The 288,358-nt window shown below is 40.5% G+C and overlaps 2 protein-coding genes across 2 annotated transcripts; both read left to right on the forward strand.

The window, feature by feature from the left end:
- Positions 1-12,575: 12,575 nt before the first annotated feature.
- On the forward strand, positions 12,576-203,202 carry CPNE4 (copine 4). Its single transcript, XM_054191382.1, has 15 exons — positions 12,576-12,755; positions 87,500-87,679; positions 101,479-101,550; positions 105,379-105,453; positions 111,061-111,144; positions 112,053-112,142; positions 148,338-148,436; positions 157,502-157,588; positions 158,188-158,247; positions 164,071-164,204; positions 180,726-180,780; positions 190,016-190,067; positions 193,751-193,884; positions 196,101-196,337; positions 202,893-203,202. Exons 1-15 carry the CDS (start codon positions 12,576-12,578, stop codon positions 203,022-203,024), a joined length of 1,671 nt encoding a protein of 556 aa, XP_054047357.1. The 3' UTR covers positions 203,025-203,202.
- A 5,970-nt stretch (positions 203,203-209,172) lies between these two features.
- On the forward strand, positions 209,173-241,630 carry MRPL3 (mitochondrial ribosomal protein L3). The gene is made up of 10 exons (XM_054191501.1): positions 209,173-209,330; positions 211,310-211,488; positions 212,807-212,898; positions 214,499-214,597; positions 218,492-218,591; positions 220,578-220,638; positions 228,990-229,098; positions 231,059-231,136; positions 232,102-232,179; positions 240,995-241,630. The coding sequence occupies exons 1-10, from the start codon at positions 209,227-209,229 to the stop codon at positions 241,142-241,144; spliced, it is 1,050 nt and encodes a 349-aa protein (XP_054047476.1). The 5' UTR covers positions 209,173-209,226; the 3' UTR covers positions 241,145-241,630.
- Positions 241,631-288,358: the final 46,728 nt, after the last annotated feature.

Genomic DNA, 288,358 nt, shown 5'->3' on the forward strand with positions numbered 1-288,358 from the left:
CCTTACACATGTGTAGACCGAAGTGTGTTCCTCCATTAGACAAGTAGTTATATGAAATTATGATGATATCATTTTAAAACAGTTATGAAAAAATATATCTCTGACTATTGGACCTATTTGCACTGAATCAATGCAGATCAGGGCTAAGACACGGGCAAGCACAGGGTACATATTAAATGCCTTGTGTAGCTGGAGTATTCATAGACCAATTTGAGTACCATCTGTTGGTACACTTGCATGTCGGTTACTGTTGACATGCATATTCCTAATTCTAAAAATCTGTAGGTATAGAGCCTGAGCTCAAGTGAAATGCTTGTTTTCTTTTCTCCATGCTTTGCTTCTGCTGTTGCAATTTACCCTTAGGGCAAAGATTGTCATCATCTGAGGTCTTCCACCATCATGGTGTTCCTTTGGTATGTAATTTTCCTGATGCTGTGCATCTGTCTCTTAAAAACAATGTATGAGAATGGATACATTTCTGTTTGGAGAGCAATCATACTCAGCAGAGGGCAGGTGAGGGAGGGGATTCTCAGTTTTACAGGTTTGGAGAAAAAGCCCAGGAATGCCATTAAACTTTCAATTCATACAGCATCACGCCTTAGATAATCTGACCAGAGCTAATGCAGTTGCGAAGTGGAACCATCTGGCTGGGATTTCAATACCAGCCTCTTGAGTCTTTTCTCCATTGAGTGCCATCACTGCTGACTTACTGGCATTGTTTTCTCTCTGTCATTTCAACTAGCAACTGCAGTGGGTGGTTCATTTACTTTATTGCGCTTTGTATAAAGTTGTCCTTTAAAGACAGATGAATGTAGGCAAAGCCCTATGCAATACGTGCACAAATCTTGCTCGCCTAATGTGAACTTCATGAAATGCTCTCCTACCAGGGAGTGATGTCAAGATCAACAGTTGTTATGCTGTCCTTTGTGTGTGGCAGTTGGCAGTAGGCCTTCCATTAGTGCTGATGATAGGAGTCCTTTTCTGTGTGTGCACTATTTAGGAACTGAGAACCCCTTCCCTCACCTACAAACTCGGTAATAACTAGCAGAGCTGAATTGTTTTATGATTTTGTTGTCAGTATATGCTAACAAAGTGTTGTGGTTTTGGCCAGATTGGCCAATCAGAATGACAGATGGCCCTCCTCCCCTTCTCCAAAGAAAGGAGAGGAAGAGACAAGGAGATTTATGAGTTTAGAAAAAGAACTAAACTTCTTTAATAAAAATATTAATAAATAATTATAAAATAATAATAGTAGTAGTAGTAGTAGTATACAATATATACAAAACCGTATCCAGCTCCCAGGATGATGATCGTGTCACCAGCAGGCACAGGGAAAGTCTCAGACTGAAGCCAGCGATGGACAGGAGCTGAATCCTGGATCTGGAGTCAGGACTGCTCAGATTGGGATCAAAGGCAGATGAACAGACAGGGTCCTCCTCGGATATCGGCCATTGAAGAAAGAGAGTTGGCCCTTTGATCCCTCAGCTTTTATACTGAGCGTGATGCATATGGATGGAATACCCTGTTGGTCAGTTTTGGGTCACCTGTCCTGTCCGCTCCTCCCTATAGGTGTGACCCCTCTATGCTTCTCCGCTTCCGACCCTCTAACAGGGCAGATAGCGAGGTTAGCTGACCTTGTCTGTTATAGCAATAAGTGTAAGCAAGAACGTCTGTGCATACCATTCCTTGGTATAATCAGGCCTTATCACTCTGAGAGTGAACAGTTTCTGAACAATATGCTGTTAATTCCAGAGTTTAAGTCAGTTAGAAGAGGCCCAGCTAAAAAGTAAAATTACAAATCAGAAAATCAGTTCTGTTTTACCGCAAACCAGGACACAAAGACTGATGGTGACTTGCAGATTTCACAAGGAAGATGTAACTCCTGTGTATACTCATAGGTTCCTTTTAGAAGAGCTTAAGAGACAATCTTGTGGCAGAGCAAGTTTAAAAGACATTCCAAGTATCTTGCTTCTCATCTGTATTAGTAGTTGACAACAGAGATGTTTCTCATGTGTTAAGAATTCCTGAGGGAGAGAAATATTTGAAAACTCTCGGTGGCTTGGATTCCTAGAGCTTGTTTTCAAAAGTGATGTTAAGCCAAAGCCTTGTCACTGTGTCAGGAGGAAGTAGCTCAACTATAACATTGCTGGCAAAGCTGTGTTGCTTCCAGGGCCCAGGTTAGGATCTATGTGAGGCTGCGTTGTCTCTTGACGCGTTAGGACTCAGCTTTGGTAGCTCAGTAGAGCACTGTTCCTGTGGAGGATGGACATGACAGCAGAGGAGCGGTGAGAGACACTGGTACCAGCGGTGTGTTTGGCACTGATAGGACCTTTTGCTGACAGCGTGCTGCAATTCTTTTATAAATCTATTTGATACCAAAAATAGCTACTGGCTTTTTTAGAGCCGAGTATATCATGGCACTGTGATTGTGAAGCATTCCCAATAGGGAGCAGGATATAGCTCCACAGAGGAAAGTCAGACTTAGCTACTAGAGATGAATCTAAGAAAGAAATGAGCTCTTCCAATAAAAATATAATTTGGCTGGCAGAGCTGCTTCTCCTTTAGGATTTCCTGGTGCCTGCAGTTAGAGCTGCAATGTGATTGTATCCTTTGCTGATTTAGCTGAGACAGTGGCAACGTCTGCTTGGCCTAAGTCAGGTGGTTGACTCTTCAAATATTTAATCAAGGATCTTTAAAAGAAAATAGAAAGTAAGTAAATGACAAGAAGGCGAGAAAGGCTCATGCCCTAACTGAAAATAGTGCTACAAGCCCAAGCTGTTGTCATTGAACCTCCATTGCAAATGAAGTGAACTCAGGACTGGCTCTAGTCAGCAAGCAGAGCTGGGGCCATTGCCCAGCAGCCCTCTGAGGGTGGTCAGGCTGCTCCTTGGAAGTCAGAGTCCTGGGAGGCCATAGGAGTTCTGGTTATTGCTGAGAAAGAGATCAAGCGTGTTGTGGGAGCAACTCTGAAGTGAGAGAGCGACTCCCTGCAGCACTATCAGTAGCTCCCTTTCTTCTGCTCCTGTCCTACCTGACAGAGCAACTTGACGTTAAAGTTCTGTCCCAGCTTTGGGCTCGGCGTGGCCCCAAGAACATTCCTCTGTAGTAGATAAATTCAGTTATTCTCACACTGCTAAGAAGCCCTGAGCCAATTTGTAGTAAGTATACCTTCTGGTTGCACTGCAAATGCAGGAACTGAACGGTGAATGGGAAGTTCTTCCTCACTGTTGTTCTTGATGTGCCTATCTTTGGGTTAGCAGCAGAAAGCAGCTTCTCTTGTAGGATCATTTTTATGCCGCAGGAAAAGCCGTTATGGCCATCTGTTGAGGAAAATGAGCAGTTTGCAATATGTTACATCTGTAAATGGATAAAATCTTCCAGGCATTACTTGTGTTTATATACATACTTTTGTGTAATTGAGCATAACTGAGGAACACAACTTGCTGCTTCATTTCCCTGTGGTTGGTAAGCAATGTGCTTTTGCAAGGTGGACAGTGAGTAATTGTCATTTCAAATGTGTTTTATGTATGTGTTGTTTAGAATTGTCTAATTATTTAAACAATTATTTTGGCTCAAATGTATTCTGAAGGCTCTCAGCTGGGTTTATTTCATAGCAGAACACCTTGGAGTGCTGGGATTATTTGATTTTGTTCCAGGCTTACCTTTCTCCGAAGTATAGTGGAATATCAATTCAACTTCAATTATTTAAGATCCTTGGATAAGTAACTAGGCTTCAGAGTTCTTGTTAAGACAAACAGTGTTTTATTTTCCCTTTAATACCTAATTGGGAGAACTGATTTTTTTTTTTAAAGCAGCAAACACCTATCCTCAGAGTGAATAAACTTTTTTTTCCCCATGTTTCATTTAATATATTGACTAGTACAAGCAGCAAACTAAAATGGCAAAGTTAAGAAAATTGTGATGGCTTTTAGTGATAAGTAGTCAATTATGTAACACATGCTAGTAGCTTCGAAGTTGTTGATTAGAGAGGGAGATTCAATTACATTTTGTGATCCATGTCACTTATATTCACAAACCACACATGGTTTCTGTATAATAGTTTGGGCTTTTTGTGTGTGTGTGAAACTCCTCAGTATGGTGTTTGAAGCGTTTCAATGATCCCGAGCTTTTCCATGTATCAGTGCCTAGTCCCTGTGCTTCCAGCTACCCATACTTCAGGTGTCATCTCAACAGTAATACAGCAGACTTCCAAGACTCAGTAGCCAAAGCAGTAGGCAAATCATTTTCTTACTTGGCAGCCTGAATTTTACTGGGGCTTCATAATCCACCTCATGGAGTTATGCCACAGGACAGTCTGAACTTTGCTGGCATTTCTTTCCTTTGCTTTGTAAATACATTTTTAACTTTTATAGTTGTGACAAAGAGCTGTAAAACATCTGTTCTAATGACTTTGCAAATGGAAGTGGAATCAAGAAAGAATACACTTTCTTTAATGGTTTTCTTTTGAGATAAAATATGCCAGTTTCATGATTTGGAAGAGGAACACTAGGACTGTTTAATTTTTTATTATTTTTTTTCTTGGCAGTATTGAGTAGTAAGTGAAGGATTTGGACAGGCATATTTAAGGAAACAAAACTGTAGATAAGAGGATGACTGTGGGGCTAGCTGTTACGGTGTGTCAGTATATAGATGAGTCAGTCTGTTTTCTCTCTGGCTTCTACACTGTTCCCAATAAAATATACTCTGTTATTCTATTAAGAGACCATGGTGTCTTAGAAGCTGTCATTTTGTAAACAGTACAAAATACGCACTCTCTGCACAAAAGCCGTACAAGCTAGCCTTGCTGCGGGAGAGGCAGACACCCTGTCACAGGTACAAATCCAGTGAACGTAAATAAAGCAGACTTTGGTTAAATCTGTGAAAAATATCTGCCGCTTGTCCACTAAAAATCATTGGTGCCATTTTCCAGTGGAGGAGGACCCTCTTGTCCACATTTATGCCCAGGGAAGTTATTTTGATCTCTTACCTATTCAATCTCACATAACTTGTGTTAATGCTTTTTAGATTTCTCTTCTGCATATTACAGCATTGTAAGCAGGAAGACAGTGGGAACTTTGAGAAGAAAGTGGTGACTGATGGCATTAGCTACATACTAAAGGAAAAATGGAGAATCTTAGATTTGCACTTCTAATAGAGGTTAGTAGAATATATGTGTATTTTAGCTGCTGAGTCTTACAGGTGCTTTGCATTACATCAAGTCTGACTTCAACGGGGGCTACTCAAAACATCCAGAACTAAGCACATTCAAGCATCTCCAGTGCTCCAGTTATCGTGGTGTTTTTCCCCTCCCTTAACTGAAATGGACATATTTGTATAGGTGCAGCATACTTTTGTACAGTCTTCTGTCATACATTAGATGCCTCAATTTCTTTCCAGTGACTTTCCCTTCTCCCCTTATAATTGAACCAGCTGGTTCTATGGTAATGAGTCCTTTTGAACTGTCAGTGCATGTATATTTCCATTTACACTGCTGGCACTTTATTCTGAACCTTCTCCCCTTCTGTCCAAATGAATTACGTACATTATCAGATCTATCTCATTGTTCACAATAGCACTGCTGTGGATTCTCCAGATCCTCCTTGCTTACTCGGTGTATTGCTTATTTTGCAAAGGGGTCTTTCAAACTTTGGTAGGTGTAACTTTAAATAATTCTCATTAAATGTTGTATGAGTCAGAGCATCAAAGGGAAGGAGGAAAAATCATATTTTTAATTGCACAGACTATCCTGTGGAGGGGTCTAGCTAACCTATTGACTTCTCATTTTACGGTTAATTTATATTCAAATTAATTTTGACAGCTGGCATTTTGTCCATATTAACTGTGATCATTTAAACTTCTGTAGCAATTTATAATGTAGTTGATGTTGACTAGAATAATTTTTTAATACTGATAGGAGAACAGTCTTGTGCAGTGATTAGAAATATGGCTGATAATCAGGAGTCTGTGAGCGTGGTCAAAGATAAGTAGTTGAATGACCACATTTTAAGATACTACTGATTGTTCATGAAAGGTAAGTTTCCAGAGATGCACAGATAAAGGCCAAGAGGCAATGGTCACATCTGCATCAAGGATTAGATATAAGGAAAAAAAGGTTGGTCAAACAATGTAACAGGGGTTACAGAAAACCCTATGCCATGAAAATGCTACAGTGAAAAACATATTTATTTACAGAGGAAATGGAAGGCAATGAACATCAGTTTCTGTGGCTGATCACCGATTCCCAATCATTGATATACATTTGCAATAAAGATAGATCTGCTTTCTCTACTATCGTTCTGGGCTCTTGCTTGCCTGTCTTCAGTCCTGGGCCAGCCAGGTGTCTTAGCAAGTTCCTGATTAAGCACATGGAATATTAATTTAATGAACTTGCTGAATCAGGACCTTCTGATGAATTCCCATCTTTCCTCATTTGCACAAAGCTTATTTGCCAACGACACAGCTGAGTCAGAAGGAATGGGTTTGCTTTTCACAACCAAGGGAGCCTTGATGCCAACAATTGATAGAGTAATTCAATGAGACTGGGAATTCCCAATCGCATAAAGTTTCTTAAAGAAAAATAATCACTTATCTCAATTAGTATCATGCCCTGAAGGGGCCCATAGCCTACATTCTGCTGGAGTTGAACAGGTAACTAAACAGAGGAACCTTTTAAAACTTTTCTTCCTGAACACCCAACATAATTTCATCTTCTTCTGTAAATCTTGCTGTTACTGTATTTTGTGTAACTTCGCTTGCATCATAATGAGAGATAGGATAGAAGGGCATAAAATCTTCAGGGCCTGAGAAAAGCGCATTTGAAGACAATGAATAAGTTTAGTGGCATATGGGTCAAGCCCCAAGAGGCAGTTCTGAAGCACTTGAACCTTCTGTGCCTGAGGGTTGTTTTTCATTACTAAGTTGCCGAATGATAAGATACACTGAGAGAAGACAGGATGGCTTGGATCATTATATTACTCAGCTGCCTACTTTATTGAAATCAATGTGTTATTTTCTCACTGACTTCTGTTGATCTCAGATGGGATCCTATAAAAAGTTCAGTGTACATTCAAAATGGCATTTAACAGATTCTCCTTGTCATTTAAAGCTAGTGATTTCACCTAAAAATGAACATGACTACTTAGATTTTGTTTATGCCAGAGTTGTAACATAAACCTAGAATCTAGAGGAAACAACTTTCCTAGTGTTACAAGGATTGCATTTCTTAATAATGTCGAAAAGTGGTGTTCCATCTCTTTTAAACTGTGGTACGCTAACTATTTTCCAGCAGAAGCTGGTAGTCTGAGTTTTATGAATTTTAAGCTTCTAACTGTAGACTTGGTTTTCATATTTACTTTTATTAGACTGTAAACACTGGAAGATCCACAAATCGTGGGTTCAAAGCTTTCCGTCTAGAGAGTTCAGCTGCTCCTTTGTTTTGAACGCTAAATGTCTCTCCTGTATATAATTTATAAGTATTAATAAGTAGGGAGCAGTTAGTGCTACAACATCCAGTGCTTTTAGGTCTTGCTGTCTTTTGGAGGAGCTTATTCACAGCTCATATTTCATGTAACTCTACCATTAGTATTTCCCACCACATGCTTATTCTGTAAACATCATTTACCTTTCCAGGAGCAGTGTCTTGCTGTTTGCTTTTGCAGAAGCAGACAGATGCTATTGGCTCGTTTTTTGTTTTTTTTTTTTTCATGACCAGGGTGCCAGTAAAACAAATGATTCAGACATAGACCTCAACATATGGTGATAGGAAACCTGCAACCCCCAAATCCATTTGTGTGGGCTTTGGTCTGGAGTACAGGTTTCTAAATAACCCTGTTTCCAAATGCAGAGCACATTGGTTACTGCCTTTAATCTCAGCATCTTTTTCATTCCCTACTCATTTATTACCTGAACTGAAGGTGAGGCTGAGTGTCCATGTTTCCCTGATTCTTCACAAGCTGCTGTAGACAAGAAATCTCTTTGTACTTCACCCAGACAACTTGCAGAAAAGCTTTTGGAGACTGTGTGTGTGTAGAAAAGCAAAATAACAGAGTGGGCAGAGGAGAAAACTTGAAATCTGAATTCAGATAACATCTTCGGTTTATTTCATGGTGCACCTAAGGACCCTGGTTGTATTTTGTGGTGAGGTTCTCTCAAGCCCTGTGTGGATGACCATTTTGTAACGAGGTGGATCTGATTGTTTGCGTGAGCTGAAATAAAGGCTTTTAGACCTCTGAGAGGCATGTACTGCTTGTATTTCACATCACAGAGATCCTTACTTTAGTCAGCACTAGATGACTAAAGGTTTTTAAGCCATTCAGTACCTCTGAGAGAAGAAAGACATTGCTGACAAGTGTGTAATACTGGTTTTAGTGTAATACAGTTATCTAGCCAGGCACAAACTTCTGGACTTGTGTGCTGTTGCTTTTAATGAAATATCTACTCATAGGAGCCTTTGTAGCACTAGTTACCATAAATGCTGGGCTCATGTTTGTCTTTTGATTTTCTTCATGGTTTTGGAGCCAATGGACCCAAATCATAGATCAGTACCTACCTGTGCTAAGCACGGGAAAAACAACAGATCACAGAGTTAATCTGTACCCTAAAAGGTTTACAATTTGATTGTGTCCTGCTTACTCAAAAAGTAGTAGAAGTTGAAAAGGACCTCTGCAGATCATCTATTCTAAACCCTGGCTCCCAGCAGGCTGCTCAGGCCATGTCCAGACAAGTTTTGGATATCTCCAAGGACAGAGACTTCACAAGCTCTCTGAGCAGCTTGTTCCAGTGTTCAGCTAACCTTACAATAAAAAGTTTCCTTTCCTTTAATCAGAATTTTCATTGTTTCAGTTTGTGCCAATTGCCTCTTCTCCTGTCACTGGGCACTGCTGAGGAGAATTTGGCTTCACGTTCTTTATTTCCTGCTCCCCATCAGGAATTTATACACATCAATAAGATCCCTCTGAGACATGAATCTCTTAAAAATGTCAGTGCACATTATTTTCTCCTAAATGAGCTCAAAGAATGCCAGACGTAGGATATTTTTGGGAGAATGGAACTGTCTTCCAAGGTCCTCACTTTTTCTTTGTATTCCATAGGGTACATGATGCTATCAAAGTCTTTCACGCTTTTTTTTTTTTTTTAATTTTGTTAACATAATATGTGTTTCAATTTCAGCATAGAGTACTTTCAGGTTTTTTTCCAGCTGGTACTGTCTTTTTCCTTGATGTTTTACCATGGAGAAGTGAAACCATAAGGCCTGGTCTTTCCTTCTAGTTTGGTGCAGTCTAGCACTGGCTAATGAGTTTGTGTGGGAAGTGTGTAATGATACGCTGTTCTACTCTTTTCCAGAGGAAAAAGAGAATGTATGCAGCAATGAACTGGTAACTCCAGTAGCATGTGTCTTCCCACTTAGTTCACTCACTTTCATATCTATGCTGTGGCTTTCCTCTCTCAGATACAGCTCTTAATCAGTGAATATTAAAGCCATGTGGACATTGAAAGAATAACGTGGTTCTAATGATGTGAAAAAGGAAGAGTTTGTAGCAAAGAAAAATGAACAATTTATTCCTCCATCAATAACGTACGTACTTAATTGACGAAAACCTTCTTACGTAATCTAACTTGTCTATGTTTACGTAAAATAGTACTTTTTTTAGCCACTTTCAGGCTAGGCTCAAAATCTATTTTCCAGGCCCCCAGCTTCCTGGTAACATGACATCAGTACAACAACAGCCCAAGCTGGTGATTATATTAAAAGAAGAATATAATGAGACAAAAGAATAAGACTGTGGCTTGATCTTTTCCATTGATAAATTTAGAACTTGTAAAAGCTGAAGTCATAGTTGTAGTGATAAAAAGAAATGTAATTTTATACTTACCCACTGTTCTATAAAAACAGTGTATAATTATTGTGGGAGGAAGAAAAATACATCTCTCCCCCTCACTCTGATACTTTTTCCCCTTCTCTTTAGTGTTGAAATCATCTGGTTTAATTAAATCACCAGCCTATTTCTGCACAAAAGATGACATTTCATTAATGATATAAGATGTGCATGAGACAGAATTAACCCAATTTTCAAATGGATTTCAATTTGGAAAGGGCAACATGTAAAAATGTCTTGTAAATGTGTGGGATGAGCTTGTTGAGCAGCGTTCGGAAGGAGATGGGATTATAAAATGATGAATAATTAGGCAACAGTCCCTCCCCCCACCTCAGTTTCTAACAACCTTTTTGTAATCCCAGTTGATGGAAATTTATGTACCTGACATATATCAGGGATATATCGGAAACAGAATGAAAAAACAGACTTGTAACGATTGCTAGCAAGATACATATAAATACATATAATTTTCTCTGTAATTTTTAGCTAAATAGTAGCCTTCAGTAGCTTTGTCAAAGTTACCACCACCTTAATCTGTTCTGTCTTCTGAAAAAAAGCAACAAAAAGAAAACCAGTCTCCCAAACATTGTTGTGAATCATCACTTTTGGTAGCACTTTTTACAGACACTTATTGTCATGCTTAGTTGAGGCATCAGATGGCAGGTCCTTTTTGCATGTGGATCATTGCTTCTCAAATTATGATTTTATCAGAGTAGCTCTGATTAGTCTAGAGTCCAGTTCCCACTGATTGCCATTGCTTTCAAGCTAGGACCGTGATCTTGCCATCACTGGCATCAATTGACCCAGCACAAAATGTTGTTCTCTGTCCTGTGAAAGATTTTGAGAGTTGAGGTGCTGGTCTATTTGCAGTGCCAGGAGTCTTAGCTAAAAATGTATGAGAAACTAAACTACTGTATAGGAATACACGGTGTAAAAGTTGAGCATGCTTTTTGGGCTTTATAATGCGGCCTATTATCATTACCTTCCCATATTTTATTTAGTTTTGCTTTTTTTTTTCTGGTCATGTTTTCTTTCTTAGCGGTAAATCCAAGGGAACATAGTTTAGGTGACAGCTTTTTCAGGTACTGGGAAGAGCTGAAGGAGACTGTTTTGATTTAGGATGTTGGGCGCTATGGTCATGGTGTGGTCACATTTCAAGAAGCCTCTTTTACCATAAGGAAATAATGTCTGCAGAGCCTGAGCTAGACAGAGTGGTTAGAGTCACCCACACCCACTTAACTTACAAGCATATCGAACCCAATGGGCTGGGGTTTTCTCAGCAAACCGGTCATTACGTAATAAGTTGCTGTATAGATTTGAAGAATTGTAAATTGTTAAAAAGCTTTTCTCTTGTCTGCAAGGAGAGCAGATCATCTGCCTCATCGTTCAGACTTACGTTACTGAAGTTTATCTGTCTGTATTAGAGGTTCACACCGCATTGCCAAATCTTCTTACTCTCAATTCAGAAATAACTTTCTATTTTTGCCTTTATAATTCACGGGGAAACTGGACATTCTGAAGATGTGGCTTTGTGGTTTTGTTTTTATTTTTAACTTCTCAGAGTTGGGGAAAGAAAACTTCACTTTCCTTTCCAAATTGTCAAAATTCTCAAAAATCATTAACCTCTGAGAATGGGGTGTTGGGGAAGAGACAGTGAAGAGGTTTGAAACAGACCACATAAAAATCTGTTCATAATCTGGTAAGATAAATCTGCCCTCTAAAAGTGTGAAATTAATTTTTGCAGCTTTTATGTATGGGGTAAGGGTGGTGAAGGCACTAATCCTTGTATTAGGAGACAGTTTTTTAGGGGTCAGATTGTGAAGCTCAGAACAAGTGAGCAAATTAAAGTGTTCCCATACTCTTTATTGAGGCAAAAATGATCATATAGTGATTTTTGCTAAGATCTGTGTTAAAAATGTTGGGGGTTTTTTTGTTGCATCTATTGAGTTGCAAGATTGGTAATGTTCGTAATGAAGTAATGGCCAGGGGTTCCCATTATTCCAGCCATCTGTGTTCATGTAACTGTGATTCCTGACTCCAAAGAGCAGACGCTGTACGACAGCAAGATTTGCCAGCATAAATATCCTGCCCTTCTCCTTTAGCCATCAATCTGGACCACTTGCTTAGGAATGGAGGGAGGTAATCCTCTGCAGTATGTATAGAAATAGAGTGTGAAATGTATTTTGGAATTTAAGGTTGATATGAAGGGGGCCTTCTATGGCATTTACACAAAAAGTTTGTGATGAAAGGTGAAGTGCATGCTTTTAGATGGAGTATGGAGAAATAAAAGCAGATTGAAGAAGTGCTGAACAAATTTAACTTAGTCTTGTTATTGGAATAAGGTTTTATCAGGAGAAATTCAGAATTACCATCCTGTTTATCCTTTGGGCTGGGGAAACACGGTTTTATAAGCAGGAACAGAGCTGGAAGTTGAGGTCACAGTTCATCCCTAGAGTTCAGGGGTATGGTGGAAAGTTTCATTCTGAAGTTGATTTATTTCTAAATATACAAGGTGATATATTTCTTTCTTCCATAGGTATTCCTTTGATTTTATTTTTTCCCCTTTTGCTCTGGATCCTTGTTCACAGTTACAGGGTCCCATCACCTAGCAGAGCATCACATTGGCTTCTGCATGGAAGGAAGGACTGTACTGTGCGTGCACTGTTCTTAATGGACCTTTTCTCTCTTTCAGAAAAAGGAATGCAGAAAATGAGCAACATCTATGAATCAGCAGCCAACACCCTGGGAATTTTTAACAGTCCATGCCTGACTAAAGTGGAGCTGCGAGTTGCATGCAAAGGCATATCAGACAGGGATGCCCTCTCAAAACCAGATCCTTGTGTCATCCTTAAAATGCAGTCGCATGGCCAGTGGTTCGAGGTGAGTGTTTAACAAAATAAAAATGATTCTTCTGATGCATTAGGGTGGCATAGAGAAACGGAGACAAAATTCAAAGAGCAAGAACAATAAAAAGAAGCAGCAATTTGAAGCCTATGGCATAATCTTGTAAGAGTGAAGGGAGATTTTCCATTAACTCTGATACACTTTGAATCAGACTCTTAATGATACTTTGAACTTATCTTTGGAGTCTAGATTAAAAATGAAGATGGTTAAAGAATGAAGCATCATCAAACTTTTCCCTTTAGGCCCTCGTTTCATAAAAGCTATATAATAGCAGAGATAATGATAGTGACCATCATGCTTTCCAATCTAAAGAAGAGAAATGCTGTGGAAGAGAGGAATATTTATTACTAGTTGGCAAGGAATTTGGTGACAGAGTAGTTTGATTTGTAAATTTTGAGCCCCTGTTTGAAAAGGAGAGACTGAAATCTTCTGTGCCATTTCATTTCTCTGAATAACTTTGAGTGCATTTCATGCAGTTTGTCTGTGGCCAGTTATGAGCAGAGTAAGTATCTTTAAGTAATATATTCTTATACTGTAATGGAGTTTCCCTTTATTTGATGTGGTTTTTAATTTGGAAAATGGTTGTCTGAATAGAGTAATTCTTGCGGAACAGATCTGTTCACTGATAACGATTCTCATCTTACGTCAGTTGTTCCTACTGTCTAATGAAAGTCCAGGGTATTCATTTTAGTACGAACAAAAAGTTTTTATTAGTTTATGTTCCTATCAGTGCTGCAGAGCTAATACAGCTCTGACATGCTGAACCTTTACCTATTCTGGCCCACACATTCTCAACAGAATTTTTAATTAAGTTCCAGTTGCTGAGGTAAATTGAGCAGAGTCACTCAGGTATAGTTGAAGACATAATTCGGCTGGAAGAATCTTCTGCTGATAACAATCAATGATCCAGCAAGACCTGAGACAGCAGACAGACTAATAATTGTTTTTTTAAATTTAGTTACCAGTGAAGTGAGTATATTCGACATAGAAATCACTAAATGACATTCCAAAAAGGAGTGGAAAGTTTTGCATCTATGGGTTTAGTGACTTCATGAACTTGTCTTGAATTTCCACGTACCTTAAACCTCTTGTAGGTTGGATGCCTCCAAACAGACTGTAGCAAAATCCAGTATGACTGAAACATGCATACTGATCACATATTCTGGTTGTGTAGAGGTTTTATGAACAGGGAGCAGCTGGGTTGAAGGTGTCTGAAATACAGGTTGTAGCCTGTATATGGTTGTGCTCTTGCAAACAGGTGCTGTTGAAAGCTATGGGAGGTACAGAGGACTCACTGCACAGCCCCTACTGGGCCAGATGCAGCTGAAGCTGGTGGGTTTAAGTTGATGGGATTGCATTGTGCATGCTATTAGAGACAGTAGGATGTGATGGATTCACTCTACAGATGCAGACTATCCCTGACAGTGAGAAATCTGTGCATATGTGTCTCTGGGAAAATTTTGATAAAACATGTCAGCCTGTTGCTGAGGAGAAATTATGGTGGGGGTTTTTTTTAGTTCTGCAGTACTGTGTGTGCATATGTATTTGTTTAAATTATGCACCTGCACATATAAATATAGAATGAAACTATCCATGCTGTTGTAGAGTGGGTAGGTGCTGTTTCCAGAGATTGGTAATGGCATATATGTATTTTTTAATTTATTTTTTTTTTAATGTGGTTGTTTTTCTGGTTTGTGTTTTTGGTTGGTTTTTTCAGTCACAGAATGGGTGAGGTTGGAAGGGACCTTTAGAGGTCATCTGGTCCAACCCCACTGCTCCAGCAGGGACACCTACAGCCAGTTGCCCAGCACTGTGTCAGATGTTTTTTTAATAAACCTGAGGAGGAGGACTCTGCAACCTTCCTGGGCAACCTGTGCCAGTGCTTGCTTACCCTCACAGTAAGAAAGGGTTTCCTAATCTTCAGAGAGAACCTCCTATGTTTCAGCTAGTGCCCATTGCCTCTGGTCCTGGCACTGGCCACCACTGAAAAGAAGCCTGGCTCTGTCTTTTTTTGCAGCCTCCCTTTGGGTATCTGTATACATTGATAAGATACCCCCTGAGTGCTCCTGGTGTGGCCTCACCTGTCCTGAGTAGAGGGGAAGGATCATCTCCCTTGATTTTCTAGCAATACTTTGTCTAATGCAGCCAAGGATACCATGCACATTTGCCACAGGGCCACGTTGCTGGCTCATGTCCAACTTGGTGTCCACTGGGACCCCCAGCTTCTTTTCTGTGAAGCTGCTTTCCATCTGGTTGCGACCCTCAGCACGTGCTGGTGCATGGGGTTATTCCTCTGCAAGGGCAGGGCTCTGCACTTCCCTCTGTTGAACTTCATGAGGTTCCTCATTCCTCCAGCTTGTCAAGGTCCTTCTAGATGGCAGCACGACTTTCTGGTGTATCAGCCTCTCCTCACAGTTCGGTGTCATCTGTAAACTTGCTGAGGGTACAGTCTGTCTCATCATCCGGATCATTAATGAAGATGTTAAATAGGACTGGATCCAGTATTGATCCCTGTGGTACACTGCTAGTCACTGACCTCCAACTAGACTTTGCATTGCTGATCAGAAGCCTCAGTCCAGCCATTCAGACAGTTTTCAGTCCACCTCACTGTCTGCTCATTCAGCCTGCACATCAACAGCTTCTGTATGAGGATCTTATGGGAAACTGTGTTAAAGTCCTTACTGAAGTCCAGGTAGATGATATCCACTGCTCTCCTCCCCTTGTCTACCAGGCCAGTCATTTCATCACAGAAGGCTGTCAAGTTGATCAAGCATGACTTCACCTTGGTGAAGCCATGTTGACTAGTCCTGATGATTTTCTTGTCTTTAACGTGCCTGGAAATGGTTTCCAGGATTAACTGCTCCATCACCTTCCCAGGAATCGAGGTGAGGTTGACAGGCCTGTAGTTCCCTCGGTCACTTGAGGATGGCCACATTACTCCTCAGATGTTCATGTCCTGCCTGTTTTCCTAATGGTTTCAAAAGTGCTCAAAGAAGTCTCAGTGTTGTCCTCAGTTCAGGCCCGAATATGCTCTCTGTTTTTCTGTTCCTGTCTGGATAGATGGTTCCCTATAAACAAACCCGCATGTGCACACATATACCTCCCCTCCCACATTTCTCTGTGTATGTATGTTGATGCTGTCTGAAAAGAACTATCTCCACCAATCAAGAATTAAAATGATATATTACGTCTCCCAGGAAAATGGGCAGTTTACTTTTTCTCTCACACAAAGTTTGTATTTTTAGCCTGAGATGACAGGGTGTGATAGAGCAGAGTTTAAGATTGTGCTATCCATATGTACTAAAAGACTATTTGCTGATCCAGGGCTGAATTTTAGCTCTTCTGGCCTTAGTTTTAGGCAGGTACACTTGCAAGGTGGCCAAATGTTGTACTTCTTAATTTGTTTGTTAAGGATAATAATTCGATGATGGTTTTTGCATATTGATGTGAATGTATTCAAGGGTTAATTACTGAACTAAGTTTCAGTTGGTGAATGGCTGAGTGGGGTAGTGAAATCAGGCAAAGGTACATGATGATAAATTCCTTTGCTCCAGTTATTATTTTACCCACCTGCAGTGTGAATATCCTTCTGTAATAAATGTTAATTGCATATAGCACTGCAGTCTTCAGCTGAGATGTGCTAGCACTGAAATTCTCATTATCTTCTTATTCCTAAGAAAGTAGCTTGGGCCTATTCACAGGTTGTTATCTGCATATGGCAAGTACACATACTATTTTGAAAGTTGAGTAAGTTGCTCAGCTGTGCCTGGTCATACGAGATCAGGAGGTGTGATATAGCCTGATGTAGCCAGATGGAATGGGATGCCTGTATGAAAAAGAAGAGGAGCTTAGAAAGACAGAAGCTGTTTTTGGAAATCAAGGAGACCTTCATATAGCTGTACTCTTATAGCTTTCTGCATCAGGACATAGAGTATCTGCTAGTTTGTGGACTTGAATAGCCAGTGCTTTGTTCCCTCTTTTTTTATTAAACTTGAAGCAACTGCAGAGCAAATAAAGCAGCACCCAGAGACAACAAGCAGTTGCTAAAATTCATGTTGGTAAAATTGAGTGAATTATTTCTTTTTGATAGGTTTGTTGACGCAAATAGGTTTTTTCATTAAAATGTTGACTGAGGTCATAGATTTGGTGAAACTCAGGGAGTCTTGATAAAACTGTTGAGCAAACCCATAACTTCTCATTGCGGTGTTTTTAAAATAAAAGTCATTCACTTGTCACTTAGCATGACATTTGATTTCAAGGATGAGCTTGGCATGATTAAAAAAACAAAACTGAGTTTTCTTTTTTACTTTTTCATTGAGCGCTAACCCTGCACATCCACACAGACCTTCATACATACAGACAGCAGAGACCGGTTAGCTTGGAAATGCATTGGACTAATTAATGTGTAGAATACTGATGGAGCCTAGCCTACTAAACATGCTACCTAGGAATCAAGCTATAGGAAGGACACAGTTTTGCTCTTCGTCTCTATTTGCTTTTCCCCTTAGGCCTGCTCTCTCTTTCGCTTCATTTCTGAATAAATTCCAGCACCCTCCTTCCTCTGCCTCCTCACCTGCTTCAGCTCCCCATTTTCATTCCCACACCTGCTGCCTCATTTTGCTCCTCTGCATACTGGAGGGTGGATGAGATTCCCTGCCCCTTCCTAGCATGGGGGAAGGATCTGAAGAGAAGACCTCGAGGCAGACTTCAGCTATTTGTTTCCATAGATACCCAGAAGTCTCTCTCACGTTATCCATCTGTGGCTGTTACAGCCCACCGCAGAAGCCAACAAGCCATGAAATAGGGGAGTCTGTGGGTTGACATGTTCCATGACTCTACCAAACTGTTCCAAAATAACTACAAATGCACTGTGAAGAGGGGGAAAAAAACCCATATAGAAATAAACCCAAATAAATACAGCTTTTTCAGTTTATGTAGACGAACACAGTAATAGATGAAGCATTTGGATGGAACTGAAAGTGTAATGATCAGAAACAAGAACTACCACCACTAGCAGCTGTACAGAATCAGGCTCAAGGCCTGTCTAACCCCATCTTGCATCTGCTAGTTGGTGACAGTGAAGAAGCGTGAGATCACAGAAATTTCAAAGTGTCTTTCCACCTTGCTCTGCCAATCTGCAGCTCAGGGAGTTCTTAAATAAGAATTTGTGTCTTTGTAATTAAAAAAACATTGGTAGATCTAATTTCCATAACTTTGTTCAAATAATTTTAAAAGTATTTGTATTTAAAAAATAAACTTTTATGATATCCTGGGACATAGAGTTCTGGCGCTTAAGTGGTGGTTGAATAAAGTAGTATTACTTGCAGTTTTTGAACTTGCGGCTTGATGATTCATTTTAAGTACCTTGTTTTTGTATTGGAGGAGACTGTGAGAATCCCTATTCATTTTCTCAATGCCATTTGGGATTTAGTCCTATGATTTACTCTATGACTGAATAAGAAGGCAACTATTATGTCCTATATTTCGAAGATTAAGCATATCTATCCCATCAAGGAACATGGATTAGATTGGATGGTTATTTGAACCCTGTTCATTTCAGAACATTTTAGGGATGCAGTGCCAAAAACTATTGCTATATTCCCATAGAGATTTTCAGGCAGTGATTTGGGATTTATTCTCTGCTTTGAAGAGCTGCAAGGCTTCACAATGGGCTAGTTTATTGAAAGTTTGTTGGATTTTGGATTATTTTTTTTTAATATTAGTCAGTGCTAGAGCAGATTCTAGATATTCTTTTTCTGATTTCACTGTAAGATTTCAACTTGGTGAATAGACATCCTGTACAAAATTAATTGTAACTAATGAGGTAGTAGTAAGATGAACATACCACCTTATGAAGATTTTTCTCTGACAAAGAAAGGGAGTTACAAATTTCCAATGAGATGTTCTGTATAACATTATGCAGAAATTGGTGTCAGGTAGGTGCTTTCACTGAATATGAATATATTATGAAATTAGCTCTTCTCATTGTGAAGAAACTTCTGATTCATTTGCAGATTTGGGGTTTCTTCTCTTCTGGATGTAGAATGGGACTGATATTTGGAAATGCTACCTGTATTTTCTCTGTCCAGAGGTTAGATCAAAGTCTTTAATGAAATACTAGATTATTGAAAATACTTTTGGATTCATGCAAATCTAGGTTGATGCAAGCCAACAGGGAAGAATTGAGTCCTTAATTGAAATGATCGAGACCTTAGTCAGAAAAGATGGGCAATGAGATTCTTTTTCATTTAGCCACCATGAGGCCAAGGTACTGCCATTCCTGACTTGGAGCTGGCAATCTAGTTGATACGCCCCTACTGTCCAGATCTCTCACATCTTTGGAGCACTTAGTCTTGTGCACAGATCTGTGCCCTACATATCTTGCAGGTGATGATCTGTTAGCACAAATGCTGATTCCTCTCCTTTGCACCTAAGAAGAAATTGGAGCAGTCCTGCTGCATTCATTTGCCAAGGAGTATTCCTAGAAGATGATGCTTAAGAGTTTTTCAGGTGCCATTAGAGCCCTCTTGTTCTAAGTCATCAAATGGAAAGCTGTGACTTCATTTATGCCACAGCAATGTGCTTGTGTATATGGCTTTATAGCCTATTGTATCCTCATAATTCAATATTGTACTTTTCTTTCTCCTTTTTTGTTAAGTGTATGTTGATGGTAATGAATGCTTCTTTGCTCGAGACTGCTTGGTAGCCTCTATTGCTGCCAAGAACTGCTTTTAGCTTCTGCTTTCTGCTGCTGGTAAATTTCCCTAAAGTCTTTCTGTATGGTGTGAATGACAAAGACAGCTCATCTTTTTCAAACACCACTGGAAGTCTGCAGGGTCAGGCTGCAGGCTAATTGAATATTTTATCTCCGTCCATTCTCAGCCTGAATTCATCTAATTGGATATTTTACTTTCCAAGCCTTAATATTTTGGAAGCATCCTCCGTTCCAAGGGTTTGCTGTTGAAGAGCTCCTGTCATTAACTCTTTCCAGAAAAGGAAAAGTTCTCCACATGGACGTTGCCCTGTTCTACAACAATTTAAGCAGAGGAGAGAACTGATGCTGACAGCAAATCACCACCTGTCTTCTGAAAAAACAGGCTTGGTAACTTTCCTTGTAATTTCTTAGCCTTACATGTGTATTTAAAAAGCACGTGCTGTTGGAAAGACCATTTCATTAATGAAGGCAGGAGGGAATCTACTGTGAAGTTTTCCTCCATATCCTACAGAACATATTTCATAATATTCTGTTCAACTCCTAATGTACTGAGTACATTTTTACAAACATATACATAAACTCAAAACCTAGAATTGCATTTTGTATTACCCTTCTCTTTAAAAAGAAAGACAACTCTCTTCCTCTCCCAGGTCTTTTCCAACTACTTATGCAAAGTCAGAAGGCTGAAAACTAATGGCTGTGTTGGCAAATATTTGATTAGAAGCTGGTAATGGGAATTTTTTCCTCCTGTGCCTAGTTCAGAAACGAACATCATTAGGTTTTGATAAGATTTTTCTTTTTACGCCCCAGGTAGTAATAAGTGACTATTTATTTAAAATCCATTTTATAACAACTCTTTTTTACTTTTTTCTCATCCATCACAGCTGCTTTCTCTTGAGCCTCATCCTTGTCTCAGCATTTAAACATAGCACAGTGCTTTTTTTTCCCCTGTCTTTTTAAATCAACTAGTCTTTAAACTTGAACTCATTTGAATCAGACAGATTGTCTCAACTGAAGTGAAATGCTGTCACTTTGAGTCAATATATATGAACTATCATAACGTTCCACTAGCTCAAACAGCATTTTCTGCCTCTGTAGTGCAGTTTGTGAAACATAATGCATGCACAAAGAAGAGAAAGAGAAAAATTGCATTGCAGAAGTCTGTTTTCCTACGGATAATGGTCATGTTTGGGCTGGCTTCTTGCTCTCTACCAGAGCTGTGGGATCCCCTGCTGCCGCAGCAGCAGAAGACTGGCTTCTGGCTGTATCTGTCCAACTAAATCCTTTCAGGTCCCCTGTCTTCATGTCATGACAGAGTGAAGAGTTCTTTCTCATAGTTTACATAAATGAATAAAATCAACTGTACTCCTACAAAGTCAGGAGGGAGCACTTCTGTAGAGAGGTGGTAAAAGCTACATGGTCTTTCCCTGATCCTGTGGCCTGGAGCATCCTCTACTGGGAATATCTGCTGTTGGGACCGATTTCCAGGAGCCTTCTGCCTGGCAAATCTGCCTCTGGGAAAGCCATGGAAATGAAAGAACCAAAAGACTTGTGGGACCGCATAGGCATTTTTCCATGTGTTAGGAAATACCTACCAGCTTAAAAATCAGTTTTATACTGTCCTAGCTTAGATGAAAATCTGAATGACCTGTACTTACTTGTTTACATCCTGTTTCAGTTCCCAGTTCATCAGAAATTGTGGAAATGATTGAAGAACTCCATTCGTTTCTTGAGAACAACTTCTGTATAACTATACTCCAGTGGCCATCTTCAATTAGTGGACGTCATTGTTTTTGCAAGCAGCACTATGAATGTATCTTCCCTTTTGTACTTGTGAAAGAGAGAATTGGGCTGGGTGTTCATTTGTCAGATTTCTCTCTGCCTTTGCAAACATTTGTGTATTGTTGCTGGTAGAAATGTTTTGAATGGTTTTAAGCTGCCTGAAAATTTTGCCTTCATCTTAACTGTTGAGTAATTTGATTGCAGATGTGAAATATCAAGAAACAACTGGGAGGAGTTCTCATTATTCTGGTATTTATCACATTTGGTTAAAGTACTATTGCTGACAAAATATGGGACTTTCATTAATAAAAGCTTTTTTCCCTCAGAAACAGGGCACTTGAACTACTGGTCCCCCTTTCCCTCCTCCCCCCCATTATGAATATTTTTTTGTTATTATTGCACTTTCATCAGTATCTTGATCCTAAGATGTGCTTGCAAACACTGCCTTTAGCCATGCTGTCTATTTGATGGTTCTCAATTCATGCTTCACTAACTTTTCACAACTTTTTCTCAGAATAACTTTCCGTGGAAGCTGTGACTCTTAAACAGTGTTCTCGGTCACATTAATAAAACAAGAGTTTTCTAGTATTTACTTTTTAAACCGGGTCAAGCCTTATAGTTTTGTTGTATCAGTAGAGTAAAAAAAAAAAAGAAAGGAAAAAAGAGACCATTCAAAATGTTTTCAAAATTATCTAAGGAAGGTATCAGGAAAAGGGAGCTTTATAGGGCTCCCACTGCTTTGTTAATACTGGATAACTGGCTTGGTTATCTGTCACAATTTATATGTTTATAGAATAGATATGAAGTTGTCTGTCACACCTGTAAGACTGAATACTGGGGTATGGTATTTATTAGTAGTAGTCTTTATATTATCCAGAGGATCGGGGATATATCTGAGGGCTTACAAATACCTTCCTTTCTATGGCTAGCTGAGAGTGATTATTTTCTTCTACTGCAGAAAGAAATCAGCTTTTCTTTAAAATCTGTAGCAGTAATCCCTGATTGCACAAAAAAAGGACACTTGAGCTTTTCTGTCCACATGCATGTAAGGACACCCTTTAAGCAGAATGATGGCCTCATCAGGTAAATGGGCTTAAAGGGAAGAGGTATCTTTGTTTTCATGTGCCCCTGTGGGGCAGAGACAAGGTAATGTGGACTGAGAATGTGCAGGTGGTGGGAAGCCTTCAATTGTGGCCCCTTTGCAGGTCAAGATAAAAGAATTGACAGCCATGAAGGACAAGCTTAAGAAAGAGCTTGCTTTCTCTCCATCTCTCCCTTTCACTAAGGAATTAAAACAGAGATTGTAAAATAAAAGCTGCAATATGTTTTCTCATGCAATACTGTGCTAGGTTTTTGCAGATATAGATCCTCAGAAGAGCTTTTTCGGAGGCATTCAGCAAGTAAAGGAAACGAAAAAGCTGATAATAAAAATATGAGAAATAATTTAAAGGAAAAAAAAAAAGAAGTTTTGATTCTTGATGAAGAGGTAGCACAGAATACCAGTAGCTCATGTGTCTGAAAAGGCTTAGGGAGAACTTTCCAGAAATCCAGCCCCGGTCTGTGAAGTGGGGGGATGATTTATCACTGCATTTAGCATTAAGCATATCTTGGCTGTGTTGACTGGTGTCAACCAAAAGGAAAAATGCTACAGTTCTGCATGGGAGGAGTTGCTATACTGCCACCAGCGGCCCAACATTCAAAAAAATACATTTTTGATTCTTTTGCCCTCTTTTCCTGGAGTTTAATTATCTCACCATCAGATATATAATATTTTAAACTTAGATGAAGAGTCTAAGGCTGCTTTTATCATGGGCAGGCAGATGCTTTTATCACGGGCTTCAGATTAGCTCAGTGATATGTCTGCCTCTCATGAGCTATTTATTACAGATACACAAACTTCACACATCTCCAGGATAGATTTTAAGCCTGACTTGACTTTAGTAGTCTGACAGATCGTGATAAACCTACAGTAAACAGGAATCTTTGGACCTGGTTTGTAAGTAGATAATTCACTTGATTGATTTGGTACATTAATTCTTAACCTGTAGCATCAGAACAGGACTGAGAGATTGTCAGCAACTTGAACCTCTTCTGCTTTTACTGGGAGGGGTTTTAGAGCCTAATACGAATTGTTTCCTGAAAGAAAAGAGCGGTTATGAAACTCTGAGAATAACTGATTTAGAAAAACAGTCTGAATTACTGCTCATGTTCTTTGAGAAGTATTCTATTCAAATACTGATTGACCAGGGATAACAAATTCATTAAGCTGGTTCGTTAAAACCAGTGCCTAATGAGACAACTTGCTGTTGATATGAATTGATGACGTTTAAGTTTATGCAAAGGAAAGTAAAGGCAGTTTCACTGGAACTGTTGTTTTTCATCTTCCCTCATGTTTGGTAGTAGCTTAAAAATATATTGCATTAGTTATGTTGTAATGAGGCCAGAATATGGACTCCATGACATCTAACTGAGAGTTAAAGCATCCAAAATACATTTCCACATAGATGTGCTGATCTTACCTGTTAACAGATATTTTCAGTCTTTGCCTGAATTTTTTTCAATTTTAAAAAATGGAATAGATTGACTTCCCCCCCACCCCATCCCCTGGAAAACTTTACAATTTTGCATATAAAACCCATGAAATCCAAGCAGAGCAACATTGCATCAATTATCTGCATACCTCTGCATTGAGATTTCTTATAAAGTTTTTGGTATTCATCTTATATTTGTTGCTGATGTGTGCTCAGAGCAGAATACAAAGCCAGAGTGTATTTCTAGATAAATTACACCCTTTCATCCCTCTTTTTTTCTCGATAAATTATACCCTCCGTACCTTCTTTTGAATCTTACTCGTCAAAAAAAGGAGCTTTTTGCCCACCAGCTCACAGCTTGCAGACCACCTCACTGACTGAAAGGGTGTTCTCGTGCTTTTGTTGCAGTTTTGCTTTAGGTATTTCGCATTTTCTCTTTGGAAGCTAAGACTGTGTGGAAGTAAAACATCAGAATCTTGATTTCTGTTTTTGTTTCTTTTACTACCCTTTGCTTCTCCAAAGGAAGATCCCAGACAGTAGCATGCATAAACTCTTAAAAGACTATCTCAGGAGTCAAGCAACAGGGCTGAAAAAATCCCCTGTTCCTGGCAGAGGGCTTGGAATGGCTGCAACCACTATCACAGCAAAGCGAATGGCTTTTACCAATCCTGGCTCTACAAAGGTGCTTACTTGCTAAGAAAAGCTCAGGGCACTGTGGACAAACTGTACCAAGTCTGTACTATTTGGGTGTCAGTTACTTTGGTGATCTGGCTTGACAAATCTACCTGCCTTTTGTTCAAAAATATCACACTTAAAGATGGCAAAATAAAAACATGTGATAAGCCAATTCTTGGTTTAAAGTCTCCTCTGGAAAAGCATGTAAGTCATTGGAACTGGAATCACTGCTGTAGCTCCCTATCAATAATTTCTAAGTTCAAAGACGTACAGTATATTGTTCAGCCAGTTTGTTTATAATTTAGGTTGAAATTCATAATAAAATATTAACGGCAACTCTCTGAGGTAAATATCATCATTTTGTAAGATGCTCAATTTTTATTCCACACCACCAACCCAAGATGTTGTGTTTTTGAGGCAGAAAACTATCCATTGTAGTAATCCGAATTTGTCATGATATACTTAATCAGAGGGAAAAAATACGAGGTTTGAGTGTTTGTTTTTTTTTCAAATATTTGGAAAAACTCATCACCTTATTATTGCATCAGCCAGCTCATGCCTGCTGCTGGTGTAGAACCAAGTGCACTACATCGCTTCTATATGCTTCTTCAGGGAAACATTGTGATGATCACTGTACCTTGTTGTGTTTAAATTTAAATGCCATTTGAGGGCTGATTAGTCTGCTGTAGCCTTCTTACTTGTGTAAACTTAAACGCTTATGCTGTGTCGCTGCCACGTGAACTGGACTAGTTTCGGTAGCCTTACTCCCTGGCTGCCCTTTGGATTCCACATGGCTGCAGGAACTGTTTTTATTGACAGTGACACTTTCTGTTTTAAAACCTTATTTGCACTTCTCCAACTTATATTGGGCATGCCAGCTGCCATGTCTGTGTGTTTCCTGTTCTGCACAGGAATATACAATAGAAATTCCCATGCCTGTGTTTCTCTGTTTGAAGTTATTGCCTTATGTTGTCAGTTATCCAATGTTCCAGCAGTCTGTTTACAGCCCAGTGTGTGCTTAATTTTGTTCAAGGCCCTGTATTTGCCTGCTTCCTTCCTTGGTTCTTTAATATAAATCCCAGAGTGGTTCCTTGACCATCTTTGCATTAATCTTATTCTTTCTCTTAATAAAGAAGCTATTAATGTATTCTGTAAGGAGTGTCCCTTCTTTCTTCCCTACGATGGTGGGACTTGCTTGATGTTCTCCCATGTTTAACCTGATAGCTCTGTGATGAAATCATGTCCAAAATGTTACAGTCATATTTTCCTCTTTTTGTATAGATAACTTACATTTTTCACTGGGAATTTTTTGAGATTCTCTAATAATATTTGAAACTGTTGATCATAACTAACCCTGTGGTAGAGAGTGAAACTTAACCAAAGTGAAAATTCTACATGCAACTCCAATTCCACACAGAAGTGTTATTTTTTAATTCAACATATATGTGATACTGTTTTTTAACTTCTGGAGATTTTTGCCCAGATTTTGATTGGTTGTGGATTTGCTGCTCAACATTAAATTGCAGTATTGGCACCAAAAGTAAAGTGCTCGCAGGGCTTGCATGCTTGTTTTTTAAATATATTTTATACACTTTGCTTTTCAGGATTGATCTAATGTTGTCATGATTTAAAGTGGGCTTGTCGTGACCTTCAGGTGCCCTTCCTTTTCTGTGGGAAAGAAGGTGGTTGCAAGTCACAGTTTTAATAGAAAATAACACGCTTAGCGTAGCTCTTTCAACTAGATGATATTTTTGTCTCAGAGCTTTTCTCTTATGATGGAAACCTTTCCAATTTACACAGTTAGGAGTTAAAGAATGAAAGGAATCATTATTGCATTTTAAGGAACTATTCAAAAGGCTGAAGTTTTTCTAAATAATGTAGAAGAGCTGTACATATTCTCTGCTAAGCTGGGTATCAGCGGTTTATGTTTGTGTTATTTTTGGAAGGGTAATACTAAGAACCCTAAGGAATACATGCATCTTTAATAAACTTTGAAACAGAGGAAGTCCATATTTTTGAATACATTTTAATTGTATCAGTTGGGAATATTTTTAAATAAGATTCTGGCGTAGTGATAGAGTTCACAGAGTTTACGTTGTCATAGTATGCCTCTTTCCATCTGTATATCCTCTTTCAAAGCAGCAATGTGCTCTTATCCATTTAACTGGAACACAGCTGATGTGGGCTAATTATTTTTTTCTCCTCTTCATTGTGTCGCTCTGCTTTTTCTGCTGATTTCAGCTGGAGTTGGAGGTCAGTCTATTTAAAGACCACACACTTTTATCTCAATGTCTCTTGTGAACTGTTGTATAATTTGGCTACTCCTGGGGATCTTTGCGGTGAGAATACATAATTTACTGACCATCTGCCTGCCTTTTCCTTTTCCTTGCATTACAGATGTGGGGAGGAAAAGCTGAAAAGGAGGCAGTCATATAGCATGTATGCAGACATACTATGTTTGTCATCTGGAAGTCAGCTTTGTGCCAGCGGTTGCTGTTGCTACATGAAATACAAAGGAAGGCTGGTGTGTCTCACGTAGTACAGAAGATAAATGTTTATGACGGATTAGTTTGTTCCAAAAACAGTTCTTTGAGCTTTTTCTTAACATGATTGTTGATTTCCTTACAGGTCTATATTGCCTTCAGCCGGTGTTCAAAATCCCAGGCTACACCTCACTTTATGACCAGCATTCTTCTATGGCAGCTCTGGGAAACCTCATTTTGCCCAAACAGGGAGCTACTGAAAGTCCTAAATGATCTGGCTGGAAGGGCTCAAACTAGTTTTATTTGGGGATTGTATGTATGTGTGAACAAGAGAAAAGAGGAAAGCAAGATAAGAAGGAAGAGACACTAATGTAGAATCGAAATGAGATTGTATCTAAAAAACAGTAAGCATGGAAACTTTAATACAGCCTGGACAGCAATGGTAGGCGGTCCCAAGAGAAGCCTAGAGAATAAGCTTTTGGATCTGAGATTTGTCTAAAGGACATCTATGGCCCTGAGAAGGAAAACATTTGGTCATTTGACTTCTTTATGAATGTTTTAAAATAGTTGCATCAAAACTACCTGACTGTAACCCATTTTCATTCTCAGTGGAATAATCCTCCTATGGGACCCAAATGTTGCCACATAGTTCAGGTGGTATCATACTTCACAGAGGTTTATACCAGGGTGGATACTCTGTGTTGGATACTCTTGTCTTTTTGCAGAAGTTGCAATATCTCTGAAAGTGATTGATCATGGTGTGTTGGTGTGTCTGCAGAGTGATGTTTCATGTGGCAGATTCCAGTAGGTCTAGGTGTGATGGACATATTCTTCACCACCACTGCTAAAGGTGATCCCTTAAACCCCTACAGGGACCTTATATCCAGTTTCACAAATTGCAGTTTTATTCTAAAAATATATGTATGCAAACTCAGACCTAAAGTAGTTCTTTTGCTCTGGTGACTTTTTTTTTCCCAATTGCTTGCCACACTGTGGTTTGTGTTTATAAACTACTCAGATATAAGCTCTTAGGGGTAGGAAATGCCTCTTCTGTTTTATTTGCAAAGGATAGTAAGAACCTTATCTAGGTCTCCAGGTGCTACCACAATATAAATAATCGTAATGATAGGCCTCTGAGTACCAGTAGGTCTGATCTAGCTGAGGTGAAGAAGTAGCTTACCCTGGAGTGAAAGTTTTTTTTGAAGTGCAGAGAAAAGACAGCGAAACATACATGGATTATTTTATGTTATCTTTTGCTTAGAGAAAATATTAAACATGGCTTGTCACTTAACTTGGCCAGGGCTATCTTGTTGCAGCTTTTTTTTTTTTTTTTAAACCAATTATTCTGCAATATGGAGTGTTTTGTGTTTTATTTAGACACGCTTTTTAAAGATCTGCATTCATGGCACATGTATTGAAGAGCAAATTAAAATTAAAAGGCTGCTTTAGACTTTTAAGAGCACCTGGATCTTATTTTAGAAGCAATTGGAACTCTGGGCAGGCACCTTGTAGGGTAATTTAAATTCTTCTTCTATTTTTTTTTTTTTTTAATTTGAGTACTTGGTGAGGAATTGATTTGAACAGCATGGTGCTGAGCTCTTTAGATTTTGAAGTACTTCCAATTCCCAATCACATTCAGCTGCAGATCATGATCTTCTCCTCCTGGTCTTACAAGGCCAGCCACCTTAAGAATATCTCCCAGACAAAGAAATGAATCTAGGCTCCTTTGATTTATCAAACATTTTCTTTCATGTATTTCTTTTCTTTTGCTTATGCATAGAAGAAGTTCCACAGGTCAACAGGAAGACATTTAAAAGTTTCAAAAGAAAATACGGGCATGTAAAGGTAGCCAATTGTACCATATCAATTCAATATATGAACAAAATGTTACCATTAGTGAAGTGTTCACAAGCACAGCAGTAAATTATGTGTATTGATTTGTCCAGGGTAAAAGGGGGGAAAGAAACAATCCTTCAGTTGTATCCAATACTCCATTTGGGAGTATGGTCTGCACTGTTCCCCATGTGAGACAGCAGACCAGTGGGGATGAGGTACAGGGAAGGAAGGAATCCTCATGTAACTAAGGCTTATCATTAAGCACAGGGAAAAAGAGAAACTGTGGCTGCTCAGGTGGTCTCTGTTCTGGAAATTACTACCCTGAGGACTTGTCTTTGAAGCATAAGTCTTTAATGAAGACTTTCTGGATGTTTTTGGAATGCCCTATGCAAACACGGGGATATAATGATGCTTTACTTGTACGAAGTGACACAGGACAGTCATCTCCTTTCTCAGCTTTATTTTCAAAAGTACAAAAATATAGGGACATCCATTCTCAGCAAGAGGTAGCAGCTGCCCTAAACACAGGGATTTTTGTTCCTTTTCTCCATGGAGCAGTCAGCCCCTTGCAGATGTACACAGATGGGATTGTGAGCAGCTGGGACTATAGCGGTGAGTCAGTAAGTCACTGGAAATGCACTGGGATGTGAACCACCAGCAAGAACATACCTAATACAATAGCTGCAATACAATGAGAAGCTGCCAACAGGCGGCTCGTGGTAACGGTTTGCAGCTCCTTGCGGTGTGGCTTGGAGATGGTGTGAGGAAGTGTGTGCCAATATAGAAATGTTTTATAAACTGGAACCGTGAAACAGTGAGGATGACATTAAACAGCATCAGCATCTCCCCGTACTGGGTTGATTTCTTATAAGACGCTGGAGGAAGCTGATATAAATTATTTGGGGAAAAGCTCAGTGTATTTTTGCCTTTGGGTTGAGATAAATAAAACATCATAACGTAGATTAGAGTTTTCACTGGAGTGTGGAGGAGGAGAATGTAAAGTCTGAATATTTTGTTTTCTGTCTGAATCACTAATGTGCTACCAGTCAGTTTAATTAGAATAATTAGTCATGAAATATATAATTGGTCTGAATCTTCCTGCAGATTATATAGAGAGCTTTTGAAGAGGAATGTGGTTATTTGATACTGATCCTGCAAACATTTACGCACACTCTTAGCTCAGTGTGCATGAATCAGTGTGTATGTAGTGACATCCCGTTGACTGCAGAAAGGAAGCTTCCCTTTAGCTAAGGCAGCTCTCTCAAATTAAACAGGCTTCATCAGCAGGCTGCATTTTTCTGTGACCATGAGATTTGTGGCAGGTCCACTGTTTTAGGGATTCCTTCAGTAGGGGACTGCTTTCAACTTAAACAAATATTGATGTTTGCAGAACAGTAACTTTGAGTGACCAAGTGGTGGCATGTCCTATGTGGCTCGGTTTACATCTCAGTCTCTAAAGGGGAGCTTCTCGTGGACCCTCTCTGTGAGGTTATTTTGGCACCACTGTAGTGGGTCCTGCTGTGGGGAAGTGACCCAGTTAAGTAGTAACTGTGGGGAAGAGCGTGCTCCTGATTTCTTGTTGGACTATGCCGGATCATTTCCCGGATCTGGTTCAGCTTGTGGCTGTGCACATGCCTGATCCTGCGAAGCTTGGGAGAAGTGAAGTGAGGATCAGAATTTGCTGGTGCTGTGTGGGAAAATGGGCCTGGGGTGAGTTAGGCTTGTCTGGGTTTGGGTTGTTTTGCTTTTCCCTGTGGAAAAACTTGAAAACATAGAGCAATTATTGTACATATTGACAAGCGCTACTGTTTGATCGCTTTTTCCCCCCCAGAAGAGGTTGTTGGTTTTTTTTATCATGGGTTTTAGTGTTGATTGTTTTGTTGTGTTCCATCATTTAAGTGTCTATGTTCATTATAAATCATATGAATGAATGATGTTCCCTTGATTTTTGCAAGTTAGGAGCACTGATGTCCATGCTATTACTGTGCATGGTCCCATCCAAGTCAGTAGGTTTACACTTCATAGGATAGGGAAGTATTTTAACTTATGTTTGCAAGTTTTAGACTGACACAAGGTTGTTATGAGCTAAAGGAAAGGGACTATATAAGAAGTGCTACTGCTAGTATATTTCCTAGCTAATTTTTACCTGGCATTTTGAATTTCTGCTGACAGGACTCTGAAATTGCATTCCTTTTGGCATCCCATTCAAAGTCATAACAGAAGTACTTATGTGAACAGGAGATGTCTTGGTCTAGAAACATGTGACATGTCAATTCATTTTGTCTCAATTGCATATTCTCTAATGATACTGATTTTAAGCTCTCCCATTTTTTTGAGAAAGTAACATTAAGAGACTTGTTCTCCTTAACTTATTTGTTTCTTATGTTAAAATTATTTCTCACCCTGAGATTATGTAACTGTTTCATTATAGGTAGTAAATTTAGTGCCAAAGAAGTCCTGTAAAGGTATTGAAGGACCCTTGCTATATGGATAGGATTTTCTGCTTGTTGCATATGCTTATGTGCTTTGGTCTAGTTTGATAGTCTAATTGACTATAACAGTATATTCTGTACCTCAGCTGTGTAAGAAAACTTTTCATTATCTTTGGCCACAAAGAACAGCTGAAAGCTTTATGGAGTTTCTTACTTTTTTTATGGTACTTCAGTTAATCCCATTTCTCTTTTTTGGCATGCTGTGTGGTGTTTAATATAAAAATACGTGATTCAGCAAAAGCTGTGGAAGGTTTTCTGTTACTGTGGTGTACAGAATTGCAGGTACTGTGAAACAGACTGAAATAAAAAGAAGGGAATGTGGTGTATCTGCAGGGTAGGACTCTGTCATCCTGTGGCCTTACTTATCAGTTCACAAATCTAATTGTGGTGCTCCCTTGAGTATTTTGTACGCAACAGAAACCCTGTTGAAGCCACATTAGATACCCTTTCCTATCCAGAAAAGCAGAAATCCCCCAAAGTTTAATAAAGTTGCATCTCTCCTTCACCAGTATCAGGAACCCAGCCCCAGATAACCTTCTTATTAGTTCAGCTCAAGACTCGTTATTTCTCAAGGGCTGATCTTGCCTATTTGATATTTGGTATCTCTTGTCTCTCTAGCACATCACTCAATGCACAGAAGCCATCCTTACCTTTTAGCCCCAGTCCTGGTCCCAGCGTCAGTGACATGGGCGGCATGAGGAGACTGGAGTAGTGATTTGGATCTAAAGTGACATAGCTTGAGGACTTTGCGGATGGACAGTCTCTTCTTACCCTGTCACAGAAAAAAACCCCCACCAGATTTCATTTTCCATACTTTCATTTTCACAAAAGTCTGTTTCAGCTGGGCTGACCCAGGACCCTTCCTCTGTAGCTCAGAAACTGTCTTTGAAATTAGGGCTCTTTCCAGTTTAAGTTGCTTTTGCTGACTTTGTTGACCCATCAGGCCGTATTAGTATTAGTAAATGACACAGGCCAATAGAAGTGTATTTGTAAAGCAAAATAGTTTGTGCTAAGAACCTGACATCCATGCTCCTCTATGTATTTTAGACCTTTTTTTTTATTTAATTGTAGCTCTAGTTTTTTTCATCTGGTCCAAGACACGGGATGTCTGTTAGTGGCTGTAGTGTGTTAGGTGCACTCCTGGAGTGTATCTTCCAGTTTAATTTCATGTGAAAGGCATGTGGTTCCACGTGCACCATAATGTCAACCAATGCATAGTGAGAGTAGATGACCAGGAGACTGTCTTAAAAATTGCAGTCCTGACTGAACTAAAGCACTAATATAAGTGTGCCATTGGTTAAACTGGATCACCTCAACCACACATAGATGCATGTAATATATATTTAATGACCCTTCCTGGTCTAGGAGGGTCATTAAATATGTCTTATATGCATGTATTTATAAATATATAACTTGCATTAAAAATGCGTTTCTACTATGACATTGTTACTCTTAAATGTGAATTCATAACTTATAGATAGAAAATGTACCTGGATCATTGTGTTGTGTTCTGGTTTAATAGGTAGAAATGGCTCTTGTGTCTTGATGTATTTGAAAGTCCCATGGTATTTGCTGCTTTGCGTGCTTTTCATTCTGGATCATGAATTTAGCCAGCAACTATTAGTGAATCTAAGATGAATTACAACTAGTGTCAGACATGGTTTGAAACTCCTTAAGTGGAATGACAGAAGACACAATAAGGTGTATATGAAATCAATGTCATGACCCAAATTTTCTGAAGCCTAGCTGTTCTCTTAAGGATGCTCAACAGTTGATAGCACAACATTTCTGTCTTGGTCGCCACAGAGTTTAAGTAATTCAGATTAGTGCTTTTTGCCCCTTTTGAGGCGCCACCACCATACCATGCTGTCCCAATAAGATGCTGGGTTTTTTGCATGCTGAAGTTATGGCTACAATGAGAGACTGTATTAAATGTCATTAGCTTAAGCTACTTATTTTGATGACTGGCCTTGAATTTGTCTGAACTTTTGTATAGTCTTTTGGATTCTTATCAGGCAATAAGCCTAGCAGAATTTATATTTTTAAAAAATGTGAATATAATGTTGGTTATGTTTCAAATAACCATTCAGTTGCATTCCTGTGCAAACCATGCCTTTCCTATCCCAGCCCTTCTCTAAATCTCATCTGTGTTGTCCTTGCATAAAATAAACAAAAACAACCAACCAAAAACCTCATATTGTGAACCTCACGCAATAAAGTGTCAGTTTGTTTCTGTAAGACACCATGGATCTGTGATGTTTTATGTGCTTAAGAAAAACAACAACAACAAAACCCCCTATAAAATTCTAGTATATCTGACAAGTTCTCTAGGGTTGTCACAAGAAAAATTACTGCATGCTGCAGAGCCCAGATTTTGCAGTAGTCCAGAATAACCTCTTCAGTTCCTTCATTCTGGTGAACGTTACAAGTCCCATTGCTCAAAGCCTAACTTATTTGACTGTGTTAACTGCTGTTAACTAACTTTATTTCTAGACAGTTGCTCAGAAACTCAGGACAAAGCTGCAAAAAGCATGTAGATGTATAGAAAGGAGAGGGGAAAAAAGAAAAAGGAGTGGGAGCTCTAAGTGTACATCAACTCAAAGTAAAAGAAAAACAAAATAGAAGAGTAGAAAACAGAATATTTGTTTTTTCATGCATTTCACAAAGTGTTAGCAAAATCCGTGAACAGGGGGAGGTGGAGACTTGTGAGAAAGCTGCTATCTTTAAAGATTTGAGGGGAAAATGCTTCGCTTTGTACATTTAAGTTGAAAACTATTGAATGCCTTTCGAGCAGCCATATGTTATAACATTTTGGCTGAAAGAGAAGTATGTGTTTGGGTATTTTTATATAAAAGTTTGAAAAATGTAATGGGAAAATTGACATTTCCCTTTTATAACAACAAAGCAAGCCGTCTCCTGTCTAAGCTTTGGTCATCTATGTCCTAAACTCTCTAATTCCTTCAGACATTTTAGAGAGGAAGGTAAGCATCAGTCCTTTTGTACCAGTGGATGAGGAACTGAGAATTAAACAGAATTGAGAATTAAAGCTGATCTGTGGCAGAGCCTGGATTGTGGAGTTCAGTGCCTTGACCAGAAGGCTTGTCTTTCTGTTTATCTGTCTAGTTTTATCTATCATCTCATTCATATAACATTTGTTTACTAGTTCATTTATACTTGTACCACCTCTGTGAGACTGACAAGTACTGTTGTGCTCTTTGTATAGATGTAGAACCCAAGAACAGGTGATCTAAGTGGGTGCCCAAGGTTACACAAGAAATCTGTGGAATAGAAGGGACTGAATAAAGCATACTTAAATCCCAGGCAATAACCTTAACTTTTTGGGCCTTACTCATTTGCTTGAGAGAAAAGCAGAGGAAGGCAGAAGAGGGTTATCTTCTTTCCCTTGAAGACTGGTTTTCATTTTGACTTCAGGAAGCAAACCCAGTCATTTTCAATTTTAACTTCAGAAATGGTACTTTTTCCCAGCAGGTGCCAATTTTTCAGAGGAATTCTCTAATTTCACAGAGGGGTTACAGTAAGCAAAGGGAAGGGGAAGAAAATAAAGGAGGAAGAAAGAAAGAATGCTATGAATGGATTCTTCCTCTGTCATAAGACTTCCCTGCTTCCACCTGCCAGTGTTGTGGCTTCCATTTCAGTCCGTGCCTTTGAAATGGGCTTACCAGGATCTCTGCTCTAAGATGGGTGTTGTGTGTTCAGTCAGAACACCAACCCCATGCCATGAGGCATGGGGGAGCACATAGTGGCATTTCTAGCAATAAGCTTGTCAAAATAAACAGTCTCGCTTTTAAAATATGTATCTGGAATGTGTTGCCTGCTAATGCATATTCATGTCTTAAATGCAAATATCTGCCTTTCCTGCACATATTGTGAATGTTTGCCCTCTCTATTTGGGTTGTGTATCATATGGCATGTAAATAAGAGATGACAAGTTGTGTAATAAGTGGAGGGGGGGAGGAGAAGAGGAGTTAAAGGGAATTGATTTTATAAGAAACGTGCATAATTTACACACACAGCACTATTCCACTCTGGTTTTGCATACTTTAATTGCAAATCCCATGGCTTCATACCAACCAATATCTTACAAATAATAGTCTTCTACTAGCCTTAAAGATAAGATTTCTCGGATTAAGTTTGCTTGCTAGAATAGGCATCCTGCAATGGTTTAGCTTCACCCTGAAGTTTGTAAATGCCTTGTTTCTTTCCAAGGTGAAGGCAGATATGTCAGTTTGACTAGATAAATCAAATATATAGTATGAGCAAGAAGATGTGTTTTAGGTGATGTTTTTATCACACCCACAAGTTGCAAATAGAAATTATGTTAGGATGGATTTATGTCTCTTTGACCTGTAAATGATCTAAGCTGAAGGCAGAAATTAATATTAAGATGCTGAGGTACCCAAATATCCATAGTTGTTTGCCTTTGCAATGTGGTGGTGGCATAAAACCAGAGGGTAGTTTAAGAATATTTTTTATAATCACTGTTTTTTTCCAGTCATTCTGGGAACTGACCATGTGAAATGGGTTCATTTTGACACTGCAGTTGGAGTCATGCCTGGGAATAGTCAGCTAAGTATAGCCTGCTTAAGCCCAAAGGAACAGACGATTCTCAACCTGAAAAGTTAGACCTATATAAACACATGGCTGCAAAGAAAGCATATGTGCACGAGGAGGTCCAATGTTGAGTTGCTTCCAGGGCTTTAGGTATGGATTCTGTACATGTGCATATCCTTCTGTGATGGAACCAAAATGACTCTAAATAGGCAGAAAGCAGAAAAGATACTGCTAGATGTCCTTCGGGGAAGCTTGTGAGTGCCCAGCTTCACATGGGGTATCAAATCCAGGCCCAAACTACCACAGGGTAGTAGTAGCCGGCTATAAAAGTAGCCTTTTATAAGTGGGGGGAAGACAAAAATGGAAGAGAGATTGCAAAGAGTGGCACAGAGGAGAGAAATGGGGCAGATGAGGTTTCTGCGTGGAAAAGTTTAAGCTGACATCTGTTTTTTGTGGAGATGTCCAATGCTTGTGTGAATGGCTAACTGTGGGCCTCTGTGCTGGTTCAGTAGGCCTGACCTCCTTTGTTGTGTGCTCTGGAATAGCTTCGCTGTGTGTCTGCTTCTATTTGTGGGCTAGATAGGCAAGCTGCCAGTTTGCAGGTTGGTTTCCAGTACCCAGAGAAACCGCTTCATGAGCCGTATTACCACTGCCACCAAACACAGCCCAGCAAAGGGCTGGAGCACCTACGCTATGAGGACAGGCTGAGAGAGCTGGGGTTGTTCAGCCTGGAGAAGGGAAGGCTCCAGGGAGACCTTATAGCGGCCTTCCAGTACCTAAAGGGGGCCTACAGGAAGGGTGGGGAGGGACTCTTTATCAGGGATTGTTATGATAGGACATGGGGTAACGGCCTCAAACTGAAAAAGGGTAGATTTAGATTAGATATCAGGAAGAAATTCTTTACTGTAAGGGTGGTGAGGCACTGGAACAGGTTGCCCAGGGAAGCTGTGGATGCCCCATCCCTGGAGGTGTTCAAGGCCAGGCTGGATGGGGCTTTGAGCAGCCTGGTCTAGTGGGAGGTGTCCCTGCCCAGGGCAGGGGGTTGGAACTGCATAATCTTTAAGGTCCCTTCCAACCCGAACCATTCTGTGATTCTGTGTGTGTGCAACCTGTTTCTGACCTTGGTTGAAAATGGGTTCTACAGTGAGACAAACCCGTAAAGTTTGAATGTGATTTTGGATCCAATTTTTACTAGAGTTTGTGGGTTCACAATCTTTTTTTGTTTGTTTTTAAACATGGACTTATTTATAATTACTGTAAAACTTCCATCTCTCCCCGGTTTCCCTATCTTTTTCTTTTTTTTTTTTAAACCCTATTTTAGGCATGAGTATTTCAGGCAAGTGCTGAATCAAAAAATGCCATTGGGCCACTGAAATAAATAGCAGTGCCTGAAGTTTGTTGTGATATGAGTAGAGATGAATCAAAGCTTTTTTACTCGAAGGTATCAGCTTAAGGAACATGCTTCAATGAACTGTTTCTCTGGCACCAAGTGAGCCTTGACGGAGGAGTTCCTCTGACATTGCAGCCCTGACTGGTGCAGGCCTTCATTTTACCTCAGGTGTATGTCAGGTGTCTGGTGCAGTATCTTAAGGCGTGTTCGTGTCCCCTCTTTATACAGGTTGGGGAGGAAGGCGAAAGAGAGTTCAATGTGTGTTCCTGAACACCTACTTTTATGGGTCTGTGACCCATGTGTACTGTCTCTGGGTCCTAGGCTGAATCCCAGGGAGGAGAAAAAAATCCTGTTGGTTTTTGGAGGCAGTTCAGCCAGGTTTAGTCTGAGTGAATATTAGAAGGGGAGATTTATTGTGTTGGGATCTTCTTCCAGCTCTCTTGTATGAAGGTCATAAAAAATGTTAATATCCTCTCTTACAAGGGTGGGAAATCTTTGGAGGTAGAGTTGTTTCTCCCTTCCCACTGCCCATACTGAAGAGACTCACAAGCACAAGGAGCATAAGCAACAATTAAGATTTGCCTCCTTCTCATATACAGGCCTTCTCATACATTAAGGATGAAGGGGACCACTTCTTGTCAAAAATAACAGTCCCTTATGATGCCTATAAAGCTCTCTGCAATGACATGAGCAGTTTCATGATTTAACTTTTTAGGGAAACCAAGATGCCCATTGCTCCACACATTTTCATTTCCATGCTGCTTATGTAAAGACATGTGGTCTTTAGAGAACTGTGTTGTATATCTAATCCACAGTTGTGAATCACTAAATACACTGAAAAGGAAATAATTAGTGACAAATTTTTCCCCTCACTCCATATTATTTTCTCAAAAGAGACAGAGCAAAACAAGCAGCAATAAAATGCTGCTCTCCGAATACGTAACTAGGAACTTGTCTCCTGAAGGCTGTTAAATAAATATGGAAAAGAGTAAAATTTACTTTTCTGAATTATGGAATGGGTTTCTGAGCAATGAACTCAGAACTTGTCTCTCGAATGCCTTTCATCAGTTTTTCTGCAAAAATACAGCATACATGAATACTTATTGGAATTTTATCTTCAAAAAAAGCAGAATTAAAATTGGTGTGTATGTGGGGGAGGGGGTTTACAAATGCAAGGTAATTGTGTCTTTATCAATTTTGCTGACTTTCTGTTTTCTCCATTTTTAGGCTTTGTACTATTCAAGTCTCCTAATCATCCATTTGAATAGATAAAAATGTATAAAGTGTGAGTTCTTTGGCTACCTCCTTCCCTTGGCAGCAGAGGAAAAGCAATCAGACATTAGGTTCTGATTTCTGAGAGCAGAGAGGGACTGGATGTTTTATGGAAAGGCCAGTAAAAGGGCAAGGTCTGAATTTAGTGGGGTTTGTTCTGGAAAAAAATTGCAATGCAGAGTGATGTTTAGCCTAGGAGGAGGGTGCTTTCCTGCCGCTCTGCCGTTGTCATTTTGGAAAGCTTTATACTTGCCTGTCAGTGTGGGAGAGCTGGGAATTACTGAAGTTCCAACTAGCTTGCCCCTTTGCAGGATGGGTAGTCATGCAGTGGTGGCCAAGCTCCACTGTTGCTGGGGGGTCTTGTGACTCTGAACAGCAGTGCAGAATGGTTGTAAGTTGTGGGGCCAGGGAGGATCTATCTTTAAGGCCAGCTGACTGGGGAACAGGGGCTATGAAATGTTGCCTATGTCAGGTAATAACCTCTCTTCCTGCTGTAAGGGCATTCCCAATAGAAAGATAACCATCAGGTGCTATCAAGAGTGTAGGTTTTGGCATATCAGCACTGTCTGGATATAAGCTGATCATCAGGTAATGGTATCATAGTGGTCACCAAGTGGCTTCCACTCTACTGAAGCCTCTGTACGGATGGGAGATAGTAAGTGTACAGATAGTACAAGGAAGGGCTAAAGTAGTCTGGTGATTGGAATGGAAAGGAAAATTAAGGGATATGGTCAGTGAAACAGTGGATTGGAGAAGCTGATTGTAGAAAGCCTGAGTTTCCTGCCCTTTTATTATATTGTATATATGCTGCCATGGTTTCGTACCTATCATTTGGAATTCAGATGATTCTGTAGCCTGATACACCGTTGGGGTGGGTGGTTGTTTTTTTGGTTTTGTTTGTTTTTTTGTTTTTTTGTTTGTTTTTTTTTCCAAATAAATACCCATTTAAACTAATATGAGGGAGAATACACAAGCTCAAGAAGTGGGACCATGTGAACTTCATGATCTTCAACAAGGCCAAGTCCTGCACCTGGGTCAGGGCAATCCCCAGTATCAATACAGGCTGGGGGATGAAGGGATTGAGAGCAGCCCTGCCGAGGAAGAGTTGGGGATACTGGTGGATGAAAAGCTGGACATGAGCTGACAATGTGCACTTGCAGCCCAGAAAGCCAACTGCCTCCTGGGCTGCAACAAAAGAAGCATGGCCAGCAGGTTGAGGGAGGTGAATTCTGCCCCTCTACTCCACGCTGGTGAGACCCCACCTGGAGTACTGCATTCAGCTCTGGAGCCCTCAGCACAGGAAAGGCATGGACCTGTTGGAGCAAGTCCAGAGGAGGGCCACAAAAATGGTCAGAGGGCTGAAGCACCTATCCTATCAGGACAGGCTGAGAGAGTTGGTATTGTTCAGTTTAGAGAAGAGAAGGCTCTGGAGTGACCTTATAGCAGCCTTTCAATACTTAAAGGGGGCTTATAAGAAAGATGGGGACAAATTTTTCAGCAGGGCCTGTTGCAATAGGACAAGGGGGAATGGTTTGAAACTAAAAGAGGGAAGATTTAGACTACATATAAGGAAGAAATTTTTTTACCATGAGGGTGGTGAAACACTGGAACAAGTTGCCCAGAGAGGTGGTAGACGCCCCATCCCTGGAAACATTCAAGGTCAGATTGGATGGGCCTCTGAGCAGCCTGATCTAGTTGAAGATGTCCCTGCTCATTGCAGGGAAGGTTGGACTAGATGACCTTTAAAAGTCCCTTCCAACCCAAACTATTCTGTGATTCTATGAAAATACGTGATTTTGGGTGGGAGGCAAGTAGTACAATAGGCTCAGTTTTCTGTTCCCTCCTAATAGGACTTCCTTTCACATCACTCTTATCTTTGTTGGCCTTCCCTCTTCTCCAGAAATACAACCTTTTCTTCACCAGATGTAGTATTTAAAACCCTTGGGTTGCAACAGCCACTGCTTACAGACTGGAGGTTCTGGGAGGAGAGACAGGAAGGGAAAAGAGGGAGTGGGGAAGGAGCTGAGCATTTTGTTCCCAGTACATCTGCTTGAGGAGCCAGGCATGGCAGAAAAAATGGTAGTCCTGGCACAAAGGGAAATTTGAGGGAAATTTGTCCTGAAGCTCCCTTCTCATATCCATATTCATCTCTGGTCTTAAATAGAGGAACGTGGGCTGATCATCCTTTGCATTACCATCTCACACTCACGACCTGGACTACTCATTAAGCCAAGTGGTTTTGTATTGAGTATGTTAGTTCAAACAGCAGCCTGAGGGGATGAAAACATAGCTGCGTGCTATGTGAAAATAATGTATGCTATTCTTTGGATACATATCCAAAATACTAAACACATGAAAATTTGTATCAGGTAGATTGAGATAGATTTTTTTATTCTTTTTTATTTTATTTTATAATTTTATTATTATTTTTATAGATTTTTATATCATTGATATCCACTAATACTAGGATTAACAACCACAGAACACTTTCTGATCCTCCTTACTTACCTTGCTTCAGTTATCTGAGAAGAGAGACCCTTCCCTCCCCCATGCATGCTTGTATATTTGGAAAAACTTTGTGCGAGGAGGGGGTCTGGTTACAAGGCTGAGGAAATGTTCTTGGAAGTCCTCTGTTTGCAACCTTATGTCCCTTGTACCAAAGCATCTGGTGCTTGCTCACTTCTTAATGTGTTATGGCTGGAAAGGAGACCTCTGATGGGCAGGGGTCCAGGCAGCTGAGAAGTGGCCTCCTTTGGGAAGCGCAGCATGCCACAGGGCGTCCTGGTCTGACCATGGCTTGAGCTGCCTCCTGGGAGGCAGCAGAGCTGTGGTGAGGTGCCCATGCTCGCCCCAGCATAGCACTGTGCAGTTGCCAACATCAGTGCAAATCTAGAGTGTTACAACTGCATCTTTTGTTCTGAAAGAGAAATCACAGCTTGTCAAAGATCTATAAGCGGTGCAGCATAAAGTTTTCTGGCTCGTGCTTTACAAGGAGGGAATGCTTCTCTGGCCTCCCAGACTGAGACTTGATTTAACCAAGCGGGTTGCACCAATGTGGGTGGAAAACTTTTGGGTTGCTGGTCCCGTGCCTTGTTGCCATTACTTATGCAGTGTGCAGCTCTGGCTCTTTAGAATTCCTAACTCTGTTATTTGGCAGGATGACTTACCAAGAGGAAGCATAAATCAGATAAGCTCTCACTCCCCTAGCAAATGAGAGCAATGGATGATTTACACTTACATTGCTATCTTGGTATTTATCAAACTGACTCCTGTTTGGCTTTCAAATCCTTAATTTGGGTTTTATACTTGATTACTATTAAATATCCTTTTATCACCCCAGCAACACTGTCAGCCCAATGTCTCGCTTGTCTTCCTTCTACTGACATGGAAATATCAGTTCACTGATCTGTTTATCATTTCTTCTTGAATAGTCTCCCAGGATGTATTCAATAGAAAACAGCCAGTTCATTGCACAATGCTATAACTGCTGAAATCTAAATGAATATGAAATAAATTTCTCCTAGATTATGCTTCCTGCTACAGGAGATTCCTGCTGTGTGCTGAGTTTTAAAGGCTCAGGTTCAAATTCATCCGTGTTCCTAGATTAATGCATCCACTTCAGCCTCAGAAGTGCAATGGCTGAACCTCAGCACTTCTGCTTCTCTTCCAAGTGCTCTGTAACAGACCCACATAGTTCAGAGTTTTATGAAAACAGGCCAGAGGCCAGTAGAAATTGTCTACTAAATTTTTCAATAGATTTCTTCAACCTCATCACTGTCATATCTAACAGTGTGGAACAGCAAAGGCCAACTTAATAAGAAGGAGCAGCTAATTAGGAAAATGATGTGTTGTGGCCCACAGGAAAAGGTCTCATAAAATCTGTTGCTTTTTTTAATGCCAGACCTCCTGGTATAATGACTCTCCATGGTATGGTTTTTTGTTTTTGTTTTTTTTTTTTCAGAAAAAGTGAGTGGGTCGCAGAGAAAACAGGAGAGAGTATATCTGTAAGGTCACAAAAAAGAGTGTATATTTAGAACTGTTGAATATGCACCTATTTTAAAACAAAGACAAAATCAACAACTCATGATTTTTGAAGCCAGCATTACTTTTTAACACGCTGAGGACTGACTTGCAATATTTTACAGACTTCAGCTTAGTGGGGCAAAGGATGAGCAAATTTCAACTCCTCACTTGTCTGGTGTTCCAGTCAAGCAAGATTTAGTAATAGCTGGCATTTTTACACAGGAATGATTTTTGCTTTGCCTTTTCATTCTCAGCTCTCTGGATGTCATGCTTTCCTGTGGCCTGCTCTTCCCTTTGCCTTTGCTGTCCTCAGTGGCAGCTATTCCATTTCTAATTTGACAAGATGAACACCACTTGGATTAGTTATCGGTGCTTCTGTGCCAAGAAGGGTTCACAGTTCAGTCCACCACAGTGCTTTGGTGTGATACTACACTGTAATCAGCTTACCAAGAACCACTAACAGCACACTCCTATATTAATGAAAGCACCACTAGGATTATAAACATGCTATACAAAAATGCAAAACATTTTTGATGCTTCCATGCTAAAAACTTGTTTTCAGTTGCTTATGATTTTGCCAAACTACTTCTGTTTGTGTTGACGTACTACAAGACAGGTATACGCCTCCAGGTGAATTTTTTTCTTCTGAAAATTTGGGCCAAAAAAGATCAGTCTAGGGCAAAATAATGTTGTTAGGAAACAAGCATTCAGAATCAAACTTGAGCCGTGTACCCATGATGTAACCTGCACCAGACTAAACATAGTTATTTTACCTGCATCTCTATTCTCATCAAACCTTCCATTAGGGGAAGTTAATGATGCAGTATATTGTACTACCTGTATTCAAAGAATCGTTCACTTTTTTGGGGTAGAGGCAGTGCCTCCCACCGGCAGTTTGTTGAAGGAGGACGCCCATTGCTGTCTCCAGGAAAATCTGCATAAATTTAGCAAACTAATAAGCATGTTTTAAACCATAAGCTTATGTTTAATCAAGATTTCTTAGATTTTAGTGGATAACCTTGTCACTGATTGTAGAGAACTTAGATACCACTCTGATACACAGCTCAGAAAATCCCATTAAATTGTTAATGTTGCTTTGAGAGCCCAGTTTGAATCATATACAGTGGGTAAGATATGGGGTCACACATTGAACAGTGAGAAGAAAGGAAGAAGACGAATAGCTTATTAAGTGAGCATCATCTATTCTGTGTGTTGAATGAGGCAAAGGTTAGGTAGAAAGACAGTGAATGTGAACATGTAATTAATAACTGTATCATTATGCATATGGACAAAAGGGCCAAAATGAGAGTTTTACAAGCAACCCTGAGAAGCAGAGAAGTTTGTTTCATGTAGTAACTTTAATAATGCTTTTCTAATGCAAGGGGTGTGTGTATATATTTAAGCTGTGTGACAGTGTTACATAAACATAGTTAATATGCAATAACACTATTGCACATCAGGATATGCTAAGCGTTTTATCTGGTGTTCTCCCACTTATATTTTTCCCTGCTATGTGAGGGGAGATATTAATTCTACATCATATCAAATGGAAATACTAACAAATTATTAACAAAAAGAAAACCGAATACTACTGTCCCTGCTACTCTGGACCCTCAGAGTGCTAATTCAAGTCTCTGATTTTGATCAAATTTGTAGGAAGTCACTTCTCTTTGGTTAAAACTAATCAAACTCCTCCAAAGTTGATCAAGAGGCGCTTGCAGAAAGGGACAAGGCTGTGACAGCAGGTGGTTTTGAATGACTGTGGGGTTCCTGTGTAGCTGCTGGCTGTTTGGGTTTGCTTTTTTCTGACTGAGCTTAACTGCATTCCTCCTCTGCCTTCTGCGGACCTGGAAGCAATGAGATGCAGATCCAGCTCATCCTAAAGGAGAGACACCTGATAGCCACTCAGCTGAAGTGATGGCCCTCTGGTGTTCCCAGCTCTGCTAGTCTCCATTGGCCATAATGGGAGAGTTAGACATCCAGCTTACACGTAGACATCAAATTGAGCTATCTTCAACCACAGGGTAAACCCCGCACCTGCAGACACAGGGTTCCTGTCTTCTGTGGCTGGAGGCATCATCTTTGGAACTAAGAACTCAAAAATTACTTTCCAAACAGGTTTAAATTGGTGCATTTTTCCCCCTATCTGTGATATTCTCAGTACTTACTTCAGCAAGAGGTATTTTCTTTTAAGCAAATGTCACTTATTTCTACACCTTGTAGCATTGGTATTTCAGAACAAAAAAAGAAAGAAGCTGAAGAAAGTGTGATTTGATAATGCATGGCTTTTTATTAAGTGCCTCTCACCATCAGCAAACATCCTTTAATTTCAGGGAAAACCAGAAGCTTAATATAATTTTTATCTTTCTTCTAAGGAGTATCTTCCCCCCCAAAAAATTTATTCCCCACCTTGACTTCAGAAATGGCTTTATTGCTTCAGGCACTCCTGCCAAATTGCCAGGTGGTCATTAAATAGCAGTAGAATATCAAATTAACCTTAAAATAGCCCTCAAACTGATTTAGGGAATCAGGAACTGTTTGAGAGACATGCATTAAAAGGCAGGGCCCTTGTAATTTTTGGAGAGAAATAATATCTCTGGAAAAGGTGTTCTTGGTGAGATTTTTAGTAATATTTTTAAACCTGCCCTGGCTTTTCGGAGTTTTTTATCTTTATCCTTTATGTGTTCAATGCTTAGGAACTCTTTTTGTTTTAATTACTTGTAGTGATTTCTTCAACACAGTAAGAGAAAGAATAGTATCAACATTATAAATCTTGTGACTAGAAAGAGTAGGAGCTTACCCTGCTGCCTGTCTGACTGCCTTTGTGGGACGTGCAAAGGTCTCTTCTTGATTTAAAGGCTCTGCTGCTCAGACCATGTAGTGCAGGCTTCTTAAACATCCAAAGTGCCCAGGTGAGTGAAAAATCAAGCAGTAAGAGTTGAAGTAGCATAGAGGGGAAAGAATTCTTGAGGACCAGGGATGTGACTGCAAAATATGCAGTGTGGTTTTGATTATATTTTGGAGTTCATGGCATTTTATTACAGGACATCTTATTGATGTTATAAGATCTTTTCTTAAAATTAACTTGAGTTGTACCAGTTAAATGGTCATGTAGCAGTGGGTAACTGAAAGCTAGGATCTACATATTGAAGCAATGGTTTGTGTCATAGAGGTGGCAGCCTCTCGTAGAGAGTGCACTGCTCTTTGGGCAGAAATATTGTGGCTCAGGGACCACAAAAAAGATGTTGCCCTTGAGTGTCACACTCAAGCTGGTGTGTTTATTGCATGCGACGCTTATTCTCCAGTTATGTACTTAAGACTTTCTTCTTTATACTTTTTGAAAGAAGTATGGTCATTGTTATTTAGCCAGTCAGAGGTATGGAAGAATAAGCATCAGAAGCAGTGGTGTTAAAATCTTCATGACATATCCCACTGGTTTCATCTCACTTGGTGTTCTCATACTGCCATACTTGTCTCTCCCCAGAAGTGCCAGCAGAGTGCTAGACTCTGCACTGCAGCATTTTCCATTTGTTTCTCCTGTATTCTTGGTGGTTTTTTAAACACTTTGATGACAGTGGTATTATTTATCTTTCCCCAAGATACCTCAATAAGTAATAATAACTGAAATTTTAGATGGTAAATTTTAGTGGTATCTCACAGTGGGCACAATGCATTTCATATATATGAAAATATTTTCAATGGGATTTACCATCAAGAGATTAGCCACTTTGGAGGTGTCGCTTACTTTATAAACTCTGAGAGAAGATTAGATAGGAAAACATAAAAAATGCCGATCACGGCACAAATGACACATGTGGGTGCATGTTTCATTCACTCCTTTTCAATACAGTATCAACCACTGCAGTGTCTTAGCATTTTCAGCAGGTGTGCTCTTTGATTGATTACTCCCATAAAGACTTTGGAGATTCCTTTCCTCAGTAGACTAATGAAAATGTAAATGCAAATTATCAGCGGTGTAAACTTGCATAGCTCCCCTGCAGCGAGCAGAGACAGGCCATTTTCTATCAGCTGAGGAGCAGCCTTGGACTATCAGTAAGTTGCAGATCAGTATGCTTTGTTGTTTCACTAATATATGAAGTGCATCTGTAATGTAATTACTTTCAAACCCAGGTTCCCCAAATGCCTTCATCTCAGAAAAGGAGAGAATGCTGATCATTCTTTTCAACCTCTGCTGGTAAGATTTATTTGTGAAGTCTCACTTTTGAGCAGAATGCAAATACCTGAATAATTACTGCAACTTGTTATTCTTAGATCCGCTTGAAAGGGAAATCGGCAGAAGTTTTGCCTACTTCCATGTCCAGCAGCCTGCTGGGGGAACTCAGACTATTGTCCAATTACTGTCAGATGTCTTTTTTTCTTTCAGAAAATGGGTGCTGTGACATGAAAGGGAAAATTGTCTCTTAAACTTTGAGAAATATTACAGTAAAAAGAGAAGCGCAATGAGAATTTGACCCAAGAGCTGCCTTTTTGAGCTGGGAGTGGGTTGTTAATACCTTCAGATCACTGCAGGCAGAAGCTTCTGCCTCTGCTAGGCAGCGCTTGCTCAGGAAGCGGAATCAGCAATCCAGCAGATGGTGTGAGCTCCCTGGTAACTGAGCATTGTATTCATTCAGTTACTCACCTGTTGCCTGTGTCTAGTGAAATCCCTCTCTCTGACTCTCTGATTCTCAAGTGAAACCTAATCCGGCAATCTCTGACACACAAAACGTGCTTTGACTGTAGCAGTAGGCATCACTTGGGCACCCACCCTTGCCTGGTTTAGCCTTAGTTGTCTGTTAAAGTAAGCACTTCTCTTTGCAGTACCATTGTGCCAGTTCTTTCCACATTCTGGTAAGGACGGAGGCATGTCTGATACTGAATAGTTTCAAAAAGTCATCCAGATTTGGTTCTTTTCTGGAAATCTCTCTCCCTGTAAAGGATCCTTTCTCTGTCATTTACAGAACTGGTAAGGGCCTAGGACCTCGTCCGTTTTCTGTGTTCTAAAAGCAGATGTATGTCTCACCTCTTCTGCAAGACCTCCAGTGATAAGAGACTTCAGAGTTTCCCCAGGCATCCTATTCTAGCACTGTATTACTCTTTAAGCTCATTTCATTATACTTTCCATTGCATCTAACCTTAGTTTTGTTTTCTTGCAGTATCAGCACCTAAATCCTCTGCACATGAAGAACAGGCTTTTTCCTTCTCTTCTGAAATAGCTGTTTGTAAATTTTTGGCAGTCTTTTCAGGACAGCAAGCCCAGTTTGTTCAGTCTTTCCTCATAAGTCATGTTTTCCAAACCTATGATCATTCTTTACTATTCTGCCTGTGGGCATGCTTCAGATGGTCATTCTTGTTTTGAAAGGCAATGCACCAAACTGAGCAGATACTCCAGCTGGGTAAAGTTGAGTGGAAAGATTTACTTTGTGCATCTCACAAGCTGTGTCTCTCCTTGTACATTGCTGTAAAATGCTTGTTGCCTTCCCAACAGCATGATGGAACAGTTGTCACTTGTCTATTGCTGATCTACAGATTGCCTTCCCTGTAGCCAGGTTATTCCCTGACTTGCAGTGATATACCTAATTATTCCTGACGAGATATAGAACATTATACTGCTCCCAACTAGCACATGCACTATTTTCAGCCTGTTCTCCAGTTTACCAAGAGAGTTTGAAGTCCTGCTTTCCGATATACTTGAAGTCCCACCCAGATGAGTGCTATTTAACAAACCTTTTTTTCCCCATCCTTCAGTTCATTAAGAAAAATATTCAATAATGCCACTCCTAGGACACTTCCCTGTGGAATATCACTGAATGCATGCATCTCTCTCTAGTTATGATGAGCCATGTATGTTTTCTTTCTGAGTAGTCTTTTCCAGTCATTTCTAGTGTCCTAATATTTCCACCTTGTTTAAGAGAATTTCACATGAAATAAGTCAAACTTACATAAGTAAAGCAATATGACAGCTACTGTTTTGTCTCTATCCCCAAAGGCCATTATCCTGTCATAGAAGGAAATTGGTTTGATGGGTCTCCTTCCTGACAAATCCATGCTGTCTGTTATTCATCTTTTTGTTTTTCCTAGGTATTCACAAGTAGTTTGATTATTTTTTCTGTTACAGTTCTGGGAATTTAAGATAAGCTGTTGGGTTTATAGGTCTGTGGCTCCTCCTTTTTATTGTTTGCCATTTTGCAGTCTTCTGGTAACTCATTGTATCCCAGGGGACCTCTAAGATAAATGCCAACAGCTCATCCAGCAGCTCTTCAAGAAACGCCAGAACAAACTGCCAAGGTATTCTCTAATCCTTTTCTTTCCTGATTAGAGATTGATGTCTCACCATCTATTGCTGGTATTAATTATGAGAGTGAATTGATGTTTAATGAAGTGATGATGCAAAAAAAGGCATTCCAAATTTCAGCTTTCCAGGTGACATCCCTAAGCAAGGTCCCAGTTTCACTGAGTACTAGACTGACACTTTTGTTGGTTTTCTTCTTCTATTAAAATACTTATAGGACAGCTTCTTGTTATTCTTAATGGTCTTTGTTAATTGCATCTGACTGTGGCCTTGTTCTTTCTGACTTTGAAAGTACCAGCTCATACTGTACTTTTTACCTGTACTTAAGAGACTGACCTGGTGTTTTTAAACCGTCTTGAATTTAAGGTACAATATGTGCTCAGGGTGTAGTCAAATCCATCCTCTAGCTACCTATGCTACCTTACCTCCGCCCACACGATGATTTGTATTTCTGACATTAATATTTATTCGCTAAGGAAATGTCACTCTTTACTACCTTTTCCTTTAGACCAGAATTCCTAAGGATCTGTAGTCACATCTCTGAGTGTGCTGTAATTTGCCTTTATGAATACAATTGATTTTTATTTTGCTGTTCCCACTTTCCTAAGCCAAAGATTATGAACTCTGTTGTAGTCCCTGTTGGCTTTGTTTAGGTAGGAGGAAAATGGAAGGGTACAAACATCCACGTTTAAGCCAGGCTTTTCAGATTTTGGAAGTCATGCTGATTCGTAGTGGCTTTCCTCAGCCTACCTTTATCCTTAGTGAGTTCTAGGGTGAAAATCACTGGTTCCAGCGTTAAGGTCAGAACCCTTGGCATGGTGGCCCAATCAGTCAGAGCAGTCAGTGAGACCAATGCGTCTGAAACTGTTAAAACTACTGGGATTACACCCCTAGGAGTGCTGTGCATACCGCAGAGTGACTACTGTGAATGTCGGCTACCGTTCCTCTTCTCTGCCTTCAAACCCCTGAGTATCATGGAAGCAGTAAGTCACTGCCATCAAGCCTTTTACAAAATAAAAGTAAAAATCATTAGCTGTCTATTCTATTTTTTACCAATTAGAGAAGTTAACTTAAATTGTCTGTATTAAAAAATAGTACAAGCTTGCTGTGAAATTTTGGGAAATGTATAACTGTAATAATTTAAAAATAGGCTTTGAAATTTCATTTTCTCTTTTGGTAATGTTGGTTGCCATGGAGTTCAAGTAATAGGTTGTGATGTTTAACACTGAATTAATTACTACTTCTCACTCATGGGGAACATCTAATTATACATATTCATGAAGAATGGTGTTTGGCATTCCTGAGGGAGAAAATATCTTTTTTAATACTGCATATACATACTTTTGGAACCAGATGGGTTCTGTTAAATGCATAATCTTATAGCACTTTTTCCCAGGGTTTTTAATTGTTTCCTAGTTTAACAAAATTTGTAGTTTTAAATATTGTCTTAAAATAAATCCCTTGTATTATGAATATTTCCATTCAGTGAGTGCAGTCATTTACTTTTAAAGTACTAAAAGTTTAAATGGACATATAGATGGATGAATATTTAGGACAACATACACTTTTTTGTTCTCAGGCAAAACAGGACTACAGTGATTACTTATACAGCTCTTTGGCCCTGATGTTCAGCAGTCCTTGCTCTGTTGTGGTCAGAGCAGCTAAATTAATAGATATTGATTATAGAAGTGCGCCTGGGATGTCTGCAATGAGGGTGTTCTGTAATTCTGGCCTTGCAGAGCTCTTGCACTTGGGTCTCTCTAGCTTCACAGTAGCTTCACAAACCAGAACAGCTCTCGGCATAAAGACTTACAAACCTGGATTTTATTTCAGTTGGACTTCGTCTCTGAACTGTGCGTGAGGCTCTGGGTCTCTGTTCAGGAAGGCATCTCTGCTCAGAGAGATCTGTTGCTGCTGAGCACATTCTTTAGTGCTCTCCTGAGTGATAGTCCACTGATGGGAAGCAAAAATGGTGGCGTTGGACATAGACCATTCTTCCCTGCAGAGAAGCTATTAGAGATGCTTTAGCTTACACAGACTGTTTCCTGGGTCTTTAAGAGTTACTGTTACCTTCCTGAGCACCTCTATGTAGACAGTGTTCACAGGGCCCCATGAAAGTATCTTTTATGATACAGTTAAAATAGTTCTGACTACAGAGCAGTTTTTGTTGTAAAACATGCACCTAAGGTTAAGTAATGTTTGCTTTACAGTTTCTGGGAATCATCCAGTTTTGCACATAAGTGTCTTGCAGCTCTGAGGAGAAGGACCTGGGGGTCCTGGTAGACAGCAAATTATCCATGAGCCAGCAGTGTGCCCTTGTCGCCAAGAAGGCCAATGGCATCCTGGGCTGCATAGGGAAGACTGTGGCCAGTAGGTCGAGGGAGGTCATTCTCCCCCTCTACTCTGCACTGGTGAGGCCACAACTGGAGTACTGTGTCCAGTTCTGGGCTCCCCAGTTCAAGAGGGACAGGGAACTACTGGAGCGAGTCCAGCGAAGGGCAACCAAGATGATTGCGGGACTGGAGCACCTCCCTTATGAGGAAAGGCTGAAAGAGCTGGGACTCTTTAGCCTGGAGAAGAGAAGGTTGAGGGGGGACCTGATTAATGTTCACAAGTACCTAAAGGGTGGGTTTAAGGAGGACGGAGCCAGGCTCTTTTCAATGGTTCCCAGCGACAGGACAAGGGGCAATGGGCACAAGCTAGAACATAGGAAGTTCCGTTCAAATACACGGAAAAACTTCTTTACAGTGAGGGTGACAGAGCACTGGAACAGGCTGCCCAGGGAGGTTGTGGAGTCCCCTTCTCTGGAGATTTTCAAGACCCGCCTGGATGCAGCCCTGAGGGATGTGCTTTAGGCAACCCTGCTCTAGCAGGGGAGTTGGACTAGATGATCTCTAGAGGTCCCTTCCAACTCTGAAGATTCCGTGATTCCGTGCTTCTAGAAACTGATCTGCGTACTTGATGTCACATCACTTGTTTTGAAGGAGGCATTCAATGCTTAACCTGTTTTCTCCTTAGCATGTATAGTTGCATTTATCTTTAATGAAAAGATGTCAAACATGTAAATGTCAAATGCAGATGGAGGGAAGGGTGAGAATCCTTGCTGTCTTTATTTCAGCTGATTTAGCCTTTTCAAGTTCTCCATAGAAAAGAATATGATGCTTAGAGATAGATTTGTTGCTTTTAGATGGTAAATTGCATTCTGGGATGGATACTAGTATCTTTGGCTTTGGTGAGCTAAACTGAGAATCATCCTAGATAAAACAAATGAATTACCTGATAAACATTTGTAGAAAGCGTTTGTGAAAACCGAATAACTAAGAGCAATTAAGTATCACTGTTGTTAACTAGAAAGGGTGAGGTGTTAAATCACTGGTGTTCTCTCATCCATCTCCAGTATATTCTGTTTTCTAAGAGTGATCAGCTGAGCTGTGCTTTTTAAATGCAAAACCTCATAAAGCAGAGGGTGCATGAGTAACTGTCTTTTTCTTTCTATACAGCCTCACTCTTTAACATTCTGTCCATTGGTATATATCTAGTTTAAATTAACGAGACCTGTGCTGTCTTTCCTTATGCATCCAAAAGCAATAGCGTGCTTATTGCAGTGATTTTCTTAAGACCAAGTACCTTTACTTTCCCACTTTTGAAAGAGTAAGTCAGATAGCTACATTATCAAATTTCAAGGCAATAGACTATATATGAAATTCAGCTAAGCAGATAACCGAAAATGTTGGAGAGAAAGGTTGCCAGCAAGATTTCTAAATTCTAAATGTGGTATTAGTGGCTTTACTTTCTTTGGGCAGTTAAGGTGATTCTGAGTTGCAAAGAAGGATTGGGTACCACTGAAGCATTTTAATATACCAAGATCTGTTTCCTTTTCCCTTTTTCTGGCAGGCAAAAAGTGTTGACAATAATGTGGGTAAAAATGTCAAGAATGAAATAGTGATGCAGGAAAAATTTTGAGAGTCTTACAAATTTGCATGAAAATGTCTTTAAGAATTTTTTCAAGAGGAAGAAAGTCAATAAATGTATAATAAATTAAGCAGTTAGTACCTTTGAAGTAACTACATTAATTCAGGTGTTTGAACCAGCAGTTTTCAGCAGTTGGGAACCAGCTGTTTGGTTTTTTTCCCCATGGCTTCCTATCAAAAGAAAAAAAAGAAAAAATGAGGCTCAAGAAACAATGGGATTAGGTAATCATCTTCTGTTGGCTGCATAATCCACTTTCTCCTTTCCCACTGGAGTTTTTGATCCTTTGTGTCGTCACTGCACATGATGGTACTTGTAATTTCAGCTAGGCCAGAGTCTGGATTTGATTACTTTTTTATAAATCTGGCATTTAAAATTATTTCCCTTCGGAACTGTTGCCTTGTTGGCAGTTTCCAGTGGTAATAATGGGGACCATGCTATACTTTCTCTAGTCTTTTTCACATAGACTAATTTGCCATCTATTCTTTGAGTGACAAAGATGATGTGGAATCAGAAGTAGGAATAATAATGGGAGAGGATAAAGATGGTTACAACAGAGCGCGTCATTATGAAGGGTCTTGTAGGAGTAGGACATGTAATATGGGAAGCATTATGTTTTTCCTTTGTGAGTTAGTTTGGAGTATGTTTCATCATCATCTTTTGAGGACTGTAGGACTGGGGAGATGAAACTTCAGTACTGCTGTGTACGACACTGAAAATCGACATGATGATGGGCACTGGTACAGTTTTACTGGTAACTCATGAGCTCCTGAGAAATACAATGTTCTGTTTTGCTCAGGCAAAGAAGGTATATCCACCTTCCAGAAATTGAGGGAAGGCCCTACAAGCCCCTACTAATTTTGCTATCCTCTTCAAACCACAACTTTTATTCTGCTTTGTAACCAGTAAGCAGCACCATTGTCTCCAAAGGTGGTTTGGATTTTCACAGTATGTGGCTAAAATAATTAATATAGAACTGTTTTTTGACCCTGCTGGTCTCAGGATTTCTTATTGCCTGTCATTGCCGTCCCTCTCGTCTTGCACTCTGAGGGCATTGCACTGTCTGTTGCTATTGCAGTTCTAAGGTCATGCGTTGTTGGTATCTGTTCTGAAAAAAAATCAGAGAGAGTTGTACATTTTTGATCTGGTCTTGTTACTGTGAAAAAATGTACGACAACTTTAGTTTCGTGAGACATACTAGGAATTGTATAATAGCAGGCATTGTCCTTTCAGATTTCAAAACTCTGCTCTGTTTGTATTGGCGCTCTAGGTAAAAAGCTGTGTTTCAGTTCCTCTTCCCTCTTGGGGTCATGATATATAAGTGCTTCCATGGATGTCCCAGGCCTTCTGCCCTTTCTGAATTTCAGGTTATTTTGGTTTTTTTTCCTTTTCTTTACTATTTTTTTTTCTTGGCAGCAGTGTTCACGTACATGATTACACCAGGGCAATACCCATTTTTTACCTTTTCTTTCAGCCATTCAGAGAAGCTCCATCCACCCTGACGTTGATGTGCCTTTGTGCAGGCTCTGCTTTTGTGTGGTGTCTCCTATGTTCAAAATTATACCATTCAAAAAGGAGCTTAACATCTCTTCAGATTTAATGGCTGTTATACCACAACTTTAAAAATGTTCTTCTCCACCACTGGTCCACCATGGTGCCAGCCACTGAAATGAATTTTAGTGAAAATGGAAGGGTTCAAATAGGAGGGCAATTTGGAAATGTCACCATTTCCCTATGAAGAGGGTTGACGACAGTTCAATTGATTGCAGACCACGTACCTAACGAGGCTGGTGTTGGCCAGCTCTAATTTTTGTCAGCGAGGGAGATGACATTGGAGGTGTGGCATGGCAGTAGCTGTGTGCGTGGAGCTGCTGCAGGAGTTGGGTGGTAGGGCACGATGTCCCTATGGGAGGATGTATAACATCCTTTCTTTCTCATCGGGATTTCCAGGAACCGTCTCCCTTTGGGTAGATTTCAAGGAGTTGCTGGCTTTGATGATGACTGGCAACAAAATCTGCACGTTAGCTCCTCAGATTGATCTGTGTTATTCTTGTTTCTCTACTAACAGGGGATTTAGATGTATCTGCATATTGATATGAATCTTGCACATAATTTTTTTACACTTTAAGATACCTAAAGCCTGCACGTACTTTATCTAGCTCCTTTCAGTCATAGAGATGAATATACACTGTAAGGCTACCCTGATTTTATTAATATTTTAAAGTGATGTCAGATTTCAAATTAAATCTCACTTGGCTGTATTAAAAAGAATGGAATCCAGCTAACCTGAAAGTTGCCATTAGTTTCCAAAATGCTTTTAGGAAGACAAATATATGGTAGAAAATAAAATGTGTAATTAGAAGTTCTGAAGAAGAGAGTTGTATTTAATATTTAAACCCGTAAGTAGTATAGTAATAGCATTTTCTGCCAAGAACATACTTTTATTGCATATTAATGCAGTTAAAATTACATCACAGTCTGCTAATTTCGTTCCAGTTCTGTACACTTAAAAGCAAGAGTAAATCCTGATGATTAACGTTTGTAAAGGGAAATCTTTGTGTGAAAAGTATTGCAGAAAAGGAAAGTTACCCAGCAATGATGGGTTGTGCTACCCTGTGCAGTTTTTCTTTTTGCCCACTTTTCTCTCCTTCACATTAGTGTTAGTCAACTGCAAGCCTTTCTACTGATTAAAAAAGACACTGCAGATACTAAACAATCTTGAAGCTCTAGATTAAAAAAGAAGCTGCAGATAATAAACAGTCTCTCTCTTAAGGGGATCACATAGCTTTATATGGGTTTTTTTTTTGTGCAGTGCAATGCTCCAGGGATCATATAAAATGTGGCACAAGAGTGCAGTATTCGGGATAATGCAACTTTTAGAACTTCCTGGAATTTGGCTGGTGGAGCTCAGAATGACAGTCTTATTTCAGAGAAGCTTTTTGCTCACAGTTCAGGCAGTGGCCCTCCAGTGGGATTTGGCTTCTCCTCTCATTTTGCCACTAGGCAACTGTAAAAGTTGGGAAAATTTGCTCCTTTTCCCTGTCTTATGGTACATAGCAGCAGTTGCCAGTTCTGTCCAACTAACCCATAATGCAGAGATGTATTGGTTTAAAGCAGATTAGATTAAGAAGCAATGTAGCCACCCAAACCGATAAGCCCCACTGCATCAGCATGACACTATAGATTTCAGATCTGAACTGGTGTATTTATACACATCTCAGATTGGGCATCCGCTAGATTCGTGGTCGGGGATGTTGTGTCTCTGTACTGCACTCATTTTCCAACGTAAATGAGACACATTTTTCAGTCATGCTCTCTGACAGTTCTTCTGGTTTAGCAGCAGTAGCTTTAATTTGCGAGGGATGACAGGGACTTCAGCATGTGCTAGCAACTTGGACCCGTCCTTGACTCTCTTCTCCATTCCGCTGGTTGTGGCTGCAGGTGCACCTCGCCCCACTGCAGTCACATCTGTGCGCTCTTCCGCTCAGGCAGATAACTGGCCCTCGCCCTCCTGCCTCGGCTTGCCCAGCTCTGTGACCTGAAAGGGAAGGGAAAAGAAACCAGTAGTATCCCACATTGTGAAAGTTTGTGGAAATCAGTCCCCTGCACAGGCTGCTCTTCTCCGTAGCTTCTCTGACTGACCCTTTGGGCACTTGGAAACTATTTAATTACTTTACGTGATCATTGCAGACTTAGTTTGAACAGTCAATGCTGCAGTTAATAGGCTAGGGAAGGTCTCCTGACCTAGTAGGCACTGTAGCTGGATCTTGCATGGAGTCCTTTAAATCAAAGTAATCTTTGAGAGCCTAAGACAAAGGGTTTGACTTTTTAGGTATGCTGTATTTGCTCTCGTAGGGGCTGTGAGTCCCACCCCATCCTGTGGATATGTTGCCTTAAAACACGGTTGCATCTATTTAGGCTTGTCTGTTCTTGAAATCGCCAGTGATCTATGGCTAGCTACCAATCAGGGAACATCCGCTAAATGTGCTAATACAGTATTTAAATTATTGAGTACTAAAAAGTACCAGCTCAGAGAGCGTCTGTGACAAGGGACAGAAGCTTCTCTGAGCTGGCTTTATTAGACTTTAATGGAATAGCAGGTGCCACACAGAATAATACATACAGTCCATTTGCTTGGAAACGTTGTCCAGACTTTCCTGTGTTTTGTTTCTCTGGCAAGACTGCAATTTCTGCAGCTCCACCGCCCTGCCTTCAGGTCTGAAAATATGATATCACCATCTCTTTGAGTTTTGGGTCATCCAGCAGGTATTCAGTGCAACTGACAGCTCTAGGAAAAGATGGAATAAATATTTCATCTTTCATTTATTAAAAAGTAATGTAGTTTGTAACAGGGTTCTGGCAGGTGCTCAGCCATGCCTGAATCAAATCTGCGATTCCAAATAAGACTTTTTTGATTGGTTTGATTTGGCTTTTGAGAGGAGAGGAGCTCAGAGAAAATCAGGAGCATCTGTTCTGCACATCTGGCCAAAATTCACACCCTGGAAATTTTTCAGAAGTTTTTATTTGGGATCAGAGATCTTTTTCAGGGTATGCGTTTTTTGATGCATCCCCGCTCTAGCTTTCTGCAATGTGATTTATGGCATCTCTGCAAGGACAGGTTTACCAGGTTCTTAGGCTGGAGATGATTTGAAGAAAAAAAGCTTGCAAAGAATTGTAAAATTATAAAACCGATTTCATTTAAATCTGAATGACAATACCTCATGTTTATATAATGCAGGTTGTTAACTATTTAAGTCATTGCTAGTAATATTAATAGAAATAGGGTTTTTCATAACTACTGCTTATGTGAGCTGCCTGTAAGTAACATATAAGCCAAACTATTTATTTAGAAGATAAATCTGTTTCAGCTAATCGTCTATATTTAATAAAATGCTGTAATATGCACTAAGTTTTAAATTCTGGTTTTTAAACTACACTGATTTCATTTGCACTTAACTATTATTTCATTACACATTAAGTGTATTATTACTGGGACTTATCTACGTTATTATTAAGTATGTGAGTGACTGCTTTGCTGGGGAAAGAGTCACTAAAATGCAACTTAGAAGCCTGGGACTTAAGCAGAGGCTGATTTATATTTATATGGAGTTTTAGAGTGGTTTCTTGATTTCAGGCTACAGTCTTAACACAAATCTAAGGAACTGACAACTACAGTTATTTGCTCATTTTTACATAATCTTTGATTCAAGTGCTTCAAGGCTGTTGGGAAGCTCATGCTGTGAAGGCCTAGCAGATAGGTTACACACCATAAATTTTGCAAGTGAGTTTCCTTTAAGAAAAATGCAAAAGTAAAATGATAAGGGAATGAATGCACATGAAATCTTTGAGGTAATATCTTTCCAGGATACCTCAGAGACGATTATTATTAAAGCCAACCAAACAAGATCAATTTAAATTCAAAATGTGACCTGCGTGAACCTTTTGTAGTTTGATCTCATTTGTACTCAGCAGTGCTTTGAGAGAGAAGACGCTAAATTCTCTCTTCCTGTACAAAGCACTAATCCAGATTTTCATTACACAGTTTGAATGGGGCTGATTTTATCTCTTTATCCTTGTGGATTTCTTTTTTCCAGCACTGACCAGAATTTCTCCATGTGCATCCGTCCCCTTCTTTTTGCTAAATTGAAGTGAAATGCTGTGCTTTGTCTACTACGGAGCCTGTGCTCTGCAACTAGGGCAGCAGAGCTCTGAGAGCACAGCCCCTTAGCAGAGATATAAAGCATGGTGCTGAATGTACACTTCCTCTTCCTAAGATGTGTACTAAGATGACAACAGCTCGCTCTTTAAAAGTAGTGTGATTTTTTTTCAATATGGAGCTGGCAACTGTTCCAACCAAACCCCTGGGAACACAGGCTGAACTGAGGAATAATTCATCTTAGATTTAAATGATGCCTTTTCCCTCAACTTCTTTTCATTAGCAATTTAAGTATGTATTTAAACCTCCTGGGTTTCAGTTGGGCTTGAGTATATGGTGTGCTGAATTGGGACAGACTTAAGAGTGTGCTTGAGACTGAACTTGCTTGAATAAAGTCCTTGCATGCTGCAATCGTATACCATTTTATTAATCAGATTATATATTGTGGTATGGGCATAAGTTTTCTAGCGGATTTGGGGTCGAATGTAGTAAATTAAACTGCAGTTTAATTTTTGTGGAAGATGATACGATAAGCCTAATAAACTTTGCTCATACAGAAACACTGTGGGCTGGCTCACAGAAATTGAAGAATGCAAATATAGAATCAGCTAGGTTAGACGTTCTGAGTATCTCTGTCATTACACTAAAATCTCTATGAATAGGACATGTAGTCATTTAAATTACACCTTCAGTGCTTAACGTACATGCAGCAAATACTCCACTAAGTGTAAATAATGGAAGGAAAGGATCCTCAGGGAGCTGTTTGATGTTTCATCCTTTTTTCCAATTGGAAGAGAGGTAAGGAGAAAAATGGTTCTCACATTTTAAAGAAAGGACAAAAAAGTAAATTAGAACAAATACAATTTAGATGAATTTTTCTCCTTGTTGTATTATCTGTTGAGGACTCAACTCAGAAGACCTGTCAGAAAGAGTTTCTGCTACTTTTCTGACAATCTTCCTGTTGGTCAAGAGTGTTGTCAGGAAGCATTTTTTATGTCAGAAAAACAGGGCAGTTTGCAAACTCCTGTGGTGCGCTATCTTCTTGTCTGTCAGTTGAAAAATATCCGTGAGTGTGCTTAAATTGTACACAGAATTATTGTCCATGTTAAAAGTAAGTAGGCAATTTAGAAATGTTCTCTCTTGTTAAACTAGATTATTTACAAAAGAAAGTGTAACCATTTTTCATTTCTCTTCATGACCAACTCTTACTATTCCGTAGGTTTTCAGCAAGTCTCTCAGTTCAGTGGGAAATGTCTCTTAGGTGTGTGCTTCTGCTGTAGCGATCTTTTTTTGCTAAGTGGGACACTTCCATTTTAAAATGGCATTGTGCAGGTACAGAGGAACATCATGGAGAAGAATGTGTAAAGAGAGGACTGTGTTTATGTATTTACCCCAGCCAATTGAGAAATCATTTGAACAGAAGAGGCTACAAAGCCTCATTTTGTTTTCTATTACTTTTCTATTGAATTTTTAATCCTCTGTTTATTTTCCTGAAAGACAACTAGGAAGTACTGTCACGTGAGACTTTGTTAGACCATGGTAAACATTTTTCCGTACCTTTTGCGTTGTCTTTTGTGTGAACCATTTCCCTTTGGCCATCACACTTACTTTCAGCCTCCACCAGGTACACATGACTTCCTAGCTTTCAAAGACACAGGTAACTGAAGTGTGAAGTATGCACACACTTTGAATGTGTATATGATATATATGCAGAAGTTTGTGGAGAATTCACAGTTACATTGCTAAGTGTTCAATGCTAAATGGCCGCCTGCACATGCCCTTTATACCCATGCGTGCATCTGTACACACAGTAAAAAAAACAAAAAAAAAAAGAAATACACACAGTTAAGGCAGGTAATTTATTTTTGTGCAGTGGGAGTTTGCAACAGGGAGTGTCAAAAAGCACCTTCTGAATTTTATATCCCCATCTCCCTGCCCTTCCTCCTTCAAACGCTTCCTTGAATTCATGTATGATAAATATAGTGTTCATGAATAGTGTATTTCCTTGCCTTGGATTATATAGAGTGTTTATTTTTTGTTGTTGTTGGTTTTTTTTTCCTTTTGGTGTTTGTGTTTTTTTTTTCCATTCTGTCTATTCGTGTCTGGTTTTGGCTGGCATTGTGCCTTTTCACAGCTAGTTTGCCTGCAGTGGATGCCATATGATGATGGATTTAGCCACCTGTGTAGCACTGCAAGTGATACTGCTATAACATATGTTTGCTCTTCACCCCCAGCGAAACCATTTCAAGGCAAAGCAATGTCAGTAGGGAATGAACACAGGCCAGATTCATGTAATTAGTGTTGTGCCTCAGCGGCTTTACCACCAAACAGCTAACATTGCCCCTTGGCTGGCAAAGCCTGTGCAAACCCAGACAAGATCCTAAGTGAAACAAATCATTGCCAAAGAACAGTTTTGTTGGTAGAACTTTATTTGGTGGGACTTGTAGATCCATCTGTGTTTCTCAGGAGTGACACCTGCTATGGTTAAATCAGCACAAGCTCAGGCCTCAGAGCTGTCACCAAAGGGTCAAGGGAGGAAAGTCTGAGACAAGAACCAAAAAACCAAAATTTCCCGAAAGGTGGATTTTTTTTTTTTTTTTTTTAGTAGCTCTTTAAGTATGTCTCTCAAGCTAGATACACCAACACTGTTGACCCCCTAATAAAATAAACAGCTATATAGGAATGTAGACCAAGCTCGAAACAGCCACCGGCAGCATCCAGTGGTTGCACTTTGTGACACCATTGTATGTGCTCCTCCAGTGGCAAGAAAAAACTGCGTGCATGGGGAAGGCAGTGATAAGAAGGGCAGAGACGCTAAGTGGTGAGAAAGATGGCTAACAGTAGCTGAGCTTGATTAGTGCTTGCAATCACATTTGTATGGGACTAATTGGGTCCAAGGGTGTCTGTGACAGACTCAGGTGTGTGTATGGGGTGGTCTGTGACACTGCCATAGTTCACCCATGCTTGTCAGCTCAGTAGGTGGATAACACCATAATATAGACACACAAATAGTTTTTCAAAGCCGGAGAAGATTTGGATGCTCAGCAGCATTTAGTGTCCTGATTTCTTGAGTGACTTTGTTCCACCCCACCATTACTCCAGGGGGCTGAGAAATGAACATCTGTGCAGCTTTAGGAAAATGCTCGGGCTGCTGGAAATATCTCCAACAAAACTGAGACCAAGTATGTTTGACCTTGCATAACTTCGTGGACACATCAGGCATGTGACGTGTGTTGTTAGAGCGCTCCTTGAACCAGCTCACACAGGTAGAAATGAAATGCCACACCTGGCTATAAACGTATTTGAACCAAGGCCAGAAATTGCTTTATCTGCCAAGCCCATGGCACCACTTCTCACTGATGGAAACATGCGTATTATCCTGCCAATAAAGTATTCACCCTGAGAGGAAGAAACCTGCGGGCCAGTGCTCTTCCTGGTGACTCCACTGCAGCCTTTTGAGTAAGAGGCTCTGTTCATTTGTAAACGCGGTGACATTTTGAGCTTTTATACAGCAAAGGGAAGCTCCCTGGGAGGCTCATGGCTGAATGATTTCTTCCTAGAGAGCAGTAAATGAAGTTAAATCAATTTCCTCCTGCAATGGGAGGGGGGCGGAAGGAGAGGGAATAACAATTCTCCCTTTAGCTCTCAGAGAAAAATATTTTATTTGCAAAAATTTTCATTATATTTCCCCTTTTATTTTCTCTCAGTCATTCACATTTCCAAAACTGGGAAATCTTTTGTCTTGGGCACAAAATCCTCTTGCAATCTGTAGTAACAAATATGACACTGGCTTATCAAGAACCTAAATACCAAGAATATTTCTTTGGCATTAAACCCCTGTTACTGTTATGGAAAAAACAGTAATCAGTACTTAGAAGTTTGGTAACACACTGATATTTAATATCCCTTATAACTGTCAGATATGTGAGATATTTCTGACAGCTGATGGAAACACTGTGGGAGTCAGGTAGTACCTTTGCTAGATTGGAAGAGTGAGGGAAAATGCCTCTCTCCTCCTCTCCCTGTCACCCTGCCTTTGATTCCTTGCAGCTAAAGAGGTTTATAAGTATTTTGTTACCTTGCTGTCCTTTGCATTCAGATGTGACGGCTTAGGAGGGGAGGAGGAGCCATAATCTCCTGGAGCCACAATCTCATCAGACATAGGGATACACACAGGGGTGGTGATGGTGGACCTGGCAGCTTGCTATTTCTGTGTATTTCTCCTCCCTTGGCATGGGATAAGTAAGATGTGAATAGCACTGAGAGATGAATGATTGCATGGAAAACAATAGCTGAAATGTTTTGAGCCCCCTGAGAAAGCTTTGCTTTGCTCCCCTCTGTGTTTTGGTTAGTTCTTAATTATTGTTTAAGATGATGTATGCTTTTCTAAATGATTTCGAAAATTCCTGGAAATCTTTCAAGGCAGGATGGTAGCACACTTGAACGACAAAGACCAGTATCTGTAGTTCTGTTGGCATCTCAAATACATTTCTTACTAAAATGCAAATGCATTGGGTGAGTTGACCCTGGGAAGGGCTGATAACCTGCCCTGGGTAAGGGCACTGCAGTGGGGTTTATCCCTGTAAGAAAGAATGTAGATTTTGAGACAAATATTAAAGGAAAAAAACTCTATGACCATGGTGTGGTTCAGAGGTACTGAAAACATCCTTCTCTGATTGAAGTGCTCAAGTCCTTTGTAAATATGATTAAAGTACCTATTTCTAAAAGCATATTTATGATATAAGTACATACATTTTTAAAGAAGTGGTGTAGAAAAAACTTCCAGCTGTCATTTGATAAATACAGGCTAGAAAATATCAATCATTTTCAGGAGCTCCCTAGCCTAATAACCATATTAACCTTATACTGACTTATACTGAGGCTGTCCTCATTTTTTTTGAAACAGCCTTGTATTCCATATTCCATTTTCTTAAAGCTTCCTGAGAGATTCAGGATTTTTTCCCTTACAGTGATGAGCATTTTGTTGCCCATGTAGTATTGTAATCAGCCCAGAAGGCCAATCGCATCCTGGGCTGCATCAAAAGAACCGTGGCTAGCAGATCAAGAGAGGTGATTCTGCCCCTCTACCCTGCTCTCGTGAGACCCCACCTGGAGTACTGCATCCAACTCTGGAGCCTTCAGCACAAGAAGGACATGGACCTGTGGGAGCGGGTCCAGAGGAGGGCCATGAAGATGATCAAAGGGCTGGAGCACCTCTCCTGTGAGGGCAGGCTGAGAGAGTAGGGGTTGTTCAGCCTGGAGAAGAGAAGGCTCCAGGGAGACCTTATAGCGGCCTTCCAGTACCTAAAGGGGGCCTACAAGAGAGCTGGGGAGGGGCTGTTTGCAAGGGCATGTAGCGATAGGACGAGGGGCAATGGCTTTAAACTAGAGCAGGGGAGGGTTAGATTAGACATTAGGAAGAAGTTCTTTACAGTGAGGGTGGTGAGACACTGGAACAGGTTGCCCAGAGAGGTGGTGGAGGCCCCATCCCAGGAGACATTCAAGGCCAGGCTTGATGAGTCTCTGAGCAACCTGATCTAGTTGAAGGTGTCCCTGCTTGCTTTAAAGGTCCCTTCCAACCCAACAGAACAGATTCTATATTGCATTACACAGGATTCCCTCCTCATTTACCAGAAACAGTCCAATGAAAGAAATTCTTATAGGAATAGTATTTGGAGTCAACAGATTCCCTCAGAGTTGCTCTTTAGTTCTGACTCTTGCTTATTATCTCACAATGTACTCACGTATGTTTTAGTTTACTGGAGGCAAAATTCTCCATGCTGAATGGGATGGCTCTGTTGCAGATGAATCAGAAGTTTGTAGTAGCTACGTCACACATTTCCTGAGGTGTAGCTTTTCCAGGAGTGTTTTATAACCCTAGAGCAATTCTGGCTTTTGTTTGGATTACTTAATCTAAAGCTGAACACTGGTGCTGTCTCTCGATGCCCATGGTGCTCATGGTATGATGATGATATTCATCAGAGTAAATCGTTGTAGCTAAATGCCTTCTGAAAATATTTTTTTTATCATCGTCCTTGAAGAGTAATGAGGACAAGGAACAATATTTTATAATTTCTTGGCATGAACTTTCTGATTGTATGCTTAACATGTGTATGATAGGCTTATTTTCCTCTTACCACTGTGAGACAAGACATTACTCCTAAAGCAGAAAAGGGAAGATTGAATAGAAAGGTCCTTGTGTTTGCAAAGTCAACACAGAGACAGCCATTTAAAACATAAAATGAAACGGATGGTTTTGTTTTTAGTGCAAGTGGGCTACACATCCACTGAACACTAAGGAGGTTTATGGTTTACTGTCACTTCTTTAGGACAGTCATCATCTGCTCTTAAGCATGTTACTAAGCAGTGGTGTGGTTTTGTTTTGGTATCTTGCAATGCCACCCTTCCCCTCATGTAATTATGTGGATGCTTACATGTGTATCCAGGCAGTAAGATGCTCCAACCATAACGAAAAAATGGGAAGAAAATTTCAATGTTTAGATGCAATGTTGGTAAACAGTGTGTATAATTAGCAAGTGTTTTATTGGATGGCTAATATCACTTCTGTTAGCAGTTGTTCAGGAAAACAGATTTCAGAGCAGATTCTACATGTGTGAAAATCTAGAGACACATCTAAATATGCTCCATGTGCATATGGATTTACAACAACTCTTCTGCCTGTCCTGACTTCTCTCTGCTGTTACTTCTTTGTGAGAAGTAAAGCCTGTGGTGGAAGAGTGTTCAGCTTAGGCCTGCAGCTTAGAAGGATGGGATGAACAATCTTCCTCCCTAGTGTCAGTGCACGTCCTTCTGTCTCTGGGCTGCCTGGAGCCCTGTTGCGCCGTCACGATTTGATGGGACATACCTGGATTCTGCCTTTCTTTCTCCAAAAAGAGTTAGGTATGCTTGGCTAACACAGCCTTATGTCACTGACAGATTATACAACAAATGGCCAGTGTCTGACCAAAGGTCTACAGAGTTCAGCTGCTTGTCTCCTACAGTGGCCAATCCAATGGTGGGTTGCATGGAGAAAGGTACTGGAAACAAGGCAAATATTGGCTAATGCTTACTTTTGTATAGCTTCTCAGCATTTGTCAGTCAGAGACTTACAGGCCCCTTAAGGCAGAGACTGGATTTCTTGATGAGGACTGACTTACAGCTACACAGCTTGGAGCACAGGTAAAGGAGACCGGGACTTTGTGGCCTCCATTACAGGCTACCCAAGGATCTTGTTCTCTGTTTCAGCTGAAACTCTTCCATCAGTTGCGTGTGGTTGAGTTTTGGGAAAGCAGGTGGGGATAGTAGTGTGTGCACACAGTTTGGAAGTGATATGAATTAAAAACGTGCGAAGTTGTAAATAGAGGTGTTGATGATATGGTTGGCAATAACAGATGTACTTGACAGAAGGTGTGGGTAGCTGTTTAGTACTCAGGAGGAGAGCGTTCAGTCCCCTGCTCTTCAGGAGTTTTATGAAACACTGTCAAACCCAGAGTGTGTTTGAAAAGCACCCTCATCCTTTCAGCCAGAAGGACTATATGTACGGGAGAGCGTATGCTGGACTGGATATGCGTTCGCTGAGCTACCTCTGTTGCAAATGTACATCTGCTGTGAACAAGAAAGTGCCGTATGATCCTGATGGTTTGTTTTGCTGTTTGTCACAGGATGCACCTAAAACTAGGTTCAACAAGTCTTTTCTTGTAACTGATAGATGCAGTGTCAGAGATATCATCTTGCTGTTTGTTGGCCACTTCTCCTAGTGCTGCTGAGAGACTCCCAACCATATGTGCACTCCTGCACACACTGCTTAAATTTTCCGTATGCCACCTGACAAGCTTTCCATGGCACTTTGTAGCACCTTGAAATATCTCCCACTTCTTGTAACGAAATGTGTCATGTGGGAATATTTTTGCCCTTCAGAATACTTCACAAAGACTTCAGACCTTCTCATAAGATAAGCAGTGCCTTTCCAGAAAGATTTAGATTACTACAGTAGACAGTAGTCTGCCACCATCACAAGCCAACAATACATTCTATTCTTTTTGTCCCCTTAGATCTTCTGGCACCTTTTTTTCATGCTATATTTTTGGTATTGCTGTCTCCATAGGTAACTACAGAAGCAAAAAAGGCTCTCAGAAGAGACTACGCGTTATCTAACATGAGGACTGTGTTAGTTTCTCATTTTTGTTGTTGTGACTCTAGGGAGTACATCTCTGCAGGTAACATCAAAGTAGTCCCTTCCCTCTGAATCTCAAGCCTCTGGATGATTTGCCATAGCAATCACTTATGTGGAATTTTATTCACAGAAATTGGAATTTAAGCACAGTTTCAACTTAAATTTTGAAATGTGGAGTGGACAGACGCTGTGTAATTTTTCCTAATGCAACCAGGGCTTCATCCAAGCATCACCAGTACAAGTTTGGATTTCAGTTTTTAACCCAGGAACATCTCAGTAATTGAGTAGCATGAGCAAAACACCCACTCCAGCAACTTGCTGATTATTTCTAGAGATGTTGGCTTTTTTCCTTTCTTTTTCATTCCATGATTGGTTTTATAGCTGAGGAAAACTGTGCAAAGTACCCTTTAATTTGGAGCTTTTTACATAAGTTACCTTCTAAAAAATAACTTGACCCCAGCCTTCCAAATTCTTTTTCTGAGACTAGCTGTTTACATAGCTATGTCACATTGTGAAAAGTTCAGTGATATATTAAGAGTTTGGGTGTACAATGCGGTGGGTTTATATTGCAGGGGGGGAAATTCAAGATAATGCTGTGAAGATTTTGTAATTAGGTGGGGTTTTTTTTGCCTTTGACTTATCGTAATTCATGTCACCTTGCAGAAGGTAAAGGAATGAAATCACTGCCCCTTTTCATTAAGGTGGGTGTCATGATTAAGACAGATGCTGAAAGACATTTTTCTTGATGCCAATTCGAGGTAGGGTGTTACACTATTTCCAGAATACAGGTTAGAGATTTTTAAATTTTTTTTAAAGGTTAAGATTAAAAATCCTGTTGTCTCCATATGGAGTAGGAGCAGATGTCAAGAATTGTAACTTTCTGCTGCTGAGGAAATCTGTGGTGGTTTATCTGTGTTTTATTCTTGTATAACTGAGTGTGTTTGTGGCAGTCCATCAAAGACGTTCCATAAAAAGCAGGCCTGCTACCTCTTGGGGATGCCCAGGTTTTTTTGAGTTTCTCTGCCTCATAGACCATCCTAGTTGGAGTGCTGAAGCCAGGATTCACAGCCCCTGCCTTCTTTGCAGCAGTTTTCACCACAAACGATGTGTGTTCGAAAATAAGCGACAGCAAAGCTTTCCTGTTAGACTGAACAGTGCTCAAACATTTAGGAAAATATTTGTGCCGTTGTGTCTAGCATTACTAACTGGAGGGCCAGTTATGACCATAGCAAGCAAAAATAAGCTTGATTTGAAGTATTGAGATAATTGTTGAGTCTTTGTCATTTCAGAGAGGTTTTAAAAATTCCACCTAGCAATGACTAATTAAAATAGGACCCATGTACAATTTAAACAGCAATATTGTAACTCTTAGTAGAGATTACTTTTAAGAGTTACATCGCTACATAATTAAAGTATTATGAAGTGCTCCAATTCACAAAACACTTAGGTGCTTCGTTACCTTTTTGCGGTCTGGTCATCCATTAAAACTGGGGAGACTTCTGCACCTGCATGAAAGGAGACGTGTAAATGCTTTATTGAATCAGGGTTTAAACTAGCAACACTGCCTACTGTTCTGTGGAAACGGTTTCTGATGAGGCATGCAAAGTCTGGAAGATTTCATATGTAGACTGACAAACAATTTTCCTAGAATAAATAGGGCAGCACATGAATAAAAAAGGACATTTTTGGAAAAAAGATATGTCAGCAAATCTGTTCTTGTGGTATTTGTAGAAACACTGAAAAGTTTAGCAATGATTGAAAAACATCTTGCTACATTGTGGATTTACATGGGTTCTGAATATTGATATATCAAGCATGGATTTACTGGCAGGGAAGCAGTATTAAACAGCTTTAGGCCACATTATCACTGGTGTGTGTGATCTGCATTTCCACATCAGCTGACATGGGTGCAGCTGCACAGACGTTGTTCTTAAATCTTCCCCCCCCTGTTATATCAGTGCCTGTGGTGAAATAGTCTGGTGCTACATTAGATTATTGGAACATCCCCACCATATCTTGGAAGAGCTAGTTCATGCCTTGAAGAGTCTATGATTAGGAAGACGAAATACAGGCTGAACGGGACGATGGGGAGAAATGAAGTAGCAGATTGCTTGGGTTTATCATTCATGTGTCTTGTTTTATGTTTTTTGATTCAAAGTAGGTTGGTTTTGGTTTTTTTTCATAAAGAGTACACATAACCTATATTCATTCTGCAAAATTATGTGTCCTCTGTATCTGATTAAATCAGTTTGCTTCATGAGGATCACAGCTCATTATCCCTAATGGGATCATGGCTGAAATGTCCTCTTCTGAGCTGTCCTGTGTGGTTTAGTACACCTGCCCCTTAAAAATTTTGTGGCAGCAGCCTGTATAGCCATGTTTTCACATATTAGATTAGAATTTACGTTTCTCTGCAATATCTTTACGTAGTTAATGGAAAAAGCCAGTTTTTCTACTGCTGAGCTGGATTAGCAGAAGATTGCCCCTCCCTGCACCAAAACTGATTCTGAAATCGAGATAAGTGATTTACATTCCAAAAGGCTCATTAACTGTCAAACTGCTATGGATTAAATCACTAATGGCATTCTGATGGCTGCATGCAACTTCCAGCAAATTTGTCAGTAGCTAGCATTAAATCCATTTGAATTATAATGGGGAGGCCCTAATACATAAACATTTATTAGCAGGACTCTGTAGTTGTAATGACTGCCAGCTCTGTATTTTAATTTTCACTAATGGTTTCGTGCTTGTCCTAGACGTTGTTGCTCACAGGAACAAGTGCAATGCTATGCTTTGGCAGTTTATGTCAGAGATTCAAACCCAGGATATCAAAATGTAAAAGCGAAATCCCGGACTCATTCCCTACATGTGACCCAACCGATCATGTCATTACAGCAGGGATTACAAAGGCTGAAAAGGCCAACTTCACACATTTCAGGGCATCGCATCAACTCTCCCAGCTTGTGAGATCATTAAAAAAGAAAGAGATTAAGAAAAATCAATGTTACCACCATTTTAGTTGTTTGCTGTCATCCAGTTTTCAAGTTACTAGATAACTTTCTTTGTATTTCAGGACTTCTTCCAAAAACATGAAGAAAAGATCTTTAGTTAAGAAAACTGGTATTTTTGTCATTTGTGATCTTTATGAAAGGTGCAGACTCATGAATCTTGTAGCAAAATCAAGACAATTGGCGACACTGGAAAGGATGGAAAAAGTTATTGCAATGAAGTTTTCAATGCATATGCCAATTCCCTGGCCTACCTTTCTCCCATCACTCTCAGCAGCATCCCAGCACAACTTTGCATGACTCCCAGGATAAATTCCATGCAATCCTCTTTGCTTTTCTGTCGTCTGTACTGCCCCACACCTCAGAGGAACTGAATTCTCTTGTGGGAAACCTCCAAGCTGGGTTGTGGCTGTCCTGCTACTCACTGGTTTAGAAGTGACCTTCAAAACTGCTGAGCACTTACGGTCCTCACTGGAATCAGTTGGAGTGCTGGGAGCACAGCAGCCTTAAAAATCAGACCGCACATATCCCAGTGGATAGACCCTGAAACAAAGATGCCTGAAATGAAAGGCCACTGTTGAATATATTTAGTCCTAAGAGACTTGCTTTGTGCAAATGCCAGAAGTGATGTTAGAGACAAAATAAAATCTTCTAACTGGTAGAAATGTGAAGCTATCCTTTACTATTGATAAAATAAAAGCAAAGGTAGAAAATTGAAGTAGAAAAAGAAAAGAGGGATAAAGACCCTAGGACTTCAATCTCAATGAATAATTAATTGATTGTACTATTTTCTTCCTGTTCATCAACATGTCTAGATAAAGAGAGGCATTCACCTTGAGCTGCTTTCTTCCAATTAAATAGAAGGGTCCTCCTATCAAAAAAGAACAGCAGGAATTTATTAGGAGTAGCTCTTTATTTAAAAGAAGTTGGCCTTTCTGGAAATGCGGATTGTTTGAAGACCATTTGTGTCTCTATTGTGTCTCATTATTGACACGTTTTGTCATGGTTGGTATCTACTTCACCTGGTTCTGTCCATTTGAAGCTTCAGAGAGCAGTGTGTCTGTGGTAAATATTCTTTCATACCATCTTTTTGTTCTGCAGAATACCATCTTTTTATTCTGCAAAAATGGCAAAAAGGTAGCAGGATGAACAACGTTCCACTCATGATTGTATCATGGGAGCTTCATCCTCCCGCTCTTGCTTTTCCCTAGCCTTTATTCCCCTCTAGCCATGCTAGCCATTCACCTGTTTTCTCCCCACTTCACAGTATGTCACTCTGCTAGACCACTAATGCCACTGCTTCAACCTGGCAGCAAGCAGGTCCTGGTTTTGTGTCTCATTATGCAAGGAGAGTCAGCTCAATGTCCTGTGCTGGAGTGACACAATGAGATGAGTCATTTAGTGCAGTATGTTTGTGTGTTTCAGGGTTGGCAACTGGAGCTCCAAGCACACAACAGACTGATAGGAATGGATAACAGGACTTCTTACACATGTAAAGCAACTTACCAGTGCCCCGTCAAATGACAGAATCAGGGATCAAAGGGCCTAAGGGCTCTATCAGTGATACCTATGCACAGGCAATACTCCTACAGTAATGGGGTCAGTGCAAGTTGTGGCCTGACATGCTGCTCCTCGTTTCCACTGTGTGGTTCAGCCAAGATCCATCTTATGCTCGACCACTACAGGGAGAGTTGTCTTTTGACTTTGTCGGTCATTGGAAGGTGCTAAAGGATTTGCTGCACCATACCTGAGGGTACCTGACACCAGGGACGGTTGGGTATGTGGCAGGAGGTTTTCATAAAATTACACTTCAATGAGAATACGTGCAGTGTGCCTGAACCCATCTCTTCCTTGTTTAAATTTAGCCCTAATAAGCCCAGCCTGTGGCCAGCACAGGGCTCTGAGCTGAACCTACTACTGAGAGAGCGTCCTCTCTCAACCATCAGGTGTTTTGGGATGGGACTATCAGTACAGGAAAAGAATGATAAGCACATTGCTGTAAGTCTCTTAAGCTGGAACAAAATGCAAGAATGTGTTTTCTCTTTTGCCCAAACCTGCACAGCAGGAACTATTTTCTAGAGTATTCCAGGTCTAAAGATAAACTTCCATCAAGCATTATTTACATTTCTCATTTTCTTATCAGTTTGTTAATAGAAAATGCCTTGATGCGCAGAGGTGTTGAAGTCTTGGCAAAGGGAATTCTAGAGGAGATATGTGGAGAGCAGGTATTAAAATTAATTTTTTTGGATGGAAGCATTGGATAAACTTTCTGAATATATTAACTGAGAAACAGCATGTGTGAAATATATTAGCATATTACTATGTTGAAAGACCAGTTTAGAAAACATCTTGTATTGTATGCAAAAAGAATTCAATGCATTTCACACTGCAGATACATAATAACAGCACTACTGGTTTCCATTGTTCTCCGTTTCCATTGTTTAGCAAGACATGAAAATGCATAAACACAGAGAGAGAACAGAAATCCACTCAAAGCTTTCTTTAGTTTGTAGTAGGTTTACAGTTGCTGAAAGGTGAAGCCAGGAGAGCCTTCCAAAAGTGGTTCTTCTGTGCGAGTCCAGCATGGCAGCCTCTTGAGACAAGAATATTTGATCATATTTACTTGTATTCATTTTTCTTCTATTTTTTAAAAGTTGATAAAATGCAGGACATTTTAGCCATATGTCTCTTGGTGGTGTATTTCATCCCAGAGGCAGGTCATAGCTTTTCAGCAGTGTCAGCAAAAATAAATTTTTGGAGCCTGTGCATAAAAACTAAGTGACTTATGAATTACTTAGTAACTAATTAATCAAGTTCCATTGCAGTGGTCCCCCAGGGCAGGTAGTTATTGGAGCCAGGGGCGGGGAAATTTGAAGGCTGTGAACAGCCTTGGACATGACTGTCTCCTCCTGAGAGATCAGGTTGTAGCCCCATCTGGGCTCTGCATGCAAACAGGGTGAGAACTGGGATCTTGCTACGTGGTCTCAGCGTGATGAACTGCTTGGGTGAGCTGAATGTTTTGCTTCTACTCTCTAAGCCAGAGCAGCCTGGGCAGTGTTTTCATTTTGAAGCTGTGTTTTCTCATGCCTGCATGTCTGCCTGTGCCTAAAGCTAGCCTTAATCTGAGCCTCAGAAGGGCAGCCCTGAACTAAGCCTGAGTGAGTCTCCATCAAAATCTGCCTTGCTACAAGCTGCTTCTTCGCAGCTTCTGTCGTAGCTAAATTTTAAAGTCTACCAAGAAGACCAAACCCCATTGACGCTGCTTATTGATTGTGGCCGTTAGTGAGTATGGTTTCATAGGGCTTACCATGAGTTCCATAGGGTTTACCAGAAGATTGCTCAGATTTAGCTATTCTGTGATATTTTTGGCCTAAGTTTCTTAGATAGCCATATTGACTGCTCTCCTGCAGTACCTTCCACAGGACATTGTGCTCTGTCTGTTGGCTGTTTGGTTGTAAGTTAAAACCCCTGAGTGCCAGGACTGAAATATCTCATGGTGGAATATACAGAGTCTGCATTGTGAAATGGTTCTTCTTTAAAGTAGTCAGCGACCTCTTATGTACCCTTCATACTCCAGTGTAAAAACCTCGAACTCCCCTCCCTTTATGGTGTGCTGTAAGGAGATGAAGAAAGAAATTGCCAGGTATAATTTCACTGTGATTGAATATACCTTGTCTTGGGCTCTTTGTGCTATTAGACTTGTGTTGTCTTAAGATTACTGCCTCAATAAGACAGGAAAGTCTTGAGGTGAATTTTGTTCGAGCCATGGAATTATTACCACCTTTTTCAGATTGAGTTAGTCAGTAAAGGTTTAATTAGCTCGTTGCTGGTCTAGGGCCTGATTTGCCTCTGTATTGCACGTCTGAAGTCTGTGCTATGAAGTGGGAAGTAATAAGAGTTCTGACTAACAGTATCTGAAGGACAATGAGATTAGTTGGGAAATAAAGAGACAACGTGCAGAGATGGGAAACTGGTTAATTGTAATGACATAGAAGTAAAATGAAGTTTGGAAAAAAATTAAAAATTGAGGGACCACAGTAAAAACATTGCTGAATAATGTTCGAATCTTCTCTATTGAACCAAGAATAAAGAAAACACCCTCTGACATGGAATGATGTATTTAATTAATTGATATAATTAGGGTGTTCTTGCAAATGCAGGTGTAAGTGCCAAATTGTTTTTTTCTTCTTTACAGCAAATGAATTTATGAAGGAATTAAAAGTTATTTTGCTAAGACATAACATTACTCTGTGTATTGTCTCGCATCTGGTAAGGCACCTGATAAAGGAGCAAATAAGCTGCTGAAGAGTATATATCCCAGATGAGGAAAACCTCCTTTCCGAGTTCAGAGCTCTCCTGTGCATAAGGGAGCTTCCTAATTTTTTTTGTCACTGTGGCCTCAAATAGCAAGGTTCTAAAACTTTTGAGAAACTTAGGGTTTAGGCACCCAACTTCCTTGAAAATTCCAGCTCTAAAGTAAGACAATCAGCACTATAATATTGAATCATAATGGAGCATGTATAACTTACACCAACATGATAGTAGGAAATAGGAGTAGATACGTGGACTACTTTCACTTAATGGAAGTACATGCAACACTAACACTTGTCTTTTATGATCAAATCTTGTGCTCATTAGTTGAAAAAGTCAGCACTTAGTACCCCTGCTGTTGCCAAGAGGCATACCAGAGGTGGATTTTGTGTGCTCTGCCCATGAACCTGCTTCACGGCTATGCATATAACAACCAATTTTATAGATCACAGTGAATGTAAGCCGGACTGATGTGTGTGTGCGCCATATATATCTGATGTGTGTGTTCACAAGCAACTGAAAGTCATAACACTTTTCAGGAGAGCCTGCAGCCATTACAGGAAGCAGGTTTGGACTGCTTATTGCCCAAAGTGGTTGTGTGGGCAAGTCAGATGTAGTAAAAAAAGATGTCTGTATATAGCATATCCCTGGCTGTAGTCATTCTTAGGGAAGGGAAAACTGTGGTCATGTCAGATTAAATTTATATACCTTTGAGTAGCATGCATGTATAGCGGGCTTGATTACAAGGCTTTTGGTTTCCAGAAATAATTTTGGAGTAGATATTCCCAAATAAATACAGGAACCGTAACTCACTGAGATCCTTCAATAGTAGTGCAAACCAAACAGCCCCCGAGTCAGGAGTCTGATAGGATGCTGTCTGCAAAACTGTAATATAGGTCAGCTAAACTTGGTCTCTACTTCTAATCAGTTAGTTGTGCACTATTCAATGCCAGAATGTGTGCTTGTGGGTGTAATTGTGCCAAAACCCAAATAATATCATATTCTATTTTCCTGGGGTTTGTGGTAGTTCACAGAAAGTCTTCCACTGCTGTTCTTGGGTAGTGTATGAAGCTGTTGGACTGTTGTGGCTTTGGCAAATGGTAACGCCGTTGACAAGCTTAACAAGATGCATGTGTAAAAGAAAAGAAAGAATAAGAGTTGCTTGTAGTGGACGTGAGTCACAATAAATCCATTATTTTTCTGTTCAGTTATTTGAACACATGGTCCAAATTCCCCAGTTGTGTAGGAAGACTCAAGCTAGTTTAAATGGGCCTTGTAAATTGTTACTTCTGGTAGAGCAGGTCAGTAAAGCCTGGTAAAACAGTGTGTATCTTGCCTAATAGTGCATTGCCTTCCTGCTGCTAATGCCTTGATGATAAAATTGATTTAGCAGTTGAATTACAACATTAAAAGTAAATTAATAAATCTTTAATTATAAGCACTTCATTAGCAAATTAATTTCTTAAACTAGCAACTTGACTAGACCTGTATCAATTGACATAATTCATTAACCCATATGAGAATCCATATTAGTTATGCTTAACTTACCTGAGCGTATGAGGCAGGAGACCTTTCTCAGTATAAATAAATTATTAAATCACTACTTATAGTCAGTTAATTAAAGAGCAAATTACTGAAGCAGCGCAGATTTCCTACTTCGTATAATGTAGTGCCACTGATATTCAGTGAGCAAAGGCTCATCCCATCACTTAATTTTTCTCCATTCTCAATTACCTGTAAGTTCCTGAGAAATGGTGTAAGGCCACATTTCTCTCCTGATCAATTCTGTGACGCCATGAACTCTGCCAAGAGCCTCTTTTCAGCCTTAAATGCTGCTCTATCTGTGCCTTTGTTTGAATGGGCTGGGACTACAACACATTTGTCCAACTTCTAAGTGTCTTGCTCTCCAGGACAGCAGGCAAAGAAGAAACATGTCTGTAATTGCTGTGGAAGCCCAGGATGTGAGATTACCTGAAAGCGGATGAAAATTCATTCTGGAAGTCAGTTTTGGAATAATGAAAGGTGGAATTAGCAATTCAATAATTTGCATGCTGATTAGAGTAAGTTTGAGTTCATTTCTTTGTAGCGCAATGCTGCAGCAGAATCTAATTGTGTGAGTACAGTATTCTGGTAATGAATTGAGGATTCCCAAGTGTCATGGCTTAACCCCCGCCAGCAACTATGCACCACACAGCTGCTCATTCAGTCCACCCCTGGTGAGATGGGGGAGACAATCAGAAGAGTAAAAGTGAGAAAACTCATGGGTTGAGACAAAAACAGTTTAATAGGTAAAGCAAAATCTATGCGTGTAAGCAAAGCAAAACAAGGAATTCATTCACTGCTTCTCATCATCAGGCAGGTATTCAGCCATCTCCAGGAAAGCTGGCTCCATCATGCGTAATGGTTACTTGGGAAGACAAAATGCCATAACTCTGAATGTCCACCCCTTCCTTCTTCCTCCAGTTTTATATGCTGAGCATGACATCATATGGTATGGAATATCCCTTTGGTCAGTTGGGGTCAGCTGTCCCAGCTGTGTCTCCTCCCAACTTCTTGTGCACCCCCAGCCTACTTGCTGGTGGGGCGTTGTGAAGAGCAGAAAAGACCTTGACTCTGTGTAAGTGCTGCTCAGCAGCAAGTAAAACATCCCTGTATTATCAACACTGTTACTAGTGTTTTGATCTGGATCCAAAACACAGCCCCATACTAGCTACTGTGAAGAAAATTCACTCCACTCCAGCCAAAACCAGCAGACCAAGTAATGGCATTTGCAAAAGGCAACCTTCAGGTACTTGGTGCATTTTAAATCATATTCCAAAACACTGTCATGTTGTAGCATTGTTTGTTGCTGTCATGCAGGCAAGGTCATGCATTGCATTCTGAATCAAAAGAATATTCAAAACAGAATTTCCTTTTAAAGTAAAGAACTTAAAGCTGATTTGCATGCTGATCAGGAGACACTAAAATACCATCTGTATTGGGGAAGAACAGTCCAGTGATTGATACGTACCTTTATAAAAACCTGTCCCTTCTTGCACAAAAATAACCAACAGAACTGTGTTTCTCCCTACAAGCAGACTAAAAATGAGCAACAATGAAATTGAAACTCCATCATCGAGGACCCATATTCCCAAGGTTTACTTTCTAATCTGTGGGGGAAACTGTGGAGAATATGTGGTTGAAGAGCTTTCAAATGGCTGCATAGTGCTCTGACTGTCAGACTGCTGCCAGGCACTGCACTGCTTACTAGCATTTTGTGGCTAGTTGAGAGTGGAGCTAAATGGCATCATATGTGAATATTTTTGTTGCCATGTCAAAGGATCAGTCCTGTTCTCTGCAAAAAGCCTGTTTCCTCAGGGACATGCAAATTAAGAAGATTAGATTGAAGCTCTCAACATCAAATGAAGGTTGGGGAATAGTAAATGGCAGTTGTCATAGTCTTTAAATGTCTGTGCTGTATTTGGGATATAAAATAAAGGAAAATTTATCATCCAGGCTTCAGGGCTCAGCTTTGATGTAGCACTCAAGAGTTTTCAGTGAAAAAAATGATTTCTCTTTTGTTCTATGCCAGTGGAATCACATCTGAGTGGGTTACAGCACCTTATCTCATGAGTTGGTGCAGGTCGTTATCCACTTGTGTTGATGTTTGCTGAGTGCTTGTTAAATATGCAGGGAGCACAGCACATGAATATCTCTTGCCACCAAGCGATTTCTATGAAGTCCTTCTGTGGTACTTAATGGCTGGGTCAGGATGTGTTGACTACCTCAGAAGAAGCACTCTTTAATACCAAAGTTTCTATAGGTGCCAATTTTATATGATTGTTAAGGCTCTGAAGGTCTTCCCAGAATAAGATAAAAGGCATTGACGTAATTCCATTTACTGTTTGAAACCCCTAACAAGAGTCGCATAATTGTTGCTTGACTCGGTTTAATGACTCTGCAGGAGGTAAGCTGATGCAGACAAGAGCGCAGCCCTCTTATTGCTGCCTGCTCCAAAACACAACTCAGTCCATGGACACGGTCACACTGGAAGGATTGGCCTCCAGAATATATTCTCCTGCGGCTGCTGGCCTTGTGCAAAGGTAGCCTCGGGGAGTTTGGTGGGCTGCCTCACCAGGAGAGTGTGTGTGGGGCTGCTCAATCTTTTTTTAAAACTTTAACTCATGTTCATCCATTTCAGCCAGTTGTTAATGCAGAAAGGTAGCTCTTGACCTGTTGTAATTTGCTGTACATGGCAACTGGCAGTAAAATCAGAGAGACAGTGGTGATTCACATTGAACAGAAATCTGCTCAAAATGCTTCTGGAAGGGGAGCAAACTGATTTTGGAGGCAAAAAGGGAGGGTTCCTTAGGATTCCCTTGGAAAATCTGTCAATGACACTATGATCAAAGCATGTTATCAGCACAGTGGTTTCTGTATGGAGATGGAGCCATACACTCCCCTTAGCTGATAAAGAGCATCAGAGGTCTGGCATATCATTTACACTAAGTGGTAGCTGCCATTGGGGAGTGCTGGCTCTGTCTCACAGACTGATATTACACTCCAATGTACTGTGTGTACCTCAAGTTAGGTAAAATGATAAATACTGTTATGAAAATCAAGGCTGTAAACCAACTAGTTATTTGGAAATGTAAGCCTACATTTTTGGGTGCCAAAGATGGTATTGTGTTAGGTCACCTCTGAGTGATAGCTTGAAGCTCATTCTAAGGACTTCTTTGTGGGTTAAGCAGCAATACAGATGAAAAGGCTTGCACAATCCTCTCTGCTGAGGCATGAGCACTACCTAGGGCAGTGATAAGACAAGGGGCCAAAAGACAAGAGGTCCCTGAGCACCCAGGGGAACCCACTCTGGAGGCTCCAGGTGAGGTGAAATCCTGCTGCTGCTTTGCAGGAAGTTCAGTTGCTCATCAAGAAGTTGCCCAAGTCTTTTATGAGTACCTGAAGTGACATTCTCTCTTCAGACTCGTCCTTCTGATCTCTAGCAGGACTCAAAATATTACATACAAAAATTCAGAAGGTGTTCCCATATTAAATTTAAGAAAATGTAAAATATCTTCTACAAAAGGCAGTTAATGCTATCTCACTAAGTTATCGTGGTCCTCTCAGTGTTCAGTCCACTTAATCACTGTTCATTGGAAAGACCTTCATTTACGCTGCATTAATGATGTGCTCTAAAGAGAAATTGTGCTTTTCAGGCTCACTGAAATGTTTTGCAACTGGCTCTTCAAAACTGGCTTGAATATTCACAGTACAGCGGCTGGTGCAAGAAGTATTGTCCTTTGTAACCCAAGGTCAATAGATGTAAAAAGCTTCATGTTTTAAAGTTTTTATGTACAGAAGTTCTGCAATTAGGCTCAGAGAAGCTGCAGCGTTTATGCTTGTCCTCAGTTAAAATTTCAGGGCTGGAGTTCTTTGCTGTTCCATGCTTTATGCCAAATCTTAAATCACCAGAGGCAAATTAAAATTGCCATCCGTGTTTCGCTTACCATCCCTGAGCCTGGACTGGCCAGGCAGTAAGTGAAAGCCTTTGCAGATGACACAGTCTGGGGTTTCCTCCTTTCCGGGCGAGGAGCTTCCTCGGGGAGCTGGTCTCAGTCCAGGAGTTCACCAGCCCCTCTGCCCGTGGGTGCTTCCCCCTAAGGAGCCGTCAGACGGAGAAGGGTCAGTGCAGCGCCGGCAGCCGAGCAGAGACAGTGACTAGTTCAAGAGGCCAGGGCAGGTGGAGGATTAGCAAGTGATGTGTGTGCGCACGTTTGGCAGTTGGGACTCGCTTTTTTCACATGAGCCCAGCGTGACCCAGAGGCACTGCTGTGCCGGGGTCCTGGTGACCCTTCCTGGCCTCAGGCACCGCGTGGTGGGACTGGTGCTGGGGATTGGCCAGCGTTCCCCCACCACCGGTGCTATGGCTCTGCATTCACGTGTCAAGCAAACTGAAGACTGTATGTGTCATTTTAAGGCATTTCTTATGGTCAGGAAAAGTGAAGTCACGTGGTGGGACATGGGACATGCAGTCTGCTTCTCTGGGACAGTGAGTATTTTATAATTTGTGGAAAACAGAACACAGGGAGAGCCATGTGAAATAGCCAGTAGCCTGGTGGCTAAGATGGTCCCTGGTGGTGTGAGGGACCAAAGTTAGTGTTTCTGGTCTGAATCAGGCAGAGCAGAGACCTTGGTGTGAACCCCTGATGTCCAGGAGGTGCAGCTGGGTTATTTTCAGACCCTTCCAGGCAAAAGTTTCATCAAACCTCTGTGGCTGACAAAGCCACCAGACTTCTTGTTTAACCTAAGTTCATGTTCCAGTGACACACTTTTCCCCTGGAAAATGCCTGACCCTCTCTGTACTTAGAGGGGCACAACAAGCAGGACTCATCCCCTGTGTTAAACCACGTGTGCTTTGTGTAGTTTTTTACTGGGTGTGTATAAATTAGGTACTTTGCAGTTTTCTGCTAGGCCAAATTAGACTTTTAGTCCTTTGTAAAAAAATGTAAAAAATATTTTTAGCATTTTAATATTTTAATATTATACATTAATATATATTATAAATTAATTAACATTAATACTAACATGTTAATATTTAATATTTTGTATATAGTGTTTTTAATATTTTATGTGCTTCTTGTTTTGTTATTTGGGAGGGGTTTTTAAAAATATTTTTGGTAGGAAACAGTAGTCAGAATCTACCCAGATTGCACCAATGTCATCCAAGTAAAACTTTCACAGAATCATGGCAGAACAGGTCTCCCAGCACTGACAAATGCAGATGGAGTCCCATCAGCAATGTTAGCAGGAAAGCAATTAGAGATCCAAAGGGATTACATGAAAGTCTCCCAACAAAGTAACAATTTTAATCTGTTTCCTTTCATTGCAGTTCATACAGTGAATAAAAATTATCACTCCAGCCCAAAAGATTTGGGTTTCCTGACATTAGGCTGTGAAGACTTGGTGTCCTCGAATTCACAGAACTATCTGAATGAAATCAAAGCATTTCTTTCCAGAGGAGAGCAAACTAAAAGCGGGTATCTAGTGCATTCAGGGACAGTGTGACTATGCATTAATGCATTAGTTGAGCACTTGCTTTTTTTCTCTCATATCTGAGCTTTCCTAAGTGACAGCGAGTGGGAGGGATACCTTTCTACTTTCCAGTGTCTTTATGCAACCTAGAAAGCCTAGACTTTCCAAGGAGGTCAATGCCAACAACTGCACATGATCCTAAAGCTAAAGGATGGTGTTGTAGCTTCCCCAGAGATCTCTTTTGTTCCAGAAAACTGGGGATTCCCTTGGCACAAGGGTTCCCAACCAGTTTAGGTCCTGCTTTTTTCATACTGTGGATTGAGCAGCACTCTTGCCTATCCCAGATGAATTGATCTCCCTGTTCTGCTCCTGGATGATGTTACCAAGATTTGCCTGCCACTAGTAGTCAGCCTGTATTGCACCTGCAGTTTTTTGCCAGTTTTCTAACTGCGAGAGCTTGGGCTTTCTCATATGAGCCTCTGAAATCTGTACTGGCTGGGAGTCTGGCAGGGACCAGTGTAGGTCCTTGAGGGCAAATATTGAGTGCCTGTCCATGCAGTGGCTATTATAACTATATCATATTTTGTTTCTGAGTGGATGAGAGAAACTACATGCAGATAGTTATCAACCATCATATTTCTCTCTTCTTTTAAAAGCTATGAGCATATAAGGCAAACTCCACCCAGGAACTTCTTAAAGAATTTATACATAGTATGTATTATAAACTATCTGTTTCCTGCTTCAGAGCAGTGAAAAGTAACTGAGAAAGTAAAAGTAAGCAGAGGACAGTCAGTGGCCCTGAACAGAGAAGTGGGCTTTCTTAATGAAGAACTTTCCAACTAAGAAATAATAAAATTGTTTAGACTGGAGCCCCCTGGGGCTTGGGCTGTTTATAAGTATTAGTTTTTCCAGTGCTTGAAAGCAGTTTTTCGTGGTTGTGACTCGGAGGTTTGCAAGCTATCTAATATTTATATCACATAAATAAAAGAAACTACTTGCAGATAATTTCCAGACCATTCACGTTAAATGCTTCTCTTCCAGCCAACTTGTATCCAAAAGTTTTTGCCAATGTTGACAAGATTGTGCTTGGCTTTGAGCTCTATAGCTTAAAAAGAACTAAAGACCTATTGGTTTCTTCTCAATGTTTTCAAACATCAATTAAACTGAAAACAAGGGCTATAAATTATGGTGACCTTTGCAATGACTTTTCATTTGTTGGATAGAGATGTGATGGCGTGAAAGCACTGCTAATAATAAAAAAAAAAAATATTAATACCTTCTTCAGGAGTCACCAAGCAAAGTGTAAATTGCTTTCTGCTTGGTATCAAATTTTTATGTAAGGTACTGTATCATGGAAATTTTCAATCTTGTTAAAACTCAGATGACCTAAAAATAATCTTACCCCTTCACCTCTGTACATTTTGTCATCTCAGCTGACAAATGTGATTTTTCTAGATTTAATCAGCATTTTATAATGACTCCTAACAAAAATAGAGCCTGCTAGTTTTCCCTTGTTGGCCTGTAAAATGTATGGGGAACAGTGGGTTTACATGTTGGTCTAAGAACTTGCTAAAAATATAACAGCCATAAAAAAGCATGCTGTGGGCTGAATAGCGTCACCTGCTCTCTAATTAATAGAATTTGCATGTTTACAGCTTTCAACCAGTTTTTTAAAAAAAACTTCAGGAAATGCAGCACCAGACCATAGTTCTGTAGACCAAAGATTTTGCTTAGTTCATGAGGCAGCTGTGCCATTATTGACTATAGCAATCCCATGCTATTTCATGGGCACGATTAAAATTTTCCCCAAAGAAATGTCCTTTTTGTGAGAAGGCAGTGGATTCTCCACTACCCTTTGACTCTTGGCTGCTCTTTTCTTCAAAGATGTCAAGTAATAGCCACTGAAAATTTGTTGCTTTTGTGCCAGTTACGAGTTTGCAAGAAATAGAGTGAGTGGAGAGCAGATAGGTACCAGTTATCTGTGTGGGCCACTGCACACAGCTGATCTGTGCCAAATGCTGAAGCGTGGCCTTGAAGTGCAGAGCTGTGGGTCCTGTAGATAATTCACTGTTTCTCTGGTTTCCTAGGGCGTGCTGAGAAAGCTGTGTTTATGATCACTTGAAAACCTTAGATATCAGGTGATAGAGGCTTCAACCTAATCCTTGTTCATCCTTGTGTATGCAATAGCTTATACTCCATCTAATTTTGATAGAAGAAGAAAAAAAAGTCCCCCTCATGCTGGCTCTTTTACCTCAAATTGACTTTTTAGCTAGTGGTGGATAATGGAGAGGAGATTCTCAGCCTGTACTTTAACCATTTAGTTACGTCTTTGTCAGAGAGATTTTAGCTAGGATGAAGAATTCTTTCCTCGCTGAAATGACCGTGTTTATCAGAGTTCTGCAAAGCTCACTGATTTTCAGTAGCTCACAGACGAAAGATGCAAACAGCATAAGAAGCCTGAATTTCAGTATTTGTTCATCTGTCTTTTGAGCTTCCTTTAATTTGATGCTATCTGACTGCAAAGGGAGTTTTGCAGTTCTTCAGCAGTGATGGTGGGTCAACAGGAAAGCAGGCAAACATTTCTGCTAACTGTCCATCCATGGTGAGCAGTACAGAGAGAAAACAACTTTCAAACCTAGCTTCCAGCTTCCTCTGGGTTTGACAGGAGGATTCAGAAGGCCCAAAACAAGAAGTCCTTTTCTTTTCTATATTTTAATTCCTGCTGTTAAGATGGCGCTTTATGCTATGGAGGCTTACTTTGGTGTTTGTATGTCATTCATAGTTCCCCAAGGGGAAGCTCACAGGGTGGCTGCATCCAGATGGGCCTGCCAAGTAATCCTGGCTGCTCAGCAGGGTGCCACCTTCTGTGGAGTGACAAGGTCCTAAAGAGATGAAGAGGGAAAGCAGCATGAGTCCATCCCAGGAGGGGAAGATGCAAGTCCTTTTCTCTGTATAAATTGTCCTTGAAGGGAAAGCGCAGGTAAAGCTGTACCATGAAGCAGATGTTTGGATCGTGGTGTCAACTGAAGCACTGCTCTTTTTAAGGTCAGTTTTAACTGTTAACACAGCCCAAAGGTGCATGTAGCTGTCAATTTTTTATTTTGAAAATTTATTCTGCTTTTATAAATTGGAGAAATTCCTTGTTCTAGCAAAGTCCAGAAATAACAGATGGCTCATTTGTCAGGCATCAGCAAATGCTAAAGCTGTGGGCATGACCCCTGTCCATGTCCTGTTGAGAAATCTACCTGTCTTCAGGATTAGGTTGCCCAAGAGTTTGGTGTTTTCTCTAACAAGACCAAAAGTGTAAGTTCCACTTGCTTATAACATGCTGTTGTTGAACTTAAAAGATCTCTTCTGCAAAAGTAATAGAGATTTAATGTAGTTGCTGATGTTCTTCGTTGTGTTTTGGAGAGCATTCAAACTGAGAAGTATTAACTTTCTGAATTGAGAAAGTTAGAACTTCTGAAAGTTGATGAGGCTGGACAAAGCTGAACTGTGTTTTCTTAAAGCATCTGAGCCTTCATTATCCATGGAAGTGGAAGTGCTGTTGCTGATTTTGGGTGACAAACTGGATTAAGGATATATGGCATGAGGTCAGCATCTTGTCAGACTGCTATGGACCTGTGTTTTGGGTTAGCATGGAACATGTCACCAGATTTTGCTTGAAATGAAACAGGTCCTCCAGGTATTGGGTTAAGTTGTGGTCAAAACCAAACCAACCTTTCTTTTTAAAGTACCTGCAGCACTGTAGATCATTATTTCTTTGATTATCCATGAAACTGTACCTAGCAATAGTATTCTCACCAGTTTTCATTTCATTTCACCATTTTATTTCACGCTTATCCAGCATGTCTCAAGAGAGCATTAAGGCTTTACAATTGAATATGAGAGCAGGAATACTCAAGAAAGAGCAGCCTCTAACAAGTGGCAGAAGTCAAATGGAGATTTTACCTTCTGTTTGTATAGCATCTTTTAACCTAGAGTGTTCCATGAGTTAGTGCATTTATTGAACTGTTGTGTTCACTGCTGCTTCTTGGTCATGAGTCACTCCAGCTGGTTATCAGTGCTGGTTATCAGTGCTGGTTATCAGTGCTTAGCACAGTAATCAAAGCAAGGAAATGGAGCTGGGCTTCCCATGCTGAGGACCCTGCCAGACTTTCTAGCTAAAGAATAGGGTAACCGAAATATGCTGACAAAGCAGACTGGTAGACTAATAGGGCTAAAGGCTACTGCACACTGCTGACTGCTGACAGGGGCATGAAGAATTTCATATTGCTTGTGAAAGCTGCTGGCATTGCTTCTTTCGATACAGATTTTTCTCACGTAATCCCGTGCTCTGACATGCTGGCTTGATGTATCATCTCAATAATGTGGGAAGATTGGGGAAATTCAGTGAAATGGCTATATTTCAGTACTGTGTCTGTCAAGGGAAGGATGTCAGTCAATCACAGGCTGGAAAAAGCAAACAACGTCTTATCGCTATGTGAGACTAAAATTCTTAGTGTCCCTTTGTGCAGACCTGTGCCTCCATTTTCAGGCCCTTCACTCCCTTACACAGTCATGTATTTAACCTGTGTTGAGCACATATAAATCTTGCTGCATTTCACAGTAGAGAACCACTTCCCCACATTCCAGCAGCAAAGTCGAGATGAGGAAAAACAATAACAGAGAAACTTCAGTTGCTGCCCAAGGAGATCTGCCCTACCAGCGAAGCAATTAAAATGACGCCATTAAATTAACAGTTTGTACACTTACAAGGAGTGACTTTAGGAGATTACTGTGGCTATGAAGAAAGATTTAAAACTGATCATTTAAATATTTTGATTATTTGATCTGCTGATGCACTGTTTCATGAGATGACAGCTCTTCTGCAAGTGGATCAAATCACTTACCACTTTGAAGAGGTCTCTGAGACATCCCATTGAACTGACTCATCATCTGACGTAGGGAATATTTCATGTTGTAGCAGTAATGGTGGTTTCAAGTCACATTGATTGCAAGTGGAGATCGAAAAATCTTTGAGATAGGCTAAGCGCCTGAATGAAGGTAGCTGGTATCCTTTCTCAGTTATGTTATTCTTATTATGCTTTGCATCACTGTTATCAGAACCATCATTTTTAGCTAATCTAAGAAAGAGACTAAGAATGAATTTGTAAGTAAGGCTGCTTTCCTTTTTGTGATGGTCTCATCTTGGCATAGTCAGAGCACATTGACACAGCTGTGTGAGGAGACAGCAATGGTAGCACTGGTTTGCATCTGTTCGATGACTGGTAGCATCTGTTTGATGATTAACGAAAGGATTTCAGCTGTTAGAGCTGTCAATCTGACACCTTTGATGATCACTAAAATAAATCTGTGCTACCAAGAACTGCTCATTTTTTTTCCCCTGCTTTTGATTTACTTGACTCTTAGTGTCCTTGCCGATAACTACTAGAGAGGCTAATGTGTTATAAACGCTGAAAAGTGAAGCAAGCGGCTGTCATTTTTTGCACAACAGATGTTCCTGATCAGGAATCAGACAAAGGATCTCATCACTCTTCCTCTGAGCAATTTAATTTGTCTGTTCCATGGCACACCAGCCACCTCCTGTCTAGTGACTGACGTGCCCAAGTCCTACTTCATTTTAGGATCAGTCCCTTTAATCTTACAGAATTATTAGTTTTTTTCTGTGCCAGAGCAAAGGGAGTGGAAAAAAGGAAATTGCTTCATTGCTTAGGGTGTTACCCATAATGCATCATAATGAAAAATAGCAAAGGCCTACTTCAAAATAGGAAACCCAAGTGCTACATTTTAAGAAAACTAGGAAGTACTCTATGAGCACTTTTCTGAAGAAATAGCCATTTAGTTTTGATGGTGTTTCTTTACCAGTTGTAAGGCTCAGAGGTAGGGATAGGCAGTGTATAATCCATCAGATTCTTGTAATGCAACTTAGCGACGTGGAAAAATTGATATATTTTTAAGAAAAGTTGTTTGCTGTGGATTCAGTTCTCCACTCTTTAATCATGGAAGTTGTCCAAAATGAGTAATTACTGGGGTTTTTGCTTGCTTTTGCATTTAGTTTGATAAAACTGTATCGCTCTGCTGGTGTTTTGTAGTGATGGATGGGTACTGCTGGAGATGTAAATTCTATAGTTGTTCTCTGGTTAATTTCCCAGTTATTAGTCTTGCATAAGACTGTTGTTTTGCCTATGCACAGCTCCAGACTCTGCCGCCTGACTGCTAGTATAGCCAATGGGTGGCTGTCATTGCTCACCCTGCGAAGGGCTGCAGACTGTGTTCCGTGTTCCTACCAATATTTGCCAAAGACTTGCCAGAAGGGAGAAAAGCAAGGGAAGCTGGCCTTATCTTGTGCATGTGGCCAACCCTCCATGGAAATGGCAGCTGCTGCTGCCCGTACAAATGGTAGTGTCTGTGGCCGCAGTCAGAGCTGGCAGTCCTGATAATGAGGAAATTGTATTTGAGGTTTTCATTGTAGTCCATCACTGGTAGGAAGAGAAACCACTCACATGACCTCTTTTCCATTTGGCAGGTTGACAGGACAGAAGTGATTCGAACCTGTATAAATCCCGTCTTCTCCAAGCTGTTCACGGTGGACTTCTATTTCGAAGAGGTGCAGCGGTTGCGGTTTGAAGTCCATGACATTAGCAGCAATCACAATGGGCTGAAGGAAGCTGATTTTCTTGGTGGCATGGAATGTACTCTTGGACAAGTAGGTATCGCTGCCATTTTTCCCCCTTGCCTCTTATAATTTCTATGTATATGAAATATATCACCTTGTTAAATGACTGATGGGTGAGATTTGTCGTTCGTGACAAAATGTGTAATTGGTGCTTTGAACAGGATAATTAGGAACTTTTGCTGTAGTATAGCTTCAAGTGAGCCAGTGCCATAGGAAACTGAGTGTCAGTGATTGGCCTTGTACAGTAAAAGCCCAGGCTCATTACACCACTGTTGAGAAATAGACTGATTTGTGAGAAAGTTATTGTTCCTAACATTATATGGTATTTAAAGCAATTTCCAAGTTCAAGGAATGCTTACAAATAGCCTTTACTCACATGGGGTAGTGCCTGGTGATGTGGCAAATAGAGAGATAGGGTTGGATTCATTTCCCTGACTCTCAGTCATCCAAAAGTTAGGTGTCTAGACTAAGTTACTCTTCTGATTTCCATCTTTAGTTCAGTGGAGAAAAACAGACAGTTCCAGCAGTTGATTCATTCCACCTGAGACACCCATCACAGATTAGGATAAATTGCCTTCAGGAGATACCTGCCTATCCCCATCAGTTATCAGGAGAGTCTAGACAGCTGGCTTAGAGTAGATACCTAACTTTTTAGACGACAAAATCTAAGAGTGATGAGTCCTACCCACAGGATCGATATCTAGAAGTTGTCAAAGCCAGATCTGCAGCAAATTCCTATATTGCAGGCTGATTACATGGTACAGTGTCCCATGTATTACAGTTTATTTGTAACTGACAGACTTTTTGTTATGCAGGGTCTCATAATACAGATCTCAACTCCGTCCACCAGGGCAAGGCTGTGGATAGTCTCAGTTTCACTGAGCTTGGGTGTAAATTTGCTCTCCGCTCTGCGGTAGCTTGTATGATGTAACTAGGCAGTGCTTTCCTTTAGATAATCCTTTGCAGCGCTTCCACATAAGTTTGTAATCTGAGCATGGTAGCTTGTCATGGAAGATGCTGCAAAGCTTTGTTTCCTATTTTCTCACCTTTTGTTGTTGCTCCCTCAGCCCCACCACACATTAATCCCTTTGTTTTTCTCCCCAAAGCTATTAGACCAAACATGCTGAAAGAGGAAAAGTCCTCTCAGTGAGATAATCGATATGAAATATATGTATTTATGAACTCAGCTCAACATGAAGGTATTGGTATTTAGGATATCTACAATGTACAGTAAAGTCTGTTCTTTTTGACAGACTTCTTTTGGCCTTAATCGATGAAAATAAGCTATCCTATAACACTAAGGAGAATGAGAAACAAAGAAAAAAGTTATTACAATGTTCTTCTTGCTTAATTGGCTTGAAAATGAAGGGAAAAAAATGTCACTGCTGCTGCCTGTAGCATAAATGTCTTTATAATGTCTCTATAAATAGCACACAGCTGGGTTGGTTGCAGTGTAATTTTAATGGTAACCAAGAAAAAATAATAACAGGCTGAAATCTGTTCACAGTAATGTAGCCTTGAGGACTCTGATCTCATACTTAGACTTTTTTAGGGGGGGAGGTTGTCCCTGCTCTTTCTAGTTTTTTAGCTTTACATAATTCTTCAACTGATTTAAAACCCCAAAATGTTAGCACTGGAATTGTCACCTAAGCAAAGCCATTATGAGGAGCCCAGCACTTAAAATCCTACAGCACAGGCTGTACGTATGGAGCTTACACTCATGCTTAGCTGTTTAGTGTAACTACTGCATTTTCGTAATGATAATAATAGAGCTGTGGCTTTTCTCGAGATAATTTTAACATGAATTTGTTGTTCTACATAATTTTAATGCCTGAATTTAACATGATTTTGTGTGAGAGTGTGTGCCTGCGTATCAATTCACTTTCCCATTGCAAGTAGGTCTTATCTGAGACATCCAGGAAGGCTGTAGATTTTTAGGGACAGTCTGAAAGACTGATTCCCTCCCCACCCCCACATAAATGTGCCAACTTTTATTGCTCTCTTCTAGGTAATAGTTGATCTAGAAGAGATTCACTGCTACCTGTACCTGTTCTTTTCTACCTGATCATTTAGATGTGTAATAAAACTGCATTTTTTTTGCCTGAATCATTTAATACTTCTACCTTAAACAAAATCAGTAGGAATAACAAATAGCGGGAAAAGCAATAGCATGGTTATACAGTAAGCTGACAGAGAGAACTGAGTTCTCCTTTTCTTCTGATCTCTCTAAATCCTACATGTAGCCTACCCGATAGATACAAACTTATTGGAAATTTGGGGTCTTGGATGCAAACGATGGAGAAATGCGTTCCTTCCGAAGGTGCCATTATTAGCAGTTTCCTGCCAAATGCTGTAATAAATCTGTGTCCCGAGAGAGTGAAAGGGGCACCAACTTGTAGGCTGTTAGATCCTGAACATAGACTGACTAGTGACATCCCGCTGGATTTTCAGCAAGATTTATTTCTACTGCTCTTGCCAGGACAAACCAGTTCTGTGCCTCTACTAGTAAATATTGTAGTTAGCAGCATCCTGGCATGCAGTCAGTTATACCTGGATGTGAAGAGTAAACGGACTAATGGGCATTTCATATGCCACAGTATTATAACACAGTGGATAGACACCTGCTGAGTGTGATTAAGAAAAACGTCAATGTGCTAGATAGAGACATTTCTTGAAGTCTTTTGTTTTGTCCATCATGCTCAAAAGTTGCCCTTTCAAATAAAACAATAGCAGATTATCTCTTGAAGGGGAGGAGGTTTAGTGCAAGGGTTTTGGGGGGAACTTTTTGGTGTATTTTTAAGTACTAAAATTCTGTTCCTTCCACTCAGAAAGGGTCTTCTAACATTTCAATTTCCCAGCTTCTTCAGAGTGTCCTAATAATGTGCCAGTTTGCAGCATGTTAAAAAATATGTTATGTACAATTGGAATGATAGTCAGGTCAAAAAAGCTGTAAAAACTTAGAGAAGGTACTAAAGTTGAAAGTGCAAACAAATTTTTCTCAATTAGTAGCATCATCTTAAAATATGGTCTGCAATTACATGTAGTTCATAAAATGGAGTTTCTTAAAGAACTTTACACGAAGACAATGTACCATACTCAACTAATTAAGCTGTCCATGCTGTATTACTTAAAGTAGCATTGTTAAATGGTATGTTAAGGTGCATAATTAAAAATATGCATTTTTAAAATATGTTATTATTTTTCATTTTACAGTTCATTTCTAAGTAACTGCATAAAACTAAAATCTAATAATACCATTTTTTAACAGTTAAGTTGTACAGTCATAAGGTAGCTACTTAAGCAAGGAAACTATACTGTATTGTGCCTGTAACCTCAAAAAGATTATTCCAAATCTGAAGCATATTTGTGAAGTTATGGCACACTATTTTTTTTTTTAACAGTGTTGTCCTCTAAAACACAACAGAGCATGAAACATCCTTTATCTAGTTTGTGTTTGTGAAAGAAGTTGTTTGGGTTTTACCTTTGGCTTTGGCTTTGTTTAGGAATATAGCAATAGAAAGAGCAGATGAATTCTAGCAAAGCTAACATTTCTAGTTTTTACCCTATTTTTTTTAGGTATCTGTGTACAGAATTCCTCCTAGAAGACATTTTGTATCAGAATTTAAGCATGCAACCAGCTTGTTCTGACAAAATCTGTTAATTCTGGAGTTAAGGCTGGGTCTGGATAATTTCATCCCACATGAAAAAACTTCGAGGAAAATATGATTGAAAAACCTGTGTAAGGCTGGACGTGGAGACTAAACTGTGACAGAATAGTGGGTGTATTTCAATTGAGCCTAATGAAAAGCTGAAATCGGAGGGAAAGTTTAGTGCGGTAGCATAGATATTTGGGAATGTGTGCTCTTCCTGTTCAAATCGTAAAGTAATATAAGTCAGAAGGGACCTCTGGAGTCTCTAGTTCAATCTGCTGCTCAAAACAGATTAAAGCAAGTTGCTCAGGGGCTTGTTCAGTCCCATTTTGAATATCTCCAAGGATGCAGATCTCACAGCCCCCGTGGGCTTTGTCCCAGTGCTTTGCCACCCTCACAATAGCGATGGCTTCCTGCCCCTAGGGTTTGCCTACCTCTGCAAGACCGGAGAAAAGCAGAGGCTTAACGAACCCTCACTTCTATGTCATGTGGAAACATTTACAAATGCTTGTAGTAGCCTTCAAGTGGCAAAAGAAAGTCCGAATTGGCAAATCGAAAGTAAACAAAGCAGGGATATCTTAGCCATAGCTGGTCTTGCTTTGGGACGAAGCAGGTAATAGCAGCTGCCTTGAGCTGCTGCTGTAGGTGACTGCTCTCATCCTTTGGAGTGGGAGTGTTGGGGTAGAGCAGTCCTTTGGCACTGTGCTTTCCACGACAACAGAAATGGTTTAGGATGCTCTGTCAGGCTCTGCATCTCACCACTACTCTTCTAGCTCTTTGATTCACTCTAGATAGTTGCCGTTCTTCGCATAGGCACTGGCAAGCAGAGGCATTTGTATGTCTTGTTGTGATAAGCACTGAAATCACTAGCAGTAATACTTTAACTGCCATTTTGAGGCATTACTGGATAAAAGTGAGCTCTTGCTTTCATGTAGGTGCTTTAGGTGCTATGAATCAGTTCATCCTTGGTTGTGATTTTACAAATGTTGTCTTTAACTGAGGAGAGTAAATTCTTCCCCTTCTCTTTCCCTTTTGTTTTTCCCCTTCCCCATCCCTAGGAAAAGTATTCAGGCACTCCATTCACCCAAATGAATCACTTCCAATTGAATCCCCATCTAATCACTGAAGGTTTTATATTTCTGTTGCTTTTTGGTGGCTCACAAAAACTGTGATTGTTTTGTAGTACAGGAGGTAGATTTATTATGTTTTTTTTATTTAGTGAGTTGGGGTGTTTTGTCCACCAAAAAAACGTTGGGAAAAAAAAATCTTAGAGGGACAAACACTAGCAGAAATTTGATAGCCTAATTTTTATGATATTCATCTGGGATTTCAAAACCTCAATCCCAAGTCCTTTTCTGTTTATGTGTTAGTGCCTTCATGTGTTCTGAGCCTCTCTAATGCTCTCTTATTGGAATTGTTCTGTTTTATATTCCATAAACTTTCTAAAGCATTGAAAGCTCAAACTTTTTAATAGCCGAAGTTAACTCCTTAACCATACAGGAATTAAGTATCAGGAGGGTGCCTTAAGAACATTTTTGTCTCTGAAGTTTCACCCAAAAGTCTCAGCCTGATCTTTAAGAACTCACAAAAATTTTGTCAATGAATAATCATTTTTTGACAAGAACTAAAGAAACTTACGTTGCCAAGATATTCTTGATTACTGCTTAGCTGTACCTGCAACATCATTAAATTATAGGAACCAGTAAAGTTGTTATTTCTCAAATGCTGTGAACTGTCCCCGCTCTGCAGTGTGGGAATAGCCTTTGTGGCTTTTCTTTCAGTATTTACCACAGCTGATGTTTGCTATTTTCAAATTTGTGATTTCATTCCTTGTTTGGTTTCTTTTAATTTACAGAAGTGTTAAAATATTGTTACAACTCCCTTACTTGCTCAACTAGTAGCACAAGTAAAGAAAACTGCAGAGATGTACATCTTTTCCTGCCAAGAACCTTTTCAAGTATTATTTAGAGATTTAATATTTCCCTTACATGCATTTGTGTACAAATTATATTGAAAATTTTCCTTCTCAGTAATGAGTATTATTGTTTCTTCTGTGCTTTTAATAATATATGCCATAAGCAGATTATGTACTTGAAAATGCTGACTGATTATTAGTTCAGTTTCAGCCATTGCAAATCCCCTTGCTCTTGAATTGGAGAAAGGCTAAAAGAGCCATAATTGCACCTGAACTAATTAAATTGAAATAGTCTGCATGAGAATATTTGTTTAATAGACTGTTGACTGCTTCTGTGGTGCACAAGACATACAACAAGTTTTTTCAAGGTATTTGAATTCCTAAATCTCATTAGATGTCTGTATGCCTCCTTAGGTATCTAAATACCTTTAAATACTTGGCCTTTGATCTCCTCCAAATGAAGTTGCTCAATTCATTAGTGGGATGAATAATGTACTTTATTAGATATGAATGTAATTTTCTACCAGGGTTGACTCAGAGCAGAAGCAAATCATCAGTGCAGCACTCTTTCCTAACTTTAGCTAACCATTTAAACACCTCAGTTATCCCCAGGAAGCTCTTGGTTTGCCATCGCAGCGTGATCTCTGAAGCTGTAAGATTTTTAGTTCTAGATGAATCTTGCCAGTCAAAGTTAACGGAATTACTTGTACAGTTTGTACTGCTTTGTTTTTACATACTTTATCTTTTTTTTATGAATTACTGTAGCAGTCTTTAGAAAAGTAATTTAAAATTTAGTTTGCTATTATAGTGAGTTATTATGACTAATTATAAAAGAGCTGCTACACTACATACTAATTAAATTCAAAGACCTTTTATGATATTGATAAGCTATTTCCTGTAATAACATTATTGCCTCTTGTGATAGGGTTATCTTTTTTTTCTCAGTGTTCTGTTTTGACTGACTATTTTCAGGTATAGATCTTTAGCAAAGACAGGGAGAGGTGCAATTCAGCTGTAAATAGACTGTGAGCTGATCAATACTGTAGGGAACCAAAGAAATCTTGAAGAATGTATGGTACAGAAGATATCATAAGTACAGGGAGGATGACTGCAGCAATAAAACTGGCTCTACCGAGAAACAAGAATTCTGTGAGCAGTTAGACAGAATGACTTTTCCTTCATTATGGACATATACATCTGAACTTGTTCTCTTGCAGGGATTTGTTGGTGTCTGTGAAGGAGTGAACTCATTCCCAAAACCTTTTTTTCATGAGAGTGGAGTAATGTCATTGACATCTACTTGCTGTCTGGACTCTTTTCATGTTGAAATGTAGAATGCGTGACATGTTTTTGACTATCTGCCACCATTCATGGAAATTATTTGGTGGATTCAGAAGCAGCCGGGGAATAGATAGCAAGACAGACACAAGCACATCAGGGTTATATAAATATTGCTTTGTCAAAAACCAGGCTAAAGATGAATGTGTGAAGGAGAGACAGTTTTTACACTGGGCCAGAGCTACCTCAGTTCTTCTGTCCTTGCTTAAATCCGTCATTTACCTACACAGGTAAAATGTTTGTGAAGTCTGTCATTTTTGTGGCTGTTTAGAAGCTTACAGTATCTGACTTAAATGGATTAGAGCAAGAGCGCACTAATATTTTAATTGACTAGCTTCAAGATACATTTTACAAATGTTAAATTTTGAATCATTTATCTAGACACTCTTGGTTCTTTCTACTTACAGCAGTATCATGGAAGTATCATGGTCCTTCATTTGGGAGACTTTGTAGCTGTGAAAAAGGTGCTTTAAAGGTCATACTTATTTTTATGTAAGAAGGAGGAGACCTTAAGAGAGTGTGTACCATAACTAGTAAATAGTTTTGATATGATTATGTCCTGAGTTTTACACGTCACAGAATCCTTCTCTTGCCATACACCAAGGATGAAAATTATTTTGGAAACACAGTCAAGTAATTTCAATTGTATGTGTCAAAGTCTCTGTCCCAACTTGGCAAGATAGCAATTGCTTGTCAAGAAAGGAACAGAACTTGGATAAAAGATGCTTTGTGTTAGGCTGGCTATGAATTTTAGCACCTTTGGTAGCAAACAATTCAAAAAGCTGTAACTTCAGGAGGCTCTGAAAAGCTCCTTCATATCAACTGTTGTTTTAAAAAGGCAGGTTGCTGTACAGTGCTGAGAATCAGCTCAGAGGCTCAAATTTCACAAGTACTTCTCTCACTTTTTGAATTCAAGCAATGCTGAACACAACATGGTACAAGCAAAAAAACCCAAACTAGTGACTGAAGGACCCAACACAGTGGTTCCTTCCCAGAAATGGAGAGGACAGCCCCAGAAGGCTTAAATAGCATTCATCTTGTCTCTACAAGCAGTGGGGTGCAAGCAAAGAGGATGACAGTAAGATAGAGACAGACTTTTTATAAAGTGGGTTTGAAGGATTAATGTTTTAGTAGCTATTAGTTAATTCAATTGGAGAAGGACAACTGACACTGTATTACAGGAATTTGAAAAATCCCCTTTGAAAATGAACATGTTCACTTTTCTAAATTGAGAAAAACAAAATGAAAATATGGAAGGCTGATGTAAGGTTGCAGACTCAGTCTTGTCAGTTTGGGGTATTAACCGAGCCCATCTTAAGACACCAAATCATAACGGAGGCAAAATGCTTGGAAAAGACAACCGCAGGACACAGAATAATCCCTTAGTGAAGTTTAAGAAGGGAGGAGGAAGCAGAGCTGTGGTACTATGAAAAGTAAATCATTATATCACAGAGAAATGAAGTTTGGGCAGAATGTGCTTCCTAGTTGGCCTCGTAAGCACCACCACAGGGGAGGTGTACACGCTTTTATAAACAACATAGTGCCATGTTTAAAAGAAGATGCTGCTAGCTGAGTGAAATACGCATTTGGGAAGTGCGTGCATAATGTGAGCAAAAAGATGAGAAGATTATCTCTGAGAGGTGCAGTAGAGGATCAGTAGGTAGTATCAGAGCTAAAGAGGCACAGGTTAGCAGTCCAAAAGCAACTGGAATATTCATGAGGCTTAAGCTGGACACTGGTGCATGGGCTAATATGATGCCAAAACCATGGACAAGCCTGACAGCTTACAGTGGTCATTCTTCAGCTAGAGAGGTAGTTCAACTGCAATTTGGAAAGACACAAACTGAAGTAGTGCCTAGGGGAGGCAGGGAAAGTACTGCTTCTTGAGTTAGAAGCACTACCAAGCCACGGAGCTGATCAGGCATGGACATACAATGGAGGGCAGGTAGATGTCTAGAGAAGAATTTGTGGATTTTTGCAAGGGTTGGTGAAAGATTCATGAGACATTTTTGGAAAGAGTATGATAGCTACTTTTCTTTCCTTGATACATCAACATGGTTCTACGGCATGGTGTTAGAAAAACACTCTGTTTCTACATGTACCACTGCTGTTTGGTGGGAGATTGCTCCTCCAGACTCGAGGTTGAGTTGTGTGTGGCACCAAGGGCTCTGCACGGGGCAAATGAATGCATTTGGTGGTGAAAATTCAGTCTGTGTAAAAGGCATTTGTATCAAGGGGAAAATCCTGGGAAAATGTGACTAGGTGCTCCTTGTGGTCCTGAAAAGAGTTGGGTCTGCTAGAAGAAAGTTAAGCAACTGTGCAAGTCCGTATAACAGCAATAACATATCTGAGAGAAGAATTAACACAGAGATGCTGGGAAATGGTCGTTCAGCTAAAGCTATTTGTCTGACTACTGCAGCTGGCAAGGAAGAGATACAAAGACTTCAAGTTGTGTGCTGTGGAGGGAAATTTGTGCATTACCTGGCTGTCTAAATAAGTAAATTTGCGGTTCCTGAAAGAAAGTCCAGTGGGCAGAAGAGGCCAGTCTGAATAAAGAATTTGAGACATCGAAGGAGTAATTTTAAATGATCCTATTCTTCTAGTTTTGTAACCACAAAGCTAAGTTGCATACACTCTCACATGTCACTAAGCAGAGTATTTGCCCAGTCCTTGGTTCTGTCAAAATCAGAGACCAGTTGTTCCACGTGTCACAAGAATTCACAAAAGCAGTGTCACATAAATGGAACAGGAGCTGTGACCATTGTCCATGGATGTTTCAAGAAGCCTTTAACAAAGGAATATTGGTGTTATATCCAGAGCTAGATATTATACAAGTCAATTTAATTGAAGCAAGTAAATAAAGAAAAAGCACACAGCTTTCTGATCCCAGAGGAAATGTGGAATGTGACCATCGGGCCTCCAGCTCAGGGTGGCACCTTGCAAAACTGTGTCAATGAAAGAGCTTGGACCAGCCCCAGCTGTCAATTTAAACAGGACTCTCAGTATGATATATAGGATTTATCTGTTCCTGCCAATGCTAAATCACTATGTTAAAAAGCCGTATTGACATTTTCTCATTAGCATTGGGACTTCTGTATAATATTGAAAGTTATCCCAATATTTGGTTAAGGAAGGATGACATAGAGAAGTAGGTTTTAAAAGGTTCTTAAACAAGCCAGGTAAAGTAGGTCATTATATTTCACAGCTCAACTTACACAGTGCTCATTAGTCACGACTCAGACATAGGAGAGAGCAAACCTTCATCAGAGTCCTTGTCTCTGAGTGACTGCTGAGCAATGCACTCTACACAGCTGGTGTCAGTGCCTCCGTGTTTTTATCCAAAGTGCTGCATCTGTTCATACTCTTAAAATAAAAAAAAGCAAAGTACCTTTTATATATTTTAAATTGGAAATAGGATCAAAGGGCAACATGGGCATCCAGATTTAATTACAGCAATATAGAGCATCTGTTCAGATCTCTCCTTAACCTGTTTGGGCTTGTGTGTAATAAGGGAAATCAAGATCATCGTCAAGGAAATTTCCCACCCTTGTCTTACCACAGAGCTGATATCCCTTAGCATTGCCAAGCAGAAATCTAGTCAAGATGATGTTATGTTGAGATGATTGCCTATTTGATAAATAGGAATCACTTCGTGTGCGTATCCTCCCTCTCTGAAACAGAGCAGTGGCTTTTACATTATGTTCCTATTCCCACCTCTTGCAAACGTATTCAGTATGTTATGTATTATTGGACATGGGGTTGTCTCAGACCAGTACTAGGTAGTAGTTTATACGTGGTTGTAGCCACAAGTAAACTTTACTTCTTAAGTCTCTCTTAGCCTCACCTCTTAAATCTCGGAGCTTTCGACATCCATTTGTTCACCAGTATGTCATGCTCCTAATAAAATGTTCATCAAAACACATGTTCTGGAAATGTAATGAGGTTTACTAGGGCTGAACTGGATTCTCCTGTCTGCGTTTCAGAAAGAAGAAAGACATTTGCTTTCTACACTTCATATCAGTTTTGGACAAAACTGTTTTAAATCGCAAGGTTTTGAAGTAGGAGTCAAACCAAAGACTCCTGAGAAATGACAGACCTGTAGTTAATTACCTTCTTGTAAGCCATTTTGCCAGTTCGGCTATCTCTGTAACTCTGGACTTAGACAAATGCTTTCTAGTTGTTTAAGACTTTCTATCTGGCAGTCAGGTCAGCAAATGCTTTTTATGATAATGTTCGGACGAAAATTTACACAAACAATAAATGTGATATATAATTGATGGCAGCTTCTTTAGAAGTGGTTCTCTTAACCAATGAGAGCTGGTTTGTACAGTGCATGAACAAAAGGGCAATTTACTGCTAAGGAAAGTAGATTCCTTGACAGTTATTGTAATGCTAGTCTGCGGATCCTAAATCGCTAATTACAGTTTAAGGCAATGATGTTGGCACATTGTTGCCAGATGGAAGATTCATTTTACTGGCCACTTATTTAACAACTGGTAAACGGTTGCACCCAAATACACGTATTTACATATGCAGAGTGCTTACTGTGTCACAATGATGCTAATAGCTTAGAGAGCAAGTCTTATTAATGCGATCTACTAATGGGAATGTCAGAGTAAATTATCTTCTCTGGAACCGTGAGCTTTCTATCTGCCACCTGCATGGAAGCTCCCAAGCTTCAGGTTTCTGTCTGCCCTATGCCTCTTGAAAGCTGGGACGCTTCCCAAACCAGCAAAGCTGGAGCTACCAGTACCTAAAGGGGGCCTACAGGAAGGATGGGGAGGGACTCTTTATCAGGGAGTGGAACGATAAGATGAGGGTAACGGTTTCAAACTGAAAGAGGGGAGATTTAGATTAGATGTCAGGAGGAAATTCTTTCCTGTGAGGGTGGTGATGCACTGGAACAGGTTGCCCAGGGAAGTTGTGGATGCCCCATCCCTGGAAGTGTTCAAGGCCAGGCTGGATGGGGCTTTGAGCAGCCTGGTCTAGTGGGAGGTGTCCCTGCCATGGCAGGGGGGTTGGAACTAAATGATCTTTCAGGTCACTTCCAACTTGAACCGTTCTATGATCAGTCTTCAGCTATAAAGATTGCCTGAAAGAGGAAGGGAAAAAGATTGTTTTACTTATTCATGGTGCATTAGACAGAAATAATGGGCTTACGCTGCAGAGAATTGGGTTAGCTGTTAAGAAAATATATTTACAGTAAGGATAATGAATACCATAGTAAATTGCCAGAGGAGGGTGTTTCCCTCTACCTTTGGATATCTTTAAGAACTGATCAGACACACATCTGTCAGGTATAGCTGACCCAGGTGTAACTGGTCCTGCATTAGGACCAAGAAGCTGGACAAAGTGATTCTGGATGTCCGGTCCAGCCCCATGGCAAGCCTGTGGTCCAACCATGTGATGGCTCTCCTATCTCGCTTTTAAAGCCCATTTTAAACTTGCTTTTGTCCTGCTGACTCAGTCATGACGGTAGCTGAGGATAATCTGAGGTCCCGCTTTTGCTTTTCTATTCAATTCTGATTGAATTCTGCCCCCAAAACTGATGGGCAGGACAAACATGTTTCCCCATGATGATGTTAGGCTAAAATTTACATGCTGTTCACTCCTCTCTCACAGCACCTTTTTTGCCTGGCCGTGACTTTGCATTACTCACACTTCTCCAGCTCTGGCCATTACTTACTGACGTGGTTTATTGCTGAAACGTGTAAGATGCCCCGGACTCTAATAAAGGGCCTGAAGCCATTCTTTTCCCTTGATGATTGCCCCTCTTTTACAACCAATACTTCTGCATATTTTGCCAAAGATGTCTATTTGTAGATCATTTTATTTGAAGTGTTATAGATTAGCCATCCGGATGAAGTTGTTCAAGTAATGCTGGATGTAGAAAAGGACTGTTTCTAGTATAAAAGCCGCATTCCAGGGGTTAGGGTTTTTCCCAGGGCAGAATTGATCTTTCGCTCAGTATCTGCACGGCACAATCCTGCTGCAGTACAACATTAAAAATAATATTAAACTTGATTCCTAAGATGTATTTGGAGTTACCTCTACATCTGTCTACATTTTGAAGTTTTACAATTAAAAAATAAATAAATTAATACAGCATTAACTTTATAGAGAAGAGGGACCTAATATATTGGGACATCACTGTAGCTTACTAATCATGTATTATCATAAGGTTTTTTTCTTTTCTAATATTTTTACTGGTGTAGTTTTAAATGTTTCAAGATGGTTAGGGAAATTTAATGATTATTGATATGGGAAATAACATCTTTTGTCAGTGTCACTCTGATAACATTTATTTGAAGTACATTTATAAACTGGTCAATGGACAAGTTCATTTGCGATGTTGAGTCCTAGGGGAGGTCTGGTACCTGGTAAGCAAAGGAGACAATTTTGAAACTAAAGCTATGGAACCAGGGCAGATCGCTTGCTTCTGTCCTGAGTTTAGAGTTGCTGATATTTTGAAATAAAATAAATGCCTTCTTTTTGAAATGGACTTCAGTTTCCTATAAAAATAAATGGGGTTTGGAGGCATCTCTGATAGATTTGCTGTGTACGGCTCCCCTCTTATTGTCTTTTAAATCCATTTAAATCTTACTTCTGTCCTGCTGTTTCCATCATAGCAATAGTTGAGGAAAATCTGAGTGTGGTTTCCACTATTCTGTTCAACTCAGTCAATTGTGTTCTTCCCATTCTGCTTCACTGCATCTGCATGCTTTGTCCTGCCATTGCATCCTGTCTGCAGGCTTCCTGGGGAAACTTTCTTCTCAGTCGTGGTCTTACTGTGCTAACTCTGATCGTGGATCAAGACACTACCTTGATACCCAAAAAAAAGGCAACATAAAAATGAAATCACAATAAGCCATGTATTTACTACAGAATCTACTTTTTTTTTTACCATTGTTTTTGGTTTTGTGCAGATTGTTTCTCAGAGGAAACTCTCAAAGTCCTTACTCAAACACGGGAACACAGCAGGAAAGTCATCTATAACAGTAAGTCTGTCTTAAATACGCCCTTATTTTCCTGTTATTTAAAAATATCTACTGTGACTAATTCTCCCTAAAAGCATCCTGCTAAGTCACCAGAACAACCCTTGATTGAGAAATGTATTTAAATTGTTTATTTAACACTTTACTTTTACTGTTTCTGACAAATGCTTATTGTAAGGAAATGGCAACAAATAATGTATTATTTTACAAAAGCCACAATATTTACTACTATGACTTTTAAGGTACTTTGATGACAGCAAGAAAGTTGGGCTGCTTGCTACTTTTAGTTGAAGGTCTAGAACCTTCAGGAATTCATGCTGACCCGACACGCGAAGGAGTCTGATGTTTCTCGGCCCTTGGGCTTTTTCCAGTTTCTAAAAAAAATAATAAAACCAACTCAGAAAACACACACGCATGCACCCAGCAACACCAGATGCAGAAGTTTGATGAGATTAGGTGTTTTAGCCATGTTGTAATGCAATTACAGACTGGATAGTTATAGCCCCATGTGTATCTTGAAATCTGCAAATCAATGTATTACCTCTCTTTCATCTTTCTCTTTGCTGGCTTGTTTGGGAGATCAGGCTTGTCTGCAGTGAACCTAGCATGCTTGTGACATTTGCAGCTCTGCATTAAGACAAAGACTATAATAAAATATTCTGCTTTGGGGATCTCTGCTCTGTTGCCTCATGGGGTTGAGAAGGATTTTTTCCTTGATGTGCAATTAGCCAGATGGGTTTCTTTTGGCTTGATTATTTGGATTTTTCTTCTGCCTTCAGACACAGAAGAGACAGCAGACTGTGAGAAATAATGCTTTCTGAGAGCCCAGGGAATTTTCTTTCTTAGGTGTCTTCCTTGGTGCTTGGCTGAGAAGAGATTTGCTTAAATGCATAAGATAAGATAAACCCATTTTTGGTCTGGGTTGGAAAGGAATTCCCTGCTCATCTGCCTGAATAGAACCAGGAGAGAGTTTTGCTCCCTAAATAACTTCGTGTGGTTTGCCTGCTGGGATTATCTGGGCATGCTTCATCTTGTCCGTGCCCATGGTGTTCTGGACCCCCGTCCTGTTCTGTGAAGCACACAAAGGATTTTACTCTTGTGAAAACACAAATACTCTAATTCAGCTAAAATCATTAGGCTTGTTAATAGAGTGTTCTGGCAAAAATTAATGCTCTGTGATATACAGAAGATGAGAGAAAATGAGTTAATAGTCCCTGCTGGCCTAACGCTGGCTGATGACCGTGAAACGTGAACATAAAGTTACTTGCTTTGGCTTCCGGCCAGTAGTACTAAGGAGCAAGTTGACTTTACTTGAATAGGACAAAACTGAACTCAGACAAAAATGATTCTGTGAAAAGTTTGCTGTCTCAACAGAATAAGTCAGAATGGATTATTTATCATTATTTCTGGACCTGGGGTACATACCAGGTATCTTTCAAGTATTCAAGTTACAAATACTAGTTTCCTTACTTGTTCAGTGTAGTGAATTATGAGCTTTTTATTTTGTTGGAATTCTATTAGCCCTTTGGCTGTGTAATGTCTCATCAATACAATTTTATTATATGACTGTGCGATAAAAACAGAACCTTGTTCAACTTCTCCAGTTACAAGTCTGTCAACCTGTATAGGAAAGGGTTTATTAGTTTCAGTTAAAAATATTTGTGAAACTTGATGTGCAAATCCTGGAGCAGCGGGGGTCATATACAGCTTATGATCTTTTAAATCATCAGACTATGTGTAAGACAAATGTTGTGTCAGACTCTGTGAGCCAAATTCCCAGCAAGCTCACATTTGTCTGGAACATGTGAAGCATCGCACACATGTGGGATGGTACTTTAATGCACAGTTAAGCATCTGTGGCCCCACGTGGCTGCATGTGAATATTTTGCATGAGGAAATACAATAGTTTACTGCTGTGAGGTGTCACAGCCAGAACAGTCTTGACTCTGGGAATTTTACTTAATTTAATTCATTGCCAATTAATGTAAACTTTTAATTACTGATTCGGGTATCGAGAAACAAATACGACAAACTCTTAGGGAAAATACCTTTTCTTCCCCCTTCCCTGGGCTCAGCTTCATTTCAGACACCTCTCCTGCCCCCTTCATTGTCTCCACTCCCCTTGCTTTCACTACATGTTACGCTCAGTCCCTTTGGTGAGGTGACAGGTGGCACAGGTCAGGATCAGACCATTGTGATTTCTTTTTTGCTGCTCTTTGTTTCTTACTCATTTTCTCAGCTCTGCTATGGGCTCATACACTGGCTACAATCCCTTTGGGGGTGTCTCTGCTCCAGCATAGGCTTACCTGAGAGTACAAGCCCTCAGAGGTACCTACTGTGGCATGGAGCACCTCCTTCCAGGAGTCCATCTCCAGCTGTGTCCTCAACAACATCCCGTCCTCCATGCCTCCTCCTTGATCTAACTTAGAGTGGTCTCACAGGCCTCCTACTGCTCCTCCCTTTGTGCCTTCTGCCTCCAGGAGCTGCCACCCTTTCTCAAATATGTTCACACATTTGCGCCGTATGCACCTCTGATGGGTTGATGTTTTGGGGTGCCGTTGGTGGCTGCTATCAGTTGCTGAGCCACCTGGGCAGTTCACAGCCTCCCCACACAGGTCACCTCTGCAGCCCCTGCTACCAAATCCCTGCCAGTTATGTCCAATGCAGAGTCTAAGTTAGTTTCTGTCAAAGAAAGAAAGAAGGTCCGAAAAAATCCCAGTGGTACTGAAGTTTATTGAGGCTGTAGATAGCCAGGCTGATTCCTGGGAGCTGCATATGTGGGCAGTAAAAGCATCCCACACCACAGTTCTCTGACTGCAGCTCTAACCTTAGCAGCCTTCATCCAGTTTGAAGAATAGTTGGGGTGCAGCTCCCCAAGGACCTGGAGTCTGTGTGGTGGAGATGGTCTGAGGCTGGCTCGGGAGCTGATGTGGCCACCAAGTGTGTGGCCGTGGACATGAAACACCCAGGAAATACATTTTTTTGGGCGATTTTATCTCTGGGGAGAATATTTACAATACAAAAATATTTTATAAGTGTCAAATAAAATATAATGTGGTTTGTTTCAAAGAACATCTTTCAGTGAAGTATCACAGGTTTGGTTAATACTTTCTGTCCACTGATGCATTTTAATGGTCTGGTCAGGAAGGATATTTTGGTTGGGTTTTTTAACAACATTGCATGGCACAGTGACTAGCATCATTATCATCATAGGTTAGGCCATCTGAAAGAATCACGCTGCATTATTTTAGTGTTACTTTCCTCTGACTCAGTCTATAGTAAATGGTTTTCTAATGCAGCTATTGCAGAAAAGCCATACCAGGAGAACTCTCCTACTGTAAACATACCTTTCACGGCAACTAATGTCAGGTGATTTCACTCCTTTTCCCATTTAGCTTGCCAAATGATGCTGAAGCAGCACAGAAATAATTAAGCTTTACACTCAAATAATACAGCTCTTGTATAGTTTTTTTTGTCCCCTTGGACACTTTGAGACTGTGTAATTCTCTGTTATGCTATCTGAGGAAAATCACTTGGTCAGAGGAAAGGGGTCCCTGATGGATGTTGATGTGTGTCCATTGACAGGTGATTGACAAGGCATAGTTGTGTGATACAAAGTGATTCAGGTTTGTAGGCTTAACAAGGTGCCACCCATCAGCTGAGCAAGGGATTCACTGCATGCTCTTAGCCCTTCCTGATTGCGAAGAGAAACACATTAACTTGTACCACACTTCAGCTTCCTAACGGGGTCTGCAGTCTTCACACTGGAAAATGGCATCTTTCTCCCCTTTCATTACACCATGCAAAACTCAAATGTAGCTTTCCATTTAGGTGATTGCTGAGGAATTGTCTGGCAATGACGACTATGTTGAACTTTCATTCAGTGCACGGAAATTGGATGACAAGGTAAGCTGCTTGATATTAACCTTACTGAAAGATATAAGAATGCCTGCAAATATAATTTGATGAGATTTTCCCCAACAGATATTTTTTGCCTTGTATTATTAAACACATCAGAGATTTCAGATGAATGTTCAGATTGAGGCTTTCCTCAAGTTGTGAAGTAATTAAAAAAAAAACAACTCAAGGGAATCTAATTAAAACCAAGACAATTTAATTATTTAAAATGCCACAGATCAGAAGTGCTTAGAGAAGTGAGCTTTCCACAAGTAGTCAAAGACGTTATAGTTGAAGTAAGCGTCTTAAAACAAAGCTAGGAAACTTCATGACAGCTGAGTCACGATATACTTTGTGTTCAACAAAATGTAGCTTGAATGTGAGAAAAAGACTGTTGCACGTTTGTTAAAAAGTTTTCCCCTCCTTAATAAGAAAACTCTCCACTGACTTAAACACTGTTCTTCATTATAAGGACTACCTCTTTCTGAAAATAGCGATACACATATAATAAGCACTTCAAGCAAGACACAGCCCAAGAAATCCAGATAACTGCTTGTAAAGCACACTCTCCGTTATTTCAGTGTAATAGAAGACATATAATTATTTGAGATAGTCTGGGGAATACCTTTGTAATTAATAGATGTCACAAGACTATGGCCCTTTTTAGTCCCTTGTTATATATGAAGCTGCTTCTAATTAGAAACATATGGTAACACTATACGAAAGTTTATGATTCTGATGCTTCAAGCATGTCCTTGTAAAGATTTGACATGTGAGTAGCTTAAAATCAAATCAGTGAGAGTACTTTTGGATACATACATCGGATTTTCAAAATCGGGCCATAACTGATGAATATTTTCGTTCCAAACTGCCAGGGGAACTCAGGCAAGCAGAAAGTACACAGAAAGATTAATAGTAGTGGAATTTACTTAGAACACACAAGTAAATAACGTTACTGTGCTCAGGGTCACTAACAATCATAAATGATCAGGATCTGAATTTGCTTCTCATCTGAAAGAGGAATTACCTCTTCCTTCGGAGTTGCTGGAGTTTTAGTGTTTCTGAATCACGTAATTTATTTATGTGTCAAAATGTAGATTTAACAGCCTCTCTTTTGACAGCCATCTTTAGATGTGATTTCCAAAGTTGTACACAAGTTTCTTCCTGTTCCACATGCTGTCACATCTACAAAAAAGGAAAGGACATATACAACATTTTAAGACTTCACTTGGTAGTTCCTTTTCCACAAATCTAAAATGTAATCTGGTTTAAATATCATTATTCCCCTGTGACTCTTGTTGTTATAAATTAAAAACATACTGCCAGAGTATGCTTCTGAGCTAGGTCAGTGTTGTCCAGGCAATAGGTTTAGAGAGTGGTTGAAATACTTTAGGGGGATAAAGTTAAGGAGGATCATTCTGAAATATTGCAAGAACGTTGTCATTCTTGCCATTTTAACATGTCCAAACAAGGTGGGCTCCATCTAATAAAAAATTCCTGGATGGTGCATTGTGTAACTGAGGCAATGACTCATCGTGTGTTATCTGAATCAAAACTCCTGTCTTTAGCTGATGAAAATCACTGGAATTCTATTAGAGTTGAAAGAAGTCTTTCAATTTCCTCCAGCTAGATATGTAGCTCTAAACCTGGCTGAACCTCAGCTTACCTCATTTATAAGAAAAGGCTATGGCTTTTGGTATGGATTATAATGAACTTTGACGTTAGTAGATGCAAGACACTATTAGTAGTTATTGTTATTAGTGTTTGAAATTACTTGAATTGCATAGTTTGGCCATTGGTGAAAAAAACATGAGTGCCCCGATGTCACATAAAGGCCAAAAAAAACCCATCAGAGAATTGAGAAGAGCCCATCTTGTAAAATCCTAAGCATGGTTTTGCATGCCTCTCCCTACTCAGAGAATTGAAGACTGAGTAGAGATGTAACATCAGAGAAGCAGACTGAGGGCTGGAACTGGCCTTGGAGTCTCCTGAAAGACAGAGGAAGCCTGTGGGAGCAACCATTCATGCTCTGCTACACAGGGTCACTTTTGTAACCCCAGGGGTTCCTGTACTGGTCGTGGTGGGTGTGGCAGAAGACCAGTTGAATCCTAATGCCTCACAACTTGGGGATAAAGGAAGGCATGGGGGGAGGTTCTGGATGTGCTTTAAGGATTAAAAAAAAAAATAAATTCTTTCCACCGTTACCATCAGTGGTATCTCGAATGGACAAGAATATTCTTCCTCCACCCTTTAAAGGAAAACTCCTTGAAAGAGGATCCGTGTTGTGGTCCTTAAAAGTACGAGTTTCCTCCACTAAGGAAAAAAGTGTGAACAATACATTTTTGGCAGATTAAACAAAATTTTTTGGTCTAATTAAACAGGCAGTATATGTTGTGTTTTGGTTTTTTTTCTAACTCCCCTGACGTTAAACTGCAAGAGTTTTAGAGATGCCATAAAACAAGTAAAGCCTACTCAATTTTTCCTGCAGGGGTGTCTAAAACATTCAGTAAAAAATTATAGGAAAGTCACAGGTATGAAAGTTTCCTTTAGTTAACTGACTTAGCAGAGATAAAGGTTATATTTTTTATTGCAGTGCTTGTTGGGAAGGTATAACTGCATTTTCATGTTTTATTGAAGCCTAGTCAGCTCAGATGGCACATCTTTGTTTCAAGGGATCCACTGAGAACACTTCAGAGTGGAACAATAACTTTTGGAAAGGTTCTATTGCATTAATAGCTGTGTCACAATTACCATAACAAGCAGCTACATTTTTATGATAGCTATAATAAATTGTGAGCACTGAAGCAGGCAAACTGCTTTTCCCATTCTGAGAAGCAGTTGTTACGGCTTGAAAAGATTATCCAGCAAATGCCTGCAACATACAAGCTAATATTGCTTTCTCCCCCCGCCCCGAGTACTAAATGGCTACCAAAAAAAATCCTTAAACACCATGTGTTGCTATGGAAGAATTTTCAAAACTGATTAGTGTCTTGTGGCTGCTTCAGCCCTTTTCTGAGGGGCCTTTGACTTAACCCCAAACCTGAATTTTAAAAAGTGTCATTCTCTGAAAATATACTGAAAGATGTGTCAAATTATGTGCTCAGAAATGGAGGTAGTTAATTTTTTAAAGCTTAAGCCATGTAGTTGTGTTATTACTGTATAACTGCTGCACATACTGAAAGAACAATGTGCATTATACCACTAGCAAATCCATTACATTAATCATTTAAATATTATTAAAATATCAAAACATTAAACCTTTATTGCTGCTATTTTTCTTTCAGAGGATATTTTTGTGAGATAATGCAAAGCTGTTAGATTCAGCATAACAACCAAAATGCTTTGAAAATGTTAATAACTATGAAATAAAGTGTTTCTTCAGCATATCATTTTTGAGCTGTTACAATGCATCTTCCATATTGAAGGATTTTTTGTTTGTACTTTCATTCAGAAAGGAATTAAGGCTTTGCTTTTGCATTGAAGGAGGACTGATATAAGCTATCATCCAGAATTAAAATCTTTCCCTTTAGGTGGTATTGCCTTGGTAGTTAAAACCAAATATTAAGAATCACTTTCCTGCTGCTGATTTGCTGTTTCAGCTTTCACGATACTCAGCTGGGAATTATACTATATTTTGAGTCTTGCACAAAATCCTGGTTTCCTTTCTGAATTTTTCTGCACTTCAGGTTGCATTTTGAGGTGTTTTCTTTCAGACAACTTTTCTTATCAAACTTGCCTTTGATAAAGAATCTGTTAAGATTAAGCTTCTACTTGGCTTCAATAGTATACTTATGTGTGAGAAGAAGCAGCTCAATTTTTTTTAACCCTTGCGCTCTGGATTTTGGTGTCACTGTGATTAAGCCAGTGCCCTCACTCTTTACTTGTTCTCTTTGGTATGCAATAGTAATTGGGCAGAATTTAATCACCAAAGCCTCCTATATACTAGCAGTTTCGGGTGCTGAACGGAGACCAGATACTAAATCTACATCAGGGCCTTGAGGCAAACTCGGGAGTTACAGACTTTGTTTGGTTTTGTGCTGGTTCTACATGCTCTTACATGAAATGTCCTGTAACTGTGTAATTGGAACAAACAGGCAAACATACAGCTTTGTCGTTTGGAACTCTGTGTGGTAAGATTTAACAAATACACATGCACATGCTTTGCATCAGTTTCTAAAAATACCATTAACTTTTCTCTAGTAGGAAAAGAAACAGATCACAGAGCAGCACTCTGAACACAACAGCATTGATAGGGCTCGTCTTTAGGGCATGGAAAAAACTTTAAGTTGCTTGAGCCTTGCCCAAGAGGCTTCATAGTCCCTAGAGACTGACCTCCTACTCCAGGCGTTCAAATTCAGGGGTCCCTTTTCAGAGCCCTGATTTCACTGTGGTATTTGCAGTTGTGGAATTGTAACAATGTCCTGAAGACAACTTTGACCAAAATGATGTGCCCAGACTTTGGCTAGTATATTATCCAAAGCCATTCCCATCCCAATGACTATCCACCTTGTCAAAAATAAGTACGATGGGCATTTGGTAAGGAGAAAATTGTAGAACTAAGCAAATTACAATCACTTTTACACTAACACTTTTATAGAAACACTGGGAGAGCAAATAGAATTCCTCACTTCCTCAAATTGATGTGAAGGTCTGTGGTTTTGGATATGGCCTATAGGGAAGAATGAGATTCGTATGCATAAAGTTAATCATGTGACTCTTTTGAAGAAGCAAATTAAGAAGGGAGTTGAAGCTACAGAAGCATTGCACAGTTAGAAATTTGAATTAGCCAACTTTCCCCACTCCAGCTGTGGAGGGCTATCACCCAGCAACTCTTCCGCCCCCCAGCCAGCATGTCTGGAAGAAATTAGATATTGAAACAAAAGAGGTTGTGGCCAGACTTCGGCAATGCTATGGAAAGCAACTTAATTTAGGTTTGTGTAAGAACGCTCAGGGTTGTTAGCTGGATGCAAGACTAGGGGGAAGGTGTCCTGCGGTGCAGTGAATATGTGAACCTCAATGCCTGTCACAGATTTGCTCGTACTTTGAGATACCAAGTAATTTTCTGTATTCCCCTGCTCTTTTTGTCATCTTAACATGGGCCTAAAGAGGACCTGCTTCTTTAACTTTCTCTAATACTTCTTGCCAGTACTTCTGTTGATTGGTAGCAGCATGACGTCTTGGCAAATTATCTTCTGTTTTGAGGGGGTGGGTGAATAGCGTGAAATTCAGCTGCACTGTAGAATATGCTTCAAAGGGCCTTGCATAATAAAACTGATGTCAAAAGACCAAACAGGTATGGAGACAGAAAGGAACAAGCTAGGTGGATGAAGGAGTTAAAGCTCAGGAATCTGGACTGGGTGTAAGAAGAGAGAAGGCTATAAAATGAATTTTTACAATTTTGCCTGCAATGATTGAATAGTCAAACTGAGAACAACAGCAGTGCCATGGAAGTCCTTGCAGAACAAGGACAAACATGAAATATTGCTGAGAGGCACCAAGAGGTCTTGGTAAAACTACGCTGGCTCTCCTTTTTCATTAGCAGTCAGGGAAGCACCAGTGCACTGTGCCTGAAAAGCTCAACGCAAAACAAGTAACCTGTCCTATATTTTATTTTAGGATTTTTTCAGCAAATCTGATCCTTTTCTGGAGATTTTCCGGATGAATGATGATGCAACCCAACAACTTGTTCACAGGACTGAGGTAAGGAATAGGGTTGGATTTACTTTCCAAGGACACAGGTGGGCTGTCAGGAGGAATAGTATATGCTTCCCAGGTCACAAAGGGTCTTGCAAGCACCCACATTTAAAAACACTTCTCTCTCTTGTGTAATTATTGACTAATGGGTATCAGTTCTTGACTTACGCACATGAGAGTAAGGGAAGATGGTACTGAAGCCAAAGTTTAATTAAACTGGCAGATATTCTGTTTGAAGGTCAGGAGTTATACACATTATATTTAGCCCAAACCACGTATCATATTTTCCCATTCATGCTATGTTCTGCCTTCTCCACCTCCTCCCAGGTTGCTGGTGCTAAAGAGATTTGTAATCTGGGTGCTTTACATTTGTTTCCTGTGTCCCAGTGTCATTACTGCTTCCATGGTAATGACTGTCACTGTCTTAAAAAGCAGCATTTGGATGTGCAGGGTGGAGCTGTGGCAGGTATTTGGGGTCATGAGCTTGTCTGTCATGGATCCCATAAAGTCTTCCTGGCAAGGCAGACCGTGTGTCTGTAAATTGGTGCTGCCCATTCCCATTGCCCAGTCCTGCATCTCTTCTATGGCTTCCAGTTCAGGGATGTATTCCACAACGTTTCCCTTGTGAGTTGTGCCCCCACTGAGGCATGGCAGTGCTGGGGCAATCTCTGTAGCATGTTCTGTGTACAAGTCCATTTCCCACCTGTGCTCCTTTTTGGGGCTTTCCAGAGGAGGAGTGTTGCAAACTGCAGGTTGCTCAAGGGTATATAACCCATGCATGTCGTTCTGCAAGCTTCCAGCTGAGCTCTGCTTTCTTCTCTTTCTGGTGAACGTACTGTATTGAAAATTTGATTCTTGTTAGCATTCTGTTTGGAGATGTGTTAAGGGTTCCCTTCCTTTCTTTTCACTCACAGGTTGTGATGAATAACTTAAATCCAGCCTGGAAGACCTTTAAAGTGTCTGTAAACTCTCTGTGTAGTGGAGACCAGGACCGCAGGCTAAAGGTCAGAAGTCATTCCTACTTTTTGAATAGTTTTACTCATAGAAAACTAAATTTTGTCTCCTTTTTTCAATTGAAGATTGCTACTCTGCACTGCCCTCTTCTTTGATGGAAAAGATGATCACACAGCTGTATTGTGACTACCACAATCAAATTAAGGATGCAGAGAAGTGTAATCCACTGTAATCAGTAGATTATGCTCTATACTTCTCACAGTAGCCTCAAAAAATGATGGGGCTGTTTTTGCCAATCAGTTGGATAATTTGAACCCGGCATCATTTAACTGGTGGAAATATTTACCGAAGGAAAGTCGCATCCCTGCCACCATTTTAACTACTATTTCCTCACTTTTATGCCTGGATACCTTCCGTAAAAGAAACACTGAATTATGAGATCTGTTACTATGTTTGAAGAATGAGGTGGCCACAAAAAGACATGCCATAGTAATGACAGTGTCACTAGTCAGCAGAAAGACTGATAGTTGGGAACTTGGAGCTTTGTGTAGAAAAATTCATCTTCTTGTGGCTAATTTGGGTTAAATCAAGGCTCAATCCATTTGTTCTTATCTTCTAATCAGGTTTAAGGTTAATACTAAATTAAAAAGTGTTAAACAAAGAGCACTGTCCCCAGTGTCTGTTCAGCGTCTTGGACCTGATGAAATGACACTGGATGCAAAAGTATGTCTTTTTTTTACCTTACCGTATCAAATTGTCTAAAATAAATGTTTCCTTCCCCTGCAAACCTGTCTTCTTTTATCATCATAGCTGCATAAGCCTGCAGAAGTGGTATTGTCATTTTTCACTCATTACATACTTCAGGATGTGCTGTGCAGATACAAAAACATAAAATACCTGGTGTCTATGTGTTACAATGCATGCCACAAATGGGTGGAAAAGGTAAAAAGGAATCTTATGAATGCTTGTATTTATGCTGGTCATGCTGATTGTGATTTATAACTTCATAAAATCAGCACTGTTTTTATGGAACAACAGTGGTACTGATACAGTGTCTGTATGTATATGTTCGTATGGTATTGGGGATGCACGAGGAAGACACAGGTATGAATGTCTGTCTTTATATATCGTTAGTGTCCCTTGTGGCACTGTTGGGCAGATGAGTCCAAGTGCAAAGGAAGTACCAAAGGAGTGAGGAAGTTTGAGATAACAATGAGAGATGTAGCAAGGAAAAGTGAAGAATGAAGTACATGGAGCACAGAATACTTAGGAGGCCAGACCAAAGTGTTTGTGACAGGTCCATCTGAGATGTTGGAAGGAAACTCAGCACCTCAAGTGGTACAGGGAAACAGTTGTGAAAGATCTTTCCATCTAACCCTTAGCTGGTAAATGGTCAAACCAGTCATGTTTGGCACGTCCAATGGGATTGAAACAGAGCTGGAGCAGATGAAATAGAAAATGAGGTGTAGGGAAAGAACAGCTTCCATTTTAAATTGCAAGCAAAATTAACAGTATTGGCTGAAGAGGATTTCTAATGCAAATGAAGAAATGTAGAGGAGTTATTTATTGTAGCATGTGTAGGATGACAGTAATGTGAAGTGTCAGGATAATGACGTTGTTATCTTGGGAGGTTGCAATTTTTTAAATTTACTGGGTGAATTAAATATCTACAAGTTAGTTGCCTGAAACAGAAGTCAAGCAAATTACTCTGTGTTGTATAAGCCATATGGATCTCCAGGAGAGAAAAAGGGGCGGGGGGGGAAGACCAGCTACCCTCCAGAGGCAGTAACATGACTGACTCAAAGGGTGGTCAAGGACAAGGAGCGCTGCCATGGCTGGGGCTTCTGTTGGTGCCTCTGATGCCTGAGCTGCTACTTCATGACAAAAGGAAAGTGCTGGAAAAAGCACAGACAGTGCTTGTTTGGACGAGTTCACATCACAGCTCGGGCAGGGCTGGGAGCTGAGCTTTTGTTTTTGAATGGAGGGAGCTATGAACGGCTTAGAAAGGGAGGGTGAGCGTTTCTCTGATGTACTAGTGAAGGGCAAGCCACCGGTGGGACATAGGTGACATGGTTAAAGCAGGTGGGAGGACTCTAGCTGCTGCAGCATTCTGCCAAGGTGAAAGGGAGCAGAACTGAAGGGAGCAACGCTAGAGAGCATGGTATACTGAACATGTGAGGTACTGAGGGACTGAAGAAGAGATGTCATGTGACAGATTATCTGTGTTATGCAGCCTCTCTGAGGGTGCACCTTACACAATCACGTGCAGAAGGTTGCACCCTGCCTCTTCCTGGACACAGGGTCCCAGATCATCTAGTCCACTTTATATCTCACAGTCACCTAGAGGAATTATTTGTGCTTGCCTTTATAGCATGTGCTTCTTGAGGTAGCTTGAATTGAAATGGGTAACATCCCATAGTAATGCCACCATATAGGTTTGAGACAAAAGATGGATCGTATTTCTGCTGCTCAAATGAAAAGCAGATTTAGCACAGCACTGCCTTCACCACATTGTGTATATGTGGCCTTTAAATCACTTAGATGAGAAAACCTAGGAAGAAATGCAAGGAAAATGTGATGCCTAGAATGTCAGAGCAAGTGGCAAGTCCGAAAGGGTTAGAGGTATGTGGTTCTGGAGGGAGAAACATGCTTTAATCTCTTTGAAATTGAGGTGAGAAGGTATGAGAAAGGCTGAGATTTCAGCTTGGGCAAAATATGGGTCTAGGAATAAAGGGAGTTTTTGAGCTATGAGCAGAGAGACAGTAGTTGAATTCATTTGCAGATGCTACTGAGAATAGATAGAGGGAGAAGAGGAACAAGAATAGTCCTTTAGGACTGCCTGTAGAGAAGACGAGGGGAGAGCCAGTGAAGGAACGGGTGAAAAAGAGAACCAAGGCATGGATCTTATGAACCCATTGACAATTTTCAAAATAGTCTTGATTCTGCAGGATTTTTTTTTCTTTTTTTGGAGAATACATGTTTTTATTTGTGTATGCAATTGTTTGCAGGCCCCGATGTAGATATCTGTGTATTTGCCTGAGGCTGCAGTTCAGATACGTGCAGAAAAGCTAAAAGTAGTAAGATTTGCACCAGATCATTCATAAGTGCAGGAATATTTTAAAATAATTGTGGCTGAAAAATAAGAAAAAAGCTTGAAGCTTCTTTATAATTCAGGTCCTTTGTACCTTTTGGTGGGTGTAAGATAAGGCTGCTATGGAAGAGCAGCTCCCAAAATCACTTGTGTTTGACAGATAGCATATAGTACTTGTCAGATGACTATTCTGTTTGCTTTCTATGCTGACTATAAATTAGGAATTTGATGGCAGCAAGGACAGAAGAGTGGAAATTATGAGAATTAGAGAGGTGAGGTGTCTGTGATGGGTTTAGCACTGTATGAATGTTTATACTTTGATTTACATTGACTAAGCATTCCAGTCTTCACCCTACCATATTTTAGAAGATTTTACTTTAGATGCTTTGTTTCACTTCATAAAGTATATAGCAATACTTTACTGCTAAGTGTTGGAAGAATTCCCTGGGCCATATTTAATGTGGGGAGATTTAGTGTGTCCCAGATGCCTTGCTAAGCATCAGCGTCTCACCTGGATTGCCTCATCACTGTGAACACTAATTGCATAAGGCTGGGTAATCTTGTACCTGTACCTGCTGTTTCTTTTTTACATACTCTGGAAGGCATAATCTAAATAAAGGCTTTGGGAGGCACCAGAAATGCTTGGAGGCAAATGTCAGGTTTCGGAAATTCTGCAAATGGAGGGAGACTTCTTAAGAGCAGCAGACACATTGGAACCACCACTACCCTTGACTGGCCTCTGTAGGCTCTTGGGAGCTCCTAAGCCTTGGCCTTTCATCTCTGCCACTGAAATCACATGGGTACTAAGTTTAATGGTCTGCTTTGTGTCATGAGGAAGGCAGATTAACATGGCAAAAACACACTTAAACAACTCAGTTTAACTTACAGAAGTTTACTCTTTGTAAGTCTTGCACCCAGAGCAGCCTTTACACTGTCTGGGCATTTGAAACTTTCTTGTTTAAAATGTCTGTTTAGAAAGATAAGATAAGCAAGGTCACTAAAATCAAAGCAACCATTAATTAGGGTCTCCCTCAGAAGTCTTTTGCTAGCATCCTTTACAAAGTCTGTTAATTTGAATTCCTTATGGGCTTTTTTAAAAAAAAATCTAATTTTGCTTTATTTCGCTGCGGTGAAGAGAGCAGTTATTTTTTTATTCCTCTCAGGATGCCTTTTAAAACTTTATTGTAATTATTGCTGGTCTAGGTTTTATTATGAAAAAGATATATTACATTTATGAACCTACTGAGCTTTTCTTCCCAGACATTGAAACCATCTGAGAAGTCTGGTCACACTTCAGTGCCGGTCATAATTTCCTTTAATACCAATGGTACAGACAATTTGTGTATACATTGAAGTGAACAAAATACCTCTTTGATCCAAAAGTAGTGCATTGCTTTTCTGATATGTAAAGAGATTCAGTTCACAACAGTAATTACTGACAAATGTGAGTGACGGATATAATCCTTCTGAGAGCAGTTTTTATCCTAGTCTGCTGTGCTGAAGGTCCTGTGAATTGTGGAACTTTGACATTCAGGTTTGGTTTCAGCATGTGAGGTATGTTGTCTTTATCAAAGGTTTATCCAAAATACAGGCTTATATTGTGAGTATTTTCTGGTAGGGATCATCTACTGTCCATCCATTCTAACAGTTGTAGGGTTCCTCTTCTTCTAGAGTAGTCCTGGTAATGTACACTGAAAAATAATCTCTTTTTGGTTTAGGTATTAGATTTTGTAATACTTGTGAAATAAACACCTAACAGGGTGCTGGAGAGGCACAGGCCAAACAGTGCACATGGCATAGAGTAAGAATATCTTCTGCTGAGTTTGTACAGAGAGCCTCACTGAAATAAATTCTGTTCATAAAGAAAAGTAGGAGAAGAGGCAAAAAACCGTGGAAGAAAATCATTGCTGCAGGTGAAGTAATAAAAGAAGCTGCAAGGAGAGGGGGAAGCATGTGTCATATCTATATAGAAAGTCCTTTCCATCTTCCACCCACATAGGGTAAATTTGCAAAAGAAGAATGACAGTTAGATATTTTTCTACTTTTCAAAAATCTGTATGTTGCAACTGTATCATTGGTGTCGGTTTTGTTTAGTGTTTCATCCCTGTCTAGCCCAGATTACAGCTGATGATCCTGATGTACATTTCTGCATGTACAGTTTTGAGTGGGACTCACAGCTGTGCTTACCAGGGCTATGACATACCTCAGGTCATAAGGCCTCTGTGTAGATGAATGGCTCTTTGGAGCATGAAGTCCTGAGACATCACTGTTGCTTACCTTTGGGTAACCATAAGAAGGTTGCCTCTTCCTGTGCACTTCTACTGAGGCTAAAACCTGGTTCTGCCATTCTTCCCCATTCTCTTTTATGTCCAGTTGACTTCCTTGGCTCGATCCATCCGTTCTGACGGAGTAGCTGTGCTTTAGCACATGAATTATTGGTTATTGGTATTATTGGTATTATTATTGGTTTTCTGCCGAGGGGTCTATCTGCATGTGCTTGTAGGCCCCAGTGTATCTACAATGCTCTAGTGCTAGTGAGATGCATTCAGGAGTTTAAAGGTCATGTGATTTTCAATTCATTTCTGTAGTAAGACCTTTATAAATAGAAATACGTTGACTTTTCCAATATGAATTTTCATAGGCCATGAATTTTCTACATTTTTGTGGTAGATCATTGTTAACAAGGTCTTCTTGAGAGATCTGCACTTTGCTTAAATTAATAATCTATGCAGTGCCTCTTCTGCCTTGTTGATACTGTTATAGAATGTGATCCTTCCTTATGATATTAATAGAAGAAGCTCCATAGCCTACGAGAAAGATTTTCATGTCATGCTGGATGGAAATAGGCAACCACTTTAGTTTCATTTTATTAATTAAAAAAAATAAAATAAACAGTTATTATTAATTTAATAATCTCTTCCCCAGGGTCATTTTGGGGGGCCGAAGGTTGGGTCTTCCTCAAATAGTTGTAACCATTTTTCCTTCTTTCATGAAAAATGATGGCTCATTGGGATGAAATGTTTCTTAGACGTCTGTAAGTGTATTGGCTGCTCCCTTCTAAGTTAAGGAAAAGCAAATAGCAGTGGTTATTTTTATATTCTCTGAGTTATTACTGCAGTGTTCTCTAGATCAATAAGCTTTTAGTGACCTTTAATACTTGACTACAGCTCTGCTTATACAGGTATATTATAAACTGTAATCCTTCAATAAGCCTGCAGTATCTCTGAAAGCCAGTGGTGGAAGTAACTGAGCAGAACCTGTGAAGAAGGCCAAGTAAAGCTTAAGAGACAAGCAATAAGTAATACATTCAGACGAATCTATTAGTGCTTTTATTCTTTCACAGTTTAGCTGTCATAGAGTGTTTGAAGCACTAATATGGAAAGATACGGTTTATGGTCAACAGCAATAATTTGTACAGGATTTAAAAAAGCACATAGCACAAAAGGCAATTCAAGCAGTGTCAAATGATGATTAGAAAAGCATGAACTGAAGGATTTCACACTGTTGTGTGAGAAAAGACTCATTTATTGTTGCTGTTTTCTTTGGTCTTTTAATTCCATGTAGAAAGAGACTGGCACCAAGAACCAATTACAATGTAGTTTGTACTACTGTTTATTTATTTGATTGGGTGATTTCAGTCATTCCTGACTATCTACGCGGTTCTACATTTTCCCCTTCAATTTACCCACAAAATTAATGCCAGTGGAGCCAATCATTCCCTGCTTGCTTACCCTGATGTTGCTGAAGAGATTTGCATATGGAGTCCTTCTTGTGAAAAGTCCTCAACAACAAGAAAGGGGGGGCTCAGCTTTTACGTGTCTTTAATGTGAATCAAAAGATGCCTTCAAATGACTTTTTCAGTAAGTCATTTCCTTTTCATTAGCTCAGGGCATTTTCCTGTAATCTTAAGAATAATTGCCTCACTCTTGGAGGGTGCAGATCTTTCTTTATAATTTGAACATTATCTATTTATTAGTCATTTTAAGGATGTTATCATGTTGTGAATTTCCAGAGAAGTTCTTGTAAAACTGACTGTGAAGTTGATAATTTTGGATAATAAAAAACTCCTTTGTGGTGGTCAAAAGAAACACCAAAAAATTCGGCTTAAATATTGGGATGTAGTGTATATTTAATAAGATAATAGAGATATTTGTATGAGTGCTCACTGCTTAACCAGAGTAGGAGATTTAAAACTGGAGATTCTGAGAGGATGATATATTATTTTGCAGATTATTATAAAAACAAAGTAAATGACATACTGTAAAAGACTCTTAGGTCTCTGAGGCTTCCTTGCATAAATGCAGTTGGACCTACCTTTCCAGTAAACGATTCATTAGAGTACTACAATTGTTAAAAGTTTCTTCTGCTTTCTCTCTTATATTCTCCCTCATTCTGTCTATGTGCCTGTGGTTGCAGGAACACTACACTGATTATTAAAAACTCAAGTGGCCTACTTCACAAGGTCTACAGTGATTGTAGGGAATATGCTGTAACTACTCGCCCTGTTTTGTCAGTTTGGGTTAATCTATAATTTAGCAATTGGTTTATAATATGAGCGTCTCCTGAATTCATTAATAGCGGCAGTGTGTTTGGAACCCTGATTTATCTGAGCATGTCAAGGACTGATCCAATCAATCTTCATAAACTCTGTGCAGGTGGGGGGCAGATTTAAGATCATCCTTAAAACAAAACTGATTAACTCCTGGTGTGTGTGATCTCAGCTCACAGATTCCATTTTTTCTCTCCCCTTTCCTGGGCTGTATTCTTGATAAAGCAGTTGAAGATACTGGCAAAGAAAATACCAGGTTAAAGTGAAGATTTGGGAGAGAGAAATAGACTCAAGAAATGAGCTTGATCATGTTTTTGTTGGAGTCGAGGGAACTCATTCAGATGACTTTAATAGGCACTAGTTTGTTCTCCATTATTGTAACTGCTGGATATATAGCAAATTAATTGTTAGATTAATTAATCTAGATTTGGGTTAATTGATGTTTGTGAAGTGCTTTGAAGATGAAAGAGCTATCTAAATGACAAGTGTTGTCACAACAATTAGGGGTGCAAGTGGATTGCACATGGGAGAGATCATCTGATATAAAGTGGTTAAAAAGAAAATAGCTGATATTTTATCTCCAAGGACTTGGGCTGCTGATAAAGATGGTGGCAGAAGGCTGAAGAGCTGGTACATATGAATAAAATAGGCAGGGTAGTGAGAGACAGGAGCCTTCCTCCCATTCATTGAGTGACTCTGACAGACTGAATTTCAAAGCTCACCCTGTAAAAGGAGACTTTTACTTCCTGTTCCTTACCAGAGCCCCCAGTTCCATGAGCCCTGGGGCAGAAATGAAGAAACTTGCCCCTGACACTGCAAGGAGCATTCATTGCGTGAAACAAGGGCAAAGAGAGGACAATAAACGGGCAAAAATATTGTGTGTGAATTTGTTTGTCTGGATTAGGGGATCCAAGGAGTGTTTTCTCTGTTTCTCTTTTGCAAATAAGAGAGGATTGCCTCCAAGTAATTTGTACATTGCATTTATTGTGTGCTTTCTTCCAATCGCTTTCTGCCTCCGTGGTTCCATCCCAAGACAAATAAATACAGCCTTCCACAGCTTTGCTATGCAAGTCATCATTATGAGGAATATTTTGAAGGGCTCTCTCGCCTCTCTTGAGCTGTCTTTGAAAGTAAATTTTAATCCCCTGAAATGAAACAGAGGCTCCTATAAATACTGGTGACTATAATCCAAATCAGAGGTGTCTGGTTCCTTCACAGGGCAATAGCTGATAAAGTGCTAAATCCCACCCCTGGAACCATTTAAAATGAGAAAAAGTAAAGCCCTGGTAATGAGGATCAGTTCCCCACTGAAGGGTGGGGCATAGGTGATGCTGATGGATTAAATGACCTCTACATCATTCCCGATTTTCAGATCACTGTGTTGATAGTGCACCGAACACCCTACAGTCCCCAGTATTAGCTGCAGAGCTGCTTACTGTAGAAGTTTAGAAACCAGTGCTACCATTTTGAATTAAAAGAATAAAATGAAGCTCTGCTTTCACTAAAACAGATCAGGATTAAGGCTTAGCCATAGCCTTGTAAAGCAGCTGAATGCTCTAGTGAGAGAATTTTAAAGTGTTGCATATCTTAAAGAAAATCCATCAGTCTCATACCTTTGTGTCTACAGGAGATTTTGCTGTGTGACTTACAGTACCTCATGATATTAACAATGAGAGAAAATGAAAGTGTAACCAGTTTTTCATATTTTTTTTTTTCATTTCTTTCAGTTGAGACTGGAAAGAATAGCGAAGGCAATTTCCAGACAATCTCATTTCAGACTCTTATAAAGTAGCAAAGCCTCACATTGGCTGACATATAACCAACTTATAAAGACCTTTGGTTTCTTTTCAGATATCTTTTACTGTGTAAATTGAAAATTACACACTCATGGAAATTCTTCTCTTGTTGTTAAAGTATGTAATAAATGTATTCTTTGCTATGAACAATATATTTTTTCTGCTTAAATAGAAAGCTTACTTTAAAAGTCTACTCATAAATTGTATCTTTATAACTTATACACTAACATACTGCCACGCAAAAATGGTTATGAATTGCAGGTAATAAAATATGTGTATTTTAAATGGCAGTATTTTCAGGGAACATAGCAGAGTCAAATTTAAGGAAAAACAATATTATTTAAAAAACAATACAGGAAGTACCTTCAGGTACCTAATTATAAATTAATATTTGTGATATTCTGGGCAGCATTAGGGCAGAAATAGCTATTAAATGTGTCTAAACTTTAATATTTTAGAAGATGTCTCAGTACATAGGGGTCACTTGAAAAGTGTGAACTTTATCTCATACTGGAAATATGTATTTAGCCCTTCTGCACACAGTGATCTCACCTACCACACACTCTGTTAAAATATTTTCCATTTGCCCAAAACATATTTCCTTCCAGCTAAATGACATACAGTTTTTGTAACATGTACATCCATGTGTATAATGTATACACACCTTACATAATGAATGGGGCAGCGTTTTGTAATAAAAATGTTTTATCCGCCTCACCAAATCTAAATTAAGCTTGTTTATCATGTACGTTGGATCTCCAAATGGTTTTGAAAATGTTTGATAGGTATCTATCAAGGTTTCTATCTCTACAGGACTCCTCAGAAAAAGCATTTAGCCCAGCCCTCCTTGTGGTAACACTAGAAGAACCCAAGGCTCTCAGGATCAGAGATTTCAGTGTATTTGTGGATAGTTGTTGTTCTGTTTGTTTGCTACAGCTGCTAAAACATGCCAGGGAAGTGTTACCATAGGGCTGGCCACTGCGAGCTCTGAGCTTTGAGTGGGATTTGGTGCTAGGATAAAAACTTGTTTGTGACACCTTCATCCCAGTCATCCTCAGTCAATGAGAAATCAAGACTTGTTTCTTCACTAGGGACAGTGGAGTGATTTTAACGCTCTGCTCACCAAGAGCAATGCCACCAGTGTATTTTCAGGAAGCCTGGGAGGAAGGTGTTCTCTTGTTCCCCTCTGCTTTGAGCTGCCAGTACAGCAGCCCCGGCTGCTGTGGTCTTCAGGGCTCCTCACTGATTCTGTCCAGCTGCAGTGCAGCAATCCTTTCCCTCTTTTGCGCGGCTATTTCCACCGTACTATTCATAGAACTCTTGCTCAACAGAATCGTTCAAAGTGGCTGCTTGCTTAGTGTATCCAGTCCACTGCTGCCGCTGAACACCTCAAAGGATGTGCAAGCTGTTTTGGGGGTAAGACTTCTGTGACCATGGAGATGATTCGTGTCCTGAGCATGACAGCTGTTGCGTTTGCTTTGCCTGAAATTTGCAAAGGGATAATGTTTTCTGTCACAAACATACTAATCCTTCCCCTCCTGAAAAGTGCATGGATTGTCTATACATCCTTAAGTGAAAGAGAAGGCAAGCAATGTTAGAAATCATTTCTCAGTATTACCAACGTTACAGACTGTTGACTCTTCTCGTCTGCTTTCAGAAGAGATCATAAAAAAGGCTGTGGCTGGCCTGCCCCCTACACTGTAAATTGCCTTGGTCTGAAGATACAACATATGAACAGCTACAGCATCAGCGGTTCATCCTCTTAGACAGCTCTTTAGATAGGTATCAACTGCCCTAAGGTTTGTTCAGATCTATTAATCACCTGTTACATTGTCGACCATTGTGTTACTAGCCCAGAGTTCCTATTGAGTCTCCTCATTTATTTTATTTCCGAGAAATTCCAGGATTTACTGATAGCAGTTTCTTTTATATACTAGAAAATCTCCTCATAGGGTGCCAGCAAGATCTGTTTAGTTTCACACACTTTTCCACACTCTTGCCAATACTTAACAAGCGTTGAGCAGTAGAGAAGGAGCATTGGGCAGACAAGGACTTTGTGATACCTCTTAAACGATGACAACAACAGCAGGACAGGTGCTGTCATTCATACCCATCTCTTGAATTAATAGCACAGCATTTTACAGAACAGCACCTCAGAGATCTGAAGAGTAGTACCATTTTCAGTTTTAATGTAAATGAAGTATATATGGGACATTGAATCACATCAGACCTACTAATTGACTGCAGGAGCCAAGATACTAGACCATTGTATTGGGTCCCCAAAGACGATAAATGCAGTTCATACATTCATACAGTTGTGTAGAATGCAGTTAAATGTGTCTTAAGTTTCTGTTGACAGTTTTTCCTGGAAAAAAAGAAAAGAAACAAAGGATGGGAAGAAATGGAGGAAGTTATCAGAAAGGTTTACGGTTATCTCTGCTGGGACCAGATACTGTTTAAGATAGTCATAAATGACCTGGAGAAGGGGAAAAATAGGGTTACAGAATTTGTAGGTGACCAAATAATCTGAGATTGTTTTGACTTCAAAATGTCACAAAAGGGCCTTAATGCTAATGATTGGCACTAAGACACAAAGAAAGTCAACAAAAATGATCATAGGAAGGCTTCCTTCTGTGAATAGACTAAATTCAGTCTGGAAAGAAAGATAATCTTATAGAGGTAGCTCTGAAGTCATGAATGACTTGGGGGAAATGACGAGGGAAAGGTTTGATTATTTGTCCTCAGGGTACCTGAACTTCAAAATCACCATGACTAGGCACAAATCTTAAAACAAACGGAAGTTCTGTTTCCATACAACACAGTTCAATGATGGGGTATGTTGTCAAGGGATGTTGGGAGGCCAAAAATCATAAATATGCTAAAAATGGGACTAGACAAATTCATAAATTATTATTTATGCCAGCATCTTTATGCTGGCACTTTATGCCATAAAGTTGTTGACTGCCAGTAACTGAATAATGGAAGAATATGATGAAGTAGAGATGAATGTAACTTACTTTGCCTTTTATAGTCTTTAAGTATTCACTAGCATCTGACAGAAAGCTGATACTGGTACCACGTACTTTTAATATTTTCTCATGGTGAATATTTGTAGCTTTCAAGGTGAAATTTAAGTGTTGATTTTCATCTGAAAAAGCTCTAAATGGTTAGGGTTTCATTATTTGAGAAAATGTGCATATTCATAGCAAGGGTATGCACATACTGCTAGTGGGTCATGGTGCAAGGTTTCTTCTCCTCCAGTACAACTTCATGAAAAGGTGAAAGGTCAGTGGATTATTTGGAGCTGAGGTGTGTCCAGTTTGCTGTATATACACACATAGATAAACCAGGCTAGTCCTTTGCTATTCTGTCGCAGCTGCAGTAGAGCATAGGGAATTCTGTGTGTGCCTTCAAATACTCACCCTGACCCCGCACAGCCCTCTGCTGCATTTCATTCTTGTATATATTAGCTTATATATTTTTCAGAAAAATACTGCGCTTCAACAGAATCACTGTTTGATATCAGCTATTTTTGTTTTTTAATGAATCCATTTCTAGTTACAAGCAAAACATGTGAAAATCTGATAACTAGATGTCTGGAAAGGCAGGCTTGTTTTTACAGGCTAATTAAAAAGTAGTCTATTCACATTAGGCATGTGAGAATCTAAGAGATTCTTCTCTTAGACAGACAACAGTCTTTCAGACTCCTGCTCTTCAAAATATTGAAAAATACACTTTGTTAGAGTTGTGCCAAAAATGAGTCTTTGACTCAGGACCAGGCTAAAATGTGGGAGTAAAAAATTTGCCTATTGTCAGATTTCCGGAGTATTTTCTTCACAATAGTACCCACAACCATTCATGAATTAAAGGGAACCTGGGGTGGAAAAAAATATTGCTGCAGACTGATGGTAAATGTTATTAATAAATGAGTTATGTTGATCCAAGCAGTGCTGAAAGTTATCAGTTAAATGTTTCGTGTTACTGTCACTAAGAAAGAAAGGTAGCAGGACACATCCAGATTACCTGACAGAGCTTTTTGTGGAGAAGGTGTCTCCTTCATCCCTAGGTCCCTGTTCCCCAACCAGTCTGAGCTGTCTGGGAAGAGTCAGGATCTGGCCATGGGGTCTTCACCATGTAGTTTTCTTGGGCATGGTGAGAAAACCTGTACGCCTTCCCATTTTCTTTCAAGTATGGAATCCCTCTGCTATAGTTCAGCCCTTCCTCCATCCTTTGTCCCTCTCCTGGGAGTCCTGGATATGATACTTGGCAGGGGCTGGCTGAGATGGGGGAAGCAGAAGCATGGGCTGGCTCTACCCATTCCCTGTGCCAGTCTCGGTATGAGGATTTCATGCAGATTAAAGCCTACCAGCACAGGAGAGGTGAAGCGAAGTGGATGGGCCAGACCTGGGCAGCAGAAAGTGCCGCATGTGGTCAGAATTGAGGTTGTGATAATATCAGGTCCCAGTGATACTATGGACATTTGAAACTGTGGGTCTGCTGCAATGTTATTTTATGTCCTGTCCCTGAAACTGTGTCTTGTGCTATACTGAAGCTGTGTTAAGAGTGTGAGATAATGCCATTGCTCATCAGAATGCAGTGTGTGCTTCTCCAAGCAGACTTATGAATATGTAAAACTTTCACAAAATAATTAAAAATCACTAACTCATACTTTTAATCATCTCATACACATTTTAAAATTTAGAATTGTGATTTTAGTAGCCTAAATTTGTTTGTTCACGGCACTTCAACCCTTAATCTCCTTAAGAGCTTTAAATCCTCAACACTACATAGCTTTAAGGTGACCTGCAAAAGTAAAACAGAGGATCCTGGTAATATAGTGTTCATTGAATGCTCTCCTAGGCTGACTTGCTCACATTTTTCTGGCTGTTCAGAGCATTAAGCATGTACTTATAAAGTTGTTGACATTTGAGTTCTTTCCTTCGATCTTTAATGATACAGAAATAAGGGCCTGATCTGTCTTATATACAGCTTCTTGCGCTGATTTCTCTGGCTGTTAATTTCCTGCCTTCCTACAGAAAGCAACACATCATTCTGATCACCACTATGTAACTGTCATCGCTGTGTGCACAGGGCCAGACTCGCCACTGATTTTAAGATCACGATCAGTTATAGGATAGATATTCAGAGGAGCTTAGGAAGTAAAGGCGAAGCTTGGGGAAGAGGAATAAGCCAAAAAAGATACTCCTTTGTTAGTCTTATATAGGCAAGCATTCCTTCGTAGGCAAATACGTGTTTTCTCTAAAACCAAGTGTTTTCTCTACAGGATATTATTTTTAAGCACTCTTTCATCTTAAAAGTCATGTAGAGTTTTGCCTGTGGTCAATATTTTTTTAAAATATTTGTTTTTCAAGGATTACAGCATTAGCAGAGGCTGGTACTAGAATCAGTTCTGCTTGTGATATTTTGGACATACGATATGTGTCCCCCAATTCCAGTGGCAGATGCAGTGATCCTTCACACCCCCAAACACCACAGATTCCAGTGAATTCTGCAAAACATAGGCATATTTTTAGTACTGAAAGCTTCCCTTATTTGTTTGCCAGGACTGAGAAAAATGAACACATGCACATTTTGTAAGCACTATTCCGTTAACAGTTGCCAAGAAAAACCTCCTTCCTTCACCTTCCATATTTTATCTGTCCACCAATTTATGCTGCTCACAGGATATCCATTCCTACAATATCTCAGTATTGTACAAGTTTTACTTGTTGGAAACATCCAGAATTATTGATCATTTTTCAAAAATATTGTCCTGTATCTTTTAGGAAAGTTTGCACAAAATCCATTGATGCCAGGATCCTTTTGTAACTTTTAGATGTGTCCTTCTACTTGATGTTCTGGAGAGAGAGAAATATCTGTGCGAGTCTTCAATAGTCCTACAAAAGCAATCTCACAAGAGCACTTAGCGAATAGTCTATTTATGCCAACACAATGCTGTGCTGAAGGAGAGCCTCGGGACAGCAGTGTGTTCGCTCCTTTTTTCACCCATCCCTCTGCTCATACCATTTTTATGCTTAACATACATCTCCCCAAACCAGCATAAAAATACAAAGGGCCAAAGAAAGTTTGTCAGGATTTTCATCCCAACCTTTTCCACCAAAACCTCCTGCTTGGTTCACCTGAAACAATTTGAATCTATGACAGTTTTGCCAGCCTATTCATCAAAAGAAGTCCTCCCCAAAACCAAATGTGGGGGTTTTTTTGCTACTACTTTCATAGATAAATGTTCTTCTCTAAATTTAAAAACTGGGAATTGAAAGCCCCTGACTTTTTCTGTTTTCTTCTTTTCTTTTTTTTTTCAATTGGCTTGGATCAAACAGGGCAAGTTTGTGTGACATGTTTTGCAACCTCCAGTAAAGATAGTGTTTCACGTAGTTCTGTCCCTGTGCAAGGGGACAGGATGGGGCAAGCTCAGGGTGATGTTCCTGCAGGACAGGTTGTATGCAGTCAGCATCTTTGCTGTTCAGGTGCTTGATTCAAGCCTCCTCACAGTTTGTAGAAAAGCCTATTTCAGAGGAATATGTTTCATGTAGACAAGATCTGCACTTCCCAGCTGTCATGTATGAAAAGGGACCACCAATTAGTCATTTTAGTTTTCTACCTGGTATATTTTGTAAATAAAGTATCTTGAGTGTATTCTGGGAATCTTAAAATACCTTGTAAATTTGGAATAGTACTTGAGAAGTTACATTGCCATTGGCTTTGTGATAAAATACTGTTTTCATCTACAGGAGACAGTGTTATTAAAATGAATGTTCCAGCACTGCAAGGAGCAACCGCATGTTTCATTTACCATAATTTCTTACAACGGAGAAACATAACCATATTTGAGCATGAATGCTTTTATTCAATGAACAAGAACAGATTGTTATTTTGAAATTAATTGTGCTTGGAGTTTATAAAAACAGCTTAACACATGACTTCTTTTATACTCCACTTTGATTTTTTAAAGGCTGAACAAGCTGCCTAAAGCTTCTCCTCCTTGAGAATCAATTTTTTATGTGGCATTGCCATGCTAGTAATAATTCCGTAGTTCCTCTTCCTGTTCCAGACCACAGTGATTTTATCTATAAAAAGGTAGTAGGAGCTGGAAAAAAAGCCTGTCAGCTTATTTTCTCTCCTTCCTCTCTGCCCTAATTAAAAAAAATTGTTCTGAAATAAAATGGTCCCTAGCTTTCTTTTTACTTCCTTTCTAGCTTATGACCCATCTCCAGTGCATTGCAATTAATGAAAAGTTGTTCTTGTTGACCCATGCTATACTTAAGCATCTTGGAGAGCGGCATTTGCTTCAGAACTCAGGAGTGTTTCTGATTAAGTCCTGGTTTTGGGTCCTTTTTTTTTAACAGAAAGTTTGCAAAGTCCTGTTAGTCTAAACACAACCATCAAGTAACAGGCAGTTTCTTTGCTCATACTGTCAAGTTCTTTTGTGCTGAGCCAAAATGATTTTCCTGCTTTGTTTTTGGCTTTCCAGTGATTTTTAGCCCAGCTTCTCCTCTGCTATCCCCACTTGTCTCACAGAAAGACATTTCAGTGAGACTCCTTTTTTTCAAGGGTTTTTTTTTTTTGAGAGGTGATGTGAATCTCCTTCTCATTTGAAGGCTCCATTGCTTCTTAGTGATTTCCAAAAAGGGGCTTGGTTGCTTCATACGTTTCTCAGTTGTTGAGAATGGCTATTACATCTCAGTTAATGAGAGATAGATGGATCCAGTCCAAATTTTAATATCTGTATCTGACCTTGTTCCTACATTACCTTGAGTTTTGTATCAAACCTACTTTAAAGCAAATACAGGTCTAAGCATCACTTCTTTGTGGTTTTTTTCTTCCCTCCACTGATAACTGAAGGAGGACCATCACACATCCTAAAAGGATAATATGTTGTATCATATAGGAATGGTATACCTTAACTTTTTTCTAGCCGTTTTTGTTTCAGTTCTGACATCATGGTTACATAATATCAGCACTTCTAAAGCGTGGGGGTTTTTTCTACCAATTTTATTAACATTACATTTACTTCCAAAGCCCCCTCAGAACTCCTTAAATATTGTATTATATCCACTATATTGACGGCACAAATAAAGCATACCAGTGAAATTACTTAAACCGTAGAAAGGCTTTCTGAGCTGGGATGAGATTGCATGTGTTCTTCAGGCCTGGGTTTGTCCTGAGTCAGTGGATACCAGACCTCCCTAAGTTTCAGGACTCATCCCCTGGAAAAAATGAGAGTAGTTACACAGCCTTCTGCTAATATTTTAGATCTAGATACCCATAGATGATTACAAAATTATATAATAATTTAGCCTGGAAGGGACCTTATATTTTGAATTCAAATGACCTTGTTAACAGTATTTCTCTTAGATGAATATGTAGAACAGAAGAATAAATATGAAAGATGTTTTTATCTCCAAGCCCTGTCCCTAAACTGGAAGGAAACTGAAACCATGTGACCTAAGTCTGATTCAAGGGCTTTTAACTGAAATACGCTTGAGATTTTTGGCTATGATTTAAAAAAGGTACCAATTATTTTTGTGCACCTAACCTGAGGCAGTCTAGGAAGATTTGACTTTTCAAAAGGGTATATTCTCAGCGCTTTCTGAAAAATCTCTTGAAAGGGTCTTAAGCTGGAGAAATCAAAATCACAAGTCTCTGATGAAAAATTTTTGTTTGTAAAGTTATTTCTGTATCTTGTCTTTATTATTTTGTCTAGCTATATATCTAGGCCCCCTCTGTACTCAACTGTCTGTTAAATTGACTGACTTGTTAAATTTTACAAAACAGAGGCAGGGATCATTGTTCCTGGTAGGGGCCAGTTAATTGTCATGTTTGATGAATTCCTATGGTATTTTTTAGTTCTTCAGAAAGACGGGATCTTCTAACACAGTGAAGAGCACAACACTAAAAGACACTTCTGCTAACTGCATTTGATTTTGTAACTTCAGCGAGTATGCTGTGGTAATAAATAGCCATTTTTATGTAAGTGAATGAAAGATTAGAGTCACAATCACTGAAAGGAGCTATTCCTTTTCTTTCCTGCTTTCTTGTGCATTCATTAAATACATTTCTTTATTTCACAGTTTCAATGTGTGGAACTAATGTATCTTTCCTTAACACGTTTACTTAATAGATTTAATATTCTGTATTTATTCAGAGCCTTTCCTTCAAGGATTTTGAAATGCTTTACAGTTAATTATTTTATGTACTTGTGATGTGAAGCTGGTTAATAGCAATGCAAATACCCTGGAGAGAACTACAGAAAGTAAAGCCTCAACCCTGCCATTACCTTGGATAATGCTGACAAGCACCATTGTTCAAAATAACGAATTACATCTCAGCAAGTTACACAATTGAAATAAAAGCATAAAGTTTTTAATACTATTGCTTACCTTCTGTTCAGGTTTTCAGACTTTTCTCATAGGTACAAAGACTCACTTTTTTTTATATGTGGGTTGAGATACAGTCACGGGACTCCAGGAGATCAAACTTAAAAATGTTACGATACCTGGACAAGCCGCGACACGCTTCTGCTTTAATGCAGGGATATTGAGGCAGCATAGCCAAGAATTTCTGCACCTTAAGTCCATTTTTTTCCTAGTGCCTGTGGATAGGAAGAGTGATAATATGTACGTAAATAATGATGGAGATCACATCAGTGTTAGAACCTGGGCACACTGCCACTTCTTCTTGACACTCAGCAGTGCTGTAAGGTGGCTGCTAAGCATCAATGGATGTTTTCCATAGACGATTGTTTGGCAGAAGAGGTTGATTTATCTGCCTCTGAAAATCCATGGAAATGTACCTATTTTGACAAAAATATCCCTTGAGAAATATTTTAAACAGGATGGGAAGTTCTGGTTAGAATGACAGAGAGAAAGAAAGAGAGTGAGCGATTAGCACTGCAAGAGCCCATGGCACAGAACAGCTGGCTGAGATGTGGAAAACCCGTTTGAATACAAGTCATTCGCATATTGGCTAATTGCGAGCTGATTTTACCAGCCTTTTCTATTGAAGCAGATCCACATTATATAATTGGACTGGGGGGAGTGAACAAGAGAAAGGCTTATGCTATCATCCCATATTTAAGCGCTTGCCTTTGATGTGGGAAACTCAGGTTCAAAACCTTGCCTTAATAAATATTTAAAGATTTATGCAAAGCAAAGCAGCTCCAACAGAGAAGAATAAGAGAGAGGCACCGAGCAGAAGCCTAGAATAGCTCCTCTCTTGGTGGATAAAGCCCATCACTGGAAAGGGGGCAAAATGGTGGAGCGGGAAGTCAAAGCAAAAAGTGCCCTACTCAGGGCAGAAATGCTCTTTTCTGTTCCCCCCCTCAGACCCTAAGAGAAATGTGAATGGTCTCGGGTTTGTCCTGATACAGAAAGAGGGAGGCTTCTGAAATCCTGAAAGTCCTCCAGGGAGAGGAAAACCTTTTCCCCCATGCTCTCATTAGAAAAAGGTTCTTTATTTACAAATGCTATCAAGGATAGGCATATCAGGCGGGATCTTAGAGATAAACAGGATAGCTAGGCTGTCGACTAAGGAAGGGAATTAGAATATAGCATGAGGAACCAACAATGCTTAATAAAAGCTATTCCTTTTAAAAAAAGCAACGCTCTCTTCTTGGAGACCTCTTCATTAGCATATCTGAAAAAAAGTACTTAACCAGCTTGATTATTGTTACCTCCTTTTAATAGACAAGTAAAAAAAATGCACAGAGGTTAACTCCTGGCCCCAAATTATTCCAGGAGTTCCAGACACGGATCTTATGCTCAAATACCTACATGTCTTTTCAGAATATGAAGTATTTTGTACAAACATTTTCTGACTGAATGTAGCAGTAAGATGGTGAGAATTTAATTATGTGTAACAAGTTGACATCTTTCTGTGAATTTCATAGTTTATTTCAGCTCATACTTGCATAGTGCAATACTGAAATGAAATTATGACTTCAAAATGAGTCCATTTTCTAGTCTGAGATCTGTTTCAGTGATTTGAATCTCCATTAAGGACCATGCCAGCTCTTTATACACTACTGGAATTAAGCCTAACGCTGCTCTGTGGGCAGTCATAAAGCAAAGCGTATGACAAATACTGAAGAAATTTCTATCCTGTATGATGTTAGCTTGTCTGGAATGCAGGTTTCTCTAAGCCTCGAGTACTCTCAGGCCCATTGAAATAAAAGGTTATTTACCTATTTCTCTTTATATTTCCTGGGAGATTCTACCCTGGATTTCACTTTTCCACTTGCGAGTCCCCACTGACTACTCACCTTAATATCTTGACTTTTAACCGACTGACTGCTAAGCAACAATATTTTTCCTACATCCAAAGGAGGTCTCCCTGGGACAGTTTATATAGCTCTAGAATAATTGATCAAACCGGTAGGTGGGGGCTAGCTTACAGGGAGATCAACATCTACTACTGACTTACAAAACTCCTCCCGATGATACTGCAGGAACCTGAAAGACAGTGAAGCTAATTGCTGACGTTCTGGTGCTCATGTAGTGGAAGTGAATGCTTTTGTGTGCGGGACACCTTGCATGCTGGTCTCCTTGCTAGCAAGAGGAACCTCTTTTGAGTGCTCCACAGCACTCTCCCAGGAACCAGTGTTTCTGTACACAGCAGAGTCAACACAAATCAGAAATATTTCTGTGTATGCAAGTGAAAGGTGGACAAAAGTCTGTGCTGACTGCAGAGCTTCCGCAGTTAGCGTGCTATGTTGGGTAATTCAGATTTAGACACAGGTCTAATGTATTTTTCACATACATCATAGCACAAAATTAGGTAAGTGGCATTAGAGTTCCCTCTTTTTCCAAGTAGCTCTGCAAAGCCGGCATCCTCTTCTTGCCAACTGCACCACAAACTTCTTGTTATCTGTACGTAGGATAGGGTCAGCTTCTGGGAGGGTGGTAGTTGTGTACAAGATGTGTTCCTGATACGCTGCTTTCTTCTTTTGTAAAACATCGATGGTATACAATTTTATCAGTACTTTTAAAGCAATGTAATGTCACATTAGTAATGTTCATAAAAATGACACAGCTTGATTTTTTCATCATTATATCTGCTCTTCATTTCATCACAATGCATAGCAGCATTCAATGCACTGCGGCATCTACTTTACTCCTGACCAGCTGTTTTAAAGATAGAGCTCTCACACTTTTATGCCTGCAGATTTTCTTTTCTCAGGTGTTCCTTCTGAGGGCCCCATCCAAAGGCCATTGAAGGTCAATGGGACATTCTCAGCTGGTGTAAATGATACAGTTCCATTTACTTCAGCTAATGTTGACAGTTTGCATCAGATGATACCTCCTAATCTTTGCCTCAGAGGGAATTGTTTTTCCTGTATATGACTAGTATTAGATTGCATACTTTATATTCATAGAGTACTTCACTAAGTAGGTTAGACTCCTCTGTGCTGCCTACTTGTCTCAGGAATAATGTTGTTTCATTTCATAATGACATAATGGTGCCACCTGCAGTCCAGAGCCTTATACAAGTGGTTTCAGATAATGTAGCTCACAATAATAAAAGAATTGAACACAGTAACGGGAAGGATAACAATAATCAGTCATTTGTAGAAGTCACTGCATTTTAAGAAAAGCTACTTTATTTCTGTTACTGTAATAAGAGCTAAAATTTCTCACTATTTTTCTTGAAAGTGAAGTCAAAGAAACCAAAATCTTTGCACTGGTGACTTGTCAGAGGCATCCGATAAAGCTCAGTAACATGATTCTCTGTAGCTCTTTACGATACCAAGTGTGCTGGAACCTGCTAAAACACTTCATTGCAAACGTCAGTCCCTGTGCACACATCACAAATAAGGAAAATTTATACCTTGTAAACTGTGTTTGAACCAAAAAGATTTTTTTTCTTATTATTAGCAGGGTAAAATCAGAATGACTAACTGATTAATGTTTTTCTTTTGTGTCTTTCTCATCTGTCCGGTGGGGTTTTCTCTTCTACTTTTCTTATAGGGAAACTTGTCTCCTAGTGCTAAAGGATGCCCAAACTACTGAGTATTCTGCTAGGAATTCTTTATTTTTATTACTTTTAATATGTGAATTTTGACATGTTTTTCAGTGCTCTTTCTTCCATCTCCTTTTCACAGTTGTTAAAGATACAGTATATTTGTGCTTTGCATAAATCTGTGAAAATATATCTCTAAAGAGTGGCAATCTGTACAGAGCCAATGTGCAAACATACCACATGGTTTGGGAAACTAGGAGAAGGAACATGATGAAATAGAGAAGATATTCAAAAATCCTGTTAGTTCCGGTTGTGGTTGTTTAATAGGATGAACTTGGATTTCTTTTCAATTACTTTTCTTTGTGGGTAGTCTTCAGAGAACATCTGATGACCAGTTAGAACAATTACTTTATTCTGCCTGAATATTTTTCTGTTTAGGGGTGGGGTTTTTTTCTTTTCTTTTTTTTTGGTTTCTTTTTTATTGAAATGTGATTGTTGTTAAATAGCTAGTGTACTGATACAGGCACATGTTTTACTTAAGCGTCCTTACTTCTTTTAATCATAGTGAGATAAATTTCCTCCACATTAGGAGGAAATGGGGGTTATAATTACATTGAATTAAATGTTTGATTCTCCCTCTTCTTCCATTGGTAATTATTTTAATGATAGCTTCGTAGTTCACCTAGCAGAATAAAGAAAGAATGTCCACACCTACAACATTTTCCTGAAGGCAAAGGAAATTGTACATTAATCTGACAAAATGTTGACATTAGGGAATGAATTATCAGCTCAGTTTTAACCAGGCCTCTTCTTATTCACCTCCAGTTATTTCTGGCATAATTTTGGTCATTTGTGCAATCAAGTACCTGATTGCATAGTCAGAGAAGGTACTTGGATATCTGAGCACTGTTACTTCCTACCATTTATTTACAGAACAAACACAGACCTTCACCTTTTGAAAGTCTGGGGTTTAAAGTACTAGCTGCACTCTTTACCGAAGTTCTCATTTTTCCAAAATGCTGCATTTCTTTGCGTTCTCAAATCACCTGAGCCCTCTGGTAAACCCAGTGGTAATGGGCATTGCTGCTTTTCTCCAAAGCTGTTTGCTAATTTTATAAGCTATAAAATACTCCAGCATGATAATCATGCTATTTTTCTCCCATTCTGCTTGCAGTATTCTTCAGTCTGGGGTGCGTTAATGGGTAGTTTTAACTTGAAAGCAGGCATACTGAAATGTATGGAGTTTATTTTTACAGAAAGTTCATAGGCAATCAGCCATTTTCTTTCATTTAATCTCATCGCTCCTTTGCACCCTGGGAACTGATTTGAAGTCCAGAGAAGGAAGCAGAAAATGGGCAGATATGTACAAATGATTTCATTTTATTCTTCTATGCCATGGAATTGTAAGTATTTTAAGTTGCTCTTCACAACTTAGTCATCTTCCGTAACAAAAAGGGGCCAGACCTAGATTTTCTTCAAGTGATGAGAGATGATGGTGGAACAATAAGCAGTGAAGGTCTTAGCTCTTAGTTGCTCTCAACACAGTAATCGCAAAGTCTTGCACGTGAGCAAGGCTTCATCCGCAGCTGTTAGGCAGCCACCTCTGGGGGTGAACTGCAGCAGCTCCTCAAGAGGACGCAGAAACCCTCTGCGACAGTTCAGGGCAGGAAGCAGCAAATAACACTGTTCCAGTCGGAACTGCAGGGGTTGTTGAGATGGTAGAAATTTAATTGCTTGTGCTGGAATCAGGCCAGTAAACAGGGTCAGCTCTCTTGTCCTTTGAAGAAGTGTTTTGGCACATCTCAGATGCAGCAGCACTTGGAGTTGCAGCAGAAATTTTTTGCAGCAACCTTCGATGCCATCCTGAATCTGGAGGGTGGTCCCTGTACTGAAAAATCCACCCCGTAACCCCGTTACCTGAGGATTCACTCAAATTACGTCAGTGCCAGCCACAGTCTAGTTCAGAGTATGTCCACAGTCCAGATCAGAGTATTTGTATTCACTAGTATCTTTTGCCAAAATCTTGGGTCTTTGGGGTAAGATGTAGGTGTATCTCTGACACCTCATTCATATGCTGCTGACGATAGCCATGTCAGTTTCTTTGTTTGGCATTAATTTGCTTATTTGGAAGGAGGAAAGGTGACTGGATACAGGATTTTCTTCAAAACTGCTAAGTATCTGTTAGAAATGTGATAGTTCAATGGAAACAGAGAAATCCCAAAGATAAACTTGATACTAAACAACATTACCTTTTATTGTCACTGAAAAACATGCCAAGAAGCAGAATTTGAATGGATATTTCCTTCATGAAAATCTTAAATTGGGCTCCTCAGTGCTGATTCTGGGCACTTTGGGCTCTTAATTTTACTGTGTTGTGAATATGTCAGAATTTTGTTGAGGTTTTTTAGTACCAAACTTTGAACCTTCACTTATTCACAACAAATTGCTCACAAGTGAGGAACAAGATAAGCACAGAAACTCTTCAAAATAAATATATCATTTCACAGAAATCATCATCTGTTTGTAGATGGTTCAGAAGAAGGAGGGAAACAAAATTAATCAAATAAATTTCTGTTTGCACATACTTTGCTTTGCATATTTGGCAAAAAAAAAGTCACAATAGTGATTTAAGGCAACTCCTTTCTAGAGCATTCTGTGTGCAGCAGACTATTTGTCTCTTAGAAGTACAGAAAGCTGTCAGATTCCTTCTTTTAGTTCCGGTATATATAGCTGAGTTACCTATGAGTCAATGTTTACACGGCATCATGTTTCCTTGCTCAAAAAGCAGGGAAGGATTTGTATAAACCAAGATTAATGTATTATTTTAATTGTTGTTTTGGACTTTATATATATAATTTAATATATGTGATACTATATACTGTATTTAAAATTTTTATTCTATATTCTTTACATTAATATAGAATTATAATATGCTACATTATCATATATATGTATATTCCACAGTCTCTCGTCTTCTCCATAGAGGAAGAATCTGGCCTCACTAAATGCTACAGCAAAGCGCTCAATTACCTCATTAGGCTTAGGCTTTCATCTGGTTTCTAGATTATTTCACCCATGTGGAAACCTCAGTGGTTCTTTTTTCCTCAGCATATTTTCTGCCACAGTTTTTCTCTCTTCCTTCCATGCCACTATGTTTACAAAATATCCTTTCAGAAGAGGCTGCTGTGTTCAACCCATCCATGTATGCCCAGACCTTCAGTTCCGCGAGCCATCTACAGTAACTGGTGCTGTTGGGCACGTTGGGTTTCCAGTCTGTTCCTTCCTGATTTTCAAGAGATGTTGGAAACAGGCCTGATCGGCAAACACAGGAATTCCCTGTTCGTGTGCCAGTTTTCCCAGTGACCTGAGCTCACCCTCAAGTTTCCACCCCACCATACTGCATGTTTGCTTATAGAAAGCGTCACATCCATTTTTATGGAAAGAAATAAACCCGGAAAATATAGCGCAGTTACTGAGAACTCGTAATTATGGAGAACATTTATTCAACACTTGAATGGATACAAGGGGAAAACAAATAGGAAAGGAAGTCTGTATAGATTTAGGCAGGCAGATAATGTAAACTGTTAAAGTCTTATTTTCTACCCAGTACAAGAACTAAACCCAGAAACTAGGTTACTGTACGTGTACAAAAACCCAAAGATCTGAGCAGTTACATAAAAAATATGGTATATGTCAACAGTGTTACTGTTTCACAGGTTTAGCTTGTTCGTAAGCTTCCAAGAAACAGGAAAATAACAGCTATTTAGCTGATAGGTAATCTTTTTTTAAAGATGCAGACACCATGTCATGATCCTAATTTAACTCTTACTGGAAATCTTTGATGATACATTGCTGTGGGAGCTTGTGGCAGAGCAAGGTTTTAGATTCTTCTTGAAGATATTTTCAGCACCCATGCAGGAGATGAATTCAACACTAAATACAACACAGGAGATAAAATAAGACTGTGGACAGAAAACTAACTTAAAAGCAATGCTGAAAAAGGCTGGAGGTTTTGTTTTTAAGTACATAATCTGTGCACTAATCAAGAGATATATGGAGGGTTCACCTTAAGTAATGGTGTGTCTGTGTGAAGGCACTAACTGAAGTTTAGAAAAACAAAAACCCCAGAAATGAGACCATTTACACCCAGTGATGACTTCTATAACAAGTGCAAAATATTCAGTAGAAGTTTCAGAAGGATAGATTTAAAAAATCTAATATATGAATATGAGATAAAGAACTGTGAACTTTAGCCTTAAACTAAGCTTAGGTTTTACCTTAACCTCTTATAGTACTTTAGCCATTTCAGTTATAGTGGCTTATGCACGACTTCTCTACTTAATCTAGAAATCTAAATATTTCATCTCTTCATTTTCCATAGGAAACATGGTTTAGAATATTGTTTTAATAAACATTTAGAATTCCTTCACATTTCTTAATTGATTTATTGTCCACTTTATAATAAAAACTTTACATGTTTGAAACCTCTGCCAGTCTCAATTTTATAAATTACCCATAATTGGGAAGATCCACCTCCACTGATGTTTATGCTGTGGTATAGAGTGACTGGTTCGGGGCCATTAAACCCAATGCTGTTTGCCAGGTCATTCGTTTGGAATGATATCCAAAATACGTGTAATTAACTCCCCCACTGATTGACAATAGAAAGAACGGTGTAATCAGTCACTTTGTATAAACACTCATCATTATTACAAGTGGTGTTTGGGGACAGGTTCATGCTGCTCTGGTGGGGAAGAGCATCTTGTACTCTTTCTGCCAAATCTCATCATCTTCCTTTCCCGCTTGAGATATAAGGCAATGGTTGATTTTTATCTGCTGACTTTCAGAGTGCAAGATAAAGCTAACTTGAGCTTTTTTTAGGAACTGAGAGTAGACAGTGGGAACTGGATAGAGTCTTGTTCTGTCTGAGCGCTTTTTGATGCACACCCATGAATGATGATAAATTTCACTGCTGTGCCTCCAGCTTCTCCTATAGGTACATCAGAGAAGCCTGCTGATGAACAGTGCCTTTTTTTGGTACGCAGGGAATTGTTTGTTCGTTAGATGAGCACAAATGTCAGATATACGTTGGTAACAAGAGGAGGCACTACTAGGTCAGTACATTAGTTTGTCACCTCTCACAAAAGTTTTGGAAGACAGATTCTTTTGCATAGGGACAGAACAGACTGTGAACTAAAAGGAAGGATACACACAGAGAAAACTACCTGAGACACATTAATAATCTCGATGATGAAGCACCAAAGGAGCCTTAGGGCAGTGTTTGCAGAAGGTTTTGCTGTTGTTATGTTTGCTATTTATCATATCATATGTGAAAAAAGTGTCACATTATGTAATGGACTATTAGGCCAAAGACATAGGCTCAAAAACTGGAATCTCATGGATTCTGACAGAAAGTCACCATTTTATCTTTGCTTTAAAAATGTCCCAGCCAGCTCACTGGTTTGTTGGACAACTAAGTCTTCAGGAGCACAAGCAGAATACTGAAAAATTATCTCATTTCTGTGTTGCATATTAAGTTGCTAAGGGTGCTTTGGATGAGGAAATACCAAAAAGAAGAAATGTACTTCATGTGGAGTTCTTTGCCCTTAACATAAAGAAAGTGTAGTTTCTAATAAATGTATAGGCATGCATGGCAACTACACGGACCTCTATTTTAGGCCAGTGCACAAATGAAAGTGTGCATTCACATCCATGCTGAACTGATTAGTAACTGCACAGTTAATTGTATATATACTGAGGATTCTGTTGCATAAACCTAACTGTGACTGCAAGCTTTTAACCTACAGAGTCACTGAAAATCCACTTTTAAGTTTTCCCTCAAATGTTGTAACTTATTATAGCATATTTCTCTCTTTCAGAGGAATATCTCTGGGGTTTATTTGTCAGCACTGAACAGGGTGAAATATCTATGTCTGAGGCTCCTAGGCACCCTTGTAATACAAATAAGGGTAATCAACTATCTACAGTTTTGGGTAATTGGTTTTGAAATGACCCTGATGGTTCTTACATGCTGTGAGCTGTCAAGAAGAGGCAACATCCAACTGTGAGACTTCCCGTCATTGCTCAGCCACTGCCAATGTGCTCAAATCTCCAGTGGTGGTGTAGAGAGACTGACTTGGTGACGATGGTTCTGTAAACAGTCCCTGTTTTCATTTGTCAAGAAGTGAAATAGGCTCAGGATGGTGTCGTATCACAGCCATCAATAAAATATGACTCGCTCACTCTGATCTTGAATCAGAAGACCTGCCACTTTTGGTAGAAAAATAAGAATCCTCCTTCCCTATGCTATTCTTCTGTCTCAGGAAGATAATGTTAAAACCAAACTTCCTGTGTGCTTAGAATCATCATCATAGAATCATAGAATACCAAGTTGGAAGGGACCGTGCTTTCTTGGCAAAAGCACGGTGTAGAAAAGATCGTCCAGCACCCTGTCCAGCTCAGTCTTAACAGTGTCCAACATTGGAGAAAACTGGATTATTTTTCTTTGTGTTTTGACTGTGTCTTGGGTGCTATACCTACTGCAGAAGGGAATCACCATTAACCAAGAGGAAGCTATCAATGAGTGTCTGTCTCAAGTATCCTTTAATAGGCAAAGGATCTGAATCCGGTTCAACCCTGTCAACTTTTAACATATCAATTACCATCATCTATGTACAGGAGGCACAAAGGTATTGACGAAATTCTGGCAGTTGTTGAAGTTAATAGGAAAAGTCTCATTGCCTGCAGTGGATCCAGGATTTCACCTCATGCTTATGGAGCAAACTCGGCTGCACTGCTGTACTGATGACCATCACTCCATTCAAATTCAGCAGAACAGAAAATGCAGTTTTCAAAAAGAATGAGTCTTCATAGTCAAGAAGAAAACTTTGAAAGTTGTTCGTAGGTTGGCTTCACAGAAGCTGCACATAGCCTAAGAGTGTTGGGTTGAGCTCTTTTTCCCCCATTAGTCCAGGTTTTTTAAAGTAGTTTAGTTTGAGGAATTGAGGTAGTCTTTCTGAGAGGAAAAAGTTCAAATATTTCATCTACAGTGCTGTGAAGAAAGCTTTACTTCAGACAGTGAGAGGCTCACAAGAAACATTGGTTCATTTCAACTGGTTCACTCTATTCTCACTGGATCCCAACTTCAGAGGAAATCTGAAATGAGCCATAAAAAGTTTATTTTAAATTTTTGGAGAAGCACAGCTACTGAAAAGAGAAAACTGTGATGACCAGCTTGGATGAAAAATAACCCAAAGTGAAGAACTTCACATACAGCAGGAAAGACCAAATCCCCCGTGCAGTTATTCTCCAGCACGTAACCCAGGGTTGTAATGTGTCTAATGTAGAATTTGGCCTTAGAACATCATGACTACAGAAACAGGATAACTTGCAGTGTTTTAGCTTTTGTACTGAACATTTTGCATAGCTTTTCTCGTACCCAAGTGGGGAGAATGGGTAGGTAGTAGATAAAGGCCTTCCTATAAAAAGACCTTCTTTGAAGTATTCCAAGTGGGGTACATATACTTCAGGGAGGTACAGTAGGTTTACTTTGTTATCAAGTAATAATAGCCCTGATGAGAGACAGACTGTTCCAGAAAAATCACTTTGATGATCAAGTAAAAATTTTTCTGATATTTTTTTTCACCTTCTCTGTTTGGCTTTTCTGAGTCTTTTTTTTTTTGTCTTTTTTTTTTTTTTTAATGTTGTCACTGTTCCTAGAGAATTAACCAAAGAGTTCCTGTTTGTAGCCTTTTGACACCTCATACCTCCTGTAGCTCAGAGTGATTCTAGAAGTAAAGCAGGTCACTGACATTTTCCTCAAGACTTTGTTTCTTTGAGGGACAGTAAATGTCACATATACTCTTACCTAAAAATTATTGTGGTCTGATTTTAGTTTAGAGTTGAATGGTAAGAACTTTATAACTGACTGGGCTGTAATTTATTGCACTCAAATACAAAAATAAGCATTCCCCTTCTTGCCTAACCACAAGATACCTTGTTTCACAGAAATGCAAGGAAAAGTCACCCAGGACAGTTTCTGTTCAGAATTTAAACCACTCTTGTTCAGTACTGTTGCCCTAAAACCTAGCTAGGGACTGCAGACATTTAATGGACAAAGGTAATTCTCGTCCTTGAAAGGTATCCCTTCCACTCCTTATTGAGTCTCAGGGGACAGACATTGAGGTAACAACACACAAAGAAATCTCATTTTTAATGCAATATATGAACTAGGATCTCACCTGCATCAGAGCCAGGTCAGACTAGGGAGCCTCCTATTCAAAGGACTACTCAAGGTGCTCGAGGCTGCTGCCTTTCTGACTGTTTTGCTCTTCTGCTAGCACAGAGCAGCTGGAGAGCAGAGCAAGGATTTGGTCTTCTCTCCCACCCAAGCTGGTATGTTTTGCTCTTATATTAGTTAAGTGTTTTAAGTTAAGTAAGCTCTTATGTTGTCAGAAGGGATGTCCAGTACCTCTCCATCTAGGTGGCAAGGTAGTACCAGCACAAGCCATACTAACATTTCATAATTGGACTTGGAGCATACGCAGAGATGGAGAAACTCAGGCTGGCAAGGCAGACAATTTTCTAGTTTTTGCTGTCTTTGTGCATGCTATAATCTGCAGTGTCTGGCCAGCTGAGGGAAGCTTAAATGGATTATTTTCAAGAAGTACGTTTCCATGGTCTGGCTGTCAGCTGCCTCCAGATAGGTTTTAGTCATGAGACTCGCTGCCAGTCTTTTAAAAACTAATCTTTGGAGCATGTTTTGGGCTGGTTCATAAATTGCAAGGTTAAGTTACGAGTCTCTCCATTACCCCTGCCCAAAGGTGCTGTATATAATAGTTCTCTCATCGTGACAACCTAATGCGGACAAATCACTTGAAGCATTTCCCCAAAGGTATACAGGGAAAATAACCTCAGTACCTACAGACACCCATACACAAACACTTGCTTACAGTAGTCAGTCTTTTCTCTAACTTAGTTCTCATTGTGGTTAAAGCTAGATAGGACGGTGAGCATGGGAAGAATTATTTTTTGACAGTTGTACAAGGATTTTGCTCAGTGAAAACATAGTCTGAATCTCACATTGAGAATTGGAATGCTATTTTCCTGTCTCAAGTCAGATTACAGAAATGAAACTTTAAAAAGATAATGTTAGAGTTTGAATCATATGGTCTGGATCTGAGGTAGAAATTCTTTTTTTGCTGTTGAATTATCTAACAGGAAAACTGCCTCACTCCATGGGAGACACTGGATAGAGAAATTGGTTTATTTCTTATCTAGGCATCATCACATCACAGAACATCAGTATTGGCTGGAGCTGGAGGATGGTCCAGATAATGTTTTTGTGAAATATAATTAAAATCAGAAATTGTGCAAGTCTGGTTTTTTGCTCACGCAGAGGTAGCAAGATTAATCTAGCTGTCATCTTCTGTGAAGCATTGGGAAATTCAGCCAAAGAAGCCTGTGCTGTTATAGCTCCAGTTTCTTGCATGCTGCTCAGCAGTTCCCTTTGTAGTGAGAGTATTGTCAAAATCTACACTTGGTGAAAAAGCTGAACAGAAATAAAACCAGGGAAAATTTCCATCTGCATCCACCTGAGATTTTTAAAATGGACCTTTTTTCTTCCTTTTTCCAGTGAAAAGTTCAAATGCAGCCTGAAAGGAAATCTTTCATTTTGTTATATTTACAAGAAAAGCTGAAGGGATGAAGGTGTGGATATCTAGAAGTGATCATCTGATGTCCTCTTAACTGAGCCTTCTGGTTAGCTCTATGAGGCATAGCTCCTTTCCTTGAGAGGGCCTGAAGCAATGTTCCCTCTCCCTGCAGTCAGCAGATATTTTGGGGTGGGAGGAAGGACTATGCAGGGGTGGCAGATGTTCTCCATCATTCCGGTCAGCGCTATTGCATCACCGTGCAGCATTAGACAGAATTTTTTATTCCCTGCATCTGAGCTTGTAACCAATATGTAGGAGACTGAATTTTTTCACCAGTTACCTGAACACTGATTTACCAGTGTTTAAAATTAAGCATATGGGAAGCCTCCTTAAATTAATGAGACTTTTAATAGAGTGTAGGTATACTGTTAATCATCTGCTTAAGCAACCTGTAAGAGTACAGACCCAAAGAACATGTTACGGTTTGCCTAAAGATAAAAGATGATTTATGGAGGATTTGATTTGAAAAGAACATAGGGCCTTCTTAAAAAAACCCCCAACTTTAGAGTATTTCATAGGGAAATAATCCTTTGATTATCACCTATGGTATTTACCTGAGTCTGGATTATTTGCAAGGGTCCTTCCCTGCTTATTTTATCTGTCTGAATGGGTTTTTATAAAAACTTCTAGACCCCAGTATTTATATGTTTCAGAAATGCTTTTCACATACAGCCGAAATGCAGAACCATTACTGTCTACAATGTGTTTTTCAGAGAGTAACAATTAATTTCTATGGCCAGATGTGAAACTCTGACTAAAAAAAGAAGTCATAATGGATGTACTTGCAGGAACCCCCTTTCTCCCTTAGCTCTAATTGTGCAAATGGCACTGAGATAATACTGTAATTGTTTGTCTTTTCCGTGAAGCCAATATGAAGATTAAAGTACCATCTGGCTTTCTGAAAGCTAAAGTTAGCAAACCTCTAGCTTGAAAGAAACAAGCAGTTGGATCCCCGTTGGGTGGACATTTTAAATGTAATTTAACTTTGTGCATCTCCAGTTAAAATTCTAACCGCAAATCATCACTCAGAGCTTTTCCCTCTTCATAAGATCTAACGTCCTAACAGAAATTTTTCAAAGTACCTTTTCCTGGAGGAACCTTGGGTCTTTTCTTGTATTTATGCTCCAATAGAGTTTAAAGACAGAACCTGAAAGGTAAATCTGGTTGGAAAGTTTCACAATAAGGGTTGGGGTTTTTTTTGTGAAGTTGCCAGGATTACTAAAACTATACTTCTTGCACATTTATATCAATTTTGCTGTGATATTTTGTCAAATCTTTTTACTTGGTGTTACTTTTAGGATCTTAAATAATTTTCACAGGATTACAGAAAAAAAATCTTTTTAAGTCATGCTTCATCTGTGACATCCATTTTTTCATTAAATATTTAGAAAGAAATTTCAATAAAAATTGACTAATTTAGGTTAACAAGAAATTTCATGGAAAAAAAATGAAGCTGTTTCAAGCTCTGTTAAATAAAAATGGTTTCAGGGGGTTTTTGTAAATTAATTTTTTTCTTGGAATTTTTGTCTTACCAGCTCATCTAAAAATTGCAGTTGATAATAAACATAGAGTGATTATTAGTGAAGATTTCATCATAAAGATTTCACCAGGGCTTAGTGATGAAAATATTGTTTCTAGTTTTGTACCAGGCAATATTACCGCTATCAGAACTAGAAACCTACTCTCATTTGATTACTGTTGTATAAAATTTAACGTATAAACAAACGCCCACAGGAACTCTGTCCTCCTTTCCCCCTACCCTCTACACTCCCATCCCACAATGTCAAAGTTGCTACAAAGGATCTCCAAGTCTTAGAGAAAAATATTTTCACTTTTTGATCTGGAGATCTTCCTTTTGTCTGCATAAAAAAAATAAGCAAAATTGCAGGTGATAGGATGGAAAAGTAACAGAGGGCTCAAGAACCAGGACTTGGCCTGACCAATGAACTGTTTCAACTGATTGAACTGATTGTTTCAAACTGTTTTCAATCTGTAGCAATAAGAGATATGCTTGTACTCTTTCCCTATGGGCAGTCCTTTGTAGCTCTGCTGCACATCCTCTACATGGATCAGAGAAATTCCTCTTGCATCGAACCAAATCTCTTCCTGAGGCTGAGTGGAACAGCGCTGAAAGTTCAAAAGAAAGCTAGAGTCATTATTTAAAAAAAAAAAAACCAACACAAAAAAACCCAAAAAGGAACCTAAATGATAACGTGGGTGGTGGTATACTGCCTGGAGGAGTCCTGGGTATGAATTTAGTGAAATCACTATCTGTGTTACTTCTACAAAGGTGATCAAGGTGCCTGGGCACTTACTAGCATAATAAATTCAGGTAACTGGCTTAGATATACAGATTAAATACCTTTCTTCCTATGCTTCAAGTCATTGCACCTCACATGGACAAACATTTGTGTGAAACAGGCCATTTATTAACTCATGGCTGTGGTGGGAGGATGTTAGATGATGAACAGCGATTATGGCAGACTTTGTGTGAGACCCCACTTGTAGCAAGTTAAGTTGTTGTTAGATAGTCTTTCTCTTGAAAGATTTTTTGTCCTTTTGCTCTCACTCAAAGAATTTAATCATTTTACCCATATCTCAAGCTTTCTATGGAGTGTTTCCCCCTGCCCTCCAAGTTTACAAACCACTGGTTTGGTGGTCCAATGACAAGGGATTGGCCATAGCACGCACATACCAACTTCAACTGAATTATTCAGGCTGGTTAGAAAGTGTAACCAGTAGACATGGAAGTCTGTTTCAATAAAATGCTTTTGCTAGAAATATTTAACAGTCAAGATCCAGTCAATATCCAGTAATTTCAGTTCCCTTCTGGGTGAACTCAAAGTGCCCCTTTGGACGAAGCAAACTTCAAATGGCTTGAGGACTCTCTGAGGAGCAAACCTCGCTTTTCCTCTTGTGTTGTCTGACTACTAGTGCTGCGTTAGAAGCACTGAACCTAGTTCAGATGAACTGAGTGTTCATCTGAAAAATACACTGTGGTTAACCCTGGTACCCCACTATTGCTGCCCTACCACCCCCAGTTATCTGTTATTCCTGCCTTTCTCACCAGGGGGCTCCTCTGCTACTGCCACTGACCCAGTCCATCACCCCACACCCATGCACAGACCAAGGCCCAGACTCTGGCCCTTGGGAGGGATTCAAAGTTACCCTCGAGCCATCTGATAGCCAAATGTCAGCACGCTTCTCATGTGACAGTGCAGATGGCTTTGAGACATTTCTGCGTTAAAAACAGTAAGAGAAAGAGGTGTTTGGTAGCAGAACATTTTCAGTAAAGGCCTCCTGATTCTGTCAATGTACGTGAGCTTTAGCTAGGGAGACCATGAGGCTGGGTTTGGGATTTTGTTCTTTAAAGTTGTGAGCGCCTTTGCTGTCTTTGGGCTGGTTTTAGAATTTCTAGTTAGCAAAGCATGTAGTTATTGCTATGTGCTTCAGTCTTGGCTAGCTGAATTTTATTTAGCAATGTCTGTACAATAAAATTCGCACAGCTCAAATTCATCGAGATATTCACGTTTATGCATGAATTTAGGAATGACTACCAGCCCGGTTTGGTTTGAATAGTCACTATTGAGCAAAGCTGGAAAACAGCCAAGATACGGGCACCAAACACTGATACGTATAAATTCAAAGCCATTTCAGAAAATGATCTCTGTAGCTATTGTCTCACCTTCACTGACTGTAAAAATGAGAATGGTAATGTTTACCCATGGCAACTAGTGTTTTGAATATTAATTTATATTTGTAAAGCACTTCAGTTATGTAAGCTACTCTTAATTCAGGACACCATTTGATCATGAACATGCAAATACACATAATCCTGTATTTTCACACCTAGCAAAAAGATGGAGTCAAGGAAACCTTTCTTTCTAAAATACATGAACTTGCTTTCATCAGCCAACAGCAAGCTGTGTTGAGATTCCACTTGTCATTTCATTTTGATCTGGACAAGAATATGTTTTTAATATGCCTTGTGATTTCCTTTGAGAAAAAATACTCCACCCAATGCATATCATAATTTCTCCTGCAGTATTTTTCAATAAAACCTGTTTTCTATCTGGAGAAAAATGTGTTCTTTTGTTCTTTCTCTTTTGCCTCCCCAGTGCATAGTTTGGGACTGGGATTCCAATGGAAAGCATGACTTCATTGGAGAATTTAGCTCGACTTTCAAGGAAATGCGGGGAGCTATGGAAGGAAGACAGGTAAGTGGAAACCACTTAAGCAATCTCAATATGTAAGCTTTATAGAGCAGTGTTCCTCAGACAATCCTGTAATAAAGCAAGTGACATTGCCTTATTGTCTCCTGGGAGTTTAGTTGTTGTGTTGATCTCTCTTGTAGGTTTTACTGTTATCTGGACACGATAGTCTGAAAACACAAAAACCAGCCTTTCCTGTACTTTGTGCTGCGTTCATTGCTGCCAGCTCTAACTTGAACCCATCATGATGAAACTAATCAGTTTCCTAAATATCTCATGAATTACGGTCCTAAGGGAAAATGAAATTTTTAGCTTATTAATAATTTCACTTCTTTATGGCAGCTTGATCTTTTCAAATTGAAGTTGATGGTAATTATTCAATATGATAAGTGATTTGGCATATCTAACTCTAGAAATTGTCATTTCCTATTATTACTTACTCCTGAAGGTGTTCGTTTTGATAAATTCTCTGATGGGTAGTTAAAAATGTTGGTTTTCTAATCTGACGATAATTTGTGTTCACTGCTTCACGGTCATCTCAAAACCAAACAGAAATGCCTAATAAGCTTTATTTGGGCTTCACGTTAAGGTTCTGTTTATAATGTGTTAAAGAAAGCTAACAGAGTCAAAAGGTGCTTAATAAATGGTAAGCAGTTAGGTTATTCCATAGGTCAAGAAGGTTTTATGATTCTTCTGGATCTTCTATTGACATTCTTAGAACAACCTAGAGTTTAGCAAATGTTGCTTATGTATGTAAAATACTGTTGATACATATCAGTCATCTATTAGCCCATTATAAATAACTTCTAAACAAAACCTGAGTGTAAACAAACCCCTGTTTCGTTCTCTCAGAGTCAAGTTAAGTCAGAGGAACAGGACCCACTTATAAGAGGATGAATTTTTGCAGCTTTTACAGCACTTACATGAATCCGTACCTGCCAAAGCTTAAACCAAACTGAATTTGAGTGGAAAGAAAACCTACCTAAAGAGGGAAACAGATCCCAGAGTGAATAACATTAACAAGGCCAGTGATGTGACACCATTTCAATTTTGTATGCAAATACCTGTGGCTGGGAAAGGGACTGTGTGAGAGTGGTAAAGGGTGTGTATTTCCAAAGTAAATGTCTTCAAAATAGTGTCACAGTCCTTCCCAAACAGACAGCTTGTTGCCCAAGACAAGAGACTTGCAGTCTGGTGTACCAGGAATGGCTGTGAAGGGTAAACTATGTATTCTTTATTCTGATGGAGAAAGTGTCCTCAGCTAGCAAAAAGGTTGGTTACTCTTTCAGAGACATAAGAAGTTAGTACAGCCTTTTGTCAATTCTTGTTCTAGACTGATGCTGCAGTATCAGAGTGCCGTCCAGGAGTGTTTTAATGTTGCACAATGCTTTAAGTGCCTGAACCTTTGTCTTGCTAAGGGCTTGCCATTTGCGATTTGGCAGGCTGTCTTTCACCTGTAACATTGCAATGTACTTTTCACTGCATAAGTGCAGCTCTTCTCCTCCGCCCGCCTGAGCCATCGTGGCATTATTTCTTCCTTGTTGCTCTCGTTCTGTTGTTACCGTGCAGTTATTCTGTGGGCTTGCACCTGCGTAACCCAATCCTGTTGTTATAGGCAGTTCTGATGGGATGCAATTGCCATCAGTGAGAATCAGTCCTTCTCCCCTCCTCTTCTCTAATCCTTGCTTTGTACACTATTCTAGAGGAAAACAAGATTTAGTGGATACAATAGGAGGTAATAGTCATTTAAGTGGCTAATAAATGTTGCCCAAAAAACATACATGCGCATGCTAGATGGCTCTTGCACCTGATGAAAGCAGGCTTCAGTCAGCACTAACAGCATGATAGGCAATAACAAGCAGTAGGGAGTTTGATCAGACCCTGGTGAAAATTATATAGTTATTATGCAAAAAGTATTGTGGGGGATCACATGCTGTACAGGAGAGGTCACTTGTGTGGGAGACCATGGCACTTGTCACTCAGCTGGAGACAGAGAGCAATTTCCTTTTCTCTTTCTCTCTCTGTCCTACCCTCCCTCCCTCATCCTATCTCCTTTTTCTCTGTTCTCCAAAAATAACTATTGCTGCTAAAGGCAATATATGCCATTAGCTGTGGACCCCATAAATGCATCATAGTTTATCTCAACATCCTTTGTGCAACATTAAGTAATGTGATTAGCATTTATCAGTTTTTTCTTTAGTTTTATTCTCCCCCTCAAAAAAAGGATGTGCAACGAAGTGTTTACTATGTATAAAGATGGTTTAGTAAACCTTGAGGGAATGGCAGAGGAGGAGAAAGGTGGTTTGCCTTCAAGTGGATGTGTTGCTAGGTATTTCTAAAAAGGAAGACCACATCAGAGAAATATATGTGAGTGAGGAGGTTAGCAGGTTAGACATAGTCCTTCCTTCCTAGAAAAGAATTTTCATAGCCTCCGACCAGAAAATGTTCCGTTTTCTGTGTAGTACTCCTTTTAGTCAGAGGAATAAAACTGACAGCTACATCCTTCAGCCCATAGCATCACAACAGGGAGTTGTGATGAGGACCAAAACCTGCAATTTACTCTCAGATGCTGTGGAAGCCAGTGTAAAGAGCAGAACTCAGGTCTGACATCCCTGTTTGAGTCGCTAAGGAGACAGAGTGAAACTTTTTATTCTGGTTATATTTTCTTTTGTGCAGTAGACTTTATGGCCAGCTACAGTACATTGCTATAGTTTTGTCAAAAGATAACGAAAAGATAATCAAAACATCCTAGTGATTGACAAACAGGGTTTTTCACTCTCCAAGGCAACTGGAGAGAATAGGAGGGAAGATTTATCATTGACAGGCGATTTAGAAACTCTCCTTCAGTAGCAGCTGCAAATCTGTATGGTGTTAAAGGAGGTTACACCAATGGCACAGCTCTCCCTCTCTGCCCATCAGCAACATCTGTATTAGTTGGTATCAGCTCCACAAGTTGCCATAAAAGGATTAAGCAATAAAGGTGGGAGTAACATCATAGTTTGTGCGGGTGAGCAGGAAGAACTGTGTGTCTTCTGTGAACTGCTAGTACTTCTCACCATTTCATCAGCTCAACTCATCTCTTGAGGAGTTGATAAGGATCTTGATGTTGCCTTTTAATTGGACATAGTTCCTCCTCCAGAAAGCAGAGAGTATTCTGACCCATTCTTCAACTTCCCCTCAGGCAAAATAAAAGTATCTTGTAGCCAATCTATCAACTGCTATAGAATGACTTGAGATGATCAGAATGGATATGTGTCGCTTGCTTACTTACTTACAGGAGGTGATAGTGCCTCTAAGACTGATTCAGTTCCATCCCTGGGCTGTGTATTGATTATCCCAAGTTTTGAGTGTCAGCCTCTGATCAGATGAGCTTATAGCTGGCTTGCCTCCACTGTGCAATTTTTTGGGAATTTATGTTTGAGACAAGGCATCATTTAGATAAATGTTGTGAATCTAGCACTGGCAGCTTGCTAGTGGTTGAACCAGTAGTACGTGAGAGAAAGAGAGATTTCTTTTCGAAATGATTGATCACATGTTTTGATCAGGAGTGGTGTAATTAGTTTATGAATTTCTTTCCTAAAATGTGGCGGGTCCTGGGTGAGATTCACAAGTCTTGAATTATGTCTCCCCGTAGTGACAGTTGCTTCTTGATGACTGAAAAGACTGAATTCTGTGAAAGCTGGTTGGTCTTAAGTTGGTGGTACAGGTGAAATTAATTCATGCTGTTTTAAGAATTCCTGATCATGAACAACCTTTTCAGTGAAGTAGGATAATAGCTTCGTGTGTGTTTCTGTTCCAAAACTACCTTGCTGTCATAGACTGTGATATTCTGACACCTAGACTGTTTTCATATTGATCACCAATAAAAAATGGCACCAATACATCCTGTTGTTCAAATGCACATCTGTAGCAGGCATTTCTAAATCTTCTATTTAGCATTTTCCACCATTCCAGAATTCATCATTTACTCCTTCACCATAATCTTGTCACAAGAAAACACAGAAAGAAAAAGTCCATCCCTATTTGTGACAGTTATTTTTTAGTGAAATACTAGTAAATACTTAGAGTTTATTGTATGCTTAGGCTTTGTTCCAAATAGATGTATAATATATATTTTTAATACTTGTGTATAGTGGCAATTTATAAGATGTTCTAATATTGATCTACTAAACATTTTAAAACAAGATTGGAAAAACATGATACAAATTTAAGGACTATTAAAGCTTTTCATAGTTGAAAGGAGAAATCCTACACTAATGAGAAAAAAGTCACAATTTTTTCAAATGAAGGCAACAAAACCAGAGGGATTTGGGGGAAAAAATTTCATAGAAATATAGCCCACCTGGATCCTGATGCAGCACAGGAGTTATGTAAGGGAAAAATCTGTTCCTGTTATTACATAAAAATGGACACGTGTGTATACACACACACACAAAAGGAAAGAGGAGGAAAAAAACCTGCTGTACTTACTACCTCTACTGACATTCCTGCAAGTCTGGGGTGTTGTTAGCGGGGCAGGGAAGGCTGCTGAGGTGCACAAGATTGCTGGTGTCTTTATATAGTGTAAACTTCTTCCAGAAACCACAGAATCACAGAATCGTAGGGTTGGAAGGGACCTATGGAGATCACCTAGTCCAACCCATACAATTACGTGAACATAACGTTTATCAGGCTTAAATAATGTGAGTTGGTTCCCCCATTTGTCCAGATATCTGACTATTATCCTAACTCAGGGCCTTCGCATCAGGTTGCTCTTCAGATAACTGAGCGTAGATGAGACCTTTAAGTAAAGGGCCAAGGAGTTTATTGACACCAACGGACAATTCCCTGTCCAGTTTTATCAGGAGACAGGCAAGTCTGTCCTGGACTGTCTGCAGCATCAGCAGCTGCTGTTGGCTGCAGAGAGGGCAACGGAGGCCTCCGAGGAGGGTGCAGCCATGTCAGGCACCTGCCACATGCACACGATTAGGCAACCAGTGGTGCAACCTCAGGAGCGCGGGTGAGGTGGGGACCTTGGCTGAGGAGACAAGAAATGCTTTGATTTTCACTTTGTTCCCCAGGTGCAAGTTTTCAGAGGAAACCTCTGATAGTGATTAAAAGCATCTCTTCTCCCATGGTGGATGTCTTTCTGGGACAGAAGGAGGGAAAAAAAAACAACATCCTGTCCTCTTGCCTGAAGGGATGTCAGGAATAAACCAGCCTTTCAGGAGTTGCAGTTCGCTTAAAAGTGACTTGCTTTTCTTGAGGCATCAGGAAGAAATCATACAGGATATAATGCTGCCTGCTCGATTGTTTTTTTTTAACCCTGTCCATTAGATCGTGATGTCTCCTTTGTCATTTACAAACTATGCAATTTGTTGCAGCAGCTGTACAGGAAGGAATAAGAGAGAAACAAAAGAATTGCAGGGGAGGCAAGAGAAAATGCTAATGAAAACCCAGGCTTTGCCATAGCTCTCTAGCCCTTTCCTCACAGGACTGCCCAATGTGTGCGAGCACAGTGTCCCAGAGATAGGAATTGCTCTGTATCATGATTTCTCTTGCTATAGGGTACATGAAACTCTCCTGACACCTTCATTTCTTTCTCTGAAAAGCTTGTGCTACCGGTAACCACGTACTTTCCAAATTTTGGTTCTACAATGGTTGCCTGCATTCAGTCACCTCCACTTGCCTTTTCTGGTATGTGGCGTGGGTTGGTTGCACCATTTGTTCTTCTCTCCTGAAGGTTTGGTGAGAGAAGGTGTAAGGATGTTTGGGAAGGCAGCATCCTTCACTGCAGAGAGTAAAATATCCCACTGAGGGATCTGTGTCTGCTTATTACAGCAACGAAAGGATTAGGACCTTACAAGTGTCAGCATTAGTTTGTCGACTTTCATTGAAGAATAACTGGATGGCGTTTGGTTTACATTCAGAAATTCTCCACACGGCTTAAATTTCTGAGTATGAAACACCAGAGTTCAGAGCTCAGAAACACCAAAGCAGTATAGTCTGGTGGTTCACTACCAACATTTGCAACACTACTTATCTTAAATTAACAGGAGATAAACCCAAGTTGCTTTCTGTTTCAGATACATTGTGATGTTTGACAGGGAAAAAGCTCGCGTAGCCCAGAGCTGCCAGGCATTTGGAGGAAATGCTGAGTGACTTTCAGAATGATGAATCCAAACTTCACAGTGTTTACCGTTAGTGTCAGATTGCAGACTCTTGCATTAGTTTCCTCTCAGCTGAAAAGTTAATTTAAGAGACAAAAATGAATCGATAAAAAACAACATCAGATACCAAGTCAACACTGGGAATGTAGGAACAGACTGAAAATTGAGCTCGGCCTCACAATGCAAGCAAAATATTTGAAATTTTTTCTCGTAAAAAAACCCAACTCTGTTCCCTTTAGAAGAGCTGGAGATATGGCAAGGCCTGTATAGGGAATTTCCTTCAAATTGTGCTTGTCACATCTTCAGCTCAAGCTGTGGGAATTGCCGAGGTCAGAACTGGATCTTGGTGGATAAGTGAAGATTGAGAGTTTCATGTAAAACAGTCATTGTTTTTTTTAAACCTACCTATGAATTAGCAAAGGACTTCTCCCTCCTCTCATCTCCTATTCCCTTCCCTTCTTTATACTATCACATCAGCATATTTAATAGGTGCAAAATTGTTCTTTCTTTCTGTTTTCCTACTTTCTAGGAATTTGCTAGTCTCTTCTTTCCTTTGCTTTATTATCTACATTAGCCAGTGATGTGTTAGTGACTTGCACATGGAATATTTTAATGAGCTTTAGATAGCTGCTGAGAATTGTTATCCATACATCTCAAAATGCATTACAAAGATAGGTGAACATTCCTAGTTGTATTTTACAGTTAGCACAGAGAAGCTGAGAGGCTTGCTACAGGCACAGATTTTTCTCCCCTGAAGTAGTGTTTTATGCCGCTTTGGTCTGTATATAGTGTAAACTTCTTCCAGAAACCAATTACATGAACATAATGTTTATCAGGCTTAAATAATCCTTTTACCGAGGAGAGGAATTATGTACATAGTGTAAGGGTTCATACAGGTCAGCCTTGTTTCAACCCGCACTGTGAAAAGTGTTCATGTTGGAGGATGATAAAATTAAGGAAGTGCACCTTGGAAGTTCAGGGGAAAGTAATGAAGCCTCTCCAGTGTAGTTCAGTGTCAAAGGGAGGAACACAAATCCTGACTCCTACTTTTTCTCTCTATTTGATATATTACAGCTTCTTTATAATATACAGACAGCACAATTTCTCTGTAGGAATGCTTCCAGTAAGTTTGGAGACAACTGTATGCTAAACCATTTTGCCGGACAGCAATGTAGCAAGATGTGAGTGGGCAGAGCTGTTGCCTCACTGCCAGATTGCTTTCCCAAATATCAGCTTATTGCACTCTGGCGTTGTGTCACAGAGCACTCTCTTTACTTGGAGAGAAGGACTTTTATTTCTTAAGCCTGACTGCTTCTCTTGAGCAGAGAAAAAAAATGTTTATGGAGGATTTTCCCTGAACATGTGGGCCTGTGTCTGCCTGTCTTCTCAGTTGGAAAATTCATTTCACAAGACAAATAATTGAGCTGTAGGCTAACTGGGAGAGCAAGCAGATGTGCTTCCTGCAGTTGGAACATTTTTTTGCCTTTTCCCTCTCTTCACTCTTGTCACCTGTCTCCAGTAACACAATGATGAAAATACTCCCCCTCCCCTGTGCGGAAAAGGTCTCATATTGCTCCAAAGCCATATGTTTTGCCTTCCCTTTTTTTTGACATTTGACAAAAGCTCTAAGACTGAAATACTTCAGAGACATCCAAATAATTGCTGTTAGGCAGTGGTTTGAAGCTTTATGAAATCGCAGGGGATGTTCATAAGGTAAAAACAGTTTTACGTGCTCAAACGCTTTGCTCAGACAGATCCTATATGAACGTCTTCGCTATAGACAAAGTATTGCAACACTTACAAAGGGCTTCACTATAGGCAAAATATTGTAACACTTCAGAATGATGTGTTTCATTTCAAAATGTCATAATAGGGATTTTTGGAGGTTAGGTCATCCTTGTTCCTTTTGGAGGTATATTCTTTATGTTACCCAACAACAAATGTTTTCTCCCAGCACTTGAAAGCACCTCCCTGGAAGAAAATAGTAATTTTCTTAGCTGAATTTAATAACACATTACAGAATCAAATCTGGATTTACAAATGCCAATAGGTACTTTCACATACAAATGTACATTTTACTCCTGCAGTAAGATGCATGAATAATATTGCAGACATTAGAGGTCAGGGTCTGAAAGCTTGACCTTATCATTCTGCCTGAAACCAGAGGAGGGCAGAACATTTGAAGTGGAAATCAGTAAGACTCTGGGAGACGTTATGATGGGAAGAGGACAACATATTTCAGTAACGAGGTAGGGCTGTTTTGCTGTAAAATTGACTATTTGTTCATAAAACTGGTCAGAACATTTTCAGAAATGGGTTTTAATAGATTCTTAGGGATAATTTTCAAGCATATCAGTAATTAGCTAACTGCATCTTTGTGCACTTTTTAGTGATTTTTCTTAACTTTTTATTTTTACTATTGGCCTTAAAGGAGAACCTATTGTTTTTTTTCAAGAGAGAGAGAGATGATCTCTGAACAGAATTTCTCCAATCATGAGTTTAATACAAAACACCAGGGTTACTGCATAGGCAGTTTTGTAGTTAATACAATGCATCGGGTTGCTCCCTCCTTTATTTTCATTTGTGTTTAGTTCCCTCTTTTTTTATTCTCTTAAATCATCTCAAAAATCCTCAATCTTGCTTATGTAACACCTGAACCTACAAGACTGGAAGACAACACATGTATCTGGATATCTCTCTCAGTGCTGCGTCCACACGTCTATGTTCAAAGACAGATGTTTGCCCTGGGCCTTTTTCTATTAAGATCATTCTCTGTATAGTTAATGGTTTTAATTTTTTCTTCTGTGTGCACCATTATTTGATAGGATTTAGTCAACTGTGGAAGTCAGACAGTGCCATTTTTGTTAATTATTCAATTTGTACATAAATTTTCCTTCGAGTGGTGACTGCTGTTTTTCACAGGTACAATGGGAATGCATTAACCCCAAGTACAAAGCAAAGAAGAAGAATTACAAGAACTCAGGCATCGTCATCCTTAACCAGTGCAAGGTAAATACGTGGTTTTTTGGCTGTTTCTTTACGAAGCTGTCGGCGATATATTTTAATGGTGTTTGGAAACACAGACAACAAAGTTGAACTGCCTGTAGAATAGCAATGGAAACCGATCCACTGCAAAAATTAAAGGCAAGGACTTGAATCCCAAAAGTAAGCTGACTGTCCCCAACTCTCCTCTTTCATTTCTCTTGCCCTATCCCTGCTGTTGTGCAGTGGGATAGGCAGTACTAAACTTTTACACCTACAGGCTTACTAATTGGCCTTTTGTGTGTTTCTCTTCTAATCCTTCCATCACTTCTACAAAATTGCTCTTGTTCGTCGTAAACCAACAGCAAAATTTCCACTGACTTCCCACCGAGAAGAAGCAGAACTTGGTTGTACTTTTAGATGCGAATTTCCTTTCTGTAATTTTAGAATTTTGTTATTTTCTTTGGTTATGTTTTTCTTTCTGTCTCAAACTATATTTAATGCTTTCGTCCTTTACCTTATTTTCAGTTGGTCCCTTTCCTCCTTCCCATTTACTTTTTTCAGGCACTTCTTTGATGTTTTAGCAGTACACAGCTAATTTAAATATCTTGCTTTCTTGTCTGCAGATCCACAAGATGCATTCTTTCTTAGATTATATCATGGGAGGCTGCCAAATACAGTTTACAGTAAGTGTCTTACTTCTCTAATTTCTTTTAATGAAAGGGAATCCCCTCAGATACTGATTCATTACTTTCACAGCGAAATGATTCTTTCGTGACATTCCTCGGTAAATTATTAAGGTCTCCTTGCAAAATGTATTAAGCCTAGAAAATAAAACCGTGCTAATGCAGTAAGATTTTCCTTGCACATGCTGCTTTACTTTTATGTTTTGCAGCAATGACAATCACATTGCAAAAAGTAAAGACAACTTCATGCAGGGCTGAGAAGCTAAGCTGTTGTAGTCCCACCAATTTCATGAGCTACACCCAGTCCCAAAAGCTGGAGAACTTAAATAGCCCCTGTGACAGTGCTCACTGGCCTTTGGCTTTTGAGCCTCAGTTTGTTTACAAGAATTTTGAATTAATTCCCTTGCTGTGAGTGTGTCACAGGGGGGAGTTTCATCTCACCTGCCTTTCGTCTCTTAAATGTTAGATGTCCTGTTCATCAATCCTATGGGCCAGTCTTCCTTTCCAGAATGAGTCATCTGTTAAAGCAAGTTATTTCCCCTCTAAGGGTGCCATACAGAAAGTCACAGGCAGAGAGATAGTCCAGCCAGGGACCCCTCTCTCTCAGTCTGGGATAAATGCTGGGGTAAATGTGTAAATGCTGATGTTTCATACCTCAGCCACAGCTACCAACAGTAAGATGGCACTACATGGGGAACAAAGTTGCAGTTTAGAGCGAATTCAGGAACAATTCAGTTCAAGGAACAGGGGATAAAATGATTTGTAGATCTTTCCATAAAGGGAAATACAATATTTTGCATTTCCAAATAATCATTTTTAGAAACATTAAATGCGGTATGGTTTTGATCCATTCTTTTTCTTTTCTTTTTTTTTTGTATTTTGAATCTGAGAAATAACATAACATAATGTAACGTAACGTAACATAATAAAATAAAATAAAATAAAATAAAATAAAATAAAATAAAATAAAATAAAATAAAGGTATTTTCCGTAGCATAGGAATACAGATTGTGGCTCATTTCCAGTCTGGTTTACGTGACCTCATGCCAGTTACAGGGGTAAAATCTAATGCTCCAAGGAAATATTCTTCTGGAGAGCTTTTCTTTTCCTGTAGCACCCTGCCTTGTTTCTGCTCCCAGGCATCAAGGATCCAACATTGGATGCTACTGAAATGTTCCATTTCACTTTTTGCAGACAAGCCTTCATTTTCCAAAATGATTTAACAAAAAAAAGAAAGTTTTTTTTATCCCAACAGAAAATTCCAGCAACAACAGCAGCTATACACAGTAATGGATTGTCTTTTTGTGTACAAATCAGCTTTTTGAGGTACAAAACATGCACTTTGCCAGTATACCTTGCAAACTCATTGAGTAACACACAGAACTGAAGACCCTATTTCTGTTTTTGAAAGAAATACCTACTGTAGTCGACAAAGATCTTTATAGTTATCTTTTCTCATCCAGTGTAATTGCCTCTCCGGCCTTACCCGGCTTCTTCTTCTGTCCCCCTCCCTTGCCTGCAATGCCCGTTTCTCCTCCAAAACTGTAACTCGCCAATCCCTAGAAACTCCTTTAATTTCTCTTTCCTGGCATTTTCTCCCTAAAAATATGACTGGAAGAACTCAACTATCAAATGTGTTTAAGGTCATTAGCAGAAAGACAGTAATGTCTTTAAGTAATATTTAAAAGCCTTTTCTAATCAGGGCATGTGCTTAAGCACATGCAAAGACTGGTTAATATGCATTTCCCACAACTCCAGCTCAAGCACAGGAGCACTGTAACCATTAGAAAGGGTCTAGGGATATACATATTATAATGTTACAGCTGTGCTTTCCAAACTCTTTTTGATTCCTCCCTAATGTTTTCCAATGGAAGAGCAAGTCCTTACACAGGGTCGTGCAATTTGTTTGCCTTTTATTTACTTGTTGCAGATTTCCTATTAGTAGGCTGTGAACCACAAGTTGAAAACTGCTGTGTTAGACTGTGTTAAAATGGATAGTATTAATTCTACTATATTTTACTATTTTAATATTTCATTTTGCTGAAATGAAACAAAACCATTGATAATAGGAAACGTAGGTAAATTCACCTGCAAGGATGGGCAGTGAGGACATGGAGGAAATGAAAGATCCATTATACTGTGAACTGCAGAGATCCCTGAATTACTGATGACCTCAATGGTAAATCCACCAGCTACAGTATTGTGTAAACTCATCACTATCAGATTTCAGGCCACTATCCTACGTGGACTCAGGGGAAGCCGTTGTAGTTGTTTCTGTGCCTATAGCTCTGTTCATGCATTACCTAGTGGTTCTACTTAAAGATCGTCACAAGCTGACTCTCCGCATATTTCAGTTCCTCCTGCCTCAGTTGCACCAATCCCCAGTGCTGATAGCACAGACTGGTGTGAGATGTGTTGCTGTTTCCAGAAATGTATCAAAGATTCTCTGGTGGGCACTGAAACAAATGGTTGCAGCCTACAGGGGAGATGTTCAATGCTCCCTTGTTTTCTGCACACATATAATCTCCTTTTCACGTAGTCCTAATCTGGTTAATTCAGACCACTGAAATAGAGGAGGCCTATTCCTTCCCCCTTCCCAGATTTCCATTTCTTTTAAGTGGAATGGATCTGGAATTGTTTGAAACTCTCCCAGTACATGTATTGTTGTTGTTGTCTTAATATTAATGACATTTCTATTTAGTTCGTGCTGTTTGCAGGCAGCACGATACAAGTGTGATTTGAAAGGGCACTTGCTGAGGGAGGGAAACGGGGATGCTAAGCATGCATTTGATAACAAAAAGCTGTGGTATGATGTACCTGCTAATTTAAGGCATTAATGAAGGCTCTGGTAACATCATGCTGTGTGTTCTTGGGATGCTTTGTACATCTATTGTAAGAACCTAGTTTGTAGTTAATGTCTCTGAAAAATGAAAGTAAACTTTTCCTTCACTTTAAAACCATTTATTAAGACGCTTTCGTCTATAGAGATCAATAGCGCTGATTCTAGTCCACTATTTTTATGCACTGCTTATTGCAAAATGCTGTATCTCTTATCAGCCAGTGTTCCCTGCCGCAGAAGAAATGTTCAGAAGTTGGCAGTGAAAATGGGTCTGTAGTCAGAAGATATTTTCATCACTTTAGGAAATACAGCAGAAAGGATGTGTAACGTGCATAAAAGGAACTGTAATAGAAAGATATATTGGACAGATTCTCTCTCAGACAGGTCATGGTATTGGGCAGGCCGATTTGTTGCTGACAGATCTAGCAGGAGGTCCAAGCTATGTCGGATGTTTCCAGTGCGATGAAAATCACGCTTTTACAAGGCTGAGGCAAAAACGTATGGAGAGTGTAGTTATTGCTCTGTTATGTTCTTACTTAGCTGTGGGAAGACGACTGGTACATTGGAACTGATACATTTAAAGATATACTGATAAAAATCAACTGTGCGCACTGTAGGAAAGATTCCTACTTTGCTGCCCACGAGATTAGCTCAGTTGTGATATGATATTAGCCTAACTTCTGTGATATGTTAGCTTAGTTTTACAAATCCTTATCCTGATTTGCACAAGACCTTGGTACTGCTGGGTAATGCTCAAAGAGCAGAGCTCTGCGTTGTTATTTCTGAATCATGGCAAATAACAGTGGACATCTTTCTTAAAAGTCCTCCCCTTGGAAATCAAACAGAGACTTTGAACAAAGTCAAGCACACTACATCCAAGTAAAAATATTCATAAAGGCTTCATTATAGGAAATTAGGATATTTTTTGCTTATCCACAGATCTCTACTACAAGGACCGTTTCCAAAATGGAAGTTTGTTCTGGGGTGGGATTTTTTCTTTTCCAAACGCTAGCCACAGACTTTTTTCCAAGCTCATGAAACCCACTGTTTATGCCAACACTGTGCTCTTGTTTTCAGTTAAAAAGCCTTTAGCTGTGGCTAACAGCTATGAAGGAAGGCTTGTCCAGTTCCGTCTGATGTGTCAGTCGAGTCTTGTTAACGTCTGCTTTGAGATTATCAGTAAAAATGCCTACTTTTAACAATTCTACAGCAATGCCCTTTGTTTATCATACAGTGACATTTTTGCACTTTCTATAATCAGAACAAAAAATGAAGGTTAAATTAATGACAGAGAAAATGCACATCTTTTTAAGTAAATATGCACACCTTGGCTAAGATTTTTTTAAAATAAGTGTCCCAAAATTTAACTAATCCATACAAGTACCTATGGATTTACCTTAGGTTTCACAAACTACTGCTGTTTCTTTCTTCCTTAGTTACGTACATGTATGCAAGTGAGAACATGAGAGGTATCCCATTGATTTATTCAGGTTAAATCAAGCCATCATTTTCAGAAAATGATCTATGTGGAAAACAGACTCACTGCTTCAGCGCGTGAACAGTGAGTAGGGAAGCAGAGGTGAAAGATTACTTTATTTGCAAGCCAAATCAAGCTCATATCTCCTGACTGACATGTGGTGAGGGGCGGGGGGTTCATAGTTGATCAAGGCAACAAAAAGGCATTTCCAAGCTAACTAGAGCTCAGTGACAAATATTTTTCTTCAGCCAAGAGTTAGGGGTGGAAAATCAGAAACGGTGGGGAAAAGCCATGTTGGGTTGACCCCCTATGATCTTTCCCTTTTAGTTTTTAGGAACAAAAACTAAGTTTCGGGAGGCCTTTGTCATTTTTTTAAGGGAGAATGTTTCATTTTCACTTTATAGCTGCATAAAATAGTCTTCCCCATGCCAAGCAGAGGCTCCAGCTGGGGAAGCAGCACACCACAGAGGCAAGCTGAGATTTCAGAGTTCTTTTTGCAGCCTTCAGGAAGGCCCTTACCTGTCAACTGCACTGTAAAACTGAAAAATGAACTCTGTGCTTTGTCTATTGAATATCCAGGTATAACAGGTTTTTTGGAGGAAGAGGTCATTGGACAAAATCATAAGGAAGTTTTTCAATAGCTTTGTTCCCTCTATGACACCCTTTGGGTTTCTTGTTGCTCCTTTTAGGAATTCCTAGAAAGCAGCATCACAAATTCAGAAGAGGGCTTTCTGGTCCATGACAGTCATATCATAGGAAGATGCATGCCAGAGTATATCTTCAGTGAGAAATATAAAGAGCATTTCAAAAGGGAGAAATTAATTTTAAGAGGATTGATTAATATTTGCTTTTGCATTGAATGATTGCCATAATCTTCTCTAAGCCTTTTCAACACAAAAACCTGTGCAGGATTTTTATCCTGCAGCTCGCCTTTAAGCTCACTATCATCTATGAAATCTGGAGGGTTAATTATTTAATGCTTAGGTGTTTTGAGGGTAAAAAGCACCAGACAGGCAATATCTGCTACTATTGCTACAGCCACAGTAAGTTTTAAAATAGCTAAGAAATGTCTGTAACTGGAGTTTTTTAATTTATAGTTTTAGTAGGACTTTTAACTCTCTCGGGACATTTGTGCTGCACAGCTTTTATGTCCTGAACATCACCTAAACTGGAATAATTTAATTAAGTATGAGAACCTAGAGATAGTTAATTTGATTCATCTGTATTAGGACATAATTTTCCACACAGAATAATAATGCAGTTCATTTTTTTTCCCAATTGCTCCATTTTAGTTTTATTATCTCTTCTTTTATAAGCTGTCACTTACTTTTAGACATATTTATCTATACTATCCTAATTCAAATTTGATGAAGTACACTGTGACTTGACCTTTGCTTTAAGGCTGCAGTCTCTGCAGAAAACTCTTTCTGGTAAAGATACATGGTTGGTGTGGGTATCCTTATGCCCAGGATTGCTCCACAACATATTGACTTTTCTTCTTTTCCAGGTAGCTATAGATTTCACTGCGTCAAATGGCGATCCTAGGAACAGCTGCTCACTGCACTACATCCACCCTTATCAACCCAATGAGTACTTGAAAGCGTTGGTAGCTGTTGGGGAGATTTGCCAAGACTATGACAGGTAAATAACCACATTTGATAACAGAGTTGTCTTTAGAAAGTGTTTTCACAGCGTGAAATCAATGACTGCCTGCTGCTGGCTGCAGTAGCTCCATGTTTAGTCACTTAAGAGAAATGACTGCACGTCAGAAAGATTTGTCTACCTTAGCACGCTTTTGAGAGTGGGTTTAGATCAGCTTCATGGTAATGAAAGGCCTGGTTCTCGGCTCTGTGGCTGACGTGTGTTAAGTTTCAGGTTTGTATTCGCATGTCGAAATCGCATGTTTGAGTGGATTTTTCATGTGCGTTAAACTTGAAGCCTGTTTTGCAGATGTTAATAGCATCCTTTCTGACACACTTGGGAGTCTGGTTCTGTCCCATCCTGCAGAAAAGCATTCCTCAAACGTTGTGTTGGAAACTGAATTTGTAGTTGCCTAAACTGCTTAGTGGCCGTGTCTGTTCTTAGCAGTAAATGTGTGGTCTTTTTCAGTGTTCTCCTGACCTGTTGAATATTACTGTCTCTTCTAAAATAAGTATTAAAGGGTAGTGATAATGTGTGCACACAACTTGCATTTAAAAAAATAAACAAATTCAAGTAATTGGGTTAAATATGCTTTGATAACATTATGTACTTCTGTTGCTTTCAAATAGGCTGCCTGCTTCTATCAAATTAATTGCCCATTATTAATCTAATTACCAAGTGCATTTCCTTTAGATGTTCTTTCTTTGTTGGTGAGACATAGCATCTTACACAATTATTCTTTCTAATCTTTGCGCATGTAATAGACATCCGCCCACCACTTTGCCATATGTAAATACTAGATCTCAAAAAAACAATGGTATTTCCAGTCACATCTGAATTATACTTTCTGTATAAATTGTGGAGTGATTTAATACTGTGGTTTGCATGTTACACGTCGCATATACCAATTAGCCTGCTCAGAGGCACTTCCATTTGCATGGTAATGAAATGCCTTCTCAAGGAAGAATGAGGAAAATACTGCCCTGATACAATTTCTGTAAGAATTTGGTGGTCAAATTTAGGCAATGAGTCTGAGAAAATTAATATTTTATTGTAAGTGAGCTGATAATTCCTCAGTGATTATCCAGTAATTTAATAATTACTAGCAATAATTTAGAGGATTAATATACTTCAAAATAGGGAAGGAGTAAAAAGGGCTGGCTTATGCACACAGATTTTTTTGATTTTTGTCACATAAGGTATATTTTTTAAGAAAATGAAATCGTTAAGTGTCATAGTCCCTCCTCTATGGAGATATTAATCCCAAATCAGGATTATTCTCTCAATATAGCATATTCCAATCAGTACAAAAAATAATCGCCAGTCATTTTTTAAATGAAACCATCAGCATCATTCAGTTCTATTGTGCTGCCGAAAATGCCTATTGATGCTAATCAGCACAACTAATGTTATATGAGCTATGGACTAGGGCTGAACAAAAGCCAGAATTTATTTTCCCAGGGAAGTGGCACCTTTCTGGCATGTGCTTGACCTATACATGCTCTCAAGTTGTGACACTATAAATACCTTCCCGTGGGCAACTTAATTCAACACGGTCAGTGCTTTCCAATCAAAATGTCAAGCGAGGACCTTTTCTTTATACTTGCATGTTTTGAATCCAGCAAACTGGAAATGAAAACTTATAATTTCTCTAAAGAAGGAGAGAAATTATGAGAAGCAAATCTGCACACAAAACAATCTACAGGTTCTATGTAGGAGGGGTTTTGTGTTTAGTTGCAGCCTTGAGACGCATGAGCATATATGACCTATAAAGCAAATCTTCTGTATATACAATTAAAAAAAAAAATAATCCAAATTCAGTAAAAATTCAAAGTGTGGCACAGATCCATAACTGCTCCAGTGAGCTCAGTTGTGCTTCAAATACTGGAGTAGGATTTCTGTTTCCAGATTAAGATCAGCCAGAAGTGAAAAGAGAGGCACCTGCTGAACCTAAGGGCTGTTTAGAGCCAGAGTCTCACCATTTGCATAGGGGCATGTCTTTAGTAAGATCAAAATATGAGACCCCAAAGATGGCAGTGCTCTTACCTGAAGTTTTATAGTTTGTACCCATCAATTATTGCAAATAGGCAGAACTGGCTAATTTCAAGCCAAACAAAGGAAAATGGAGTGATTTTCTTTGGGTCTCGGGATGCATGTATTTACATCAAATGAAAGAATAGTTGGAATAAATTGTAATGGTTTTTGGATTCCAATAGCAGAGCTGTTGAATGATAAGTACTTTTGCTACACTTATATACCAAAAGACTGCTTTTTTATATTAAAAAAAAGAAAGCCTATGGTTATTACTTAAAATATTTCTGTAATTAGAAACATCCAAATTTATTTGTAATTTGGGAGGAATTGGATTGGCAAGCAATATAGAGAGAGAATACACTCAAAATCATAGAATCATAGAATCTTCACGGTTGGAAAGGACCTTTGAGATCATCGAGTCCAACCATACATACACACACACGCACACAAAAAAAAAAAAAAATACCCCAAAAAACCCCCAACAACCTACAATCTCTGCCCTTCAGAGCGTGCCCTGAAGTGCCAAACCTAGACGTTTTTTAAATACCTCTAGGGATGGTGACTCAACCACCTCCCTGGGCAGGCTGTTCCAGTGCCTGACCACTCTTTCAGTAAAGTAATTCTTCCTAATATCTAATCTAAACCTCCCCTACCACAGCTTCAGACCATTTCCTCTGCTCCTGTCATTGTTCACCTGGGAGAAGAGGCCAACACCCACCTCTCTCCAACCTCCTTTCAGGTAGTTGTAGAGGGCAATGAGGTCTCCCCTCAGTCTCCTCCAAGCTAAACATGCCCAGCCCCCTCAGCCTCTCCTCATATGACCTGGTCTCCAGACCCCTCACCAGCCTGGTAGCTCTCCTCTGGACACGCTCCAGCACCTCAATGTCCCTCCTGTACAGCGGGGCCCAGAACTGAACACAGGACTCGAGGTGAGGCCTCACCAGTGCCGAGTACAGAGGCACCATCACTTCCCTGCTCCTGCTGGCCACGCTATTCCTGATACAAGCCAGAATCCTGTTGGCCTTCTTGGCCACCTGGGCACACTGCTGGCTCATGTTAAGCTGGCCGTCCACCAGCACCCCCAGGTCCTTTTCTGCCGGGCAGCTTTCCAGCCACTCTTCCCCAAGCCTGTGGCGTTGCCCGGGGTTGTTGTGACCAAAATGCAGGACCCGGCACTTGGCCTTATTAAACCTCGTACAGTTGGCCTCGGCCCGTCGATCCAGCCTGTCCAGGTCCCTCTGTAGAGCCTTCCTACCCTCAAGCAGATCAACACTCCCACCTAGTTTGGTGTCATCTGCAAACTTACTGAGGGTGCACTCAATGCCCTCATCCAGATCATTGATAAAGATATTAAACAAAACTGGCCCCAAAACTGAGCCCTGAGGGACACCGCTGGTGACCGGCCGCCAAGAGGATTTCACCCCATTAATCACAACTCTCTGGGCACGGCCATCCAGCCAGGTTTTAACCCAGCGAAGAGTACACTTGTCTATGCCATGATTCGCCAGCTTCTCCAGGAGAATGCTGTGGGGTGCGGTGTCAAAGGCCTTACCAAAGTCCAGATAGACAATGTCCACAGCCTTCCCCACATCCAGAAGGCGGGCCACATGGTCATAGAAAGAGATCAGGTTGGTTAAGCAGGACCTCCCCTTCCTAAACCCATGATCCAGAGTTCTCTTTTATATACTCTAGTTAGTTCTGTCAATCAAGCCAAATCTCACAATTTAGGTTTCTGTACATATCAGCCTAATATAATGTATCCCTAAGTAATTAATGCTCCAGATTAAGTGCTGCCTCACATCCCTTGATACAGTGGAATAATCCCTGCTCATCAAAAAGCCCATTTATCTGTATGCTTCAGAGATTCCTGAAACAGTTAAATGAATAGCACCCTTCTGTGTAGTTAAGCGTGAAAGAATAAGATTCATTCTTTCATCAGCGATATTCAGAGAATGAGAAATAGACTTTGGTTATTATCCTGGCTGTAGAAATGCTGCAGTCCTGTAGGAATAAGCCAATCTGATAATGGTATGGGAAACGGAAGAGCTGTTCACCTGCACAAAAGACTTAATACTTTATCTATATGGTGGAATTGTTTCAGGCTATAACAACATTTGTCATAAGAGAGAAGATAAAGTTTGTATGTGATATAATCAGTGGCTAAGCAACAGAAGCAATGGATCATAAAGGAAGGAGAAACATTCGTTAGTTTTAAGGAACTAGGCTTTAAAATGTAGTTAGAAATAGCGGAAAGGGGAAAACACATTAAAAACTTATTGTTGTAAATATTTGGTAAAATAAGCAGATAGCTTCATGGAGAAGAATTTAAGATAAGTGGCTCATGAATGTTTAAAGATGACATCATGAAGCAATAAGTGAGAAATCTATATTTACATTTAAACATTTCATAAGCTTTCTTTTGGATTAAGAATTATATCACTGGTCTAATTTTACCTTGAAATTGAGCAAGGCTACTCCACCTTTTTGTAGCATAGAGAAACAGATGAAAATTATGAAAAATCATTGGGCACTGAAGTGTTTGTTATTAAAAGGACCTGCTTCTGTATCATTCGATATTTATTCTTTACCTCAGTAATTTCAGTATTCAGTTCTCTGGATCAGAAATCAAATCAAGCAGTTTCTGACAACTAGCCGGGATCCTGAAAAATCAGTTGATCACTACCAAATGTGCATATATTCCCTCTAGGTGTTTTGAACAATGAGTTAGCAAAATATGCATAGCTCTCTATGCACTATGGCTGGCGTAGGACTTCTAACCTTCATCAACTCCGAACAATTGTTTTGGCCACCCTTTTGTTTTGGAGCCTGGTGGAGACCCCTTCAAGAGAATGTTATTTTCAAAGGATAGATGGCAGGTGTCTGTGTGGTTAACACTTACCCATGAAGTAAAAAAAAAATTATTTCTCTTTTATGCTGTTTTATAGCTTCCCTCTCTGCAGAGCAAAGCCATAAGTCACAATAACAACAGTGCACACAGTTTATTAAAATGGCTGGTCCTTTGATCTTAATGATTTTTTTACCATGCTGGAACACAACCAACTAGCCATGAGTGTAGCTCTTCTTTCATTCTGGAGTGATTGCTGTCTCTAGCAAAGGAAAAAGGGCTGGAATGGGACTGTAAATAGCTTGTTTGTAAGGATGAATGCTGTTACAGGCATACAATGTTAAAGGCTGAAATACTTCCTAAATGATCTTATATTATTATAGGTTTTGATGATGATATTGTGAGTGAAGCCCACGGCAGGACTTCCAAATCTTCTCCTCAGTTTGAAATCTGATTTCTGCAGTTAGGAGGTTTCCTTTCTCTTCTGATTATTAAGAATCTCATTGTATTACATTAAATATTTATCTTTGCATTAAAACCTCTACTCTGATTCATCGGGACACTAGAGCTTATTATCTAATCCCATTGAATTCAGTCTGACTCAAGCAAACACTGAAGTATTACACAAAATATAGATGGCACTAAGATGGAGTTATGAGTTTTACTGAATTTGAACTTTATTGTTAATTGTTCTCCCCACAGCCAAATGTTCAGTGTCTCCCATATACCTGGATGATCCTTATGATTTATTTTTACACATAGTTTTATATTTGTGCATACATGCAGAGTTTTTTGCTGGATTAATAAAAAGTGCTCACAAACATGTGTGAGAATCATCTTTTTATGTAGTCAAATCAATACTCATACCTTGAAAAAGACAAAGGGTAGATGTATGTTGTCAAATACTTCTAAGCATTTGTTGCACTGGATATTTGTGGAACTTCTTATTCTTGATGGGCCATCCCTGTTCTGATCTACGCACTCAACTCATGATTCCATGTGTTTGACGACACTGTTTTGTAAAATGTTGTCATAAAATTGGTCTTCACTTTCTTTTCATTCAAAATCTATTTCAAAAAGTAGTTCTTAATTATTTTAAATCTCTATTTACTCTTAAAGATAATGCAGATACTTTTTTTATTTACAAGAGGCCTTGAAACACACAGAAGATAAATTTTATCTTTTTCCTGACACTGATGTCCTTTTTCATTTAAGCAAATAACCTCCTTAACTCTAAATACTCAAGTAGCTTCTTAAAACTGGCATTTACACTGAGATCATATGCTAACAAATAAACTGCTTGTGTAAAACGCACTTGTCTAGCAACCTCCCCGAAGGCCACTAATGAGCAAAGAGTACATTATTCCTGCAAGGTCCAGAAATTATTTATGTGTAGAGCTCTGTAGAATACTTAAGAGTGAAAATTTAAAAACTGGGCCACATTCCACAAAAGATAAGTAAGTCCTGAAGTCAGTCTGAGTTTCAACATTAGCTTCTGCAATCAATGAATTGCAGCAGTAGCTGACCAGAAGCAAAAATTCCTCTTTATGATTTCTTCTTCAGTATTTTAGGGTGCGTTCACTCTGGTTGAAAACCATATATAAAACCTTCCTTCCCTCATGCAATAAGGTTCACTTGAAAATTAAGAAGGGAAAAAATTAAAGGGGAAAGTAAAAAGACCGGGGTTCCCAGTCCAGCATATTCCTTTCAGTGTAGATCTAAGAAAGGAAAAAACTTAAGAACAGTCAAACCAAGTCAGATGAAAGGTCTATCTGTCCCAGAAACACATTTCCTGAGGTACCCAGCAGAGGGCGGTTAGGGAGGAGAAAGAGGACAATAATGCAGTACATGTTACGGAAGTCATATATAAATCAATGCGATTGGTCATAAATACAAAGATCAGCAGTTACTTAAATTATGTGATTTGGATTGAGGCTTTAAGCCGAAAAGAGATCCCAGAATTTACACCTTGCAGTCTGCTTTATTAATCAGAGCCTCATCCCCAAGAATTACTTAACAGGTCATTTATCCTGAAGCTATGTCTGGGTTTGTGGATGAAGACTCAGAGAATTACCTTGGCTGGAGGGATCTGAGCTAAATACCTTGAGGTCACTTTTCCAGACACAAGGAAAAAAGCAGTAACTTGCTTTGGTTGAAATAGTAGTATAATAGTAGTTCATTAAAACTGGGGTGAAAGAATCATGCCTAGAATAACTGGCACTATATGCGACATTAAATATTTCATGAAATCCCTATGTAGAGCTATAGATGTTAAAATTTAATCTACCCATGCAGGCCAATAAATAAAAATATGCTTAATTATTAAGCATTTCTCTTTATCACTTTAATTACAGAAACAACCTTTCTGGAGGCTGTTAAGCAAAAAAGCTGATTTGCATATCTAAACAAGTTTAAAAACCATGGGGGAAAAGACATGAATCTTTTTATTTAGTGCTTTAATAGGACCAAATTTGCATAGATGTGCAACAGAAGAAAAATAGAAAAACAGTAACCTGTATAGAAAAACTTGTAGCTTATGTTTATCAATAAGCTCAGGTGTGGGTAAACATATTCTGAAGTGTTTGGATAACCCAGGACTAGATCTGCACTGGGAAAAAGGAACAGCAAATACTTTTAATCACCAAACTGGATTGAAAATCCTTGGATTTAACTGTTGAGGACCTAGGCTGGCACGATAACATAATATATACATACACATGTTTAGTATTTGCCTTTCCAGAACCCGTATTTGCAGAGTGCTGCCACACAGCAGTCACCACTCTTTGTCCCAAGAATCAGTACAGGAGAGTTAGTTTAGTACAACAGCTGTACTGGGAAGGTGGCTTCCTAACAGTTTCTTTTGCATGTGTACATACATACATACGTATTTATTTGTGTGTGTGTGCATATATGTAAGTATATATCTGCAGGCGCTTTATCTGGGCAGATACCATCAATTCTTACAGCTCTGCCTTTTCCCTTACCAAATTTTCACCTTTGTGTCCCTTTTTACGCTGCCTCTTCTTCCAGGAACTCAGTCCCTATGTCAGTAGAGCAGTCCCTTCCAAGTTTCTTAGCAGAACAACTGCTTCCTCCACGTGCTTTTCAGAGACCTCTGCTGCATTCTGTCGGCTGGTAGATACATCACAGCCTGAACCTTCTACAGGCCTTTTCTATGCAGTCTTTACTATTTTTCAATTCAGCTTGAAATCTCCTCTGAGGAAGAGCTTTGTTCTGTGCAGTAATTGACACTTCTCTGGGACTGTGCAGACTGGTACCGTTGGGATTTCTCTGTCAGCATTTCTTTCTGAAGAGAATGACTTGAAGTATAAAACCCTACAAACTTTACTTGAAATTGCATATCACCTACTGCTGTAGAGACCAGACATCTATGTAAATAAATAAGTATTAATAAACAAATAAGCATAAATAAAGGAGATGGCAATTTATCCTGCCATTTCACTGATGCCATCTGATACTGATCTGGTACATCTTTAGTCAATGCAACCACTTCCACAGTTTCAGAAGTGTGAATTTCCTCCTTGCATTGTTAAGGTTATAACTATTCTAGTCATCCACTCCATTATATTAGCATATAGCTGAGAAGCAAGTTATTCCCATTTGGAAACCTGTCGGTCCATAAATGAACACCATGTTCTAAATCTTCTCATGCAAGTCTCCTCCTTTACAGAAGGTGGACACCTTTTACCTGAGTCGACCTTAACAGGATGTTTGTGGGTCAAATTGCTGTCAGTTAAAGCTAGGTAATTCTTGTGAATTAGGTTCCACTTACTATCTTACGATCCCCTCCAAAGTATTGTGAAATTAACCTTGATCACAGACTCCAAATCAGCAGATGAACGGAGGGTAGTAGCCCATTTCCTCCTGCATATTCAGTGGTGCCTAGCTGAATGTTTAGTCATCAGTATATTTCACTTACAATTTTGCTCTAACTTGTTTTGATAGTGTTCTTCGTTTTGACTTAACGTCATTTTGATTTTGGTAAAATTACATCAACAGCTCATTTGGTCACATTAAATCACAATATAATCTCTATAACAGTTTTATCCTGCTCATCCTAGAAAGCTCATTTGTATCTTGAGAGCATTTTATGAGAAATTCCTCTCCCAGCACCTCCCTGCATGCATATGCCAACACGGTCCTGTATTCCCCTCTTCCCAGCACACCCCTTATAGATAGATATTTTCTGACAGAAAATTGTTGCAGAGGAGGGTCTCTGACCAACCCTTTCCACTGTAATGTGTAAAAAAAGGACAAAATTATGTGCATACATAGCAAAGCTTTTGTTCTTGTGGTTGCTTAGTGCAGTGAACCCCAAAACTTGAAAGTGCCACTCGTGTTTGAAGAAGGCTGGGCCCCACCACTGTTCGGTTTGGGGATCTTCATGATCTGCGTGTTACGTGATGGAATTCAGCCTGCTACCTGCAGGCTTCAAGTCATGTCAAGCCATCTTCAAGTCATGTCAAGTTTTAAACATCTGAGCTTACAGTGTGTGTGAGAGTGACCTTTTCAGGGATAGTGCAGTTTTCCATATATGATCCCACAGACATGCCAATTCACCATAGAGTTCAGGTTTTGGAAGGTACAAGCACATATATGCAACCCCTTAAAAGACATAGGACTGCCTAGAAACTGCCTATACTTAAGAAGTGACATATAACTTGCCGTAGCCTCTTGCAGCATCCCCTTCCCTAGTTTATTCCCAGTTACAAAGTGCCATTTCTTTTTCAAGGTACATTTTACTGAATTGGGTCGTTCACGTAGGTATAAATCAGGTCATTGCAATTTATTTGTCATCTTTCAGGGAAGCTTGACATTTTGTCTCACCTTCCTGAGTATGCCATTTTATTAGGCTATCCTTCTAGCAAGTGACATATCTCACTGCCATTTCATTTTGCTTAACCTACTCCTTCCCCAAGCTCTGATGCCTTTTTTTTTTCTGTGGGTATTTACCTTTTGCGTCTAGGGATTTATGAGTTCACTTGATATTTTTACCCTGCAGAGCTTCTTTTGCAATTCTTTTAATGTTAACAAGGGGAAGTTTAAATCCATTGTACCTGGATTCAGCTTTGTTAGTTATTTCGTGAGTTGATGCCTTTCGGTGGTTAGCTTCGGGGAATTTGTATTCCCCTGCTTCATTAATTATTACCCTCGCAGGTAAGACAGGCATTCCCTCATATTCTTGAAACCCAATTACACGACAGTATCTATTTCTCAGTATTCAGCAGATTCCAGCTCCCCTAAGGTGACTAAGAGCTGTAATTAAAGATAGCAAACGAATTTTAATGTCAGGTTTTTGCACATGATTGTGTAGCATCTCCATCTGCGAGAGACCAAACAATGTAGCTGTTGCAGTGATTTACCATTGATTTGCATGCTCCCAGCTCTCTTTTGTAACCAAGAAGTACGATAATCAGTTTATTCCTGCTGGTCCGTTAAAAATCACTGTGCATTATGGACTAGATGCCAAGCCTTGTTAGGTACAGTGCGGATTTGATTAAACACGCAGTAACCTGGCCAAAACCAGAGATGTGGTTGTATCGAACCAGGCACAACTGCACAGTGAATATGACAGCAGAGCGGTCCCCCAGAGAAGAATACAGATTCGGGGGAGAAAACACTGCTGCTGCTGAACTCTTGCGGTCTTTCTGACTCTGGCTGGGGCAGGCCGAGAACTGGACCACAGCCCGGCCCATCCTGGAGGAGCGCAGGTGGCTGTGCAAGACTGCGAAGGGTGAAGTGAATGGGCTTTGGTCCCTTCCACTTCAATGGTTTTATTTAGCCCTATTCGATCATACAGATCATGTCCTTTATTTACCTAGCTCTGCTTGCAAAGCAGGAACTGAAAATGTTTAAATATTTCAAATGATTTCTGTATTTTCTTTGGAACTGCTGCTAATTCCTGTAAGCTGTTATGATTCAGAATTTACTGGCATTAAGCCTTTCTCAGATAAGTACTAAATAATACACTCAGGAACATGATTCATTCATATGCTTTAGAAAAGAAACACTTAATTCAGCTCATATTCTTCCAGTTGACTCCCTGAACATGAAAGATTACAATTTTAATTGAGTTTAGAGATTACTTTATTTTGTTTGTGGCATTTGTTGTTTTCTCCTTTTTCTTTTCCTTTCCCCTTTTCCCTCTCTCTTTTCCCTCTTCCTCTCCCCTTGCCCCCTTCCCTTCCTTCTCCCCCCCCCTCCCCATTTTTCAATTACATGTGTAACAGACACTCCCATTTTATTTTTCCAATTTGAAACTGACTTCTAACAAAGGAAAAATATCTGATTTTATCTTGGGAAAAGTATGTAGAGCAGATTCACAGTTTATTCTTTTAAGATTGGAATTGAAAATGAAAGGCACAGTAATTGATTGTGCTACATCCAGCATAGTACTTTAAAAATAACTCTGATTCGACCCAAACCCAAAATTGCAAGTGACAGCTTGTAGGGGATTCTAGTCAGGTATATTCCTTGCAAGAATCTCAAAGAGCTGTAAATTTAAGATACTTGGTCATTTGAAACCAAAAATGGGTCTTCAGAGTTTCTTTCCCCCCTGGCCCCCCACCCCATGTTTCCTTCTTTTCCCTGCATTCACTGCATCATTAGTGCTACTATGTTGTTCCAGCATAAAGGGAGCAGGTTTTCATGCTGGGGCTCTCCAAGGTCAGTTCAGTAGCATCCATACTAATTGCTGCATTGACGTTAGGAGCTTAAAGGTAAGCACATCTATAGCTACAAACCAAAGGGCTTTCATGAGCACCGGTAAAAGGAGTCCCAAACAACCTGTGTAAGCAGCTATCTAGAAGTTCATCTTTGAGAATGAATAAATGGCGTATAGAATGAATTAGGCCTTTTCCTTCCCTACATTTATTTACTCCATACAATTATGAACTTAGATTCCCAAGTTAGATATTAAAAAGCAACTAATTCTCAGATAACATAGTCCTGGCAGCTCGTGTTTTCCTTTCCAAATACAGGTGTTGCCATGCTGGTGAATATCTAGCTCTGTCTCCAGCATTGTCTATGCCAGCAGCTTCAGAGGAAGTTGCAAAAGACTTTCTAATCTCTGAGTAATTATGTTCACCCAGTGGAAGAGTTTTATCTGAATTCTCCTCCTCGGAATAGCAAATCCTTCTCAGAATAAAGATGAACTCCAGGTTTCAATGATACTACATGTCAGAGGGCACCAGTGGCTAATGAGACAAGATTTTAAAATGTTCTTTATTTTGTCTCCTTATCTTTATATTAAACATATTTCTTAACTTCCAGTAACACTGGGCTTTCTAGTGAAACAGAAAAAGGTATCAACTGTATCACTTACTAATTTACAAAAACTTACTATTTCCTCTATTCATCTCTTCTCCTGCCTGTGCAGTACAGCTCACTGAAAGCTCTCTCCTTTCCGCCCCTATTAACGTATTGATTTGTCATTGCGCTTCCTCTGTTTCCACTAGATAGCTTGAAGGATGGGTGACTAAAACTGAGCAATGTTCCAAAAGGATAATATGGGATATTTTGAGAATTTATTTTCTGATGTGTATTATGTTGTAGCTGAGGGACCTTTCTCTAACTGGTTGTATACCTGTTTAGAAGACTGCAGTCTTGGAGTCCTGACAATTCCTTTCTGTGTGCGTTAATTTACATTTGCCAATATGAACACTGAACCTGAACCCTCTCCCTGATTTTACCTTTAGGGTATAACCTAGATCTGCTCAGTCTTGGCTATCTTTCAGTAATGTATGCCTGTTTGACTGGAAAAAGTACCAGAAACAGCATATACATCTATGCTTGCATGACCACTCATGGCCCTTATATAACCAGGTATAAAAGTCAAAGTCTGATGCTTTTGCTTTTTTGATCTTATTTTGATCTTGTACCAAGTTTTAATTTTCAAGGGAACTTATGAAGACCAAAGAACACTATAAAATGTGAAGTAGACATGACAGAGTAATTTTGTAAAGCTTCTACCAAGCCACGATCCTCTTTTTCTTACTTGATTTTGTAAAATTCAGGTTTTATAGAACTAGCTTGTTTTTCCACTTCTGTGTTTCTCTCCTGTCCCTTTAGCAATCTGTCTCCAGCAGGACAGTGCAGGCAGTTTCCTTGCCGGTGCCAAGGACTCTCTGGCTAGGTTTAAACAAAACAAGTCAAAGATCCTGATGTGGCCTGAGGCCAAGGACATGACACTGCCCATGTCCTTGTATCTCAGCTTTCCTCCTCCCAGCACAACCTGGTGATACCCAAACTGCCATTTGGGAGCAGTCTCAAGCACAGCTGTCCCCAGCACTGTCCCTGGATGTCTCTGGGGGCTGCTGGTTGGCAAGGGCCAGCACTATGCCAGGGAGGGTGCGAACAGACCGCATCTCTAGTCACGTCCCAGTGCTTCAGCCAGGGTCCAGGCCTATTTGCTGGTATAAATGAAGCCCAAATACGCGAGCAAGCAACACAAAGGAAAAGAAAACTGGTTCTCACTTTTTTGTGTGTGTGTGTGAGTTTAAATTACAAAGGGAGAAAAGTCATTAGAGCAGATCCCTTTCCTACTGAAATGCCAGGTTAGGAAACAAGGCTGGAGTCTCTGATGCATGCAATTCACCCTTGAGGCAGGAGGAAACCTTGTTTTCATTTTCTGACTGTAGATTCAGTCCCTGGATGGCCTAACCCTTGACATAGCTTCCAGAAGCTGAGAAGCTGCTCTGCTTTCTGCTGCAAGCTGCCGTCATAGCCCTGGGTCTGGTAGAGCAGCTCTGTCACGCCTCTATACCATAAGGGCTTGTCCTGGAAGCGAGAGAATCCTTGGCTGCCCTTCTGGGTCAGTTTTTCCCTGCTGTGTCTCAGTAGTGCAGGATAAGCAGAATGAGGGCAGCAGGCTCAGCTGCTGGGCTTTTTTCTCATATGACAAAGTGAGGGATGGATGGGAGGACTAGAAAGGGTTACTTTGTAGAATATCACTAAGCCATTAAACTCCATACTTACTAAAGAGCGAGACCTTTATATTAGGTAAACACCTTGTTTTGTGTGACAGGAGGAGAAGTATTGCTTACATTAAAATTTTACTTTATGTTGAAAGCTGTCAGCCACAAATTTTGAAGTGTGGTCAGGAAATAACATGATCATCTTTTTTATGCAAGGGATAATCTAAAGGTTCCCTTCTTACCTTAAAAATCAAGCTCTGAGACCACATGAAAGTTAATTCCTTGGTCCCAGCAGCTTGTATGTACCTGAATTCTAGAGGTATGTACCTAAATTCTAGAAAATAAGGAGCTTCCTGAGGAATTCTGAGTGAGGCAAGAGAAAGTATTAAGCACAGGAGTGGACCCCAAGATACCCCTCCTCTCTAGTGTTCACGCATTTCCCTCTAAAAAGCAGCCACATAGAACCCCATCTTGAGGGTGTACATGATCAAGCTTTACTCTTCCACTAGGCAATGGTAGCAATAACTAGCGTTTGCTCAAAAGGGAGATTCAGACATAAAGGCAGGTGTCCTGACTGTGGTGGTAAGGTATTCTGAGTGCATAGTAACAGTGAGGGCTGTGCCACTCTGTGACTGGGAATGTGGGAGTCTCACCACCAGAAGGAGAATCCAGGCGGCTGGAGGTATCGCTTAGTGCTGTCTCTGAATTGCTGCAGAGCAGAAGATGGAGCTGCAGATACGAGAGTGCCTACTCTTGTTTACACTCGAGAAACGTTGCAGTACAAATGCAGGCACTGTATGGGTTTAGGCATCTCCCAGGTTGGGTAATTGCTGCCAACATCAGATTTTTGGATTGCTTTATTGAACGTAGACACTTACGTTCTACCTAAGTAAAATTCTTTTTAGTTTTTGTTTGCTCTTGCCCAAAATCAATTAACTTGCAGCTCCACAGGGTTTGATTTCCTAATCCAACCATGCTTAATCATTGATGTAAAACAAGATTTTTTTTCTCCCCTCAGATTCTTTTCTAATAGCTTCTTATTTCTTGCCCTCCAAGTGTGCGCCTGAATTCTCTGCATCTATTTATAAGGGCTTCCCCGCTTCCAGGAGTGTTTAATCAAAGAGAAGGCTATCAGCAGGTGGTTAGCATCAAATGTCAGCAGCTACTTCGTTTCTGACATCTCTTGGAAAAAATGTTTCATTACCATGCAAATGACGTTAGTCTTCCTTTCCAAGATCCATTGTCACACAGTGTAACATATGGTACACAGAACTGTGCTCCCAAGATTTATGCGGCAACTACGTTTCGTAGCAGAACAACCATTATGAGAGCTAAGCCATCAGATGACAGTCATCACCATTTCCCAATGAGCTGGCAAATATTTCTCTATCTCATGGTGGCAGCTCTAACTTCGGGGCGGGGGGATGACGACGACTTATTTCTGCTTTCTTTTAAACCCTTCCATTTTTTGTTAGCTTGTATCAGAAATACCATGGTGCCTTTCACAGCCTATGCCAGGCAGAATAGCCCAGCAGCTTTAATAGGTGCCATTTTCTTTCTTGAGTATCTCTGGGCAGCAAATTATTCACTTGATACTTGGAGTGGCAATGTCTTGAACTACACAAAGAAAATTGTCTGAATTTTGTGAAATTTTGGAAGTGCCAACAATGATAGTAAGAACTCAACTTTTCCAAGGGCCCTGAAAGCAGAATGGACAATCCTATGAGGGGTTTGATTCATCAGAGCGCTGGAGTACAGTTCAGTGACTTCAGCGGGGCTTCAGGATGTGTTCTGAGTTAAGCATATGTTTGGGTGAATTGCTAACCTCAAGTGTGTGATCAAGTGCTTTGCTGACTCAGGGACGAGACATTCCTTACAGCTTGTTGTTTTCCACTTTGCCATCTGGGAAGAGGCAGCTTGACAGCATGTGGGCTGTGTGAGACATTACTGCGTTTCTGAAAGGGTATTAACAGCCTTGAGGTTTCCAGGTCCTCTGAATCAGGAATTTTTGTCTCTACAGATCTAACTGGGGTAGAACAACCTCACTAAAGTGTCTGAAAGCAAACTGACCATGCCACAGCATTTGCTAGGCTATCAGTCAACCTATGCCAAATTAAAATAACCTCATGTTTTAGTGGAACTACCAAAGATGCAGGTGGAAAGCTTTACAGAACCTGCAGGTTTGGGGGTGTGAAACTGCCCCTTTTGCATATTTTAGGAATTTGTAAACACTTTTAATTATAGAGTCATCTCTTCACTACACCCATTTTTGAGCTGGGGGAGCACATCTGTATTTATACGACACAAACGTTGTTACAGGCTGTTAAGGCAACTCACCCTCATGCTGCAGCCAGGTGGTGCAAAAGAGTGGGTAATACAGGCCTGTAATTGCATTTGTGGGAGAAGTACAAGACATCTTGATTCCTCGGTATTCTCCAAATGATTTTAACTTTGCAAAAATACTAGGGGTTCACCTGAAAAATCTCCCATGTCACTCCCCCATCTGGTCAGCACACACCCCTCCATCTCTAATCTGAAACCCTTCCAGTCTGCCATGTAACACTCAACCTAAAAGCCATTTCTGGACTGTTGTGCTGCTTTGCATTTTTTGATGAATGCTTACAGAATAAATGTTTAAATGTTTATTGTAACAAAATGCATTTCTCTGTGGGAACTCCTTTTTTTTTTTTTTTTTTTTTTTTCCAGTGACAAAATGTTCCCAGCCTTTGGATTTGGAGCAAGGATACCCCCAGAATACAAAGTAGGTGTATAAATAACATTTTCTAGTTTCCTTGTTTCATGAGGCACAAAATAAGAGAGAAATGGTTCAATGCGGGGCAGGGACTAGGGGTAGCAGCTCTTACTGCTTGTTTTCTTTCATCTGGCTTTCTCACCCAGTGATACTTCACTGAAACCAGAAATCAGGGTTAGACTTAAAACAGTTGTGTTACACCCAAAATATTTCAAGGTGTTGGCAAAGCTTTGTTAATGGATGCTAGTCCAGTAAGAGAACTGATTTTTTGAACAACACTTGCCAAGCATATTTTGAAGCTTTGCAAGTTCTGGTTTGACAGAACCCATTTTGGAAGATGTGGTTCAGCGAGTGACCTAGTGTCTATGCTTTATTATGAAGGGATTGAACATCTTCCTGAAAATAAAAACCTTAGAAGAGTTTCGCTCTGTGGCAAATTTCTGTGTCACGGTGGACATCTTCAATACCAGGAAGAGAAATATAGCAGCACGTATCCATGCTAGAGAGAAGTCTGGTAGGGCTGGAGTGACAGTGGAGTAAAAGAAGGAGCATCCAACAGAGAAAAGCTTAAGAAGAAACAGGCAAAAGTTCAAATCCTGTGTTGCACATGCAGAGGTTGTGTGGGCAAAAACTAGTTGAGGATTCTGCAACTCAGATACTATCTGGGAAAGAACAACATTGGACTTCTGATCATGCAAGCTTCATCCAGTATCCCCATGTCGCCTGCTCTGCGTTGTGTCTCTCAGCTGTGGCTGCAGTAGGGAGGTGAACGCTGGCCAGGTGAGAATAGTTCTGTGCAGAGAGGGATCATGTGTCAACTCAGCATTGTAAAGCATGAATCAGCAGATGAAAAAAAAAGCTACCAGTGTGTTCTTCACGGCTTGTAGGTTTGATACCTGCATAAGAATAACAATAGTGTTGAACAGCAAATTTGATACATGTCTTGCAAACGGGTCTCTGAGGTAAGTCTTAACAACTTTGCGTTCTAAACTAAAAAGCCCTGTTATGAAAAAGTGGACTGTGCCTGGCAAGGTCTTTTGCAGTGCTTTGTTCTTGAACAGTAACACTAGTGTTAATGCTTTTCCAAAATCAGACACAGCTTCCAGAACTTTGATACGGATTTTAATGTGGTAAATGCACACAGAACATCTGTGTGTTGTGTATCTGTTCCAACTGCAGCAGCTGACAACCATCTCTGCTATATCAGGAGGAGTGTTTTGGAGAATTAACATACTGAGCAGCCTCTACCACCAAACATGTTAGTGAGACACAGTAGGTACTCCTCAAATGTCCATCCCTTTGCCACCAATATGTGTGTCTTTACCCATGGCTGTATAGCAGTGTTGACTGGATGAGCTGGACTATGCACCACAACCAGACTGCTCTTTCAAGCCCATTACTAGCCATCATTGACAATGCCATGTACTATTGTGATTGTCCTAAACAAAGGTACCAACCTGGTGGTGTGACAAGGGCTGGTTGTTCCATCATTTCGAAGGTGACCATCACTGCATGGGGGAAAACTTGCAATTCCTTCAGCTGCAGAGAGCCATACTTATCTAAGGACTGCTGGACGGAAGATATTACTATGCCGGCTGAAATATTTTCACTGGTTTGCTGGTGATGGCAGTAGAGCAAAATTCACGGCACAGGACTGCTTCTTTCTCAGCCAAAATAATCATCTGGTGGCATTGATGTCTCAGGTCACACAAGCATATTGGCAACATACCAGTTTTGTTAGTTCCAAGCAACAAACAGCCTCTTTACCTGATTGTGAGAGCACATCTCAGGTGTCAGCTGAAAAACACATCTTGCCAGAAAGTGATTTCAGGGGGACTAGGAAACCAGGTATTCCTATAATCACCAACACCAATTGATCTTCTGCTTTGGCAGAACTGGCGTTTGGATAATTTCCTGACAAGTGCTCTTAAGAAAGTCAGCGACTTGCATTGAACTTAGTAGCCCATGCACGGATAAAGGGTCTTGCTCAATAGCACGAGCTGCCTTGAAGAGTCCATATGTTACTAACCTCAAAGCAAGAAAATGGATGAATCAGACCTTCAGATTTTGAGAAGTTCAGGAAAAGTAAGGGTATACTTAAGAAGACAGGGGTACTTGCTTGTGGATTACAAATATGTGAGTAAACAAAACAAGTCCCAAAATAAACAGACACAAGTGAGGGCCAGAAAAACATCTTTAGTCTCCACTATGGAAAATTGTGACAGAAAATGACAAAGACAAAATTACATATCAGTTTACCAATGTAATAAAACTTTGAAGAAGAGAAGAACAACGTTGCAGGGGGAGTAGTCCTTCTGTGCAACAGATGGGGACAAATAATTAGCTTGGTGTCTATCATGGGCACATCCAACTGGAACTGGATTAGGAATTAACTGTCATCTGTGCTATTGTTCAGTCCCTCCCTGTGATACTCTACACAGTCCATACAAGTATCTGCCTTCTTAAAATAACCCATATCAACATTTTAAAGTCCCTGGTTGGCTTTGGCTGCACTTCTAAATTGAAAGGTACACCATTTAAGAGAGTGAAGAGTCAGCCTCATCATGATGCATTAATAAGTCAAGGCCAATAAATCTGAAAGTACTTCAGTAATTTAGTCTACACTGGTATCATAAAGTTAATTTAAAGCCAACAATGATTACTGTTTCATGTGGAACGTAGCCAAGATGCATAGGAAACAGTAAAAAAACTGATATAAAAGACTGTAGACAAAAGTCCTCCCAACTTGTCTCCCCTAAGTTCTTATCTTCTGCTGCAAAAATATGGTAACACTATAGATGCCACTGCAGATCTCATGCTATTCAAATGTTCTTTTGATGCTTTCAGTCAAAGGTATTACAAGTCATACATATCTTTTGTTTTATTAAAGAATAGCGGTGTCATACCTGTCATAATTCACATCTTCAAATTTAGGTTGAATCGTTACAAGAACTTCTAAGTTCTGGCCCCATCACATGGATAAAACAGCTTTTCATTTTAATTTAGAGTGCCTGCTTTCAAGTCTGCAGTCCTAATAAGATGGTCTAACCTGCTCGTAGCACGTTGGTCTCTGCACACCAGCAGCTGCCCTTTTATTTCTTCCAGTAGACAACAATTTGCTAGAGCTCTGGAAGAAATTACTCCCACTGCCAAGGGTTTCTAAGTAATCATGAGAGCCTCCACACAGCTAAAATAATATAGCGTCCTTAAAAGTCTAAATGAAAGCTGACCACCATATGAATGGCAATAACATAGTGAGGGAAGGCGGCAGGTAAGCAGTTTGATAAAAACAGTAGGCAAAGTAAGTGGATCCAGTGGATTCAGGTCTAATTTACGTCATGCTTGGTCACAGCCTGTACAAAAATGAGGCCTGTAACTCAATATTCAGCATGAATCAATGGTAACAAGTATCCATTGCTATTTAGGACCAGCTGGAGGCTGCTGCTTTCAGGCTGGCCAGAAGCTTTAAATCTTTTTGCCAAGGTTTCCTTTGTGCACTAGACCACGAGAGGAAGGTGTCCATTTGTGGTGTTACATCAAACCAGTGCCTTGGTTTCACATTGACTTGCGCTCCTGACAGTAGCCGGGGATGGGTATTGGAGGGCAGTATCCACCTCTCTGTTTAGTGAGATTCCAGTTTCCTCACATCCTTCTGCATTCTACAAGAAAAGCAATGTTTGCTATGCCAACTATTATTCCCCATGGAAAAATACACCCCCCAATTTACATTAGCACTTCAGAACAATGGCAGTATCCACCTCTGTAGGCTCTTCATGAATCTCTTGAGGGTGAACCCTTTAAAAACATGTTTTTATATATGCTTTCTACAGAATTTCCATTTCAACAGCACACCGCTATGTTATGCTGACTTTATTTTCCCTCATTTCAGCTCCAAATGAAACACTTCAGCTGTTAGCAGAAAAACAGCAGTTTCTTAGTGGCATAAGGAATCTGTGGGAGTGAAGGAAGCAAGACATGCCATATATAACATTCCTCATCAGTCTAGAGATCTTTCATCCAATATTCAGCAATATGACCTTTTTCCCCCCATACCCTGACGAATACCTCACCCTGCTCCTTGATCTAAGTAAACCTCTGAGAGCAGTATTCCCCACTTGAGTTTCTGACACATGAAACTTGCAGAACATTGCTGGTTATTCCACAACAGCGTCTCCAACCCATCACTTTTTTTTTTGTAACGAGAAGCATCTGAAAACTCTGATGTAAAGTGAAGAGGTGTCAGATAATATGGACTCAGACACTGCTGCAAAAGGTCACGGTGAAGAGGAGGAAAGAAAGTTGAACAACACACGCTAATTTCTTAGCAGGAAGAACTCAAAGGAGCTGAAGAACCACAGAGCAGCACAAAACTTACTGTTAAAATGAAAAGAAAGTTAGAATTGTGTCAGCCCTGTGACAGGTGTACTGTCAATAATGAAGTGTTCTTTCCTAAAGCAGAATTGCAGGCTGACACCTAAATAGGTTTGAGACAACTTGCGGTTTCTTTTAAGACAGTCCTGGTTAATTCTGCATTTTTAATGAAAGCTTCATTCACTGCTAATGCTGGGAAGAGTTGCTGGAGAGAACCTCACTGTAACTGCAGTCTTTACGACCCTAACCTGCACTGTCTGGTTTGCTGGACAGATAAGGGACTTGGAGTGCCGTGGTCTTTGTGATTCCTGCACTTTGCAGGAACTTGAAATCAAAAATATGTGCAAACCTGACAAAAAGGTACCAACACAAGGATGTGTAACAGCCCAAGGGAAAAAACAGAATTTGTTACCTTATCCACACAACCTGGATTTAGACATGGAAACTGGGCAGCATGCTCAAAAATCAAGTACAAAGGAAAATAAATGGCCAAGCTTTGCCAAGCAGAAATGTCTACAATGCGGTCTTAGCCAGAGACACAAGCTGTCCAGCTCCCAAACTATTTGATTAATGAGCATTCTGAAAATAATAGCTTTTGAGCGATGTTTTTTTAAATTTTTTAGTCTTAAGCTTTTGCAAAATATGCAGGCATTCCGTATTTAATTTTCAGACTGGCAGTGGCTTAATAGTGTTCAATTTATTCACAGATAAGTGCTCAACATTGTGCATTGCAGCATTTACGCTTGTATGCATCTATTGTTCGTGGATTTTTGACAATCTTCATTTAAATTAGTAATAAAGCGTTCCTAAACATGGCTGAATTTGTCAGATTGTTTGTCAAGTAGTTCCAGTACCATCACCATAGAGGTTTCTGGAAACCTGAGCTATTTGGGACAGGGAGGTTAATTTAAATGAGTTCAACAATCTAGAGAGGGCGAAAAAAAAGGTTACTGATTTTCAGAATTGAGGCATCCATATTCAATGTTTGTAAAATGAATGAAAAACATGGTTTCTGAGTCAAAGCCGCTTTTTATTTAAAAAAATTGAAGTTCAATTAGAGTAAAAGGGGTTTGAAAAAATGTGGAGGCCAAAATAGAATAACATGTTTTGATGCAACTTAAATAAAATGCTTTTGCGTAGTCTAAAAGCTTTCCAGCATTTTCCTTATGATTTTGTGGGATTTATTTTTTGTCAGATTCCAAGGTAGGGGTTTTGTTTGTGTTTTGAGGTTTCTATGTGAGTCCACAAGACTTTATTTTTTTCTAAAGAAATCTCAAAAATTCTCATGAATTAGTAAATTATCCTTTCCTTTCAGCCTTAATTAGAAACCTATTTAGCAAGGGCCATGATATGAGGGTAAATTTCATTACATCCCAACTTAAGGGAAATAAGTTACCTGCTATCCAGGTGACTTTTCCACTAAGCTGGTCATAAGCATATGGAAGTATGGTTATGATTTCTGCAATAGTCTCCTGGGTGCCATCACACTGATGGACAACTGCCTTTCTGTATGCAGGTGCTCGTCACTGTGTATGTACAAGCAATGGAGGCACTGTGCAGTGGGGAAAAATATTTTACTATAATCTGCCTCAGCAAAAATATTTTAGACCATTTATTTAGTTGATGTATCCTCAAAAATGCTGTTGCTGTAATCTACATTGCGATGTATGGTAGAGCTGCTTATTTTGCTTGTTAAAAACCTTGAAGAAATTACCTGAGAAATAACACGTTCCTGGTGCAGGAAATTCCTAGACAGCTGTGTTTTAATAATCCCGCATCCGTGATGGTATCTGCTAAATAATTTATCTGGAGTCCTGCAGAGGGAAAAGATTAATACATAGCCAAGTGCAAGGAAATGTCCTCAGTTAGAGGCTTTGAGTGGCATCAGGTAGTGCCACACTGATCATGTGTAATCACCTCTGCAGTCCAGAATTTCTCTCTCCTTTCCCTTTATGGATTGACTTTATGGACTGATGTTAAGAGAGAGGAGGAGGGCTGAGCAGAGGGTCAGCTACATATTCGAAACTTAATCCAGGGTCTGTGGCACACCCATGGTTCTGCCACCACAAGGGAGACAGCACAGAGGCAGGCTGAAGCACAGCTGGCTTTACTCACCTGAGTGGAGAATGAGTTCTGAGCATTTGGAGAAACTCTGCTTTAAAAATATCTGCTGTTGGCTTTGCCTCGAGTGATGATTTCCTGTTTGTGAACCATCACTGAGCTGCTCAAAGAACTTCTCTCCTTCACATTGTACTGTAAGCTAGTTTAAATTGTGATATGTTGTTCAGAGAGCTTAGGAAACAACCCAATACTTCTGCATTCATTGTGTTTCCTGTCCTGCCTTCAGGATAAATTTTAACGCTGTTCTTGGTGAATCAGGATGACAACGTGTAAGAGACACCTGCTTTGAGAGAACAGCAGCCATTGCTCAGACAGTATTATTTTTTGGATCATTGTGCACACTTACTAGACTTGGCCTTTCCTTATTGGCCTGAACTGTTGTCTACGTCTTTCTTAAATAATAGGCTGGGTGCCATAGCTCTGAACCAGATAAATTGTTTGTATAGTGTGATCCTGAAAGAGGTATAGCAACAAAAGCATCCAGCCCATGCTTGCATGTGAGGTTAAAATACTGTATTCATAGCTCTGGAAAAGAATTGTGACACTTCTTTTGCTATAATTTCAAATGCATTTGGAATAAAGAAATAAAATCAGTGAAGACGCACACTGTTGGAAGAATCAGCCTGTAATACATAAACATGCATCGCCATCCTTGTTGCTCTTGAGATGCAGTTAACACAAAATACAGAAAGCCTAAAGGAAGAAGAAAGGTTCTTGAATAACAAAAAAAATCATCAGTGAGTGAAAACTCACATAACCGCTCTTGACAGATGCAATTACCTTTGGCCTGCAGCTGGTCATGAGACTGGCAGATACCAGCTGGGCAAAGTGTGCCAAGAGACGTAGAGAGCAGACAGACAGAAGGGCTCTGGAGCACTTCTGAAGCGTATCTGACAGCCTTGCTCTTCTGTGTCTGCTCAGTGAGGAACATACGTCGTGACTTTCTGCATTATTTTCCATGGCCGAGTAGGGCAGCCTGAATGGCCCACGTAGAATCCTTTGTAAGAGGCAATTGATGCTTGGTGTAGACATAGCAAACTCCTGGCTGGGCTGAGCTGGCTGCAGGCTCTTCAGTGATTTTTTGCTTTAGACTTTTCCCATTATGGTAGAAGTCCTTTTTTATTTAACCTCTTAATAAGTAACGGTAGGCATCACTGCAGAGAGCAAGGCCAGCTTATGACAGGGAAATTCAATTTCTCTATGAGAAACTCTCTTTGGCAGTAATTAGCCAACTTATACCACTTCGCCTTTACAGAAGCTTCTCTGTAATCACATATTTGATCTATGGGTCTATTAGTCATAGACCAATTTCTGTGCTGTGCTGTGAAGTCATCTAAACTACCAAATATAACAGCAACATCCAAGAAATAAATCTTTTTCTGCAAATAATCCAAGTTCTATTGTACTGGGAGTAAACACGTTGCTTTCCATATGACTAGGACTGTTGACACTTATGAAGGTCCTGCAGAGATCTATAAAGTCTCAAAGGTGTGTAATTGAAGTTAGCTTCATATAAATGCCTTCATGAATCTGGAACGATAAACTTGAATTCAACTTTAAATTATGCAAATCACCTGCTTAACTCTCAGCCATATCTACTTTTTGCAAACCAAAATATATATATATATATGTTGTGCATTGCAAAACAAAAGTTGGGCTTCATTCAAGACAACTGAAGACAAAGAGGAGAATTAAGAAACTGAGCTTCAGAGCTAAAAAGATTAAAAGGAATCAAGCCTCCTCAGTGACCAAAGAAAGGAGTAAAAAGGAAATTGGATCAAATGCAGGCCAAAACAAAACTTAAAACCAGAAAAAAGCAACTGAAGAAAGTTTCAGTCCCCAAAGATTTGTCTTGTGGATACAGATCTGTAAGTGACAGACAGATAGAGGAAGCCTGGGACCTGAGACTTACATTGCCTTGCATTATTTGTGCATATGGAAGTCTTGTATTATTTTTCTCAAGTCACTAAAGATACAATACATTGGGTTTTTTAGAAAATCGGCATTTTTTTAATATTCAGAGTAATTTCTCTTAGCACATACCTCCGTGGTATTTTATCACAGACAGATTTAGAGAGAGAGACAGAGAGAGAGAGGGTGCAATAGTCATGAAATTTGTGAAAAAACAAGTGTCTTCAGTTTTTTTCTTATTAATTTTCCCCCAGCCTAATCTAATTTCTTAACCACCTTAGACTTAGACATTTCATACATTTTTATTTGACAGCAGGTCTGGGTTACTGCCTTGATCTCACTGGAGAATAAATTATTTACCCAGTAATCCCACGGCCTGCAACTGAGGAACTGTTCACCCAGGGGAACGGAGGATTCAGAAGAGGGCTGAGCTTATGCTCTCAGTGCTGTAGCACAACCTGCTTTCTCTCTCCTGCAATCTGAGATGCCGAGGGAGGGAGAGCAGGCATTTAAATCTCCTCAGCAACAGATCCCTCTTCTGTGCCTGGCATTGATAGCCCAATCCTGACACCATATTTATGTGATTTCTCATGTACTTTGGTGTTCTTTCTTTGTGCTATTTTTCCTTGGTTTTCTTGTTGTTATTGACAAGTTTGACTCCGGTTTTGTTATTTTGTTTCTGCAGGGAGTTCCAGCTGGGACTGTATTTCACACTTAATGGCTGAAAGCTTGAAAGATCTCTAGTTTAACACAAAAGAATGTAAAGCGTGTTTAACCGCAAGTCCTTTTGGAATAATTCTTCTGACTACAGCCTTCTTCTCTTCTTTCCATTTATCTGCAGGTGTCTCATGATTTTGCAATCAATTTCAATGAAGACAACCCAGAATGTGCAGGTAACATTAGGACGGGCTGCCGCATTTCTGCTGTGTGCAAAATGTGCTGGCATTTTTTTATTATACCCCCTGAGTATTGTTTAAAGTGTTTTTTAAAGAAAGCAGCTGGGAGTTGCAAAACCAGACAGACTCTAAGCCACCAGGCTTAGCTTTAGAAACCTTAGAAAGTGCCACATACTAATTTCCTGAAAAACAGATCCCCTTGAAAGTACACCATGCTGGACATTCAGCGCTTGAACTTCTCCAGATCACTAGCACTTCTGAAAACTAAAGCCTTAGTTTCTAGATTCATTCTAGATCTTCAGCTACAGCAACATCACAGGTTGTGTAGCTAAGAAAGGCAGGACATGCAAATGCAGGATGTGCACTTCTGTGATGAAAGACTCCCTCTGTGTAGAGCCAGTTCTTTGGCCAGACCTATAGCACCAGTAGCCTGCTGCAAGTCAGCCCAGCCATGTCCAACACCAAAGGGTCAGGGCAGCAACTGAGGACTACTGTAGTAGAAGGAAGCATACTTTCATGACAGCAAATGCAGCAGGAGGCTGTTTTAGCACAGTGTAAGATCTTGGTGTGTTCCATCAACAATCACTAATCCTCCGTAGTCGGAGGCCAGAGTCAAGTAGCAGATCTTGCTGCACGTCTTGTATTTGTAAGTGAGGTCTGCGGTGACTGATGCTTTCTTTCTAGCATCTCCTGCCACAATTCACACATTTCGTAAAAGGTGAAAATAACGGGACAACAATCTCTAAACAGTCAACAAGTAATCCCAGACTAAGACTTATTTGAGAGTCTTAGTCAGATGATCATTGCTGCCTAAAATCCACAGGTTGTTATTCTTCCTTATCCTTCTGCTACCTTCCAAACACTGAAATTAGTGTTTCAGAACACTCTTCCTGTTCAATTTTCCGGCTGCTCCATTCAGCCCTTCTCAAGCTTATCAGCGGCTTGCTTTCAGGCATAGTCAGCGGAGTATGTTCAGGATGAGAATTAAGATGCCAAGAAATGAAGTGAGGAAAAGGAGAGAGGACAAGCAATGCAAAGGAAAGAAACATTAAAAGAATTCAGAGTTCATGCATCTTAGATGCAAGACCTCTGGTTTCGGTTCAGTGGGCGTTCCTGCTTTGTTGTTGCGCTTGGGCTGTTGGACTGCCCCAGGCTCTGCAGGTCATATGCTTGAAATGTAATTGGGCGTTAAGTCCTACAGCTGCTTGATGTGCTCACGTAGCTTTTTACATTGCTTCTATGGAGTTAGAAGAAGCTGAAATGATATGTATGCATCTAGAGCTGCCTGTAAGCTTGTGAGCCAGTTTAAAGCGAGATTTTTGTCATACTGAGTGTCGGGGGCTGAGGCAGGGAAGGAAAACAGACCTCAGAATTTTGTCTGGACCATCATATTTTAAAATTTAGTTAGCTTGCCTGCATCTGAACACAGACACATTGGCATCTACACAGGGCATGATCTGTTTGAAACGTCACAGTTAACAATGGTCAGTATTAGGTGATAAGTATTATGCATGTAGTGTTCAAATGTAGCTTTGTTTCCCAGTCTAAACGCAGGACATTTCTGACCTTCTGCGAACATCAGGGAAAAAAAAACCCTAGCACTCTATGCAAAGAACACGTTTTTTATTCCCCCTTTGCTGCCTCTTTTGAGTCCAAGGCTAATTCTTTTATCATGCTGACATTGTTACAGAATGATTTGTATTGATTGGTGCTTGAAAAGGCTGTCTCACTGGAATCACTGTGAATCTCAGTGGAATCACTGGAATTCACAAAATACAGATATTCTCACCTTTTTTTCCCCTGTTACTATTTCCATTCTTGAAATTTTTAATATTTATAGCCTTATATTTAGTATATTTATAGTATATTATATTTATAGTCTTATACATAGTATTTAGTCTTTGTTGTCTGAGGAAGACAGTGACAACTTCTGATCTGAATGAATGCTTCTGCACATGCATGCATTTTACATGCATCTAAAACCCATATTTATATGCATACACTGTATTTCATCAGAGCTATTGAAAGTGGATTCCAATTAAAAATGTAAAGAGTTGAATCGTGAAGAAAAATGCACACTGGCGCTCCCTAAAATAAAGGGGTCCAACCAAATTAAGCTACAAAGTAATCCACTCACATATCCTATTGGATTGGAATATATAAGGACAGTAGATATTTCTAAAAGATATTAATCTGAGATAGCGAACAAGAAATTATGTTTCTAGAACATGTTTCTTTCTAAGATGAAAGCAACTTTCTGACATGAACCAGGCTAAATCTGCGTGGAATGCAGGTACTAAGGTTTATCTCGTATTATTTCAATGCATAAGAAAAAAGCTACAGTGTATCTTGTCATCATCTTAGGAAAGATTTATGAGGCCTTCATGCAAGATCAGTAAGTATATGTAATGAAATCCTTAGCAGGTTTAAAATTGGGAGTTAACAAAAGGTCAGTTTTGCAATATGTAATTCAGTCACTGAAATTACCAAGGGAAATTTTGTAACATTACTCTACATCTTAGCCAATCATTGCTATAACTGGAGCGTGTTCTTTTGTCTATGAGCACTGCAATGGAAAATTATGTTTGCAACTATCTATTGCGGAGAAGACTGCATTCTCCACCATTTTTTCATGCGAGGTTCAGGTGTACCGTTGTAAAGCAATTACAACTCCCCGTGATTTGTTAGCAATGGGTCTGCACCCATATATCCTGTAAACGTGGTTGAGTAAAACCTTATGAGCTAGTCTCAGTGCAAACTGAAACTGGCTTAGGATCTTACTGAAGTCATTTCACTCTTCAGCATCCTTTACAAAGCTCTTCTACTATCACTTTAGACCTCTAATCCTTTAGGTCTGGTAAGCTGGGAGCTCTGAATGCAGAGGCTAACGTGCATCACTTCAAGAAATCCTTCTTCTCAGTGACTGAAAATACCAATTTCCATTTTGTGATCTGTCAAGTGTGTCAGCAGAAGTCTGTTCTCCCTGGTCTGGCTATATATCCTGAAATGAAAAAGCCCAAAATAGCTAGTTCTCCATCAAAACTTCTTGACTGAAGCTCATTTTTCTGTAGACTGCAAAGCATCCTGCTGTTTCTTCCAAGATTTCACAGCTTTCGGTCATAGTCTAATTCAACCTGTGAGCAATTATGCAAATTCACCCTGAAAAATTATTCTCTCAGCACAGAGGAGTCAGGTATTTGAAAAGATGTTGAATTCCTTGACAGCTCTAGGTTGTAAGTACAAAGGGCAAATTAGTTGGTAACTACCATGATAAACAGAAATAAATATTTATCTGAAGAGGAAGAGAGAGAAGTGTTGAAGTGTTTTTAATTTGTGTCTACCCTTTTAGCATGAATCTTAGCTGTTGATCAGGAAGTGATCAATTACACCTTGCACTGAGAAGGATGGAAGCTATTGCATTGCAAGCTGATACCTGGAAAACAGACATTAACAACTGCTGGGAAGGAGAGGCATGCTATAATGAATTATATTTTACGAACTAGATTCAAGACAGCTGGAGACAGCTTCTCAGAAATTATCTGAAGTTGTTAGTCCTTGCTAATCATGGGATATTTTGTATTTATTCATTAAGAACCTGACTTTTATTTACATTTGAAACAAGCACGATAGCGGTGATGTGCTCCACATTCATTTGCCTTTTGTGTGGGTTTTCATGCCAGGAATACAAGGTGTCGTGGAGGCCTACCAGAGCTGCCTTCCCAAGCTGCAGCTCTATGGGCCAACAAACATTGCTCCCATCATCCAGAAGGTGGCAAAATCAGCATCCGAGGAAACCAATACCAAGGAGGCCTCGGTAAGGGCGTAATGCTGTGTTTGTCCTTTTTCTTGTCTTATCATGGATCTCTTGTAGGCCATCAAAACAAGGCCTTTTCATGTATGTGAATCATGCCTTCACAGTTTTTACTAACTGCCTTCACGGAAGGCAGCCTGAGTCTGTGTCAGCTGGAGCACTGTTTCTAGCCTTTATAGCTTCGATAGTCACAACTTTAAATTCTTCCCCCACTGTTTCCTGCTTTTAGAGCTGCTTTACTGTAACACACCCAGTTCTTCACTGCGGAAATATAAATGGCACGCTAAGGTTACACAAATTTAGGGGCCAAGCCCTAAAGTGTTGATCATACAAGAAGAGGAGTTCAAATGTTTCCCTACACAGACTACCCAATTTCAAGTCTCTAGCAGAGGCTGTACTAAAACTTTTTTGTTCAACCAGGGGATTTTTCCAACCATTCCTTTGAAAACTGTAGTGATACAGTTTTCAATTTGCTGTTACTGACATGGAGTATCATGTCCCTTTTAGAAATTGGGAGACAAGTCTGCTAGCCTGCATCTGATACACGACCCATGACAGATTTCTTGGGCTAAAAGACTCGTGTTTTAAATTTATGCCTTTGAAAAGCATTAGGCTTATTTTTCTCCTGCCTTCCAGACAGAATGGGAGAAAGGAAGAATGAAAAAATTGAAGTGAATATGTGAGCAAGTAGGTCTGAAACATTTACAAGAGTAGTGCTGTGGGAGTAAATGATGTAAGAGAGAACTTGTATACTGCAGCAAGAAAAATGCCATATAGGAACAGAATAGAGCTGTACATTGGCCTGCATCTCATCACCAGGCTTAGAGCTTTCTCTAAGCCTTCTTCACGTGCTGAGCCTTTTTTTAAGTCCTATTAAGGCAGCAGTTCCCAAACATTACTGTTCATGAGTCTGGGCTTGTGATTGTCACTCCACTGCTGTTTCCAGGGTCTTGATTGTATTTAGGGTCCCAGTCCTAACATGCAGAATCGCTGTGTTTGAGTTTCCATACCCACCTAACCCTGGGGTGGCTCATTCTGTTCCCAGTGCTGCCTCTGAACTAGTATGCCATATTGAGTAAGTTGCTTCATTCCTCTTGACCTACGCTTCCCCTCTTTCTGTTTGAAAAACAAATTTATTTATAGGAGTAGTCTTCAAGATGAAGTTTTCTCCCTGCATGTTTTGTTTTATTCATGGCAGGAGGTGGTGAACAGAAGACTTTGAATTTATGTAGCTGCATATACATAAAATTTAATGATTAGTTTGTTGGTATTGCTCATGCAGAGTGACCAAATTCTATGTTCTGTTCATTTTTCCTATTAATGCATGTTTGTTAAATGACTCCAGCTGCCTAACAATTCATAAAGGATCCACGTAAGAGTCACTCTTTCCCAATACCAAATGAAGATATGTTGAAGCCCATGATCCAGTTCAGTGGGCTTTGGAGTTTTGGCGAAGAAATGACAAGAGCACAAAATTGTTTGCTCTCCTTTAGAGAATGAGAAAACCTCTCTTCGGGGCTCTGTATGGAGTGTTTGAAGATGGATATATTCCTCCCTGCACATGCCCTTGTCCGCCTCAGGGACCCCATTACTCTGCAGAACGCAGCAAACCTGCCACGGTGTGGTGCTTCTCCCGCAGGCAGCAGTGGGTCACCCTCCAGTTTGCAGACGGCTGCACCCATCCCACTTGCCTGTTAGCAAAGCTCCTCTGCAAAGTGCTGTCATAACCTCCATGACAGCTCGGCTACAGGCTTGTAATGCTTCAATACCCCATTCCTCCCTGCCTCCCACTGGTTCCCAAAGGGGAAAAAAGGGAAAAAAAGGGAAAAAAAATGTAATTGGAAACTGTCAGCAGAAGTGATTGTGCAGCAGATGGAAAATAGGGCTAGTGAGGATCTCAGGACTATTCCAGACTTCCCAGCCAAAGTCCTGACTCTCCCAGCCCTATCAGCTAGAGACCCCCTTTTCTACATCTCTCTGCTCCCTCCAGCTCCTGGAAGTTACCTGAACTACAGCTAAACTCCAGAAGAGGAGAAATTAGTAGCTGAGGAGGTTTGGATGGGAAACACACTTAGCCTTTGAGTGACTATAAAGGCTCTTTTCTATTTAAAAAAGTCTATGACTGAGTTACCAGAAACACTTTTATACTGGAAAAGGGCCAGCAGCTTTGGAAGATTAACTAATGATATAATTTTTCACTTCTTGTCCAACAACTTCAGCAATATTTCATCTTGCTGATTCTGACGGATGGCGTCATCACAGACATGGCTGACACCAGAGAGGCCATTGTCCATGCCTCTCACCTTCCCATGTCAGTCATCATCGTCGGGGTGGGGAACGCCGATTTTAGTGACATGCAGATGCTGGATGGCGATGATGGTATCCTGAGGTCTCCCAAGGGCGAGCCTGTGCTTCGAGACATTGTCCAGTTTGTGCCATTTAGGAACTTCAAACATGTAAGCTGACTTTTCCATCCATTACGCAGAAGGGTGAATGTATATAACATATAGTGAATGGTCCCTGGGGTTGGGCCTAACTTGGGATGGGCATGAAGCTTTTAGTAAACCTATGGCATTATTGTTTCAGAAACAGAAAAAAAAATGGATACAGAATGAAATGTGCTCCATTTGTGAGATGGTGAGGGTGGGAAAAGAAGAGATGGGGCAGAATCCATGCGCTTCTTGTGGTGCCAGTCCTTACCTCTGTTTTCACCCTGACTTTAATTTGTTTGCCCTCCCTTACTTTTTTTTCCCTAATGTCTCTTTTCCATTCTCTTTGCATCTGTTCTATTAGGACTACTGTATTCTGCTTTCCACCCCTTAATTTCCACAGGCAGCTGAAATGGCTGTGGATTTGTACTCACAGTGTTCCCCAGGAAGCTGTTTCCTTATTGAAATTCAGGTTCCTAGGTTCTCAAAGGCAGGAATATCCACCCACAGCATCCTGGTTGCCTCCAAACCCTTTACCCAAATTCTGTACAAGAAAAAATCCAAGGAAGTGCTATTACTAAGAGCCTCCTTGTGTTGTCAGCCAGCTGTCCCTGTTCCAGTGTGGTGTAGGAGACACTCTAAGAGTGGAAAGGAGAGACCCAGCATTAAACTGCCAAATTTGAAATAATCCCTTGGCCATGTACTTTACTCCTCAGTGACCTGCCCTACATTGCAGCATCTGCCCCAGGGACTTTTTCAGCAGCTGGGTAGAGACAGCGTCTGCCCACAGGAGGAGCTTTCCCACACACAGCCAGGTTTTCCAGGGGCCTTTTCCTCTGTATGAAGGCATGAAATGGCCGTTTTGTTCCTATGTGATACTGATCGCATCCCTTTCCCTCTGTTTTTCCATATTTCTCTCCCTTCCTTCCCCTCATTCCTTCTGTTATATTTAAGTGGTTCTCCGGACTGTTTTTTTGCTCAACCGTGTTTAGGAAGGATATCCTCGATATTTGATTTGAAATTTCTTTACTGCATAGCGTAACTGACTCATTCTCCTCATGAGATTGCCCTTTCCAATCTGCTCTCATACACTAGTGATGCTTAGATCTGAACTTGTCACACAGAAGTTTTCAATTCTGGGCTGGTTTTGGTCTGCGTATGGGCTTGCGGTGTTTACATTTCTTTAGTTTTTCTAGGCTTTTTGTTACCACAAGGGACTTTTTTCTTTTTGCTACTTCCAAAATACCTTCATTTTATTTTCCTCAAGAGTTACTTTTTTTTCTCTCTTCAAATTACAATTCTACCATATTTCTCTTACATCTAGACACACTTCTTACTGTCGCAAACCCTACTGAGGAGTAAGAGGAACAGACTTGTTCCTCTTTTCCCTCTACCTTTATGTAAAGAATGGATCCTCATACAAGGTAAAACTCACCTTGTGCTATAAGCTTGGTGGCACCATGCCAAATGGCTGCAGATTTGCCACTGAATTGTCGATACATACATTTCTATGTTGACAGTGCCACTCAATCACCTCTTTGCTGGAATAAAGTATGAGCTCGACCTGCTCATAGCCCACAATTCTCCTTCATCAGATAATCACAAGTGTGTAGTGCTGCACTGTAGTCTGTTGTGAAAGTGTCGAGAGGAGAGTTATTTATGGGCTAGTGCTAGACCTACTTTCAATTAGTTGAAAATATGTTGCTGCAAGGAACTGGCACAGCCAGCTGCATTTGTTATTTTTAGTTTCACTTTGTGATTTTGTATATATAAGTTGAAATCATCCTTGATTGAATAGATTAACGCTGACAGTTGCAGTCCTGGGCGCTGAATATATTGTGCCTCTGGTGTTAACTTGCGAGCAATTCTATGTGTGATTTTAATTGCTAGCATTGGTCAAATGGCCTGCATTTTTAGCTGGTTTTGATTAACTTCCCCAGTACTAGGAGAGGATAGCAATTTTAAAAATTTATCGCTCTTGTTAAATAGTGGTATTTTTCTCCCCCTTTCTCTCAGTAGCAGAGATAATATAGATATAGAGATAGATCATGTATTTGCTATATCAGAAAAGTCAATATATCTTATGCAACTTGATATTTAATCTGTTTATTGTGATCTTTCAGCATTTCAACAAATGTCAGTGTAATGGATGAGTGCCCTTAACAATAGCCACTTCTGGTTGACTTTCTTTATTGTCATATCCCAAATAATCTCTCTCTCTGAACAAAGTGACATTCACAGCTATGTTGCTTACTTATCCAGAGCGCAAACAAAAGACCATGCCTTTTGCATCAACTAGTAAAATAATTTTTCATGGTAAAAACGATTGCGATGTTATGATTCAAACTTATTCTTTTCCCCACAGAAAAATACAGATTTAACCCTTTTTGGAGATTTTGGTTAGATCAGTTCTGATCACACACAAGAATTACCATAAATCAGCATATTACATTTCACAGCTTTAAGTAAAATATGTATTTAGTTTAAAATCACATCCCTTTTGTCAATGTACCTTGTGTTTAGTTTTGGTATTTTGTTCAACTACTAAATAGAAAAAAAAAGTTAAAGGATCTTTTTAGAAAGACTACAAATCAAGTTGTATAAGATTTATAAATTTCTCTGATAAATTGAGTATTTATTTATGCCTAAATCTGTATTACCTCCACTACTGATGGAAGGAGGGAAGAAAATGTTATTTGTGAGCAATTATTTTTTGTTTTGCCAGAACAGTAAACCAAAATTCATTTGGAGTCAACTCAACACAATATTTTTTTTCATTACTTCTATTCTCAGGTCAGCCTGGAACTCAAAATCTTTTATCTATCCAAAGAGATCAAAAATAATATATCCAAAAGCTGCCCCTGTGAGAAAATTAAAAGGAGAGAGAAGGAAGTTGTAAAAATAACCTATAGAGTGAATCTATATTTATTTTCTAAGTTTGACTTCAGAGAAGGTTCCGATCCTGCAGAGCCCTCATACAGGCATTTAACATATTTCAATTAGTTACAATTATTCACATACGTAAAACCTCATACTCACTTCAGTGTTTTCCTAGCTCAAGACCCAATGTAGACAGAAATATTTACTGTAGGGCTTTAATCTCCTGCATGATGTGGTGTATCAGGAGTACTTCAGTAAAGCATCTTTTTACTCTCATTTTAAGGAATAGCTTTGAAGCTATCAAAATAATAATAACAATTGTAGTGATTCTTGGCAAATCCTGTAGTTGCAGAGGCTTGATAAAATCAAGGTAACCATTACTGTTTAAAAAAAATGTCCCATTGTATTGTGAGTGACATATGCAATTTATTACAGGGGAACATAACCAAGGGAAAATCTTTTCCCTGAACCCAAGTGAACTTCTTCTCTCTATAATTATCACCACTCCAGCAATGTGAGTGTCCTTCACCTCAACAGTAGAACGGTGATGCTCACAATCATTGAAATGTAGTTGAAGAAAATCACTCATCTCAGTCCATTCAGAGTCATATTTTAAAAGCTGAAATTCTCTGCCTTTAGGATGCGTGATATATTTACTGTGCACAAATCTAATGCCACAGGTAGACTGTATTCCACTCTGCGTTGTATTTAATCATAAAGGCTAACAGCTGTGACTTAACACATATATCACAAATGAGTGTGGAAAGCACAGCTCTGAGCCACTGCAAGGAGCAATGTTTTGCACTGTGCATTGTAATTAAAGATTAAGCATGGTGAAGCTATGGAACTGAATCAACAGTCATTTGTAATATACACCAATTATCATCATAGGGGATTATTTTCCTGCTGCTGGCTGATCTGATTGTTGTGCATTAGCCATCAGTTGAGAACTATTCGTCTTGAGGTGTTTATTGCTAGGATGCTCTTCAAGCACAGCAGTTAAACACTGGAGAAAACATTACAGTAAAACATTAATGTACGTTCTGTGTTAAAAACACAGCGAGGTAACTCTTACAAGGCACTGCTGAACTGGGGCTGGATTTTCCTCAGAAGTTACAGGGTCTGATTCTTACTTATACAAATGCTGCTTTGTACCATCTGGTCTAGAAGTGAGAGTGCTTTACCACCACAGAAGTATGTAAGATGCAGGTGGCCTGGACCACCAGACAGGAAGACACCCCTAACCCCAGTTTTGGGATGGTCCCTACTAGAAAGAGCCCCCAGAAAAAACAGACAACACCGGCACGATGAAACTGTATTGTACTGTAACACAACAGTTGTCCATGTTCAGACTGAAGCATGGAGTCAACCCAGCTAGCCCAGAGCAACTCTGTGTTGGGCCACAGGTAGCCTGTGAGCCTGCGGGCATGATAAATGTTTTAGCTTAAGCCGCAGTGAGGGGCTTCTTACTTCACATGGACACTGGGCGAGGAGCTTGTAGCACAGTTGACTCCTCAAGCAAGCAGTGATTCAGCCGTGCATCTTGAGCCCTGGCAGAGCCTCTTCTGAAGGGCTGACCCTTTGGTCAGGAGGAATAGATGTGGCATCAGAAGAGAGAGAGAAGTGGCGACAGGAGGATGATGCAGAAAGATGAGTCTTGGCCCAATTTTCAAGACACGGACTACACATGAGCCAGAGAAGCTGGTGGCAAGCACTCCTGCCCAGCATTTTTAAAAATAGAGCAGAGTGAAGTTTCCTGATTTCTAGTGCTTGTGTGTGCAGTGGTGGCCCCAGGAGTCTTCCCCCACTCCCTGGTTTTACCCTTTATGTAGAGTTGTATTTTTGGTAAGATGGCACAGAGGCAGGCTAAGGTACATATAGCTTTGGCACACTGGGAAGGAGATTAAAAAACCGTAATTCTCAGTAGCAACATAGAAATCAGGCATTTGCCTGACTCCAAGGAGTATTTTCTACTGATTTCAGTGAAAACAGGTTGAGGCAAGAACAGGGCAACTGTGGAAAACCATGAATTTCACTTTGAAGGATTAAAATAAATGGGTTCTGTTGCTGTGTAACACCTGAGAACAGTTGCTGCGCTGTCACGCAAAGTATGGGCTCTGCTTTGCCAGTTTGTTCGTGCAGAAATGTTCCATGCTTTTTTTGCCTGTACAAATATTTTTGGTATAAATCTCACAGCAGGGAAACAGCAGTTCATTTTATTTGTTACTAATCACATATGTGACTCAAAATACCAAAATACAAAAAATAGTTTTGTTTCTAGTTTTGCTAGCGTTATCTTTGTATTTGTAGCATTGTAACATTCGATACTGGAATTTATAATAGCCCAGGGGCTCTCTGACCCCTGGATTAGCCTGCCTATTAATAGTTTATCATTTACATCCTGTGTAAGCATAATTTTAAGATTCTGGAAGGATATGGATCCCACCCCATGAAACAGAGTAGGGCAATAAATAGCCAATACAACTACTTTGTGACGTGGTAGTTTTGCAACTGGCTGACAATATTACAGACAGGGAGGGGGGAAGTGTTCTTTAGTGTGGGAAAAAATAATTGGTGTGCAGAAGAAATGTGACCCAGCCACCAGATGAAGAATTCCCATGCATCATCTGAGCTGCAATCTGTGAAACATGGCTCTACTTGGAGATAAACATATTAGTTAAAACTTTTCGTACTGATGTTTAAGCATTTGCATTTTTACTGCATTTTTGTGGTGGGCTCAGAGGGAACATGGTCAGGCAGGCTGGCTCCAGAGGGGCTGGAATCGACTCTACCCAAATACTTAGAAACAAGTAAATCCAAAACACAGGGCAGGAATGTGCTATTGAGCTGCATGGGAGCACAGGAGCCCGTTTTTGTCACTGCTGAATACAAGGGCTGAGGAAAATCCCTGCACCACGTGCAGGTAACAGTCACCCACAAAACACTGTCAGGGTGTGAGGCAGCAGCTGTGTGTCGTCAGTGGCAGGCATGGTGTCTCACTGCACTGAGGACTAGCCTGTGGCAAAAGCCAGTGGCCGTCTCTACATCCATCTCTACATTTCAGGGTCATCAGTTCTTAAGTCTGGTTGACATCCACCATTTATGTCCACCATTTATATCCACCACTCTTCTTTGCAGGAAGAGCTTTAAAGCCTCCACAAAGCCTAGGACTGAAGCTTTCTCATGACCATGGTTTCATTACAATGAAAACAAAAATATTTTTTATCCAATTAAAAACTTCCCCAGCTATTAAAACACCATGCCAGATACCGAAGAGCAGGATGGTGATGATGAAGGCCTCCCTTTTACAGTGATGTCCACTCGTGTCCAACTTGAGGCTCTGCAGAGTTCCTCACTGAGCGCTGATGAATGAAGTTTTTACAGCCCTTTTCATTATGATATGGTGCTCTCCCAGAGTGCAGGGAAGTTCAGTTACTCTGAACTTAAAATACGCCAAATGGACCTGAAAAACACGCAGGGCACTTTTGGCCTTAGTGTACTTTCAGGCAGCTACACCTACAAGCCCAAACTGACTCACAAAATGAGCTTCCAGCAATAGCGCCGCTCACTTTGAGTCTTTTTTACCTTCCATTTCTGTACCGTACTTCCTACCTTGATCTCACAGCACCAATGCCTCTAAAAACCATGACGCTTCTAGCACGGAGACAGGTTAACACTTGTGTTTTCTACCATTTCCTGCAGGCATCCCCAGCTGCTCTAGCAAAAAGCGTTTTGGCTGAAGTTCCAAACCAAGTCGTGGACTATTACAATGGCAAAGGGATAAAACCAAAATGTATGTCAGAGTACGAGTCTTCCAGGACACTAGCTCCATGAACCTGCCTGCATTCTTTTACAAAATTAAAAAAGAAAAATGCTACTGTCTACAACTACTGTACTTAAAAATGAAACAAACAAAATAGCACGTTTTGGTGATTTTTAACTAAAATAACCATTTTTTTTTGCATGTGTAGCCTAAAGGCTTAAATCTGTTAAGCGGTTGTATTGTTGAAAACTTTTTATGAGAAAAAAACATCCAGAAAAAAAAGTAAACTCTTTACATTACAGCATGTCGCCTTGAAATAAAAAGTTATCTGTATCTGTTTTTTATACAGGTTTGTTGAAATTTTGCTAAATTTCTTATCTTTACACTGTAAAGCATTTTGAAATATTTATTGAGAGTCGATAGCCAAAATGTCTTTGGTTTAATCTCCTATGAACTGAGAGATTTTTCAAAATGGCAGATGCATGAACTGTATTTTGCATGTTTAAAATAAAAACAACACGGTTTTGCAGCTGTTGTCTTTATTTCTCTCTCTGCCACAAGGCTGCCAGCTTTCAACTTCCATATTCCAAGAAAGCGGTAATAAAGGGTTTCAAGAGATACCTGGCCTGAACCGTGGGCATTTCTGATGTTAGCAGTTTATCACACGGGCACCCAAACATGCCCACTCAGTCTGTGGCCTGAGTAGCAATTTTTCAAAAGCCTGACACATCCAGCTGTTATGAAGAGTTCAGACCGTAGCTGTAAACAGATCTGGCTTGGAGAGCACGATCTATCCATCAGGATTGCATGTCTTAAAATATGCCTAATTAATCCAAACGATCTGTCTGGCTTTCGAATGGGTCGTATTTTAGCTGCCCAAATTTATAATCTCTTATGTTTGGGAATTCTTATTTTGTTTCATTTGTATTTCTTAATCTCACACCCAATATCCAACTTTGCATGAGATGTTTTCCAAAAGAAATTTTGCACGGCCTGATTTGATGACAACCAGTGATTTGTAACTTCATGCAAAAACAGATCACTTGGTCTTGTGTGATAGAAAAACTGGGTTTGTACCAAAAGAATATGCAAGCCACCTTTTTTTTTTGAAAGATGATACACAAGAACAGATAAGCAGTGGATTGATCTTTCCATTGAAATATTTATGTATATAAATGAAGAAATTAGATCATTGTTATTCTTAGTGTTTGAATTTTGGCTTCTTCGTTTGATAAAAGACAACAGTGAAAGATGTGACCTCTTAGAAGTTAAGGATAAAATTTGACCAAAAGTAATTCGTGTGGGATTGTCCGAAGGGTACGGCTTCAGATGAGTTATGCTCCCACTGAATTGAAAACATTCTTGTTACTAGTTCCAGAAGAAGCTGTTTTGGGCCGGTGATGAATATTTTAGAAAATCTCACCTGGGAGCAAGGGGGTTTGGGTTTAGAAGTATGTGTGTTTAAATAAGTTTGCAGGTAATGTAGAACTCTAGCTCTCTGATTCTCCTTTAGAAGTAACTTCCATGGGATCAGCTTTGATTGATGATTTTGTACCACAGAATGAAGGCAATGGGAGAGCCAGGATGCATGGGGCTGCCTTCCCAGCACATTCAGTTCTGTTCCATCTATATCCTGCAGCGCAATCGCTCAAGCTTGCTAGTAAAGATTCCTTCAGCTGATCGGATATTGAACACCAGCCAGTGTTACTTGGTCATAGGTATAAATTATCTGAAGATGTCCCGACTGAAAGATCTCAAATCCACATTTCCATTTAATGGTTGACTGTTCATTTGAGAGCTTACCGCAGCAGGCTGCACATCTCTCCCTCTGTGGATGTATTTCAGCTGAAAGCTACCGTGATTTTCCCTTATATCTCACACACCACTCTGCCAATGTATCTTATCTAAAACATCTCTAGTTTCTTATTCCCATTTCTCCCCTTTTTTCTTTCCTTCTCTATTCTCAGAAGGAGCATTTTCTAGCTGTTAAAGCACATGACTGAAAAATCTATGACTCCATGTTCTTTGCTCCTCCAGTATTTTATTTCGCAATCTTGGGCAAGTTGTTTAACTTTTCTGCACTTCAAATTCCTCATCTGTAAAATGAAGGTCACTGCCATGTATTCATAAATATCTTACAACAGTACTGGGGGACTTTTAATGTTTGAAAAGTGATTTGAGATCCTCAGAGGCATGATGGTTCTCTCGCCACGTAAAGAGTATTACTTTACCCTGGGGATGGATTTAGGGACGTAATGTACAGTTGAGGAGGGGTTAAGCCTTTTCTTTATTATTTGCCAGCCTGAAGGAAAGTAAAAGAAAGCTTTCATCAAGGAAAAACTAGGAATCAGATAAATTGTTCTTCTGGTTCTTTGGATTTTTTAAGTGTTATGGTTACATGGAATTGGGCAGTTACAGCTCTTCATTAGCAGAGGTGTTACGAGGTGCTTCTATAATGTAGCAGCACATAAAATGCAGAGATCAACATGTGGTCGTTCAATGGTTATTGTATGCTGAGCTACATAAATTATCAGTCTTTTTCATGTATGTAGGTGGTCAATACAACTGTCTCAAGAAAATCACACTTGCTGCAGATCTTTCTGTTTACTTCACACAATCCAGACTATAAATGTTGTCTACTTAAAAACAAATCATTATTAGTGGTAATATAGATCAGCAATTCTGTAGCAGCCCTTGAGGTACTTGAAAAGTCACCTCCATGACATTGAAAAATCAATGGGAAATCTCCTTCAATCTATACAGATTCCAGCATATAAAACAAACACGTAACAGTGTGGTGAGCTGGTGTAGGAGAATTCACAAAATGCAAAACTAGCCATATGGTAAAGGCTTTCTAATGAGGCTTTGAATGTTATTTTCATTGCTCCAAGCTACTCAGTACAATAAGACAGTATGGGCTTTGTGCAGGGTAATATCATTAAGTATATGAATATATCACTGAAAGGGCTTTTTTTCTCTTGTTTTATCTACTACGGGTTTTAGCGAGGCCATCTGCCTTTAGGCTGAAAAGCCATCAATTTTTCTCATAGATTTTTTTATGCAAATTTAAACTTCTACTGACTTTTGATGGATCATTTTGAATTCTGAAAACTCCTTTAAAATAAATTATGTCTTGTCCTTTTGAGGTAATTGATGATCTAAAATGTCTTCTCTGCATACTGCAATCCTGCCTTCCTTTTTACTGTTTCTCAAATCCGATTCAAAACCCAAAAGTCCATGAATACTCAAAGGTATTAATGATCCCTATTAGCCCAAAATACATTAACATCCATAATTCTTGAGCCAGATACTGAGACGAATTGTATTTTCAGTTGTGTAGGGCAAACTGAGCGTACAATAAGTTTTAAAAAAGTGCTAATACACTGCTAATTGCTTATTACTCTAAGGTAAAACCTACCTGTGTAAAGTCCTTACATGATAAGCAATATAGCGTTCTATAGCATTTGATGAAAGAGTGTACAGGTATGAAATGAAAACAAAATTATAATTATAATAATAGTATCTCCCTAAAACATGTCTTTTCTTTTAGCTTCCAAATATTAAAGGTACACAACTGATGACAGCCAAAAGGTTTACAGTTTGACCCGTTAGAGGCCTGCTGAGTGTAATGGAGAACAGTGGCGCGTGCCAAAGCTTGCTGCAGGTTGCAGAGGTGATATTCCAAAATGCACCAGTGGAAGGCCCTGGCCCTGAGCAGATTAGCATGGTAGAGCCCTGCAGGTCTGCAACACTCAGCTACATCCCTTGGGTTTGCTCACACACCAAATACTGTGATGGAAAGGCGTGTGGCTTATTGAGCCTCGTTGTATTGCAGTAAGATCTTTGCTGATGAGTTAGAGAGAGCTGCCTCCTTCAGCTTCGCTCTCCGGCTGCACAAACAGGACACGGCTTACTCCCAGGAAGAACCCAACTGGTTATTCAGATTGACCTTTCTCACTCGGGATTACGGGTCTTGCAGTCACCCCTGCTATGTAAATCTAAGCTTATCTCCAACTTTCCAGAGTGAAAGAGGTACTAGACGAACTACCTTTTTCTCCTAAGTAGCATGGACATTTCAGGCACAAAGCATTGGTACATTTACAGTCACATTTTTTGGAATGGGAAGGATGAGCTGGAGGCCTCCTAGGATAAGGTTAAATTTCTCAGGTTGGTTTTTTCCCTTTATTTACAGGAAGTGCCATTTGCCACAGAGAAAATACAGGTGTGTGCGTATAAAAGCTATGGGTAGTTTTTTGGATCGCAGTTTTGGGTGCGAATGTCAAAATTATGCTCACTGTTACCTACTCTGAGGTGCCTACAGCCTCTCTTGGATCTGGTTAGCTGGCCACAAGCCTCGAGTGCAACACACGCACACACATACCACAGCAGGGAAGAAAACAGAGAGGCAGGGTAAAGAGAAGAAGCAATGATGGACTTTGGCTGGCCACACTGAACGGTCACATATCTTTAAAAAAGATATTTCTGTGAAACCAAAAGGGAGCCTTGGGTTCATACCCGTTCACTGTCCTACCTAGTGCACTGTCAGCCGTGCTGGTGCCCTGCTTAGAAGAAAGGGTGAATTAATTCTGAATACAGACAATTGCCAGATCTCACTGAAGCCAGAGAGGCAGAGATACCAGCCCTGTGCCAGGCTGCCCAGAAATCCTCTGCCTGGCCCGCCTGCGTTAACTTTACCAGTAATGTCGCTGACTACAACATTAAATATAATACCTGCCACAGATGTTGTCCTCCCACCCTCACGTGGCCTACACACTCACAAGCAGCGCCTGAAGCCCCGCACCCTGCAGCCATTTGATAAATCATAGAATCACAGAAGCACAGAATGTGTTGGGTTGGAAGGGACCTTTAAAGGTCATCTAGTCCAACTCCCCTGCAGTAAGCAGGGACATCTTTAACTAGATCAGGTTGCTCAGAGACTCATCAAGCCTGGCCTTGAATGTCTCCTGGGATGGGGCCTCCACCACTTCTCTGGGCAACCCGTTCCAGTGTCTCACCACCCTCATTGTAAAGAACTTCTTCCTAATGTCTAATCTAACCTTACCCTGCTCTAGTTTAAAACCATTGCCCCTCATCCTATCGCTACATGCCCTTGCAAACAGCCCCTCCCCAGCTTTCTTATAGGCCCCCTTCAGGTACTGGAGGGCCGCTATAAGGTCTCCCCGGAGCCTTCTCTTCTCCAGGCTGAATAACCCCAACTCTCTCAGCCTGTCTTCATAGGAGAGGTGCTCCAGCCCTCTGATCATCTTTGTGCCCTCCTCTGGACCTGCTCCCACAGGTCCATGTCCTTCTTGTGCTGAGGGCTCCGGAGCTGGAAGCTTGGGCTTCTGCCCAAACCCCCCAGGTGCCCGCTCGACTCCAGCATGGTGGGGGGAGTGTTTTGAATCCATGCGAACGTCCTGCAACCCTGTGTGCCTAAGCGGTGCTTGACAGCGATAAACTTCACCTGCCACTGACACTTTCCCTTGTTGACCCTTATTTTAAAGAATCACAGAATTGTCTAGGTTGGAAGGGAACTTTAAGATCGTCAAGTCCAACCATTAACCTAGTACTGCTAAAACCACCACTAAACCATGTCCCTGAGCACTGCATCTACCTGTCCTTTAAACACCTCCAGGGATGGTGATTCCACCACTTCCCTGGGCACCCTGTTCCAATGTTTGACAACCCTTTCGGTGAAAAATTTTTTCCTAATATTCATCCTAAACCTCCCCTGGAGCAACTTGAGGCCATTTCCTCTTGTCCTATCGCCTGTTATTCAGGAGATGAGACCCATGGGCCGAATTTGTTGGGCTTCCGCCAGCTTGCGGACAGAACGCTGGCACGGGACTGATGGCAGCGCTGGTGGGGGTCCAGGGGAACGGGTGCCCATGGCTATTTCTGCACGTCCTCTCCCATCGCCCCCTTGGTTGAGCTCTTCCCACCCCCAGTGTCAGAGAAGCCCCATCGGCCGCGGGAGCTGGAGCCCAGACCAGCGGGGCCTTCGGGCAGCCCCGCGGCACGGAGACGCCCAGCCGGTCGCCGGCAAAGGAGGGGAGTAACCCGTCCCGCTGCAGCCAGCGGTGCGGAGCAAGGCTGACGCACGACCGCGTCTTTGGGTTGGTTCGGGAGTTTTTACGTTAAACTTCTGAGGAAACTCCCTCCCGCCGCCGGGTGCGCGAGCCGGAACCTTGTTTCCGAGGCAGCACCGGGAGGTTTTCAGCGTCGGACAAGGCCGCGCCGGAAGCCGGAGGCGGCTCCCCTAACGTTCGCGGCATGGCGGGCTGGGGGCTGCTGGCCCGGCTGGGGCGCCGGTTGTGGGCGGCCGCGCCGGCGCCAGGGAGGCCGCTGCGGGCGGCGGCGGGGGCTCCCGGCGACAGGTAGTGGAAGGGCTGGGAGGGGAAGGGGCTGCTGCGGGGACGGGTGCGTCGCGGGGCGGCGGGCGGGGAGGGCCGGGTAGAGCTGGGGCAGAGGGGGACCCGGCCTCTGTCGCAGCCCCGGAGTGACGGACGCCTCGGCGGCCCCTTCCCCTCGGCGGAGCTTCTGGTCTCCGCCGTTTGGCGAGGCCTCTGGCTGGAGCCTGTTGGCAGCGCCCGGAAGGTTTGCATGTGCGAAGGTGGTGGGGCCCCGGTTTGCTGCCGGGCAGCCAGGCCTTAGTGATAGCCCCAGCCTCTGTGGGAGTTACGGCAGGAGATGCATATTTGCAACCAAAGCACCTTCGCTTCGTAGTGAAGCGACTTGCCCTACTGTGTTTTGAGTCCCCGTAGCCAGCTGTTACAATTAGCCACGTGCAGTCGCTAACGGTATTGTTCAATGCTCTGTTTCATTGTACTTGCAGAGGATTGAGGAGCATTCAAGCTTTTCTTAGCCTTCACAAAAATTATGGCAGTACAGTGACCTGTTTAGCAGAGAATGTAAAATCAGAGCATTGTTGGGACTGTCAGGGAGCTCAGGGGATTCCTAGTCTAACCTGCTCATGGGGTGGCCAGCTTTGAGGTCAACTGAGTTGTTCAGGGCTTTGTCTGGTTGGGTCTTGAGAACCTTCAAGGACAGAGTCTGTACAGTGTCTCTGGGCCCCTGTTGCAGTCTGTGACTGTCCTCAGGCTGAATATTTTTTCCTTATGTCAAATCAGGACCCATTTTTTCAGTTTATACCAATTCTCTCATTCTTCTGGCACACACCTTGGTAAACATGGCCTGGCTCTGTCTAGTCAGGAGCCTTCTCATAAGTATTGAAAAGCTGCTGTCAGGTCTCCCCTAAGCCACCTCTTCTCCAGACTAAAACAAGTACGGTTACCTCAGTCCTCTTAGGGCAAGTGCTCCAGCCTCTGTATTTTTGTGTACCACTGCTATACTTGCTCAGCAATAAATATCCCTGTTGTTCTGGGGACTCAAAACTGAATTTAGTGTTGCAGATGTGATCTACGTGGAGTACTGAAGAAAGGGTGGTAAAACTGTTTCCCTGGATCTTCTGACCATGCTTCTGTTGATACAGCTCAGGCTGCTGTCAGCCTTCATTGCTGCCAGGAGCCTGCTGGCTCCTTTTTTACATTTTTGTGCCCCTAGGACTCCCAGGTCCTTTGCCTGGCTGGGGAGCAGCTCTGCTGAAGTCACACACTTTACCGTTGCAAGAGGTTTTTCCATCCCAAGTGTGGGGCTTTGCATCCCTCCTTCATGAATTTCATCAGGTCCCTTGTTGGCCTGACTGGCAGAGGGACAACCGTGAGCATTATCAACTGTTCCCTTCAGTTCAGTTTTAATTTTGCAGTCTTAAGGGTGCACTCATGCCCTCTTACAGGTCACTGATAAAGATATTAAACAGGGCAAGTCCCCAAATAGAGTCTTGAGGAACTCTGCTTGTAACTGGCCTTCTGGTAGAGTGCAAACCATTAAATGTGACTCTTTCAGCGTGATGATCCAGCCAGGTTTTTGCCCATCTGATAGTCCTGCCGTCCGTGCCATAACATCCCAGATTGGATAGAAGGATTGCCACAGGAGATTGTGTTCAAAGCCAAGCTAAAGTTAAAGTAAACAACACCCACTGCTATATCTTTGTTTACAGATCTAGCTTTTTTTGTCATAGAAGGAGTGGTTGTTTGATTTGCTGTTGCTTGCCCCCCGTTTGGTGTATTTTAGAATGCTTTGAAAGTTAGATGAGAGCATGATAAATAATTAGGTGCTGTTGGTCAGGGGTGGCCAGTTTTAGTGATGGTCATTGAATAGATTGCTAGTATTGGTCTTTATGACTGTATAATGTAGTGATATGACTATGTAGTATGTATTACATTACAAACGTACGTGTTATGTGACGTCATTTGAACTGATAAGACACTTAAAACTTTTTCCCACCATTGTAAAGGGGGCAGCTGGGCTTTGTAGTCAGGCACGTTAACAGTGCAACGTGGTGGCATGAGCATCTTTCTGAAGAGAACGTCCAGTTCCTCAAGGAGATAACTGCGGAAGAGTACAAAGCTCAGACAGCGAGCAAGCTGTGCCCTCTGAAAGATGAGCCGTGGCCACTGAATGAGTGGAAACCAGGTGAGAAAGAATCTCTTCTGAAATAGCAAACTCTGGCTGGAATTATTGGTGTTGTGTTGCTGCAGTCAGTAACGTCAGAATTGTGTCTTGTAAAGTATTTTCCTTTTTGCTTTTACCTCAATCATCCAACTCATCTTCTAGTAAATAAGTAGATGTAATACATCAGTTCTCTAAAAAGCTTTAATCTAAAAGCTTTACATTTTAGATTAAAAAAGCTTTAGAAAAAGCTCTAAAAATTTAAACTATCACAAGAGGTTAGGAATGTTGTAAGAAGTTAGGTTTTAGTCCTAATCAGCGCTTGGCCAGTCCCAGCTTGACTGCACAATGAAAGGATAATAAGCTATGAATTAATCCAAAAAGACTCCCTAGAGTATAAAGTATATGAACTTGAAAATATTCTTGTAAATATTGCTGGACTCTGAAGAAAAACTGTAGTATATAATACACCCCACTTATATTCAGTAATTCATAGATTATCTCAAGTTGGAAGGGACCCATGAGGATCATCGAGTCTAGGTCCCTGCTCTTCGCAGGACTACCTAAAACTAAACCGTATGACTAAGAGCATCGTCTAGACACTCCTTGAACTCTGGCAGGCTTGGTGCTGTGGCCACTTCCCTGGGGAGCCTATTCAGTGACCGACCAACCTCTCAGTGAAGAACCTTTTCCTAATGTCTTACCGACTGTAACACAACATAAAGGTTTTGAGTCTTCAAAAGGGTCACATCATTTGACAGCAAACAGCAGAGTCTGCAAATCCATGAGCAGATCCTCAGGTATGACAGTGGAAACTGGAACAAAGAGCATTTTTCAAACTTTAAACCATTTATTCTTCATCTTAAGTGTTCTGTTTTTCATGCCGTGGGCTGTTAGTAGCCAGATTTGACAGGTTGCCTTTGCTGTGCAGTTACAGTGACAAAAATGTACAGAGGTCAGGGTGAGAGGAACCTGCTACAATAAACTTTTCAGTAGTTAGTTTGGCTCTAGTGAAACTAACCACATGAGTGAAACTAACTACATGAGTGTTGTATTTTCTACCAAAAAAAAAAAGTCTAAAGTGTTGGTTGTTCTGAACTTAATGGGGAACTGTTTTGCATGTTCTGTCAAACACAACTGGAACAAATAGAACTGTACTGCAAATAGAATTAAAAACAGTGAACAGGTTATTCCCAGCCTACCCACAGGGAGTCAGCGATGTTTTCTCTCCTTCCTCAACTCCTTAGGAAAGGTTTGAGTTAATGGGACCTTGCAAGTTAAGAGATGGGCTCTTCTAAATATTGAGTGTGGAGTTGCATCCATGTTCTCTTTTGATCTACAGATTCCATCAGAGTTGGTGTTGTTGCAGTAAAACTGGGAATGATGCCAATATGGACCAAGTCAGGAAAAAAACACGCTGTCACGCTACTTAAGGTGAAATAAATCATAATTAATTTCATCTCCTATAGCATATTCCAATCATTAACCAGAAGTTTCAGGCAAAAGTGAAACTTGCCACTTGTACAGAGTAGAAAATCCCTAAAGAAAGGAAAGATTTCTTTCAGCCCTGCATTGTGCCTGTTCTCTGTTTATATCCTAAACTTTCTAGGAGCAGTCTGTCTTCACTTCAGTTATTCAAGTGCTGTAGAACTGTGTTCAGTATTGCTTAGGCGAGGGGAGATGGGAGGCAACATAAAGCTGGGGTAACTACCCTGCTTCACTGCTTTTTTTTTTTTTTTTTTTTTTCCCCAGCTGCAGGCACTTTGGGATTAGTTTCACTTTGGTTACTGAGCCTTTGTAGCCTTGAAGCTGCTCCTTGATATTCTCTGGCAGATGAAGCTGTTTCAGTGACCTGTTGCTGCCAGATGATCAACAGGGGCTGTGAAGGGCACCGGGTTTACAGGGCAAAGGAGCAGAAGTCTAAAATGTGGGCCCTTACTGTATGCTTTCACACAGCATACAGTAGGGATTTTGCACATCTTGAAGGCAAAAGATGTCTGTAAAAGTTTATTCAATTTCTAACACATTTATGAAAATACAGTTTGCATTCTACTGATACTTTTTTTCTGAAATAAGCCTTTAATTGGTTGGAAAAATAATGTTTATGGTAAAAAGGTAACACACTCCCCTGCTTCTAGGTTGTGTCTCCTGTTATATAGATACAAATGAAAACAGAGATTGACTTTGTTTCACTTATTTTGATAATCACAGAATGGTAGAGTTGGAAGGGACCTCTGGATATCATCTAGTCCAACCCCCTGCCAGAGCAGGGTCACCTAGAGCAGGTTGCACAGGAACGCGTCCAGGCGGGTTTTGACTGTCTCCAGAGACAGAGACTCCACCACCTCTCTGGGCAGCCTGTTCCAGTGCTCTGCCACCCTCAAAGTAAAGAAGTTCCTCCTCATGTTTAGGTGGAACTTCCTATGCTCAAGTTTGTGCCTGTTACCTCTCGTCCTGTTGCCAGGCACCACTGAAAAGAGCCTGGCCCCATCCTCCCGACACCCACTCTTATAAGCGTTGATAAGGTCCCCCCTCAGTCATCTTTTTTCCAGACTAGAAAGACCCAAATCCCTCAGCCTTTCTTCATAAGAGAGGTGTTCCAGTCCCCTAATCATCTTGGTAGCTCTCTGCTGCACCCTCTCCAGCAGTTCCCTGTCCTTCTTGAGCCGGGGAGCCCAGAACTGGACACATTACTCCAGGTGCGGCCTCACCAAAGCAGAGTAGAGGGGGAGGATGACCTCCCTCGACCTGCTGGCCACACTCTTGGTGCACCGCAGGATGCTGTTGGCCTTCTTGGCCACGAGGGCATGTTGCTGGCACATGGTCATCCTGTTGTCCACCAGGACTCCCAGGTCTCTTTCCACCAAGCTGCTCTCCAGCAGGTCAGCCCCCAACCTGTCCTGGTGCAGGGGGTTATTCCTCCCCAGGTGCAGCACCCTACCCTTGCCCTTGTTGAATTTCATAATCTCTTACTATAGTCTCAAAGTGTACTCACCTGCTTATAATCAAATAAACACTTTTTTTTTTTTTTAAGGTGCAAGATTGCCATGTTTTAAGATATATTTCTAAGGAAGAGTCGGGTGGAAAAACATCTAAGCTACTTGTTGGAGGCAAAAATGCATCTCCTTTCTTTGTAAGTGAACCACTTCGCGTGTTTTTGTTAGAATAGTTGTTCTGTTGTGATTACAGTACAAAAGTAGCACAGGCATACTTCTCTACAAGACTAATTGACAGACGTGCATGCTTTGGAGCTGATCTTTTGTCACATCCGCCCTTGCTTATTTCCTAATGCTAGCGTCGATTCTTGGCTAAGAGAATAGCAAGAAGAACTTCTTGAAAGTTTTACCTCTTGATTCTCTAGGAAAGCTGTGGATTTAGGAAGTTGCTGTGAGGTGCAGTGTCCTGTGGCGATGAAAGGGTCTGAAGGGCCATTAGCAATGTAGAAACATGTTTGTTCGCCATGTCTGTGGAGATGCGATATGAGACCAGGACTGCAAGATACACGCGTTAATGGCCTGTTCTAAATTTATCCAGCTTCATCAGTTGTTTAGAAGACTTTGTTCTCTCGCTTTCTCTTTCATACTGTTTTATTAGCTTTAGTTGTAATTTTTCCACAGGTCTGTGGAGATTGTTTCATTTGCATATTGTTTTACTGATGAATAAGTTTAAGACTTAAATTTTCAGGAAGATAGATAGCTTCCTGATTGTAGCTCATCAAAAGTGATATCAAAACCACTCACTTATTTAGACATCCCAGATGCCTGATGTGGAATTCCCAACCACCTTCAATGGCTGAGGTTGTCTAGCAGAGCTGTCATTCCTGAAAAGGAAAATTGAATTATAGATCAAGGCAGGAACAAAGCTTTCCCTCAAAGGAATGAGGGTTTTATGATCCATTACTTCTATAAAATCACTTTTCACTTCTGCAGTATCCTGACACTCATTTGTTTGATTTAGCCCATTAAAAAAAAAAAAAAAAAAGGACTCATGATTACTAAGCAGATTATCTCAGTTGGTGATTGTGGCTTTTTGAGGACTTATATTTCCCTTTTTCGAATAGAAGATTGTCCCAGAGCCTCGAAATGAATCTGTGTACTTCTCTTTGCTTTAGTGGAGGTAAAGGAAGAAGGAGCTTTTTTCATCTGATAAATCTGTTGGCTTTTATAGTATATTCTACTGATTTTGGACAGGCTTATATTTTGAGGTATCTTTCTTTTATTCACTGGGTTTAGGTTGTCTTTCACCATCACTGCTTATACTTTTCAGGTATCTATCCTGTCACTTTAGTCCATTTTCACTTTCCAGCTGTGACATTTTTCATGGAGAAACTACAGATGTGTTTTTTCTTTCCTGTTGCCTTGGTTTAAGACATGCAAGAATCATGTGAATAATAATTTTCAAGTTGAATTATGCACATTAGACTCCTTAAGATTGATCTTTTCATAAAGATGATGTTAGCAGTGATTAAATGTTGTCAGAGTAAAAATGTGCAGGAAGCAAGGAGGAATACAGAAAACTTCTATTTAAACAGCTCTTGTGAATTAAGAAAATTTCTTCAAAGGAGAACTACTTAAAAAGTCAACTCAAGGATTTTTTAGTAGTTTGACTTCTGTTAATGGTTCTCTTGGACATAATTTTTTCCAAGTTAGTTCCTATTAATTTAGTTTAATGTAAACTCATTTTAAGAAATTATTAATTAAATATCCTTAGACAAATCTGTGTTGAGGACCTGACCTGAGACTGAACCTTGTACTGTTGTTGTCGCTATCATCATTCTATAAACTACATAATTTCCAAGAATTTGGCACATGGATTCTGAACAATTTTACTCGTTAAGGTACTAACAAATGATATCTTTCTGTGTTTTAGCTGCAGGTTTGAATCATTGCTCTCCTATGCTTATCAGTCTTTATGTGTTTCTTTTCTCTCTGAAGTGTCTGAATGTGAGAATTAAAAGCAAGCTGAGCCATACTGTATTGTATTAACATAAGCAGTTTATCTTCTGTAAATTCCTCATAGGAACATCTGTCTTCCTCAGATTCCTCACAGCTACTGATTTCTAATGAATTCAGTCTAATGATTCCCTCGGTAATTTTACTAACAAAGAGTTATGTGCATTTCTTTTGAGTGTCAAATCGCTTAAAAGTGATAAGGGGTATTGCATTTTTAGCAAGATTTTTTTTTTCTCCTTTTTAGCTTGATGTTTGTCAGTCTATTACAAGTGAACAGATTTTTCATGTTTTTTTAATGCAAAAGTATTCCCAAAAGTACAATTCTGTCGGTGTTCTAAAGCTTTTTTGTCAAAAATATTTTTATATGCTTCCCTTAAGTTGAGGGCATATAGATACTTTTCCTGTAATACTGGAAGATATTGCCGGTCTTTTTAAAACTAAGAACATCTGAGAATTCACTCGCTGTTCTTTTCAGTATTGCTTTTTAGGAAGGCTTTGTAAAGACTGCAGAGTTTTGTTTGTAGAAATACATCTCTGTGGCTTGACTGCTTGAGGAAAAACTTGTTGTGGAAGTGGAACAGTGCAAGGCTATAGTAGGACTCTTGAGATGTAAGCGGTTTTTACCCTTTGGCTTCACTATGTTTTTCTTCAACTGTGGTAGCTTTTTCCAGGCACCTGTGCTGAGCCCAGAGCTCCCCTTGCTGTCATCTAAGTCAGCAGTGGAAATAAAGGATTGATACGCAGGCATTTAAGAGAAAGGGGGTTACTTTAATTCTTATATATGGTACTACAGTTTAATATGGTTGTCCTCCATTGATATCTGATGTCTTAGGGAAGATTCTGTAGTTAGTTGATGATTTTTTTTTTTTTTTTTGAAAAGGTATTTGAAGTGTTTTGTACTCTGAACTTAAGTTAACAAATCACTGAAAAAAATTTTAAACTCTCAAAGGCTTTTTATTCACACTTCCTCCTCAAATAAGGACAGATTCATAAGGTTAAAATTTCTGTTTTGTGTCTAAGTCAGAGATCCTCATCATCTTGCTACCTCATTCGTCATGAAACTTCCTCTGTTCTCCTAACACTACTTAACAGATTTTTAAAAACAAAAGGAAGGGCAACATGCAGATTTTCCAAATAAACTAAGTAACGATTTTAAAGTTATTCACATTATTTTATCTTAAAATACACAAAATTATTTTTGAGAGAGAGAGAACTGCACCGAACTTTTGAGAATTGAACCTCAGAGATGTGACTATCCAAGTGTGACAGTATTGTCAGATGCTTAAATTGCTTTCTAGGAGAATTCATTTGAAGAAAAATCAACTGCATTGCTTTTTACCTGTGGCCACAGTTTTCCTGCGTCACCGTTTCCGTTGCTTGGTGTCATCCCAGTGGTCAGCTGTTCTGTGAGGTGTCTTGCTCAAAGCAGCTGAGAACAACTTTAAGTACTTTTAACTTTGTCAGACCCCTCTAAAAAGAAGAGCCCTTCTTTAGTAAGTTGGCAGTAGTTTGACACTGAGCGTACTCGGTATATCTTAATACATGAATCATAAACTTGTTGTTCTAAATTTTTCCTTTTTTGTCCAGAGACTCTAGATTCTCCTATGTGGGAAGTTACACATTTCTAGAAGTTTCTGCAATACCAGACTTTATTTCTATGGTTTTGTTATTTATATCAAATAAATTATGTTTGTGGTGCTGCGTAAGTAAGTCATTAGGAGCTTTGGAAAAGAGAAAATGCTTTTAAATCACTACAAAACTCTTTGAAAGTCATGAAAAAGCAGTAATATATTTTAAGTACATTCTAAATGATGCGTTTCCCTCTTAAAAATCTTCTTATATCTCTTGTTTATATGATGTAGCTGTTGGATAACCAGTGGACAGAAAATAAAATGCAGACACAGGAGTTTTAAATTAATTTTATATAGAGTTAAAATGCTAGTGGCAGGATAAAAGTGTAGTATGATATAACTGTTTCTCTGAGTGGTGTTGACAGTCTGTAATCACTTTCTGTGTGAGGTTGATCCTTGGGTATTTTAAGATTACTTCTTCTGTATGGCTGCTCTTTGTTACAGAAATCAGAGTCTGCAATGGAAATTTTTAAAGAAGCTGGAGTACCACGGAAGCAGAAGGTTACAACATTTAATGTAACAGATGATGCTATAATTAAACCAGGTAATCTTTTTGAACTACTGAATATTATATGCATAATCATTTAATGTCTGCCACTTCTTTTAGATCTAAACCAAGTTATGACATGTATTCCATTTTTGTTTTGTATGGGAATTCCTGAAATTCTTATTTCTTTGTCATTAAGCACAAACAAAAAAGCTAGAAAATGGGCTTTACTTTCAAGGTGATGAGAAGCAGGATTTTTCCATTTCCTTAGTATGTTTCCATTGCTTAGAAATAAGTCTAATCCAAACTAGCTAGTATGAGCGTTGAATTAAAAAATAAATGTGTCTAACCTTGACTCGCTTGTTGGGAATAAATATGAATGTTGCTGGAAGTTCTGCAGTTATGCTTGTGAGAGGGCCACCAAGAAATTTGCGGTAATGTTTCCCAGGAGCCTCAAATGGCATTTTGAGGTTTGTTTCTTCTTGCTGCATTCAGAAATAGGACTGATGGCTGTCATATATGGTGTTTTTTCTGGCAGCTTGCAAAGTAAAATGTATTAAACCATGTTATAACAAATGTTCTCAGTCAGTGTTAGAAGTTTGGGGATTTAATGAAAAGTTTTATGTTTTTAAGATTTTATTAGGTAGTGTATTCAGGTTGCTTTTATTTTGTCCTTTTTGATAGTTACAGGTATTTTCCCAAGAGTTATGTAGGGTAGGAAATTTTAATATATTGCATCTTTATTTGCCATTAGAGAAGGTTTTTGCAAGACCTTTTTAAGACAGTGCGGTAGCTGATAAAAATCAAACCTAGCATGAAGAGGAAGTTGGACTGGCAAATGGAAGCAAAAGCTTGAGATAAAGCAAAATTGCAAGTTTTCAATTAAGTGATTTTGCACTGTTATGCTTTGTACCTAACTGTATACTTTGTACAACACTGTATACTTTGTACATAACGTCCTTCATGTACGTGATTTTGTACTTGATGTACACCTACATGCTGTGTGGTGCTGACAGGCCTCTTGCCCCAGGTGTGTATGGATCATATAAATACAACATGAAATAATGTGAGGATTTTTATGCTTGAGAGTTAGGAGATGTTTACATCATTTCAGTTTGCATTCATACAGATTTGAAAATAGCATGAAAATGGGTATGGACATGAAGCAATTAGAATTTCATTTTTTTAATTGACATAACACAGGCTGGAAACTCGGTTAAAGATGCAGCTGCATGGATCTTCAGATTAAAGTTCATTTATAATGAACTAAGTTATCAATTCTGTTTTTCTTTTAAAAGCTGCTAATGAAAGAACATTGCACTTCGATGAAAAAATATTGCTGAAGACAAAATAAATCTTTAATTGAAATTAAAATTTTGATACTACAAGCACTTAGGTGAATGAGTAATTGCAGTCAGGTGAGTGATGTCACTGACCAATAGTAGCACTACTTCTGCTAAAGGCTAATGTATAGGTAATTCCCCAGTGGATGAAGATGTACTTCTATCACAGTCTTTAGTTTGGAAGCGCTGCCTCTTAACAAAGAGGAAGCATTGCAAAACATTTTTCTATTCTTAACCCCATTTTTTTAAAGGAAGGGTTTGGGTGTTTGGTGTTTGTTTTTTTGTTTTGTTTTGTTTTTTTTTTTTAAAAAAAAAAACTTTACCTTTTGAAGTGATAGTACTATAAGTGAGGCATGTTCTGTTTTCTTGCCAGGTTTGTTTATTGCGAGTCTTAACTAATTAAGCATTTTGGGCTTTACCTCTTTCAATGTCTGAAGTGCAACATATTTGAGTAAAGCCCCAACCCTTCTTCCCTACTCATCTGAAATTGGGCTAGGAACTGAGAAACGTGCTTAAGTAGTAACTAAAAAGCGTCTATTTTAGTCAGTAAGATTTATAAAGAACAAAAAATAATGTGTGAATAAAACCAAAATTTTGTTTCCTTTCCTATGACTGTAATCTACCCTGGATGGTAATGACTGGAGAGTGGTTTGGGGATTTCAGCACTTAGTTGAACATGATCTCTCCTCTTCTTTTGAAGGTACTCCGTTGTATGCTGCTCACTTCCGCCCAGGGCAGTTCGTGGATGTTACTGCAAAAACGTAGGTTTCTAATGATTTAACATGTATGGTTCATCCTCAGATAGACTAGTAGAATACTTTTTTCCCCTCTGCTTTGGCTTGAACCCATGGCTCACAAAAGCTGAAATACAATTGCAAGGGTAGTGGTGGGAAATATAAGTCCATTCAGCCATTGGGTCAAAAATATCTTACCTTTCTTTGCTGAGGCTTACTTTTGATTTTGAACATGGTAGGTAAACAAATAATACTGTTAAGGCTATGGTTCTACCTGTGTTGTCTGTCACACACAAATGATTAGCATGGAAGGGCTTGACAAACAGCTTGAGAAAGAGGTGCTCAAGCTTAGCACGGGTGAAGAGGGCTATAGAGCAGCATCTGTGGTGTGTAGAAGTGGGCAATAAATGCTGAAAGGCATCAGTTCCCAGAAAGATAATTTTGATTTGGTGAAGACATGCGAAGAGAGATGTATCACGTGGACCAAAAGAAAAGCGAAAAGGTAGCGGATATATTTAGCAGGACAACAGAGCTGTCAAATCCTTTTTTTTGTTTTCTCTCATATTCCAGCTCACGTCCTTGCCAGGAATGGCTAATGTTCTTTTACTTTAATGTGGGAGGAATGATTTCCTCTCAGACCACTGCGAATGCCAAATCAGAGCTCAAGGGGTAGAGGGTGTCAAAAGGAAAACTGGCATCTTGCGGCAAAGACTAGTCATGCCTCTTCTATTACATCCATGACTTCCACTGCCTAAGAGAACTGAGAACTCTTATCTCCGTATTTCAGAGAAGTGTATTTTTGTTGTGTTATGATACAACGATGATGTTTTCCATTTGATGGGGCTTTTTTTATGTAATGGAGATAATACCCAACTGGCCTTGTTGAAGTATCATCCCTTGTAATTGTCTCACGTATGTGTAATGTTTATAAATGTCTAATATTATTCACAGGGCTTTGTATATATGGGGGGGAAACCGACCATATCAGTACAGCTGAGTAGCTGGTTGTAATATAGCTATGCCTGACTACACCTAGGAGGGCACTTTATTCGTAACAGGAGGTCAAGAAGTTGACTGGAATTAGTATTTTTCTGTGTCAAACTTCGTATGTAATACTTAGATGTGGTATATTGCTCATTTTGCTTCTAAATTGCATTCAGTGAACAGCCTATAAGAGACAATAATTTGTTTACAAAGCAAAGCACACTATCATTAGGAATACAGTCATTCTACATAGATTAAGTGTCATGCTTTATTAGTGCAGAAAAGCTTTGTTTTTCTAGAAGTATTTCAAGGACTAGGAAAGTTTTTTTTGTCAGTGTAAGAGATACTGGTGAGAGCCACAGGGTATCAATTTGTATCTTGCTATATGTATTTGAAAATACTAGCGAGCTAAAATAGGCTGTGTTCCTGGCCATGTTCATGGCCATCCCATCTTTTAATTCAGTATTTCTCGTCTATTTTCTCCAGATACTTGTATGATCCCATTTCAGAAATTAACTTTTTGTTCATACTGCTGACTTTGGTAGCATATTACATGTAATCCTACTATACAGGTGCCTAATATAAAAGGAGAAGAAAAAATCCTTAAGCTAAAGAGAAAGATCAGATTATGTTTTTTAACCATGGCTTTTCTGCCAATAGGATTATCTAATAATTCCAGTCTTTCTATATCTGTGGTTTTTAACCTTTTTCTGTGACTTCCTCACTTTCTGATTTCATAGAATCGTAGAGTCATTTAGGTTGGAAAAGACCCTTGGGATCATCGAGTCCAACCATCAACCCCACTCTACAAAGTTCTTCCCTACACCATATCCCCCAACACCACATCTAAATGACTCTTAAACACATTCAGGGATGGTGACTCCACCACCTCCCTGGGCAGCCTATTCCAGTGTCTGACCACTCTTTCTGTGAAGAATTTTTTCCTAATGTCCAGTCTAAACCTACCCTGGTTTCTACTTTTAATGTTGCTTTCTTCTTAATTTCTACTTTTCTGAAATGCTGCATTTATCATATTACGTTAACTCTTGGGCAAGAATTAAATTATTTGATTACATTTCAGTTTTTTCTTAGGGTCTTTTACTTTATTCCATGCAATTTCATCCAGTGTTGCTTAGTCTCATGCTTGGGTGGGGTTTCTTTTTCTTTTTTTTTTTTTTTCAGAGCGCTTTATCCATCATTCTTAGTTACTGTAAGAATGAGCCTTTGTACATTGCTCTCTAAAGTCGCATTTTCAGAAGCTATGTTGGCACTTGGAAGCTACTCAGCTATAGGGGCATTTTGGAAGGGTACTTGAGAATATAATGCTGGGTTACAGTAGGGAGCACAGTTTGACTTCCTCTCCTTCCTCCCGTAACTTCCATCTTCTTGATTCAACCCGTTGTAGACTTCAAAGCCAGTAATTCCTAAAAACTTGCTTAGTTTTTAGGATAAAAACCAATAATTCCTAAAACCTTATCACCGCTAATAAAACTTCAGAAGTATTTTTATCTGAATATGTACTCTACATTTTTAAGATTGTCAGTAATTTTATTTAATGGACAAAACACTGAAGTGTGCAGTGTTCGAAATCGTATAGATGATCATAGCAGTGCTGTTCTTAACAGCATGATTAATTTATTTCTTTAAAAACAGAAAGAAAACCAATGTTACCTCAATGATGAGAGAATATAGTGGAATATAAAGGATGTTTTAATTTTTTATCAACTCTTAATGATCCAGGTGAGCAATGTATCCTTTTGTATGCTTCCTTCTACCAAGACAAAAACCAGAAGTATGCCCCGTAAAAATGAGTAAGCTTTTCTTAGTTATTGTAGGTTGGACAAAGTACTTGCGCTATGGTTCAGAAAAGTCTTGGCTAGCATCTTGATTTGGTTACCAAAATGTAGGGTGTTTTGCAAATGTTTTTGTTGAAGTCTTTTGAAATGTTTTGATTCATTTATACCTCTGAAGAAAAACACTTTCACAGAAATGAGAAGGTTCAGTTAAAGATGTATGCAGTTTGTTTTTATTTGAAGTCTCGTAATTTGTTCAGCACAGTGCGAGTAGCTTTTAGAGCAGACAGTAGGCAGTGCGTCTGCACGCTGTCAGTCTTTTTTAGTGCTGAATTTTTTCCTTAGTGCTTATTTTCAGCAATTTAAAAACTCAATCCTTGAGTCTTACAGCTATCTTTAATAATAAGACTTTTCCTTCGTGTTTCAGAGGTACGTTTCAAGAATGTGTAAATCACAGACTCACAGAATGGTAGGGGTTGGAAGGGACCTCTGGAGATCATCTAGTCCAAACCCCGTGCCAGAGCAGGTTGGACAGGACTGCATCCAGGTGGGTTTTGAATATCTTCAGAAGAGACTCCGCAACCTCTGGGCAGCCTGTGCCAGTGCTCTGGCACCCTCAAAGTAAAGGAAGATTTTCCTCATGTTGAGGTGTCCCTGCCCATGGCAGGGGGGTTGGAACTAGATGATCTTTAAGGTCCCTTCCAGCCCGAACCATTCTGTGAACTTCCTGTGTTCCAGTTTGTGCCCACTGCCCCTTGGCCTGCCGCTGGGCACCACTGAAAAGTGTCTGGTTCCAAAAGGCTTAGTGCCCTTTTTAGGACAGCAGTAAACTTCAGAAATCCTATGGCCTGATGGTGTGGTTTAGCCCTAGTACGCTTTGGGCTAAAATACGTAGCACCATCCAGAAATGCTTCTATCACAGACTGCATTTCTGTGACCTCTTTAAGCTGGCGTAGTAGAGGCTGCTGCCCCAAGGGGAGGTGGCGGTCACTCCTACAGAGTTCCCATCAACCTTCTGTGACTGGCGTCTGAGTTGTATGGAGGAAAAGATCAGTGTGACAGATGTGTATTCTTCACTGGGTTAGTTCCCAGCTGGTTTGGTTGCATGTTGCAGCTTGCTGATCAGCTGAGCAAGCTTCTAGTACTAGACCAAAACATGGGGATGGGGAGAGGTGGCACCAGGCATTACAGTGGTATTCCAATGCTGTATGGAGATGGAGTTGTATTACACTTACTTTGTCTGCCACTTCATGAACGTTTCAGAAAACCTTTCAGGAACCTGGAACCTCAGAAATTTTGCCACTCCAAAGAAAATGCCAACAGTAGTTCTGCTTGAAATGTGTCAGAATTAAGTGGTGATTCTGGTGTGTTTAGTGATTTATTTAAGCTTTGCTAGGTTAACAGTGTAATCTGAGCCTGAAAGTATGCTCTACAGTCATCTGAAATTATTTGACTAAATAGCTGGAATCCTTGTCCTTTACAGCATCTAGATAATTGTCTTTTAAATTAGCTAAGTTTGAAGAGTTAGCAGCAAACTAAATTGTTGCTTAATGAGAGTGCTTTATTGCAGTAACTTTCTAAATGAAAGTTGGCTCATTAGGTACTGGCGTTTTACATGTATCAAACCTGGCAAATGAGGTTTTGTACAAAATTAGGTGGTTGACCTGAACAGCTGCTTTCCTGCAGGTGAGACTAGAACAACTGTGTGTAATTAAACTCTATTTTTAATTTTACAGAAAGATTATTTTCCTTTCATATAACATTTCTGTGTCTTAGTTTTGCATATCAACATTGCTGCCTGTGATTCCTTTCTGGGGCTCAGTGAAGCTAAGTGACTAAATTCCATGTATTGGAAGAACAGTGGCATTATACATATCAAGTCTAATAAAGATAGATCTCGTGTATGATTTTTTGTTCAAATATTGTTTAAGTCCTCGATTCAAGCCAAGACAACAAGTAGAAGATGTCTTAGCAAGAAATCGCTATAGTGTGAGTAGGACAAACGTTCTACTTCAATGTAGGGTCTTGATTATAATATCTCAGATAGAACATACATAACTTGCGTCTGTCAGAGTGGCATCTAGATATTAATTCTGGTTGGTTAATATATCGTTCTGGATTAAGATCCCACTTTGACAAACCTTAATGTTTTTTGAAAACATCTAAAGTTGTCAGTACTATGCCTATTAAGAGATTTTGGAGTTGTACCTCATACATATTTGAGTTTGTTCTAAATTAGAATTTCATTGTGGTTTTTTTTTTTTTTTAAAGATTTCACAGATTTTAATGAGGAAAATGTAGTGGGATGTCAGTAGTTAAGACTTTTGAGGGGGAAATCAGGGATTCTTTTGATGCATTTTTAAATGAAATTGTGATGCAGATCATCATAAGAAAAATCATTCCAGGAGAGGTACATGTTTGGTTGGTATCTTTTATGCGTATGTTGGCTAATGTGAAATTACATAGCATAGTGTATATAGTATTCAAAAAATAGTATATAAACATATAGAATATATATAAAATAGTATTTATTGCGTATGTAATAAGTATACGTTTTCATCTTTAATTTAGCTAGCTCACACTAATTTAATGTCATGAAATATTTGTTGGAAATGAACCCATGAGACACTTTAAATAATAAAAGATCCAGTATTCTTTTTGGGGGGGAGTTCTGTTTCATTCACTTTTGCAAAATACTGCTTTGGGTTTACTTTCAGTAATTATTTTTCTTGTATTTTATTGGTGATACTTGCTGAATGCATTCACACCTAGTAATTTTTAAGAGGGGTGAAGAGGGCAATTAAACAATTTGAAATTATAAGTGATTCTAACAGCTGACAACTGGCATCTGTTCAAAACTCAACAAGAATATATTCTTACAAATATTTGTTAATTTTTTGGCAAAATTAAAAACATTTACAAAAACAAAACTATATAAATCCTTTTTTGATTTTTCCATAGTATTTCTTAAACAGCATAAGTTCTCTTCCTTATATAAGATGAATATTAGTTTCAAAAGCATTTCGCATTTCCTACAATTTGAAAAAGGTAAAATCTTTGCATTAGAAATACAGATAAATATTAAGCCATGGAAAACTTATGGATAATACGTAGTTATATCAAGGTAGACTTAGACTGGCAAAACACCGTTCTTCTAGAATGATTGAAGTATATTGGCTGAGCTACTGAGTGCCTAGTTGAACACTCATACAATCATAGAATGGTTTGGGCAGTCCTCCTTTCTAAATTTGATTTAAACAGATGTTAGTAGTTCCTTACTTTATTTTAAATTTGACATTTGATTTACATAATCCTGTAGCTTTTATTCTGGTTTCAGCTTTATTTCAGATAGAGTATGCATTTAGGAAGAAATATAAACTGTGTAATTGTTTTTCATCTTGACGTGTTTCAAGAACGTTATACATTGTTTATTCTTTTCAAGAAATCAAAAACTCCAAAATGAAATAAAACTAGCAGTTTCTTAATTAATAAAAACTTGTTTTTATTTTCAATCACGATGGTGATTGAGTCATGTTGAATAGAAAATTAATGTGCAGAAAGTTGTAAGATGAAGTGTATTTGTAGGTAATTCAGAGACCTTCATTCAGTTCTTCATAAATAAAAAATGAAACTATTCTAAAAAATTCTTGAACTACTGTGATGAAAGAACCTTGGTAGATAATAAAGCATTATACATTATGAAATAGCTTAATTTCAGCATTGAGGTACCTTTCCTTGACTTTAGCTAGATATTTCAGAGCACCAGAGTGCTCTTCTTCAGTCTGGCCACAGTTTCTATAAATTTCCTAAGGCTTCAGCATTGTAAAGTTTTTGTTCACTGGTAAATACGTGTGTGATTGGAAAGACCAAAAAGCAGATGAGCGTAGTCTATTGCATAAATCGTTAAATCGATAAATCGATAGCAACTCTATCTTGTGGTATAATCACTTCTTCTTGAATATATGTGAGGAAGTAAACCTTTATTTTTTCAAAATGTATCTCTTACAAATAGTAACTATTTCTTATATTTTGGTATTTTATTAAAAAGTACAATGAACAGTATTCTAAATTGTTCATGTCTAAAAATGAACAATCAGAATGAAATATTGAAGTGGTTTCATGACATCAGTGATTTACGCTTCTTGATTAAAGTTGACGGCGCTGTTTTCTTCTGAAACGGTCGCTTTCGATGGTTGTATGGTTTTCTCTGAATTGCAAGTACATTTCTGCAGCTGAAGAATTAATCATGCCCCCAGTCTGCTCGCTCTGGTAACTGCACAGCTGTTGTTATGCGACCCGCTTGCAGTTGGTTTTGGAGAGTTTGCTGATTCTGTCTTCCAGCTAGAGATGCCAGAAGTCTACTTGGAAAACACAGCCAATAATAGAAAGTTTTAAAGAAAAAATAGCGTTTTGGCAGAACAGATACAAGTTTTCCTGTAGCTTAGTTTCTGCTACGTATTTCAAAGTTACTAATCCCTCAGCAGCCTGCAGGCATAGAAAAAGACAAATGTTGAGCCATTCTTAAATCATATTTTTCAAGCCATTTTTTATAATTATTGCTGTTCTGTATTGCAAGCTTTCAAAATGAGGTGATTCATGAGAAACTGGTGTAACAAAGCCTTGCATCCTTTAGATTTCTGTCTTGTGTTCCTGATCCCAGGTAACCCTGGTCCTCCTGTGCCTTCAACTCCCGCTCGTAGCACTGACCCTCTCTGTGTCCTGGTGGTCCACTGTCTACTGGCCTGGAAAGACTCTCTTGCTGGTGGCAAGCTCTTGCACACCTGGCCAGCTGTCAGGCCAATGGAACAGATCTGTACTTTAATGATGTTCTAGCATTTCCTTCGTTAGTTGTAGGAAAGGAGGAAAAAAAAAATCAGGACTTTCTAGCCAATAATTTTTATTTTAAACAATTACATATCTTTCTTCTGTGCTAAATTTAACTGGAATTGACGACTAGGTTCTGAGCAGGGAAGGGGAGAACCAAGAGACAGACACCACGGTTGCACAGGTCTTGTTTCATTATGATTCTGTGGCTTCAGAGAATCTTTACATTTGTGGCTGGTTGTGACTGTAGTTTGACTTGCTCTAGTCAACTAGGCCAGAAATCAGAGAATTATTAAAGTGGAAGAGGAAAGAATCCAGGTTTTGTGAATGCGTGTTTTTTGTTGGTTTTTTTTTTTCATATTTGTAATATGAATCTCTTTCCTCTGTTGATGCTTAGGGCCCATCATTAAGTTTTGGTATGTGTTAATACACAGGTACCTTCTAGTTGGGTTTTTTAGTTGTTTGTTTGTTCTCGTGTCCAGTTGGTGAAGGCTTCATTACGGTATCATGTATTGAGGACCATCACAGCAAGGAGCATTTTATGTTAGTCTTTTTGCCTGCTTGAGTCTCTTCTAGTGCTTCTCATTCTGTAAAGGAACCTTTAAGTATTGAACTAGAATATGTTTACAGTATATAATACAGATTTATATTTTTTTCTCTGCTGAGCTTTACTAAAGGTAAAAAGATCATGATCCTGACTGAAATTATTGATTATTGCTGGAAACCTTAAGTCTGACTAACCCAGGTTTGTTTCTTAATTTTTATTTTTTTTTTCAGAATTGGTAAAGGATTTCAAGGTGTCATGAAAAGGTGGGGCTTTAAAGGTCAGCCTGCGAGCCATGGCCAGACGAAAACTCACAGGCGTCCTGGAGCCATATCTACCAATGTGAGGATTCTTATTTCCTGTTTAAACATTCTTTGGTATTTTCAGAACTGCTTACTGAAATTGAACAATTTCACAATCACTAGCTGTTACCATCTACTCCATGGTAGCAGAGAATCCCAGCTGTTTCAAAGGAAGTTTAGAAACCTGTATAATGAGCAATTAAGGTAGGTGTTCTCTTATGTCTCAATTTATGAATATTCTATATTGCTGGTAAGTGAGCAAATGTATTTAACTGAGCAAATTGTGGTATTTTGTACTATAGCTGAGAGAAATAGTCTTAATGCTTCAAAGAGAGTTCTAAGAATCTTTTACCACAGCATTTATAGATTGGAGGGGATTTACCCATTATTTTACGCTGCAGATATCGTACTATTCTTTGGAACCTTAGTTTCTTTTATCACCTTGCCTGGCTTGTGTAGCTGGTTAATGAACTCTTTGATTCCCAGAATAGTTTGTTGGCTTCTAAGTGTTTTAACTAGAGTACAGAGTAATATTTTTAAGTTTCAAACTATAAATCATATTAGTTCAGAAGCTCTTTGGAACAGATTCGTTTAAAACTTTGTCCCTATAAAAGGCTGTGCAATATTTAGGCTGAACGGAGGGCTTTTTGCAAACTAGCTTCATTATACAGAATTAAGACCAACTGAGTCACAGTCTTGAACCTGAATTGTCTGTAATTTTCTTAAAGAAATTAAAATAAACATTAAAAAAATATTAATATGCTCAAGAGATTAGTAAAAGCAAAAAAGCACCATGCAATGAAATTAGAGTAACTGAGGCTCATAGCCTGTAGTACTGATTTATATATAGTCCTTCATTTCAGTCGGAAAATGAATTCTACACCTTGCACTGTTTTCTCTGAAGACTGAAGAATGTAAATGTTTGAGCCTACAACACTTTGTTTTACCAGATGGTATTCATCGTTACAAAATAATACCTCTTTACTTTTCTTTAAATTAGAATTTCCTAAGCAATAATGCTGGATGTAATTTCACAAAGTATATAGAATGGAAATAGTATTGGAAACAGGTATGATGAAAAGGAAGCAAGGTGAAAGGACGCAATAGGGGAAAACCAACACCTTGATTTTTATTTTCCAGTCTAGTGTTGACCACCTCAGATATTTTTGTAATCCTACATTGTTCGGTACAGAATCCTGTCCCTTGAACTTCATTGCAGCTGATTTCCTGAAATCAGGATTTTCACATGAGTTAAAAAAAAGCCCACCATTATTAATGAATAATAGAGTGGTGCAGGGGACTAAGGCAAATCCCTTGATAATACTGTAGAAAAATTATTGCACTTATTCCTGCCTTTTCTTTTCTACCGTTGTTGTCCAGGTTATACCCAGACAAACAAAAATGGGATACAGAAACTAAGCAACGGTGGGGAATGTAATTAAAAATTCTGTTCTCAAAAATACATGCTTTAGAAAAATCTGTTTTGCATCAGTATAAAATTCATGGATTAGGGAGAGGGAACAAGCTATAGTATATCTTCATTTTGGCAGCCTTCCAGAGCAGGAATGTTCTGGACCTCTGTGGTAGTATCCGCGAGTAGTTTAGGCAAGTTTCCAGGTGCTGCGCTCAGTGGTGTAGGTGGGAGTCTTGTGTTCGCAGGGGTTTTAGGGGGAAAAAAAAAAAATTTCTTGATTTTTCACGAAGTAAAAGTATGGGATGAGTGCAGATTTTGCTCTTAATCTATACACATTAAGTATTAAGCAAAGCTAGGATCTCTTTGTTGATAGAACGGTATTTATAGCAATTTTATGATTCAGGTCAAGTATTTCAGATAACATGTAGAATAATACCTAACCTCCAACGGGAGGTATTTAAAATGCTAATCAATATTAGATATTTTCAACACTGGAAATACCAGCTTTTTTTTTTTTTTGGTCCTCTTGAGTTTGTAAGTGTACATCTTGCAGTTACATGATTTTTTTGTCCCTGTTTTTATCTAGAAAGCTGCCAAAGTTTATCGTGGAAAGAAAATGCCTGGTAAAATGGGTAACATCTATAGGACATCCTTTGGATTAAAGGTGAGTTCTGAGTATGCTAAAATGTGTATAAGGTGGTTGCATTGCCAAGCAATGGACTTGGTCGTGTAGTCTTGTATTGGTGTACTGTCTGTCATTTTTGTCAGAATCAAGACAGGAGCATCTTGCAGCTGGAAAGACAAGAGCAGCAAATGTATGCTTCTGTCTTCTTGTGGGTTAAAATAAGTTCTCTGATGTGTTTTTCACTGAGTCCCTTGACTTCTGCCTCTGAATTGGGAAAAAAGTCAAGCCTTCAGTTAATGTTTTCATACCTATTCCACTTGTTCAAACCCAACCCAAATCTGAAGTGTCTGAAGTCCTAACTTCATCATGGTCCTTCACTTTCACGTGCAAAAAGGGGATTATAGTTTCTGTCTGGATCCTGGTGTGTGCATAGCTGCAGGAGTTCCTCGGCTGTTAAAGCGATTGTTCTCCATCTCTGAAGGCAACCTCTGCAGTTTGCACAAAAAGCATATTAACTTCGAGTTTGCAGAAAAAGTGCTCTGCTTCTCTCTGCTAACCAAAACTAATGTTTTGTAACAGAAAATGTGCATGTTCAGTTGAGCACCTCATAGAATTAAGAAATAAACAAATGGTCACAGTAACATTTTCATGAGCATATTTGCCTTAATTTGTCAGGTGTGATATTTTTCAACAACTGTTGCTGTTAGGAGGGAAAAGAAATTTGGGAGCTTGGGTTGGTGTGATGCTGAACAAAGAGCTGCCTTACCAAATATAGCCTGGTCACAAGCCCTTTCAATCTGTTTAATAGACTGCTGCATAAGAAAGCTGTGCACTCAGAGTAGCGTGTGACTGAATTTTGTGTCAAGTTTCGGCCTGTGCAGAACATTCTTCTTCCTCAGAGCACCACCTCCAGTTAGTCAGTTTGTGCTTTGCTGGACTACTGCTTGTAAAACTGGGAATTGTCTCTCAAACGAGCTCAATGTCTATTTTTTTCTGTCTTCTAGGTGTGGAGGATCAACACAAAACATGACATTATTTATGTAAATGGGTCTGTTCCGGGTCACACAAATTGTCTGGTGAAGGTATGTTTGCTAGTTTCAACTTACTGGTATTAGTGACTCTGAAGCTCTCTCCAGCCCTCCTCTTACAGAAGTAAAAATATTGGTTGAAGGCAATTTTCATTTCTTCAGAGTCCCATCTTGTACTATTGAATAATTAAAGGACAGTAGGATCAGCTCTGTAAAAGAGAGTGATTAATAGGGGCAGTGGGTCACCACTTACTGTAAACGGCTCATTCTTAGGTTTGCACTGGGATTGTGCGCCCATGATAAACTAACACAGTCGCTGTAACCCTGTGTTACGTGTTTTGGGGCTAGGTCCACCTACTCTAACACTAACCTGAGTTAGTAGCATGGTGGTGAGTTTTCCAGAATATTATTTAAGGGCTATATTCATGAACAGAAATACACAGCAAGCACTGCTTTAAAGGTTATTCAAAGCATTCCCATACACAGTGGCAGTTACCTTTCCAAGGTGCAGTTGAGATGCAGGAGTCGGCAGCTGGAATTCACAATAACGATATGAGTTCCCTTTGCAATCAGTATCAATGTGTCGGTGTTATTTTCTGTGGCATTCAACAGAATTAATTTCAAATTTTATAGACTTTTTTTCAGTTTTTCATAGACAGTCATAAAACAATGAACAGTCTGTGTTCTAACAATGTAAATAATCCACATAAAAGCAAGAAAGGTAACTTTTAAGGATTAAATAAGGCTATTTTCAAAATAGCGTTTTCTTTCTACGTAGGTATATGCTACATATCTGCAAGCACCAGTTACTTGGAGGAAGTTGATTCCTTTCTGACTTAATAGATTACAGAGTATCAAGTATCTTTATTATGAGTGATTATAAATATTTTGTTGTACATATACTTATATACCTGATACATAGTTTAAAATCCTCATAAGTATTGTAGGGATTTAAATGATGCAATTCTTGAAACGTTAGAGAGATCAGAAAGTTCAGGTGTTCTCAAGTAGTTTATTTTGTTCTTGTCGTACTTTACTATGGGCATCCAGTTTCTGTTATGTATTTCCTAGTTGTGGAACAGAACTCCACAGTTACTGGGCATTAAGTAAAGCAATGCTACCTTTCAAAGAGGTGTTTTACACACAGAAAAAAGAAGTTTCTTGTTGTGTTTCTCTCATTGGAAGTAAGAACTTTTTTAATGCGTGAGGTATACCTAAACTGCTTTGGTTGTAATGTCCAGCCCAAGCCTGGAGAACACATTAGACATTGCTCTCAGCCTGAAGAATACAATACACATTTCTCTCCCAAGACAGTGAAAATCAGTTAACAGATGTCCAGGAGAAGTAGTTTTCAGGGTAGCTTCTGCAAAATTACTGGGCATGCCATCAGTGACATAGAACCATAGAATGGTTTGGGTTGGAAGGGACCTTAAAGGTCATCTAGTTCCAACCCCCCTGCCATGGGCAGGGACACCTCCCACTAGACCTGACATAAGGACAACAACACCACTAGACATAGAATTAAGACTTTGGTTTGACTGGCTTTTTATCTGTATATTGGACTGAATGATACTTTCTTCAACTGTGTTCTAAGTATTTTTTCTAATCCTGAGCCATGAACATGATTGCTGTATGTTAGTCTTAGGTTTAATTAAGTGTGAATTTGTTGTAGGGTGTTATTTTTAAATTAGAGCATACGTATACAAGCAAGATAATGTAGCTGAAAAAACGAGCAATGTTTCATGCCCAAACTTTATTCTTTGATCTTAATAGTCCTCTTAAGCAAGAGATAATTGTTGCAAAAGGTTGTGCATCTTGTTCTCCTAGTCATGCTGTTGAAATCCACAGTTACATGGTTCAGTGGCAACTGCCTGTATGCCTCGCAGATGTCTTATCTGCAAGGATACAACGTTTTATGAAGCCACTGAGACTCTGAATACAGTACTTTTTTTCTGCCAGTTCATAACTTTTATTCTAACTAGACTCAGTAAACTCATTTTTTGATTTCTGTTTTTAAATGAGCTAAGAAAACAAACGTTTATGTACACTGTGAGGATCTCATTTAAACAAATCAATGTCCTCTTGCTCATCAGACACCGCACACTTCTGTTTGGGGAAGAACCTCCTGGAAGTGTTACCTGCATTCTTTCATGATTGGGTCACTTCCACTTTTTTTTTTTCCCCAACCTTCTCTTTTTCTTTACACAGACATTGCTCTTGTTTAGGCTGGAAAGCATTCCCCTTACCACCTTGGATTTACTGGTTTTGTTCTTAAAGCAGACCTGGTGTTAGCTTAAAAAAGATCCTTGAGGCAGCAGTACTGCCATAGTCAACAAATTTGTTAACAGGAGGCTGCTGGGCGAAGATGTCTGAGCATATGCAGTAAAAGAGCCGTTTTGACATCTGTGGAGGATGATGGACTTCGATTGCCATGGCAATCTGTTGCGTACCATTTAAGTGCTTGCCACGTCCAGGGGTGATTTCTGTTCAGTTCACTCGCCACGGATGATGGTCGGAACTTTAGCCTAAGACCAAAAGTTAAAATTGGCTTTTGTTTTTGTTTTTTTTTTTTAAACTTAATCTGTCATTATTAACTAAGTGGCAGGAGGCACTTTTTTGACTGCTATAAGTCAAGATGTAGAATCTGTATTAATTGTATTTGCAAGTTACCTATGTATGAAAATGTTTCAAGTCATAGTAGCCTGCAATTAGAAGTCCGAGTATCTTCAAGTATTCGTTTTGGCATACGCATTTCAGATTCGCAGCTAATTCCTTTATTAGAAATGAGGGTTGAGGATCCATGGGAAGAATGAGGGATTTCATCCCTTAGAGCTCTTTGATTAGCAAAATACAATATTTGAAAGATCTTGATCAAAGTGCTTCACGCTCAGACTTTCATGGCTCTTTAGTAATAAATAATCCTGGTTTGAGATGAAGATACAGTAGTAGGTATTATTACTATTAGGAAATAGATTTTAAAAAATTGTTTCCACTCACATATTTGGTGTTTGGAGGGAGTGTGTAATCAGCAACAGTTCATTCCAATTTTTTGAGCTGATGAATCCATTCTGGTTGTTTTCTTTCTTAAGTCATAGGAATTACATGTATTAAAAAAAAAGCTTCCCTTATATTTTCAAATGCATCTCTGAAGAGCAGAGAAAGCTTTAAATAAAAAAGCATGCAAAGCAATACTATTTGGTATGTGTTCTCTAATTTCGGAGGGTTTTTTTCTCCATTTAATCTTGCTGCACTCATCTGTAGTATTTTTAGCTTGTGTCTTATGCCTTTCTTCCAGAATGTTTTCTTGTTTGCAAGATGACTTTGACATCCTGTACATTGTTGTATATTTATTTGGATCAGTAGTCGGGGAGAGAAATTATGGGATATTAGCATTCATATTTACTGTTCATTCCACTAAATACTTGCCTATAATTAGGTAGGACTAATGTCTAGGGGATGTGGATCCGTCTTTGAGCTGGAAAAGTGGAATATCACACAATGCTTTTCTCTTGCGCGCATCTCTAAGAGATATATTGGTGTTCAGTGCCCACTCTGTGTTGCTTGGTAACCATTAAAACCACGGAGCACCTTGAAGCATTTATTTATTTTGTATGTTATGTATTTTTGGAAACTTAGTGCATCAGCACTGTATCCAGACTGAGATGAAGCACTTAAATTTTCCAAGTTTCATTTTCAGCAGAAAAAGTGCACAATAGTATGATTGATGGATTCCTAGTTTAATTAGAAATCGGTTTTCATTTGATATTGCACATTGAAGCATGCAGGTAAATAACTGACATAAGTAATGTTTCTGGCCAACTGGAAAACTAATCAAAAAAGCTTATTTTGGCATAGATTTCTTTCTCAATGACAAGGTCTAAAAAAATTAAGAAACTTTAGCACTATGCTAGAATGTGTGGAATTTTTCTATTACAAGAGAAACATCGCTGAGTAAGCATCTGTAAATTATTGTGTTGTGCATATCGAGATAGGTATTACCTGAGGTAGGTTGTTTCCCTTGGTGCGTCCTCTTAGATTACAAGGGCTAGAGTTACTGTCCGTTGTGTTGATCCTCTAGAAAAAAAGCTAATAGTTTTTTCTTTTGGGGACTTATAACTCTCAGTGTCTCTCCCAAGTAAAGTTATCCCTTCTGTCATTCAAGAGAGAAGCACAAGACTAATTTCCTTTTTAAATAGATGATTTGTAATGGAGGGCATACTGTAATACGGCATGTTATAATACAGCATGTTAAAGTTTATATTTGATAAATGTTTTATACCTGTCCTAATTTTAAGGCATCCGATTTTCTTAGGACATTCAGTGTTGATCACTTTGAATATATCACTTGTAGTGAAAGCAGAAATTCCAGCAAATCTGTGTAACCCATAGAGAAGTCTGCAGTAGTTTGCATTCTACTTACTCAACACTTGCCAACATTACTGTCTGTGTTTCTAACTGCTGATGCCAGAGTTTAGGTCTGCTGAGCTCAAATTAGGGACATGCAGGAGTAGTGTCGTGCCTTGACTTTTTTCGTGTTCCCTCTCCGGTACCTTGGGCCCCATGATAGAGTTGTGTGGAGGTGGGGTTTTTTAGGATTTTATTTTTTTTAAAGACAAAATAAGGCTGGTCAGAAATGGTTATTGAATTCGATTTTCTGCCTAGCTTCAAAAATAGCATGGAAGCTGAAGTAGGTAATGTATAATACCTGAGGACCTAATTTCTAACATTCTGTATATTTAAACACATTTTCCTGTTTAGCAAACAACTTGCGTTCTTTGCTGTGGTTGCTAACACAGCCTGAAGCCCTGTTAAACTGCAAATGTGAGTTGTGGCTTAAACATCAAGTTTTGATGCCTGTTTAAGACCATATTAAGGATTTTATGCTGATAGGTTTCTGAATTTGTTTATACTACCTGTTATGCTGTCAATGTATGGGACACACATATAATCAGTTTATTAAGTGTCTGCAAAACCCCATATGACTGTTTTAAAGATTTAGTAACAGAATCCCTACGGGCTCCAACTTCAGCTTTCTCTAGTGTTTTTCTCAATACGGAACTTTACAGGGAATGTACTATAGTATATATACATTACCTATCTACAGGATAGTGTACTATAATATATAGCAGTATTAATAGAGTAGCTAAGCAAGCCGAGTGTTTATGTTACATTGAGTTATACAGTGAATGCTTTTATGGACTGTAGTAACCAGTTGGGCTTTCAGCCTGATTCCTACTATGGGTGAGAGCTAAATTCACAGGATTTTAGTAACTCATAGCATTAAAACTTATTCTGATGTCATGGCGTTACTGTTTTTTTTTTCTTTCTTTTTTTTTTTTTAAATAATATATCGAATGTACTATCCATTCTGATCGCATTGGATTTATATTATCAGGAAACCTGCAGAAAAAGACTTGTTTAAAGTTTAATGATGTCACGTCCAAGATTTTGAGTCGCAGACATTATTTTTTTCTTAGGGCCTAAGAGCAGTTATGAGAGAAGTTTGTATATTAATTATTTGTACAACCTTACTGTAAAAGGTTACCAAATAAATTGCTTATAATGCAATTTCAGCATAGAATGTAAAAAAACATTTTGTGAGCTTCGAATAATCGGGATGGAAGAAAGTGAAATGTTATTTGGTACAGTTTTGTATTCTTTGCTGTGAGGCATTGTTTTCACAGAATCACAGAATATCTCAAGTTGGAAGGGACCCGTGAGGATCAAGTTTTGGACCCATAGGTTAGGGAAAAAAGGAGGGGAAAGAGGAGGAATACTCATGGGTTGAGATAAAGACGGTTTAATAGAACAGTAATGGAAAAGCAAAATAATAATAATGGTAAAAGAACATACAAGACAAAAGTCACTCTCACCGCGCCCGGTGAATTGGTTGCCCAGCTCAACCTGAGCAGTGATTACAGATTCCTGCGCCCCAGCCAACCCCCACTTATATACCAAGCATGAGGTCTGTGGTGTGGAATGTTTCACTGGCCATTCCATTGTTCTGTCTATGCTCCTTGTCAGCTCCTGTGGGAAGCTGAGGAAAAGTCCTTGTATAGAATAGACATCAACTAGCAACAACTGAACCAATAGGCGTTATTGACACTGCTTTCATACCAAATCTGAAACACAGCAATCACTAGAAATCAAAATAACTGTGTCCTAGCTGAAACCAGGACAGTCGTTCCATGGTTTAAGTTGCTAATAGGTACTTTCAGGTGTAAAATGAGTTCTTCATTTTGTCAGGAATAATAATAATAAATCTGTCTAACAACTTTTGAAACTTAGAAGGGAGAAAGAGGTGTGTTTGTTCAGTTTGGTAGCGATGCTCTAAGATGGTGCTTCAGAAGGAGAACTTAAATTGCATTTGAAAGCAGTGAATGTAGAAAAAGATGGAAATAGAGCAGTAGTTTTCACCAGTCAAAAGAAATACTGTGTCAATTATACCAATCAAAAGAAAGAGCATATAAGAAGCAAATAATTTCAACATCAGTTGTGGTTCGTGCTTCTGGGGTCTGTCAAGCTTCTGAGGAGTTTGGAAGGGGCAAAATGACATAGTATTGTACTCCTCTGAAAGCAGCAATGGTCTGTTGAAAATGTTTCATAAGAATCTACTTTAAGAATTCTCCTTATCGTACAAGAGGCACTATCTGCAAAATGCCACTTGACATTAGTATGTAAAATGCGATGTTAAGGCTGAACAGAAATCTTACATTTATTTAGATAAACTAATACAGGATAAAGATTAGACTGTTGGGTTTGCCTTCAGTTAAGAGCAGATGTCTTACTCCTAAGTCCTATGATAAGAAGCTGTTCTAAGAAAAGGAAAAAAATGTAAATTCCTTTCGCTTTCCAGGTGTCCAAAACTGCCTGTAATGACACAGCCTGTATGTAAGACCAAATGTTATTTCATTATGAGAATAATCCAAAATAACAAGAAAGTAGACATGAAAAAACATTTTAATAAGATACATATGAAATAAATAAGTTATCAGAAATAAAATCATTTGTTCTCATCTTCCTAGTATTATTGTAACTCATGCAGAGACCATGGGTTTTTTTTAAGAAGGTTTATGATGTGTAACAGGATTAGGGAATAAAAGAGAAAGGGGCAAGGGGAATAATAGGCAGTGAAGTTATTAAAACTTGTTTTCATATAGAAAAAGAAACAGCAGGGCTGTATTGAAAGGGAAGGATGACTTCTCGGCCTCAGCAGTCCAGATAGCGCTGTGGAAGCTGCCTGACTGCCTTTCCTCTGAACTCACTGCTGCTGCAGCTGTTGCAGCAAAGGTCTTTGGACTTGGACCTCAGCCTGGTCTATTCCATGTAGGTAGGTGATGAAACTTGCTGTCTGCCCAGACGACAGCTACTTTAGCGTTTATGCATGGCAGCCCACAAGTGAATAGAGAACGCTTTTAACAGGGAGGTGTCTGGTAGAAGAGGAATGATCTACTGAAAAGCTAAGTAGCCATCCTAATCAACACAACTTGTTGAGCCCTTCACCCCCTCATTATCAAGCCTACAGTTAGAAAACTGTTGGAACTTCCTCAGGAAGGGAAATAACAAACAAAAAAGCCCCAAAAACAAACACAAAAACCCCCAAACAACTAGTTTTTCAGAAGCTGAAGTTTAAGTCAAATTTATTGTGCACTTCATCTGCAGGAATCCTCATGGACTTTAGGAAAGGCGCAAGTAATAGCAGATATGAATCTGGTAAATATAGTGCTGTCAGAACAGAATTGTCAGTGGGCATAAATTTGTTTAATTTCTGGTACAAATCACAACTGTCTTATGTGAGGTTTTTGTCAAACCAAGTAAGAACAAGCTTCCTGTTCTTTAAAAGCCCACCAAAAAAAATAAGAACAACTTATCTTCTCTACACTAAAATTTTGTTTAATGTATTTGTACTTCTTTTTTTTTTTTTTTTATAAATCCAGTTGAGTATAGTGGCTGAAAGGGATTATTACAGCTCAGGAGGAAGGTCATAGGTAACAATATAGAAATGAAGAATTTAATTTTAAATAAAATTTCATCACTTAAGAATTTGTAGCTTTTTTTTTTCTCTTCCTTCAGAGATACCAGCTTTCTATCTTCTACTGCAGGCAAACCGCTTTTTGCTGATAATTCTAGCTACTAATTTTCTTCCGAGATTGGAGTTTCAGGGGCTAGATTTTAAATCTTTTCACATGTAGAGAGGTCACTAAAGGAAAGTTATTTCTCTGTAACAGTGCAGTTCTTGGAAATTAACTTTCCTATAAGGCTTGTGTTCTACAAACTTGGGTACTGATTCCTGGGTGAAGAATTCTAGGTGCTTAACTCTGCAGTCACTGAATAGCTCTGCAGTAGCTGGAGGGACTAAGTACCGCACACGCACATATCTTTGCAAAATTAGTTGCCATAATTAGTTTGTATCATAAATACGAAAGCATGTCTTGGTTGCTGAAGAGGTGATTACACTGCATAATATAACTTGATATGTCGTGTAGGAAAGTACTGTGGGATATGAACATATTGAAGAAGCCATGCTAACATTTATTTTAATAACACTTTAGAATATTGAGCAATGATTTCATGACAGTAGGTTTTGATTCAGTATGATACAATCGATAAATTCACTTTGGGTTTTTAGTTTTGTTGTTTTTTTTAAAAAAAATCCTTGATGACGGATACAAAGTGTTAAATTCAATAGCTGGGGTTGATACTAAAATAACTCTTGATTATACATGGAATTTTTCATATAAATGTAATGTGAATACTGTTGGGTTTTTTCTTATGCATGCAAGGCGATTTCTTTTAATTTCTAGTGTATCACTGTCTGAAAGTCTTCTGGAAGATTTATTAATCCCACCTTTCCCCCTTCTGCTTTTAGGTCAAAGACAGCAAATTGCCTACTTACAAGGACTGCAATAAAAACCCTCCATTCCCTACATATTTTGCTGATGGAGATGAAAAACTGCCAGAAGACTTGTATGATGAGGAGATTTTCCAGTTCACGGATCCATCTGTCACATACGCATAATGTTCTTCACATCTTTGAAAAAAACACAGTTTTGTTATTTTCATGAACTTTGTAATGCTGTATAAGAGTAAACCTATGAATTGCAGTCTTTCCAACTGACTTGAACACTTCAGATATTGCCATTTTGGTCAGGTAATAAGATGTACCACTATCAATTTCAAACCTCTATTTAAAGCAGCAAGTGAGCGAGGGGCAGGTCGTAAAGCACACCAAACAGTTTGTCTACAGTGATCTTTTGTCCTCTGTCACAGGCTGTGAAAAGTTACGGATTGCTAAAAACCTGTTGTTTTTAAGATGGTTCCATTTAATTTTTTTAATGCTTCCAAACTTTCTGTTTCTCTTTTGTGGAAAGTATGCTGGCCGACCCTGATAATCAAAAAAATTTTCAAATCTGCTTTGGCATCTGGCGGGGGTGGATAAATCAGATGAGCGTCCAACTTCGTGAAGAATAATCCAAAATAAAACAGGACAAGGCATTGCTCTGTAGCAGCGTGAGCTTGTTTTGTTGCCCTCTTATCACCAGAGCTCTTTCTGTCCTTTTTCTTTAATGCTGTGTTGAGTTTAACGTAGCAGGTACCCAACAAATTTTCTAGAGGAAAGGTGATGCCAACCGCTGTCTGTCTCTTCAGAGAGTTCTGGCAGTGTGCGCGCTGAGGGGGTGTTCGGATGGGAAATGTTCAGTAACAAAGCAGCACCAAGACTGCAGTGGCCACCTGTTTGTCGCCTTCGCTGACAGCTTGCTCTGAACTTCACAGAGGATCCATTGCATGCTCCCTGGAGAAATATCTCCACATCTACAGTTGTCTCTGTATTGCATTCTTACACTGTTACAGGAGAGCTATTACGAGGAAAACAGGCCAAATGTGAAGGATTTGTCTTTATGATAATGCTTATTTTTCATCTGCCCCACTGTTCAATAACAGCTGGCATCAATACGCTCCTTTTATTTTTCATCTTATGTGATTTACTATTTATAAGTCTGATCTTTTGAATGCAGTAAATCCTTTCACGTACAGAAGCAAGTACCTGTATAACTGTCGGTGCCATCTGAGCACTTACTTATAAGCCCTGCAGTAGTTCAAGAATTTGCATATACTAAGCTACCATTCACAAGACAATAAATATCTAAAGTAAATAGGAGACTTCTAAAGACCTTACTATCCAACTTAAAAGGTGTTGTCATTATGGTGTCCCTCGGTCATTGAAGATGTTTTGAATTTTTTTGTAACAGCTCGAAGAAACCTCATGCTGTCTTAAGGAGGCTGTATATAGGTACTGGCTTGTAGTAGACTGGGAGGGATCTTTACAGACTGGGGTATGGAAATGTGAACTGGTAAATATCTACATTGTAGGGTATTCTCTTAGCTGGATTCAATCAAATTAAAAATGTGATTCAAGTGAGTGCATCAGAATGCTGAATAACAGCCCCACCTTTGTGCTTCCCCTTCTCTTCAGTAACACCGGCTCTGCAAGTGCAGACGCCACACGCGCACAGCAGATGTGATGCAAAACGCCCACCATACATGTAGCAAATATCCCGTGGGACGTCATGATTTGTCCATAATACTAGTAATGACTGCAGCCTCTCACCTGTTCCAGATAGTTGCCATTTCCTGAGGAGGTGTTTGGTGTTCACTCTCCTGATTACAAAATAGATTTTAAAAGTTACAGCATTTCAAGTTTACTTGTTGTCGAACGCATGTAAATCGGGGTGTGTTCAAATGAGTAGCCTGCTGTTCTGCTCCGGTTTATGGGATAATTTGCACACTGTGCTTTCCTTGAGGAGCTTTGTTGATTTTGGGGGGTTTTTTTGGGTGGCTTGTTGTTTGTTTTTTTTACTTAATTGGTAATGATCCTGGACTATCCCTGAGGTGGCCACACAGAGAGATGCTTTCTCCTACTTGGTTTCTCAGCCAGAAGTTCCAGGACTGAGGGATCCTCTCCTGTAAGTTATGTTTTGGGTTTGCTTTCAGCATATGCCCTGGGAAGCACCAAGAATCCAATGTGAGCTCAAAGGGAGCCACAGGTTAAAAAAAGTGAATTAAAATTAACTCTGTATTAAATGAGATTTTAGCTTGAGGGGGAAATTGACAATCTACTCCAATTCCTGTTGCTTTGGTAAGAGAAGAACTTCTCCCTGTTTGGCATAAACAGTGAAATTCCGGTGATCTGCTTACGTTACTTCTTAGCTTCATTGTCCAGGGAATGACTTCAGTCATTCAGGGAATTCTGTAGTTAACATTATCTTCCATTTTTTTTAGCTTTAAAATTTCTGTTGAAGCCTGTATACCATCAGATTAGTCTCTGCAGTTGTGCTTTTGGAATGCGTGCTGGCTGTGAGCCGCATTATTTTTCCAGATGCTGCTTGTTCAGGTAGGTGTTGGTCTCGTTTTTCTGGAGATGTACAGGTGAAACCTTTTCCATCTCTGTTTATCAAGAGTGCTTGGACATTAAAGACAAGGGCTTTCATAGCTCAAGTAAAGATTGACGTCCTGAAGGTAAGTATTTTCTGTAGAGCAGGTGCAGGGTGAGATGCAAAAGTTCTACTGATGTGAGCTCATAGTGCATCCTCGTTTGGAACAGAAACACCTGTTAGACCTGCTTTTCCATCAGATGTTGGAAGGCTTATGGTGTTTTGCATTTAATTTTCCATGCACTCCCCATCTCTCGTGTCTGCTGCTCTTCTGACTAATGAGAGGACTTTGTGCAGGAGAAAGGCGTGCTGAAGTTATTTCAAGAAACAAAATTGTTCAGAAGTGTAATGACACCAGATGCTCTAAGCCCACCTACAAGCTTGTTCTTAGAAAAGGCTAAGGGTGCTTAGTGAAGTATTTTTAGACTTTACCGAAGGTGCTGGAGCTGAGCATTTATTCTTTATTCCCGCAATATAGGGGTGAAGGTTGTTGTGGCTTGTTGAGCAGATGTGCTTTTAAGAATCAAAGAAAAGTAGTCAAAATTGGGTAAATATTGAGTCCTCTTGTCTCAGACAGGCCAACAGTTTCTTGTGCTAAAGGATGTGTTCAGTTTTCTGAAAAAGCAAACCAAGAGCTCTGTTGCAAGTAGTTATCTGTGTGTTTGGTTGCACTTCCTGAGCACTGAAAGTTTAGAGTTCTCAGGGAACATATGGCCAGGCAGCAACAAAAAGAAGCTCTTATTCCATATTACCTGTAGATTATTAAAGATGAAGGAGCTGAACGTGTTACCAGGAGTCTGAATCCTGTAGGACAGCATCTTGCCCAATGTTGCAGTCTGTTTTGCTGTCTGAGGACATAATTGTTGGCAAGCTCTGCTCTCACTGCCAGAACTTGTGAAGCGGCTGAGATCTGCCATGAGTTGTGTACCTGTTTCAGCACAGAGAGAGGGCAAAGCCTTGATCTCCTCTGGGAGTATAATGCTTGAGAGTCGTGCCCTCTCCTCTGTGTCCTTGGGCTGGTAAAGGGCCTGCGCTTTCCCTAGCGTGTACCATTTTGCTTTGTGATATTAAAAATCCTAAGGGGATCCAGTAAAAAGCACGAGCGCTTTTATGAGTGCGAGTGGGTTTACTGTGTCCTCTACTACCATCTTAGCAGGAAAACAGCTCTTCTTTTCTTGTATTTTCTGGCAAAGCGCTAACATACACCAGTGCCTGTACACCCTGGGAATTTAACTGTTCCTGGAGCTGCCCGTAATGATGAGACAATGAACCAAGCAGTTCCTTTGTATTCAGTCCATTTTCTGCAGGCATTTGTGACTATAAGGTTGTAAACGACACGCTGAGCTCGGGTTTGCACGTCCAGGAGCACATTACCCCCTCCATAGGTTGTTCTGTTTGTTTGGGCTAGTGGGGTGTTTTTAAGATCACTTAACACGCTGCTTTGGAGGAGGATGTAGGGTTAAGCTTTAGCTGTATCCGTGGCTTCGTGGCGTGACTGCTTTGAAAAATAAATACTCTTGATTAATAACCCTTCTCAGTGGTTCTGTAATAGTACATGAATAAACAGTGGCAAGCTTACAATATAAGTTGAAGGTAAAAAGACAGCAGGAAGAGGAAATCAAAACACTTGTCTATCACTTGACAACATAATTGCAGTCATTGATGATAAACAAGGAGAGTTTATTTCCCTTGAGTCCGTACTTTTAAATACCATTGCTCTGTCACTATGTGAGACCAATAAACATTTTCCTTTGCTATTTTCACTTGATGTGGAGAAATGTGGTTTCTTCCATTAGTGTTTAACAAACATTACTCTAGCAAGCTGAAGGGATGACAGGAGTTTGTATGTAGAATTTCACCTTCCTCTGCCCTCCACGTGGATTTCGGAGCCTGGTATGGCCCGAGCTTTTCCTGAAATCACTGTTTCCCTGCCGAATTCTAAAAATCCTGGAGGGTTACAACACGAAACGTGAGCGAGGCCAACCTGTGTAACCCAGCTGCCCCTGCAATGCCCGGCAGCGGAGAGCCCAACAACCAGTGGCTTTGCGCTGGCAGCCCAGTACAGAGCAGGCGAGTCCACTGGTGCGAGCCCCATATCTGTGAGCTCCGGCACACGGGGCTCCTGCATGATGCCAAGGTAATTGCTGGCCCGGTCCTAGGGTGCTTCATAAAAACTGGCTAATAGAGGGGTGTTTCCTGGCCTAATAACCACAGTGGTGGGGCTCGTTCATTTTATGAGCGCTGTGGCTGTAACCCTATCGCTTGCCTTGGATCGTTCTCCTGATTTATGTCATTCCCAGATCTCCTTGAAATTTCATGTGGGAGTGCTTCGGTTTCATAACTGTAAGCATTACTTGTACGCTGTGTCTTCTAATAATTAGCTCCTGTGCCCTTCAGTGCACAGATAGTGCTTATTAGTAGCATTTAACGAGCACCTCTCACCTGCGGCAGATTGCTTTGCACTGTTGCACACCGTAGTGTGTAACAGCATAGTATGATTTATTTATACAGCACACTCGATGGCACTTAACAGCTGTAAAAACATGCAAAAATGCTGACCTCTTTCAGGGCTATTTGTTGGTTTTGGAGAAAGCCTGCAGTTTCTGGTGGAGGAATTTAAGTCGGTTACATGTAGCCTTACACCAGGGAGAGAATTAATTTCAGGTGGTGCAGCTCTGCTGGGTGGGCAGTGTGGCAGCAAAACAGATAAAAAGGCGGCAGAGGCTCCTGGGGGCCCTGCCATAGCGTGTGCGCAGCAAGGTCTGGCGTCAGGTAGTAAAGGGCTTCATTAGGACTGACAGTCTCCAAATTAACGCAGCCTGCTGACCTGCCTCATGAAGTACCCAGAAAGATGTCTGATGTGAACGGGGTGGGGGGCGACTGTCACACCAGTTCAGTCCCCGGTCATTCTGTCCATGCATCTTCCTCGCATCCCTCCCCTCCTTTTCCAGAAGTGCGCGTGGGAAGCGTCAATGTGTCACTGGGGTGGGCATCACAAGGAAGATTTCCGGCAGCATCGGTGTCCGTCATAACGTGAGGACTAATAATGTCCTAGTTCTCTACGCGTTTGTCCCACTTTCCTCATTCCAGTCGGATATCACGTGTGTATTCCCACCTATGTGTATGGTTGATGTGCCGTACACTCATTTCTGTTTGCATACCGAAGGCCTGGGGTATGGTCTTGCTTTCTGATCTAAGTGGGCAACTGGTAATTCGTGGAATTAGAGCTCCTACCTAGCTACTGCCCATGATGAATTGAAAATCACTGCGTGTGAATAATTTGATTTTTGGGTTAAATTAACATTCACTTCCATAGCAGTAACTTTGAGCGCTAGAACAGAACCCAGAAGAGGCAACCAGCTGAGAAAGCGAGTGCAGTTTCCAGTGCAGATGCAGACAATGGCTTTGAATTAGTTGCTGTGAACTAATGAGTATACGCTGAAGACGGAGCTTTCTGCGCTCTGGTGCTTACTGCTGTGTCTCTAATTCCAGTGTGTAACATCTTCTGGCATAAGCTGTACGTACTGAAGTCAAGCTATGGATGAATCCAGCTTTTGAGGGTTTGGGAGGGGTGGGATTGCAATGGGAGGTTGTTAACAAACAATTGGTTTAAACCAATTTCATAGCATTCAAATTGTGCTATATCATTTGCGTCGCGTTTCCCTGGGTGATGTGGTCTTACAGTCAGCTAAGTCAAGTTTTCATCTGTCTTTTCATCTTCTTCCTCACTTCCTTTTTAAGTAGTAGAAAACCTTAAAAAATAGGGGGTTTTTTTGCAGGTACCCAAAACAATAACCTTGAAGAGGGTCCCTTGGCAACCTGCTGCTCTAATGAAAAGCAGCATGATTCAGCTTTCATAGGCAAGACAGATGTTTTATAAAACTTCCTTTTTTTATTTCTTGAAGATCAAGCGGAAAGATTAACATTGCTGAAGCAGAGGCTTTTCTGCATCTGGCCTCTCTGAAATCAATGTTCCACAGATTCATGCCAAATCCTGCCTGAAAGGTGTTGTCGCTCCACGCAGCAACGAACTTGCAGCACAAATTACAGCTTTGGTGCCTCAGTCTTGTTCAAAATGCATCTGCCCAGCATCACACAAAATATGCATAAGAGAATTTGGCAGTGGGTGGTGAGAGACTTGCCACATAGTGCAAATATTTCAAAATCGCGGTACGTTTCTCTTTAGTTACCAAGAAAGATATTTTTGTTTGCTGGTTTGTTCTCAAACAGCACCGCCTCTCTCCACAGGGAGATTTTCTTCAGGAGCTTCCACGTACTTCCTTAGGCTAGCTTTAAATTTTCCTTTATTTGGCCTGAAATTTTAGAGCTGCATATGGCGAAATAGCCTGATAGAAAAGAAACAGATTTGATTTCTCTTCCCTCATCTTCATTTCCCTTGATCCCAGGTTAACAGAGAACAGCTTTTCCCCGTATGCACTTAAAGAGAAAATGGATTGTTTTCTGTGACATTGACGGTTGATTTCTAAACTGCTATTTCACCCCCGTAGAGGAGATGCTGTGAAATGTCCTTCGGCTCTTTGTCACCCTATCTTGGATCCGTAAGGCCACGGCTCTGAGCCCAAGGGCCCTCAGCCTGCAGGTGCAACGAGCGCCAGAGGCAGGATGTTTCAAGCCTCGTGATACGAAGCTGTTGGACAAAGTAATGGTGCAGCTGATGAAGCTGACCTGTGATGGGGCGCCCTGAGGACACTCGCCCACCCCGTCACACACGTGGCGTGGAAGGAGTTTCAGGGAGGCTTTGTCTTCTCTTGCTGTTGAAAAGCCAAGAAGTGCTCTTGGAAGCGCGAAGTACCCTGCGCGGCAGCTCTTCTTATAGCTGTGAATTTAGTAGCTGAATAATCCAAACGACACGGTGTATACATTGTGTGTGTGTGTACCTACGTGCCTGTCCTCCGACGCGCGCTGTTTGTTCATTTCTGATCGGGAGACTTGGTGACAGGCTTTCAAGCATCGCCTGTTTACAGTTCAGTGAAACTGCTCCAGTTGGCAAAGCAGTCTGTTCTCTTTGCTCTTTGACGGAAGAAAAAAAAAAAATAAAAATAACCAAATAGAGTCCTGAAACTTCAGTGTAGACGCATAGGCAAAAGCGTTGGCCTTCCCCCCCCTATTGTGCATCCCCTGTAATCAGATCTGTCATGTTTACTGGTGTCCAAAATGTGCTCTTTGATGGGAACATAAAATTTGTTCTCGCCTGAAACACAGCCCATAGCAGAAATATTGTCAGGTGGTGGCAGCTGTTCTCATTGAAGCCAGTGTTTTAACTGGTCATCTTCTTTTAATCACTTAATGAGCTTTATTGGGGATGGTTAAAAGTAATTGCTTATTTGCAAGCATAGAGAGATTTTGACAAAACAATTTCATAGTTATTAAGCATCGAGTTGAAATAATTGCTGTTTTATAAACATATATGTAGCTCATCTGTTAATTCACATTTAGGAATCCTAATGAATTATTAGTGCCCAACTCTTTATTTATAAAGTATTTTTACAACCAGAGAGTCCTATCTTTGCAAATGCTGTTTACATTGTGTTGTTTAAATTTATGCTGGTAAGCAGTGGCTTCAAGAGAGCACAAGCCTGTGAGATCTCAGGAAAACGCAAAATTTATCTCCCATCTCACAGCCTGTGGAATTTAAATGAAACAGGACAAGTGTTTTGTGAGGTCCTGGGGAAGTGGGGGCTGTGCGGAAAAGGGGTTTGAAGGAGAAGAGAGCAAATACCTGGCAGCTGAGGACTGGGCACGTTGTTACAGCTGTGCTGCACGGAGGACACCTCACCTGAAAGCTGCTGGAGAGAGAAAGAGGAGCCGTGAGGGAGCGAGGAGAAAGGCGGGTGAGGAGCCCAGCACTGCAAGCACTGGGGAAGTAGTTTGGTGATGGGCAGCTGAGGGAGGAGACACTGACGGCCAGCGGAGGAATTTGCAGAGGAGCAGTTCGGCTGACAGGAGAGAAACCCGGCTTCCTGCTGCAGGTTGGTGGGAGGAAGGGAAGAGATTGTAGCTAAGGACTGTGTTCAAATGATCTGGCTGGGCATCATCTGAGGGAACGACCCGACAGAATCGGACAGATAAACTCTCAGAAGAGCAAGGCTGGAGGAAGATGGGGGGATAAAGATGTCCCCACGCTCTCGGTGAGCCTGCTGAAAAAATAAGCAACCCTCTGGAAAGGAGCAATTCAGGCACATAAACTTCAGAAGGGGCATCCAGGCGCTGAATTATTTCCTGAGAAAGTGCCTGCCGCAGCAAGGCTTTCGTTCCCTGATTAAGGGCAGGAATTAAATTTAAGCCCCGTCCTTGGTGATTGCTATTAGTTGTCTTAAGTAGCGCCCTGCTTGCTGTGCTGGCCGCTGTGCGTGCTGGGTACTGAGAGTATCTTGGTGCGGGGCCAGCAGGACCTACAGGACCTCACATTCCGAAAGCCAAGCGCAATGCGAGGACGGTCCGTGCTGAGGTGTCCTTCAGCCTCTGCCCCTCGGTCCTCCTCTCATTTGTCTCCATTCGCCTCCCTGTGACAGTGGCTGTCAGTAATTTAATAGCAAACTTAATTACTGCTTGTTGGTGTGTTATGGGGCAGTAAACTTACTGCGACAGCCAACAATAGAGAAGATGCAATACATTAGGTGGGTGGAGGAAGAGAAGGTTTTGTGGAAGAGTTGGACAGAGAGAAGACTTCATTCTGCATCTCATACATACCCAAAATTAGCAAAAGAGAAATTTTTGAGTAGAGAGGGAATGCAGGATCAGGCCTAGATGTAACTATACCTCTGGTGCTTGACATCTGCGTGATGTTAGGTATCACAGTCCCACTCCTGATACTTCTACAGATTCATACTGTGTGTCTGACAGGCTCTGTGACTGATCACATCTGTGCCTTCCTGGCGGTTCTTACACAGCACAGATTATGTTAACATCTCCAGAAAGCTGTTGACAGACAAAATCCTAAAAGGTGATAATATCTTAATAACAGCTAGACTTTCTTCTTCTCTCTCTTTTTTTCCCCTTTTAATTTTTTTTTCCCGTACCTCAGTGTAACTGCCAGCCAGGTCTGTAAACCCTGATCATCTGTTATCAGGCACTGCAGGTTCGGTGTGACAGCAACGGTGCTTGGGTTCTGCGCGTGGAAGTCCACCAGTTTGAGTTTCTCCCATGAGAAACAGAGGATGCTTGTCTCCTTCATTGCAGAGAGATGGAGGATAGATTTTATTTCACATTAATTTAACCCACTTTTCCTCTCTACTTCGTTCAGTTTTCTTTCGCGTTTAAAACAGGGAACAGCGGGGCAGGATCTGACCATTTTTTGCACTTTGTGGGTTCAAGTATTCAAAAGCAAAGCTTAAAATTCTCCATGGTTGATTAGTTTACAGAGTAGAAATTGTATCCCATAAAATCTAGCTCCAGATTTTATAGGTTCACAGATTAAGTAGCCAAACAGTCAGTTAACTAAAATCTACCTTGTATATAGATTCTTAATTTCATACCATTTCTAGCTATGATTCTGAGTTTCATACTGTTTCAGCCGCACTTTTTTTGAAAGCCACACTTTTTTTTTTTTAAATCCCTGAATATAGAAATACACATTTTTGCATGTTCTGCTGCGAAGCCTGACCCAAGGGAACCTGCATGAAAGGAAGGAATGTGGGTGTACCGTCTCCACAGCGACAATAACTCAAAAGAAAGCGGAGGGCAGGCTTTGCCAAGGCAGCTCTTCACCTGAAGGACTGGGATAAGTGGGGGGGACTGGGAAAGCAGTGGCTGTAAGACATGGCTTGTATTGGAGGACTGCAGAGCCACATGTGCTTCCAGCCTGGAGAACGTGTGCTCCTCTCCGGCCAAATGCTTTCCTGTCACCAGGAGGTGACAGCAGGGTTGTTTTTCCGACCTCAAAACTGAGCCCAGTGCTGCAGCCTCCGGTGAGCCCTACGGAGCCAAATATCATGTCTCAACTCTTTGTCACATCCTGGGAGTCCTTCCCTGCTCTAGCACAGGGAAGCCTTTGGACCTAAACGTAACTCTGATCTGAGGGCTCTGCCAATGAGGTGAGCATTATAATCAAGTTATAGAAAGCTGCATTTTGTTCCCCAACAGCTCCCCATACTCGGGTTACCGAGGTTGATGTATGTAACAGCGTCTGCTTAGTCTCACTCCCAACGGACAGCTGAAGACTGTTGGCCCCTGTTGTTTGCTATTTTGCAGGTTTACTTGTAGGACTCATTTTAGAGATGCAGTGAAAGACGTGGATGTCCTGGTGCTGTATCTCAGAAAAGTTTGCAGCATCGCTTTGTTCCTCTTTGGTCAGTAACTGCTCATTGGTTCCCATGGGAACACAGGTAAGCGGATGCTGGGTGCCTTGGAGAACTCTGTGCCCTAAATGACATTAATTACCCCCCTCAAAGTGCATGTGCAATAAAGAATTTGAGTTAAATCCAGGCTGGAAACAAATCAAGCCTGGAAAAGTTTTGTTTGTATCCAGGAAAATTACCTAACTCTAATTTCAAAAAATTCAATACTTTTGTACCTTCCTGCAGGTTCTGTTGTTACATTTCATGCCTTAACTGCAGAATGCTGTAGGCTACAATATTAATTTGAACTAAGGGCTCAGGTGCTTGGGTTTTCAATAAGTTCATCCATCTATAAACTAGCCAGACCTTTATGAAAAAGAAAGAATGAACTTCTCTGGCTGATAACATATTACTAATGGAAGCAGGAGACCTTATGTATGTACTTTGCTGGACCGATGCAGCTCAGCTCTCCTTTGTGTTCTGAGGCGCTGTAGCAGAGTTTTCAAATGAGTTGCAATGGCACAGGCTGCAAAGCGACAAAGCCAAGCGAGTCCTAAGGGACTGACAATCACTATTTGGAAAGTCAGAGCAAGCTATTCTTCAGTGTGGAAAAATTTCAGGTCATCTAATTACGGGGTGTGCACCACTGGCAGCGACAGTAGGAACCCAAGTGCTTGTTGGAAAATTTTCCTCGCCTCCGTTTTACCCTTCACGCTGAACTGTGTCTTGCCCAGTGTTTTGGCGTGTGATGATTCAGGTGGGACGCGCAGGAGCCGAACGAGCTGCGCTGCCCCTGCCATGAAGCTGCTGCTGGTTATTGACTTTATGGGGAGCACTGACAACTCTGCCCCGAGCCCAACGTTGTTTCCCTTTCTTGCAGACCACGAAGAGCTCCCACAGTGCTGGAGGTTGTCTCAAGGCTCTCTAGCAAATTTCACCATCCAAGCACTGTCTTATTTACCGGATCCATTGAACAGACAGGAGGCAACCAAATCATCTCAGCTGTTCCAAGAGGTTTCTATGCAGCAGCTCCAGGCCAGACCGGAGGCTGGAGCTCCCTGTGGACATGGAGGAACCACTCACCCCGTATTGCCTGTGCTAAGAGGGCTTGTGCTGCTCTCTGTGTTCATGCCCTGGAACCCAAATTCCTTCAGCGGAGCAAGGAGTGATGCAACTTCTTAGACGCAAGGAAAGGCAAATAGATTTTTGCTGATGCCTTAGCAAAATCACATCACTGGAGCTGCTACAGACTCATATAAGAAGATTTATTTGAGTGTTTGAAAGAACCAGAAAGCAAAAATAAGAATTATTTCTTTTTTTAAAAGGAAACTGTTAGCAGCTTCTCACTGTCTTTTGCTTTAATTAGTCTCATGTTCGCACTGACATTGTGAAATCCAAACAGCATATGAAGTATCTTGTTAAATGCAATTTGTATCCAATCCTAGTCCCGCAGTCCCACAAGTGTCCAAGCCAAGAAAATGAGCGAGCAGGAGACAAGCTCTATTTGCAAGTTTAGTTATCACAACAAATCTTACTAATGCATTCCTTTTCATTGCAGGTTGACCACACTTTTCTTCTTACCGTCCTACATGTCACTGTCTAATTAAGGTGCAAAGCAAGGTGGAGAAGGTGGCCCCTGCACTTCTCAAATACTCACTTTTCATATGGCTTTTCTTGCTACGGTTGAATGGACTTCCCTTAGAGAAAAGAGGATACCTCTGCCTTTTAAGCTAATTTGACTTATCTGCTTGCTGTTTGTTGAGGGTCATCTCTGGAAATCCTTATTCAGAGTCTAATATTCCTACTTACTGTCATTAATCATAGCAGCTGCAGCAACAATAACAAGTGCTGCTTACGTTACCAAAGGCTGTAGGGAGTCCGGTTGCAAAGTGTGCCTCTCCTTTGCTTCCACTGCTACACCTCTGGGCTGGTCTTTGCCTGGAGGAGCTACTAAAGTCTGCAAGAGAGGAGCCCGAGGAACTGCATGTCCCTGTTCGGTCAGCCCCTCTCTGTGGAGCTAAGGGAGCTGAACCCCTCATCTGTGAAGGAGGATCCCAAAGGCTGGTGGCCCCTACGGAAGAGCTGCATTCTTCAGGTCCTGGTTAGCTGGAGTTAAACCCATATCAGGTTTGGGATCAATGAAGCAAACCAACAGAATGAACAGACTGAACAATGTGAAACAGAAAGCTTAAATGAAAACGAAGAGCCTGACTGTGCTTCATGTTCTGCTTGTAGTGACTGATATTTTAAAAATAAGCACCTAAATTAGACTCCTGTATTCAGTTTTGCTTATTTTCCAACTATGGACTTCTCATTAGCTAGGTGTTTCAAATTATTTGGCTATTTGTTTAGGTACCTAAAATTGAGATATATGAAATTTAAGGTGGTCTTGAAAAAAGCTCTGACGTGCTCTGTTGGAATTAGATCTTTGCATTCTGCTCCTCATACCCCTATGTATGCATACAGAGGCCTCCACTTGGATAATGTGCACAAATTGTGGTTTGGGAGGTTCAGGATGGACATTAGGAAGGAATTTGTCCACAGGAAGAGGTTACTGAGAAGCTGTAGATTAAGCAAAGCTCAGAGTAGTGTCTGAGGGAGAGTCAGAGATGTGGAAAGGACAGGAAGGCAACTGCTGCACCTTGGCACCAGTGGTGCTCAGCCAACATTTCTGGGACTCTGTGAAAACAGCCCTAGTCTGTCTATATTTCAAGGGTAGGCCAGCAAGTTGATCTTCATCGCTATGAAATGGACAAAAAAAGATGATAAAATTGTGTCCTATTGTGTATTCAGAAAGGACAGGGATTTTTTTTTTTTTTTCATGAAATGTGCTATCAAAATCCTTGCTGTGCATTTCCCATCCCCAGCAAGCCAATCTCACAGTTCCTGATACAGCTGTAGTCTAATCACTAGCTGTCTTTCATACCAGAGGAAACCATGTGGCTATAATCGTGTTTTCAAACATAAACTCAATCTTAACGTTGGCTTCATTTTTGCCAATAATCTTTAGCAACACACGATGGATCTGCCTGTTTCAGTGGGCTCTGTCTTCAGGTTTTTCTCTAGTCCTTCCTCAGCCAGGTTCTCGCTGGGTGCAGGAGCGAAGGTGAGCAGTGCTGCTGGTCCGAATTCCTGCTCTGGGCAGGGGAGGACGTGTGCACAAGCTGGCATAGCTCATAGGGATTTTACACTTGCAGAAGTCACAAACTGTGTGATTCTTTGCTAGATGCCATGAGATGTGAACCCAGAAAAGTTACTGATAACTTAGCATTTCCTATGCCAGTCCCCAAGTAAGCTGTCACCTCTGAGCTGCTGAGCCCCGAGTCGTGTTCAGCCTCCCAACTTTTTGTTCCAAGAAACTGCACCAGCTTCTTCCCCGCTGGACAGTAGCTGGTTTTTCCCCATGGGAGCAGAGCCTGGCATCCCTCACGATCAGTCCTGCTGCCTTGCACAGTGTGGGGTTGGATGGCAAAGCCGGGGTCACTGTGAATCGTTTGGGGATGCTGAAAATTAGCTGGTAGATATTGTCCTAGGTCTAGTAATGCCTCCAAGTGAGAATGTCCCTTGGTAAAGCTTCCAGCCCTGGATGTTTGTCTCCGCCTCTTTAGTAAAGGGTGAAGTGGTTTTATCACACTGGTCCACCTTCCTCTGCTCTCCTCCCTCCCACCAAAAAATAATGTATTTCTCCCTTTCCCAGTAGATGAATTTGATTTAACATACAGAGGCTGGAGATTTGGTCTCTCTGATTTTCACCCATGTTGGATAAAACCGGCTGTGAATTATTTATAGCATCAATCTAAGCCCATTTCCCCCCTACCCCCCCCCTTTTATACTCATGAATTAAGCGGAGTTCAAATGAGTGTCTGCGAGAGAGGTGGTGGGAGGCTTTAAAGAGGTGAAAATAACAGGAAAGCAGCAGCTGCACGTTGGCTCCATCGGTGCGGCTCCGCACCATCCTGTCGATTGGGGGATGGATCAACTTGCATTAATCAGAGTACAGTTAATATTAACAAAAGCAGAGAAACACTTCTGGGTGCTGGGTTTCCATCCGTTCTGCAGTTTAGTTCTCTCCACAGGCTCATCAGAAAGAGAAAGTGCCATTGTGCTGATGATTGCTGGGTTTCTTTTCAGAGGGGCGGTAGAGGGGGAGCGAGATACAATTTAGGCTTTACAATCTGGAGGTGCAGAAAGAGAAGTCCGAATTGTTGCTGTGCCTGCTATTAGTGAAAATGCTTTTAATATCTCTGTAAAAGCCAACCCTGCCGGGTGGAGGTAGCCCTGTGGGTGCTGAGATGCCTGTCCACACAACTTGTCTGCAGAGACCAAAGGAGCAGCCCAGGTGAGGGGCTGGTTTTCAGGCCCTCAGAGCAGACACAGGTGTCCCTGGAGGATGCTGTATGAAAGATCCCACATGTTGAGTGCTGTGGTCCACCCGTCTCCCTGAAGAACACCAAAATGTTGTGTCCCAGTGGAGGGACACTGGTTCCCTCTGGAAAATCTCAACTGACCTCTGCAGACAGCTCATCTCTTCCTACTGAAGCCGTAAACACTTCGAGGTGGATGTATTTTCATCCTTAGCTGCTTGTAAAAGCCCTCTGCAGTTTGGTCGCTCTGTAAATAGCAATAACATTTAGGACCTGCTGAGAAATGTGCTTGGTGCAAAGTCCTGCAGGAAAATGTACTTACTGCTGAGTCCAGATGGAGGATTTTGAAGAGGGTCGCAACCCTCTGCGTGTTACGCAAGGCCCAGATGCAGCTCTGAGGAAACACGAAGTGCTTGTGACCGGTGGGATGGACGCCTGAAGTGAGGGTGTTGGGTAAGGACCTGGTTTGACTCTGGGGAAGGAAGATGCTCCTCAGCTCTGTGCTGCTGACCTTTACCCGTGCCGTGCCCCAGCGGCCCAAGTCAGCTGGGAGGTCCGCTCAGCAGCTGGGGGCGACCACCTCCATCAGCTCACCCTGATGTTTGGGGGAAGATTTTTAGCCACCCGATGGGTGAGTTGGTCCCTATGTATTTGCACCAAGGAAGAGTGGCCAAAGCCCGGGGGATGTCATAGTCTTGAAAGAGGGAGAGTGGCACCTGAACCTCAAGCTCACAATACAGCCTAGCGAAGCTCAGCCACGCAACAGCGTCAGGTGGGGCCAAGAGAGAGCAGAGAGGAAAGCATGGTAATGCCCAAGGAGACATCCCTGTGAGGCCACTCAGGTCTGGTACCATGGTCTGGCCATGCATCGGAGCTGGCATGTGCCGTGGGTGCCATTTTACTTTAGATGCTGCTTCGGTGAGATCAAGAAGCCGAGTGATCCCTGCTCCTCCTCTGCCCCGACACATATACTCTTGATTTTCTATGTCTGTACCACTGCCAGGCCTTTTATTAGCACTAGATGAGAGGTGGACAGCTGAGTAAATGGTCTAATTTTCCATTGTGAAGAAATTTTCCTTCTACCCTTGTGAGAAGGATGAGCAAGAGGCTCATCAACTTGTAAGCGAAACGCAGATGACTTGTGCTTCTTCACTGCCCTGGCGTGGTGAAACGGCAACTGCTCTACGTACTGTGCATCCTTACACACAACAACAGGTTGGTAAACTATTGCAGTGTTCAAAGCCTGGTGTTGAAAACGTTTTTGCTGCATTGATTAGTAGGAAATTACACTGTAGATAACTTTGTGATGTCTTTAATTTTCTCTGTTACTTTTGTCATTGCTAGTAAGAGCCCCACTTAATTATCATTGTTCCGTGTGCTCCCACGAATTTCATCTTTTCCTCTCCTCCCATCATGAGCCACCTTCTCCTTATGGGAAAGGGTCTCAAGATGGGGCCTTAAGGGAAGAAATGCTCTGTAGGATCTTTGCAAGGTTTTTGCCGGGCTCCTTTAGGTGAGAGCAGGGTTTCACCCATCCATCCAGAAATGAGCATCTGTCACCTCCATGCACTGAAAATGCCTAAAAACTGTACCCACTGTCAGTGGAGGCCTCTGTATGCAGATTTATCCGGGGAAGCCGGGCAGGGGTGTGTCTGCTGTGATGGGTGATGTTCCCTTCTGGCATTTTAGCTGTGCTGAACTGGGCCTGTTTGGTGGGGAGGTTGTTTTTATTACATCCTTCAATGGCAGCTGAGGCTAGCTTGTGATCGAAGCCGAAATTAGGGCCATGTTGTGACATTTGGAAGGGATATAGTGAAAACTCTTTAAATGTTATTGGGTCACTGAGAAAGGATGGGGTTGGTGTTGGCACAGACGCAGCACTTAAGGAGCTTGGGTGTTTCTAAATAGGCTTCTGCCCTCCTTTTTTCCCTTTGTACAAATGGCATTTGACCTCACTATTGTGGAGCCAGCTGGGAAAGCACAGATGAAGGAGAGCAATAAAGATCTCTTTCCAACAGCCCTGTTTTGGGAACCCACCCACTCAGGGCAGAAGTTGAGAGAAACTCAGTTTGCTGAAGAGCGTCACCCAAATGGGCATAAAGCCAGGCCAGTGCCCACCGGTCTGAAGGGCTGTCTTTGAGAGAGTTCTGTTGTATTGGGCTGTGATTCAAGGGCCATATTAATCCATACACCGTCTGTGATGATAGTAGTATTAGTGTTTCTATCTGTCTTTTAACTGTTTCTTTTTTTTTTTTTTATAACGAGGATGTACTTTTGGAGGCTATTGCACGTTTCCCCCTAAAACCTGACAATTTACTATTTTTTAGTAAATATAACTTTTTTTTTCTACAAGACTTGAAATAATTGTTTGTTTCTGGTACTTCTGAACTCCATCTGGTTAGTTTCTCTCCATACCTTTGTTGTTACGGCTGCCTTTAAAAAGCACTGAGTGCTATGTCTCTGCCTTCTTGCTCTTGATTTTTATTCATGTCACTAATAATGCCACCGGTTCTGATCATAGTGACTCGGCATTCACAGTCAATGGATACCTTTTCATTCTGCAGAGTAAAATTTATTGTTTGTCTAGCTTCACTGGGGCAAATAAAGAAAATACTATCTTAGAGCCACCAGTGCCTCTGCCTGCCACTCATTAGAGTCAGTAAAAACTTCCTTCTGATTCCTGGGGCCTTTGGATTAGTCCAGTATAGACATTGGTCTTCTTGAAATACTAAGTATTTTTCTGTTCTCACAACTTACAGTCACAAACTTGCTGGATTTGATCACTGGTGATATTTGAAGCCGGTTCCAAGAAGATCAGGTTCAAATAAATGCCAGTTTGCAAATTCACAGAATTGTCGAGGGTTTTCTTTCTTTCATTATGCTGAATTTATCAAGGCAAGGTTTATTTTCACCCTGGAGTGCAGTCACACTCCCACTTCAAGTCTGCCAGGATCAGCAGCAATCCTTGTGGCAGTGACCTGACTGCACAGACAGCCCCATACAGATGAAAAGAGGCTTCAGGAATAAAAAAGAGTCAGAGAAGGATGTGGTTCCCATCTGACTGGGGTGGCCAACTGGTTGCAGTGGACCACATCATGTGAAAGGATGATTTGCACTGGTTGATGTTAACCATCGAGAAACAAAGTCCTCTTCTTTCCCTTGTTCTCCCTGTCACCCTCATGCTCCCCGTATCTTTGTGCCTGTATTTGGTCTAGAATAGCTGCAAAATGAGCTGAGTCTGGGTGGATTCATCATGCTTGAGGATCTGTCGTGCTCTGGCTTGATAAAGAGGCCCAGTTCTGGTCAGAAGGGGCAAGGATATTCTCAGCAGCATGTCTCTCAAAGGCCAGAAACATATGGGACAAATTAAGGCAAAGTAGGGTGGAAATCCGCTGAGATACTCTGTCAGGGCTGTGATGTAGAGCAGCTCCTCTGGCAGGGCTAAGCCAGAGCCAGGCTTGTCTCACACAGGACCAGGGGGACACATCCAGCTCCCTCTCCCACTGCCCTTGGCCACCCCTTGCGCTCAGTGGGTGTACAAGAGCACCGAGCCTGTAGAAAAACGACAGCATTGCCATTGCTTGCCAGCCTGGGACAGCGCGTTAACAAAACCAGACACATTAAAGGAAGGGCTCAACATTTTCCTTGGGAGCGCTGAAATTTAAACAATCATTTTCAGGCAGTCCTTTTCAGAAAGCCCAGCTGGGAAGACCACCTGCCTTCTCTGGGCCATTGTGATAAGATGGCAAACTGTCTCGGAGCGCCTCCTCGCCACAGGTGGCTGCTCAGCTGGGTCCTCCGCAAGCCTTTTGATGTATTGGGGAATCAAAGGGGGAGACACAAAGAATAGGCAGAAGTCATACATATGAATGTGCACATACATAGACAGTAACCTTTCCTCCTCTGATTACCCTAGCAATAAGTGCTTGTGACATCAATACTTTATGAGAACGAACCATGCGCGATTACCAAGTGCTGCTTCAGAATTGCAGGTGGAGGGAGACGATTTAATCACCTTAGTTTAAGATAGTTTAAGTGACAGCTCAAGTTTTATGAAGTTACAGAAGTTGGAGGGAGTGAACACTGTACAGATAAATTATTGCTTCTGCAAGGAAGTTTCCTGGTGTAAGATGCATTATATATGAATTTGTTGCATGGCTGCTCTTTGTTGCATGTTCTACTTCATATAAAATAGCACAGTGAAGTGCTTACGTGTGTTCATTTGCATATTTAAGTGTGTGTGTGTATGCATATATATACAGACACGTTTATATCTACGTATTTTGTATGCATTTTACATGTGTGTGTATATATATAATATACACACATTTTTTTAGAGAGAAAGATACATATGCATGCGTACAGAATATAAAAGTGCAAGGATGAAGTGCTAGGATGCTTTAACACTGACAGCTATTTTTAGTTGAGTAAATAAGAACAGGAAACATTTCTAGCGTCTGATTTCTCGCCAGCTGTTAAGATTTAGCCAAGAGCAAGAGGTGTGTGTGGGTTTTGAAACCAGATTAATTAACGTCATATTTTTACTCCCAAATTATGCCTGATTTTTGTTAATTTTTGCACTCCGCTACATTTTACACCTTACAGTAAGATTTAGCTTCCAGGTGTTTTCAGTAGGGAGACCAAAGCCTGGAGTATTTTCTGCAGCTCTGATTGCCGGTGTTGAAGACACAGTCCAGTGGATGCAGGTGCAGATGGAGCCACAAGGATGGGCAGAGGGATGGGGACATTGCCATCAAGGACAAGAGGGACCCTTTCACCAAGGAGGTATGCTTGTTCTCTAGCAATTGCACCAGGAGGTAAGGAAATAAACACCAGGAAAGAAAGATGGTTTTAAGATGTCCAGGCATAAATTCTAGCCTGAAACAGGCTTAAGCAGTAGAGACTAAAGTACTTGTCCTTTTCAGCTGTCCTTTTTCAGCTTATGAAGCCCACCTAGCCGTGTGCGATGGCTACCAGGCCTGTGTGGTCTCTTCACAAACTGTTCAGAGCTAACCACCACTACTTCTTCTGTATAAATAACGGGAATTTAGTGTCTCAAAACAGCTAAAATGCTGAGGGGGAAACAGCAGCATACAGAGAACTTGATGAAATCAAACTGCAGAATTTGGTACTATTGGGGCTCTCCTGGGAATGGAAAGTACCACTGACTCCTGAGATCATTGTAGTTTTGAGTGGTTGCACAGATGTGTGTTGTTTACCCTACCAAAGAAAATGTTGCCTTTTAAAATGGTGTGGTACATCATTTCTTCGAAGCTGGAGCATCCTCTGCAAGGGAATATCATGCATTTTAAAAGAGGGCATTTGACCAGTTTGAAAAGAATCAAAACTGCACATCAGACGGGGCCTCTTGGCTTGGATGTCCCAGTTCTAGGAGCATTATAAAAATCTCTTAAAAGCTCTTACAAGGGCTGGGTGACTGAGGACTTTCTGAATGAGCATGAAACATCCCACAACCTTCATTCATAGTAGGTCATGGGTCGGTTATTCTCTGCTATTAGATTGAACTGGAGTGGCCCTAAAAATCTTCCCCTATATCAGCTACTGGGAGAACACAGGATCCTTCCTTGCCCTGCTTGTATTGTCTCCTCAGGTTGGGACGGCAGCCTCTGAAGCTGGTCCCAGCCACACACTTGGTCACCTTGTGGCCAGCGGAGATCTGCCCCCGTCCCTGAGCCGTGAGGAGCAGGAGGTGTCGGTGACAAGCCAGGCAGGACCTGCTGGGGGTGTTTTCACGGCCAGAGGCTACAGAGGGCAGGGCTGCCCTCAGTACCAGGCACACACCAAGGATGGGTTTACTGCAGGTCTGGACCATCCAAGGGTCTTCCTCCCGAGGGGTAAAAGGACCCTCCAGCATTTGGTCTGTCTGCCAAGCAGTATGGCACTCTGCCTAGTGAAGCTGAGAGCCCAGCAAAAGGGCTTGGGGAAGGCGAGAAAAGCTCTGGGATTTTTGTTAGATGTTGCACTAAACTATAAGTACTAATTTTACATTAAACATCATAACATGCAACAAAGAAGCAATTGGGAAATCCACTGAGTTCCTTTTACAAAAACCCTTTAAAATACCCTCCAATAATAAGATCTATTCCCATATTTCCATAAAGCAGTTAACAGTATAGGTCTTGAGTAATGTGCTGTAAAGAAGCAGATACAGAAGAAATATTTGGAGCAGCAAAGATGCAAGATGCACTGTATTTTACAATATGGTATTTAAATTATCTTAACCCTAGGAGAGGAAAGAGAGCAAGAACTCAAAGCAACAGTGATAAAATATTAAAGCTTTGAGAGACAATGTGGTAGGCAGCAGTTTTTGTAGTTGTTGCTATCAAAAGATAGACAGTGAGCTTTGGGAAAAAAAAAAAAAAAAGTCTGGTTGGCTGTGATGAAATGCCTGGTAATTGTCTGTCAGTTTTAGCTGAGAAAATTAGCAAATGACTCATGGGCTGCAAGCAGGGGGGAGCTTGGGGAGCCTCATCCATCATCTCCAGAGCAGCCTTCACTTTCATATGCTCTCTGCTGTTATTTAACTGAAGGACGATGCAAAATAAGATACAAAAGGTCATAAATAAAATGTTTCAGGAGGTAGAGGTTTAATCCAAGCAGGCACAGCCAAGGCTGATGCTAATGGTTGAGGTTTGTTTGGTTTTGTTTTTTTTTATTATGGCTGATGTTTAGAGGAGATTTCCTGGAAGGCTGGTCCCTGCCATGGGGCTGGAAAGCTCTGGCAGGGTGCGAGTCACAGTGAGCCGAGCAGAAGTAGCCAGTGCAGACGAGTATCAAATAGGACTGAACTCCAGGGAGATCAGAAGTTTGTCTCTCCTTACAGAGCAACGAGAATTAGGTACATAATTAATGTAGATGGCACTATAATCTCAGCTGGGAATTTCCTTGCATCTTTAGGTGAAGACCCAAAGCCTGAACAGCCCAGCCAAATGCTTCTTAGTAAGAAACAGGGAATGGGGGTGGGATGTCTCAGCTCATCCAGTGGATTTTGGAAGAGAAGTGACCCATTGCTTTTGTTAAGATGTGGACTTCCCAGGCTAATATGGGGAATATCCTGGACCAGAGGAGAGCAGGGAGGGATGAATAACACCCTAAAATTAAGAACTTTATTAGGTAGAAGGACTGGGGAAAAAAAATGTGTCACTTAGTAATAGACTATAACAACCATGATTCTCCCTTTATAAAACTAATGCTGTTCTGTTGTAACTCCATTGACAAAACAGAGTGTAGGTGGACTGGTGAATCAAACCTTGTGTTTATTTATAAAAACAACCAGACGATAAAATGTTTTCCCTGGCAAAGTAACTACTGCAAATTCAGCCTCTGAAATTGTGACCAGCTCTGTTTATAGGAAACATATCAGCTAGATGAAGCAAGGGCCCTTTTGAACCCTCATCCCTTGTAAATGCAGAATAGAAACAGTCAAACTGAGCCTTATTCACTTTCTTATAAAAAAACAAATTGGTATGAGATTAATGATACCATTTTCTGGCCAAGAATTTTCCAAGAAGTGGAAATACACAAGCAGTCAGGTAACCGTAGTCTCAAACAACATGGCAGCAAATCAGTCACTCCTACATTGAATGGTAGTTTAGCAATATTGAAAACTGCAGTTGAAAAGAACAGGTTTTCCACTAAAATTCCCTCAAGAAAAAGAGCCCAGGGCGTGCTTCAAATTATCACCTTTCTTTACCAACCAGCAGTAATTATTCTGTTTCACGCCAAGAGTGATACACCTGGAGAGGGGATAAAAAAACCCACCAAACCTCAATCAGAAAATGTGCTGAAGAGAACTCCTTTGATAGCAGACTACTTTGCTTTTTTCTGATGCAAAGGGTGTAAATGTTATGTTGTCTTCTGAAGTGACTGCTAAATTACCGAGAAAATGGCCAAAAATCTGTGCATTAGCTTTCTAAATGACCTAGATACATCTCTTTTACATTTTGTCTTTTGTGTTTCTTATTTATGTTCTTAAATTACAGTGAGACTTCCGAGTAAGAAGTTTATAGATCTCTAGTGGGGAAGGAAAAGTGGTATTTTTTTTGGTAATTATGTATGATTATGGGGAAACCAGCGTTTCCCATTGTTTTTCACAGATGACACCCTTCTTACCCTTTCCACAGAAAACTGTTTTTACAGTAGATCCCATTAAAGTCCCCCAAACCAGATGCAAAGATGAAAGTGCATTAGTATGAGAGCTAACAGAAACTCAAAAGTTCCATGAATCCTATCGATCGAGAATATCTTTAATGTGCTTTTTCAGTTCTCTGGCCAGAACACAATCCACAATTATTTGACAAAGCCACATTGATTTTCCTCTGTTCTCAGCACTCTCCGAAGAGGGGGGAGAAAGTCAACCAGAGAGCGGATGGTAGGAGGCCAGGGTCAACCTGCTGCAGAGGGAGTTGCTGAGAGTGCATTGGGTGCTGCCGCGCTAAAGATGTCCTCCCAGCTGCCTTGTCGGAAGAAGGAGAGGTCCAGACAGGTGGTGTTTAATCCCCAGGTGAGAAGCTTGGGATTTATTTGGCACGGAGAACGGTAGCAGGTGAGTTCACAGTATAAGGTTGGTTAATTTAGCCCTGGGACAAATAGTCCTCTCCTGGTGAGGCCAGGCCAATACCTTTGCTGGAGAAGTGTGCAAGTCGGCAGGGCTGGGCTGGACTCCCCTGGTTCCTGGGACAAATAGCTTGGCCAACTGCTCTCTCCTCCCAGATGTGGTTGTGGTGGCTGAAACAGGATAAAACAGGATAAATAGCAAGTGGAAGCAAGAACTAGCAGCCTGCTATCATGGACACCACTCAGCAGTGGCTAACATGCCCCCTGCTTTGCAGTCTTTGTAGCCCTCTTGTCTCTGGTATCCCCAGCCTGCCACCAGCCAGTGCCACAACAGCATTACCTCCCTTTCCTGTACCTCGGTGTTGCAGCAGTCCCTTCCAGGCCAGCCACCAGTCTGACTTGCTGCAGACCCTGTGACTGTCCTTCCCTTTGGCCACCCGCAATAACTTCAACTTGTGCCCCTCTCAGAGGTTCCTCAGATATCACCCAGAGATAAGCAAAGGGGGGAAAGCCACAGTCCAAATGTAGGTCTTAAAGGTGAGCTGTGGGAAAAGGTGGCAGTACAGCCCTCTTCAGAGACTGGAAACAGCTTCTTTGATGAAGCTATTCCTGCCAGTGTGATTTAAGGAACCAGAACAAAGCTCTATCCCAAGGCCAGGCTGGCTCTTGGATAGCCACAAGCCCCAAGACACACATCGCTTAGCCAAAGTTTTGTCTCATTCCTGGCCAGACACTTCCTTGGACTTACCAACACCTCACTGCAAGGAGACAGAGCATGTGGGAGAAGTCTGTCCGCAGTACATTTCTGAGTTGCACTTACATGTGATGGGCATCGTTTCTTGCAACCAGCAGGTTATCGCCTGGTGATTTTTCAGAACACAAATGTTGTTTGGTAAATGCAGACAGAGCAGCTGCTGGTTGGAAGAAGATGCTTGGAAATGTCTGTAAATGAAAGGTAGATGAACAAGTACGAAGAGTGCTCAGGAGACTTTGGGAGGAGCAAGGAACCTGCATCTGACCTTATGGAGAGGGCAGATGACCAATTCCAGCACGGTGGGACATGACCCAGGCACCAGCAGAGGTATACGCTGTTTCCTGCCAAGTTCTGCTGACCCGGGATCAACCTGCTGCTGCCCAGGGACTGTTTTTCAAAGCCATTGCCTTTGGGCATCACCCCTCTCTGAGTGAAACAAGTCACTCTGCAATCAAGCCAGTGTTTCTATAACACTGCCAGAAATCCAAAGCAGGTACTGTAAGTCAACAAAATGCTAATTCCCAAAAGGTTAATTAAACTGAGCAGGACTCATAGATGAAATGCAACAGCTGACTGCTGCAATTAACTCTGGCACCGTGGTTAGCATTAGGTGGCACTCCAGTGTGGGGGAGCTCCTCAGATGAGTTATTTCGGTACGTACTCTCTTGGGGCGGGCGGGGATGTGTCCTGTATGTATCAGTCATTTCCTTCCTGCCAGCCTTCAGGAGATGGAAGTTAGTGACACCAAATTCAGTCAACCTGGGGGGGGGGGAGGGGGAAATGTGTTGCTTCTCTACAACCCCCCTGAACCAAAACTCGTAAACACTGAGTTATGAGGTATGAGGCTCTATTTAAAATTAGTCTTCTAATGTAAATGTGTATGTAAATACTGTGTATTACTCTGTGGCTGTCATCATCCCTTCCAGGTAAAGCTGGAGAGAGAAGGCTTAAAAACAGTTTAGTGGGCTTGGGAAGACTGGGCAATACCTTTAGCCCAGGGAATGCTTTGCAGCCAGCGACAGGGAACACAGAAGAGGGGTCCTTTTTTCCCCCTGATATACTGACATTTACTCCCAGCAGGGGCGTTCCAGGAAACAGAGAGCCCTGAAACTTTCTCACAGCATCCTGACAAAACAAATGTCCCCCATGGACCCTTCTGGGGTGTCTGGCAGGAAAGGGAAGGGAGCTGGTGGGTCCTGGTTCACACGCTCTGCTGCAAAAGGGGCCCTCAGTCTGGCCACAGTCTCCCTTGCAAGGAGTTGGCTAGTGCCTTGCTGACTCTGCGACTGCAGAGAAATGCCCAGAATCACCCTCTGATTGTCAAATCTGGGGCATTTCCAGGGATGCCTGTGTCAAAAGCAGGCAGGTCGCAGCAAGCTCACGTCCAGCGCCCACATCCTCACATGGTGGAGGAGCCCTCCCTGCCTGCTCTGCTCCTCTCCATCGCCAAGCAGCGAGTTGAGCTGCTGCACTCCAGATTGCTTGGCTCCTGGCAGCATTTGGCCCTTGCAGGTGGAGGTCTTTCGCTCCTGGTCCTGAGGAGGGGAAGAATGATGTGTACACAGGGATACTGCTTTCCAAGCTGACTCACTGAGCTGGTGATGGAGCCAACAAAGTTTGTCTGCTCATGCTCTGCTGTTGTCTTCCATGGCGAAGAGACGGAGCACAAAACTCCTGGGGAAGCTCTGAGCTCCCTATGGGGGGACTGTTGCCTCCAGATGAATAACTATTGTTGATGTCCCGAGGAGGTACCTGCCACATAATAACATCCAAGAAATTCTTCCAATTACTGCCTTTTTATAGAAATATGAGGAACAATTACATAACAGCTGCATGCAATTACTACATCAGGTGATGTGACCTTTTCAAAACCAAGAAGTAATATAATTTTACAGGTAGAACAGAAAAAAAAAGTTTTTCTTTTTCTCTTGGAATATAAAAACATAAAACCCATGAGTTCAAAGCAAAACCCATTCTTTTTTTGCGGAATTTCCTTTTAAAGCACAGGTAATGGTGGTTCTTTCAATTACATCTCACACCAGTTTCTGGCCATCTGGAGACAACGGAATAAAAGTAAGTCATAAAACAAATAAGTAATCCTATGAGCAAATGGACGAAGCCTGTACTAAGATGTTGTGCCTTAAGCTAAAGGCCTCTTTTCTCTAGGATGAGCTGAGTTTAGCTTGCAGCCTGGAACATCCATTGGCATTCTTTGTCACTTTCCCCCCTCTTTGTTTTCTAATATAACTAGTGGAAACTTTCTCTCTGAAACTTCAGCCTGCCAACTGCAATGAACATTGACCAGTGGTTTCAGAAGTTACAGGTAGGCACAAAGACAGCAATACTGCATTCAGATTGGCTCCTTAGGCTAATGCGCAGCATAGTTTTCAAGGTGAGGTTGTAAGAAAGGCAGTGGCAAAAGGCAGTGGATAAATATGTAAATAAATATATGTAAATAAACAATATACAATGCAGGTCTTGAAATCAAGGGCTAAGGAGAAGAAAATTTTTTGCCTTCCTACTTCATCACCAAACAAACTTTTTCATGATCTGGGGGTTTCCTTCTCCATCAGGGCTTTTCCCTTTGAAAAAGATTTATCCATGATTCTGATACATACTTTTTGCTCCTTTCTTTTCTGGCCTTCATTCCCTTGATGTCTGGCAGGGCTGGTGTACAACCGGGCTTTCCTGGGCTGATCTCATTGTGTGGGGAATGGATGGTCAATATGGGGACAGGGAGATGCCTGCCTGGAGGATAGGATAAGAGTGAGAACAGAGCCTTGCTTTACACCCACAAAAGACTCCTCTGACTTTGAACTGGACCAAAGGTAAGCCATTTCCACACCTTTCCAGCCAACAGCCCAGGAAGAGCACCACAGGCTGTGAAGTCTTTAACTCCCATTGTTTTTTATATAACCTCCGTGTATATGGTTGCAAAGAGCAGTTATCATTTAAGTGATTAAATGATAACAGCGAGCAGTCTAATTCTAATTTAAGTCTAATTCCCACAAAAATCATTACAATGTTCAGGACCCATGCCTTGCCCCTGAACCTGGCCTATGCCATACAGAGGAGCGTGGAGACAGACTGGACCTCTCCAGGTACCTGTGCACCTCTTTCCTTGCACCATAAGAAGACATCAGACTGCAGAACAAGTCACCATCACTCCAGCCTCTCATGCTAAGCTCTCTCCTTTCAGCATAGCTAGGCAAGGATGCAAATATAGATGCAGACTTGGTGAGAAGGTGGCCTGAAAGCTGATCCAGGCTGTCCTGCTTGTAAATTACCTCTTTACATCCTGGTTCACTCAGCCATTTGTTTTGCTAATCCCAAAGGCCTGGAAGGTCATGATATCCCAAACAAACAGCCTTCGTGCTATGTTATCCTTGCCTTGTTTTCTCCATTTAATTTTCTCTCTCATATCATATTTCCCTTTTATTATATTTTCCTTTGGAGAAAAATATAAAATCTGAAATACATCTGGAATTACGCATATCTACCTAGGAGAAGCTAGGCATTGGTAGGTATAGGATGGCATAGAGATGCCACCAAACTTATTAAAAGATGTCACTATTCTATGTATTTTTCCCTAGAAGAAAAGTAACTTTATCTCTAAGCTCCTGAATGGCCTCATGAAGATCTGTAAATGTCCACTTCAGTCATTTTATATCCATGTGTCTTCCTATGGTTGTGATCTGATGTAGCTTATTAGCCAAACATGTTCAGCTCCTTTTTTTGAAAGCTTAATAATTAATAAATAATGCATTCTTTATTTTTAGATCTATCTGTTAACGCTCTACATAGCTCAAATGGCATATGGATGCCCAGGAGTACAAAACATTCGGAAGCCTTATTCCTCTGCTTTTTGATAATCCCTTTTCCTCCTGCTGAGAACATTTCCATCCTTGTGATTGCTTTTGTGTGGCCCCATCCTCCTGCATGAAAGCAGCTACCACAAACAATATTTGAGGAGGCTGAAGGACCAGTGATGTGAAAATTGCTTCAGTGCTAATTCTACTTTCTAAATATAGGCACGTTTTTTCTTGAACACAAGGACAAGACAAGAGAAGGTGAATGGTACTGATGCTTACTTTTGCTCCTTCACAACAGCTTCTGCAATATATACTCAGGACTGCTGGGAGGAGACAGATTTTTGTATGGTGAAGCTTCTCGTATAGGCATTTTACCTATAGACCACTCCATCCTTCTTGATGCTGAGGAAAGAAATATATGTGTGTGTGTTTACATGTATAGGTATATGAAGAGAGAGAGAAAGAGATATACATACATACATTCATTACAGAATTAGGTCTTTTTTAAAAGCATATGGATTTAATGCTCTTAAATTGACACTTTCTGTCTGTTCAGAAGAAAGGCTCGTTCTGGGCAAGAGGCATGATGTTTATTATCATCCTTCTGTCATGTGCTAATCTTATCCCTAGTCCCAGGTGGAGGCTTTCTAAGGTCCTTCTTACAGTCAAGTGGCATTACAGGCTGGACTTGGCTGCTGTTGTATTTCAAAGTAGAGCAATGATGTCATTGCTGTCGTTTGTTATTATTTTTTGACTTATTTGATACAGTATCTGCTAATATCAAAACTTTCTTTCAGGCATCTGTTTCTGTCTACTTGCTGAATGTCTCTTCTGATGCTGAGTTTTCCTTGCCAGGATGTAAGATGCATTTTGATAACATTGCCTTTGCACGCCGTGGACCTGATGGATGGAGCAGTCTCTGCATTTTGATCTGGACAAGAAATAAATCCACCTGGGGGAAAAAAAGAAACACAAATGAGAGCTCATAATGTAACACCGCTGCCAAAATGCTAGCGCTATTCCCCAGTACGCGTGGAGATGAATTACAAGTAAAATCAAAGGGTGGTGTTGTCACTTTCCATAGGCTTGTAGCAATCATTTCTGAATCTTGAACAGCATTTTAAAGGCAACTTGAACAATGGTTTACAAAACTTGAAGAATGTTTTACCATTTTCCTTTAAAAGCCTTTGCAAAAAACTGTCTTGTCCATTACACACTCACAGAAGACTACAGTTTAGTAAAAATGGAGAGGGAGGAGCATGGTGGTCCTTGTAGGTGCTAGGTAAGAATTGCATGTAACCCTCTCTTTTAGGTTGCTCTGCCTCCCCACGTCTCCTACCTCAACTCTCAGTTTTCTCTCTTCCTCGCTCATGTCATATGTAGGAGACCACAGTCTTTTAGGGACAAGATTGTCATGGGTACACAGTCCCACCACCCTCACACAGGGTCATAGAGGTGGTTGGCATGCAGATATCCTCGGACTGAAACTGTTGAATCAGATAATACAAAGTCCTGCTAGGAGAGGCAAGATTTCTTGTGGGATCCAAAAGAGTTGGGGAAGTCTCTTGTCTCCGTGGAGAAATCATCACTGTATGGTAAATCCCATGGGCTAAAAAACTAGAACAAGTTAAGTCTCTGAGCTTTCTCCTTGGAGTGATAATATTCCTGAAAATGCTGGCTTAACGTTAAGGTTGCATTTCATGAGATAGGAGAAAATAGTACCTGGGTCTTGGGGAGAGGGATTTGTGGGAAGAGGTGGTGGGGGAAGGGAACCTTATTGATAAAGTCACTGGGTAATATCTAGATTAGTATCTCCTTGACCACTAGATCCTGATTTCCTATGGCATATAACTGCTTTGCTATAACTCTCCTATAACTTTCTCCTTTGTGGAGTCTCCAACACTTAAAATAGAGACAGTGGGCCTGAACCTGAAGGAAATTTTGTGGCCAAGGTGTTGTGTATTTTTTCCGGCTATATTAGACAGTTTTATGAAAGGTCCCCACTTTACCTATTTTTGTGACTATTTTCTGTCTGTTTTCATGCAACTTGTAGAAAGTTAATGTTAAGACTTCTGAACAGCTATCAAATCTGCTGGAAACCGAGACACACCCCATCAAAAGTTATCAAGGGAGACAGACTAAATACAAGCACAGCACAACTGTGCGAGACTTTCTTTGGAAGCCAAATTAAAAGGCATTTAAATCTCAGACAGAAGCTCTCAGAGCTTTCTGACCCAACAGATTTAGCGTTAAAAAAAAAAAAAAAAAAAAAAAAGAGGGAGCGATTCCAGCTAAAACACTTGAAAAAGGCTTATATAATCTGCTGGCTCTTAGTGAACATCATCTTGGCTCCCTCAAGCGGCTGGTCCCAGAGAGCTGACAGTTTTCCTCGTGTTTCAAAGCACAAGTGTTTTTTCTCTTAGCACAAGTGTTACAGGTCTCTGTCCCAGGGATCCCAGCTTCAGGCCCTGCTGAATTGCAGCGTGCAGCTGTGTGCAGCCACGCTTTGCTAGAAATTGGTACCCGGTAAATAAGCTCCACGTAGTTCTGAGGTCTCATAATCCAAGAAAGACCGAAGGGACTGAGGCAATCTATATTTGTTTTCACATCCTTTTCCTTTTTCTTGTCATCCTCTAGAGGACTGCATTGCCATTAGTTCTTTTCTCTAAGTTCAGAGACAGATTCTAATGGTTTTGCTGCTGATTGAGATAAGCCTTCATTAGCTATACTGGCTGAGGTCTGCTCTAAAAAAGGCTGGCTGGAGACCCGTGGGACCACATCCTGGCTGCAACATCCTGAAGTTCAGCAAAAACAAATGCAAAGTCCTGTACTTGGGACAGCCCTGGAGCTGGGGCCAACCAAGGAGCAGCTCTGGGGCAGAGGAGCAGCTGAATGTGAGAAATCACTGTATCCTTGCAAAATTTAATATCAGTGGGCACAGGGTGCAGAAAGGAGGACTGTGGACAGAGGAAGAAAAAAAATTCACCATGTGAGAGGTCAAGTGCTGGAACCTCCATTCTTTGAGATTTTTTCGGTACCTGGCTGGACGGGGCCCCAGGTGACCAGCTCTGACTTGGGGGTAATCCCTCCTGTGGATTGGAATGGGAGTGGATTGGAACAGCTCCTTTCTGATCCCTGTTATTCTACGATCCGTGAAACACATGCAGGGCCTGAATTTTTCTATTGTTCACTGCAGGATTGCTTTGAAAGTACTCGCATGCACTGGTGCAGACCCTGACACCCAGCGAGTCTGCAGCCAAGCTCAGCCTTGCTCTTGACTTCCCTCCCCTCTCTCTGCCATGCTGTGCAGGGAGTCAAGCTTTATCCTAAGTGCTTCAGCCAGGTTTTGACCAAAATATACACCTGCCCTCCAATGGCTGAGGCCACAAAATTGTCCTTTAGCTGGCTCATCTTAAAATTCAACTGCTGTTAGCCCCTTGGAGGGCTGAGCCCCTCAGCACTGACCCAGCTGCCCAGGCTGGCTTTGCTGTCCCTACTGCATTCGAGGCTGCCTGAGCACCAAGGTTTCCAGGAGCTGCTGCTACAGCACAAACCACGTTGGAGAAACAGCCAAGTCCTCCAGGGGTGTTTTGTCATAGAATCATAGAATAGTTTGGGTTGGAAGGGACCTTAAAGATTATGCAGTTCCAACCCCCCTGCAGGAACAGGGGTTGGGTTCTGTCCCCTGTCCTAGGGCAGGGACACCTCCCACTAGACCATGCTGCTCAAAGCCCCATCCAGCCTGGCCTTGAACACTTCCAGGGATGGGGCATCCACAACTTCCCTGGGCAACCTGTTGCAGTGCCTCACCACCCTCACAGGAAAGAATTTCTTCCTAATACCTAACCTAAATCTCCCCTCCTTCAGTTTAAAATTGTTAACCCTCGTCGTATTGCTACACTTCCTGATAAAGAGTCCCTCCCCATCCTTCCTGTAGGCCCCGTTTAGGTACTGGAAGGCCGCTATAAGATTTCCTTGGAGCCTTCTCTTCTCCAGGCTGAACAACCCCAACTCTCTCAGCCTGTCCTCATAGCATAGGTGCTCCAGCCCTCTGATCATCTTTATGGCCCTCCCCTGGACTCGTTCCAACAGGTCCATGTCCTTTTTATGTTGGGGGCTCCAGAGCTGGATGCAGTACTCCAGGTGGGGCCTCACAAGAGCAGAGTCACATGAAATGTGAGGACACAAGGCAAATTCATGAGGGCATGAGCATAGTTTTGTTGCAAGAAGTTGCAGTGCGAGAAGCTGGAGACAGGTCGCCTCTGCCTTCGTAAGCAAGCAAGCTTTTTGAGTTCTCTGGTACGCATGCTTCTGGTGAGACAGATCTCTGAATTTATCTCCTTTCAAAAGGAAAGCTTTTGTAAGTCACCTTTAATTTATTAGGTCTTTCCTCAAAGAGAGGCCTCATCCTACAGTCCCTTGTCAGCCACAATTTATCTTCTCTGTTTTAACAGTTTTTCATGTCCTTACAGGCAGAGGTTTTCCAGGTTTCTTCAAGGACATATAAAGATTGCTATTTAATGCTCACCAGTGCAATTTGCATTGCTTCAGTCTCGGGAAGTAGGAACAGAACTTCAGCTCTTCAGTTTGGAGATTGGATGGTAACAGGAATGGGAATATATAGCAAAGGGGAAAACAGTGATACAAATGCTGAACCCTAATTGCACTTTTCATATCATAGAGTAAAACCTCGTGAATGTTTACTAATTAGTCATACTTTTAAGCTAAAAAGCCACTATCACAGAGTATCTCTGCCTGTCACAACAAGCTCCTGGACTTCAGCATGCAGCTTTACATATGCGCAACTCCCGGACACCTCTTTAAGTGAAGGCTTACCACTTCATTTATGCATCAGAAAAAAGAGAAGATGCTACAACAGGTGCTGAACAAACCTGTGAGTTTTCTCTTTCCTCACTTTTTTTTCTGGATGCGAGAACTGGGTACGGACTGGAAATACGTGATGTGCTTCTTCAATCAGTGTGGGGGTTTTCCTGCTTTGGTTCAAATTTTAGAGAACTTTTTAAGCAAATCTCCTGATCACTTCCCACTCATTGGTTTGCATTTTGTCATGATTACGAAAGGCACAAACTGGGTTTTTTTTTCAGATTAAACTAAACTGGAAGATGTGGGAAGTCCCTAATGAGTTCCAGCCTCTAATGACCATTGACAGGACCAGACTGGAGCTCTTCCAAAGTAAAGCATCCTGACTCACGGATGGCGCCAACTTTCATCCTTATTACCAGTTCCATCACTCTGCAGATCTACTTCTATTGCACTGCATTTCTTGTAAACATAGACACAGCCTTTTCTGCACTGATTTGCTGCCTTTGGCTCCTTCTGCACAGCAGAGTCTTCATTACATCTGGGTAACAGTTCTCTTACTCAAATAGTAAAGGTGAAAGATTTTGTATAATCTTTTACCTCTCCACTCTCAGGATATTCATATGTTGATAGATCAGGAGACTTAGAAATGGAATGAAAGTATTCAGATGCTGCACTTTTAAAAAGTTAAAAGTCAGGACTTGTTAAGGATAAGACCAGGATATTTTCAGACATAAGTTTGGGCTCTTCCTGTGCTGATTGAGACAGCTAATAAAATTGACTTGGTATTTTTTTCCCAAGGACTAAGGTGTATACAGTACCATTGACTATGAGGACTTGAAACGTGCTTTCTGAGGACTTGCAGTACCATTGACATCTGCTGAATTTGTAATGCTCTACAATTTGGAAATTCTAAGGGAAAATACACTTTTGCCTCAAGCATCTGGCATTGCTCTTTGGTCTCTGGCTTTAGACTTCAAAGAGGAAAAGTGTTGGTCAGGATGCCCTTAGTAACCTTCCCTTGGTGACTGCATGCAATGCGTCAAAACAGAATAACGCATGCAAGGGCTGGGACTGGGCTCTGCCACTGTGAGGGAGAAAGGCAAAGGAAGGTGGAAAGAGAAACACTTTCTTCCCAAGCCTTGGACACCCACATTACTGTTTCAGCAGTGTGATTTTCATGGATTTACTTGAAAACACACTGTTTGGCTTATCTGGTTTAAGTAGCTGGTTCACTAGTACAAATTGAAGGATCCTCCAAACATATGTCTATCTCCATTTCCCTGTGGGACGTATGATACAGAAAATCACCTGAGCAGCTATGCCTTCTTATTTGTAATAAACTCACATTTCAAAGCAGTGGTGACCAGGGGAAGTAGACTATAGAGAAAAAGATGTATATTGCCACTGAGTATCCCAAATATGTTGAGTTATCCTTGGGCAGACATGACAGGATAGGTCCCTCAGCATAGGTCAGTGTGGCCCCACTGTTACAAGCTGCAGCCTGGCTCTGGTGTCCACCAGATGTCCACATCTTTGTAGTAGAGCATGACAGCTCTCATGAACCACAGTGCCCCATTGGCCTGCAAGTACCGCAGTGCATTTTCTCCAGGTTTTGCTGTTCAGAAGTTAACCAGTTTCCCAATCCAGACAACACTTCAATAACCTTTGCTAATGAATCAGTTAAAAAAGCATGTTTCTGCTCTTCCATGTGTGAGGGAATTTCTGCAGACACACTACTGACTCCCTGGAAAGACCAAAGGCAGGCTTTAACGTTCCCAGCAGTCTTGTCTTGCCTGGGTAAGGGTTTAAAGTCTTTCTTGAAAAGTCAGAAAATCACTGTGGATGTTCTCTGAAGACACTTTCCTGGCTAATCCACTGCTCCCAAAAGGCAGCCTGCGAGGGAGAGCATATAGCACCGAGTGTTGTCATGCAGGAACTGTGATAAAGCTGAACAACATTTATAACATAGCCCAATATTACTCTTATGTTTGTCATGAGATTAGATTCCTGCTGAGGCATTTCTCACCCCCATTTGCATCTTTGTGGTGAGAACAAAGCAAAGACAAATGATGGCTCCCACTGGTGGGCAGAGGACAAGATCAGTCCCCTCTCTGCCAAATAATTCTTACAGGGTTTTGTGTGAGAATAGGCATGTGTGTATATCTTTGATTTGTTTTAAATGCCGTCTCAGTCATTTATTTCTGAATGACTTGTTTTTTATTATGTGCTCCCTATTCCAACATGAAAAGAGCTAAATTACCTCTTTCCTCCTGCTCATCCCTCCTTCCCATCACTGTGACAAGAGGACTGCTGGTTGTTCAATCATCTTGCTAACGCCACCAGGCAGCCCACGCTCTGCTCTGTTTTGGCGGATCAAGAGGAATTCATTACTCTTTTAAAAGTGGTCAATACGTGGGCTAACAGAAGGTCACTCCAGAAATTATTCCAGTGCATAAAAATATGAATGCTAGGGATACCATCAAGTCTGCACAAACCTAGCGTGCAGTGGTAGCTTTCAACAGCAAACTGAACTCACACCAAGCAAGGTTTACACCATGAATGAGAGAAATGCCACCATTTTTTACCCCTGAAAACTCAACCATGGCTGATTCCTGGAACAATTTAACCACCTTAGACTTGAATGGGCTCCTCAATACATGGAGAGGAGGTAGAGTGAAGAGAGATAGTAAAGAACAGGGACTGAGCACAGAAGTCAAAGTTGCAGGTGGCCCTCATGAGAACAAGACTGGAGGGAAGAAGCCCCAACAGCAGCCCATGACATGGAATTACTAAGAAATATTCACAGGCTGTACGAAAAGCTCCTGGAATCTGAGTCAGTCTGAATTACACCCCATGTCCCCCTGCTTATAACCAAGAATATCAAAAATTTCCACTGAAAAAGAATGAAAAGCAGAAGGAAGACACTAGTGGACCTTTTCATTGTGCTAAAACCACACTTTTATTTCATCATAAAGGTGTATTTATCTTTCCAGTGGAGTTTCACATGAGAGCAGAATCTGGCCTAGGCCTGGCACATATTAAGGGGTAAGTCTCATTAAAATGCGCTCTGGGTACCATTAAACAACTTTGATGTTAATGAATATATACGTGACACCTGGGATTTTAGGCAGACTGTGGCTCCATCTCAGGAGCTTGCCTGAAGCCACTGTGCACATACATCAACTGTCACTGGAAGCCTGGGAGAAAAGCGCCTTGCCCTGCTGCAAAACAGCGCTGTCGACCATGCCCCATGCCTTACAGTGCTGAAACATGGAGGCAGCGGGATCACAAACACCCTACTACAACCGTTACTGACCCTCATTACCGGCTGAACTATGAAAAATGAACAGCTTAGTGGAACACAATGAGTACAGCCCAGAGAAGTTAGCCTCAAGGAGTGAAAAAGGAGGAGGAAATGCCCTTCATCAAAAGGCTGATGAGCATATTTTTAGGAAAAGGAGGTCAAGGTTGAGATGCACGTTAAGAGCCACATAAAGGCAGAACTAGCCAAGCTTCCATGTGGAGAAGGGGTGATAAATGCACTTTATTAAGTTGTTTCTAAAATTGGAGCAGATGGGATAAGCTTTGAAAGAGATACTCATTTAAGATTTATGTGGAATAAGTGCGGAGAGATAGCTGTTGAAAAGACTGCCGTAAACCAGTTCTCCAAGTTGTCATTCACTAGCACTCCCCGGTGTTTTCTAATAAAAATAATCTGTTAAAATCAGTCTCTGGAGACAGCTTGTCTTTGGCTGCCAGTGCAATTTGTCCTTATTGTTTCACGTAGTAAATGCTTTTGGAATAAGTCAGGGATTGTTTGAAGAAGAGACAGCTTTGAGATAGATTTTTAAGTTATTGTTTTTCATACTGGCAAAGCACTTTTATACAGCTTTAAAACAGGTAAAAACGGTTACAAGTTATAAAGGAACAGGGGAAAGTCTTTTTGTTTTAAAAAATGGCAAATAGTTAGTTAGAGCCACTTAAATTGCTGATGGGTATTCCTTCCATGTACAAGTTTGCAGTACCACACAGCAGTGGAGGGATGTAGCCTTGTGCTAGCGTGGGACTATGGATGTGCTGGAGCTAATGAAATGCCTGTAACCCCACAGGATAAACGGATAACTAGGAACTGCAGAGTACAGTGCAGACGTCATGCCAACGCACTGCTAAAATCCTTGCTGACACAATTGCTGTGAAGTTAGTTACCTAAGGCAGCAAAGGCCGCATTGCACAGAAGAGAGCAGAGACCACAAGCAGCCTGACCGTACATGTGTCAGTGCCCCGGATCCAAGAGCAGGGAGACACAGTTACGGTCCCTCCCTGCTGGGACTGGGGTCACGGAGATGCAGACCTTGGGCTGTATCCTGAACCCAGGGATGGTAGGCTCTTTGTGCTGCCTCTATTTCATTTCCCAGGATTCAGGTAACTGCTCGGAGGGGAAACACCAGACCCCCTCCTCCCCCGTTTCATCCTCTCTCCCATTATTTTCGCAATCCCACCCAGGTAAAACAAGAGCGCAGTGACATTGGGGTTGTAAAGCGGAGCTGAACTGAAGCTAGAAAACCTTCACGAACCCACAGCGTCCATTTCTTCTCTGTGCCATAAACTTCTACTCATTATTTTGCCATTAAGTTTGAGAGATGGACAGCAGAGTCTGTCTCTTCATTAGTGGCGATGCAGTGCCAAGACAAGCCCCCAGCTTCCCTGGTGCGGTGCCAGGCCTGGGGGAGCCGTTAATAGTGATTTTTCTGAGATGGCAATTTGAAATTCCAAGCTGGTTTCACTAGCGAGACATGAAAGTCATTTTTAACTCTTCCACATTAGTCATGATTTTGAAACTTTTAGTGTGAAAAAAAGCCATTCTCCTGCCTTTCATAGCCTTGAAGTGATTGTTAGCAGAGTTCAACTGCAGGAATATTTCCAACTGTAGAAATGTGCAACAAGCATCTTTCAGAAAAATAAAAAAAAAAGAAATACTAGTTTTTTCATAAGGATGATATAAACCACATTGCAGCTACCTGGAAAAAATTCTGCTGTTTTTCACTGAAAAAAAAAATATGTCATCACCTATTAAAATATTACGACCAATTCTAAATGAGGCTTTTAGGTGCTTCTATGAAGTGCAATGTATTACCTTATTGTCATAGCAGAGCCCACTTAAAAGTAAATAAGCTTTTATATGCATTTTGCTAAGGGATTTGTTCATTTTGGGCCACCCTCAGCAGGAGCAAGATGGACTGTCTTATACGGCTCCACCTGCTGCTGCAGGAGCTGGGAGGTGTGAGGCTGCTTCAGACCAATGTACACCCTAAAAGCCAAAGGAGGGTACGGGACAGCCCAGACACCCCTTGGTTGGGGATTCCCCTTGGAGAGAGGGAGAATCTGTGCAAGTTGGCCAGCAGGAATTCACTTCTATAGTTTTCCAAGTGATTTGCAGGCTTATATCCCTATCGTTAAGTGGTTTCCTAAGGACAGACTATAAGCACCTGAGTGTGAACCCTGCACGTCCAAGAAGAGACATCCATGTCAGCCTCTTCAGGACCCTTTGTCCCAACTTGTCATGGATGCATCTTTTGTATGGCCCACATGATGTTTGCAAAGTGCTTTGCTGTGGTGTGTGGATGAAAAGGAGCTATATAAATGCAAATTTAATGTATTCATTTATTCTACACGGAAGGTTGTACTGAAGGCCAGGTAAATTACACCCACGGCATCTGCCTGTCAGCTCTTAATGTCACCCAGTCCAGGAGCAATAAGTTTCCATATAATTTGTTAAGCATGATATTCTTTTGTTAGTCCTTGCAGACTATTTTTAATCAAATTACTCTTCTCCAGGTGTTTTCCATCCGGCTGGACCCGCTCGCTGCCGAATTCAAGGAGCCTGATTCATTACTACCTGCGTCATTTGCCTGACCTTGCCACGAGACCGCAGTGGCAGCATAACGAGGGAGGTTCGTTCTTCTAGCACAGCCCCGGCTTCTCCCAGCTCACTGCTGGGATCCTCAGGAGCCGAATCCTTGCCCTGAAACTTTAACAACCTGCAACAAGAGCAAGTCCTTTATCACTCACTCCGGCTTTACCTGGGGTCCCTTCATTATTTCTTTTACTCCCCTTGGAAGTATGCAGCTGTCCCCGGCATTGCTCTCATTATCCCTCTGTGAACACTGGAAAAAGAACGTATTTACATTTCCTGACACGCTTAGTATTCCTGTCATCGCCGTCTCCCTGAGCTTGCCCTGACCTTTGCAATGACCTTTTGCAGCAACTCTGTTCCAAACACTTTTTCTTCTTTGCTGCTATTTCCTGTGCAATTTTGGCTTCATTTTTCCAGCTCTATTTTTGTTATTATTTTCTTCTTTGCTCTTTTATGCTGTTCTATATAGGTCCCTGGCTGTAGTGGTGACCCAGCAGCCCTTTCAGATATCGCTTTCTGGCCTCAGAGCTCCCTGCCGCAAGCCTCATTGCTGTCTGTAATGCTGCTGGGTACCGAGTACAGGGAAATTAATGTCAGCTACAAGTGAGGCTCAGCACATGGAAGGAAGTTTTGCTTGTGTAACTTCGGAGAGCTCAGCTATTCCTCTGCTGGGATGCACATGCCGCTGGCCTCATGCAGAGATGATATGTCAAGAGAAAGACAAAGCTTACCACTGCCGGCATCGCTAGCGCTGTTGTTTTGGCCTCAGGCTAAACCCAGCTGCGAGATCTAAAACTGTGTGCACCTGTGGTCCGGATCAACATCCCTTCAGCTTGATACACCTCCGCGTTTCTGTGTCCCAGGGCCCGCAGTGCTGCCCACGCTTCAGACCCCCAGGGATTCTGTGAGACGCGGGGAAATAGTCTCGTTTAGGCAATCGCAAGGTTGAATTTTCCCAGCTGAAACTACATGGAGAGACATAAAGCCTTGGAGAAACAAAAGGTGGCTTATGATAACTTGACCTGGGCAGAAGGTCAGACTTATCTCTGAAATTTGGGAAAACATCATTCATACTGGTGTGGACCTCTAGTTTTGTTTTGACACTCACCTATAAGTAGCTGCAAACTCGCAAACCTTGTCAAGCAAGTTCTTGGATTTGTCTGCAGAGTCAGTAAGTGGTGGAGCCAGACCTTTAGCTGCCGAAAAGCAATAAAACTTCAGTCAAGGCAGTGGATTTGCACTGATTTACATTGGCATAGCTTACAGTCCACAAGAAAAACCCAGTTTATTATATTCCTGAGAGTAAAAGATATATTCTCTGGAAAGCAGATACAAGAGTTACTGTCATCCATCCTCCTTTACCAGTGTAACAGGATTGATGTGGTTCAGAATGGCACCTATTAATTGTTTTCATTATCTTATTTTCACCTTTTTCTTTCATTTCACTAGCAGGCATTATTTAACCATCAGTGCTGCTGGAGAAGGCCGGTACTCAGGTTTTGTACTATCAGTGAGTGAGTACCTGGCAGATCAGAGAGAGCAAATGCTGCTCTTGCAAAGGTCTCTCCAAATCCTTGGAAGAGGCACCCTTAATGTCTGGCAGCATCTTGGGAAAGCAGCCCAAGACAGACAGATGCAGAGCTGAGCAACGCAGGTTATAGCCTTACTTTTGCAAGGAGTCCAGCTAAGGAGTTTGGCTAAAACAATACACGGACTGCAGTGAGTAAGACTGATGAAAACGGGAACAGTGTAATTTCACCTAGGCAAACTGAACAGCAAAGGCTGATGTGCTTCCAGTGCTGAAAGCTGGTATTATGGTGCTGCAACTGAAGGCACAAGCCATTTCTCCCCTGAAACCAAAATAAATGCTTTAGGCTTCTGCTTATTTTTGTAGCCTCACAATTTTTTCTCTATTTTTTGGGAGCAGACGGAGTGCAACAATGCTAGTAACAGTTCATGCATCTGACTGCTGCTATGGGAAATAGATGGGGGAAAAGGGGTTGAAGGACGCAGGGAATTTGCCAAACAGTTGCTTGGAAAGTGGCAAATAGCTCCAATAAGTCCAATAGAGCTAATACATCCACCTAACTGCATGTGCCATCCTGCCCAAGCACTTAATCCTTAATTATGTGACTGTTTTTATCTCCAGATGGGAACTCATTTGAAGTGTTTATATCTCCCTCTGGATTTGGGAAGGAGGTTTGTGCTGACCACACACCAATTTCCTCTCATGGCTGCAACACACAGATCAGACACTTCACACCAGCGCGGCTCTGTGAGATCCCTTCAGCTTTCCACACCAGCTCCAGCCTGGCATCACTGGTCACTCCAAAGCCCCCCTTCCCCAGGACTCGCTGGGGAGGAAATATGGAGAAGGTGTTGACATCTGCTCAAGCAGAAAGTGATGGGTGAGAAGCACAAAGCAAACAGCCTTGGGACATAGGTGTTTTTCACAGGTATCAGAACGGACTGGCCAGACAGAGGGGTGCTGGCAAAACAAGGAGTAGCTGACAGTCAAATTGCGCAGGTCATTGCAGGTCTTGTAACTCAGCAGAGAGAATTTTAGTTTCTTTATTTAGGTTAGCGCAAAAGAGCAAAGGGGAGCAATCACCTGGCCTAGCAGCTGCCTCACAAGAAGAAACTACAGTAATAAGCATCTAGCTTTTTAGTAAAGTAACAAGTTCTAGCTGTACTTTAGCAAAGAGTTGCAATGGCTACTGGTTACTTACCTTGCTAGAGCTTTGTTGTCCCCTTTAACAAAAATAATGTTCATTAAGCCATCTGATTTCTCTTTGCAAGTTAGGAACATAAACTCACCAAGGACAAAAAAAATTTGTAGATATTTTCCTTGTTTCTGGCTCACACTGTTAAGCTTGAGTGCAGCCCTTGTTGTTGCCAGTTGAGTTCTGGCAGATGGGTTGCACTTGGGAGCTGAGGTTTCCAGGACTAAGCAGCAGCTGAAGAAGGAGTGTGAGTACTGAGATTTGGAATCAGGCACTAAATCTTTTGGAAGTGTTGCCCTTAAAGATTGTCTATTTCTTTACCGGAGCAGCGTGAGAGGCTGCAAACTTGATACTGTTTCCTGGAGACCAGACACAGAGAAGGTCCTCTGCCTGGTGGGCCAAATCCAAGCAGAAGGTCCTATAGGCTTATTAAAGCTCAGTTAGATGACTACTGGTCTCTTACATAGCTGCTTGTCAGCTGCCCTTTCCAGTTGCCCATTACTCAGCTAGAAGGAAGAGTAGCATAGAGCCTGGCAGCACAGCTATTGAAAGCAGACCTTCTGCTTGCTGGGTGTGCTCAGCAGTGCCTTAGTCTATATACTGTAATAAAACTATAAGAACCAGGGTGTGCACTGGCATCCCAAGACAGACAGTTGAGAGAGCACTAAAAGTATCCTAAAATAGATATAGTTTTGCTCTTTTGGATAATCTAAATAGATTTAGAAATCAAATAGATTTTGGAAGACATTGTACCATGGGTACTACACCTCTGTGGACAATTGAACGTATCGGCAGTGAAGTGTAGCAATTTATGGAGTCGTTCCAATATTCCTGTGGCAAAAATCCACTGCATCTACAGCGTATTCATGTCAAGACCTCAATAAAGCCTTCCCAGGGTGTGTGAGCAGTGTGGCACTTGAGCTGTGCCAGTGCTGCAGTGCTCTCAGCTTTCCCTTCCTATCTAGTCGGTAGTGTCACCCAGCTGAAGCTGTAACTACGCTTCTTTTCAACAGTGGCTTATACTTCAAAAGGGCAAGCAACAAGAATTAGCATCTCCCAGTTCTGCAGTCTCAAACTGGGGGCAGCAGATAATCTGGTGGGTCAGGCACTTACTTTCTGGAGTCATTTTGCTTCTCTCAGAACAAGGTGTAAACATGCTGTCTCAAACCCAGATATCGGTGTGGGGAGGAGTGTTTGTGTGTTTTACACCACCAAGAGCCTCCTTGCTTGGGCAGTCAGGAAAGGACGCCCATTGTCTTTCTCTGGAGTAGAGCCATGGAGCTGAGAAGGGACTGAAATGCCCATGGCTCAAGAAAGGACAAGTAGCAGATAAATAGCCTACTCTGGGCTGTCTCCAGTAGCCTAATGTATATGTAGAGTTCAGACAGTAGATATGTGACAGTGTGTGTTTGTTATGCTTACAGCGTAATTTCCAGGTACCGTTCGCTTCCCACACATCCCTGTATCCCACTCCTCTGACCTGGTACTCGTTACCTCTGGCTGCAGGAATGCTCAGCCTGTATTGGGGGTTAGCGACAACTCCAGTTCCCAGAATCCAGTCAAGACCTCACCTCAAGGAATAGCCATGCATTGAGGATTTAGTCAGAGTTTCTCAGTCTGCCCATGAGCCGTGGGCCTATATTGGCAAGCTATTATAAATAACCATTTTGGCCTCCACAGTGGATGCTCCATCCTTTCGCCACTGTTTCTGTACAGAGCCAGAGATAGTTGTAGATAGTAGCTGGCCTGAATCATTGGAACTAAAACATCAGAAGAAACACTGTCTTAATCTGAATAGGCTTGAGCTAATCAATTAGTGTAAAATAATGTAAGCGGATAATTAAAACAAGTAATGAGAAAGTAATAGGAACGGCATATCTGGGTCCAGTTAGTGGCTTTGAAATGCTTTTGAAAGTCTGAGTCATGCACAGGGTGCAGATACTAGAGATGGTTTAGTTAAGAAGGGGACGCAGTCTCTGGCAGCTTGTCTGTGGATGACTACTCAGAGGTCTTTCTGCGTACACCCTGCTGAGACCTGCCTGCTTCTCTCCTCAGTTCTGGGCAAGCTCAGACACATCTTCCTGCCCCAGATGGGAATTCCTCCTCTCCAGAGCATCTGCATCTCTGTGGAAGCACATCGTCACATGCTGTCACCTCTGCGTGCCTTCCCTTCCCAACATACTGCTGGAATTAAGGCTTGAATGCTCCTCAGCATGTGGTCTTCTCAAGCAAATCCACTGGTGGGCTCTGTAGGGAGGGGACATGCATGCGGCGATGCTAAAGTGAAGGAGAAGGAGGAAACCATTTTCTTCCACCACTGTAATTTCAACTTTGAAAACTTCTTCTGAGTCTTAGTGACTCAGAAGAATGAAGCCAATTAAACTGCAATCTGTCAAGTCTACGAGGCATCCCCTCCTTTCAATGGAAGTCCTTTTCTGAGTGACATGAGCTGAGTGGAGGAAGACTAAACAGACAGGAGCAGCACCAAGTTGTTTCTAACTGAATAACTGCAGCGTTTAATATTCTGGTGCACTGTCAGTGAGAGGTGATCATTTTTTCAGAAGAAAATACACTGAAACTAGAGAAAACTCTGATTTCTACTTTTGCAATCAGATGCGGCAACACCTCCGAGCCTTTTTTTTTTTCACCCTGATTACCTAAAAGACACTGTAGCAGAATTCAGAAAGATGCAGTCAGTCTGCATCTTTTTGCTTGGAAAAGAAAAACAGATATGGTTGACACTCCCAGTGTGATGTTCCTTAAGAGTACACCTCTCCAATCAGCTAACATTCACCCGAGCACTTTCAAACACAGAAAAGAGCCTGCTGATGAAAATAGCTGCTTCTTGCTTGTGTTGATGCTTTAAAAACATACCTGCAGAGCTACCCAGAAAGCCTACTACAGGCTACTACTGTGATATACAGGCTACCCCGTATACGTCCTTTTATTTCACCTACTGAACTCTGCACTGAGCCAAGCGATTTGAACCTTGTAGTTGCTGCTATTCACACCCATACCAGCCCAGGGCTAGAGCTTGTCTTCTACATTTTGATTTGCAGACCACCAGACGCTAAGAATCAACCTCCTCCCTGGTCCTCGTGGTTAAATGTGCCAACCTGAACTTGGCTGGAGTCTTTGCAGAGCTGTAGGTTTTGGTATGTGTTTTGCCTCAAAATACAAAAGGGTTTTTGGTACTTGGTATTTTCCCCAACATGAGGAATCAACAAGTCATCTTTCAACCTCCCATCTTTGTTAAAATAACCTGCCTGAGCTACGTGTCTCAGTGTAAGTGCTTGAATACTTTTGTGGATCTTTTCTGCCCCTCTCAATTGTCTTCAAAGGCATTGTCAAAATAAGACCAACAAAATGGTACGTGATACACAAAGGAAAGTCAGTCATTATCTCCCACCTTCCTATTTGTATGCACCAATCCACCACTTATACCTTAAAAAATTCTACTAGCAAAGGTTTTATCACATCACTACATTAAAAATGCTTGATCAGTTGCTGGCTCAGTAGAGGCCCAAGAACCTTTGCAGGGGTGAGACAATTCTGCATCTACCAACTGTAGCCCAGGAACAGGCACATCTTGCTTCCCACCAGGACCCATTACAAATTGTTGAGCTGTCACAGTTTGTCAGCAGAGCAATTATACTCAGTTTCAGACTGCTGATGGAAACACAGGGCGGTGTTGGCCTTGTACCAACATTTGCAAACCCCACTAGAAAAAAAAACAGTTGGATGACAATTCCCCACTGACAAGTAGTTTTTGAGCTGTCAGTTCGGCAGTCTGTAAGCCACTTAACAGGTGCTTCAGTGATACTGCAAACTGCTTATTTCTTTGTGCTGCTTAGTATTATCCCTTGTGATTTCTTTAGGATCTTAGGAAACCAATGATGTGGGGTCATCTTTGTGGGAATAGGAATTAGACTTGATCTTTTGAGACGTGCGGTGGCAGGAGCGGGGGAAGGACTACAAATAAACTTCTAGTTCAGCATAGAAATGCCTGCTTGTCCCCAGACTCTGCCCGCCCCACCCTCATATAGAGCTTCCTTTGCCAGTCTCTGCCCAGCCATCTTCTCTGGCGACCCCAAAACCCCATTCCCCCAGTGGCCTGGCAGATTATACTTTCCTCTTCTCCCTAGACCAGACTTTTAGAGAAAAAACCTCCCTTTGCTCACCATTTTGAGAGCTTCTGCACTGGGTGGTTGCTGTACTAAACTCACAGACTGTGAAACGGCATTGAGAGTGCTCTGCCAGCTCAGTCGCCACCGAGCCATACCATGGCAGTCGCTAACTTCCAGTAGCCTGCTACAACCAATATACAGGGTCTTGACATGTAATTTCAAGCGGTGAAGAAGGTTTCTCACAGAGGAAATGAGCTGAGTGGATACCAAACAGAGCTACCCACAGGTCAGTAGGCAAAGACACTTGGTGCAAGTCTTTCTGAGTTAAATCATGCTTGCGATTAGCTATGGTATACACCCACATACAGTCATTGAAGAACTTATTCTCTGCATCTCTTGGTCTATCAAGACCCTTAAAGTATATTAGACTGCAGCCTCATCTTCCAGAGCTCCTGAGTTTACCCCCATTCCTTCATTACCACCTCATTTTCTTGCCTTCTCTCTCTATTGATGAGAGCAGTCACATTTGCCTGATTCTCCAGCCAGCACCTTTGACTTTCTCTATTGCAAACATCCCTTTTCTGGCTCCCCCCCGCTTCAACCTTGTGCACTAGATGCTCTCATGTGATGATAAGTCAGGACTTCTCTGTGAGATGAGTGGGGCATGTGGGCTTGCCTGTGCTTATGTATCCCGCTGGTTTGCACTCTTGTGGCCTCACCTCTCATTCATTTGTCCTGGTCACCTGTCACAACTTGTTTTTTCACCTCTCCACCCTTTGGAGATGGCTCTGCTGCCAAACAGGTACACTGCTAGTGATCCAGCCTCTGGGTAAAACCGTAACACAAAGCTTGTTTAACAGGAATAACATCTCAGAGCACACTGTTTATCCATGGTGCCTTTTCCCTAATTTCCCTTAATGAAGGACTTGATATTTCTTTGACAACCATCTGCTGAAGAATATAAGCGTCATCCTTCACACTGGTAAATCTTAAAACAAAGGAGTAATTCAAACAGCTTACCGTCAGCCTGCTGCCAGATCAAGGGCTTTATTATGAATTGAGTTCAAATTCCTCATGGTGCCAACACAATGAAAGGCACTTGGTTTATTAACATGAAAAGAATCGTTTCTACTTCAGTATATCTTATTATCCCGGGAAGGGAATTCAGGCAGTCTGCTCTATTACATTTGGTGGCTGATATTAAACTCATCAGACCCAGTTGTAAACTCAGATGCGTTTAGCAATGCTCAGATATTAAAGAAGGCCTGACACTGTGAAATCTCTCATTTGTATTTGATTTGCTGGGTCGGATGAGGCAGACCGCCTTCTCTCCAGTGCTCCCCAGTGCCCTGCGCTGGCTGAAATTGGATGAGCTAAGGGACGGGCCCTAACAGGGACAGCTATCGGAA

Source organism: Rissa tridactyla, chromosome 2 (assembly GCF_028500815.1).
Source record: "Rissa tridactyla isolate bRisTri1 chromosome 2, bRisTri1.patW.cur.20221130, whole genome shotgun sequence".
NCBI classification, from domain to species: Eukaryota; Metazoa; Chordata; class Aves; order Charadriiformes; family Laridae; genus Rissa; species Rissa tridactyla.

What these genes read in the sequence shown, in the direction of transcription:
- CPNE4 (XM_054191382.1), top strand. Translation starts at nt 12,576, where the DNA reads ATGCAGAAAATGAGCAACATCTATGAATCAGCAGCCAACACCCTGGGA. An exon ending in CACGGAAATTGGATGACAAG is followed by an intron (nt 105,454 to 111,060) that starts GTAAGCTGCTTG and finishes ATTTTATTTTAG; the next exon opens with GATTTTTTCAGCAAATCTGA. An exon ending in GCTGCCAAATACAGTTTACA is followed by an intron (nt 158,248 to 164,070) that starts GTAAGTGTCTTA and finishes CTTCTTTTCCAG; the next exon opens with GTAGCTATAGATTTCACTGC.
- MRPL3 (XM_054191501.1), top strand. Translation starts at nt 209,227, where the DNA reads ATGGCGGGCTGGGGGCTGCTGGCCCGGCTGGGGCGCCGGTTGTGGGCG. An exon ending in CTGGAGCCATATCTACCAAT is followed by an intron (nt 229,099 to 231,058) that starts GTGAGGATTCTT and finishes GTTTTTATCTAG; the next exon opens with AAAGCTGCCAAAGTTTATCG. An exon ending in GGACATCCTTTGGATTAAAG is followed by an intron (nt 231,137 to 232,101) that starts GTGAGTTCTGAG and finishes TCTGTCTTCTAG; the next exon opens with GTGTGGAGGATCAACACAAA.